The sequence below is a fragment of the Pseudogymnoascus destructans genome, assembly GCF_001641265.1.
Source record: "Pseudogymnoascus destructans isolate 20631-21 unplaced genomic scaffold scaffold_4, whole genome shotgun sequence".
Taxonomy (NCBI): Eukaryota; Fungi; Ascomycota; class Leotiomycetes; order Thelebolales; family Thelebolaceae; genus Pseudogymnoascus; species Pseudogymnoascus destructans.
Window position 1 is genome coordinate 1,266,773 of NW_020167523.1, and position 264,184 is coordinate 1,530,956.

Consider the following 264,184-nt stretch of genomic DNA (forward strand, 5'->3'; position numbering starts at 1 on the left):
AAACCAAAACACGAGGCCGTAGGCCACCCGACAACTCACCGGAACACAATTGGCCTTTTGGCCCACACAGTGGTTGCATTTGGAGCTCGAGGCGCTCCAAACACAGTCGTGGGCGGGCTCGCCCGCTCCCACCTTCACCTTGCGGCGGACGCAGCGCATGCACAAAGTGCGGAAGGCTGCAGTAAGGGCCCCGGGAGGAGGGGGCACCGGCATCGTCGCGGAATGGGTTCCTACGGAACCGTCAGCCAAGCCACAGGAGTTATCACCCGCGCGTGTAACGCTGACTTCTAAACGATAGAAGACACAGAGGTTCTCTTGCGTAAAGGTTTACTTATCAGAGGAGGCAGGGGATCAGACACAAAGGCTTCAAGTAACACGTTACTAGTATATAACAAATACTGTATTGAGTTGAGCACGAAGCTCCTATCTAAGGAAATACTATCTACTTATATAGTGGCGTCGTGCCTAGTGGACTCTTGGGAACTCACTCGAGTCCTCGGAGTCCTGGACTCTTAGGACTCTTCTCTCATCCTGCGAGTCCGTCACGTGCCTAGTGGACTCCTGGGAACTCACTCGAGTCCTCGGAGTCCTGGACTCTTAGGACTCTTCTCATCATCCTGCGAGTCCGTCACGTGATACTTTCGGAACTACTATTCCCCGCTGCCCCTCCAGGTACCAGGGCCGGTCTCATGCGACCTCCCTCCTTCCTGTCCTGTAGTTGGCCAGCCTTCTTGTTCCGTCGTAACAGCGCGTCGACGCGCAACCATCACCTACGCGATCGTCTGGGTATTGGTTTTGTTTCTATGAAACAATCAGTTAGTATACAATATTCGAACAGACGGGGCCACTTACTGTTCTCGGGAGGGGGGTTCGTGAGCGTTGTTGTGGTAAAAGAAGCTTCGAAATGTGGGCGGAACCGGTTGCTTCATAACATCCGCTTACAACAATGAATCTCTGAGACGGATTAGCGCGCGCACAGTAACTGAGAAATTCGCGACGCTTACTGCTACCCTCGGACACCTCACGGGGTGCATTCGGACCTGCCTAAATACCCTTTATTACGATTAAAGCACCACTCCCAATTTACGCATTCAGCCATACGTTTCCCATAACAAAGACTACGGTTAGGGCCTACACTCGGACACTCCTCGGTCGCGATACTATGCCACGTGCATTGAGGACAAAGCACTTCCTTAAGGCGGGGGGTAATGTAAGGATGCCTCCTTACACGGGGTGCATTCGGACCCCTAAGGGGACGCGCAGTAGATAACATAGTAGTACAGCAACATAGGGGTTAGAGTCGGGGTCGATTCGGATTACCGACTAAGTAGTACCGAGGGTACGCTAAGCTTGATTAGAGTCGGACCCGAGACGGATATTTAAGGGGTAGGAAGCTGTAAGCTCCCCCTTTATCTTTTTTGTATCCTTCGTAGTAGACCTATAGGATAGAATACAGCATCACCTCCGACTCGCACTCCCATATGCACCTACGGAGAGCCGTATTCCCTGTGTCCTTACAGCTAGATTCTCACATCTGGTGCACCCATCATTACAATGACATGTAATGAATCATAGAGGTTCGTAGGAGCTTTTAGAGCTATCGTTCATGCTCCTAGGCCTCTAGTTGGTAGAGATATGTCATGTGGTAGTATGAGTGATGTCATGTAATGAATCATAGAGGGTTGTAGAGATATGCTATGTGGTAATATCGGCCCAGTAACTAAGGAGCAATGACGTGTAATGAATCATAGATGGTTGTAGCAATCGTTGAGTAGTATTGCTCTTGTTGTTGGTGTGATAAGCCAAAATATGTATAGTGACTTGTAGGTTTGAGGAGGAGATTTCCAAGTTTGCTCTTGAGTTTGATAGCAAACTGAGTGCAACGAATGTCAGTATGACATGATACCCCTCTTAAGGACGTTTGTTAGCTGTGTGCTTGCCCTTTAGCCAGGTGGCTTTCTTAGTTGAAATTCTAGAATCAGCTTGGATGCATTTTTTAGATTTCTCTTAGGCTCCCAAGTGTTGTCACTTGTAGGATAGCCTTTCCACTTAACGAGGAAGTAGTCCTGACCTCTAAGTGTCTTTTTGTCAAGGATAGACTCTACTTCATATTCTGGTTGATCCAAGATCAGAACAGGAGGTGGAGGAGACTGAAGTGGTCTTAAGGAACTTTCTTGTGCCTTAGACAAGAGAGATGCATGGAAGACATTATGGATAGTTCAAGTAGGTGGTAATGCAAGCTCGAAAGCATTCTTGCTGTGTCTTATCCCAGTAATACAAAGTGTCCTTGTGAAGTAATTGAGTAAGGGGTAAAGCCAAGGATGTATATCTTGGTATAAACCTCCTGTAATAGTTGGCAAACCCAAGGAAAGACTGAACCTCTTTAATGCTGGAAGGAATAGGCCACGTTTGTACTGCTTTTGTCTTTTCAGGATCCATCTGAATGCCTTCTGTTGAAATTCTATGTCCCAAGAAATCAACTTGAGACATATGGAAAAGACATTTCTCAAGTTTGCAAAAGAGTTGTGCTTGAGATAGCTTCTCTAAGACTTGTCTAACATGTAGAACATGCTCTTGAGTGTCTAAAGAGTATATAAGAATGTCGTCTAAGTAGACAACAACAAAGATATCCAAGTAAGGTCTTAGAATATCATTCATGAGAGCTTGGAAAGAAGCAGGTGCATTGGCAAGCCCAAAAGGCATTACCTGGTATTCAAAATGACCATAGCGTGTTCTGAATGCTGTCTTCCACTCATCACCTTCCTTGATGTGTATCAGGTTATAAGCTCCCCTGAGATCTAACTTGGTAAAGATCCTTGCTGAAGAGAGCCTATCTATGAGCTCAGGGATAAGGGGTAAAGCATATCTGTTTTTAACAGTGACTGCATTAAGGCCCCTATAATCAACACAGAGACGCAAGGAGCCATCTTTCTTCTTGACAAAGAGAATGGGAGCTCCTGCTGGTGAGGAAGAAGGTCTGATAAAGCCAGAACTAAGGTTCTCATCTAGGTATTCTCTGAGAGTTTTCAGCTCTAATTCAGAAAGAGAGTAGATAGGGCCGTAGGGAGGCATTGAGCCTTCTGCGAGTGGTATCTCATGGTCATAAGGCTGGTGCTTTGGCAGAATTGATGCCTTTGCCTTGTCAAAAAGATGTTGGTAGTCTTGGTATGCTAAAGGCAAAATGACCTCCTGAGATGATTTCTCCAAATCTGAAGTAGCTGCTATCTCCAGGACAGGTTGGAAAGGTTTAACCCATATCAGAGATGATATATCGTCCATAGTTTGGTCAAAATCCTTGATCTGGGACAAGTTTGAGTCTTGGACCTGAATAGGGGTAACTGAGGCTTGAAGGGTTTTTTCAGTATTGAGCTCAGGATTTGAGCTAAACCCAAGCGATAAATGCTTCCAATTGATAGTTGGATCATGCCTTTGAAGCCATGGAAGACCTAGGATAACTGGGTACTTCATTGGTATAACATCTAAAGAGATGGTGTCTGAAAATGTTGATTTTCCTAGGGGAATCTCAAGTTTGAGTACTGGGGTGTTGCAGGTAATGGAACCTGAACTGATAGGAGTTCCATCAATGACTCGGAGCAACTCTGGAGTACGTTTGGGAATTGTAGGTAACTGGTGTGTCAAGATGAGGTCTTGAGATATAAAGTTGCCTGTTGCCCCTGAGTCTATCATAGCCCTTGTAGACAACACCTGTTGTTTGAAATGGAGTTGAATAGGGATTAACAGGTGTGTGAGACTCTGAGAAAGCACCATCGACACATCTTTGTTGTCTAGGGGAGAAGTTATAGTCTCAGTTGAAGTTGTGCCTGCTAGGGATTTTTCAAGTTTTTCAGGAATAGCAGTTGTGACTGTGTCTGAGGCTGCTATATGTTTTGAATCAGCACTCCCCCGTGCTGAATAGCACTCCTGAATTCTGTGTCCCCCTTTGCCACAGTATAAACAAAGGTTGTTGTCCATTCTGTGTTTTCTTTCTTGAGGAGTAAGTTTACCCCTTTTCAGTTTTTGAGGGCTTCTTGTAGGCTGAGGTGCTGGATTTGCTGTAGATCTCTTTATAGAGGCGTCTAAGTCCATAGGTTCAGGTGCTGAGTCCTTAGCAGTTGGTGTAGAGGTGTAATTGTTGAAATTTCTTGTTGGATGCCAGTCTTGGTTCTTCTCCTTTCTTCTTTCAAAAAGCCTATCATCAAGTCTGACAGCTTTCTCTATAAGCGTTTGAAGTGTTGTAGGGTGTTCTTCTTTGCTGAGTTCATCCTTAATAGAGCTCTTGAGCCCTTGGTAATAAGTGAAGACTAAGGCTTCTTCATTCCAAGTCAAGTGAGAAGTGATTCTCCTAAATTCTGTTGTATACTGAGCAGCAGAGGTCTTTTGACATAGCTACTGTAGCTCTCTTTCTGCTGTAGCAGTTTCGTTGATATCTCCAAAGGTCCTGGTAAGTTCCTCTTGAAACTGGTCATAAGAGGTAATCAAAGTGTAATGGTGGGTGCACCAGATATGAGAATCTAGCCACCCAAGGAAGGGATGAATTTACTAAGACAACACACTGTCTTAGGAAACAGAGCCAAAGGGTTGTAGCTTAGACTATTCCACAACGCAGCAATCAGGTGTATGATGTGGTGAAGTGGTTTAGACAAGTTGCAACAAATGTTGAGTCTGAGAACTCAGGGGTAAGTCAGAGGTTAGCACCTCACTGACTTTTCAAAAACAGAGAATAACAAGATCAATGCTTGGAAGCTTGGAAAAGACGTGGAAGTATGTGATAGTCGATTTACTGTATTGCCTGCTTGCCCTTTCTTAAGGAAAGGGCAATCCTATTTATGCCAAAGGAGTGTAGTTCTCTCATTTTCCATGACTTTCCATGACTAACCAGGCTTGGTAAATGTATTAGAAATCAAGTGCGACCCACAACTAGCTTGCTAATCATGTAGTAAACGTAAGAGAATCCCATAGAACCATCTCTTGGGTTCCTAGCCTATAGGAAGTGAAAAGGAGGTCCAAGGTCAGAGTACCTATAGACAAATTATGTCATAACTTAACCAATCTTGTGGGTAACTAAGGAGCGATGACGTGTAATGAATCATAGAGGGTTGTAGAAGCTTCTAGAGCTATCGTTCATGTTCCTAGGCCTCTAGTTGGTAGAGATATGCCATGTGGTAGTATTGGCCCACCCCCTTAAGGAGGAGATTTTCTTAATAACTTGTTCAATGAGTGTCCAAATGATATGCTGTGATGTATGTAGCATAAACAGATGTAGTAGAAGAGTTTGCAGCAATCGTTGAGTAGTATTGCTTCTGTTGTTGGTGTGATAAGCCAAGATATGTATGGTGACTTGTAGGTTTGAGGAGGAGATTTCTAAGTTTGCTCTTGAGTTTGATAGCAAACTGAGTGCAACGAATGTCAGTATGACAGTCATCGCTCTTTAGTTACCCACAAGATTGGTTAAGTTATGACATAATTTGTCTGTGACATAATTTGTCTATGACATAATTTGTCTATAGGGGTACTCTGACCTTGGACCTCCTTTTACTTCCTATAGGCTACGAACCTAAGAGATGGTTCTATGGGATTCTCTTACATCGACTACAGTTACCAAGCCTGGTAAGTCATGGAAAGTCTTGGAAAATGAGAGAACTACATTCCTTTAGCATAAATAGGATTGCCCTTTCCTTAAGAAAGGGCAAGCAGGCAATACAGTAAATCGACTATCACATACTTCCACGTCTTTTCCAAGCTTCCAAGCATTGATCTTGTTACTCCTTGTTTCTGAAAAGTCAGTGAGGTGTTAACCTCTGACTTACCCCTGAGTTCCCAGACTCAACATTTGTTTCAACTTGTCTGAACCACTTCACTACATCACACACCTGATTGCTGCGTTGTGGAATAGTCTAAGCTACGACCCTTTGGCTCTGTTTTCTAAGACAGTGTGTTGTCTTAGTAAATTCATCCCTTCCTTGGGTGGCTAGATTCTCACATCTGGTGCACCCACCATTACATAGCACCCTGCAATTTCCTATAATCAGGTGACCATTAGGCAATCCAGTCTAGCAATTAGTAAAAGTGATAATTTTAGTATTATCACCATAAATATGAATACTACCTAGCCTCCTTTAGTGTGTTAAATAATATGAACCTATATACTATTAAGCACTTTTCCTAACATCATAGAGTCTAAGCAGGTCCTAAATAGGAAATTTTAAGATATAGTACTAGACAATAAGTATTAGCCAATCGTGAATTTAGATGCAACTAGAATAAAATAAGAACATGAATAATTAAATCCTATAACAACAAATTATATTAATTAACCTTAAGAATAAGTTTATAGTAGTAATAGGTATAACGTGGTTTATCAGTACGTTGGACATATCAGTACCTCGGACACTTTTCATTGGCATTCTACTTTGAATATCAATAAATCAACCATAACATATTAAATTAACTATAACTAAGCGGAATCAGATGAACTAGACATATCTATAGCTTCTTGACAAGTTCGCGCATTATGACCAGCTTTTCCACAGATCCCACAGCATCGCCTAGACGGTTGCCCCTCCTTGCGACTACCCCCAACTGCACGTACGTCGCGTCGTACCTGCTCATCCACATCCTTCTGTGCGATAATAGCCTGTGCATCCTCTACTATAAGTGCACCTCCTTCACGGACACGAGCCTTTTTAGCCCTGCGGCGTTTGCTAAGGGCTTCGTTGGCTGCTCGAAGGGTACGTACCTCAGCAGACAGAAGGGTGTTCTCATGTGCTAGTCGCTCCGTACCCTTTGCCAATGCAATAACTGTCCCGAAGAGTGGAGTTGGCGAGCTTCCTTGGTGACGGGCAATTCGATTTCGAACGAGGGTTGTTTGTGAAAGAGCTTCAGTTGGGTTGGAAGGGGTCTGGGAGACCCAAGGGTTGGTGTTGGCAGTAGAGGGTCTAGAGGGAGTTGGAGTCCGTAACCTCACGTCAAGCTTTGAAAGCACTGCTTGCGGGTCGAAAGGCACTAAGCCAGCTCCGCGGAACCCGGACTGGGCATTTTGGGCTGTCATGGATTCCAGATATGCTGCTCTAAAGGCGAGAAAGAACTCGACCTTGGTAATGTGGTTGATATGAGCCTTAATGAAGGTCTCAATCTGCCGACCATATGCCCGCTTCAACACACTAAAGCACCCGACATCAAGTGGCTGAGTTAAATGAGACGAGTGGGGAGGTAGTCCAAGAGTTATAATGTTGTGTGCCTTGCAGTACTCTTGGAACTCGGCCGATTCATGACTCTCGTGCCCGTCTAACACCAGCATTCGATATGGACCCCTTGCACGAACAGCAGTATGTTTGTCGAAGTGTTTCAACCATTCTAGACCCGTCTCATTGTTTGTCCATCCATTGCTTGTCGGTTTAACAACCCAGTTGTGTGGAAGGCCGCCGTCTGTATACCAATTTGCAAGATGATTCTTGCCTTTAACTACCAAAAATGGAGGAATACTCCAGCCGTCACTGTTGATACAAGCAATCGCTGTAGCCCATTCCCGATTCCCTGGCTGAACTGCCTTACCTCTGCCAAGTCGATCTGCACGGGTAACAACCATTGCAGGGCAAATCACACCCATCATAAACCCAGTTTCGTCAAAGTTATAGAAGTCGCAGTCCAAAACACCATATTTTGCCCTCATATTTTCCACTAGTCGAAACCACGCGCCAATTAGTTCAGGATCTTCGCACAAGGCCCTTTGGAAGTCGTAAACGCGATTAAAACGCGTCTTTAATTCTGGACGTCATTGTACAAATCGGTGGGCCCAGAGCTTCCCGACGCGCCTCCCTCCACGCGACTCGAGTATAAAATTTGCCATATCTTCTACACCAGCAAGCCGGGGTGCAAATCCTCTTGAATCCATATCAAGTATATTCCGAATAACCACCTCCTCTTCTAGTATAGTTAATTTCATCATTGCAGGCCGGTGTTCGTAGACAGTAGTTCGGCCGTTCATTCTGTCGCAGAGTGTAGAATGAGGTACTTCATAGAGCTTAGCAGCCTTCCGACGACTTAGATTTTTTGATGTTCGGATAGCCTCGATAGCTAGAATGATTTTTGCTTCTTGGGTAATCACTGACATAATAAAAGGTGGAAAAAACGCGTTGTGAAGTTAGAGGGTAGGAAATTCGGGAAAAGTGTCCGAGGTACTGATATGTCCGACGTACTGATAAACCACGTTATATAAATCAATTGTACTCTCTAGAAAATAAACATCTACTCCTAATACTTTGTGTGCCATCCCTTTGCCTTAATGTAACTATGCCTTGATCTAGTCTGGCATTAACCTAACAAGCGACTCAAAAAGGGAGTTAGGCAATTCATCCTAACACACTTTAAGTGCCCCCTCGAGTTCTGTACGTATCTCATCTGTATTGTCATAAGATGTAGGTACTTCTCTGCCATAAGCTCTTTTAATGCTTTCTATACATGTTTAATCAGGTTAAGGTCAGGTGAGTATGGCAGCCAATCAGTTGTTAAAATGTTGTAATTCTCAAACCATCTAACAACTTTTCCTATAGTATGGATTCTTGCATTATCTTAACATGAAAATAAGTCCTTCCTTGTAGTAAACCTGTAAACGTACATCAAGAACTTTAAGATATGAGTTTGCAGAGTATCCATGCTTCATAGACTAAAAGTCTCAGTCTATAATATATAGAGGACACCGCTTTTTATCACCCCAAAATGCAGCCTATACCATGATCCTAATATCTTTCTCTATGCATCCTATTAGATAGGAAGTAGCGTTACATACAGGTTGACAAAAGCCTTAGAATGTTCCGTTAACAAACCCCTATATTTAACCGACCTACCACTGTCTACTATCGCCTCTTCGAATTATAACAGCTTCTCGTAGGTAAGGTAAGGGTGCCACTTAAGTACGCCTTAGTTGGGCATTGTCGCCGGCGACCTCGCCTACCCTCAACGACCTCTCTCCGACAGCCTCCGACAGCCTCTCTGGGGACGACCTCTCTGGGGACAACCTCTGTAAGGCGGCCCTCACGTGAGGGCACGTGAGGTGTCACGCTCTTACAGTGGACCTGGCGGGCTCGGTAAATTAGGGCCTACGGGTTCCTGTATATAAGGGGCTGGAGGCTCGGAGTGAGGCCTCCAGTCAATAGTCGCTGTATATACGTAGACCTATTGTTACGCATTGAATCCTACTTCCTACCTACTGATCTGGTTCCCTGAGCTCCCGTGTGACCCTGGGTCCTACGACTTTACAATTCTATTGACTCAACCCATACTCAGCCTACCAGATCAGGATGGCGAGCCAGGAAAAGAGGATTACCCGAGCGACCTCCGGAGGAGCGACTCCAGCGGCAGAAACCATCGAGGCCAGCCCACCGACTCTGGGCCCTGAAGCCAGCAGCTCCGCGACGAGCAAAGCGGACAGGATGCCGTCAAAGCTGGCCGCCCTCAAGAATAGGATCGAAGAAGAGAGGGCCTACTACAATACCATGGAAGAAGCCCTCCAAGTATTCCGACGATCGCACGGCGACGACTATAGCGCCTACCCGGAGGAAGTAAGGGTCTTCGCAGAAAGACAGGTCCGAATACAAGAAGAAGGACGCCGGAAAAGGCGACACCAAGACAGTGAGGAAGAATGGGAGGGGACCCCAAACGAGGAGGAACAAGAGACTGCCTCCGTAGTATCGCGAGAAGCAACCCCGTCATATAGGCCTTTCGGCAAGGTCAAGGACCCTAAGGTCTACAAAGGCGAGTCGACACGAGAGCTCAACGAGTTTATGGCCTCAATCCGCGCTTCCTTCCGATACCAGCCAAGAATGTTCCCAACCGAGCAATCCAAGGTGGCCTTCACCGCCCAATACCTTGAGAGCAACCCCATGAAGGAGTGGGACAACCGCTGCGCCTCGCAAGAGGAAGGGCTCGAGGACCCTTTAGATATCGCAGGGTTTGAAGAGTTCCTTCGCGACCTCCATATCGACCCAGCCAACCGGCAACGCATTGCAGCCCTCAAATACAACGGCGCCCACCAGCGTAAGGGGCAGGGTATCCGCAAATTCGTTGCGTACCTCGAGGAATTGGAGCGGGAAATGGAGCCCTACACCGAGTCCCAGAGGACCACCCACCTCCTGACGAAGTTACACCCAGAAATGAGGCAGCGCCTCCTTGAGGGTGGCTACGCCGAGCGTTCCACGACCCACAGGGAGGCTGTTGTCAATATCCTAGCCATGCTGGAAATGAACAACCGGTGGGTAACCGAGAAGAATCCTTCTACGGATAGGCCCAACACAAGGGAGAATAAGGGAACCCTGCAGGGTGGCTTTCCAGCTCGGAAGGGCCACTTCAATAGCCACAAGTCGGGCAATCACCGGGAGCGAACGCCCTTCCAGGATCGCCGTCGATCGGACCAACAACCTGCGCGCAAGCCAGCCGACACCCAAGGCGCAAGGCCTACCCAAGTAGGGAACGCCTGTTACAACTGTGGCAGACCAGGCCACTTTGCAAAGGACTGCCGTAGCCAGCACACTGGGCCGGGAGTCCGGAAGCTGGATACCCAACTCCTCAAGCGGGAGTGACTCCCTACCGAAGCCCTACGCCCTACGCAGGCGAAGAGGATGGAGATCGACATTGAAATCAAAGTAGGGCCTACCTGGCACAAGGCCAAGGCTCTACTCGATTCGGGGTCGGACGCGTCAACTATCCACCCCCTCTTCGCAAAAGATAAGGGCCTAGAGTGCCGAGACAAGGGCCCACCTCGAGCGAGGGCTGTGGACGGCAAGGAGATTGCCATATACGGAGCGGCGACCGTACAGATCAAGGCCTGGGACCACTTTCGAAGGGAGACGACCGTAGACCAGACGTTCCTTTCCATGGATACCCCTGGTGTGGATGTTATCCTTGGAATGGACTGGATCGTACAGGTCAACCCCCAGATCGATTGGCAGACCCAGATATGGCGCTACCCCTTCGATATATCGAAGGCGATGGAGGTGGGTATTGAAGAGCTAGACAAAGGCGATACTGCCTTTGTCCTGGCGTTGACCTCGGAAGGAGCATTGGAACCCCAATGCCCAAGGGAGTACGCTGAATTCGCCGACGTCTTCTCTAAGGAGCGGGCAGAAGACCTACCCGAGCTGGGTAGGAAGACCCACGGTATCGATACCAGCATGCAAGAGCCGCCTTACGGCCCGGTATACAACCTATCTGAGACGGAGTTGGCCACACTCCGGGAATACCTTCAATCAAGCGAAAGGAAGGGTTGGATCCAGAGGAGCATAAGCCCAGCGGGCGCGCCCATACTGTTCGTACAGAAGAAGGACGGCAGTCTACGCCTCTGCGTGGATTATAGGGGTCTGAATAAGATCACCGTAAAGAATAGGCACCCCTTGCCGCTGATCACAGAGACCTTGGATCGGCTCCAAGGAGCAAAGGTCTTCACAAAGCTTGATATTAGGAACGCCTACCACAGGATCCGGATCCGCCCAGGCGACGAGTGGAAGACCGCCTTCCGCACTCGTTACGGCCACTTTGAGTACAAAGTGATGCCTTTTGGCTTGGCCAACGCGCCAGCCACGTTTCAGGCCTATATGAACGAGACCCTCGAAGGGCTCGTTGATACGATATGCGTTGTATACCTCGACGATATCCTTATTTATTCCTCTAAAGAGGAGGAACATACCCACCACGTACAGGAGGTCCTAGGTCGCCTACGAGAGGCGAACCTATATGTAAAGCTCTCAAAGTGCGAGTTCAATACCAAACAGGTAGGCTTCCTTGGATATACCGTCACAACAGAAGGAGTGGCTATGGAAGGCGACCGGGTTGCTGCGATAGCTGAGTGGCCTACACCCAAGACCTACCGAGAGGTCCAGGTGTTTCTCGGCTTCGCCAACTTTTACCGACGCTTCATAGAGCAGTACTCCTCTGTTGTGGCACCCTTGACTGGCCTTATGAAGGGGGCCAAGGCCGGTAAACAGACCGGGCCCTTTGTGTGGGGAGCAATGCAGCAGGGCGCGTTCGATCGCCTCAAGGAGGCCTTCACCACAGCTCCCATGTTAGTCCATTTCGATCCAAGCTGTAAGATTAGACTTGAGACAGACTCCTCCGGCTTCGGGTTGGCAGGGAATCTTTCCCAATATGTAGAAGAAACCCCAGAACGAAGGGGTGGGTGGCACCCAGTCGCCTTCTTCAGCAAAAAGCTGGAGCCAGCAGAGCTGAACTATGAGGTCCACGACCAAGAGCTCTTGGCGATCGTGAGATCTTTCGAACAGTGGAGGCATTACCTAGAGGGTAGCCAACACCCAATCGAGGTCCTGACGGATCACAACAACCTGAAATACTTCATGGAAACCACCGCCCTCACAAGAAGGCAGGCGCGGTGGGCGCAGGCGTTGTCAGCCTACGACTTCCAAATATCCTATCGAGCTGGCAAGACCAACCCCGCAGATGGGCCGTCTAGGAGACCAGACTATGAGGAAGAGAAGGGTAGCCAGAACGTGATGCTTCCTACCCTTCGAAACAAGCTCCAGAAAGCCATACAGGCAGGAGAAGAAGCCCTGCAGATGAGGCGGGTAGTGGCTGACTTACAAGAAGTAGGCACCACACTGGGCGAAGACCAGAGTAAGGACACCAAGAGTCCAGGTCTCGTTGTCCCTCGAGTTATGGTGGCAGCCATGGCTCAGGGAGAGAGCGCCTACAGTGCCACGGCCGAACCCTTAGCGGATCTGATCAAAACCCTTCAAGCGGCTGACGAGCTCGCTGTTCACAGGGCCAGAGAAGCAGGGCCGGCGTGGGCGAAGGGCTCTTCAGGTTGGAGAGTAGACGATGCAGGCATCCTACGCTTCAAGGGAGCAGCCTACGTGCCTCCCAATCAGGCAGTACGTATGGAAATCTTCAAGATTTGCCACGACGACCCTTTGGCTGGGCACTTCGGATATAAGAAGACCCAGGAACTGATCCGACGGAAATACTACTGGCCTGGATTAGACCAGGAAGCCAGGGAGTACGTACGTGGCTGCGATCGGTGCCAGCGGATCAAGCCGGTACGGCATAGACCCTACGGCGAAATGCAAGGCCTCAGAATGCCTACTAAGCCCTTTGAGTCCATAAGTATGGACTTCATCACAGATCTGCCGCCTAGTATAGGAGCAGACCAAGCTAAGGCTTCAGACTCCATTTTGGTAATCGTAGACCGATACACCAAGGTATCCAAATATATACCCTGCCGGAAGACCATTACTGCCACCGAGTTGGGGCGGGTCTTCCTTGAGTATTGGGTTAAGGACTTTGGAATTCCTGCTGAAATAATTACAGACCGCGGCAGCGTATTTACGTGCCACTTCTGGTCGGCCTTCTGTTTCCACCTCAAAGTACGGCGGAACCTATCGACTGCCTTCCACCCTCAATCTGACGGCCAGACGGAAAGGCAGAACCAGAATATTGAGGCCTACCTACGCCTACACTGCAATCAGCACCAGGACAATTGGGTAGAACTTCTTCACTTCGCGGAGCTTACCTACAATAATGCCTTCCACGATTCCATCCAGATGTCGCCAAATCAGGCTCGATACGGTATCAACATCGACCTGCGGCAAGGGATCGAGGACGACCCCATGAGAAGGGAGGTGCCGGTTGCAAGAGACCGAGTCCAGAAGATCCTCGACCTACGAAAGGAGCTTGAAGAGGCCTGGGCGAGATCGAAGGAAGCCCAAGTCCGAGGATATAACAAGATCCACAAGCCAATGCAGTTCATGGTCGGCGAACGGGTGTGGCTTTCTGCCAAGAATATCAGAACCACCCAGCCAAGTAGGAAGCTAGGTCACCGGTGGCTCGGACCGTATGAGATCACCGGGCGGATAGGTAAACAGGCGTATCGATTGAGGCTTCCCCCACGGTATAAGGCGATTCACGACGTGTTCCACGTCTCCCTACTCGAGAGGTATCGGGAAGGCGTTGAGAAGGCCGATCCTCCACCAGATCCAGAGATCGTGGATGGGGAAGAAGAATACAAGGTCGAGGCAGTCCTAGACCACAGGACTGTGCGGAGGGGTAGAGGAATCCGAGAGGAATACCTGATTAGGTGGGCAGGCTACACTGCAGCTGACGATCAGTGGGTTCCAAAGCTTGACGTAGGACTACCGTTAATCAAGGCATATCACAAGGAACAGACGCAGAAGGCAATGTAGTGTATTGTCCTAAACTAAGGGAAAAAAACAACGCGTCAAGTTCCGAAGGAGAAGGGCTCACAGACCCAGAAGCAGACCCCGACCCAGACCTAGAAGAAATGCGCGCGTCAGACAAGGGGGCGACGACGGGGGCAGGGCGTGGATTGAAGCGCCACTGGTCTGGACGCACAAACAAACGCTCAAAAAGAGCACGATCGTAATCCGCAGGCGTAGGCAGGAGAATAGGTCCTACCGACAAGGGCGCGGAGGGCAGGACAGGCCTCACTCGAGCTACCCACAGGGTCAGCAAAACGTCCAGGAAGGATGGGAATCACAAACCTACGACAAACTTCAGGGCGGCGACGTGGGCGTTGAGGCCAACCTGGTAGGCGTCTAGAGCCGCATCAGTAGCGGCGTGGAACATAGCAGCAGCAGCCTTGAGAGCCTTGGTTTTGGCCTGATCCAGCTCAGCAAGGGTCTCAGCGTGGTGAAGAAGGGCTTGGCGTGGGTCGTTGAGGTTGCGGACGACGGGGCCCCCAGCCTCAGGGAGAGGCGCAACAGGTTCCTCGTGGAAGGACGTAGCAGCTCTCTTACCCTTATTCTTGACCTTCAGGGTGCGAGGCTCCTTGCCCTTATCAGCGGTAGTGAACTCGCGTTGGGCAAAGAGGAGGGAGGCCAGAGCCTCACGGGTGGCGACCGAATTATGTTCCAGCCCAGCGTCCTCGTCGTCAGCGCAACAGTTCAAATAGGCGTCGGACTTGAGCTGCAGGGCAGTGAGGGCATCCTTCTGATCAGGACCGACCTGCCTGGTTGTCAGCATATCCCACTAAGAAGGAAAAGGAGGCCTACCGGAACGCAGTGGTGGTTTCCTTGGAGACAGTCGCCGCACTTGTCCAAGCCAACAGGGACCCAGCAGATCTGTCCAGGATAGTTGTAATAGGTGACTGAACACTTGACGCAGCAGTCGCGGGAGCCTGCGCGAAGGGGACCAACAGACTCTGGAACTGGGCGGCGCGCAGAAAGCTTCCACCCCAGCGCCGTACGCATCTCCTTGGCGGCCAACTGAGCAGCGACCTCCTCCTCCTCCTCTGGAGCGTCCTCAACCGAAGGTGATCGGTAGGGACGCACGGTGCGAGGGCGAGAGGTGGACGCAACGGAAGCAGGACCGAAGGGAGTAGGGGTGGCAGGTGACTCCAACTCGGGAGACCCAGACATCTGGGCGGAAGAGCGCTTGAGAGGGGTGGTGACAGGCGCCACTGTCTTCTTGGGCTGCTTGCGCGGAGCCATGATTGACGGAACTAATCCACAGATCAGTCCCTGAAGACGAAGGACGGAAGGGAGGTAAATACCTTGCGAAGAGGGAGTAATCCTTGAAGCAAACCTTGGAAGAGGATCAAAAGGAAGAACCCAAGAACCCAGAAGAGCGGGCACTTGGTGTGAGGTTGTGTGAGGAAAGTAGGAAGTTGGGTAGGAAGTGGGAGTTAAGCGCGATGCCCACAACAACTGGGGGTGGCCGCGGCACAACAACAAGGGGGGTCACGGGACCCCCCTGACAGGCGCGAGTTCGATAACAACAACCCACCCTACGCGCGAGCAAACAAGCCAAACAAGCCCAAACAAGGGCGCAATCAGCCCTGATCTCTATGCCTGGAATTGGGGGCAATTCCCTAGAAGGGGGAGGTAATTGTAAGGCGGCCCTCACGTGAGGGCACGTGAGGTGTCACGCTCTTACAGTGGACCTGGCGGGCTCGGTAAATTAGGGCCTACGGGTTCCTGTATATAAGGGGCTGGAGGCTCGGAGTGAGGCCTCCAGTCAATAGTCGCTGTATATACGTAGACCTATTGTTACGCATTGAATCCTACTTCCTACCTACTGATCTGGTTCCCTGAGCTCCCGTGTGACCCTGGGTCCTACGACTTTACAACCTCTCATCGCTACCTACTCGCCGACTGATACCGTCTTCGACACTGTTGTTGCGTAAATCGACAGGGTCCATTTTGACCTACCTATCGTTATCATGGATGTTCCACTTGAGTTCGTCTCATCTGAGGACGAAGCCACTCTCAATCCGTTCTTTAACGTGGGTAAGAAAAGGATCGGCGAGATACTCGCAAATGCAAAAGAGGACCGAATTGCCTCAAAAAGAATGAAAAACCTGCGAGACTTGTCTGGGGCGCCAGGTCAGGCCCGCCAAGGACAGTTATGGTTCAATTACCTCCAGTGTTTGTAGGGGATATCCTTGGCCAGGAGTAAGTCGCTCGCCCTATCCACCTCACTCGCTCAGTCTTCATTGCTTTAAATCGACAGGGTCGATTCTAACAAGTCTATAGTATACGAGTTACACTAACCGGGGAACTTGTGTGCCTCTTTATATGCCATATCATCGAACGCCTTAAGCAGGATCGTCGGAAAGCCAGCATACTCAAAGAACTCACTACAGGACGAACTTCGCAAACTTATCAGGCGTTTGACCTTCGAATACCCTAGATTCAAGATAACGGACCATTACAAACTTCGAACTGAGGTAGCTATCAGTTCTCTCGTGCGGGAGGGCAAACTGACTGTTGGGAACTGACGGAAGTCTCAATGGATTGTTTTTCTCACCCTTCGGTCCTCGCTCGTGTCTCATATCAAAGATGGGCTGACTAACGGAGTAACGTCCTGGGATGTTCGTATAACCAGATGGCTGTCGACTGTTCTCCAATCAAGCGCAGGTTCGAGAGCAGGAGAGGTACTGCGCTCAGATGCATATGGTGGCGAGGAGAACATCGAAGTAAAGCTTGTGGGCGGTATACGATTTGAGCATCTACAGGCACAGGGTACTATATTATGGGAGAAAGGTAGCAAGTGAGTAACATGACCCTGTCTTACTCATGATCATGTCATGACCCTGTCATATAACGACACTGCTAACAGACGAAACCGAAAGTACGTACGTTGGCGTCCACTTGAGCAAACTACTAGCATCATTGTGGACCCGATATGCGTACTGCTGACGCCATGAGAAGCGGCCAAGTATATGGTCGTACAATCGAAGAAGTCCTTGAACACGCAGCAGCACAGCCGTCGCGGAGGATATTCTGGGTCAATCCCACTTGGCCGGTTATCCCAGCCATTACGAACTCGGGTGTTGCCCTCAACTTTTCAAAGCCTGCCAATGTCAACCAGCTGGAATGCAGTATCCGCGAAGTAGGCCCTATTGGTGGCTCTATCTATCCCTTATGCTCGCATGATCTACGCCGTGGTACTAAAGCACATTGAGAACATTGCAGCAGGCGTCTGCTATGGGTCACTCGGAAGGTGCTTTTCAACGCGGTACAACTGAAAAATACGCCGAGAGGGAGTCGATTTTCGTTCTCAACCAGAAGGAGAAGGCCGTGGAGCGTGTGGGTGAGGATCCCTTTGGACTACAGATCGCGCCTACTCCATATCAGAAGCCCGCTCGACTGCTTTCTAGGGATATTGATTTAGCAGCGGCGAAATATCCAGGACTCGGTCGTAGGCGAGTCGCAGACCGTGCGTGTTCATCGTGACTTGGGGCAGAAATGGAGAGAAGAAGCCTTAAACCCAGACATCGTGGTCCCAAAGAAGTGTTTATGCTTTGAGGACAAGTCTCGATCAGGCTTGTCGATGCTATCACATACTATCCAAGCAGCAAATGGGGGACGTCGATTTCGACCCTATCAAAAATGACAATGCAAATGCTACCGACCGTCTTGATGCCGATGATTCGAACATCGACCCAGAATTGCTTCCGGCCGAACAGGAGGAAGCATATCATCTTCTCCAAGTGATACGCGGTGATGTCGCTGAGAGCGATGATCCCCAGTTTATAAGGAGCTGTGTTAACGAATTGGCTGTGAATTCCTGTCCATCAGGGAACTGCCCCGTTTTCGAGAAGGACATCCCTGATCGCTATCATCTTTTACGGCATCTCGTTGGGGTTCACCACAGGCTCTCTAAATATTCTTGTGACTGGATGCCATTGCCTACAAATCGACGAGTTCCAGTATTCGAACACTGGTGTCCGAATACTGGAACTTGTGTCCAGGGGGATTAGGTGACGTAGCCGCCATCATACGAGTACTCTCACTGCACATGTAGAAACAATGTCACGACTCAATTATCACCCAACATAGGTTGCTGCCACCCAGCGTCAGCAACCTTCAAATACAGCTAATCAAATATCGCTATATTCATAATATCGTTATGCGCAAAAATAAGAATTACAAAGCGCATTCTGCCCTCGGTCGAGAGTTTGGGAGATGCACGTGGTACTTCCCTCGGACTGGGGTGTTCGGACTGTGGGTGTGGGCCGAGGTCCAAATTATGTATTAAACCCCAAGCCTCGCACGCCAACCCTTTTACACTTCAACAACTCTCCCATCTAATCAATCATGACTGAACAAATTCGTTTTGACGGTCAAGTCGTCGTCGTCACAGGAGCAGGCGGTGGATTAGGTAAAAGTTATGCAACATTTTTTGCCTCAAGGGGAGCCAGCGTCGTCGTGAACGACTTGGGCGGATCGTTCAAGGGCGACGGCGGAGCTTCCTCAAGAGTGCGTCATTTCCAATCTTGCCCCTCTGCGAACTGAATGCTGACCAACCCCCAGGCTGCCGATGTAGTGGTTGAGGAGATCAAGGCTGCTGGCGGCAAGGCTGTTGCCAACTACAACAGTGTCACAGACGGTGAGAAGATCATTGAGACCGCCATCAATACCTTTGGCCGCATCGATGTCCTCATCAACAACGCCGGTATCCTCCGTGATGTCAGCTTCAAGAACATGAAGGACCAGGACTGGGACCTGATCATCGCCGTCCATGTTAAGGGCTCATACAAGTGCGCGAGGGCCGCATGGCCGCATTTCCGCAAGCAGAAGTACGGACGTGTTATCAACACCGCCTCTGCTGCTGGTCTCTTCGGCTCCTTCGGCCAGACCAACTACTCCGCCGCCAAGCTTGCCCTGGTTGGCTTCACGGAGACCTTGGCCAAGGAGGGCGCCAAATACAACATCAAGGTCAATGTTATTGCGCCAATTGCCGCATCCCGCATGACCGAGACCGTCATGCCCCCGGACATGCTCGCAAACCTCAAGCCGGAGTGGGTTGTGCCGCTCGTGGCCACCCTTGTGGACAAGGACGCCGAGGAGAGCGGTTCCATCTTCGAGGTCGGCGGTGGACACGTCGCCAAGCTCCGCTGGGAGAGATCCTCGGGAGCTCTCCTGAAGGCTGATGATTCCTACACCGCAGGTGCTCTGCTCGCCAAGTGGGACGACGTCAATAACTTCAAGGAGGCCGAGTACCCGTCCGGCCCCGCCGATTTCCTCAGCTTGTTGGACAAGTCTATGAAGCTGCGTTCCGCCCCCAAGGCTGAGGCCCTCGACTTCAGCGGAAAGGTCGTCCTCATCACCGGTGCCGGAGCTGGCATTGGCCGCGCATACGCCCTGGCATTCGCCAAGCTGGGCGCTAAGCTCGTCATCAACGACCTTGTCAACCCAGACACCGTCGTCCAAGAGATCCAGAAGCTTGGCGGCACCGCCGTCGGTGTCAAGGCACCTTGCGAGAACGGTGAGGAGGTTGTCAAGGGCGCCATTGACGCTTTCGGCCGCATTGATGTCATCGTCAACAACGCTGGTATCTTGAGGGACAAGGCTTTCGCCAACATGGATGATAAGCTCTGGGACTCAGTCATGGATGTCCACCTCCGCGGTACCTACAAGGTCACCAAGGCCGCATGGCCATACTTCCTTAAGCAGAAGTACGGACGTGTCATCAACACCACCTCCACCTCCGGTATCTACGGAAACTTCGGCCAGGCCAACTACGCCGCTGCTGTAAGCTTACCCCCTCTAATAACCGAAACCCCCCTCCTGACTTTATTATAGAAATGCGGTATCCTTGGTTTCTCCCGTGCCCTTGCCCGTGAGGGTGCCAAGTACAACATCTACGTCAACACCATCGCCCCCAACGCCGGAACCGCCATGACCCGCACCGTCATGCCCGAGGAGATGGTCCAGGCCTTCAAGCCCGACTATATAGCACCTCTCGTCGTCCTGCTCGCCAGCGACAAGACCCCCAACCCCAGCGGCGGCCTCTACGAGGTCGGCTCCGGCTGGGTCGGCAGCACCCGCTGGCAGCGTGCCGGCGGTGCCGGCTTCCCCGTCGACGTCGTCCTCACCCCTGAGGCCGTTCGCGCGCAGTGGACCCGCATCACCGACTTCAACGACGGACGCGCAGACCACCCCGACAGCCCGGCTGATGGCCTCAAAAGCATCATGGCCAACATGGATAACAAGTCTAGCAACAAGGTATGAGCCTCTTCTAGGTCTTGTGTGAGCGCGCTGTTCGCGCGCGTGTGTCGTTCATATCTGTCATTTACGACGCTTCATGTACTGTACGATAGCTAGACGCACTCAATGTCAAAATAAATGTCAAACTTATGATCAGGCCACTATCTAACATTTTTCCTCGTAGAAAGCCAAGAAGCCCGCCCGCAAGTCCGAGCCCAACCCCAAGATCCTCGCCGCCATCGAGGAGGCTAAGAAGGCCAAAGCCTCCGGCACCGACTTCACCTACGAGGAGCGCGACGTCTCCCTCTACAACCTCGGCATCGGCGCCCTCCGCACCGAGCTCCCCTACATCTTCGAAGGCTCGCAGGACTTCCAGGCCCTCCCAACATTCGGCGTCATCCCCCCCTTCTCCGCCGAGGCCCCCTACGACCTCTCCTCCATCGTCCCCAACTTCAACCCCATGATGCTCCTCCACGGCGAACAATACCTCGAGATCCGCCAATTCCCCATCCCCACCTCCGCCACCCTCGTCTCCTACCCCCAGCTCATCGAGGTCGTCGACAAGGGCTCCGCCGCCGTCGTCAAGTCCGCAACAACAACCGTTGACAAGGCTACCGGCAAGGACGTTTTCTACAACGAGATGACCGTCTTCCTCCGCGGCTCCGGCGGCTTCGGCGGCAACCCCAAGGCAGGCGACCGCGGTGCCGCCACCGCCGCCAACGCCATCCCTAAGCGCGCCCCCGACGCTGTCGTCGAGGAGAAGACCACCGAGGAGCAGGCGGCTATCTACCGTCTGAGCGGTGACTACAACCCTCTGCACGTCGACCCCCAGTTCGCTGCCATGGGAGGCTTCAAGGAGCCTATCCTCCACGGTCTGTGCTTCTTCGGTGTTGCTGGTAAGGCAGTCTACAAGACTTATGGTGCGTTTAAGAATATCAAGGTTCGCTTTGCGGGTACTGTGACGCCGGGTCAGACGCTTGTTACGGAGATGTGGAAGGATGGGAATAAGGTTATCTTCCAGACCAAGGTTAAGGAGACGGGCAAGTTGGCGCTGGCGAGCGCCGCGGTCGAGTTGGTGGAGAAGAACTGAGTGTAATGATTTTGTAGGTGGAGTGTAGAATTAGTTTAGTTTGATGTTCAAGAAAGAATTTCATTAAGTACTATAACTATTGTCCTTTCGAGAGAGTGACTGTTGACCTTTGATATCTCGCCCAGTCCCATCACTTTACGTCACAACAGACAGCAATTATCCAACGCATACGAAAGTCACCAAAAAAGTAAACGTCTCATTAACCCCTCCCATCATCAACGCATCCCTCATCGCACCCCAACTACCCCCTCCAAACAACTCTCCCCTTCCACCACGTCCCCATTCAAACAAAACATATATAATTTTCCCCCCTTCAAAGCAAAAGGTATCAAAAATAAAAACTACGTTTCTCAACCCCAACCCCCCACCAAACACGTAAAGGCATGGCATAGGTTATGAAACCTAGCTGTTCTTCGCGTAAGCAGCGTCAATGTCCTTCTTGTATGTGTCGACGATGAGGCGGCGGTTGAGCTTCTGTGCTGAGGTGACGAAGTTCTGTAAAATCCATACGTTAGTATTTTATCCTTCGCAGTAATCAACGTCCATTGGTAAATAGAAAACTTACGTTTTGGGGTGTCCACTCCTCATCCGACATAACAACACCACTGATAATCTCAATCCCCGATAACCCTCCAGACCGACCGGCATGCTGCAGAGCCTTGAGCACCGCACTCTGCAGCTTAGCATTATGCACGAGCTGCTCGAGGTTGCCCTCCTTGATGCCAATCGACGCCGCAAGCTTCTTCAGCGCTGGCTCGGCAGGCAGAATGATTGCAACGGGCTTGCTCTTCTGCTGATCGGCGTAGATGCAGATGTTGGACACGACGGTCGCTGAGCGGTACACCGACTCTAGCTTCTCGAGCGCAATGTACTCGCCGTTCAGCGTCTTGATCAGGTTCTTCTTGCGGTCGACGATGTTGAGGTGGCCGTTGGTGTCCCACTCGCCAATGTCGCCCGTTTTGAACCAGCCGTCGGGGCCAAAGGCCGCCTTGGTCTCCTCCTCGTTCTTGTAGTACTCCTCAAACACGCTGTTCCCGCGGATCCAGATCTCACCCTGTGGCGAGGGCTTGTTGGTCGAGAAGTAGCCGGCCTCGGGGTAGTCGACGAGCTTGACCTCGATGGAGCCGGGGATGTCGCCCAGAGCCGAGTCGGTCCACTTCATGGGATCCATAAGCGCGCCCATGGCGCAGGTCTCGGTGAGACCGTAGCCGTTGATCATGGGGCCGATCGAGAGGGAGATGAAGCGCTGCGTATCCTTGGAGATTGGCCCACCACCGTTCAGGCAGATTCGGAGTCTGCCACCAGTGGCCTCCTTCAGCTTCTTGAATACAACCGCATCGAGGACGCCAGCGCCCGGGATGCCACAAGACATCATCATGCTCTTCAATGACATGGCTCCCCAGAATAGGATCTTCACGATGGGGCTCCCGGCGTTGACCTTGGCGACAATGCCCTTCTTGACGGTCTCCCATACAGCTGGCACCCCAACGAGAATGGTAGGCTTGCACTCGCGGATGTCACCGTTGCAGTTTCTGACAGAGGAGTCGGAGAGTGTCTTGGGGTTGCCGTAGCACATGGTTCCACCCCATCCCAAGCACGAGTTCTCAAAGACCATCTCAAGAATGTGAGCAAGTGGGAGGTATGCAAGCAGGGAGTCGCCTGGGCCGATGTATCTCTCGATAATAACGTTCACGCCGGCAACTGGGCTCGGATTAGCAAACGTTGGTGTGAAGACTGAGCGGCTGGGGAAACTTACGTGCGGCAACGACGTTCTTGTGCTTCAACGGAACACCCTTGGGGGTGCCCGTCGATCCGGAGGTGTACATGATACACGCGAGGTCGTCGGGAGTGGGTGGCACTGGCTCGACTGGGTTCTCCGCGCCTAGCGCGATGAGCTTGTCGATGCTGAGAATGGTCAAGTGGGGGTGGGCCTCCTTCAGGCGCGTGATATGTGCTGGGTTGACGTCGTGCTCGGTGTTGTAGATGACGTGGTTGATCTCTTTGGCCTCCTTTAGCGGATTGACGATGTTGAGGAGAAGGTGGGGGTCAAGGAAGATGGCGTTGGCGCCAGTGGCCACCAGAGAGTGCTTCAGTCCCTCCTCGCCCAGGGTATCGTAGGCCGTGACGATGGGCATCGATTGTGATGCAGCACCGTGAGACATGGCCAGCCAGTGGGCGCTGGTGGCGGCGAAGATGTGTACGCGGTTGTCCTTGACCATGCCGAGCTTCCTCAGGCCGGCGCCAATGTCGATGACCATCTTCTCGTACTCGATGAAGGTGCGGTAGGTGTATCCGCTGAGCTCAAAGTATGTCCAGACCTTGTCCTGCTCGGTCTCGACGCCATCGATAATCCTCTTGATGCGCTTGGTCTCCTTATGGGTCTTGAGAAGCTTGCGCGTGCCGATGGCCTTTGCGTTGCCATATTTGCGGGCTGCTACCTTGACAACATCGAAGAGTGTGGCAACATCGGGGAATGGGCGGGTGACGAGGCGGTCCTGGAGATCTGGGTTACGGCGAGGAAGTGTCTCGCCCTCAACAGGCGTGGCGCCCTCGACCTCCTTGCTGAATGGGGGTGACCTGACGATGCGTGGCTGGACAGTGGCCTTCTTCAGCTCCGGGTGGTCGTTGATGTGCGGGAGCTCGGAAACGACGTCCGTCATGGTGAAGGTTGTCGTGTGTGTGATGAGTGATGAGAGCTGTGGCGGCTATTTGCAAGAGGGAGGTCAAGCTTCAGTTCAGAGAGTCGTCGCAGTATCTGGAGAGAAAGACAGGTATTAGCGGGGAGAAGTCAGGCAGATGGGGGCGATGGGTTATAGTCACGTACAGTATCAAGTGCAGATAGATGATGATGATGATGCTTGTGATGGGCCGAGGAGGAAGAGAAGGAGTAATTGGGGAGAGGGGTTTTGTGGGCAGGAGCTGGAAGGAGCAAACAATAATGGCCTCTTTGGGGAAAGGTACCTTCTTGCTCTGGTGTTTTGGTCGGTTTACAAAGTAGATCCCTGTTTTTTGGCGGTTGGGTAGGAGCAGTATTGAAGGGAGGTGGAGCTCTAGGAGCAGGGATGTTGTGATGTTTGTTGGGGTAACGCGATACGTTAACCCGCACTTTCCGTAGCCAGGTAAGTCAGCCACCACTACTACAACTGTGGTCTAGTCGTTTAGTAGTGGTGCCGCCTGGAGGTTAGAGGAGGACTGTCTATAGTGTCTATAGTGTCTATAGTGTCTATAATAGGAGGGTTTACAGCAGCTATATAGTTCATATAAAGCGTCAAATCACTTAGGACTACACTCAATAGGGTAGTTACCTAGAGATGGGACTAGAGAGGGAATTCCTATCAGCTTAAATCACCCGTATGATGAATCTTTAGCGATAGGGCTCGTCGTCTAACTGGACCCTATTAGAGTAATAGAGCAGATCAAAGCACTCTGTTGGATATAGTGGTTCTAGTGGCTGTAATGGCTGTAAGAGGCTTGGGGGCTGTGGGCTTGGGTTGGACCTAAAAGAGGCTGGGCATAGCAACGTCAAGTATATTGCCGCCGTATGCTTTAGATTGTAGCTGCATATGTACTCTGGTATGTACTGGAGCGGGGGCGAGGGTTGTGCTATGGCTACCTAGTAGGCTCTAGGTACTCTAGAATGAAGACTGAGATGCTATACAGAGAGCTAGTAGTGGTTCTTCTGTTTCTTCTCTAAGGAGCAATAGGGATACCAAGTCTACAGCCATCCCAGCGGCCAGCTCGGTCCCTCTACCCCACCCAAGCCATTTCTGCGGCGATCACTAGTAGTGGACATGCCTACACTACCTAGTGTATAGATACAGTATCTACACAGGTAGCCTGCATTACAAACTAAGACACTAAAATACGGCAAGCCACAGGTGCGCACACCTCCCCGGCTCTCCGCATTCTTCGCTTCTCTCTCGGTAAGAGCAACCCCAGCTCAACAGGCGAGAGGCGGCCAGGCCAACTCTTGGCCGAGAAGTCACGACACCTATACCCGTAAACTAGGAAAGAACGACACAGCCTTGCATATGCATATATAGCCATCGACTCCCTATAGAAAACAGTATATAGCTTCGGTTTACAGAAAAATCTCAAGAATAACCATCCCCTGCACCAACACCCACAAAATGCGGCCTTACGCCGGGGATCAACAGCGGATCTACATCTACAATACACCCCATCCCTATCAGCAAATCCTCCGCCGAGCTTCCCCGTACCTAGGAGGTAGCCGAGGCCCACGTCGTCTTGCCAAGGTCCCTCGTGGTCAACCCCTCGCTAAACCCCGTATGCATCGCCCACCTACGAGTGAAAGAGACACAGAAAAAGACACAGGAAGCCGAGCCTGCACTTGGACCTCCTGTTATACCCGGCCCCTCTCTTCCTCTCTTCCCCAGATCCTAGGTCGTTGGCCTTGGTAGCACGTGACAAGATTAGCGTATGGGTGGGATAACTTTGTTCCCTCATGCTAGTCCTTGGTTACACGTGACGAGGCTGTAAGCTTGTGCAGCCTCGTTCACATTATGCCCTCGTCGTGATCTTGATAAGAGAAAGATGCTAGGATATCTAACATCCACAGCATCACATACACATGACGGTCGAATCCCTCCTTCGAGCCCTCGGGGACGAGATTGAAGATGCGGAAGAAGGCAAGCCCCTCTTTACTCTCCTTACTCTCCATCTTTTCATCCATACAAAGCACTTTTTTTTCCCCAATCATTCCCCCCCCTCCTCCTCACTTTCCTCCCCTCCCCTACCCCCACCTCACTAACACCCACCTCCCCCTCTAGAATCCTTCCTCCTCTTCTCCCAACCCATTCCCTCCCAGAACCTAGGTTTCGTCGACCAATCCGCCACCTCAATCGACCTCACCATTGCCGGCCGCGACCTCACTATCCACCAATCCCCTACCATCCTCTCTTCCACCCGCGGCGGCGGCACTACAGGTGCAGGTACTTTTCTCCTTCTTTTAATCCTTCCAGCGTAAAGCTAACCCCACACAGTTCTCTGGAAAATCACCCCCCTAGTCGCAACCTGGCTCTCCTCCCCCACCAACCCTTTTACCACGCACTCAATCTTCACCCCCTCCTCCACCCTCCTCGAACTCGGCTCTGGTATCTCCGGGGTAATCGCCCTGGCCCTATCCCCAAGTGTCAGCTCCTACACACTCACTGACCAATCCTACGTCCTAAAGTTGCTGAGGCAGAATATCTCTTCCAACCTTCCCTCCCTCTCTAGGAAACCGAAATCTAGCAATAACAATAATTCGTCGAAATCAAAAGCAAAATCTAAAGCCAAGCGCGGGGCCGCTCAAACTACAGCGGCAGAGAGCGGTGAGGGTGGAGAAGGAGGGGAAGGGGACTCGAATATTCAGATCAAGACGCTAGACTGGGAGACAGATGAGGTAGCGGGCCTGCTTCCGGGCAGAGGGAGTTTTGACGCGGTGATTGCGTGTGATTGCATATACAACGATGCGTTAATCGATCCGCTTGTGCAAGCTTGTGTTGATGCCTGTCGGTTGCGTGACAGAGAGAGAAACGCCCACCGCGATGGCGACGACACAACCATAACCACCAGCAACAGCGGCAGCAGCTCCGATGCCCACACCAACAGCGGCAGCGGAGGTGGTGAAGCAGCAGGATTGGGGAATGTAGAGGGAAAGACTGTTTGTATTATAGCTCAACAGCTACGCTCAGACCAGGTCTTTAACGGGTGGCTTGCTGCGTTTAAAGAGTCGTTCCGCGTGTGGAGGGTTCCGGATGAGGTTGCGGGGGTGGGGTTAAGGGGAGGAGAGGGGTTCATTGTTCATGTTGGTGTTTTGCGGTAGAGTGGAGTGTTTGAGGGTAGTTAGGGGAGGGAGGTATTTAGGGGGGGGAATGGCTCTCCCATCCCCTTTTGCACTAGAAACTACCACTACTCTCTAGGTTTTGCCTAAATGAGCCTGCGTCAGCTAAAGCTCGCTTCTTAGCAGGCTTGGGATCTTTTACGCAATAACGGAATAGAGCAATCCAGAGGCAGAATGAGTATGCTATACCCACCACTCAGCAGCCTTAGATTGATGCTTGTTTGGGACTAGGGGAGAATTACGGAGGTAGCGACAGCATGGTAAGGACATACGTGGGGCTTTAGCACGTTGGACGAGAAATGCGGGAACACAGACTTCGCAGGAACCATGGACGTGGTACTCCAGGTTCTTGTAAAGATGGACTGCACGCAACAGCTAGTGTTTACAGCAACCGTGATTAAAATAAGGGCAAAAGTTCCATATACCCCGTATAACGCGTAAAAAGATCGATATACCCTGTATATTTTTTAAAAGATCTATATACCCTGCAACCCCCCAGTCTCCAGTCCCCCCCCCCAAGCCGTAGTCCTCCGTAACCCCCCCCGGCAAAAAAAAATCCACCTGTGTAAACGGCCGTAACGGCCAGTTAAGCTCGCCAACCTCATTGATGAGGCTGGCGACAGCGCCGGGCATTGTGCCCTGCCTTGCCGCAGGTTCCGCAGCGAGAGCGGACAACAAGGGGATCTTGCCGTCGAGATCGACGGCAATCCTCTCGCCGAATCCTCTCCTTCCTAGGCCTCCCGCGCGGGACCCGTGTGATCATCCGATCACACGGGTCCTGCGCATTAACCTCTAGCTCCGATATATCAATCGGAGTAAGAGGAACAACGTAGGCAGCTGCCCATTGGGCAGCTGACATTGTAACAGGGAGAAAGGGGGCTAATTGCCCCCCTCTAGCAAAGATCAGTGTCATAGAATGCCCGCAAGGGATGCCATTACACTAATAACGGCGGCAGGAACATGTTCCTGCCGCCGTATCAACGAGGTGGATGGTGCCGTCTGGCTGCACCGCCCTCCCCGTTGTTAGGGAAGAGATCTGGACCCGGTTGCTCTGGGCCAATTCTCTCCCCTCCTCAATCCTGGCATCCACGAACGGAGTCATCAACCGGCCCTCAGTAATGGCAGAGGTTGCTGCCAGTAACCTCTGCCCCCGTTTCTCCATCACTTGATGCCAGATGGCATCAAGGAGGTCCACAATTGGGAGGAGCTCCCGGTCGATGCGGAGAACCTGATTTAGGCTCTCCGCAATGTTGCTAGTATCGTGGCCAAATCGACCGCCACGAAACCAAGCCTCTGCCCAAGTCTTAGGCTCAGCCTGATCGAGGTAAAGAGCCGCCTCCAAGCCGCCTTTTCGAGGGCGCTATCCCAGGCAGCCCTCGTCTTGGCCCGTACTGCAGCCCAGAAAAGGGGCTGCAGCGCCCTTCCAAACTTCTCCGTGAAGTTCTCTTTAAGGTGGTGGCAGCAATGTGCCACTACCACCCTCCCTCCCAAAGCCCTCTCTGCCTCTATGCCAAAGCCACTAACGAGCTGGCAAGGCACTACACAAGACTAGGAGGTTGCAGTTCGCGAAGCCCCTTGTCTCTATCAGAGACAAGGGTGCTCTCCTCTATCACGAGCTTAGGGAGAGCCCAACGGAGGTGGTTTAAGAACCACCCCCAAGACTCCCCGTTCTCTGACTCCACCACCGCCCACGCAAGAGGGACAAGCTCGCCGTTAGCATCTGCCAACGGCGAGCAGTAACGTAAGGATAAAATGGGCCTTTAAAAAGGTCCCGTCCACTGCTACCAGCTGGCGGCAAAGAGTAAACGTGCCCCTCGAAACCGAGCAAAGATGCGCTTAAAGCGCATGTGGATATCCCGAAGGAGATCCACATGTGCCCTAGGAGACTCCCTCTTAAGGAGCTCCTTGTAGACTGGCAACAGCTTGGAGCAAGAGGGCGCAGGAATGCCACAGGCGGCATTCCTGCGCCCTCTTGCAGTCAATCTCCTCCGCAAATCACGCAGAGGAGATCTTTAATCTCCTTTGGGGTGGTCTTCGTCGTCACATTCAGGTGACGATAGACCACCGGATCCAGCCAAGCATTCTTTAACGAAAGGCAAACTTCCGCACTTCTCGGCCGACGCAGGAGTGCTCTGGCTCGATAATGGTAAGGGCCTATAACGAGGGCTCCTTATCATCATCGTAAAAGGTGGGTGTAGCTCGGCATCGCCAGCTACACCCATCCTCCTTCTCTGCACAGATGAAGGAGGCCTTTGTAGCCTCCCTCTTCTCCGTCCGAAAGGAGAATTTGCCCTTGACAGCCCAGTCATCAAGGGCCCGAACAAGGGCGTCGAGGTCGAGAAACTCGGCCTTATCCGAGGGGACCGAGAGCCCTGCGAGCGAGGCCATATCGGCCAAAGGGAGAGGGAGGGAGGGAGAGACGCCTCGTCGAGTGCTTCCGAAGGTCGCCGTGGAGGGAGGAGGTGGACGCGCGACGCGTAAAGTGGAATCCTATTAATAGTTAGTACAGGGTATATTAATCTTTTTCACTTACCTGCACGGTATATGGATCTTTTGCCCTTAAAATAAAGGTTGCTTGCTTACCTGTGGCGTGCATAATAACTAGGCAAATTACTTAGAGCAAGAGATACAAGAGATAACTCTACTAGTTATAATTTACTAGTATCTTATATTCAGCCAAGTTGACTATACCTCTACCCTCCTAGCCAAACAAACGCCATCCTACGTTCCCATTTCTCTACTTTCCCTCCGCCCATTACCCCCTAACAAGCCCCCCTTAAAACACCAAACCAGACAACAACCCCCTTACCAAGACTCCCACATCTGATCCCCCACCGCCACAACCCTATTAAAAAGCTCATCCCTCATCCCCACCGCCGTCAACAAAAACTCCCCCTCCGCCCCCACAACCACCATCCCATCCGCAACCTCCCTCCCCGTCGCCCACCCCACAACCATCTTCCCTCCCCACCCCAACCCCCCAACCTTCTTCACCTCTTTAATCCCCCTAACATCAACACTCCACCCCTTATCCCCCCCCTCTTTCGTCCACCTCAGTACCGGTTTCGGGCCGTCCGTGTCAAGAACAGCACACCCTCTCGACCCCTTATACCTAGCCGGAAAACTCCTCGGCCCCGCAGGTGGAAGAGGGGAAGATGGGACAATGCCTAACCGCTTCTTAGCGTGCGGTGCACCGGCTGCGGCTTTAAGCCTGTCGGCACCAATCATAGTCTCCACGCCGCCGCGGACGGTTCTGCGGAGGAAGGCGACGAAGTGGCGGCCGCGCTTTTTGGGCTTCTCTTTCTCTTCTTTTTTGGCTTTTTCTTTTTCGGCCTCCAGTGATGGTGAGGGGTTGACGGCAGCGTCGATTTCGGATTGGGAGGCATCTAGGTTGTTAGCTTCAGCTACTCTCTCTCGATCTAAAGGGGTAATGGGGCCAAGAAACTCACCTAAATGCTCGAGATCCTCCCCAGCCGTATCATGCGGGACATCACGCAGCTCCTCATGCCCCTCCGGCGCCGGCGGCAAGGGCGCATTATGCTTCTCCCCCACCCTCAACAAGGTAATCATCAACTGCGCATTCGTCGGCACGCCCTTGAGCAACGAATTCCTCAACTTCAACATGCGCTGCCAATCCGGATTCTTAGCATCCAACCACCCAATCGCCCTTTCTATGACCGGCCCCCCAAAAAACCCAAATCCAACCGCAAAAGAAGTCCCCTTCACAACCGCATGCGCGCTGGTAAACAACGACACCATCAATAGCGGGGACAGGATAGCAGCGAGTCTTAGCCGCGGCGCGAGCAATGGGAATGGCGCGGTGGGAGATAAAGCGTTAGCCAGTCGCTCGTAGGTATCCGTCGTATCGGAAATAGCGCGCATGACAGGGCGCGCTTTCGCCCACATCGCTGCTGACATGGGCTCTTTCGTTTTATCGCCCTTGCTGCCGGGTTTCCCTCCCGCGGCTTTCGTCTGCGCATCCGCGGCTTCGAGGGGGGCTTCCGTTGGGTCGGGGACTGCGGCGTCGAGTGTGCTTTCTTTCCCTTCAGCAGAAGAGGAGGACGAGGGAGGGGGTTGATTCCCTTTTCCTGCAGCGCTACTAATAGCAATAGCTGAGAAGGCCGTTACGAAGTTTGAGGCTTCCTGCTCGACTGCCTCCCCAGGGTGGCTTTCAGGCGCGCCGGTAAGGGAGTCATCACTCCCCAGTATCCCCGCAGCAGGACTCTTGACGCCCCCACTCGAGGAGTCAATCAACGCTATCGGCGCTGGTGGGAACGCAATCTCCCTTGTGCTCGGTACGAGGGTAAGGACCATCATGAAGGCGGCAATGGTAGGCACGAGCAGGTTATACACCCACGCCACGCCGTAGACAGCGAGGAAAGCCATCGTGCGGGGTTGCTCGCGCCAGGAGCGGAGACGCGCGATGTGCTTTACGGCCGTCATGATGCCGACTATTAGGGTCATGTAGAGGCGCTCTATGTTGGCGCGGAGCTTATCCGGAGAGAATTCCTCGATGGGGGAGATGTTTAGGTCCAGGGCGTCCATGGGGGATGTGGGGGTTGTTTTGACATGTTGGATTTGCTGGACGGGGGGTTAGTGGTGAGGTCGGAAAGGGGGACGGGGAGGAAGGGTTACCTTATTAAAACGCCGCAGGAGCACCCAGAGGTCGTCGTTGGGGAGGCCAGCGATAAGGGGGCGCGGGATAGAGCCAGAGTCGTTGTGCCATCCCAGATCGCGCACCGAGGATGCGCTGTGGGTTTGCGCATACCCCTTTTCCTCGGGCTCAGTGGCTGCGAGGGCATGGCTGTTTGTTGGCTGGTCCTCTGGTGCTGTAGCGATGGGGTTTATGGCCTGGACAGGTTGGACTTGTGGCCCGATGGGGTTATCGTAACTTCTCGCAAACGCCAATGGCGCTTGCTCACCAGCGATCGGTGTTCCGCTTTCCATTCTGGAAAGTATAAAGCTGTTCTATCTTATAATGTGCGTCCTTGCTCGAGACTTGCATATGTCTTGAGGTAATGCCAATAGGCAAGGCGTGTGTTGGAATGCTTTAATTCTCAAAGTCTGGCCCAGGCACAGGGGATGGAGGGGTTGTGATGTAATCGCTCCCAGCACACTCTGGTCCTGATAGATCCACCTACAACTCCACGTTTGGATCTGGGCACGAGCCTGGGCACGATCGGAGCGAATATGGGATTTTAGGATCGTATGGCGATTGAATTTCGAGGGCAGTATATTTTATTTTATAGACGCAGCTTAAGAGTTGTGCCTAAAACAGCCCCATCGCCCATAGTATTCCTAAAATATAGTCCTCTGCTTTCCTCACTAGCAATATTAATTCGACCTACCTTCCAGCCGCCTTTCAAGACGTTTCGCCTGGCTACTACATCTACCCGCCTTTTAATTTGGTAGGCAAGGGGTAGTTATATGAGAATTATAGTTCTGATAGCCGAAAAGTTTATTTTATTCAGAGTTGTAAGGCCTTTGGGAGGCACTAGTATTCACAAAGCCCATAAAACATTATATCCGTCAGCCGTTGGAAGCCATGCCTATGCCTATGTCCATACCCATCCGGCAATTTGCCCATTTTGACCATCATAACCTCATAATACCCTCCCATAGCCCAGCCAATCCCAATCCTAATCCCATGCCCATATCCCAATCTCAACATTCCTATCCCTTATCCTTACTGCCCACCCTCATTCTTCTCCGAAAACCCCGCCTTCTCACCACCCCCAACCCCACTCATCTGCAACGCCCTCTTCCAATCCTGCTTATCCCAGCTCTGCGTGCGTCCATACTTCGGCTTCCACCCCTCCTTCCCCTCTTCTTTCCTTCCGGGCCCCTCACCAGCAGTGCGATGAGCCAGCCCCTGGGCCTGCTCCGATGTGTAGACCGCGGAGTGCGGGTCTGTGGATGTGTCGTCGAGGGGGGAGCGGAGGATGGGTGCTTTTGCGTCAGGTTCGAGGGGTGTGACGGAGAGGGGGGCGTGGGGTGTTTTGGTGGTGGAGGAGTGAGTTTGATGGGTTGACATGGTGGATTTTCGGGTTTGGATGGTAGTGGTTTGGTTTGTGATTCGTGATGGTTGTGTTGACGCGGTGTTAAAAGGTTGGCAGAAGTGTGTTTTCTGGAGGAATGTTAGCTCGGACGCGTCGATTTCGTGAGTTGGGTCGGAGATGAGAACCTACAGAGTAGCGGGGTTGCTGGTGGTAGTATAGGTAAATTAAACAATTGATTCACTTTGAGATGGAGAACTGGAGGAGAAGAGGTTGTCATGCAAAGATCGGTATTTAGGGAAATTGACGACTACAAACCGTTGAATTGCTTCCTGTCGAAGCCACCACTATCCTGGCTTCGAAACATTGGAAATACGAAATACGACCAGTGACGTTGTCAGTTACGTGAGACTTACTTAATCGGGACTAGCGCGCCATTACAACTGCGCTAACCATCTAGTGCGGGGAACTCTCTTCGATAAGCGTCGGAAGCCGATAAGAGCTTTCCCATAATGTTTTAGCGCAACCAGCAAACGGGAACGTCTTTTTCTCAGAAACAAGGCAACAAGGGCTATCTATCTCAAGTCGCTCATTTATATCATCATCAAGTCATCGCTTTTCATCGGAATTTCTCTTTGAATTCGACCCCCTATTCTTTCTACAAGAGTTACTCTCAAGTAAACTAATGTCCGCCTACACCTGCGATTATTGGAGAGACCACCGCCGCCATGGTATTGACGCGCGCGCAAACGGAAATAAAAAATCAAACAAAAACTCCTTGGCTATGCAGCTTGGTGTGGTAATAAACTCTGACGGTAAGGGTTCTGGCCTAGGTGCCATATTTCATATACAGTAAGTCGGATCGGTTGCCGCTCGAGATATGCAGCATTCACTTGCTCTCAATCATGGCGTTCTTGGCTTCTTCCAGTAATATTGCTGCGTCTGGTTAGTTGCTGGTCGAAAAAGAGAGGGCAAACAATGAACATACCTTGTGTGATTTACGGCAGTTTCTCAACGACGGCTTCCTCAGCCCGTCAACAACAGCAGCCCTACGGCTCTCATCCACATCCTCATCTGGGATGTAATAGTATTCGCTCTCTAGTTGCTTTCCTGCAGCATCCTTTCCTTCACGGTGGATCTCGCCGACGCAGGTGGTTGCTGTGAGGGCGCGGTGAAGCTCTTCCTTGGTCAGGCCTTTGTTCTCTGGGTGCGAATCACTGATGCCCCTCAAATCGGAAGGTAGGTTGTTGAGGATGACGGACAGCGGCGTCGAAGACAGGCGGGAGAAGGCGAGCTGGTTGATTACATGGTTCACGAATGGCTTTGGCTCAGCATTGTTGGTGGATTCCGACTCTGAGCGTTTTTCTGGGGATGGAGAAGATGCAGCGGACGATTCTTGCGATGCACGGCCAGATTCAAGTTGTGGCGTCTCACCCGCAGTGAAAGCAGCCATTCTGGAAGAAATATCCGCACCGAAGGGACCGAAAGAGTGCACAATTGGGTCGTTCTCCTCATCCGGGTCCTCCTCGCCTGCGCCGCTCAACTCGCTCGATTGACTGGCGCTCAAGTCTGCAAATGGCTCCAATTCCTGCGGCGATTGCAGCTTGACCTCTGGCTCTGCATCGGAGCTCGCGTCTTCATAGACCTCAACTGTGGCATTGGTGGAGTGGCTTTGGGAGAAAATGTTTGGCAGATTGCCACTGGTGGAATTGCCTGCTGGAGTCGGCGATACGGGCGATACAAGGCGTTGTCCCATTCTCAAGGGGCTCGATGGCATAGCCACGCCCAGGCCGACCAGAGCACCCTGTCTCCTCGGAGAGTCCAGTTCATCCCAAGCGGAAGTAGTTTCCGAAGCAGCTTGGCGGCGCCGAGGCCACGCGACGAAAACGCGTGCGTCTTGTACATCCAGCATTATCTCTGCGGATTCCGTTTCCGACGTGAAGCTGTCGCCCTTCGCCAAATCCCAGCTGCGTCCATGGCAGTGCACCTTCATTCCATTCCAGCCATTGCATATTATCTCAACCTTGCTTGTTCCGAGAGACGAAGTCGCGGCAATAAAACGCGCTCTGACGTGGATTCGCGAGATGAGCTTGTTGGCTGAGAGCTGGTATTGCGATGAATTGCGCGATCTTCCCATGAGGAACTCGTCACCATTTTCGGGGAGGACGACGGTTGGGACAGCAGAAAGTGGTGCTCGCTCCGAGTGCATGGATTGGCGTCGTTGGATCGATGGCTTGTTTTGGACCCTGGGCGGAGATGAGGACAAGATACCGGTGGTGGAGGTTGGGACCGGAGTAGGATACTTCGAGTATGCATTTCGCTGAGAAGGAGAGTAGAGTGCTTGACGTTTCGCTGGTCGTGGGAAGCCAGGCGACGAGGATAGCGGCTCGAAAGCTGGCAGCAGGGAAGGAGCAGGCCTTTTCACACCGGCCACTGGAGGCAGTGTTGGAAGCATGTTAACCTTCAATGGGCTCTCTTCCATCATGTCCACGGTTTTCTTCCCAAGATCGGGATTTCCTGAAGTTGTGGTGGAAAGATCCTGCAACCGCGTCTCGACGCGATACGTGGTCTGGTGGGGGCACGCGAGAAGATATGTGTTGGAGTTTGTAAGAGGCGACGGAACAAATAATGTACAAACACACAATGATCAAAATACCAGATCAAAGATACGACAGCAGTAACAGTAAGAAGAAGGTCAAGAAAGAGGTCGGGAAATAGAGGCCGCTTGCTGGGTTTTGAGGGAGGGCTAGAGTCGCGGTCACGAAAGATTGGAGCAGTGCGAGTTATGTGAGAAGCTGGGTCCAACACGGTACGCCCACCGCGCGCGTTTTTACGCTAGGAAGCGACGCTCCTCCCTGCGTACACTTTATACCTTTATACAGCTACTTAGCAATGTCAATCCAGGGATTAATGTGTATAAAGAAGTGAATTGGATTTGTGACGGCATCCGAGAAATTCCAGACATTATTGAATTGGCACTGGAAAGCCCCAATTGATGGCGTATCCTCCTGTTCTCTTCCGCCGAGATCGTGCACTTCTACCATTTTTACAGCTTCCACGGTCCTGTCCTGTGTCTCTCCCTGGAGCTCCCTTTAGGATGCAAGCAGCAGGATTCACATTATAACTGTCATTAAGGGGCCCAGACACCTACGCACATCTCCTGAGACGCATCTCAGATGTTCGTGATTCCACTGATTCCACTGATTCCACAGACTCAGACGCGCTTCGGCAACGCTCCACTCTCATAGCCCCATCCTGCCCAACCTCCTGACCCAAAAAAGTCGCGATACCTACACATTTCCACGACACAATACTTTACATACCGATGCATTATACTCAATTCGTGCCCTTCCTCATGTGCGATGCAAGTGCCTCTCCGCTCCGTGTGCAGGGCGGTGAGGACCCCTAAGTGTTTCTACGCGCCGATGGGGCATATGCACGATTGAGACTTCATAACCAGCTATTAGACGTCTTACCTCTAGCGACCCATGGCCTGCAGTTGCGAACGGAAAACCTGTAGTTTGAGTGCCCAGAAGGTCTCGCGTGTCTGATTACTAGAAGACACTCCCGTAAGACATAATTATACCTTAATGCACGTCTGCTGGTGGACTGAGCTTTTTCATCGTTCGCGGTAGCTTTATGCCCCCCAGAGGGTCCCACTTTGCTCTTATTGAGCCTTTTCTGCGACGCGTCTTGAGCCGATATTACGCCTTGATATGGGCCCTGTGGTTGACGAAAGGAGGATCTTAGGTCGCCTTCTCTCTGAGATTGCACGATAGTTGAGCCGGGCTATGAGGAGTAACCGTAATTGAAACGGTATTTTATATAGATATCGTCCCTGTCGTGTGTTATAATAGATACCTTGATGGTGATGGATCCAAAGGCCAGCAAACCCCTTTTGGTGAGCTCTGCAACGGCAACAAAGTTGATATTTAGGCACAAACCTCAAAAGGGATCAATAAATGTCTTTGACCTCCTTCACTGTGCATGGTGTTTGTGGAGTTATGGACGTGATGGGTGAAGCTATCCACAGGGGACAAGGCACAACAAGGCCGAGGTTTGTTTTCGATCTGGAAGCTATTTTGACAGCCTTGCGCTAACCCCCAAATTACGGCCAACCACATACACCATCTGCGCAATCATCTTCGGTAGAAATTTCAACCATCCAAAAACTTTAAAGTTTATCATTTGAGGCCGAGATCAGAGTACTCTGATCCTAAATAACCACCCCGAATACCTCAAAATGGCACCTAAATCTACCACTCTCACCACTAAGGTGGAATCTGGATCGCCGTACCAGCTTAACTCTGCGCAGGTATTTACCAATTCCCCCCACTGAATGCTTCATAAGGATCCAGATTTTCTAACATCTTTTTCGCAGACCTTGAAAGCCTCAAAAGCTCTCATCAAGCACATCAAGACCTCCGAGAAAGGCTCCGCCGAGAAATCCGGAAAGCGCGACCTACTAGCCGGCGACGATGAAGAAGACAGCGACGACCTCGACCAAATCCCCATCTGGCTCAACATCACCACCAAGAAGCACATCGTGGACACCAAGCGCCTGAAGCCCGGCAAGATCGCCCTCCCCCACTCCCTCAACTCCTCCCCCACCACCACCATCTGCCTGATCACCGCCGACCCCCAGCGCGCGTACAAGGACATCGTCGCCTCGCCCGCCTTCCCTGCCGAGCTGCGCGCACGCATCACCCGCGTCATCGGCCTCAAAAAGATCAAGGCCAAGTACCACCAGTACGAGGCGCAGCGCCAGTTGTTCGCTGAGCACGAGTTCTTCCTCGCCGACGACCGCATCATCACCCAGCTCCCAAAGACCCTCGGGAAGACTTTCTACAAGACTACCACCAAGCGCCCAATCCCAGTCAACATGCAGGCTCCCGCCCCGCGCGCGGTGGGCAAGCACATCCCCAAGGCCCAGCGCGAGAGCGCTGAAAAGACCCTGATTGAGCCCAAGCTCCTGGCGAAGGAGGTCGAGAAGGCTTTGTCGGGTGCGCTGGTTGCGCTGTCGCCCAGCACGCAGACTTCAGTGCGCATTGCGGCTGCGGGCTGGAAGGCACAGGATGTGGCTGATAATGTCGAGGCGGCTGTGAAGGAGATAATTGAGAAGTTCGTGCCGCAGAAGTGGAGAGGCGTGCGCGCTCTGCACATCAAGGGCCCGACCACGGCGGCGCTGCCGATCTGGCTTGCTGACGAGCTGTGGGTTGACGAGAACGATGTGCTTGAGGACGAGGTGGAGGAGGCGGAGGAGGTGGCCGAGGCGAATATTGGGAAGAAGAGGAAGCGGGTCGCGGGTGAGGAGACCGAGGAGCCAAAGACCGATAAGAAGGCGAAGAGAGAGAAGAAGGTGCTTCTGGAGAGCAATGATAATAACCTGGATAAGGAGATTGCGTTGAGGAAGGAGAAGCTGAAGAAGCAGAAGTCGGAGGCGGCTAAGAGCGTCGTTGATGAGCTGCCTGTCCCGGCGGCGAAGGCTGAGAAGAGCAAGTCGAAGAAGCGCAAGGCGTCTGATTAGAGGGTTGTAGTATGTGGAGCCAAAAAAGGAGCAAGGCAGAAACAGGCATGTGGCGGCGTTGATGGAGTTTTGGCAGATGCTAGTTATGACAGTGTAGGTTATTTTTGCAAAGCATAAGTAGAGTAGTACAAGACATTGGAAAAAGTATTCTTATAAAAGCAGTCGTTCTCATTGCCATGCAGCGTGATTAAAAGAGTGAACATGGCAAGTCTGATCGTATCAAGCAATAGTGCTGCAACATATATATTCATACCATTTATTCTATCTACGACTCCAAAACCATCCTCCAACGTACCCCCTCAGCGTCTAGGCCGCTTAAACCCCCTCTCATGCCTAGCACGATACCCATCCCGCTGCCGATTCCTCCCATCCCTCCTATCCTCCCTCCTCCTCTGCTCACTCGCCAACGACCTCGGCGCCGCCTCCTCCTCAACCTCAACCTCATACTCCTCAAACTCATCCCTAAAATACTCCACCACCACCTCCTTCTCACTCCTCGCCTGCAGCCCATCAAGCATAAACCTCACCGTCCCCTCCTGCCCCCTCGCCCCCGCCCTCCTCCCCGACCCCGCCGACCGCGGCGACAGCGTCGCCGGACTCGCCACATCCCCCGCCTTCCCATTAACCCGCACCTCGCTCGGACTCGCCGGCGTAATCGGCGTAATCGGCGTCTTCAGCCCCTTCACAGCACCATTCCCCTTTACCTCGCTCCACTCCCCGAAGCGCGGGATACGCAGCTCCTCAGCCTCCTGGTTGAGCGCGATGCGGATGCTGATGAAGCGCTCGATGGTGTACTGGCTCCCTAGCTTCGTCGCCTTCTGGAAATGCGTGTGGAGCTCCAGCAGGTCGAGCATGCCTTCCATGACGTGGGCGCGGGGGACGCGCCACTTGGTTTTGTCGAAGGCGGCGAGCTGGTCTTCTTGCTTGGAGAGGAGGCGGCAGGAAAGCTCGAGGCAGGCGAAGGACATGGCTGAGGAGGTGACCTTTAGGGGTGCAAAGGTTCGGTAGAGGTCGAGCATCATTTTGTATGCTAGCTTCACCACGTCTTTATCGAGCTGGCACCGTCGACCTAGCTTGATGAGGTACTTTTGTGGATATCTGTTTCGGTAATCGAAGCCGCTGGCCTCGAGCATTAGGCGCTCAAGTCCGATGATGGTCTTGCTCGGCCCATCGAAGACGCTGTCGTCGGGGGCTAGATGTTCGGATGGAGAGCTGGTCTTGAGGTTGTAGGCTGCGCACAGAATCTCACGGGACTTCTTCAGCGTGTCTTCAATCTTGCATGCTGTGAAGAGAGCAGCCGCTGCGGCGTCTGTAGAGGCATATTCTGTATCGCGGTGAACGAGGCGGAACTTGTGGTAGTAGATGACGGCCGTATCGAATGTGCGGACGGGACTGGCAGAGGAGGGTGTTAGCAAATCCACATTTAACTCATAAAGAGGTGAGAGGCAGATACATACAGTTGAAGTGCTCGCCGAGTATCGTCAATCCATTGTACGCCCTGGAGTCTGAATGTATCTTCCCGTTGAGGGTTTGCGCCACTAGCGATTATCTGCCCTTGAATCTTCTGCTCGAAAACGAACGGCTTCGCAACCTGGATGTAAGAAGGGTGAGGGCCGAGTTTCTGGCTGTATGCGACTTCTGCTGGAGCCATAGCTGATATCATTACTTGACCAGCTTCTCCGGGTTTTGTAAAATGAAGCGCGCACTTGTAAGGCTGAGACTGAGAACCAAGTGGTGTTGAAGAGCAAGCGTGCAACGGACGGTTGACAAGGCTGTGCCTTGTCGTGGACATGTCGCCCACACCTTGGAGGCGAATAGAGGTGGTGACGACGCACGCTCTTGTCTCAGCAACTCTCCGGCTACAACTTGAGCATAGTCCTCAATCTTGTGCCTTCCACAACATAGAAGCTGGCCTTCAATTCCATCTCATCCGCATCAATCACCACCTACCATCGAAAACCACTCAAAATGTATCACCTCCCAACAACCCTCCTCACCCTCGCCCTTGGGCTCGCCTCCACCACCACCGCCCCCCCCGCCACCACCGCCTCCGACGACTTCATCACCCCCCTCCCCCTCATAATCTGGCACGGCCTCGGCGACTCCTTCACCAGCGCCGGCATGCAAGAAATCGGCTCCCTCGCCTCCTCCATCCACCCCGGCACCTTCGTCTACAACATCCACCTCTCCCCCAGCGCCTCCGGCGACCAACGCGCCACCTTCTTCGGCAACCTCACCAGCCAACTCGAACAAGTCTGCGCCGACCTCGCCGCGCACCCCATCCTCTCCACCGCCCCCGCCGTCGACGCCCTCGGCTTCTCGCAGGGCGGGCAATTCCTGCGCGCGTACGTGCAGCGCTGTAATTTTCCGCCCGTGAGGAGTCTGGTTACGTTTGGCAGCCAGCATAATGGGATTACGCAGTTCCAGACGTGTGGGCCGAGTGACTGGCTGTGTAAGGGGGCGAATGCGATACTAAGAGGCGGAGTGTGGAGTGCGTTTACGCAGTCGCGGTTGGTGCCAGCGCAGTACTTTCGCGATCCGGAGGATATGGAGAGTTACCTTGCGAACTCAAATTTCTTGGCGGATATCAATAATGAGAACGAGGTGAAGAATGAGGGGTATGCGGCGAACCTGAGGAAGTTGGAGAACTTTGTGATGTACCTCTTTGATGAGGATGTGACGGTGGTGCCGAAGGAGTCGGCGTGGTTTGCGGAGGTGAATGGCACGGAGGTCACGCCGTTGAAGGAGAGGTTGATTTATACGGAGAATTGGCTCGGGTTGAAGGAGTTGGATGAGGCGGGGAAGTTGAAGTTTTTGACTGTTGAGGGTGGGCATATGAGGTTGAATGATGAGGTGCTCAATAGCACTTTTGGGAATTTCTTTGGGCCGGAAGGCAGATCCTTCGACCATGGCAAGAAGCAGCAGGGGCCCGAGGAGCTGTAGATCAGCATCCAATATGTTATAGCTATGGTGTACGGGAAAGGTTGGCGGCGTTGCGGCTAGGTTTGGGTTATGAAGAATTGGTGTATTTGCCAAACCCAATGTTTTATCAAATTCCAGAGCGGGTTTTTCCAGCAGAAGACTTGCAGCTTACTCCGAAAATAAAAACTGGAACAGCAAGTTATCTCTGAACCAGTTCATCTCACATTATCTTCTACTACCCATAAGTCTTAATTTGAAGGCGTTTTATTTCTGAATATCTAGTGCATCGAAAGCGGCCCTGACAACGAGGAACCGCCTACAGCTGGGAACTTGGACACCAAAATAACCCCACCCTACCCTCCAGTAAAAGAGACACATCCCATACGCTGACTCAATGCAACTACCCCCTTCCTTCGCCCCAAACTCTCTCCCTGCAATTTCATAATCGGCAACACGCGGCTCAATGTCCGCTGTCCGTGTCACCACCCCTTCCCTCCCTCTTCGTGGCGCCTCCCATATATCCCACCAGTTTTTCACAGACACTTTGTTCCTTACATCCCACCCCATCCCATATATTCGACCTGCGATCACAAACGCAGACCATGCTCACCAACACGACCTGCGCCGACCCCAGTCCTAGTCTCTACAAAGGTCCGATCCTCGCCCAGATCTAGTTCGTCTTCCTGGCGGGCGCCGGGCTGCGACCAGCGTATCGGCCAAGATCAGTCACATCGTGGAACTGCTTCGCGCCGTCCTTGATAGTCTCCCACACCTGTCTCACGACGGGCGGGATTCCCTGACCGCCGACGAGAGCATCCACTCGTGCAGACAGGCTCTGGAACTGGAACTTGACGAAGCTGCTCTGAGAGAGGCGGGCGCGCAGGAAGGCCGTGTACAGCGTCAACAAGATCCAGGAGCCACGGGAGAAGATGATGGCTGAGCCGAGGAGGCGGAACCACAGCACGATCTCGAGGACAGCCACGAGGCCCATGGACTGGTCATAGTAGTCCTTCACGAAGTGGCCGATGCGCTCAGCGAGCGCGGAGGGCTTGTAGGTTGGCTTCGCGGAGGGCGAGGTGCCGGTTGGGGGCACGATGGCGGCGGGGGGGTTGATGGTGGGGATGAGGTTGGTGCGCGAGTAGGTCGCGACGTGGAAGACGGAGTAGACGCCGAATGGGAGCATGGCGAGGGGATACTGGGGGGAGAAGAGCCAGACGAGCGCCATCACTGGGGGAGAGATTAGCACATGTCGCTCCAGAGGCCAAAAAGCCAAAAAGGCGGTCAATGACGTACCAAGGTATTGGACATTCTCGTCCGCGGCCAAGGAGAGGAGACCTGCCTGGGCCTTGCTGCCGGCGCGGTTGCGCGCGCGGAATGCCTTGTACACCACGATGCCGTAGGTGGCTGCGGCGGAGACGAAGGCGGTGCGGTACGAAAATTGGGCCCAGGTCGAGTAGTAGTTGAGGGTGAGATATGACAAGCTGTAGCGGAGTATGCAGAAGAGGAGCGAGAGGTGGCTGCGAGCTTCATGTCAGCTATTTCTTCATGTTGGGGCAAAGCACTGCTGTTCTGCGGGGTATTTTTTTCCGAGCTCTGGCCAGGTATCTCGAACTTGTGTTCGAGCTTTTGTGTCGCTTGGAGCTCGAGAGGACTCGGAATAAGAAAGGTTCGACGTACCCGACAAACCAAGCAACTGGGGATTCAATTAGCATGAGCGATCAAGAGCGACGAGAGCGCATAACGTACATTGTAGTGTCTGTGCCAGGGCCAGTAGCCTCTGGGACAACGGCAGAGCCGAGTTAGGTGGATGAGGCATGGCGACGTGATCTGGCCTGTGTGTGAGCTTTCGAGTCCGGGGAAACACGTAGCGCAGCTGGAGCAGAATTATAATTACCAGAAGGTTAAAGTATTTGAAGTCGGGAGAGGAGAGAGTTCGTAGGGAATGTAGGGTGGAACGAGAGAGGGTTATGGGGGTTATGGGGGTTATGGGGGTTATGGAGGTAAGAAGAGGTGAGGAGCGAGCCCGTGTGTTTGAGGTGGTTGATGTGAGGAGGCTGGGCTGCGCAGTCTACTGGAGTAGTCGCACAGGTTAGCTGCTGCCACTCGCTTTGCCGTCATAGGGCGATTAGGAACGATTATGGGGCTACTATGGATCCCGCACACTCACTCACAAAAAGCACAATACAGTAACTAACTTACTTTATTTAAAAAGTTATAATTTTGCGCTTGAAGCCCGTCGACTTTATGAGTGACAAAAAGGTTAATTAATATGCTTTGCGATTTTATTTGTTATGCACGAAGGGAGAATAAGGGCAAGGGATAGCTGACTGTTTCGTCATAGGGACGCTTCAGCCACACCGTTGATGACCGAAGTTATGACCGACGAAGTTACACTTGTCTGGCCCAAAGAGCTGCATTGGTCGAATATATTCTTGCAATGCTTCCTTCATTGGAAACCGCTACTCTAAGAAGTCAGTTGTACGGAGTAGATAAGAGTCAATCCCATGCGATTCCGTATTTTATAAAGCCGCAAACTACGACTGAATCCGGCACCAAACTCAAACCAAATCCCCTCCTTGCTGATTGCCCATCGTTCACAGCGGACGTCACTATTAGTATTCACTTATCTCAGCCACACCAGTCACAATTAAACTCCCATTCAGATAAGAAAATGTGATTGTTCTTCTACTTCTACGGGGCGAGGAGAGAGTAACTAAGGTGAGTGATGCAGAAAACTAAAAACTACCAAAGAGAACCCCGCGATATGGGGTATGACGTCGACTATTTACAACCAGTAACTCCCAGTTTGCCAACTCTCAGTTCCCTGCATTGGGTAATTGTGTGTGTGTGTGGGGGGGTTGTGTGTGTACAGGTATTGGCGTCCACCCCCACTGTATGACCCACCCAACCCGCGGGGTCGACCAAAAATCCATTCTTGTAAGAGTTGTAGCTAGGGCCAGTTCTAACTTTCTAACTTAGAGCCCCACAGCTCCCTTCCCATCAATACCACCGGTGCGGAAGAACTCTGCCACGACGCCGACGGCGTATGATAGTCCCCCAACCCATACGGCGCCGATCAGGAGCCTCTTGGCCTTCCTCTTTCCCTTCTGCCTTCGTGCTGCTCTATCGTACCATTTCTGGTCTTTCCAGCTAGATCCTGAGCTACCGTAGCTGTGGCTACCGTGGCCAGATTCCGTCCCGGGCTTGATATGATATTCAGGAAGATCGTGGTTCACGAAGCCAGTTGGGCTGGCAAAATTGCCGGTCGCGGGGCGAATGGATTGCATGCCGTCGATTGGGTTTGTCACATTTCTAGCCCGAGTATATGTTTCGGCCTTGGCTGCTGGGCTCCCCAGAGGCGGGCCGTCGCGGACCTTTCTGAACACAAGCACATGCCCATCCCCAGAAGCAATTTCATAGCCCTCATCTAGCAGCGGCGCAATATGTGGAAGGAAACTTGCTGGCTTTGATAGCCGAGGCAGGACCGAAGCTGGAGAGAGGGGCTTTCTGTTGCCAGGCGGTACGATAGATGTCGTTTCAGTGGTCAGAATGGATTTCGTGTCTGGGTTATAGGCAACAATCTTGTAGAGCGTTGGTTGCGGTTCTTCTGCGCCGTAAGAATCCTGATATATGCTCCGTAATTCGTTGACGAGTGCCTTCTTCAGTCTAGCTTCCTTGTCGCGTTTGACATTTGCTTTCTTGCCTTTGGATCCCTCCACTGCTTTTGCAGCTGCTGACAAATCTGTGCCGTATGAAGTAACAAAAACAAATGGCTCAGGCTCTGCATCCTTAGCACTGGAACCTGCTTGGTCTCGCTCCGGAGGAGACTCGGAGACAGGCATCTTCCCAGCTTCACGTTGGTCTAGCTCGGCAATCTCTCTGAGACGGGCATCTACTTTCCCACGAAGATGTCCCTGGTGGTTCAGCAATTCGCTTCTTTCAATCTCAAACTCCTGAGCACGTTCGCGCGCGACTCGGATTTTATCACTCTTTGCAACAGCCTCAATGTCCTTTGAGAACTGGGCCGAGGATGTCTCAAAATCCTCTTCCATCTTTCTCCTCCTCGCCTGTTTTTCTTTATTGGACTCTTTCCTGGAGCTCTTTATTATCTTAGACGATGTATCTTTGGAAGTACGCTCAGCATCAAAGTCTTCATCGAAAAAAAAGTTGTCATTTTCGAGTCTGGGTTCCCATTTCTGGTCAAATTCGTTAAGAGCTTTGTTGACCGGGTCTGCTGGGGGTGGAAAATGTCCGTTTGGCTCGTTGTGTCGGAAAGGTACGTAAGCATCAAGCTCAGGGTCCCATTTCTGATCTAATTCGTTTAAACCCTGCTCCACAGGGTCAGGCGGTGGCGGAAAATGTCCATCTGGCTCATTGTGTCTGAAAGCGCTGTTGGCATCAAGCTCGGGGTCCCATTTTTTATCAAAATCTTCCAGAGCTTGGTCCACAGGGTTGGGTGGCGGTGGAATATGTCCATTTGGCTCATTGTGACGGAAAGCTGTATAGGCCTTAAGCTCGGGGTCCCATTCCTGGTCAAAGTCATTTAAAGCTTTGTTCATTGGGTCAGGCGGTGGTGCAAAATGTCCATCCGGCTCGTTGTATCGAAACGGCTTGTAAACTCCAAGTTCATCAGCTAGCTGTAGTCTGTTTCCCAAGGTCCCGCCAGCAGAATCTGCTGACACTGGTGGGTGTCCATCTGGCTCATTGTGTCGGAAAGCCTTGTAGATGCCAAGTTCTTCCTTTAGCGATCGTCCATTGTTTAGAGCCTGCTCAACAGGGTCTGGCGGCGGTGGAAAATGTCCATCTGGTTCATTATACCGGAAAGGCTTATAGATGCCAAGTTCTTCCTCTAACGGCCGTCCATTGTTTAGAGCATGTTCAACAGGATCTGGTGGTGGTGGAAAGTGTCCATCTGGCTCGTTGTATCGGAAAGGCTGGTAGTCGCCAAGCTCCTCTTCCAACGGCCGTCCATTGCTTAGAGCCTGTTCAACAGGATCTGGCGGCGGTGGGAAGTGTCCATCTGGCTCATTGTGCTGGAAAGGCGTGTAAACCCCGAGCTCCTGCTCTACAGTCCGTCCATCCCGGTATAGCTCGCTGTCTGTAACATATGCGCCTTTGCTTTGAGAAGCAGTGGTAGACGGGCCATCACGTGTAGTTGTAGCGGACTGTTTTGGAAGGGGTTGGGGACCAGGGAATTGTGAGACTGGGGGTCCATGATCGTATAATTTTTGGATCGATATATGGCTCGCCGGGGTGTCGGTCTGAGCGCTCAACGTGCTAGAATCTTGTTTGAAGACCTTTCGATTTGTAATTGAATCGATTTCGTATTTCAAGTTAAGTAATCCGTCGTTGCTTGGGGTCCCACTGTGTCCATCTGTCGTAGCTTTACGCGAGGTATTGATGGACCCTGAAGTGGCGTCATTCTTGAGTTTCTGCAAATTAACCCTGGATTTGTCTTCATAGAATGCGCTGCACATGAAGCTCTTCATACTGGAATTGCTGATATGCAACCTGTGATGGCGGTTTCGGAGGAGCTGTCGATTGAGGGCTTCGATGTATGCACTCTTCGATATCTTGTGGCGTGCCTGATGACCACGCGAGCCAGGCTGGAGGTTCCAAGACCAGAATTCAAGCCTGATCCCTCGAGTCTGTTGGTGACGCCAGGGTGATCTCGAAAGTGCAGTCGATGCGACTGCCCTCGATGACTGAAGCTGTGGCAACACAGCCGTCCGGCCGGCCGGACTGAGACGTGACGCGATCATTGCAACGGCTGCCTCCCTTGTATCATGCTAGCAATCACTCTTTCTGTAGATGTCAGTCAGCAGTTATCCTCAATACCAAACGAGAGGAGAGGGCACAAGAAGCGAAGGACCTCGCGTTGGGTAGACAACAGAGAGGGTGCTTACGCGATCACGATCACGATCACGATCACGATCACGATGCCGATGCCGATGCCGATGCCGATGCCGATGTCGATGTCGATGCCGATGTCGATGCCGATGTCGATGTCGATGTCGATGCCGATGTCGATGTCGATGTCGATGTCGATCCTTCAATGAAGCTATCGGCTGAGATGCTGTAATACCTCGGTTTCCGAGATAGGGAACGAGAGCTTATATGATTGATGGTATTAGTATGTACGAGAGAAGGCAGGAACAGAGAGGAAGATGTGGTATCTTCAACTGTTATTGTAACCGGCTCGCATGGGGCGGGGTAACCTTACTCCACTCCACACTTTCACACTCCACACCCACATAAGGTGACAAGGTACCAAGGTAGAGTACTCGTATTGACCCAGAGATCGTTCTGATATAAGGGGGCGACTAGAGATAGCTCAAGATTAGTACTAGTACCAGCATTTGGAACTGGTGGATTTTATCTATTCAACAGTCCTTTCTTATTTACTAACTGTGTTAATTGCTGTAATCGCCGCCGTTGTTATCTCCAGTCCCTCTTACTTGCGCCATAAGTTACGCTTGTGTCACAATCGGTCTAGCGCGCAACTATGACGGCTGGGCTGATCACGTGCGAACGCCAAGACACTTTCTTAACTAGTGTGACGCACGCGGCGTAGGTGGGGGATGGTCCAAATCGAATCGAAAATATACTTTTTGAACAGCTATACCTTCAACTCTTCACCCCAGCGCAACGGGACGATAAAGATATCCGAGTACTTTGCAATAACTCGCATACATTTCAAATCCTTAGACGGACCTCCCAGACGAAACAAAGCTGCCTACCTGCCGACGACAAGGATGACGCTGATTTGAATACCCCCCGCAACGAGCTACCTCGAGCTACTTTTAACAAGGCTCGAGCCCGAGCGATCTAAGCTCTTTGCGTCCACTCTACAATATCAACTCCGCTACAATGAGCAAAAGACAGTTCAAGTCGCAGGCGTCAAGTAGCCGGGCCGTTTTTGGCAATGGCGCTGGGTTTGGCGGGTTTGGATCAGGGGCCACACGCAGCACGCTCTCATACCTGACAGAACCGCCGAACCTCAGCTCCATATCTGACCCGTATGTTGTAGTGGCGTTCAAGAACTTGTTGAAGAAGGATAGCACGACAAAGGCCAAGGGCTTGGAAGACCTCCGTCTACATGTCCTCTCGAGTCCGCACGAGCAGGGCGGAGGCGTGGAACAGTCTATACTGGAAGCTTGGGTGCGTCTCATTACGTTTAGGAGGCCAACGCCTGCAATGTACTATTTTAGTAATATATATCATAGGTCAAATTATATCCTCGCATCTCAATAGACAATTCCCGCCGAGTACGTGAGCTGTCGCACACCTTGCAATATGAGCTTCTCAAGTCAGCCAAAAAGAGCATGGAAAAATTTATACCCAATATTGTTGGAGCCTGGCTAGCTGGGACGTATGATAGGGACAGGCCGGTGTCAAAGGCTGCCAGCGATGGCTTGAACTCTTTCTTCGGCACCGAAGAGAAGATGCTCTTGTTCTGGCGGCGTTGCCAAGTACAGATTCTCGAATTCGCACAAGAGGCTATTTTGGAAACGCCCGAGACTCTTAGTGACGAGAGAACTGTGAATACCGACGAATCCCAAGCCAAATTTGACAGGGTTGTGGGCGCAAGTCTCTCCCTTGGCATCAATCTCCTCACGAAACTCTCCAAACAAGACATCAAAAAGCACGAGCAGGACTACAAGAAATTTATTACAGGCAACCGGATACTTTGGGGCTTCATTGCGTCCAAGGATTCGTTTGTTAGGCGGACTACTGCTCAGCTGGTTTTGATATGTCTGGAAAAACAACCCCAGTTTATCGAAGAGGATCTCGAAACCATTGGCACCACATTTATCGATGCAGGACTTCGCAGCCCCCAGTTAAGTTCTTCGCTAGCATTTACTCACGCCCTTGGGAAACTGACAGCAACCTTTCCCTCTGTGTGGACTACCTCCTACAAAGGGAAAAAGGCTCCTCTCTCCCGACTTCGGCGCTTCGTCGAGAAAGGCTCTCAGCTTGGTCCTGCCGATTATTGGAAGGCTTTGAACTCTTTGCTCGCCCATTTACCCTCAGGTGTTTTACCTACAGATATAACTGGAGCTACAGATTTCCTTAAATCTCTTGGTGATGGCATATCAATTAGGGACGAGCCGAGATTAAATGTCCCGACTGCATGGATCTGTTATGTCAACACCGTGAGGCAGTTGCAAAAGCAGTTGACAGACCCCAAGGAGCAGAACCAACTCCTGGTGGCTACTGTCTACCCCCTATTCGAGCATTTTATCCGACCAACATCGGAGGGTACTCGGTGGGCTACAAGCAACAGCACTGCAGCGCTTGCAAAAGCGTTTCACCTGTGTGCCGCTTCTGAAGCTCGCCAGTCAGACGCCCCTTTAAGCCAAGAGTGGAATCGCCTAGCAAATGAGGTGATTACCGGCATCCAGACATCACTTCCTGAGCAGTCAAAAGACTTTGAAAAGTCACAGGCATCTGTAGCCTTCGAAGCGCACCGCTGGTTCAAACTACAAGCCGAAATCTGCAAATACTTGGGGGCGGACTGTGCGGATGCAGAATTGTATAAACATATTCTAATTGAAGCGAGCGCTTCTGTCATAAGTCGTTCTTTGGAGGTACTTTCCGCAAGGAATGGCAAGCCGTTCGGTGCTGCGGGTGCTGTAGAGGGTGCTTTGCGACTTGCACCTGATGTTGTCTTGGGCTCTTTATCATCAGAGGAGGCTATAACCTCGTTTTTGAAGACGGAGCTTTCAAAGCTCGTGACTTCTCCATCAGCACCGTATCTTATAGCATCTCTCAAACTGCTTTGCACATTCCCTGGACAGGAGGCTGTTTGTTTGGCGATATGGGAGTCAACCATTAGTGGCCTTATAAATTTGCCTAATAGCACACAGCAAGCAGTTGCAGCAGAAGCTCTTATTTCGTTTGGGTTCATTAGCAAAGCAGCTCAGAAGAACGACGCCGTGCAGCAATTTCTATTCTCTTCTACATTGAGGTTCTTACAGAACGGGGAATCGGAATGGCGCCGTGTATTTGAAGCGGCCATCAAGTTCAATTGCTTTAGCAATGCTATAGACGCCCGAGTACTCGATAACATCACTGATAGTTTGGACACAGAAAATCCTGGCTTTTTGAATGCCGTTGACGCATTGGAATATGTAGTGGCTCATCGCCCGCAGCTATTAGAAGAGAGAGTGACAAGGCATATCACGGTAATGACAAAGCTACTTCAGCTGGGTGAATCGGGACATCCGGGAGTCGTCTCCAAAGTAGGATCTCTTAGATCTACCATTGGTAATATTGGGACTTCTGGTGGACTTCCTCACGAAAAGGGGTCCCCAATTGTTTCCATCATTCATGAAAATTTGGAGAGTGTAGGACCGCGGTCTCTGAGGTAAGTCTTTCTACGGCGCAATCAATGGGCCATAACTGATCATGACCAGCATTGATACTCTTGTGGCTCAAGCAGAAGGGGTCGCCACTTCTAACGGGACGACATCAGTCTCGGATCTGTTCCCAGATAAAGATAATTGGCACCAAGCCCTTCGTCCGATACTCTTAGCTTGCGGAAAAGATCTTTCGTTATCTCTGACAAATATTCTCGGCGGGACTATTGCGTTGACTTCTACTGAAAATGGCTCTTCTTCGCCCACTCCAATTGCAAGGGACCTAGATGGCTACTCTGCAGCCCTCCGAATCGCAATCTACAGCTCGAAACTTGTTGCACGGGAAAACATTCTGAAGAATGTGCCCATAAACGCTCAGATCGACATTATCTACCTACTTTGCTTAACAGTAGAGGTTGCAAACGACCAACTCGGACTTCGACGTCACGATCTCCTTTGGTTATCACTCGATGAACCAGATATTGAAGGCGACATCCAAGATTTCATCGCAACGTCTGAACGTGCTCTCGCCAAGATTTTAGATCAATCTGACGATTGGCTCCATGGCGAGGGGTCAGATATGGGCCACGCATTGGTTTCACGTCTATTTGAAGAATCTAAGGGCAACTCAACGACCGCGTTCTATGCAGGCCGTGTTCTAGCAAATGTGCTATCCAGCCTTGTCGAATCGCATGGCTGGCACACGGCGAGTGGCGAGGAGTGGCTCGCTTCTAGGGATACGCTCAAGTCGTCTACTACGAACGGGTTTACCGCAGTTGCGATTCTGGCGGGCCTCAAGCAGAGTCTCGGGTCTAGCAAGATTGTGAATAATCTGTGCAACCGTCTTGTCAGCGATGTTACTGGTCTATCTTTAACAAGCCCAAAGGCACCTCTTCTTCTGAGCCTGATGAATGCGGCGTTAGCTGTCTACGACCAAGACAGCCTCCCAGTGGCAAATAACCGGCTCGTCTTCGCTGTTAAGCAAATCACTGGCTGGCTGAAACAACCAGAGATTTTGCATCCAGTACTCGCAGCACAAGCTTCCCGCAGTTTACAGCTGTTGCTACGGGGAATCAGCGAGGTTTATGGCCCATACTGGCAGACTACTATCGATTTCTGCGTCGCTTTCTGGAATTCAAAGCCGGTTATGCGAAATGCTAATATCTTCCTTCCTGCAATTCATACGACTTTGAGATTGATCATTCTGCTCAGGGGTCTTGAGGAACCAAATGATGATCTCCTGGAAGTGTTGGAAGATGCCGAGCACGAGATATCAGAGGGCATGGTTACGCTTTTGTCCTTGAACAGGCCGGAGGTGGAGACGCAGCCGTGGAGAATCGTGAACGAGTTGATATACAGACAAGTTACAAAGGTGCCCTTAAAGCACATCAAAGATCTCTCTGATCTGTATCCGCTTGTGGCATCAGACTTCCCAGTCATACAATCAGCAGCATTTGGGATTCTGCACCGGGCACTCCCAGCCGCTCAAGGGGATATCTCCGTCAACGTACTCCTAGAGAAGAAAGACGCACAGCTCCCCGAGGAACTTTGTTCCCTCCTCGAAGTACCCCAAATTGAAAACTTCTCCGACGACATCCTATCCCAGTTCCCCCCACCTATCCGCACATACCTCCTGTCCTGGCATCTGATATTTGACGCCTTCTCCACCGCTTCCCACAAAGTCCGGAATGACTACACCACACAACTCAAAGCCGAGAACCTTATCGCTCCTCTCCTCAACCTTCTCTTCGATATCCTGGGACACTCAGCTGGTAAGCCGCTGAACCTCGATCGCGCACGCCTCAAGTCGGACGCTATTCGCTCTTATGACATAGACGTTGCATCCGCCGAGCCAGACGAGTATAACATGCACTGGCTACTAGTGCACCTCTACTACCTCTGTCTCAAATTCACCCCCGGCCTAGTCAAAAGCTGGTACCTGGAGTGCAAATCCAAACAAACCCGTCAAGCCGTCGAATCCTGGACCGAGAAATCCTTCAGCCCCCTCGTCATCGTCGACACACTAGACGACGTCGAGATCTGGGCTGCGGGCCTCGAAGCGCCGCCCGAGGACGAGAAAGAGTTGATAGTCAAGGTGTCGAAGAAGTCGAGGGAGGTGTATGCGGGGTATGAGGTTGATGAGATGACGATGCAGATTGCCATCCGCTTCCCGCCTATTTACCCGCTGGAAAGCATTAAAGTCGATGGTGTGAACAGTGTCGCTGTCTCCGAGAAGAACTGGCAGAGTTGGTTGATGATTATTCAGGGAGTCATTACATTCTCCGTACGTATCCCCCACTCCCCCCAGATGAGAAGCAAACTAACCCCCCCAAACCAGAACGGCAGCATAACCGACGGCCTCCTCGCATTCCGCCGCAACGTCACCGGAGCGCTCAAGGGCCAGACTGAATGCGCTATCTGCTACAGTATCGTGTCAAGCGACAAGAAGATGCCTGATAAGCGATGCCAGACCTGCAAGCACCTGTTTCATAGCAGTTGTTTGTTTAAGTGGTTTGCGAGTAGTAATCAGAGTACGTGCCCGTTGTGTAGGAATCCGTTTAATTACGGTACGGATGTTGAGAAGAGGGCGAGGAGGAGGGGTGGGCCGGAGGTGTAGATGGGGGTTTGAGGGGCGTTTTGAGATGGGGTGTGGATAGATATAAATAAACCATTTGTGAAGGGTGGACTGTGTTTTGTTGGCGAGTTGATGTGAAAATGTGTTTGTCTGTGAATTTCTTGTGAAAATATAATTTTCGGTCAGTTTCTCAGACAGTGTTGCCCGAGTACTACAAAACGGAACAGATTAGCACCATCTACACTACGATATAGAGATATCGTAGTGTAGATGGTGCTAATCTGTTCCGTTTCTTTGTAATAATATCGCCACCAACACTAAACACTCGCTTAGATTATGCTATTAAGAATAGTACGGGAGTATAGGCCATTTACAAAGAGGATTGAGTCAGAATCTGGTAACAGTTGATCTTGAGACCGTATAGGCAAGTGGTGGGGGTAAGAGTGGCTCTTGAGAGGCATTCTCATATTCGACCGGGTCGTCTAGGGGCGGCGGTGATAGCGAAGACTCACTCATCTCAACGATGGTAAGTATCACAGCAATATTCAAGTCATTGAAAGCTTCACTTTGCCTATGCTATAATTCTGTCTACGTCCTTACCCCGCTCTCTTGGCTGTCTTGGCAACTACTCGAGTACTACTCGAGTAATTCCTCAAGTAGTACTCGCAACGAGTAGTACTCGGGCAACACTGTTCTCAGATATAAAAAGGCCTTGTGGGAGATTCAAGTGACCTGACTACTCAACAGGAACTCTGCAATACAAGGTATTGTTCTATGTGTAATTTTAAATTTCACTTTCTTTCTCACTTTCTTTTGTGTAAACGCACTTTGCGTCCTCTGTTTATCCTACTCGTATGGAAACACGTTCTATGTCCGCTTACCTCTCCCGCTTACGCCTCTCCTGTTTACAACCTCGTCAAGCCACCTCACATTCACTATCTAGTGATGCAGCAAAGCATACTTGTGATTAGATTACCATGTTTTGATTCACATTGAGAGGTCACCATTCCATTCAAAAGTTGTTGATTCACTTTAAGTGTTTATGGCGTGCACAGACGTTATGGATATTGACTTCTCTAGATTGCCAAGATGGCCCTGGAAGTTAGTGATCTTAGTGACCAGATTCGAGACTATTAATTCGACCTGTTTAACGAAGCCCATATTCAATTTTTGGGCACGGTGTTCAGTATTGGCTTGTTACCAAGAAGCCTAGAGTCTTGTGTCTTGGAAAGAGGCCTGGATGAGAATTCCTCGTATAATATTGAAACCATCGTTGGAGTGGCAAACCTCAAGGCTGTCTCGCTCGCCGCCGACAGTCCTATACAACGTCGATTTGTTCATTCTGGGCATAAAATAGGACTATTTCATTTTTCCCTTTTGGACTACCTTCAGTTTGGTTTGCAATATGAAGACTTCTCTTCGGAAGACAGCGACGATGTCGAGGCACTCAAGTGATTGAACTGGCTATTCGCGGGGCTTATAATCTGCTTATTGGAATAACTCGCTATTCAGTTAGTAAGTCTAGAAATCGGCACTATACCAACTGTGGCTATCTAACATTGCCCAAGTCGATGGGCCAAGAGATGGTCAAAATTATTGTCGGCGAAGGAGAGGGCGTAAGAGAATTTGTGCTTCACAGGGGCCTGTTCATGGATAAGGTTATGTTCTTTGAAAAGATGTTTGGTGGCGGGTTTCTTGAATCTTGGACAAGTTCGGCAACTCTACCTGAGGACAACCCAGAAGCATTTGAAGTTCTCGCGGAGTGGATCTATCGATCCACTATAAAGTCTCTTCGTGGAAAAGGCCGTCCTAAAATGCTTCAGGCTGACCTGGCAATTTCAACAGTTGGGCTCGAAGAGAAGTACTTTATACCTGAGCTCGGTGATCGTGCTATGACCTTTCTAGCGGACATACGGAGACGCTCCACGCCAACAATGAGTCAAATGAGCACGCTCTACAAAAATACGCATTTCGATTCGAATTCCCGCATCTACGCTGCCAGGACTGTTGTGTGGGCTTTGCTCAACCCAGAAAACCACGGGGTATCTAGTCTCTCTATACAGACCGCCTGCCAAGATAGCGACCTGTTGCTCGACGCTATCACAGAAGTTAGAGGGACGTGTGGCCACAATCGTATTCGTGCTCATGAATATACAGTCTGTAACTATCACAATCACAGGGCGTCAGTTGTATGTCCTTACGAGGGGAAGGCATGAGGCGGCTGCCAACTAGCGCAACAGAAGCACATCCAGAAGCGAACTACTACATGTAACGACTCCAATGCAGAAAATCCTCCGCATAAGAACCTTACTTGAAATAAATACCTAGCTTATAAGAATTTGATGTCAGGTCCCGTCGTATTTTCTACGGGATAAACCCCCTTAATATATATGTCCGCTCCCCAGTCAGTCATTATTATGATTCATTTAGGGAGTAGTGCTGCTAACGTACTTGTGATACAGGAACACATGGGAGGTGGGTGAGTGACGGCTATCACATTGTACTGTACCGCATAATAGACGGCGTTATCTAAATATTATTCAACAGTAGCTCATGATCTAGTATTTTGTGTGAATACTCCAAAGTCATATTCGTCATATTTATTCACTACACTTTTAATAAGCGTAAGAGGGAAGCGATATTTTGATTATAATGTTGACCGCCCCCAATCTTACCACCCATATACAGCAGCAACCATGCGTCAGAAATCCAGCGCCCAAAGAAGCAGCAAGCAATCTTCCCAAGGAAAGCCTTCATTGCCTTCACTCTTTAGTGAGTGAGTATTAGAACCCATTTGTAAGATATATTCTATATTCTAACAAAAAAAGGACATTTGGCACAGAAATTGTCCAGGTCACAGTCGGCAACGACGAATTCAAGCGCACGTTTGCCGTTCACAAGAATCTGCTTGTCTCAAAATCAAGATTCTTCTCCGCCATGTTTGACAGCAACTTTCTTGACGCCGTGACATCCAGCGCTTTTTTCCCCGACGACGATCCGAGCGCGTTCGAAGTGCTCATGGAATGGATTTACTACGACAGCCTGAAAAGCATAAGTCTCAATAGCAGCCATACACAAGAAGAGGGGCAGGAGAATATGAGAAAGATAATAGCGACATTAGGACTTGCAGATAAATATTGCATTGATGAGTTGGCGGATAGGTGTCTAACAATTCTATATCACCGCTTGAGGGAGTACGTTAGCTGCCAGCTGGATCTCGACATGATCGCCTTCATATATGCAACAACTGGTCCGATATCCATGGCAAGGAAGTATGCAGCATCTGAGTTAGCAGCAGCACCACGAAACCAGGAGGTTTCTCCCCCACCACAGAAAACCCTAGTACATAGGTTTACGCCCATGCATATATGCGAAATCAGTGCAAATGCTTTCCACCACGAGATGATGCAAAACGACTCCGAGTTTTTTCAGACTAGCATCTACGAAATCGATCAGATCATTCATGAAAAGGAGTTGGTAGAGGACGAAGAAACGCTCCGCCTCATCCAGCAGAAGCTTCCGCATATGCACCGGAGGTACACCGATGTCTTTTCGAAGTTGGAATCGGATCGAATTCCCCCCCACCGCATATACGACCACAAGATACAGCTCGAAGCCCCTTTACCAAATGCTTTCTCCCCGTTATATCGACAGGGCACCGAAGAGCTTAAGGCTACCAAGCAATACCTGCTGGAAAACCTGGAAAAGGAATTCATCGTCAACAGCAACAGCCCCTTCGCGTCCCCTATCCTATTTGTGAAGAAAGCGGATGGCAAATTAAGATTTGCATCGATTACTGGAAGTTAAATGGTCTCACCCGGAATGATCCCTACCCCTGTTACGACGGAACAAGAAGGCTGGCCAACTACAGGACAGGAAGGAGGGAGGTCGCATGAGACCGGCCCTGGTACCTGGACACCACTTCCGCGCCGAACCCAAGGGTCCGTTCAAAATCAGCTATTATCACAGCCGTGGGAATATCCGAAACCTGCAAGCAGAACCGAGATATTCTAGACGACTTATTCAAGGCTATTACAACAAGGCCTCGGCCTCATGGGCCAAGTACAGGGACATGCCAATTCCATCTGCACCGAAAGGCTGCGATTTGTCCATACCGTGGGATGGATGAAGACGTTGCTGTCCGCCCAAAAGAAGACAGCTTGTACTGTAGATGCGGGAGGTCAAGGACTAGGTGTAATGAGAGGCAAGCAAGGACTGGAAAAGGGTGTCCTGCATTTGGCAGACGGAGATAGATATCCGCCGATATGAATTGAACTAGAACCAAGTATGAAAAGGCGCATGAATTATTTAATAACATCCATTCTTAATATTCACATTTTATTTTTTGCATTAGTGACTTAATGGATATAACTCCAGGGACGGTAACAACGTAGACCAACAAGATGGTTTCATACATAACTTCATTATCTTTTGTTAGATATTGAGAATATTGCTTCCGTTTTGGATGGCTTCCAATATTAATGTTAGAAATAACGGCTTGTCGTTGGATCTTGGTGTAATCCACGTGTAAGTCAGTTATGGCAGAATCGCCCCGTTAGTCTTACCGCCCACCCCACCCTCGGTATAACGACGATACTTGGGGAATGCTTGGCTTTCCGTGGAATCATATTCACGTCCGGTTCTACAAACAACGAAGCACTCCGAGTATACGACTACTTCACAACAATGCTAGACTTAGCTTTACCTTGATACTTCATTCCTCTTCAACCGAAAGACAGTATCGCCAACATCAATCGACACGGCCCATAGCCTCGCCCCGCAAATATGCTGCAGTTCCAAACGCAAGGCTATAACGGCTATGCCGTGAAATACTCGCCATTCTTTGATTCTAGAATTGCCGTCTCGGCATCGATGAACTTTGGGCTTGTAGGCAATGGCCGACTTTATATTTTAAACCTCACACCGAATGGCATTGTTGCCGAGCAAACGTAAGCCTACGACCATCCCGATACCCGCGCCCATCCCACCTGACATTGCGCTTCGGTAGCTCATACTGACAACACGCACAGATATGACACACAAGACTCCCTCTTCGACACAGCCTGGTCGGAAGCGCACGAGAACCAAGTTGCTGTTGGATGCGGCGACGGCTCAGTCAAGCTCTTCGATATCTCTGTCCCACAATTCCCCGTCCAGTCGTGGCAGGAGCACAAGCGCGAGGTTTTCTCTGTATTCTGGAACCTAGTCGCCAAAGACACATTTGCGTCTTCCTCTTGGGATGGAACTATTAAGATTGTACGCTCCCCAGTTCTCTTAGCCGAGCAACCTTTCTAACCAACACATCCAGTGGTCACCACATCGCCCTCAATCCCTCACCACCCTCCCCACCCATTCCTGCACCTACTCCACAGCATTTAGCCCGCACTCCCCCTCCGTCCTCTCCTCCGTCTCCTCCGACTCCCACCTCCGCATCTTCGACCTTCGCACCCCAACCTCCGCCGCAAACCACCTCGTCTCCTCAATCCCCATCCACACCCCCCTCCCCCACGCCTCACAGATCCAACCCGTCGGTTCCAACCGCCCACCCACCGCCTTCCAGCCCTCCGAAGCACTCACCCACGACTGGAACAAGTACCGCCCCAACACCATAGCCACGGCGGGTGTCGATCGCATCATCCGAACCTTCGACATTAGGAACTACTCCGCCCCGCTTACTATGCTCCAGGGCCACGAATACGCGATCCGCAAGATCGCGTGGTCCCCGCATCTTCCCGATGTCCTGCTCTCCGCCTCCTACGACATGTCGTGCCGTATCTGGACGGATGGCTCGAATGGTGGAGTAGGCCGCGAGTTGGGCCGCATGAATGCGCATACGGAGTTTGTGACGGGTGTGGATTGGTGCTTGTTTGGTGCTGAGGGCTGGGCAGCGAGTTGTAGTTGGGATCAGAGGGTTTTGATTTGGGATGCTAAGAGTTTCATGGGTGGACCGTAGGTATGATGAGGGAGGATGAGCTTGGGGAGGTTGGTGGAAGAAAGAGAAGGGACCGCAGGATATCTAGATGCTCTATTTATGCAGATGAGGGGAGATAGCAAGTATATGGCGTTGTGGAGTTAGGTAAAATTATAGATGACCTTGTGAAGGTGGACTTGGAGACAGACATCACCATTACAATACAACGTGGTAGCCAAGAAGATATAGTAAAAAGTAGAGTTTTCAAATTATCGGTACTATACTACGCATACAAGTTTATATAAAAGAAAAAGCTTCCCAACGCTCTGCAAATGCCCCCATATGCGTTAAAACGAGGCCAGATACAGAACGCCGGCGCCTCCAAATCGTCCACCCCTTCTATGATACGTACAATACTGTGCTCTTCAATCTCGGCCCAGATTCCCAAAATCGTACAACGCGTCGGTAATCGTACACCGGGCCCATAACCCAACGGGGCTCCACAAAAATTTCTATAATAACAGGATCCGAATCGAACCGCCTTTAAAGAAGACAGGGTGCTTAAAACGAAGCACCGAGGTCCTGTCTTCCGCCACGATCGCTGCCGTAGGAGCCGCCGTCGCGACCTCCAAAGCCACGTCCACCATCACGTCCACCATCACGGCCCCCAAAGCCTCCGCGGTCGCCGCCTCGTCCACCAAAGCCACCACCACCACCACGGCCACCAGAGCTGCGTCCTCTGAAGCCGCCACCACCACCACGGCCGAACCCTCCGGACCTGCCTCCAAAGTCCGTATTTCTTGGTGAAGGCTCATCATCAAGCGAGTTGTGGCCAAAAACTAATCCCGTAACTCTGCTCAGACCCAGCTTGCTTGCAAGGCCGTGACCAATCGATGGTGGGGAGTCAAAGCCCCATCCGTAGCGGGTCCACTGGTATAAGCCATCCATCAGGCCCTGCTTGTCGGAGATAGATTGGAGCGAGCCGAGTGCCGCCTGGAAGGCAGCGATTTTATCGAACCTTGAAACACGCTTGGTAGCCTCGCCGACCTGGACAAGAATCTGTGCTGCATCAGCTCCAAGCTGGGCATCCTTGGTCATGTCGATCCGGGAAGTCTCAATCGTGGTATCAGGCTTGATAGGCAGACCGTTGAGTATGCGGCGAGCCAGGTTCATCTCGATATCGGTGAATAGTGCGTAACCCACTCCGCCCTTGTCGCCACGACCGGTACGTCCAACACGATGGATGTACTGGTCACGGTTGGGGGGAACACCGATTTGGATGACGTGAGTGACATTGGGGAAGTCCATACCGCGAGCGGTAACATCGGAGGAGACCATAATGGCGGACTTAGCGCGACGGAAGCGATCCGAGACGCGAGTACGCTGCTGTTGAGTAAGCTTGCCGTGCATCGCCGAAACCTCAGCTGGGTGAAGCGGGTGAGTGCCGTAAAGAGCGTTATCGGATTGGCTGAGGGACCCGAGAATGCCAGCGTAGAGCGTGACGTTTGCAGTTGATGGCAAGTAGACAATTGCTTTGAATGGAGGTTGGGTTGGGTCTTGCGCGACCTTTGCGATCTCCTTTGTGCAGATCTCAACGAGGGCAGGCGCAACGTTTTCGAAGCCCTTGCACGAAACAACGTGTTGGGGAATCCTTTCGTGGGTTGGCACCTCATCGCTCTTGACCGTCTGCACGAACTGGAAGCCGGGCTTCAATGTGCTCCTCACAAGGCTCATCACCTCGCGCGGTACAGTGGCGGAAAAGAGAAGAGTCTGACGATCCGTGATATTTCTGTTTGGAAGAAGGTTGATAATGGCTTCGATATCTTTGGAAAAACCTTGGTCCAACAAGCGATCAGCCTCATCAAGGACAACGGCCTTGAGATTAGGCGCCGAAACCCTGCTGTATGGATCGGTCAGGAGATCGTGGAGACGTCCTGGAGTGGCCACAAGCAAATGGCATCCCTGACGCTGCATTTGGTTCAGCATCGCCTTCTTGTTGCTTCCACCAACTGCGACCTGAACCTTGATGTTGGTGCCTCTGCAGAGCTTCTGGGCCTCGACGGCGAGTTGCTCAGCAAGCTCACGGGTAGGTGACATGACAATTGCACGAATATCCGAAGCTGTGGATCTGGAACCGCGCATGCTCTGATCCTGACCCTGATCCGCAAGTTCCGGGCTGGTCTTCAAGATGTTCTGTAAAACGGGAATGAGGAATCCTAGAGTCTTGCCGGTACCTGTCCTTGCTTGCGCAATACTAGTCTGTTATTAGCGTTTATCTTAAAAGTGGCAAAAGTGATGGGGTGCATACACGTCTGTTCCCTTCAGGGTCTCGGCAATTGTCAGTTGTTGCACATCAGTCATGGTATCATGGCCCATTGTGTCCGTAATTTCTTTGATAATCGCTGGGTGGACATGTCCTCTATCCGCAAGTTCCTGGAACTTTGTGATAATCTCGATATCTTCGTTTGACCTCGCGATAATGTCATCTTTGGGATCAAAGACTTGCTCTTGGTCGTTGTGGAAGTAGCGAGTCGCAGGCTGGGCGTGAAGAAATCTCGCTGCAATGGCAGTTTTCGATATTTGAATCGACTTGGAGGCAAAGACTGAGGTGCGCGAGAATGGGAGTGCGCTTCTCGGCGAACTCTGGACAACTCTGCACAGCGAGGCAGCGCCTCTTCTGTAAACGTTGAGCATGGTGAGGTTGGAGGTTCCTCAGGGGATATAAAGAATTAAGTTGCTAGTAGTGTGACAGTGAAGAGTAAAAAGAACGAATGCCACTGTTTGATGGGCGTATAAGGAAGGCAAAGGGGTGGAATTAGAAGAGGGCGGATGGAATTGTTGTGATTGATGGAGACCAATATCTTTGGCCATCCGAACTTCTCCTTGCGACTTTTTTGACGCTAGTGAGAAACTTTCTCCACCAACCGCTAGGAACATGCGACCGTCACGTGCCCAGGGGCGAGGCTGAGGGAGAGCCTCGTCAAGCCCACATGAGAGGTATTTTTATGGGACGAGCCACACGGAAGAGTACTGTACGAGTGAGCTGTCTGTCTAATTTTTGATTCATACTGTAAATGAAGTTTTATATAACAGGATTTATTATGGCAAGTGAAAAATACGGTTTATATGTTGAGTTTTTCCATGTTATGGTTATGGTAGGTTATAAGCATTTCTTGGGTTAGCTTGTGATGGTGTAGATGCAGCTTGTCAGCTTGTTCTATAAACTTCTTCATATTGGAATATGAGCATTGAATTTTGGATGACCCCAATGGCATATAAACTATAGCCTTGTATAGTATCCGACTGTGGATTGATATCTTCATCCCATTATTAGAGGTGAGAAGAGGCGTGGAAGGCGAATACAGTTTCCAGCCCAACTGCTCGATAGGACAGCACAGGTCATCATCTAGTACAGCCAAAGTCTTCCAGAAGCCCAAATAAACGGTGGAGTGTCGGGAATTCCTATAAAGATTGGTCCATTGTACTGTATAATACACTGCGGCTTGACCCCGTTTCCGCCGTACTTGTACGCCTGCGCCTATGCATTTTCTACCTTGATAACGCCACCCAATAACTCCCACTGCTCGCACAGAAACCGTCCTACCTCAAACACACAACCTGTAACTGGCATAACGCCCAGCCGTCTCACTGGTCCTGATGATCTTGACGACTTGTCCTCTCCTCAAACCCAGATATCTGGCAACTGGGTCTCCCACTTGGATGCGAGGCAACTGGGTGTCCTTCAGGCGGTAACGCTGCAATAACTTGGATCGCTCTTCCTTGCTCAGCAAAACGTGTTTCGGGACCAATTCGTGGTGGGTGATGTTGACGAGGAGGTCCTGCTCCAGGAAGCATTCGATTCTGGTCTCTGACGCAACGGCGGGAACAATCTTCATGGCCGCAGGTGTGATGTGGACATGCGTGACCAGGATGCCCGTGTGGAAGTTGCCCTGGGATAGAACCTGGGCGAACGATCGCATTTGCTTGATACCAACATTGGTATCTGCGAGAAATTCGATGTAGATCGTGCCCACATCAGCCTTGGGTGGGTTTGGGTTCGCGGCGGTTGCTGGAGTAGAGTATCGCGCGACCATCTCGACACTTGGCCGAGCGGTGAAGATCATCTTCTTGCGACTGTGGCTAGGTCAGCATTTGAATGGTAGAAATCGAGGGCCGTATGCTTGAACATACTCCGGAACGCCGTCATTTGTGAATCGGTGCTTGAACTCAGCGAGCGAGATGCTCAGCTCATCTTCATTCAGCTCATAACCCTACAGACCCTGTCAGTGATTTGATGTACCAGCTCCTCACTGCGACCACGCACTCTGTCATTGACCATCTGGTGAACGGTTCTCCATGCGCGCCAAAGTCTTGCTACCTCGCGATCGGCGATATCCCTCGCTTTTTGTTGGTCTTCGTCGGCCATCGCGATGATCAAGTAGCCAGAGGTTGAATAAAGCTGTCAAAATGCGAGTTGTTGGTTTTTGGGGTGTGACTTTGCAGTTCTTTTCTGCTGATCTTCAACTTTGAGGCAACAAAAATAGTCCTGCAAGGATGCAGTCCGCTATCACGCTAGCCATAAAGTGGGTCTGGTTGAACAGTCCCCAAAAACCGCTGGCCATGCTATCAAGAGTACTCGTGCCGTCCCAGAAATCTAAAGAAGGATAAGATATACACTAATAATTTATAGTAATTTATTATACCTAACTTATAGTAAAAGACGCTTGAATTTATTCTTTTGGCTTCAGTTTTTAGTAACTATCAAATTGAACGTCTGAAAATGGCTAAAGTCAATTGGAGAAAATCCACGCGGTTCTGCCAAAGTCCACCCCCAGCCGCGCTAAGAATTTCACTCGCTTGGATCTTTAAAGTTGGTAGGCGCACTCCGAGAAAAGTGTCCTTGACTTTCTGGGACCCTGCAAGCTGCACCCTTTCTTTTGGACTGCGGCAATATTTAAAGGCTCTGAAAGTGGGATTCTTTGTTTCTTACTATTCCAAGACATTTACATGTTCTTGGTTTGATTTGTATTAACCATTATGTCCGAAAAAACCGCCCCAGCAGCTGAGACGGTGGTCTTAGTTCCAGCAGTCACCGAGAAGAAGAGACCAGAGAGGCCTGATGACGCCGCCTTTGAAGCAGCAAAGGAGAAGGCAAAGAAGGAGCACAAGGTTGCCCAGGATAAGTTTGTATGTGAACCTCCAATTCATTATTAATGGCTTCAATTAGTCACTATACGACACCAAGCTCTTTCCTCTCCCGGGCAGTGACTGACCTGCTCCAGAACGCTGCCAAAGCAAAGGTAGAACTCGCCCAACCAAAGAACAAGGATGGTACCCCATCTGCTACCCAGAAGAGATGCCAAGAGCTCCAGACGAAGCTCAACGAGATCAGAAAGGAGCAGGCCGGCGGCAAAGCTGGCCGTAACCAAGTCTTTGACCAGATCAAGAAGCTCGATGAGCAATTGAAGAGCAGAATTGCCGAACAAAAGGCTGCACGCAGCCGTGTTGCGTTCAAGAATGTTGATGAGATCGATCGCCAGATTGATCACCTCGAGAAGCAGGTCAACGGGGGCATGATGAAGCTGGTGGACGAGAGGAAGGCATTGACTGAGGTCTCTTCGCTCCGCAAGCAACGCAAGAACTTCGCTGGCTTTGAGGACTCTCAAAAGGGAATCGACGATGTTAAGGCAAAGATCAAGGTTCTCAGGGATTCGCTCGACGACCCAGTGGCCAAGGCCCGTAGCGACGAGTACAACAAAATCCAGGCTGAATTAGACGTTATCAAGGCCGAGCAAGACGAAGTCTTCAAGAAAATCCATGCCCTCCGCTCCCAGCGTGAGGATCTCTACAAGGAATCTCAAGCAAAATACCAAGCTGTTCGCGCAATCGAGGATAATCACTGGAAGGCGAAGAAGGCATTCCAATCCCACGAATACGAGCAACGCCAAAAGACCCGTGAGCGCATAAAGGCCGAGCAAGAGGCATTCAACCTGCAAAAGAAGCGCGAGCGTGCCGAGAAGGTCCTTGCTGAGGCCAGCGAGCCCGCCTACCTTGACGAGATCCGCCGTGCTCAGAGCTTGATCCACTACCTTGACCCCAGCACCGCCAACGAGGCCAGCAAGCCCCTTCTCGCACCAAGCGGACTCACGGCCGAGGCACAGCGCACCGTTGACGACTCCGGAATTAAGGGCATGAGGGTTGCCAAGAAGGAAGACGAGGAATACTTCGCTGGAACAGGCGGTAAGAAGGGCAAGAAGGGACGCAAGGCTGCTGCATCCCCTTCCGCCCCAGCTCCTGGCAAATTCACCCTCCCACCAGCTGTTTTGGAAGACTGCAGCTCCATGGGAATTGAGCCACCAATGAGCGCCGCTGATATCCCAGCCGTCCTCGCCAAGGCCCAGGAGAAGCTCGCATTCTGGAGAGCTGACCAGAAGGCACAGACTGAGAAGGTATGTCACCACCCATGGCTAAGATTATATCTATAGTGTGTTCAAAGTACTAACTATCCCAGAACGTTGCCAAGGCCCAGAAGGACATCGAGAAGCTTGACGCCGAGGAGTCCACCCCAGCCACCAACGGCTCCAAGAAGTCCGAGGAGTCCGTCGTCGCCTCTACCATCGAGACCGTCAAGGACACCGTCGCCGACGTCGCCGAGAAGGTCAAGGCCGTCACCGTCGGCGAGGACAAGGAGTAAATCGCTTCCCTCGTGCACCACTGCCAACATGGCAACAACCCGTCATTTTCGCAGTCCAAAAAAGCATAGCGTCTTGATTCACCCCCCCCCAAGCAAGCGCGCCTATTATACTCATCATCAAAAACCCCCATTCATCTGGTTTTGTTTATAGCGGGCATTTCGGATCCTTGGGAGATATCCCCCCACTCTTGTTGCGAAACTTCAGTTTTTTATCCCTCGCATTGTGTATACTTTATTCAACCAGGAGATATATTTTTTGGGCCACATTCCATAATATTTTTTAGGGTCCGTCTTGTCTCGGTCACGTATAAAAATAATGAAGAAACTTGGCTTATTTCATGATTTCGTAAAAAACGTGTTGATACTTCATTTCTACTCCTCCCATCATAAGAGTGACCCGTGAGCTATGTTATGCGTGATAAAGTCGTTATCTCGTAAGACGTTCGTGACTTAAACCTCCCTCCCTCTCTGCCATCCCTTTGCGCAATTTAGAAGATGTGGAATACGCAAGGCGCCAGTGCTATGTTATGCCCCCTATGCAGACCAGGACGCCCCAGCGCGAAAACATAAAACGTATTGCAAACATCAAAACAAGTAGAATCCCAGCCCCCCCAACACAGACATCTCTCGTTGTTACATTCCCAGCCTGTCTCCCGACCCTCAGTAGCGTCCACCATACGCGTACCCGCTGCTCGGTGGTGGCGGCGGTCTCCTGATGCTTCCTAGTCCCGGCGTGCTCCTCCCGGCCTCCACTCGCTCCTGCCTCTTGCCCTTTCCCCCTCCGCTCTCTCGCATCCTCGCCCCCGTCAGTGCACTCAGCGGCGGGTCCTTGACAGCCGAGTCGTCGTCGCGCGGCAGGGTGAAAGTCACCAGACTGTAGAAGTACTCGAGCACCTCGGGGTAGCGCTGCACGCTGGCGCGCCAGTCCTCATCAATACCCCGCTTCAGCTCCGCGTTGGCGGCTGCGATCTCGGTTGGGTGTGGTCGCGTGCCATAGTAGTAAAGGGCGCGCTCGCTGAGGTGCGCGATGTGCATTGAGTGCGACTCTCGGCGTCGGGTCGTGAGGACGTTGAAGTACGTTAGGATGTAGTCTTGTGCATGGCCGCGGACCCAGGCCCTGGGAGGGAAGTTAATTGCTGGTGGGAGGGACTGGGTGATTCTGGGGGAGGGTCGGGGGGGTATTACCGGATGTCGGCGAAGAAGGTGGTCATCATTCGGGTCTCGGCCTGGCGGACGGCGGTGTCGAGGCCCTTTGCTTCGCAGTCGCATTGTGCGAGGGCGGGCGAGGAGCAGATCGCACAGTCGGGGTCCATCGTTTCGGGGTTTTCTCGTTCTCGATACGGGTCTCGGTCTCTGGAGTCGAGGGTCAATGAAGTGAATCTACTGGAGAGATTTGGAAAGAGGTGCAAGTGAATTGGAGTCATGAGTGTGGAATTGGCCATGGAGAGAGAGAGGGAAGTGAGGTGGAAGTGAAGTGAGGTTCATGTGTTGAGAGCTTGTATACTGCTGGGAAGGAGCCGCCAACTCACCTTCGATTAGGCATCGTTGGGAGTTGAGTTGCACGTCACAGACACTGCGACGCGGCTCTGTTTGGTGAGGTACGGTTTGGGCCAGCAAGCACAATGGGCACTGTCGACAAACGCGACACGACTGGGCACTGTGAAGCCACGGGGGGAAGGAACGGTGGTGGAAACAGGTATTCCTGGGTATTGGAATATACGATAGGAGGGAAAAGAAGAGAACAGAAGACGGAGAGAGAGGGGGAGAGAGGGAGAGAGAGAGAAGAGAGAGAGAGAGGGAAAGGGAAGGTATTCCTACGTGTTTGTGTCTCTTCCCACCGCTGACAGAATGCCGATGCAGCGGATGCAGCTGCTGTGCTGTCGTGGCTCGAGTGTCGGTTGTTCCACTCGCGGTGTGCAGATTGTAACGTTAAAAGGGCAGCTTCTGCAGTTTTTCTGGATGAATTGGTGATGCGGCAGAAGGAAGAGGTGCATTCAATTGGACCAAGGCTCTATTCGACGCCGGTCAAAGAAGCGGTCTCATGCAGCTAAGACGCGGATACACGCATCGGTTTTTGCACGAGTCGGGCGCTTGAGGGGTTCAGGTTGTTTGAGCCCATATATATCCCGCCTAGCGGTATACAGACTACACTGTGTAGCGTACTTCTAGGAATGTAGTTCCAACACGGGTGATATTATGGCTTCAAAAGTTCAAAAACAACATCATATTTGGCATTACCGTCGACACGGAGAGCTTGGCTCTCTTCCTAAGACTATAGAAGACGAAATGAAAGGCCTACGTACAATTGCTAGTGAATACAACGATGAGGATATATATATAATATGGATGAGGCTGCACTCTATTAGAAGATGACACCTTCTTATGGACTTGCTACACAACTACGACCTAGTTGAAGAAGGACAAGGCTCGTCTGTCTCTTAATTTTGCTACAAATGCAACTAGGAATAATAGATTACGTGTAGATCATTAGAAAGAGCAAAACACTAAGAGCACTATGAAATACAAGTGTTTCTACAACATGAGGAGAGTGGAGGTGGAATAAGAAGGCCTAGATGAATACAACTATGATGTCTAAATGGCTTTAAGCATTCTATAATCACATTAGAACAACTTGTACAGTCCTTTAACAATGGATAACTTCTCTACACACCTTACAGCTGTTGAATTTACACCACCTCCTCCTAATATACGAATCTGTTAGCTTCTAAAGACTTGACAAGTCAATTTCAACCTTTAGATTAAGGAATTATACAAAGCTTTAAGTCTCATTATAGACGACAGTGGCTCTTATATATGCTTGAGTGTTATAATAATAACTAGGACCCTAGAGACTTAATGGATTTACACCTAGCTATTCGTTAGATTCTAAGAAGTTGGATAACTACGTCTTAAATACAACAATCTACAACTGTTTCTAGAAGTCAACTCTAGTTACAACTCCTATATCACTTTCTATTGCAATTGATTCTCCGAATATCACAAGTCTTTATAAGCAAGTTAAAAGAGCTGGGAATATACAAGATATTATATTTTAAGCTTCCTAAATCTGGTTGAGGAACAAGAGTTAGAGGCAGAGAGTGAACAAGAATCAGTAGATCCTAAGGAGGTTTTATAGGATGTGATAACAGAGCATCTTAGCTTATAGACAATTGATGAAGATGAGGAAGAAGAGGCGTAGCCTAACACAGTGTATCCAGTAGTTGAAACAGTTGGTTTTTGTGTAATGGTGGGTGCACCAGATGTGAGAATCTAGCCACCCAAGGAAGGGATGATTTTACTAAGACAACACACTGTCTTAGGAAACAGAGCCAAAGGGTTGTAGCTTAGACTATTCCACAACGCAGCAATCAGGTGTGTGATGTAGTGAAGTGGTTCAGACAAGTTGCAACAAATGTTGAGTCTGAGAACTCAGGGGTAAGTCAAGAGGTTAGCACCTCACTGTAACGCTGACTTCTAAACGATAGAAGACACAGAGGTTCTCTTGCGTAAAGGTTTACTTATCAGAGGAGGCAGGGGATCAGACACAAAGGCTTCAAGTAACACGTTACTAGTATATAACAAATACTGTATTGAGTTGAGCACGAAGCTCCTATCTAAGGAAATACTATCTACTTATATAGTGGCGTCGTGCCTAGTGGACTCTTGGGAACTCACTTGAGTCCTCGGAGTCCTGGACTCTTAGGACTCTTCTCATCATCCTGCGAGTCCATCACGTGCCTAGTGGACTCCTGGGAACTCACTCGAGTCCTCGGAGTCCTGGACTCTTAGGACTCTTCTCATCATCCTACGAGTCCGTCACGTGATACTTTCGGAACTACTATTCCCCGCTGCCCCTCCAGGTACCAGGGCCGGTCTCATGCGACCTCCCTCCTTCCTGTCCTGTAGTTGGCCAGCCTTCTTGTTCCGTCGTAACACTCACTGACTTTTCAAAAACAGAGAATAACAAGATCAATGCTTGGAAGCTTGGAAAAGACGTAGAAGTATGTGCTAGTCGATTTACTGTATTGTCTGCTTGCCCTTTCTTAAGGAAAGGGCAATCCTATTTATGCCAAAGGAGTGTAGTTCTCTCATTTTCCATGACTTTCCATGACTAACCAGGCTTGGTAAATGTATTAGAAATCAAGTGCGACCCACAACTAGCTTGCTAATCATATAGTGAACGTAAGAGAATCCCATAGAACCATCTCTTGGGTTCCTAGCCTATAGGAAGTGAAAAGGAGGTCCAAGGTCAGAGTACCTATAGATAAATTATGTCATAACTTAACCAATCTTGTGGGTAACTAAGGAGCGATGACCTGTAATGAATCATAGAGGGTTGTAGAAGCTCCTAGAGCTATCGTTCATGTTCCTAGGTCTCTAGTTGGTAGAGATATGCCATGTGGTAGTAATGGCCCACCCCCTTAAGGAGGAGATTTTCTTAATAACTTGTTCAATGAGTGTCCAAATGATATGCTGTGCATAAACAGATGTAGTAGAAGAGTTTGCAGCAATCGTTCAGTAGTATTGCTTCTGTTGTTGGTGTGATAAGCCAAGATATGTATGGTGACTTGTAGGTTTGAGGAGGAGATTTCTAAGTTTGCTCTTGAGTTTGATAGCAAACTGAGTGCAACGAATGTCAGTATGACACGAAAGCTAACTCCACAGCTTACAATCCATCAGACATATAAGTGTTCAAGTACTGCAGGATCTAGTGTCTGAGTATCGACTGTAGAAACGCAACGGCGTTTATGGTTTTGACTTCGTTGAAATGCTTCGCTGATATTGGATTGCCGAGAGAGTGTCTTGATAGCTTGTACAGAAGTAATGGCAATTGCATGAGTATCTAATAGATGCGTAGTTACAACTGCAGTACCAGAAGTCTCTTGATACTCCTTTCGGAAGTACTTGCAACGCCAAACAGCCTTTCCATGTCGATTAAAATAGGCTGTATCACGGTGCTCAGGTGTATGGTCCCAGATTTTTGATGTTCGTGGACGTTTTCGGCTTGTAAGAGACAGAGAGGATTGTGTAGGTGCGTCGCTTTGAGTATCAAATGTTTCAAACTGAGCAGTGTCAAAATCTACCAATAGACTAGACTGTGGTGATGCCATTATTGCCAAAGAATGAAGCTATAGATCACGAAGATGCAGAGTTTTCACTATATGGTACTCATATATTAGGCTGATAAAATTTCCACATTAGGCAATTCAAACTGCAGTTCAAACTGCAGTTTGAACTGCCAAGAACCAACTACGGACTGTACGGCATAATCTTTAAACCAACTGCCAAGAACTGCGTAATGCGAAAACCAACTATTTAACTGCATAACAAACCGACTAACTGACTAACTACTGGACACACTGCCTAAACGACAATTGAACCCCTTTCCGGTTTGCTTGGACGGCGATCAAAGCCTATTCGAGGCCACTTTGGTGCATATGGGGTGTATGGAGGCTATGATGTATTTGCAGAGCTTTGCTAATGAGCTTTTGGTTGGTAAACCCTTCTTTATGGTCTATATTCTCTCCCGGGCCGAATACTGACTTATTGATTTGACCGGGCTCTGTTCCAAGATCGAAGAGGTCAATGCGAAGTTCCACTATCCTTCCAAATGGAAACAAAATCGATCCACCAGACCCCTTCTTTCACAATCTCTATAGGGTTACACTCAAGAATGGAGAGAGATGGGCAGTAGACACCACCGGGGCGCAATATGGATACCCGGATCCTCTATGCCCCTGGCATGACTTTGAGCACCACCGATCAGGCAAAATCTTCAGAGAATATGAGTTCAGCTATATTCGTCGCAAGACCTACGAATCATTTGGAATGTTCCCTGTGAGACACATGGTGGCCCATAAGATGGAGAAACAAGAACTTGCCAAGGCACTGGAAGACAAGATTTCTTCATGGGCTCAGGAGCATGGAGGCAAGCTGAATGCCATATTGATAGGTTCGGATGCTACGTTTAAGCAAGCAAAAGATAAATTCTTAGAACAATTAGAGGACCATCTCAAGGTATCTATGACCAAGCTGTACTCTCCGGAGCAGATTTTGAAAAGGGAAAAGGAGGTTGACTGCTGTCGCCACCTACGAGCGAAGCGAGTGGGTGGAACACTGAGTAACGTAAGTCATGGCGTAACGCGGGGGATGGCGTAACGCGGTGGAAATTTGAAGAGAACACAACAAATCTGTAAATTTAACTACAATCAACGATAATACATGATCCACCATCACTCTTAGATTGTTCCCCTGCTTCTTCCTCAATATACTCGTCAATTTCAATGTCTGAGGAGGCGTTCTTATCCTTTGTTTTGCGCTTTTTCTTACTTGGGTTATGTGTCGCCTTTTCCGCCTCCATCACCGCATCACACAACTCTTGCGTAGAAACATGAAAGTGACCCTTCAGAATAACCCTTTTCCCCTTCGTACGTACTGTACGTTGCTTTATAACTGATCGCAGGTTGTTGGCATCGAGTTGGTGGACAATGCTGCGTGCTCGAAGTTGCTCTGACGCAACTGTGAGTTTTTGGATGTACGTCCGCACTGGTGTTGACAGCACCCCACCACTATTAATCGTAGTTGTAAGGAGCACATTTGCAGAGCGTAAGGTCATCCCATCTGGGGGGGAGCTGTTGATAAAGACTCGGTCAAAAATATCATACTGATGTGGTGTTTTTGGTCGGTCAGCCTCGACTGATGGTTCAGCATTGAGCAGCGTACGCAATGCTCGCTGGGGATTAAAAGGAAACAAGCCAGCGCCACGGTATGCTGACTCAATGTTCTGATGGTTGCATACATCAAGCCGTGCCTGGATGTATGCCTCCATCCATTCATACTTCTGTATGCACGCAAGTTGCGCTTCGTTGAGTGGGGAGAGCGCTGCTGTCAGACGCTTTTTTAGCGGGCCGAATATTGCAACATCCAGTGGTTGTAGCAAGTGCGATGTATGAGGGGGAAGTATCAGTAATACAATATGGTTCTGCATGCAATGCGCATTGAAACTCCCGCTAATGTGTGAGTCGTGGCCATCACATATAAGAAGCCGGTGCTGACCATCTGCTTTTGTACGTGTTGTTGGCTCGAAGATGCGTTTTAACCACTCCAACCCATGGAGGTTGCTTGTCCAGCCTTTCGTATTCACAGAGAAGAACCACTGGTCGATGACTGCGGGCGGAATCCATGATTGGAGAACGTTCTTGCCCTTAAAGATCCCGAGGGGTGGGAGGATGGTTCCGTCTGCGCAGATGCACTCGACCATCGAAACCCATTCCTGACGGCCAGGATGCGCTTGATGCTTCGTACGAAGCGTTGAATCAAGTATAATTCGAGTAGATTCCATTGTCCCAATCGAAAATCCGGATTCATCCATGTTATATGTGTTCTCTTGCGTGATTCCAAACTCTTGAACCACCCTTGGTGTACGCGTTAAACCATGCCATAAGCACTGGTTTTGTTGCACCGTCCATGCGTACAGTTTCGATCCGTCGCCCAATAGCGACCTGTAGATGGGGATGTCGTTGTATGAATCGTGGTACCCAGTCGCGACCGAGGGAAAATCGTGGTTGGGGTAGAAGTAAGTTTGGCGTCGCGTCGTCAAAATTGAGTGACCGGTGCGACCGGAGCTCTTCAGCTATTTCCTTCAACAACCGATGCCCTGGAGAATAGCCGCTGATTGTTAGGTTTTTAATCCACTTTAGAAGTATCTGTTCTTGCGCGCCTGATAAATTCTGCTGTTTCTGGCGGGCTTGGGAGCGTGTCAAACCTCCATTGACGCGTCGCGTCACTGAACTCTTCGGCAGCCCCAGCACTTTCTCAGCGTGATATGCACTCTTATACTTCTTAGATCGGACGTCTAATACTGCCTGGGCTATTAAAGTTTCACGCTCAGCAACACCCAGGCTTTTACAGCGAACCATTGTTGAGTTATTCACAGTTATCAGAAGTCGGCGGAGTGAATTCCCCGCGTTACGCCATCCCCCGCGTTACGCCACGACTTACGTTATGCTTGGTATATACCTACCCGTGCCGAACACTGGTTGAACGATATATTCGATACCGATATTGAACTACTCGGTGTTCCACCCACTCGCTTCGCTCGTAGGTGGCGACAGCAAGTTGTGCGTGCGACAGCAAGATGTGCGACACATAAAACGAAGAAAAAGACGCCTTATATATCAACTATATAACTATATAATTAAAACATAAAATCAATAGAACTACTATCACTATCGCTACTGCCACTATTGCTACTATCACTTTGATCCTTACTATACCGTAAAATGATCACTTTTGATTTCAACCCTTCCTTCTTCCGCTCTGCTACCCGCTTCCTCTCAACCTTACGCTCTTCAATTTCGATTTTACGTGCTTGCGCTTGTAGCTGCTTTACTACTTGGTCCGATTCCCTTGCTGCTCTTGCGTCTGCTTTTGCTTGCAACTTTGCTTTCTTCTCTTCCCGCATTTTCCGTGCATCTGATGCATATAACTGCCCTCCTTTCTGTAGTGATTTCCGTGCCCTTGCCTTTGCTGCCTTCTGCTCTACTGCACGTAGAGTCATAATATCTAGCTCGGTCTTATAGAGCTCTGCCCGGTGTAGAACAACTGTAGTTCCACGTGCAAATGATTGAAACCCTTCTCTTGAAGGCGATGAGAAAGCTTCCTCTGCTCTCTTCTGCCAATGTTCAACCGCTTGCACACTTTGCATAGTTGTTTTCGGTGTTGAGATAATATTATATGAAGCAAATGGCTCATAATCAGGTGTTTGATTCCGAGTCTCTTGTATCTTGTCAATTACAAGTGGAGGATTATATGGATATAGTCCTGTATTTCTCCAACCAGATTGAATTGTACGGACAGTTAGAGATTGCCGTCGGATTTGCGGGAGGTCTGAAAGGAACGTACGTAGCTTATACTCATAGTCGTAGCTACGTACTGCTTGATCAAGTGCCTTTTGATGAAAGTGTTTGCACTGCTTAAAAACCGCTACATCAAGAGGTTGTAATAGATGTGTTGTATGAGCAGGAAGGCAGCAAATAACAATGTTATGCTCTTCTGCTAATGTAAGAAAGCGCTCTGTTTTATGAGAGTCATGGCCGTCAAGTAATAAGAGGCGAGTATCATCTGGTGCCATATGCTCTGCAGATAGTTGGATAAAATGCATAAGGTATTGGATTGCAATGTCGTCGTTTGAATACCCGCTCTCATTTACAATAATGAGAGCATTTGGCTCAAGGTCATCATTGTACCATGAATCCATATGAAGTTTGCCAGGGATAATGATAGCTTCTGCAAGTGCAGCACCACTTGCATTTACTGCCTCAATTACAGTAACAGAGAGCCGATTCTCAGGATTATCAACAGTCCACTGCTTTACACCGATTGGTACAATAACAGCCGTAGACTTATAACACCCAATCATATAGCCTGTCTCATCAACATTCCATAAATTATATGGCTTAATGTTATGTTTTGTAATAAGGGCGTTATATGTGAGAAAGAATTCCTCAAACACCTCTTTCTTTTGTGCTTGCTTCCGATGTGTATTAAACGTCTTCGTGTGAATTGTATGAAATTCGGGGTGTGCTTTTAGAAAGCGTTGTAGCCACCGTTGTGATGGTATCGTACGATTAGGTCGTAAGTCTGCAACTGCCCGTAGTATCATAGATCGGTTGGCAGGGACCCCGCGCTCAAGTTGGTCGTATATGAATTGACAGACCGCGGTCTCTTGCGATTGAGATAAGACTCGATTGCTACCTCCGTGGGGTAATTGAGGAGACGTAGTACTCGTAATACGACGTCGGAGTGTCTCACGGTTGACATTGAATTTATTTGCAACCCAAGCAATTGTATATGTACTTGGTTGTTTTAAGAAGAACTGTTGGGCCTCATTAAGGCGAGCAATCATAGTAGGATCGTTATTTTGAGGCATTGTAGATACTACGTTATGAAGAATACTATTATTTTTTCTATATATCAAAATAGCGGTGTACGCACATCTTGCTGTCGCACGCACAACTTGCTGTCGCCACCTACGAGCGAAGCGAGTGGGTGGAACACCGAGTAAGGGATGGATTAGGATTACATCGTCTTATCGAGACTCTACTGTAGTGCCTAACCCCTGTCCTAGAATATACGGTGGCCGAGATTATTTTATTCCGCAGCCTGTATCAAAAGTCCAAAGAGCAAAGAGGAGACCGACGACGACGCTCCTTCCACATTCACCAGTGAGTGAACCAAAGGGGCTTCTTCCCCATTCACCATGCCGCCTCGATGTCCAACAGCCTCTGGGACTCTAACACCATTCCTATACCCCTTCCTCTGCACCACCACGACTCCTCGAACGCTCCCTCGCCTGGCTCAAAAATGCTTCTCTCGCCGACACCCCCCCCGACACCTCTCGACAACCCCCAGGGCCCTTTCAGCCGACCTTGATCCTCTCTCAAGCGTCCCAGTGCACCTCAATAACCAACCCGTCTCTCACCTCAACCCCCCTCCCTCCGACTACGGCCGCACAATCTTCTCCGACCGCGCCACCGTCCACCTCCACGCCGGCGACGGTGGCCACGGCTGCATCTCCTTTCTGAAAGAAAAATACATCGCCGCCGGCCCTGCCAACGGCGGCGACGGGGGCTACGGGGGTAGCATCTACATCCAAGCCGTCCGCGGCGAGACCTCGCTACACAAGCTCGCGCGCCGTAACATCATCAAAGCCGGGCGCGGCAAGAACGGCCAGGGCAAGACCCGCGGCGGCGAACGCGGCGACGACGTCGTCATCCAGGTCCCCGTCGGCACCGTGATCCGCGAGATCGAGCGCGTGGACCCGGTCTCTAATGAGGAGCTGAAACTGCAGTTCCAGGGTGATGCACCGGAGGGCGATGTGCGCGAGCACGCTGGGCCGTATAAATGGGATCGTGATAAGTGGCTGCTCTACCCGGCCATCACACCGGAAGACATTGCAACTGCTGACTTCCCGACTCTGCCCCGCGCACGCCGGTCTCACCTTGCTTCCGCGCAGGAGATGGCCCCGATCAACCTAGACCTCAGCCAGCCGATGGAGAAGCCCATTCTCCTTGCTGCTGGTGCAGTCGGCGGTCTCGGAAACCCGCATTTCGTCTCCCAGGGTGCCTCGCGCCCAAAATACGCCACCAAGGGATCTGAGGGGTTACATATTACGCTTGAGCTTGAGCTGAAGCTCCTCGCGGACGTAGGCCTTGTGGGGCTACCAAACGCGGGTAAATCGACGCTTCTGCGCGCTGTCAGCAACTCGCGCGCCCGCGTGGGCAACTGGGCTTTCACGACGCTACAACCTAATATTGGCACCGTGGTGCTGGACAACCACAAGGGTCGCCCATTGACGGTATCGAGCTACGAGACAGGCGAGCCACGCACGAATTACACCATTGCGGATATCCCTGGTCTAGTCAAGGATGCGCATCTCGATCGCGGCCTAGGCGTCTCCTTCCTTCGCCACGTAGAGCGTGCGCGCGTCCTAGCATTCGTGATTGACCTTGCCGCCGGCGACGCAGTGACAGCGCTAAAGTCCCTCTGGCGCGAAGTCGGCATGTACGAGCGGATGAAGATCGAAGAGGAAGTAGCGAAAGAGAAGAAAGAACAGATTGTGAAATGGAGCCCCATCCAACAAAACCAGGACAAGGACGAACCCCGTGGCTCTAGTTACCACGATAAAGTCCCTCGTAGCGAGGATGCAGGGGGTATTGCGAGTAAACCTTGGTTTGTGGTGGCGAGTAAGGCGGATTTGGAGGGGTCGCAGGAGAATTATGCGGGGTTGAAGGCGTATTTGGGGAGGGTTACCAAGGGGGAGGAAGAGCATCCTAGTGGGCAGAAGGATGGGTATGTGAAGGACTTGGTGGCGCTGCCTATCTCCGCTATTAATGGGCATGGGGTTGATGGTATCACGAAGTTGGTTGTGGGTATGCTTAATGAGTAAACCGCAGGGGGAAGGAGAGATAGGGGATAGATGTACGATATTGTACTGTATCATAGATTTGTATATAATGTATGATAGATGTCATTAATCAGGCGAACCACATACGGTTTAAATCAACGCAGTCACAATTGCATAGCCTCTAGGTTCCTATTATTGCAGTTGAATGTTATTTCCTTCCTTTATATTGCAGAAGCTATTGATGAAAACGCCTTTTTACTCTATGCGTACAATGCCCCTCAGACATTTACAATTGATCAGAACCCGCCTCTATCTCGATAGGAGCCTCCGCAGCATCCATCTCAACATCCTCACTCTTCTCCACCACCATCTCCCCATCCCCATTCGCCGTCTCCGCCTCCGCCACCTCCGCCTCCGCAACAGCCGCATCCACAACCGCCGCCGCCCTCTGCGCCGGATGGTGGTTATTAACAAGCGGCACATTCTCGTTGAATATCCTCAACAACATCGCCGTACGATCCTCCTTCGCCAGCATCAGATTCAGACTATGCAAGCTGCGCCACAGCGGCAGCACAATGCGCTCCTTAAACCCATCCTCCTTATCACTAGGCTCAATACGGAGCACACAGCATCCCATCCCAATATCCCTGACCCGCTCCCCGATCTCTCCAAGCTCCTTCCAACACCCATCCGTAACCTTGGGGAACATCTCCACCAGCAGCTTTCGCAGGGTTGCGCGCTTGTACAAGCGCACTACGCGGCCCTCGCCAACGTAGCCTTCGAGAATAGGCATACCCTCCGACTGGATGCGCCAGCGGCACACGCCCTCGCCCTGCACATCCTGCTTCATGAACATGCGCACACCGCCGTGGATGAACTTGATGCCCTTCCCCTCGTTCTCGACAAGGATGTCACGGATTAGAGCGGAGGTGTAGTAGATCGTCTTAGCGGGCTCGCCGAGTGCGTTGCGCACCATGAAGCGGTCGCGCGGGAAGCGCTGGGAGAGCTTGTAGAACTCCTCGATGGATTGCACCTCAGGGTGGTCGCCGGAGATGTACTTGAATGGCTCCTCGAATTGTTGCTGGTTGCGGCCCTTGGCTTTGACAAGTGCGGGGAGGGAGGTGGTAGCGGCGGGAGTGGTGGTATCGGGGCGTAGGTCGCCGGGGCGAGTGGTCGCGTCGAGCTCGGCGCCTGGGGGTGGCGGGAAGTGCACCTGGCGGTTGTCGAGGTTTAAAGCCTCAACTTCGGTGCCGTTGCTCTCAATCTTCGCCTTCTTCGGCGAGGATGGGGCCGCATCGTTGTCGTCGTACGAGCGCTTTGCTGGTAGCGTAGCATCCGGCTTGTCGCTGGCTTGGTTCTCGCGAGCAACAGCGGGAACGCTTTGATCCTCCAGGTCAGTTGATGTAGAACCCTCAAGAAGATCTGCGGCCTCAATCTTTGGAGCCACGTTGGCGCCTGGAGCTGGTGTTGGCTGAGCCTCGATCTCCTCGACGATGCTGATAACAGCTGGCTTTGGCTCCGACTTCTTAGCCTCAGATTCGGGCTTTGCCTTGAATTCGGTCATCTTCTGAAGAACAGTGATGAAGAAACCGCCGGTGTCTTGTTGATGCGCGTAGACTCTCATACAGCGCTCAAGCGGAATCTTGGCCGCCTCGCCAGTTGGGGCGAACATGCCCTCAGCAAGGCGAGCCGTGGCATGGTTGGCGCCGCTCTTCTGGTTCTCAGCCTCAACAGATGGCCAGTCCTCCCAAACCTTACCGGACTTGTCCATGATCGTCCACTTCTTGAGACCTTCCTTGCGCTTCAGTCCAACCAGTTGGTCGCTGCAGTCAATCAACTGAACCTTCTCCAGCCCACCACAGCGCTCAATGGCTGAAGCGACAACTGCCTCGTTCTCAACGGGGTTCATGCTGCAGGTAGAGTAGACTACTCGTCCGCCGGCCTTGAGCATCTGGAGAGCACGAACAAGAATGCGGACTTGAGTGACGTAGAGACCAAGGGCATTGCTAGGACTCCAATCTTGCCACAGGTTGGGGTTCTTGCGGCACGTTCCATCTCCGGAGCAAGGAACATCAGCAAGAATGCGATCGAACTTAAGGTAGCGGTTTTGGGCCGGGTCCTCCTTGGTCGACGGTAGCTTGATCGAAGGGAATATCGTAGCGTCGTGGTTGGTAACAATCAGATTCGGGGATGAAAGGCGCTTAAGCTGATGAATCAACATGTGACTGCGCTTGTAGTCGGAATCGTTGGCAATGAGCAGGCCAGTAGCCCTGCCAAAGTCCTCGGAGTCGACATTCAAGTCCTCGTCACCAACAACGTCGAGCCCAGGGCTGATCTCTCTTCCGTCCTCCTTGGCATGTAGGCGCAGAGCATTGCGTATTCTGGCCTCCTCGCCCTTATGAACCATCTCCAAAAGCTGTGCCGCCTTGCTTCCAGGCGCCGCGCACATATCCAAAACAGTCATACCCGGCTCAATACCCATGAGAAGCGGGGGAATCATGCTGACGACTTCCTGTCTGCTGATGTTTCCAACGCTGGTCTCGGAGACGAGGTACTTCTGGAAAGCCGCGAAGGGCGGAAAGCGTCGCACAACGTTCTTCGGCGTCGTCATCCACCAGGCGAGCTCATCGGGGTACCAGGGGACTGGCTGCGGGGCCTCGACCGCCGTTCCATCGTAATGCTCGATCTTGGTGATCTCCGGGATGTAGCGCTCACGGAGCTGCTTCTGCACAGCCAAGGCATGTCTTTACCCAATATTAGCATATATATCCAAACTTTAAGAAGAGTAAAACCACATACCCTTTGGACCCCGCGAAGCGGAAGCTGTTAGGCAAATCCCTCCTCAGCGCCGCCCAGAACTCCACGCGCTCCTCCTCCGGCAGCTCAATGATGCTATCATAGTACCGCTCGAACTTCTCGTTGGTCTTGTCGATTTTATCGTAGCTCACCCGGTTATCGCGACTATCGCGACCACCAGCCCCACCTCCACGGCCTTTGCCTCTGCCACCGCCACGTCCGCCCTGAACAGGGTCAATTAGTTTCCTAGGTTCGCCAATTGCATACTTAGACTTACTCTTTTGCCTCCGCGACCCATTGTAAAATCACTGAGGGACGTTTGAAAGAGACTATAGTATTAGCGTCTCGAGGGAGACCGAGCCTTTTAACTTCAGGCTTTTACGACGGCGGCGTATAAAAGTTCATCGGAAGCCTTGCACTACCCACCCGCGCTACCCCAGACCGGAAAATAGTCTCGCCGCTTACCGCAAAACAGGTCCAGAATCAGGTGCCGTGACCTAGATGGAACAAAATGATATTACGAAGTGACTAGAAATCCCTTGATAAATTCTTCTACCTTGGTCAAAAACCTAGTATGTAATGCCCAGTCCCCAATCCCCTTAAGAAAAAGCAATCCAGTCCATGCTCTCGCGCCAATTTGCTTGCCATTCGCCCAAAAGAAGGATACGTCAGCCTGGGTATGTGTGCTCTTATGTCCCAATAATAATCATCCTTGCTATTTTGCTCCGTCGTAGAAAATAAAACATCTAATACTCGCGCCAAATTGTGTCCGTATTTCCTTTGCCTGTCTGAGTTGGGGAATCATGGTAGTTCAGTCATCTCACGACTCCCCATGTCTCACATCTTACCAGCCAGGCGGTGGCGGCGGCGGACTATGACCACCAAACTGTCGTTGTCACAAACGGCCCAGTAGTACCTCTTTTTTCCACATACGCACGCCCAGAACGTCATAAAACCGGCCGTAGTCAACGGTCTCGAGCTTCAGGCCCGGTGCAGTGTCATCCTCCTCATCACTATCGTCAGTGTTGCTTTCGTCCTGCTTCCCCTCAGAGATTATGCTTGTGTTACCTGTATACATGGTGGCTTTACCCTTCCCCTTATCCTTGGGTTTCGGCACAGCTTTGACATTCCATGCCAGTCGCCCCACGGTGTTACCTAGAGCCAAGTATTCCAATTTCATGCCGGGATGGCTTGACAAGGCATCGGCAATAAACCTAGGAACCTCACGCATAACCCAGTGGCAAGTGTCATCGTTACGGAAGTTTATTATGTGGAGTGCTCTCAGAGAAACCAAGCCTGGAAGATATTGGTTGAAAGTATGCTGTATAATATGTCAGAATTGATCGGTCTATGTTCGTGGAGATTTGACAGATGCACAATTGAGAAGAAGCATGATAAAGGAAATGTCACGTACCAGAGCAGGAGATGCAAAGCTAATACCAAGCTCTTCCAGATTCTTTCCCTTCCGGCAAAGCAGCTCCAAAAACTTCACATTCGCATCCCACGTATAGTCATTTTCATTCTTGATGGCCAGTCTCTTCAGCGTAGAAGCGTGCTTCTTAATGACGTAACGGTGAATATTGTCACTCGTAACCATAGTCTTGAGCGCAAAGCTATACTCCGAACTTTTCGTGGAGCGCTCCAGGATGAATAGCTCCACCAGATTCTCCAACTGATTCACAAACTTGAGGAAATGAAGAGTGACATTGTCCGTGTGGATCTTGCACAGAGGCAACGGAGAAACTTTGTTCTCTTTCGTCAGGTAGTTCCAGAAGGGTGCTTGAGATCCGACGTTTAGCAGTGAGATATGCTTCAGAACATGGAGATCGACAGCCCTTGATAGCACAGACGTCTTGATCGGGATGAGATATATCGATAATGACTTCAGAGTCAATCCACGGGTTTTACGCACATAGTCGCTCATGGTATTATCCTTCTGTTCCAGTGATCGGTTATGTGTTTCGGCAGCCTCTTTTATCACCTTGTAGTGGAGCGAGTCGGTTGCAAGATGGTTAAACCGGAATCCTTCAAGCGCTCGCTTTGCGAGTGCTAGTTCAAGGATTTCTCGATGGACGTTCTCGCCAAGTTCAAGTGTAGCCGGTGTTGACGACTCTTTAGACTCCTTAGTTTCAGCATCTGTAGTCAGAATCTCCCCAGCGGTCTCCTCTGCCATAGGTTCTGAAGTAGACTCGTCTGCATCGTGGGAATCAGGTTCTGGCTCGCAAACATCAATATCCTCCGGCTGAGGGCTGTCGCTGGTGGATTGGTGCGCTTTGGGATCCTTTTTGCCCTCATTGTCAAACAAACCGACATATTTCTCTTCGGGTTCCGCGCTTTTGGGTTTATCTTCCTCATCTGATTTGCCAGCATCACTAGTATCGGAAGAAGATGCCGGTGTAGCCTTCCCGGTTGCGCTTCCGGCGGTCGACTCCACGTCCGACCCAACTTTGCCCGACTTCCCACCAAGAGTCCCCTTTTTGCCCTTCAAGTATTTCGTAGCCCCCTTCTCAACGGCTTTCATAAATTCTTTCTGTTCCGCAGTGAGATCAGACATGCCTGGTGCAGCCATCAACTTCTTTGACAGTACCGCAAATTCATTGATAAATGAGTTCACAGTATCGTCCATGCCAGCACCAGATTTCTTTTCTTCATCGCTCATATTCGAGCCCAACACCCCCTTCGGCTTTGATTCTAGACCAAAAATTTGAGCCAATACAGCTTCCTGTGCCTGCTTAGCTTCAACCGCCCGGAATGCTTTGGCTGGACCAGAAGCGTCATCTGTAGAAGGAGACGCCACAACAGCTGGAGGCGGGATCATATTGCCAAACTCATCGATTTCCTGGTCCGATTCGTCGCCCGTGTCGTCAGCAGGAGGTGGTTTCCGCGCTTTCCTTGCCAGGGCCTCTGAAAACGACAGCTGCAGCTTGTTTAATGTTGAAGATGAGTTATGGATGCAAGCCTTGATCTCTTTGACATACTCCAGACTATCCATGTCGAGGACAGACAGAGTCTTCAGGTTCTTAAATCCCGATATTGTAGGCGGACCGTGATCTGTTTTCAGTTCAGTCACCAGCGATGCAAGAATCGCCTTTGCCTCTGCGTTTGTCATCTTCGTAGGTTGAGCTTCCGAATTGTCCCCGATGGCTTTCGCAAACTGTTTCGCGACTTCAATAGTACCACCGACTGTATCATCGGGGACGTATTTTAGTGACTGTAATGGTGGTGGCTGTTGGTACAGTGACTGTCCCGAATGCATACGAAGATATAGGTGCTGCAATGCTGGGATACTATGTAAGGATTTGTAGACCGGCCGACTCAATTCAACGCGTACATCCCACCTATACAGCATGTTAGTCACTGGCGAACCCTGGGCGGTATATGAGATCTTCCTTACTTAAAAGTCTCCAACGCCTTCGCTTTCCGCAGCGTCAACAAAAACAGCGTATTCATAAACTTCCCGCAGCTCACATCATTTGTATAGTGTTTATAGGCCTTTTCCCCCTTCGCACCTCCACTCAGGCTCTCGAGGGCAATCTCCTTCAGGTATCTCGCATAGTCGTACTCGCTCGTAACAAGCGTGTCCAGCCCAGCCGCCAGCCCATCCATATCGGACTCGTAAGTCCCATCGTCCTCATCTGGGAATATGATATGGAAATTTCGATAGATCTGCGCCGCCGCCAGATCGCGGAAGTGCTTCGAGACGAGGGACAGCGATATCAGGTCGGGCGCGGTACACTACGCTGTCAGCTAGCCATCCCTTCTGCCTCACGATCCCCAGACGGACGTGGACCCCGACCCACAGCGGGGCGCCCAAGCCGTGAAATTAATCGGCGGGGAAACTCACTTGCTGGATTATCCCATTCTGTGTTTCCGAGGGGAGATCGAAAAAGGACAGCGATCCGGGCGCTTGCTCGGCCTTGCCCGAGTCGGGCGTAGCTATGGGGTCGGCGAAGCTCATGGCGCCAGAGGCTGTTGGAGGAGGAGAGTTGGTTTCAATATTGTTGAGATCGTGCCATTGCGACCAGGGCCCTTTGTTGGAGACGATGGCTATGGGGGTTGCTCTCTTGCTCCGTGCTTGTTTCAACGATGGCATCGTGGGGATGTTTGAGGTTGAGGTGCGCGCTTGGTAGGAGATTCGGCAGGCAGATCGGGAAGCTATGATCCACCAGTAACCACAACCGACCTTGGAAGGCGGTCGAGCTACCAAGAGGACTTCAGAAACTGTGCAAAAGATGAAAGATGGAAAAGGAATATGGCCAGTCTAGCCAGTAAAGTTGATGGTGGTTGACTGGAAGTCAATATGGCTGCCTTTATTTCAAGCAGCCGACAAGGCTGAGCTTGGAACGAAGTAGGTGTCCAGCATGGTTGGAGACAAAGACGAATCCCAACAGGTGCCAAGGATGCTGCTATACGGGCCAACGCACACCTCCATTACTCATCATGAAACACATTGAACTTGCACGACAATGGCTATTACTACGATACGGAGGTGTTGTTCAAAAGTTTCGTCGGTGCATCCGGAGATGGCAGGGGGTAAGGCAGGGGTTGGGACATGGGTACGCGTAGGCTTGTTTGTATCTTTTGAACGCGTTGAAATTCTTCCTATAGCATTTTGTATGTGGGAAATTCATCTTTCTATAACTACAATGCATCACCTTGCTCGCGATGAGCAGGGATTGCTATGCGAAAGCCAATTATTTTAGAGACAAATCGACGAAAGCGACTTGAGTGGGCCATTACCCATAGAAGCTGGACGGAATGACTAGGACAGAATCCTTTGGACTGACGAGACGTAGGTGACTCGTACGTGGGTAACCCGGAAAGCAGGGGAAACGTGGGATGATACGTGTGTTGTAGACAGAGTACAACAGAAGAAGTGAGAAAACCCCCTATTTACTATGGTATTTACTTATATATATCTCTAGAGGTTGGATGTTCTAGGGCTGTTTCTAAGGTGCTCTCGAAAGGGTCCTATGCTCTTCTAGGAGAATGCCTACCTATATAGCAGTAGTAATTGCTGTAAATGGATGGTTTAAAACCTTAGTTGTGGTGAAGTATATGAGATTCTTATAATCCGTCCATACCTATATAGGGTAGGTCAATCCCTTAAGATATACTTGCCATTGCTCAAAAGCAACAACAATAGCTATTACAGTTCTCACACAATAAGTCAATATAATAATTCCTTTACATAATATCAAGATATACTGAATATCAAGTAATCAAACCATTACATAAGCCAAACGTCCAATGTGCCCTGAATGCCCTCATTTGCCTTTTTGACCACTAATTCCCTTTCTATATGCTCTAAAGAACGGAGCGTAACTGCCGGCTCCCTTATGCCACTATTCCCAGTTTCCATAAAGTCAATCAGAACTTGGAGGGCTTGTAGAACTGCCTGCGTAGAATGAACCACCGGCAGTCTGAGCTCCTCCCCATCATCATCATCTTGACCTTCATTAGGAGAATGGATATATTGCTCAATGACCTCTTGTAGTACTATATCCCCCTCGCTATCTTGTATACCCTCTTGTATTGTCTCCTCCGCTGGGTTTAGAAAGTTTGAAAGGTCCATCGCATCATGAATTCAGCCGTGCTGTTGTACTTGGTTGTAAAGGTCAGGAAGAGGCAGAATGTGCTCAAGAGGAAGTTGGATCGGGTTTTTGATGATTGTGTTTTTGTGGAAGCAGTTGTAGATAGTCGTATTTGAGACATTGTGATACCACGATAGGATGATCCAGCGAAGGGCAAGGTGTAAGTTCATAGTTTTAAGAGGATCTTCATTGTTGTCGAAGGCGTTTAGCATGAACACAAGTCATTGTCGACGATAATGAGCTTTAAGGGAGGCAGTAATGCCTTGATCAAGGGCCTGGAATCGACTTGTTGCATTTGCTGGTAGTCAGATAATTCATATATTTGAGGGCGGACCCTTCCTTGGGTGGCTAGATTCTCACATCTGGTGCACCCACCATTACACCAAGGAAAGGGATGATTTTACTAAGACAACACACTGTCTTAGGAAACAGAGCCAAAGGGTTGTAGCTTAGACTATTCCACAACGCAGCAATCAGGTGTGCGATGTAGTGAAGTGGTTCAGACAAGTTGCAACAAATGTTGAGTCTGGGAACTCAGGGGTAAGTCAGAGGTTAACACCTCACTGACTTTTCAGAAACAAGGAGTAACAAGATGAATGCTTGGAAGCTTGGAAAAGACGTGGAAGTAGGTGATAGTCGATTTACTGTATTGTCTGCTTGCCCTTTCTTAAGGAAAGGGCAATCCTATTTATGCTAAAGGAATGTAGTTCTCTCATTTTCCAAGACTTTCCATGACTAACCAGGCTTGGTAACTGTAGTCGACGTAAGAGAATCCCGTAGAACAATCTCCTAGGTTCCTAGCCTATAGGAAGTGAAAGGAGGTCCAAGGTCAGAGTACCCCTATAGACAAATTATGTCATAACTTAACCAATCTTGTGGGTAACTAAGGAGCGATGACGTGTAATGAATCATAGAGGGTTGTAGAAGCTTTTGGAGCTATCATTCATGTTCCTAGGCCTCTAGTTGATAGAGATATGTCATGTGGTAGTATTAGCCCAGTAACTAAGGAGTGATGTCATGTAATGAATCATAGAGGGTTGTAGAGATATGCTATGTGGTAATATCGGCCCAGTAACTAAGGAGCAATGACGTGTAATGAATCATAGAGGGTTGTAGCAATTGTTGAGTAGTATTGCTCTTGTTGTTGGTGTGATAAGCCAAAATATATATAGTGACTTGTAGGTTTGAGGAGGAAATTTCTAAGTTTGCTCTTGAGTTTGATAGTAAACTGAGTGCAACGAATGTCAGTATGACAGTTGCTCCCAAATCGTTTTAGTGTGTAGTTGTAGTATATTGGTGCTTGTAACTCCTCCCTTGCTTTCAATAAGCTGCTGCCATTCAAAGAGGACTGCTTCAAGGTCAGGCCGGCAACAGCTGCGACGGTGAGTTGATTGCTGAATTGTGTTAAGAGGTATTGTATCGAGGTTGGCGTATCGAGAGCTCAAAGATTCGGAGACTGTTGACTGTCGAATACGATGACCGAAGGTTCTAAAGAACCAGTCGATAGAGGCTTTTTGCGAAGGCTTTGGTGACTGGTGAGCATACCAGTTTCAGAGTGCTTGACGCTGCTCAATCATCATTGTAAACAGCTGATTTTGAGGCATCTTGGCCTATGTAATGTCAGTATCAGACTGTATCTGGTCAAATCAGTTCGATATCGAGTGTATCGTAGTTTTGGTGGGAAAATAAAGAATCCTACAAAAAATATCGAGTTAGCATGAATATCGCCTAATCAAGTATCGACTTATCGCGTGAGAACTGTAGCTTCTTGTTGTAGATGTCATATTAAGCTCTATAGGTAACAGTTACAGTATTGTAAAGAATACTATATTGAGTTGAGCACGAAGCTCCTATCTAAGGAAATACTATCTCCTTATATAGTGGCATCATGCCAAAGGGATATCCGTGGATAACATGGATAACATAATATCCATGATATCCAATGTTATCCATCACGTGAGGTTGCAGCCATAAGCGCTAGCCATAGCACTAGCACTTAACCGTAACAGCTGGGATTTAGCAGTCCTTCCTAACCACACTCCTACGTAAGTCGATTTCTAGTTTTAGAATCCTTGTTGCTAACAAGTCTTTAGACAGCGCTACACTGCCTGTTAGGGCACTGTTAATTCATGCCCTCCCTAGAACACAAACTGCTTAGAGGAGCAGTTATGGTAAGTGAATTTGTAGGTTTAGAATCCTCGTTACTAATGAGCCTTTAGCTGCCTATACTAGCCATACAAGGCTAACAGAGAAGTATGTGCTAAATGTTATAGCTGTAAGTGTTCTGTATTTTTATCTTGTTTGTCTCATTTTTTAACAATGATTTAGGCTGTACTAGCAATGCACCAATGCCACTCCCCTAGTTACAGCTGTAACATTTAGTAGTAGTGCTAGCATACACTTCTCCATTAGCCTTGTGTAGCTAGTATAGGTGGCTAAAGGCTCATTAGCAACGAGGATTCTAAACCTACAAATTCACTTACAAGTGTATAAATAGCTTGTAGCATCATCCTACATTTCTGCTTACTCTAATAATATATATGCTTGTTATAAACAAGTTTTTTTACCAAACTTAACCTATGGAATAGCTTGGTTACACTTCTACATACGCTATAAATTGTCACGGTTCACCAAGGCATAGGGCGCCAGTTGGGTATTATGAATTAAACTCAATCTAGAGAAGAAAGGAAAGAGAAGAGGAGCACTCGAGCAGTGGCTCGATCTATATACAGCTATGTTGTTGTGGTGTGAATTCTCTTTAGCGAGACCAGTTCTGAGAATTCACTCCACAACTGAAAACTTCGCTCCAACCCCGGAAAGCTCCCCACACCCCTGAACCCCCACTCGAGTTGCAAGGCGCACTTGATATCGTAACATAAATCATATGAAGTAAGAGCCCTTGTACTTGTAGAAACTTCACTAGCATAAGTCTAGAATCTATTAGTATACAATATCTCAATAGGAATGAGAGAACTTGCCTTCATCTTATTTAGGGCTCTTATATAGCATGAAACTGTCATTGATAATGAGGGATTTCCCTGCTAATTACTGAGTCAACTAGCTTTTTTATTAAATATATATAGAGGCATTATTATTAAATAACTTAATAAAATAATCTAGGTATAATTATATTAAAAATGTTGCTCCTATCAAGAGAGAAGAAGATGTCTTTAAATGCTGGTTTACAACGAGAAATTAACACTAGCCATACATCAATTGAATCATTTATTCTACCTAAAAATATAATTGATTCTAATACAAGAACAATTACTAAGAAGCACTGACTTCTAGGCTAGGCTAATGCCTTTAACCTAGCTAAATATGAAGCTGAAAGGTATTATATTATTATATTTACATATATAACGTACATGTATAGCGAAAGCGCCAAACAAGCGAAAGCGCCAAAATGATGCGGTGACCAAACCCCCCAACTAAATGTTAAATTCCTCAACAACAAAACATGCCCCATAAAAACGATGAAAGCCAATTAGTGCTAGCTATCCAGGCTATGCAAAGCGACCCAAAGTTACGCCTTCGAGTTGCTGCTAGGATCTATTCTGTGGACCACCGCAAGCTAGGTCGTCGTCTAGAAGGTGTACCTTCACGACGCGATATCCAAGCCAACTCACGGAAATTAACTAACCTAGAGGAGTCCGTCCTTGTTCAGTATATACTCGACCTAGCTGCCAAAGGGTTTCCTCCTCGGCTGTCTGTTGTTGAAGATATGGCAAGTCGACTACTTGCAACACGCGACGCGTCACGCGTTGGGTCGCGTTGGGCTTCAAACTTTGTTAAGCGGCGTGTAGAGCTCCAGACACGCTTTCAGCGCAAATACGACTACCAGAGGGCTAAGTGCGAAGATCCAGAAGTTATTAATGGCTGGTTTGAGCTTGTGCGTAACACAATTGCGAAATATGGTATCGATGAAGCAGATATCTACAACTTTGATGAGACTGGGTTTATGATGGGCGTTATCTCAACTGCTATGGTTGTAACAAGCTCAGACGGGCGGGCAAAAGCAAAGAAGGTACAGCCTGGTAATCGGGAATGGGTTACAGTAATCCAAGGCGTTAGTTCTCAAGGTTGGGCAGTACCACCATTTATCATTGTTGCAGGCAAAAACCACCTTACATCTTGGTATGAGAATAGTGGATTTTCAAGCGATTGGGTGATTTCTGTTACTGAAAATGGCTGGACTACAAACGAGAGAGGCATGGATTGGATTCAGCACTTTGAGAAGCATACAAAGGCCCGGAGTGTTGGTGGTTATCGCTTGTTAGTCCTTGATGGTCATGAGAGCCACCACTCAGATGAGTTTGAGGAGTACTGCAAGGAACACAACATTATTACGCTTTGTATGCCTGCTCACTCTTCTCATCTACTCCAGCCACTTGATGTTGGCTGTTTCGGCCCGTTAAAGCAGGCCTATGGTCGGCAAATTGAAGATATGATGCAGGCTCATATTTCTCATATTACAAAGGATGACTTCTTTCCTGCCTTCCACGCTGCATTTAACACTACAATGACGGAAAGTAACATTCGAGGCGGGTTCCGAGGGGCAGGGCTTCTTCCATTTGACCCTGAGAGAGTGATATCTACACTTGATCTTAAGTTAAGGACACCAACGCCTCCAAGCTCCCGCCCAGGTACTGCTCAACCTTGGGTTTCTCAGACACCAAACAACCCAATTGAAGCTATGTCACAGTCTACATTTATTAAAACTCGGATTTCACGCCATCAAAATAGCTCTCCAACCTCAATCTATGCAGCTGTTGACCAGTTTACAAAGGGTGCATCGCAAATAATGCATCAATTAGCACTGCTAAAGGGAGAGAACCAAAACCTACGACAGGCAAATGAAGTACTAAGCAAGCGCCGGAGAGCTAGGAAAACACGACTACAGCAAGGAGGATCACTTAGTCAACAAGGGGCGCAAGAGCTACAGGATGAGAGGGATGTTGTGCAGCAGGTAGAGCAGGAAATAAGGGCAAGCCGTGGTCGGAAGCCAAGGGAAGAAACCCGTGCCCGTCGCTGTGGCAAGTGTGGTGAGACTGGGCACAATGCGCGCACGTGTCAGATTGTAATAGACACCTCTGAGGAAGAGGACTCCGAGTAGTTTCAATTGATTTCTAATGTTGTGGTAGATTTATCGCAATGTTTGTCGTGAGGGTAGATAATTTTGGCGCTTTCGCTTGTTTGGCGCTTTCGCTATACATGTACGTTATAGGTGCTAAAGGTATAATAGCAAGAAATATTTCGTTCCTATTAAGGAATCCTACAAACTTGTTGTTCTAAATGAGCCAAAAAGGAAGAGGGACCTTGGCTACTCCACCTACTACTCAGTGTCAACCTTATCAAAAAGGCTCACTACTAACGACAACGAGAATTATATAGAGCTTGATTTCTTTAATAAAGGAGAGCTTGTTCTTATTTCCTCAATTCCTATTCTACCATCAAAAACATATCAAGCATATAAGAAATTACCACAGCTTATCCTCGACTAGGATAAGGGAAAAACCCTTGTTATTAACGACTAAAGTATACCACTTAAGTATTAGAAGATACTATATCTTCCAACTTACTAGAAGGTAATTAAGAATAACTAGTGTTAGTAGAGGGTAAGCTATTCTAACACACCTTATTACCTCGATTCTAACGACTATATTAGTTTGTTTATTACTCATTTGTTGAGTGCTAGAGAGATTAGAAGGTGTTTTGGGAGAAGTATGGCAAGTTCTCGTCTGTAACAAGACTCTACAGTACTCTCTAGGAGGAGCGCACAGCAGCTGATAAAGCTGATGTAGATATAGCAAGGAAGGAGGTTGATTTTACAGCTACTTATATGCATCGTGGGGCATGAGGGAAAGGAGCAGACTTATGAAGGAGGATGTTGATATTGCTCGTTTATGGCGAGAAAATAACAATATGAGTGTACAGTGGTGGCATAGGTTCTGGTATATAGTAGGCCATAGGCTCTATAGAGCAATTTATACTCTAAAAACAGTGTTTACATGGTTTTATTTCAAAATCCTCGTTGGAAACGAGGAATCACTTGCGCATTGCGCAGGTGATTTTTTACTCGTTTGCCGAATTCAGTGTTGGATTATTCATCCTGGCAGGAGCTGTGGTGCGTTCAGCTAAGTCGGGGCAACAGGACAAGTAAGTGCGTGCGTACCATGTGCAAGGTCGTAGAGTACAGTATGGTATATGTGCTCCCATATATGCACATATATTGAAGCTGAACAGAGATGGACAAAGATAAAGTTTATCAAGGAAACTGACTTCTGTTTGTGCTTGAAGTTCAGGGCCGCTTCAGGCATCCTCGTACCCGTAATCGATTGGCCGACGTCTGCCTTACAGGCAACAGTGGCCTTGTTAGCCGAGGCCGGGCTGTTTGGCGCTCACCCTTGCCTAAATTGGGACGATTGGGGAGCTGTTGTAACTTGTTCCAGCAGCAGTGGGCAGTTGGAGAAAGTACTTTGCTAATAGTGGTATGATACTTGCCGATAAGGACATGATTGTGCTGCGGAGATTGTACCTTCTCTCTAATCGTAAAGTAGCATCCCATCCCATCCCATCCCAACCTCCTCCCTTCCCTTTCCCCACACACAGCCTTCCCGCAGCCTCACTCCAACATCGCCAGTCCATTCAGCCTCCATACAATCTCCATTCAGCCTCCATACAACAGCCATACAACAGCCATACAACAGCCATACAACAGCATTTGTGCCAGAGAGAGATGAACTTTAAGATGACTTCCTCGAAGCCTAAGAAGATTTCAAGAGGATTGGCAAAACAGCTCAAGAAAGACACTAGTCTATACTATCAAACGGCCACTAGATGAGGACTTGGAATGTTAACACCTACACTGAATTCCAAAAGCTGTCACCTAGCAGCCAAGAGTACGCCTAGTCAATGTTGAAAGCCATTATAAAGGACTGCCTCATCGTCGGTCAAGCTTTTAATGCTACTATTGCAGAGCGAAATGATGCTATTCTACAGCTCTAAGAAGAAATTCAAGACAAGGATGAAAAAGCCTCATTCACCATCCGTCCACCGTCCACCGTCCACAGTCCACCGTCCACCATCCACCCTCTTACCTCCCTCAACCGTCAAGACCCAAGACTCCAGCGTCAAGAGTTGCATCTCCCTCCCTCCTCCATCCTGCATCCTCCTAATGCACACTCTGACGACAAGGCAGCTACTAGTATAGCTTCATTGGCGTACGATTGCTGCAGTACCACTACTGCACTGTTACAACGCCATCACAACGCACCATACATACATTCCACATTCCAATACCGACCTAACTCCATATTTCTGCCTGTTCTCCCTCCCTGCTACCCTGCCACTCACAGCTTCTTTTTAAGAGCCGAAGTCGCCCACGCCGAGTGACACTTCCTTTCACCCCGTCTTTCGGTGTACTCGTAGCTAAGACATATATCTCACCGTCTTCTTCTTCTTCGCTCTTCTCTCACTATACTCTCTCTGTGCCTTGTTTTACTCTCTGACCTCACCTGTCACCACCGCCTTTTTCGCCAACCACGACTAACGACTTACGAAGCTCACTGAGACATTTATAATTCTATACAAGAGGTAAAAACCCTCTCTGCTGCCTTACTGCTCTCCTTTGCAACCACGGAAGACAGGTCGTCGACCAGCACATCCAACAAACGGGTTTCACAGGATTCCATCAGCTGGCCCATATGCCATCGTGTTCTGTAACATCTGGCTAACCATCTTAAATTGATAGGTCTGCCAAACTCCGAATCCGCAAACCAAGCATCGTGAGACGGTGTGTGTCCTTGATATACACTTCCAATCCACGACAAAGTGGACGCCCCCAACCACCTCGACTCGACTCTGCTATAGGACAAGAGATGGATAACCAACCATTGGACAAGGAGGTCATGGCTCCCGGCGATAACACGCCGGTGACATCCGAGAGCAGCAGCCCTGCACAAAAGGAGACCAAGACAAGGCAGGGCTCGGCCGCTACCAGAAAGACTTCCAACTCCAAGAAGTCGAAGCTGAAGGCCAAGGACTGTGGCAAATCGGCCAAGAAGTCAAAGTCGAAGAAGGCAAAGGAGGTCGACAGCAGCAGCGATGATTCTTCAGACGATTCAAGTGACAGCAGCGACGACGATTCGAGTGATAGCTCATCGTCAAGCTCCTCCGACTCCTCCGACACAGAGACGGAAACCAAGAAGCAGAAGGCGAAGCGCAAGCTGAGGGAGAAGAAAAAGAGCAAGCAAAAGGCGAAGGACAAGAAGAAGGCTAAATCAAAGAAGAAGGCGCAAAAAGATGTGAGTTCTAAAAATCTGCACCATAATCGTGGAACCTACCACTTCACGACGATTGTACCTCAGCAAATTACTAATTACATTGTAGGATTCCTCAGATTTCGATTCCGATAGTGACAGCAGCGAAGAAGCATCCGACAGCCTTGAAGAAGACGTATCCGATGACTCGGATATAAATACCCAGCTATTGCAACTGCAACTTCTTCAACAGCAATTGGGACAGCCTATTCACCCGACCTATTACCCTCCTGCGGGTGGAAGGGGCCTAAATCGTGGCCTCCGAGGTGGCCGCGCCGCGCGTGGTTTGGCGGCCAGGATCCAGGCGCAGCAGAACGCCAAGCTTGGCCTGGATGCATTGGGCCAGAAGCTGAAGAAAGACAAGAAGCAGGCGAAGTCGAAGAAGCGAGGCTCCAGGCTGGAGTTCAAGAGGGTGGACCAGTTGTGGGATAGCACAATCCACAACTACAAGCTCACAGATACGGCTGAAGATGAGGAGTCTGCCGAGTACGACCAGTACTTGTTCAATGTCAGGCGAACTTTTGACTGGGAGGGAAAGTACAAGACCACCCTGATTGACATCAAGAGTAAGCTATTGAAGGAAGCCTTGAACGGCATCATGGATGGAGTGAAGGGAGTAAGCTTGGTTGAGGAGGCTCCGGCAATCGATCCGAACCTCCTCTTCCTTTACCTCGAGGACCTTCGTACGCTTATGAAAGACCTCAAGGGAAAGCGCAAAGGCGAAGTAAAGATGAAAAAGAAGGAGATCAAGAAGAATGATGAGAAGATCAAGCATCTCAAGGTCCTCCTGAAGTATCTGGACAAGGACTATGCGGAAACCAAAAAGACCCTCTACCCGATGTTGGAATCCGGTCTTATCACCTTCGACTACCTCTGGGCTCTGTACAAGCCGAATACCCTTGCTTACACCACCACCTATGGGACGCTGGATGAGCCACGAGCCTTCAAGATCGAATATGCCGAGAAGGAATGCAGTTTCATGAAAGGGGAGTGGTACAGCATTGAGGGCAAGTATCTCGAGTATGACGGCAAGGCCTGGGGAATGGGCACGATGGACTGTGATGTCCCAGCATTCAAGGGTGCACGTAAGATCACTAGTCTTGCCTGCTATCCCCTCAGGTATCACAAGGACGAGGAGAAAGTGCGCAAGGAGCTTATTGAGCGCGGCAAGAAGTTCGTCTCGTTGCAGGGTGTCCATTACAAGAGTCACGAAGGCCTCGCGTATTACAAGAAGAAGCGACAGGTCATCAAGGTCAATATCAATGGCCGAATTATGATTGACCCGGCAATTCATCGACGCATTAACCCCAATTATCAGGTCAGCACTGTCAAGCCGGAGGACCCCAACGAACTTGAGGATTCTTCGGACGAAGGGGATTCGGACTGCGGATGCGAGTGCGACGACTCTGATGACGAGAACAAGAAAGCCGGGATGGATGATGTCGATGAGCCGAAGATGAAGATCAAGGTTGTTATGGACGACAAGAAAAAGATCCATGTCGTCCAGGTTGCGGTGGATGCCGACGGCCAAGAAATCAAGCCTGAGAACCTCGAGGCAGTAGCTGAGCAAGGCCAGGACTCCGAGGACAAGACGGACGGGAAGAAGCTCATCCCCGTCTTCACTGAGGAGGAATACCTCATCGCCTCGCCTGTTGTGCTCGGCTTTGCTTTCAGTGAGAAGTTGTGGCTCGAATTCACCGTCTCGGGCACCAAAGAGATTGCCTGGAACGACGGCGCATACGAGTCCCTCGTCCTCGAGAACAACGCCAAGGACATCGTCAAGGCTCTCGTTGAGTCCCACAAGTATCACCCGACTGAGAGCATCGACGACGTCATCCAAGGAAAGGGTAAGGGCCTTGTGGCGGTGTTGCATGGCCCACCTGGAACAGGTAAAACCCTTACAGCTGAGGGTATCGCCGAGCTTCTCAAGTGCCCACTCTATATGGTCTCAGCTGGCGAGCTGGGTACTGACCCGCGCACCCTCGAGGCAGAACTTCAGAAGATCCTCGATATCAGCATGACGTGGGGCTGCGTGCTGCTGCTCGATGAGGCGGACGTTTTCCTCGAGAAGCGAACTATCCAGGATATCCATCGCAACGCGCTCGTGAGCATCTTCCTCCGCCTGCTCGAGTACTTCCAGGGCATCCTTTTCCTGACCACCAACCGCGTCGAGGTATGTCTTCCCCAATCCCACCCCCACAAGCATTACAGGAACCCACTAACTTACTCCCCAGACCTTCGACGACGCCTTCCAATCGCGTATTCACATCGCCCTCCGCTACAGCGAGCTTTCCACCAAAGCCAAAAAGGCCGTCTTCCAGATGTTCCTCGAGAAAGTGCGCGTCCTCGAAGGCACGGACACGCTGCCCTTCAGCGAGGCAGACTTCAACGACCTCGCCAAGCATAACCTCAACGGACGGCAGATCAAGAACACGGTTCGCACAGCGCAGGCCCTCGCTGTGAACCAGAAGGAGCCGCTCAGCATGGTGCATATCCGCCGTGTGCTGGATGTTGCGCTCGCTTTTGAGAGGGACCTCAAGGGGGGAACTGGGTATGAGGACGCGATGAGGAATTATTATTAGAGCAGAGTGGGGGTTATATGACCTAAGTCTACTACTGGTGGTAGAGAAAGGGGCCAGGAGGAGGAAACAGGGAGATACACAGCGGTTTTTGCTTGTATACATTTTTTTCTTTCCTTTTTCCTCGTCCTTCCTGCATCTTGCGGTTCTTTCTCTGCTTTTTTGCGTCTTTTATGACAGGGTTGTTGTTTATGAGGGCTATGTATGAATGATATCATGAGACAGACGGACTGCGGGGTTAGAGGATAGATAGGGGCGCTGAGACGTTATATGGGAATTCTATGGAGTCGGGAAGATGGGGTAACTAGTACGAGCATGGATAGCGAGGTTGAGGGATGGGTGATAATTAGTAACGGCATAGTCTGGTTCTGGTATTATAGTCTAATCTCATCTCTCATATTTTATATTTCATGCCTTTCGTATTTACTAGGAATTTTTTACCAATACGGCTGCCAAAAGTGGGCAAGCAAGCTGAATGTGATCAAATTGCCAATAGAGATGGGTAGGGATTGTTAAAGGATCAGAGCTCGCAGGCTTTACTGAGTTCAAGAACTGAGGTATGGACAACATTGGCAACGTTGCCACCTCGATGTCTTGGCCCTTATTCAGTGGTGGTTTATCTAGCACATATTCCCCAAATATTATAAAAGTGGAAGCTGAGAGCCTATATACATACGGAGGTGTTGTTCAAAAGTTTTGTCGGTGGACCCGGCTAGGGCCCCCTGCGTAGGCTGGCTTGGCAATTCTGGCCGAAGTAGTTACCGATTCTCATACGACGCGATGACTCGGCTGAGAATGATGAATTCTGTAGAATAAAGAGTATAATAGCTACCTAATTGACTATATAAATCATTACTAAATGCCTAGTACTCCGTGTGCATATCAAGTAGCAATTACGCTGCCATATAGGTAGGCATACTGTTAATGAGAGCATCAAGCTCTACGTGCCCAACTTGATTCCATGCGTCTGCAACAGCTACACAGAGCTGATCGTAGGACATGTGCTCTAGATAATTATCTTGTAGATAATTCTTCATAATATGCCATACCCGTTTAATCAGGTTTCAGGTTGGGATCTGGTAAGTATAGGGGCCATTTAATAGGGTAAATGCCACAGCTTCTTAACTCCTTAATCGTAGCAACCTGCTTGGTGACTTAATGTAAGGCCTAGATACATACGTAGCCATGAATCAGAGGGATAGTATGAGCCATATAGGTCTTAGCTCTAATCTTCCTAAATTCCTTCTCCTAGAAGAGCATAGGACCCTTCCTAAGAGCACCTAAGAAAAAGCCCTAGAACATCCAACCTCTAACGTGGTTTACCACCAAACGGAACATCGCACCAAATGAAACACTTTCCGATAGCATCGCAACCTCAAACCCAATTACTCCACCACACCACAACAAAAAGATGCCTCAGAAAGCTAATGAAGGCTGAGTTTTACTAGCCATTCAAGCTACCAAATCACCCCACAAACTGTCCATCCGACGTGCTGCGCAGCTATATGAGGTCCCACATGTAACACTTACCCGTCGCATACACGGAAGCCAACCACGAGCTGGTAGACGCGACAAACAACGTCCATTGACCCCAATTGAGGAAGAGGAGCTCATACGATACGTACTTGACCTAGATTCGCGAGGATTTCCACCTCGAATTGAGGATGTACGAGATATAGCGAATCTCCTCCGTGCGACGCGTCGCGAACCCCCAGTTGGAAAAAACTGGCCCTACCGCTTTGTACACAATGAACCAAAGCTTAAGACGCGTCTCTCTCGTGCGTACGACCTCCAGCGAGCCCTCTGCGAAGATCCTGATTGTATAAGAAAGTGGTTTGAGCTGGTAAAGAACATGCAGGCGAAGTACAGCATCCAGGATGCTGACTTCTACAACTTTGATGAGACGGGCTTTATGATGGGTGTTATCTGTGGGAATATGGTTGTTACGAGCTCAGATCGAAAAGGCCGAGCAAAGCAGCTTCAGTCTGGTAATCGGGAATGGGCAACAGCGATTGAATGTGTGAGTGCAGACGGCTTTGTAGTGCCTGCATACTTGATTGTACAAGGCAAGCATCACCTTGCGCCTTGGTACACAGAGTGCGGCCTTCCACCTACTTGGGCCATCAAGACCTCACCAAATGGCTGGACCGACAATGATACAGGTCTAGACTGGATAAAACACTTTAATCAGCATACACGTGTACGAACACAAGGGGTCTGGCGGATGATTGTCCTAGATGGCCATGAGAGCCACCTATCTGCCCAGTTTGATATGTACTGCAAGGAGAACAACATTATTACGCTCTGTCTCCCTGCGCACTCCTCACATCTTACCCAGCCTCTTGATGTTGGGTGTTTTAGTGTACTAAAGCGAATGTATGGTCGAGAACTTGAGGTCTTCATTAAGGCCTCTATTACCCATATCACTAAGATTGAGTTCTTTATTGCATTCAAGGCTGCCCACGACCATACATTGACAACTGAAAATATCCTAGCTGGCTTTCGAGGTACTGGCCTAGTCCCGTACAACCCAGAAGCAGTTCTCTCAAAGCTTGATATCAAGTTACGGACGCCAACACCAACTGGATCCCCCCTACTAGAGGCTGACCCTTGGGTCCCTCAAACGCCACAAACCCCAGCTGATGCAATTTTGCAGTCTAAGTTTGTACAGAATAGAATTGGAATTCATCAAGGAAGCTCCCCAACAACGATTTTTTCAGCTGTAAAGCAGCTGGTGAAGGGTACAGACCGCATTGCGCACCAAATGACCCTTATACAAGAGGAGGTCCGTACCCTTCGAAAGGCCAACACAGCACTTTCAAAGCGTCGGAAAGCCAAGCGTACACGTGTCCAAGATGGAGGGTCACTTACTATAGAAGATGCTCAAAAACTGATCGCTGAAAAAGAGGATAAAGGGTTGAAACGACAGAAAAGGTCAAATGAGGAGGGTGCTGTAGAGGCTGGTCCATCGACTTCGCGGCGCTGTGGGAGGTGCGGCAAGACTGGGCATAATGTACGAACCTGTCAAGAGGTTGAAGAGATATTAGGAGAAGAGAATTCAATTGAGTGTAGTTAATTTTAATGTGTTAGGGTGGAGTAATTGGGTTTGAGGTTGCGATGCTATCGGAAAGTGTTTCATTTGGTGGGATGTTCCGTTTGGTGGTAAACCACGTTAGAGATATATAAGTAAATACCATAGTAAATAGGGGGTTTTCTCACTTCCTCTGTTGTACTCTGTCTATAACAAACATATCATCCTACATTTCCCCTGCTTTCTAGGTTACCTACGTACAAGCATGACGCCTATCTATCACCTATGTCTAACGTCTAACTTAGTCCAAACAATTCTGTCTTAGTCATTCTGTATCTAGCTTCTTGTAATGTTGGGTGCACCAGATATGAGAATCTAGCCACCCAAGGAAGGGATGAATTTACTAAGACAACACACTGTCTTAGGAAACAGAGCCAAAGGGTTGTAGCTTAGACTATTCCACAACGCAGCAATCAGGTGTATGATGTGGTGAAGTGGTTTAGACAAGTTGCAACAAATGTTGAGTCTGAGAACTCAGGGGTAAGTCAGAGGTTAGCACCTCACTGACTTTTCAAAAACAGAGAATAACAAGATCAATGCTTGGAAGCTTGGAAAAGACATAGAAGTATGTGCTAGTCGATTTACTGTATTGCCTGCTTGCCCTTTCTTAAGGAAAGGGCAATCCTATTTATGCCAAAGGAGTGTAGTTCTCTCATTTTCCATGACTTTCCATGACTAACCAGGCTTGGTAAATGTATTAGAAATCAAGTGCGACCCACAACTAGCTTGCTAATCATGTAGTGAACGTAAGAGAATCCCATAGAACCATCTCTTGGGTTCCTAGCCTATAGGAAGTGAAAAGGAGGTCCAAGGTCAGAGTACCTATAGATAAATTATGTCATAACTTAACCAATCTTGTGGGTAACTAAGGAGCGATGACGTGTAATGAATCATAGAGGGTTGTAGAAGCTTCTAGAGCTATCGTTCATGTTCCTAGGCCTCTAGTTGGTAGAGATATGCCATGTGGTAGTATTGGCCCACCCCCTTAAGGAGGAGATTTTCTTAATAACTTGTTCAATGAGTGTTCAAATGATATGCCGCGATGTATGTAGCATAAACAGATGTAGTAGAAGAGTTTGCAGCAATCGTTGAGTAGTATTGCTTCTGTTGTTGGTGTGATAAGCCAAGATATGTATGGTGACTTGTAGGTTTGAGGAGGAGATTTCTAAGTTTGCTCTTGAGTTTGATAGCAAACTGAGTGCAACGAATGTCAGTATGACACTTCTATGTAACACTGACTTCTAAATGATAGAAGACACAGAGGTTTCTTGCGTAATGTTGACTTGACAGAAGACGCAGGGGATTAGACACAAAGGCTTTCCAAGTAACACGTTACAGTATTGTAAAGAATACTATATTGAGTTGAGCACGAAGCTCCTATCTAAGGAAATACTATCTACTTATATAGTGGCATCGTGCCAAAAGGGATATCCGTGGATAACATGGTATCCAATGTTATCCATCACCTGATATTCCGTGGATCCCCGTGGATAACATAATATCCAAGATATCCAATGTTATCCATCACATGACATTCCGTGGATCGCCGTGGATAACATGGATAACATAATATCCATGATATCCAATGTTATCCATCACGTGAGGTTGCAGCTGTAAGCTAGCCATAGCACTAGCACTTAGCCGTAACATTCTATAGGTAATGGCCTATTTAAGTCGCTTTCGTCAATTTGTCTCTAAAATAATTATCTTTTGCATAGCAATCCCTAGATCTTATTAGTATTTACAGTAGTAGATAGATGGGAATACTCACTTCTATTATATCCTCTTACTAAGAGAGCCTAGGTAAGTACAAGCTGCAAGCATGGAATTTCTAGAAGCTCTATAACCTTTGTATATGGCATAATCGTTGGTTCTCAAACCACCGCCTGGAGGCGGTTGGCGAAAGCGAACTGGGACGCGAAAGCGATTGTGGGACACTTTGGGAGCGGACTCACGACGCGACACGACCGACCATGAACACGACTGACAACGTAACAATGCTGTAAATATATATAAGTTATAGAATTAAATAATTAAAAAAGATTTGGATCAATATTGTCAGGCAGTGATTGATCATCACAGCCACCGTCACTTGCATCGTGAATCATGTCGTAGTCCAAGCCTGCAAAGTTCACGTACCCACTCTCCTCGATGGCTAACAGTCGGTCCGCCTCCTCCTCCTCCTCACGTTTCTTCTGTGTAACGTCCGGGTCAATGATTTCTGTACGTAAGCCAATTGGTGGCTCCGTGTCTGGGTTACTTTTTTGAAATTCATGTAGGTCCTTTTTCCGTGTACGTTCTGCCTTCCGTGCATCGATGCCAGCACGGAGCTGCATCTTACGCTCAACGTTCACCATGCGTGTTCTCTCTCTTTTCTCCCGTGCTTCTTCTAAAAGTTGCTCCTTTACCTTCTTCTCATAAATCCTTTGCCGTGCATGTTCAACTGTAATAGCACCACCTTTTTGAATAGATTTCCGACTTCTAACCTTCCGCTGTCGTTGCTCAGTCATAATAGTAGTAATTTGTACAAGCTCTGACTGGAACAGCTCAACCTCTGTTAACTGAGTTTGGATTTCAGTATAAGAAGACGCCCACTTTTGCCGTGACGGTGAACTAAGGATCTTATCAAATGTTTGACTCCATGTTGAAAGATCATAACTTGCTTGAAATGCGCGTTGTGGTGTTTCTAAAACTTCTGGTTTTGCATATATAGCAACCTTCTCTTGAATCTTTTCATAGTTAGGTGGCCAAATACCTGCATCTCTAAAAGACTTGATACAGTTACCCTTTGTAAATGTCTGCTTACGGATAGTAGACAAGTCTCTAAAGAAAGATATAACATTATAATCTGTATCAAAATTCCGGATTGCTTGTTGAATTGCACGTCGGTGCCAATGTTTATATTGTGCAAACACAGTAACATCTAGCGGTTGTAGAATATGCGTAAGATGAGACGGAAACACATGTAAGTGTATATTGTGTTGATGTGCAAGTATTATAAACTCTGGAACTTCATGTGAGACATGAGAGTCCATTATTAACAATTTCGTTCTTATAGACGGTGTATGTTGAATAAAATGCTGTAGATATTCCATTGCAAGCTCAGAGTTTGTATATCCGGAATCGGATACTGCAACTTTCTCATCACCGTGTAGATTGTCATGGTACCAACTTTCCATGTGTAATTTTCCTTGTATAATAAGGAACGGTGGAAGTGCAATGCCAGCAGCTGAAATTGTCTCTATAACTGTAAGACTTTGTCTGTTCTCTGGAGCTTGTATATAAAGCTATAAATATTAGAATAATATAAAGTAAGATAAGTAGAAACAACTTACCTCCTTTACTGCAGATGGTACCAACACATGTTCACCGGTGCTCATTCCTACACGGAATCCAACTTCATCAAAGTTGTAGATATCACCTGCAGTAATATCTAGTTGATTACACACATCTTTAAATTCATAAAACCATTCTTTAATAGCTGATACTTCATGAGATGCAACCCGTGCTGCTTCAATTGGCCGGGTTTTTATTGTATGGAAGTTGTGTTGTTGTGTCTTAATCCATGTCTGGAACCACCGTTGTGATGGTGGTGCACGTGTTGGAGTTTCTGCTGCACGTAGTTGGCAGATGGCACTGAACACCATAGGCTTAGTTGCACCGTACCCATTTTCGTACGAGCGTTGGATGTATCTTTGTATAGCTGTAACTTGTACATCAGACAGTACTCTGTTCTGGCCTCCGCGTGGCACAGCGGTGCGTTGTGGTGATGCGTGTCGTTGTCGTAGTCGTATAGTCCGGAGCGTACTTGGGTTTACTCTGTACATCCGTGCTACTGTAGCACTCTTCTCTGTTGGGTTTTTATTTAAAAATTCAATGGCATTTAAAAGAGCTTCATTTTTATTTACTTCAACTACCGGCATAGTTGTGATTGTAGTTGTGCTCGTTGTCGGTCATGTTCATGGTCGGTCGTGTCGCGTCGTGAGTCCGCTCCCAAAGTGTCCCACAATCGCTTTCGCGTCCCAGTTCGCTTTCGCCAACCGCCTCCAGGCGGTGGTTTGAGAACCAACGATTATGCCTATTATGACAAGAAGAGCTTATAAACTTAATAACCTCGTCAACTTGATTGTCAGATAGGATAAGTGGCATACCTGACCTCTTTTTTGGAGTTAGAGGCCCATGACAGGCATACTGTGCCTGCTGCTCTGTACAGCCTAAGTGAAGGACAGAGCACTAGAACCGCTCATCGCGAGTAAGGTGATGCATTGTAGTTATAGAAAGAGTATGAATTTCCTAGATACAAAATACTATAGGAAGAATTTCAACACGTTCAAAAGATACAATAAAGCACTGATATAACGATTCTTGATTAAGCGATAACTTCATTATTGCAATATTTTTCCTAGCCCTAATGTCACCACCATATAAATACTAATACTCACAATATCGCTACTTCCTTTCCTAAATATCGTTTTATCTGTGCTAACGTTGCTCTATTTAGGCCTCTAAATGACGAAATGATTTGCAATAACTATTAACGCTATGCTCTATGTAAGTGGGCACATCAACAACACCTAAAGCCTTCTCAAAAGCAATGTATTAAATGGTTCTCTTAGAATTATGGCTATAAGCTTAGTTAGTCGACAGTTTCTAAGTCTTTAAGCTCACATTTCAAAGATCTAGACAAAGCTGTACAACCTACAGGATCATGACTACAGGTTGGACAGTAGCTAGAGGTAGAGCAACTCCTTATTATATGGCAGTAATGTAAGGACACAGGGCACCCAGCTTCTCAACACTACCTTTCTGATAATACGGACCAAGTATATGACTCCCTATACTCGCAAGCTTGCTCCTCACGTTACCAATCACGCTAACGTCGTGGTGGGCGGTACCTGGCATCAACCCAAGCATTACTTGAAATAATGGAGCCAGTGCCTTTGGAATTGCTCCCTCTTCAATGACAAAGCCATCAAGCGGATTCTCGTGACCTTCACGGCAATCAATTATGCCAGCAATCGTGGGGCCGATAGGATGATACGGAGATGGGAATTCCCTCCCAATCGCATTCACATTTTCATTGCAGTTGTATCCGAAGTGTGTCCGAAGCTCTACATGGCGCTTAACAAAGTTTGAAGCCCAACGTGACCATATGTGGCGTGTCGCGTGTTGCAAGTAGTTGATTTGCCATATCTTCAACAATAGACAACTGAGGAGGGAACCCTTTAGCAGCTAAGTCAAGTATATACTGAACAAGAACTGATTCCTCTAGGTTACTTAATTTCCGTAAGTTGGCTTGGATATCGCATCGTGAAGGTATGCCTTGTAAACGGTGACGTAGCTTGCGGTGGTCTACGGAATAGATCCTAGCTGCAACTCGAAGGCGCAAATTTGGGTCACTTTGCATAGCTTGGATAGCTAGCACTAATTTGCTTTCATCATTTTTATGGCGCATGTTTTGTTGTGGAGGAATTTAACATTTAGTTGGGGGGGTTGGTCACTGCATGATTTTGGCACTTTCGCTTGTTTGGCACTTTCGTTATACATGCACGTTATTTCAAATATCATGTCTTATTGTAAGGACACAGGGCACCCAGCTCACAGTAATAGCATATGAGAGTGTGAGTCGGATGCTAAACGGATGCTATCCTATAGGTCTACTATGAAGGATACAAAAAAGATGATGGGGGAACCCCGTGAGTCGATTGTCTCAAGTACCCGAAACCCATCCGACTCGGTTCCGACTCGGTTAGCCCACCCAAATGATCACACGTAACCCCGCAGCTACCCAGAGTCTACTCCCTAGAATGAGAGATGAGAAGGCATCCTTACATTCTCCTCCCCTCATCAAGACCAAACTTCTTGAACTGTTCAACGAGATCTAGGAACTAAGATCCTCCCCTAACACTAGACGGATGGTATTCTTACTCTACTCTACAAGGACAAAGGAGAACAGAACGATTTGAAAAACTACTGCCTGCTCACCCTTATGAACGTGGACTATAAGCTCTTCACACATATTCTCATAAAATGACCCACTAAAGGACTTAACACAACACTTAGAATCCATCAGACAGCCTTCCTTCTAGGACGGCTCATTGATGACAGCGTGAGAATGATACAATACCTCATTAGGAGGCACAAGCAACCCTAACATGATGGTATAGTGATACTCTTCCCAGACTAAGAAAAAGTCTTGGATAGAGTTAGCCATGCGTTCATGTGGCTCATCCTAGCCAGACTAGGAATCCCACAAGAATTCATTGACTGGCTCAAGCTCCTCTACTAAGAGGCCATGGTCAAAGTCTTCATTAACAGCCATTATGGACCCCTCATACCCATACGATGCAGAGTGCAGCAAGGAGACCCTGTTAGCTGCCCTCTATTCATATCAGTCATTAAATCCCTTGCACAACGCCTCAAGCAGGAAGACGGCATTATAGGTGCTAGAATCAGACACGATATTATCAAATCCATGATATATGTAACATGGCAATTATCATACGTACCTAAGCCGAAGCAGATCTGACCTCGTAGATTCTCTGCGATTACTCTGCTGCCTCTGGCTCTAACATCAATTAGGCAAAGTCCTTCATACTACGAATCAGCAACTGTCCTGATATAGGTCCCACACGTCTAGGAGGTTACGCCTAACAATCCGTACCTATACTTAGGAATACTAGTTGAAACTGATATCCAAGAGCAGCTCATCAGCTTCTAGGACACCCTCCTCTAAAAATTCAAGAAAACCGCTGCCTAATGGCCCTGGTACTACCTCTTAATCAAAGGGAGAGTGCTCATCACAAACTCCCTTATGATGTCCCTCCCTCGATATGCATTATGCTTTCTCACACCTAGAGAAGGAATACTACAGACTCATATAGGACGACCATTTAAACAGAACAATAAGCAATCTAGAAGCCTGCGCACCCCCAGAACAAGGGGGACTAGGAGCCATCGATCTAGAAAGCATACTTAATGCAAACGCCCTAGCGATGGTCGCAAGATGCCTCTAGAGACCCGACCTACCATGGGTACAACTTGCACGCGAAGTCATTATACAAAGCTCTAACGCTAGCTCCCTCATCACTACAGCCATTAGCTGCCCCTAGCTATGCAGCTTCTCATAAAGTTCCGGAGGAGCTTAACAATATATGGATATGATGGCGGAAAATGTACAACAAGAACACCAGCAATGGTGTCGTCACAATCCAAGAGCCTACCTCGCTACAGGAGATCCTCACTACTTCTATATGGTATCATATCCAAATCGGAGTGAGAGGAGGATCTAGAGCATGAAGATGGGGGTCTGGAATCTGGCAACTACTATGGAAATCAGGGGCACGGAAACTAGGAGACATCTAGGACCTAGATATTGAGAGACCTATTCCGCCTACAGGACTTACCTCTCAAAAGACCAACGAAGCCCGACGAGCCATCATATGTCTAATGGATAAAATACCCCAACAATGGAAGTAACTGCTCTAAGAAAACTGAGAGTTCTCATCGTATGAGAGGTGTCACCCCCTACGAGATGAATTCCTCATAAAATGGCACAAGAAGAAGATACCCCTATGGAAACTATCCTTCACACAAGCCTACAAAATCCTACGTCTGTGAAGACTAGCCAATACAGACTACACATATAAAACTGCAGGTCCCTCGTAGCGTTTAAAGCGGTCACTAGCATTACTAAAACCCCATCCTCTCTATGGCGCATAGCTAGAGACAAATACAGCTATAATAAAGTAGGAGACCTCTCTAGAGGCTCCTCCATGCCACTATTGTAACAGGGAAAACGCTCACATGGATACTAGAAGAGCAGCAACTCTGCCTAATACACCAATGCGACTTCACTACAGACCACATATGGGTCTCCTATGACGTTATGACTGAAGTATGGCAGGATGTAAAGACAGTCTAGGATTCCCTTAGTCCGTCCCCCTTTCTACCACCTAAATTGACCATCTTCCGAACTACGGCCTAGTACTTATGGAAAGCCTACTTACCCACTCCTTTGCTACACTGACCTAGACCTAGGCCCTAAATACTACAAGATCTATCTTCCGGGATATGCTCAAGGATCACATCCTCACTGAGTGAATACTTAGCACTAAGGAGACCTATAGTAACCACACCTATAACCGTAACATCTTCAAAGACCTATAGGGGGAAGACCTCTGAGCAATTAGAATCATCCGCGGCCCTCTCTACCTTGCACATTAGGACGACACTATCATAGAGACTACCAACTAAGTACCAAAGTTCCTATATGACTGAAATAGAAATGGTGATTCATTTCTGCCCTCAAGGCATACAATGATACACCCCCCCCGAACACAAGAAGAGTGGCCGAATGGTGGTTCAACTCCACCGTCAAAGTTCCCGGTGGTCTAGGTTCCCTATGACGCACCCTAGATGGATGTTTAGGGAACGTCTTCTCTATGTGGCATGAAAATGAATTATAATCATCATAACTGGTATTTAGACTTTGTAAAATACTATATTACTGTACATGTTTACCTTTAGAAGAATAAGGATAGTGGCAAAAAAAGGAGTTGGGAGGGGCATGGTTGCGGGAGCTGTCGGCCGAATATCAATCATTGGGGATAGTATCATTCAATCAACTGAATAAAAGGTGAAAAAAAAGCAAAAAATAATGGAATGTACCGGACTCGAACCGGTTGGTGATTTGTATCCCACTGGACGTGCTAGACCCAGGTTTATGTGGAAAGTTTACAAATAGGCTTATACAACTGCGCCAAACACTCCTTTGTTTGGAAGTATGGGGGTTCGGCGACTTTATAACCTTTCGGCTGGGTCATATTTTATGCCTGGAGATAAAGGGGGGGTGTGGAAGGGGATAAGGCGAAAATAAAGGGGCGGAGGCGGCAAGCGAACGCTGCTCGACACGAAATCCCCCCCTGTTTCCCCTTTTAGCAATAGACCCTCACCTCCGCGTGCAAATTCTCTGAAACTGAGGCCTTAGGCTCTCGCTGGAGCCAACGAGCTGCACCTGTGATGGAGATGACGAGAACTAAGAAAAACAAGCAAGCAAACACTTTACGGCTGCGTCTGGGATAAATGTAAAACAAATTCCATTTCGACTACAGAATATTCCCCACCCCTGACCACCCTTCTCTTATCGACCCTGCGATCCCCCACAGTTCAACCACCTCCTTCACCTTCTCCGGTGTCCGCACCACTTCGGCACAAAGACTACAGCTACACACGAACCCCCAGTTCGCGAGCGCGCTACGCGTCTGTGCCGGGTCCTCAGAGACCTCGTTATACGCCCAGACGAGCTCGGTGTCTGCGGGGAGATCGCGGGTGTCGCACACGACTTGCAGGTCGCCGATGAAGGTGCGGCGTGCGGTGGGGAGGCAGGAGTGGTTTAGTGTTGCGCAGAGGGGCCAGAGTCCGGAGGAGTAGGCGCGTTTGGGCTAGCCGGGGGTGACGTGGGCCATGAGCGAGGTTGGGGGGAAGTCGAAGCAGTCGTGGGATATTATGCGCTCAATAAGGAATGTGTCGATAACGGGGTGACCGTCGATTTTGTTTAAGGCGGGAGCTTTGTAGCTCCCGTTGGCTAGAGACGAAGTCATGCAGTGACGGATTCCGGGCCACTTTTTGCACGGCTTCTGTGATTAGCGTGCCTAAGGTCCCGAAGATGATGCTTTCCTCCTCGGTGTTGAAGACCATGTAGAGTTTGGTCTTGTGCATCTCTGCCGGCGCGGACTGGTTGAAGAAGCTATATGCGAACGCCTTCTCGCACATGAGGAGTTCCCAGCCTCGACAGCGCGAGTCGTGAATAGACCACGTCCTTTCCCTGGCGAGACTCTAATATCAACAGGCCCGATGTAGGTTGCTCGATTGACAGTTGGAGGGTTGAGGGTTGGGAGCTCGGCGAAGATGCTCCGGAAGTCGTAGGCCCCAGTCTGTTGCTCCACGAGACGTGTTTTGGCTTTCTCGAGCAGAGCGGAATCTGGCTTGGGGAGTTTTCCCAGGCATTCTATGCACTCATCATACCGTGCGAGGTTGTAGAAGACTTCTGCTTGGAGTTTTAGGGATTCGGGGTTGGGATCGAGGCCGTCGATGGCCGACTCGGCAGCTTCGAAATAACCGACTTTTAATTCCGGCGGCATCGTATAAGTGTTATCCGTGCGGACATAACAAGCAATTCATACTGATTATACCGTTTGAATTCCCTATGAAACATCTGTTTACGTCCGATGCGTAATATCTCCCACCCCCTCTCTATCCACCTACGCATCCCCTATTTTACAGGACTATCCGCAACAGCTCTCCTCTTTCCCCAGGGTATCTTCCAAATCCCTAGCCAGCTCTTCGGCGCTGCATAATTCTCCTCCTCGACATTATTCTTCGTCACAATCGCCAAAAACACCTGATCCAGCGTCGTCGGACTAACCGAGTAATACTCCAGTCCCAACTCTGCCTTCCGCTCCTCTAACGCCATAATCAGCGCTCCGATTCCGCTGGCCTTCTTCCCTATCGGCTCGCCCCCGCCTTCAATCTCATCGGTAACGCCGGATGCGGCATCGGATGTTAAGGATGCTGTTGGCACAGAGAAACGCAATTGTCCGTGGTAGGTCTTCTCCTCGATGCTGGCGCCGGGGAATTCATTGACGACCCAGTCACGCAGCTCGGCCATTTCCCTTGGGCTCGTGTGTGGTGCCGTCGTGGTGACGAGATGGACGTGATATGCGTCACCGTGTGCGCGGCGCAGATGATCCGTCGTACCAAGAGCAAGCATGCGTTTCGCCATGATACCCGCGCGAGACGCCAGCGCACCCGCCTCCTCCATACTATGCGTCGTAAGCAGGATAGCGCGGCCTGCCGACACATTGGCAAGGGTGCGCCACATGATACGCTTCGCGGCAGCGTCCATACCCGAGCTAGGCTCGTCGAGGAGGAGGACAGAGGGGTTACCCATGAGGGCTATGCCGAGAGAGAGCTTGCGTTTGTTGCCGCCGGAGAGCTTGGCGGCCATGCGGTGGGAGAAGGCATCAAGACCGACAGCGGTGGTGATGGCGGCGACATTTTGTTCGATGTCTGGGACGCCGCGGACGCGCGCGTAGAAGCGGAGGTGTTCGGCTACGGTGAGCTGGTCGATCGCGTCGAATTGGGGGCAGACGCCGAGGTGGAGGCGGGCTTTAGCGCGGTGTTTGCTGATGAGGATGTCGTCGACGTAGATGTTGCCGCCATTCTTGGAAGGCCGGATATCGCCGCGGATGAGGGAGATGGCCGTTGATTTTCCTGCGCCGTTCGGCCCGAGGAGCGCAAATACTTCGCCCCTTTCGACAGCGAATGACAGGTTCTCGACGGCTGTGAATTTTTTGAAAGACTTAGTGAGGTGGCGCACGCGCAGGCCGTCACTATTACCCGTGTCAACTCTAGATAGTTTATCTGCGTGGTCGTCCAATTCGACTTCGTCCGATTCTGGGAGCTTTTGCCGCGATCCTCGGATTCGCGAAACAACGGAATCGCTGTCATGCCATAGCAGGAACAGGAAGAATACGACAGATTGCACTGCAAGGTATAGGATCGGCGCACCATACATGTTCATGCTCCCCGGGTTTGGCGAGAGGTTAAACCCAACGCAAGTCGTCTGGAAGAGATTTATCGACACAAACAGCGCTCTCACAAGACTCCCCATCGGTGTGATAAGCGATATCGTGTAGTGGACGACAAGGGCAGCTTTATCAACCTTGTCCACAGGCAAGAAGGTGTTGACAGACATAAACGCGATCAGATACAGTAGGAAAAATATGGCTTGGCTGCCTGCAGCAATGGCAAATGCAGCAAGTTGACCCCTGGCATATAGCGAAACAATGTACGCCATCTGAATGGATGCCAGGGAGTAAAATAGGAGGACGACGAACAGGTATGGGATGTGGTACCAGACCTTGCTTAGGGCAGCAAAGATAACGGTGACAATCAACAAGGACACGAGGAAAACAACCCAGTCAAAGATGAGGTATGCAAACCACAGCGGTGCGGGGCGAACTCCATTCGAGTACTCCAGACCCCTGACGTGTCTCAGACGCTCCAGAGTAGGATATAGAGAGAAGAAAGCCGGGACTGCAGCACAGACGAGCCCGAAGTACACGACCAGCTGTAGCGAATTACCAGTGCCAGGCTGCCATGGGCTCTCAAAGTCCCTGAACTGCGTTGTGACCGTGATATTGCTGATCAGCGAGCCCAAGATGTTCTGTGCGAAAATGGCGCTATATAAATAGTGAGATGCTTGGTATGTTACAGTGGGAGCCGAGTCGGCGTTGCCCAGCCAGAAGCCTCCTGGCGTGACGTTCATATGGTTCACATCAATGTACTTGTTAAAATCGGAGTAGGTGGGCATGATGTGCAAGTTGTCATCCGTGATATAATCGGCAATGAGACTAGCCTCAGGAAGCCCCTGGAATAGCTTTGCAAAGAATCCAGCGGAACTTATCGCGGCAATTTTGCTCGACGGGCCGACGATGAGGTCGTAGACATACTGGTTCGAAATAGTTTCGAACTTTGCGTCTTTCGCGGTGACAGGAGAGCAAGTGGGTGTTTTTTGGTCCCTGACGAGCCGAGTAACCAAGCTTGCACAGATAATTGGAATGAAGAAGACTGCCAGGGGAGGCAGGAAGTTGCGGCGGATGAGTGTCAGGCGCTTACGGAACATGACCCAAACTTGCCTCACAAGCCCTATTGGCCGCCCTTGCATCAGATCAAGAGTTTGGTTATCACTTGATGGCGTCGCAAGTACGGGTTCGTTTCCATCACCCACAAGGCGGGCATCACTTGCACCAGTTGCAGCAGTGGCCGGGGGTGCAGCTCCAGCGCTTGTCTCCGATTCGTGGCGGATCTCGTCTGCTAGCTGCAAAAAGACGTCTTCGATAGTTGGACCTGAAAGCTCGTAATCCTCGATACCGTGGCTCTCGAGCGTCTTGACGATAAGGGCTGCCTGGCTCGAGGTGGCCGCCTTGTATGTAATCTGATCGAACTGTTTAACTGCAGTTATCCCGTCAATAGCAGGGACTTCTCTATCGACCGACGTGGTATGGAGGTGAACATGATAACCGCCGCCGAGCTTGTTCTTGAGTTCGACAGATGACCCTTCGGCACGAAGCGTTCCCTTGGAAAGAATTGCAATACGGTCCGCTAGTAAATCAGCTTCATCCAAGAAATGCGTTGTCAAGATAATGGTGCATGCTCCACGCTCCGCAAGCAGGATATCCCAGATCTTCCTTCGACTGAGCGGATCCAAGCCGCTGGAAACTTCGTCCACGCAGCACACCGCGCTCCCTCCCGTCAACATCACACCGAGCTGCAATTTTCGCTTCTGACCACCGCTCAGAGTATGGGATTTGTCGTCTATCTTCCGGTCCAGGTCAACACTTCGGATCAGTTCTGCGTTTTCTTCTTTGGTGGGGGAAGCTCCGGTTGATTTGAGGTTGCTGAAGATGCGTATATGCTCTCTCGCGGTTAACTCAGGCCAAAGAACGTTCTTCTGAGGACATATTCCAATGCCACCAGTTCCATTGACAGTGATTGTCCCGCTTGTCACTGGGTTCATGCCAGCAATAGCGTCCAAGGTTGTACTCTTCCCAGAACCGTTCGCGCCAAGCAATACCATAATCTCGCCCTTTGAAGCAGACAGACTCAGCCCGTTGACCGCAGTAACCGTAGTAGCTTTAGAGCGACGGAACATCCGCCTCATAAACTTCGCGGGATATTCCTTAGTGAATCCTGATAGCTCCACAGTGTGCTGTGCGGGCCCGGTCCCCATGTTCTCCTTGACGGTAGTGCGCCCCTTAGATTGAGTGCAATGTAGCCATCGCTCCACAAACACACCAATAGCAGCGTACGCAAATATCTGTACGAACAGAAAGACAAAGAACCATGTACCCCTTGTTTTCCACAGATCAGGCGCATTCTGGTTCAGATTCGCTGCAATTTCGTGCTCTTCGAAGCGGGCGATATACATCATGAACCAGACGTAGTTGCAGGGGGCAAAGAGAGCGCTTAGCACCATTACCAACCCTCCGCTGCCCGTCTTTGATCCAAAGGCCTGGGCTATAATACCGAGCACCAGAGTGATGATGGTGATGGTGATTCCACTGAGTTGAGCTCTTTTGAAGAAAGCCCCGCCCATGTATGACCACGATGTAAGCGAAAGTCCCAGGAGGATATGGTATAAAATTGTGATCTCCGCAGAGGTGGCGGTAAACAAGCCAAAGCTGAGGACAACTCCCATAACAAACCAGCCAGGGAAATACATGATGGTGAAGGATAAATGGTAGGACAACAGCCGGGCAATCTGGGGCTGCCAGCGCTTGTCGTTCGGCATCATAGCTTCGATCAGTTGGGACATACCAATGTCTCGTTCCGTGGCCATGAAGCCGCTGAGGTGATAGACAACTCCAACCATGGCCAGGAGAAATGCGATCCCAAGAGCGGTAATGATAGTCCGTTGGAACTTCGTCCGGAGCAGTTTCCGGCGCTCCTCTTCTGTGATAGTCGTGTAGGGGTACTCCATGACAGTCTTGGGTAGCTTTGAGTGGTCAATAGTCGTGTTCACGCTTGCAATAGCTGAGTCGACTGCCCGTTGCAGAGGCAGCGCATAAATCTGGTGATCATTGTCGCCGCGCTCCATGTTGACAATACTGCCAAAGGCGCCGTCGAACCGCAGGGAGTAGTTCCAGCGCCCATACGGGCCCTCTGATGGCGACGAGGCAAACTCAACGGCTCCATAGCACTTAGTAATGCCCCTGAAGCTCGTTCGGCATATCTTGGCCAAATCCGTTCCATCAGGGAGGCGAGTGACATTTTTCCCCGCCGCAAGGATAGGAGCCGAGACGGCATCAATGACTCGATCAATGTCGCCGCCTTTGTACCCATTATCGATGAATATCACCTTATCCCTCCCATTCGTCGCAGCTGCCATGCCATCTTCCAGGGAGCGTATGGGGCGGGGAGGTCCAATGCCAAAGATGTTTGGCTGGGCGAATAGGAAGCGCGAATAAGTCAGGAATATCATAAAAGCCACCGGTAGGATGAACGTCCGGATGGACGTCGGCAGGGGATGCCTCCTGACAGCAATCAACAGATTCTTCGCCGCCAGGGTGCGGACCTGCTTGAAGAAGCCCATCTCAAATCACGTGCGTCGCTCCAAACGCCGACAAACGAAGGTACAGTACAATACAGTACAGGATTTAGGTTACTCGAACCGTGGCAGCGGGTGATGGGACAGATAAGAAGGCCCTAGGGCAGGCAAAGTGCTAGCAGAGCGCATCTAGTGGCATATCTGGAAAACATTGACGCGTGGCCACGGAGGTCAACAGGGGACAAGCATTTTGATGTTGAATTACTCGGTGTTCCACCCACTCGCTTCGCTCGTAGGTGGCGACAGCGATCTGTGCACGCGACAGCGATATGTGCATGTACACCGCCACTTTGATACATAGATGAAATAATAATATTTGTCGTAACAACAACCCTCTACGATGCCTTTGAATAGCGATCCAAGTCGAGCTGACCGTCTTATTGAGGCCCGGCAATTCTACTTGAAACAACCAGATACTTATACAATTACTTGGGTTGCCCGCAAGTTTAATGTCAACCGTGAGACACTCCGACGACACATTACTACCCCTCTCCTTCCCCGCGGGGGTCAAAACCAAGTTTTATCTCAAGAACAAGATACTGCAGTTTGTCAATTTATATATGACCATCTTAAGCGTGGGGTCCCTGCAAACCGATCAATGGTTTTACGGGCTGTTGCAGACTTGCGACCCGATCGTACGATCCCATCGCAACGGTGGTTACAACGCTTCCTTAAGGCACACCCTGAATTCCACTCGATTCATACGAAGACTTTAAATACGCATAGAAAGCAGGCACAAAAGAAAGAGGTGTTTGAGGAATTTTTCCTTACATATAACGCACTTATTACAAAACACAACATTAAGCCATATAACTTATGGAATGTTGACAAGACTGGCTACATGATTGGATGTTATAAATCTACAGCTGTTATTGTGCCGATTGGCGTAAAGCAATGGACTGTTGATAATCCTGAGAATCGGCTCTCTGTTACTGTGATTGAGGGAGTAAATGCAAGTGGTACAGCAATTGCAGAAGCCATTATCATTCCGGGGAAACTTCATATGGACTCATGGTATAATGATAACCTTGAGCCAAATGCTCTTGTTATCGTTAATGAGAGTGGGTATTCAAACGACGACATTGCAATTCAATACCTCATGCATTTTATTCAACTATCTGCAGAGCATATGGCACCAGACGACACCCGCCTCCTATTACTCGACGGCCATGACTCTCATAAAACGGAGCGCTTTCTCACATTAGCAGAAGAGCATAACATTGTTATTTGCTGTGATGTAGCAGTTTTTAAGCAGTGCAAACACTTCCATCAAAAGGCACTTGATCAAGCAGTACGTAGCTATGACTATGAGTATAAGCTACGTACGTTCCTTTCTGACCTTCCACAAATCCGACGGCAATCCTTAACTGTCCGGACAATTCAATCAGGTTGGAGAAATGCAGGACTATATCCATATAATCCTCCACTAGTAATTGATAAAATACAAGAGACCCGGAATCAAACACCAGACTATGAGCCATTTGCTTTGTATGACCTTATCTCAACTCCAAAAACTAGTGTGCAAACTATACAGGCAGTTAAATATTGGCAGAAGAGAGTAGAGGCAGCTTTCTCATCACCGTCAAGAGAAGGGTTTCAATCATTTGCACGTGGAACTACAGTTGGTTTACATCGGGCTGAGCTCTATAAGACCGAGCTTGACATTGTTACCTTACGGTCAGCAGAGCAGAAAACAGCAAAGGCAAGGGCACGGAAATCGCTACAGAAGGGGGGGCAGTTATATGCATCAGACGCCCGACTGTTACGTGAGGAGAAGGAAGCAAAATTACAAGCAAAGGCAGAGGCAAGAGTAGCAAAGGAATCAAAGCAAGTAGTAAAGCAGCTACAGGTGCAACAACGGAAAATTGAAATCGCGAAGGGTTGAGAGGAAGAGGGTAGCAGAGCGGAAGAAGGTTGGGTTAAAATCCAAAGTGATAATTTTACGGTATGGTAAGTATCATAGTGATAGTAACATTGAGATTAGTAGCGACAGTAGTAGTGGAGATAGTGATAGTAGCTCTATTGATTTTATTATTTAATTATATAGTTACATAGTTGCTATATGAGGCTTATTTCTTTCATTTTGTGTGTTGCACATATCGCTGTCGCGTGCACAGATCGCTGTCGCCACCTACGAGCAAAGCGAGTGGGTGGAACACCAAGTAGGCCCTGGCGGAAAGCACTGCTATTAACTGAATCGCAAAACCACCTGCGAAGCCACCGAACGTAGATAATTGATTTGCTCGTAACATATGCAATTTTAGAGCGATAGATTGTAAAAAGCGATCCATTGTAATTAGAATTGAAAGCTCTACAAAATAAGCCCCTATAGTATATAGGATAAAAATGAGTATTCTAGTATTTTGTATGCCACCCATCTGCTCGAATGCACGCCTCAATTCTACTCGGCATACTCTCATACAATTTATCAAACAATGACTTGTCTAATGTGTCCCATGCTGCTTGCAAACATGATTCTAGACGCCGTCTTGCATGTTCTGAGTTTGATTTATCCTTTGCAATTTCAGGGAACATCTCAAACACCCGGGTTTTCAAGTGCCACCAAATGTGCTCAATTGGGTTGAGATCGGGTGAGTAGGTGTGGAGTTCTCACTCCGTGCCCTGGAATAGGGGCGCTGGTTTCACTGATGCCCCAGAGCTGCCTCGCCCTTGGGCTGGTGAAACAGGGCACTCCAGCCCCTGAATTAGCTCAGGGGAACAGTGTCATAGTATATAGAGTAGTTATGGTAGCTACTTTAATCGATATGCATTTTACTTCTGATTAATTAGGCCTTACTTATTTACTATTCTACTGAACCTACTAAGCGCACTTCAACAGTAGGGCGGCCACCTATAGAGTGTAGTAATTATATGCTCCTCAAGAAAGTCTATAACCTTACCTGTAGTTAGTATGGATAGGAGCATTATCTTGCATAAATGAGTAGCTAGAGTCAAGAGAATCAAAAATAGGGAGGAGTTCTGCTTCTAGAACCTCAAGGTATGAGTTTGCAGTATATCCAAACTTCTTTGACTTAAAAGTCACGGTCTATGAGGTATAAATTGCTCCTTCTGCCTAAAAGCCCCCTAAACCATGATCTTCATGTTCTTCTTTGTACAGAGGAAGCGTTCAAAAGTTTTGTCCCACGCTAGGAAACGCCACAGTTCACAATTTAGTTATGTATATAGTTATGAAATCAGTGTTCTTCTCGCCCCTCCTTGTCCTCATTTCCGCCTTCTAGCTGGATGACTTTCTGGATATGTCGAGGAATCCTCTCGACCCAGACTTGGATTTGCGACTGAGGGAGATCTTCCCAACAGGTCTCCCAAGCTCGTATCGTGTCTGGTCGACTTTTTGGTGCCCCCTTCCTTGTCCATGACCAACATGGCTCGATGACATTTAAATCTGGAGAGTTGGCGCACCAGAAGAGGCGATTAATGTCATGTAATTGAAATACTCGCCGCTGAATGTAATGATTGTGTGATGGAGCGTTGTCTTCTTGTACAATAGTATCCGGACGGTCTACCATGCATTCCCTTGCGAATGGGAACATCTTTGGTATCAGAATCTTTTTCTGATACCGGTACCAATCTATCCCCCCTCCTCCTTTCTCACTTAACTTCCCATTCTTCTTATTCCATCTCCATAGTGGCTTTATACCAGGAAGATTGCGTAGAGACATTCGGCGTATCCCATTTGATAATTCCCATTCTTCACGTAAAATTGGTTCCAACTCTTCATTCATTCCATGTATTTCAACTTCTGCAGCGTCTCGTTCTTTTTTTGTCTCTGGGATCCAACAATGACATGGCCCTTTCTTGTCGTAAGTAAAACATCCCCAAAACATAAATTCTGAGTATCATTTCCACCGTTCCCTAATGCAACTACGTAAAAATGCCTCATCTGCCTTTCTCCATATCCGATAACTTCCCGGTCTATGGTTTAGTACCACAGATGTCTTGTCTGACCAGTGCTGATGGTTGAGGCAGCATTTTAATCTCTCTGCCCTCATCTTCTTCGTCAACCCAGGCTTCCTCATAAGTTTCATTTTCTGGAAGCCAGCAGTCCTTAAAACCCTCCATATTGTCATGGAGGAGATGTCGATACCTTGCAAGCTAAGTTCCCTCATGATATCAGCACAAGTTTTTTCCCTTCCGTAACGGTCAGTTCACACCTTTGCGACAACTCCCTCTGTTGCTTCAACTGTCAGGCGGCCAGAGTGGGGAGCGTCCTGTAACCACTCATCTCGTAAGGTGAGTGGCATATGGTTGGGGTCAGCGAGCATATATCCGGTTGACCTGTCAGGTTGACAGGCCAGTTTTCTCAGCAACTTCCACTGAAGTCTTTCCTCCAGTCAGAGATTTGAGGGCCACAATCAGGGCCCTCGTCGAGATATCCATGTTCGGTGCCATCATCTGAACTTTAAAGGCACTGTCGATTGTCAGTCAGTTCGTCAGTCGCAAGTGAGGGGAAGTTATGCATACCTTGGCATTCTTGGCAGGACAAAACGCTACCTCCGTACGTACTGTAGGTTTGGATCAGCTCCCGCTGCCACTTCTAAGCAGGTGTGCGGAAACACCACTCGCTCCTGTTACCCTGCCCCCGCTTAACAGAGCACTTATCACTCCACACAACTTGACCCCAATCCTCTGCTGTACAATTCCTCCGTGCTAAACACCATGCAAGCCATTTAGCTACATGTATTAGCAGTACAGTAGAAAGGGTGACGTTTTGCACGCCAATTGCCGCTTCTTGTAGTATCCTCTTTATAGTTGATATTAAGATTCACTTCTTAGTATGTATCATTTGGGTTTAGGCGTACGTGGCAGAGTATAAGGCATTGCTCTGCTTCTGTGTATGACTTTCCCCATTGTGTACGGGGTAGGCTCTTGCCTTCGGTGCTTATTAGGTCAACTGCAATTGTATATCATACAGTGCTTCAGTCAAGGTTTAGGTCATGTGCAATCTTAGTAGGTGTTCCAATAATCTGCCCGTGTTGGTATGGGCTTAATTGGCCACCGGGCTGTCGATTCCCATCAATTGAAGCAAAAGCCCTCCGAGTTGGTGCCATAATTATGGTTGTTGTACAAGGAGGGGTGGGTTACACGACGCGATTTATGCGTCAAATTGGAATTCGGTTAATAGCAGTGGTCTAATCATGGGTGGAAGCAATGTGTAGCAACCCGAAGCGAGGGGAAGCAATATGCGGCAACTCAAATTGTGACTGTAAGTACCTAACCATAGTAATTTGTATGTAAAGGTACTTAAAAATTCCATTCTATGAAATTATCACTTCCTCATTCCCACTCTCACTGTCACTCCCACGCCCACTCCCACGCCCACCCTCACTCGCACTCTCATACTCGCTCTCAGTTTCAGCCTCTGGGTCAGTAATTAGGTCTTCCAACCCTGGAGGAATTGGAAGGCCTAATTCAGTGAACTGAGCCAGGCTCTTCTTCTGGAGGCGCTCCTGTTTCTGGGCTTCAATTCCTGCCCGGTGGAGCTGCTTCCGGGCTCAGTTTTTGGCCTGGCTCAGCTTCTGGGCTTCTGTGGCAGCGAGCTTCTGGGCCTGAAGCTCATGGGCTTCAGAAGCCCGGAGCTCACCTCCACACTGGAGTTGGCTCCAGCCCCGGCCCCCCGCTTCTTCTTCGAGTTCTTGACCTGCTGCCGAACAGCCCATAGGTCAAGTTCCTGGAGCTGGCTGGCTGCCAGAACCCGCTGGGTCCCAGTAACCCAGTTACTATAGCTCTGTTTTGAGGGGCTACTCCAGGCCTACTGAAGCAGGTCTTTCCAGCGCTGTAGCCCCTCCATCTCCTGAAAAGTAGATGGTATAGGCGTAATAGGCTGAGGTAGGGTAGGCGTAGTAGGCTGTGTAGGCTGCGAGTACGTACGTAGCTTTTCGATGGCTGTATTACAGCTTATTGGCCAGATTCCAGCTTTCTGGAAATCTGATCTTATGGTGGAATCCTCAAAAGTATGCTCCCGTATCTGTGGGAGATTCCTCATAAATAAGGGTAGGTTGTATGTAATATCCATCTCTCATATGGCATGGAGCACAGCCTGCCTATGCCAGTGCTTATAAGGTTGGAATATTCCCACGTCTAATGGCTGTAGAACGTGTGTGAGATGTGGGGGAAACGCCCATAAGATGATGTGATATTTGGCAGCTAGAATAATGAAATCATGGCTCGTATGGCTTACATGAGAATCGAGGAGTAGAAGCTTAGGATTTCCTGGATCATGTGGAGCAGTATGCTCTACAAAGTGCTGTAACCACCGTAGAGCAAGCTGGCTATTAGAATAGCCAGTTTCAGAGGGTAGTATCAGCTCATTCCCATCAAGGTTTTGAGGGTACCACACCTCCATATGAATTTTGCCCGGAACAACAAGTACGGGTGAAATCTTCTGTCCAGCTGCAGATACTGCCTCTATAATCATAATAGATATACGATTCTCAGGGCTTGAAGTGTAGAGCTGCTTTATAGCTCAGGGGACTATAACTCTCTCACCCCCTGGAATTCTGACCCTAAAACCAGTTTTGTCCATATTCCAGATTGACTCTGGATTTATACCATGCTGTAGTACAAATTCTGTGTACTTTTCGAACCACTTGACAATAGCAGGCTCCTCTTGGGCTTGCGTACGCTGCTGTGCAATAGGCTTTGATAAAATGGAATTCTAGAAGCTCATTCCGGATATATTTAGTGAGCCAGCTCTGTGATGGTGGAGGCAGTGGGCTCCATAGGTGGCAAACTGCCCTGTAAACCATATGCCTATTAGCTCCTAGCCCTAGGTAATACTGCTCTAAAATCCATTCCTTAAGGGCTTCTGTCTGAGCTGTAGAAAGCACCCTATTCTTATCCCCTCGTAACGGCTTCTGTAGGTGTAGGCAGCTGACGCTTGACTCTATGGTCGACCTAGGGATGTGGAAATTCTGACTTGCAACACCTGCAGATTCAGAAGGGTTTTCTAACAGCCATTTACAGGCATTTGATAAAGGAGTATCTTCCATTATATGACTTACACTAAATTACTATATAAAATACTATGTACGGGAATGCTGAGGGTTTTGGTGAGGAGTAGCAGTGAACATATGCACGTTGAATTTGAGTTGCCGCATATTGCTTCCCCTCGCTTCCAGTTGCCGCACATTGCTTCCACCCACGATTAGTACTGTATGTACAGTACAGTTCTCATGCGATAAGTCGATACTTGATTAGGCGATATTCACGCTAACTCGATATTCTTTGTAGGATTCTTTATTTTCCCACCAAAACTACGATACACTCGATATCGAACTGATTTGACCAGATATTGTCTTATACCGACATTACATAGGCCAAGATGCCTCAAAATCAGCTGTTTACAATGATGATTGAGCAGCATCGCGCACTCTGAAACTGGTATGCTCACCAGTCAAAAAAGCCATCTCAAAAAGCCTCTATCGACTGGTTCTTTGGAAGCTTCAGCCATCGTATTCGACAGTCAACAGTCTCCAAATCTTTGAGCGCGTTTTGACGAATCCGTTCCAGGATACAAAAATTTCCTTCGTTCCTTGGCTAGCTAAGGTGTTGCATTTTCCGTCGGGTGTTTGATGGTTCATGTAGTCGGCGAGGTAGTTAGAGATCCATTCTGAGGCTGGTCCTCGAAAGAGTGCCACAGCCCATAGGACCTGTTCCACTTCTTTGTTGAAGTGTTTGGCGTTAAACGCCATCCATAGCTCCGTCTGGATGATGAAGCTCTTAAGCTTCTTGCGATCACCATGAAAGGTGTCTGGGAATGCAATCTTCAATTTATCTGAAGGGTGAGCCTGTGGGGTTTCGATGGTAGGTTCAGTAGCAACCTTCCCCTTCAATCCAACATTTGATCCAGTATCATCTCCAGCCATGTTGCTTTGTGTGTAAGCCGGTACCTCGTAGAAGTGGTGCTCAAAGTGTAACGCTGACTTCTAAACGATAGAAGACACAGAGGTTTCTTGCGTAAGGTTGACTTGACAGAGGAGGCAGGGGATTAGACACAAAGGCTTTCCAAGTAACACGTTACAGTATTGTAAAGAATACTATATTGAGTTGAGCACGAAGCTCCTATCTAAGGAAATACTATCTACTTATATAGTGGCGTCGTGCCTCATGGGTAATCTGGATAGTTGGCGGATAGCTAGATATTCAGGATAGTTCATGGATAGCTCAACTATCCAATATCCACTAGTTTCTGCAACTGTCCATTAGCCCCGTCACATGGCAGCCTACCCCGCTTGCCCCCTGTGACTAACTCGTCACGTTACTAGGCCCTGGTCCTGTAACCATGACGTCACGTTACTGTAGCCATAACAGAACTCCTGCGTGAATTCGATCAAGCCAGGCTGTTGACCGATATCATGCTCGTAGCGGCGGAAGTCAAATCGTTCTGGATAGAAGCCAGTGAATTCGAAATCGATGAAACATGTGATTTCAAGGGTTTCAGGGTTTACAAGTATATTTCCTTGGTGAAGGTCCATGTGACAAAATTTGTATGCGGCCGAATCAGCATCTTCGAGGAGCCATTGGCATTTTTCAGAAGGAGTTCGATTAAGGACGCTGTATGGAGGGCACACAATTCCAGTAGCAGCACCACCAAGTCGTCAAGGTTTCAGTAGGTGTAGTTCGTCCAAGTATGGTGTAATGGTGGGTGCACCAGATGTGAGAATCTAGCCACCCAAGGAAGGGATGATTTTACTAAGACAACACACTGTCTTAGGAAAAAGAGCCAAAGTGTCGTAGCTTAGACTATTCCACAACGCAGCAATCAGGTGTATGATATAGTGGAGTGGTTTAGACAAGTTGTAACAAATGTTGAGTCTGAGAACTCAGGGGTAAGTCAGAGGTTAGCACCTCACTGACTTTTCAGAAACAAGGAGTAACAAGATGAATGCTTGGAAGCTTGGAAAAGACGTGGAAGTATGTGATAGTCGATTTACTGTATTGTCTGCTTGCCCTTTCTTAAGGAAAGGGCAATCCTATTTATGCTAAAGGAGTGTAGTTCTCTCATTTTCCAAGACTTTCCATGACTAACCAGGCTTGGTAACTGTAGTCGACGTAAGAGAATCCCATAGAACCATCTCCTAGCTTCCTAGCCTATAGGAAGTGAAAGGAGGTCCAAGGTAAGAGTACCCCTATAGACAGATTATGTCATAACTTAACCAATCTTGTGGGTAACTAAGGAGCGATGATGTGTAATGAATCATAGAGGGTTGTAGAAGCTTTTGGAGCTATCGTTCATGTTCCTAGGCCTCTAGTTGATAGAGATATGTCATGTGTAGTATTAGCCCAGTAACTAAGGAGTGATGTCATGTAATGAATCATAGAGGGTTGTAGAGATACGCTATGTGGTCATATCGGCCCAGTAACTTAGGAGCAATGACGTGTAATGAATCATAGAGGGTTGTAGCAATCGTTGAGTAGTATTGCTCTTGTTGTTGGTGTGATAAGCCAAAATATGTATAGTGACTTGTAGGTTTGAGGAGGAGATTTCTAAGTTTGCTCTTGAGTTTGATAGCAAACTGAGTGCAACGAATGTCAGTATGACACGTAGGATGGAGGAAGACCCTGTGTCGGAGGGGACTCTGGCCTGCTCTTTGTGTTGGGTTACTTCGACCTTTCGTTTCTCATGGTGGTAGCTGCTTGTTGTGACGCCGGTGAGACGTTTGGGAAGGGTGGCTCGCGCAAGGGTTCCGGTGGTGAAGGCGCCTTGGCTCAGAGGGCTTATTTTAGAATCGTGGGTAGCAATGACTCTGTTTTTTGCGCTTTGTCGTCCCTTTCGTGATTGTAGTCTTGTCCCGTCTCCCATGCCGTAACCCACCTGAGTAGTTCCTGTGGTGGTCTTGGTAAATGTGGGTACTCCGTGTGAAGCTCTCTGAGTTTGTGGGGAGAGTTGATGAAGTTCGATGCTGGGTACCACTCTGGGTCCAGATCGTATCCTACCCAACTAACCCGGTATTGTAGTTGCTTCTGTCAGAGCCTCACGGCGAGGATCTTTTCCACTTCCCATTCCTCTATGCCATCTATAACTTTGCTGCTAGGCTCAGGCGGATCCTGACCAGGTAGGGGGTTTCATGAGGACATCTGGTGAGAACACATCATGTATTTGAGAACCGGTAGGTAGTTCCAATCGAAATGCATGCCCAATCCGTTCCAACAACGTATATGGTCCGACCCATTGTTGGCCCAACTTGTGGCTAGGGCGAGAGTTACTTAAATTTTTAGTTGATAGGTACACTCTATCGCCTACATCCCAGTTGATGGCCCTTCGGCGTCGATTCAGTGCTTAGACATTTCCTCTTCTGCCTTTGCCATGTTTTCCTTTGCGTGGACCCATGCGGTATGCATTCGATCTGCAACCGCAGCCCCATTTGACAAGCATAGCGCCAGCTCCGCGCTTTTCATAATCAGGATGGGTGGCTACAGTATCCAGGTCTAGCCCCGATCCCAAAAGTCAGCAACCATTTCTCCAAATGTCCAATTCTGTAGGCAAGGGTGGAGGGGCTCATTCTATAGTAGTTCTTCACGTCGCCCATCATTCACTTTCTAGCGTCGTAATAAAGTCCTCGCATGCCTCTTGGGGGCAGTTGTCATACTGACATTCGTTGCACTCAGTTTGCTATCAAACTCAAGAGCAAACTTGGAAATCTCCTCCTCAAACCTACAAGTCACTATACATATTTTGGCTTATCACACCAACAACAAGAGCAATACTACTCAACGATTGCTACAACCATCTATGATTCATTACACGTCATCGCTCCTTAGTTACTGGGCCGATATTACCACATAGCATATCTCTACAACCCTCTATGATTCATTACATGACATCACTCATACTACCACATGACATATCTCTACCAACTAGAGGCCTAGGAGCATGAATGATAGCTCTAAAAGCTCCTACGAACCTCTATGATTCATTACATGTTATCGCTCTTTAGTTACCCACAAGATTGGTTAAGTTATGACATAATTTGTCTGTGACATAATTTGTCTATGACATCATTTGTCTATAGGGGTACTCTGACCTTGGACCTCCTTTTACTTCCTATAGGCTACGAACCTAAGAGATGGTTCTATGGGATTCTCTTACATTGACTACAGTTACCAAGCCTGGTAAGTCATGGAAAGTCTTGGAAAATGAGGGAACTACATTCCTTTAGCATAAATAGGATTGCCCTTTCCTTAAGAAAGGGCAAGCAGACAATACAGTAAATCGACTATCACATACTTCCACGTCTTTTCCAAGCTTCCAAGCATTCATCTTGTTACTCCTTGTTTCTGAAAAGTCAGTGAGGTGCTAACCTCTGACTTACCCCTGAGTTCTCAGACTCAACATTTGTTACAACTTGTCTAAACCACTCCACTATATCATACACCTGATTGCTGCGTTGTGGAATAGTCTAAGCTACGACCCTTTGGCTCTGTTTTCTAAGACAGTGTGTTGTCTTCGTAAATTCATCCCTTCCTTGGGTGGCTAGATTCTCATATCTGGTGCACCCAACATTACAGCAGTCTGGATGCCATGGTGGAAGGCATATCCAGGTCCCACATGCCAAACGCGACGATACGCGGCCGGCCCTGCTTATCCTTCGATTCCGGGTCGACTATCCGTAGGTACTTGGTGCTGGGCCTTGTAAGTTGCCCAGATGCCAGTCCCAGTGCCACTCGCATATGCCAGGAGTGTCGGGGAGTAGCTTCCTGATTGACGGTTGCGTGAAGGCCGCGAACCAGACGTCAAAGATGGTGGGGACATCTTCCGCGGTAGCCAGCTCGAGCATGAGAGGGTTGGTAGTTGGTCCCATATTGGATGATGTTTCGGCCAGCCTGAATGCCCGTCATGCTGTGCCGCGTCTGTTTAGAGTGATTAACAGCTCTTTGATAGAGGGGGGGTCAAATGGAAGCGGGGTGGTGCGAACAGATATATTGTTAGACAGGTGAGGGTTACAGTCAGCACAGATAGGGAGGGTTTGCATATATCGCACTTGATAATAGACTTGCGCATATATACGAGTTAAGCTCGTAATCACTAATTCTAACTCATGTAGCCTCTTTTTAGTTAACACATCTCGACCAATAGACCTTTAATCAACCCACAAAAAGGATCGTATAACTCTAGTGCTTAGGTCTACAAAGATGGCCATTTTACCAGTGTTAAAGTGCTATAGCTCTGTACGATCTAATCGTCAGTGTTCGCACCGACCACCTTACAGGTGGTCGGCGAAAGCGAAGTGCATCCGGAAAGCGAAATTGCATCCCGCCAGCCAGATATCATTAGTATGTAGAATCTAATATAACGTGCATGTATAACGAAAGTGCCAAACAAGCGAAAGTGCCAAAATCATGCGGTGACCAACCCCCCCAACTAAATGTTAAATTCCTCCACAACAAAACATGCGCCATAAAAATGATGAAAGCAAATTAGTGCTAGCTATCCAAGCTATGCAAAGCGACCCAAATTTGCGCCTTTGAGTTGCAGCTAGGATCTATTCCGTAGACCACCGCAAGCTACGTCACCGTTTACAAGTCGTACCTTCACGACGCGATATCCAAGCCAACTTACGGAAATTAAGTAACCTAGAGGAATCAGTTCTTGTTCAGTATATACTTGTTCCCTCCTCAGTTGTCTATTGTTGAAGATATGGCAAATCAACTACTTGCAACACGCAACACGCCACGCATCGGGTCACGTTGGGCTTCAAACTTTGTTAAGCGCCATGTAGAGCTTCGGACACACTTCCAGTGAAAATACGACTACCAGAGGGCTAAGTGCAAAGATCCAGAAGTCATTCCTGGCTGGTTTGAGCTTGTATGGAACACAATTCTAAAGTATGGCATCAACAATGCAGATATCTACAACTTTGATGAGACTGGGTTTATGATGGGCGTCATCTCAAGCGCAACGGTAGTAACAAGCTCAGATGGGCGGGCAAAGGCAAAAAAGGTGCAGCCTGGCAATCGGGAATGGGTTACAGTAATCCAAGGCGTTAGTTCTCAAGGTTGGGCAGTGCCGCCATTTGTCATTGTGGCAGGTAAAAACCACCTTGCATCTTGGTATGAGAATAGCGGATTTCCAGCAGATTGGGTAATCGCTGTTACCGCTGGACTACAAACGAGAGAGGTATGGATTGGATTCAGCATTTTGAGAAGCACACAAAGCCCCGGAGTGTTGGTGGTTATCGCTTGTTAGTCCTTGATGGTCATGAGAGCCACCACTCAGACAAGTTTGAGGAGTACTGCAAAGAACACAACATTATTACGCTTTGTATGCCTGCTCACTCTTCCCATATACTCCAACCACTTGATGTTGGCTGTTTTGGCCCATTAAAGAGAGCTTACGGTCGGCAAATTGAAGATATGATGCGGGCTCATATTATTCACATTACTAAGGATGACTTCTTTCCTGCCTTCCACGCTGCATTTAACATTGCAATGACAGAAAGCAATATTCAGGGAGGGTTCCGAGGTGCTGGGCTTCTTCCATTTAGCCCTGAGAGTGTAATATCTACACTTGACCTTAGGTTTAAGACGCCAACACCTCCAACCTCTCGCCCAAACACCGCTCAACCATGGGTTTCTCAGACACCAAATAACCCAACTGAAGCTGTATCACAGTCTACTTTCATTAAAAACCGAATTGCGCATCATCAAAATAGCTCTCCAACCTCAATCTTTGCAGCTGTTGACCAGTTTACAAAGGGTGCATCGCAAATAATGCATCAATTAGCATTGTTAAAAGCAGAGAACCAAAACCTGCGACAGGCAAATGAAGTGCTAAGCAAGCGCCGGAGAGCTAAAAAAACACGACTACAGCAAGGAGGATCACTTAGTCAACAGGTAGCACAGGAGCTACAGGACGAGAGGGACGTTGTGCAGCAAGTAGAGCAAGAAATAAGGGCAAGTAGTGGTCGGAAGCCAAGGGAAGAAACCCATGCACGTCGCTGTGGCAAGTGTGGTGAGACTGGACACAATGTGCGCACTTGTCAGATTGTAATAGACAGGTCTGAGGAAGAGGACTCCGAGTAGTTTTAATTAATTTATATTGTTGTGGTGGATTTATCGCAATTCTTATGGGGTAGTCGCGATATTTTGGCACTTTCGCTTGTTTGGCACTTTCGTTATACATGCACGTTATTCTTACTTTAAAACAACCCTGAATCCAAATTATCTTCTGTCCTGTCTGTAAATATGTCCTCATCCAAGCCACTAAATCTTATAAGTCCAGTCTCATCGTCGTCGTCTACCTGTGATCCCGACCACCCTATTGTTGAAATCAATTGAATATTGGCATCTTCTTGAATCTCTGACTCCTGTGCAATTTTTTCAGGATCAGGAATTGGATTAAGTAAATCAGGAGGCACCTAACCAGTCCTCTACCGCCGAAATATCATGAGTTGTAACTCGAACTTGAGCAATCGCTTTCGTTTGAACGACTCGAAAAAGGTTAGAATGGCTTTTTATAAAGCCCTGAAACCAGCGCCATGAAGGCGCTGGTTTCTAACCATTGCTCTTGATGCCCCGTAACCTGCATGATACGAATCTTCGACATATTTGTATATCGCCTTAATTTGTACCTCCGAGAGTATCTTATTTTGTCCTCCGCGTTTAGAAATAGGAGGCAATATTGGGGCTTCGGCGGCTTTCAACTTCGCTCGTCGAGTATAGAAATTAAGCGTCTTCGTATTAACGTTATAAATTCGAGCGGCGGTGATTGGCTTTTCGGAAGGGTTCTTGCGAAGGAATTCGAGTGCTTGGTCCATTATACAGTATGACGGGATGCAATTTCGCTTTCCGGATGCACTTCGCTTTCGCCGACCACCTGTATGGTGGTCGGTGCGAACACCGACGATTACCTAAATTGTAAGAGTATTGAAATTGTGGGCGAGCGCGGTGAATAAATAGCGATGTAAGCTACCTTATTTAGCGGCCTCCTTGCCGTCACATTGTTAAATGGAGCTTAATGATTGTAGCCCTGGGTGATTGTAGCCCTGGGTGATTGAACTTTTACTTAAGTTACAATTGCTGTAATCGCCGTTGTTTACGAAAAGCCCCTCTCCGGATTTTTGAGGAGAAGGCTACCCCACTAAAAATCTAAACCCCTCGTTTTAAGGTTTGGCCACTAACTTCAAAAAATAGACCCCACTAACACTCCCCAGCACCATGACAAAAATATAGCTTCAAGGAACCCCTAGCTATCCGCCGGAGCTCAGCCAGTCCCCAAAAATGGATGCCGCAGAGGACGACAGAGATATCAAGCTCCAAAAGCTAAGCTCCACCTTCATCGCCGACTTCGAACTCTCCCTCCACCCCTTCCTCTACCGCACCACAGCAGATGGCACCTCGAAAGCCCGCCGCAACGTGCGCGCACGCGAAGCTGACCGTCTCGTCGGCCTGGTACCCCCCAAAACACCCCCCCGGCCCTCCAACTACCACCAGCCAGCTGACCCTTGTATCTAGCTTGAGCCCTTTCAAGAGCTCCCCCAGCTGCTTGACCCGCACCTGGGCCGCTTCCTGCCCATGCTAGCGGACGCACTACTGGCGTACCTACGCGCGCCGCCGCGGAAGAGGGGCGCGGACCGGCCACAGCTCGTGACGCTTTCGCAGGCAATTTGTAGGCTGCTCTATACGTTTTGTAAGATCCGGGGAGAGAAGGTCGTGGTAAGGTTCTTTGGGGCAGAGACGAAGAATCTGGAGTTATTGCTTAATGCTGTTGAGGAGGCCGAGGGGGGCAAGGACGCGGGGCAGGGAGAGGAAGGAGAGAAAGAGTGGACATGGGAGGAAAGGTACATTTGCTTGCTGTGGCTGTCGCATCTGCTGTTGGCGCCGTTTGATTTATCAACCATTTCGTCGGCGGGCACAGGAGATGTGAAGAGGCCGGATATAGCGAACCTGGTATGGCCCGAGAAGCTTCCAAGCGTGGCAGAGCGGGCCATCCCGCTGGCTATCAAGTATCTGGGAGCAGCAGGGAAAGAGAGGGATGCGGCGAAGGCGCTGCTGGTGCGCTTTTCTATGAGGCGGGATATGCAAGCGCTGGGGCTACTGGATGCGCTTGTACAGTGGGAAATGGCGTGTCTGAAGTCATCGACAACGCTGGCGACGAACTCGTCATACTACTACATTGGCGTGCTGTCATATCTGGCTGGAATCCTGATCTCGTCGCTCAGCACGGCGGATATGGATCCGTACCTCCTCAAGGTCTTCCGCACGGTACAGAATATTTCGGACGAGGAGAATGTTGCATTCAAGTCTGTGCATGCGTCTGCGATTGCGAGGAAGACTGTCATCAAGGTCCTCCGCACCATTGCCGTCTTGGCACTTAGGAGGGAGTACTCATCCAAAGGGAACGAGGTGATCACAACCGAGATCGTCGAGTCAACAGTTGGCTATCTCCTGGACGCCCTGGCCGATAACGACACCCCCGTTCGGCTGGCAGCCAGCAAAGCCCTCTCAGTCATAACACTGAAGCTCGCCCCTGACTTGGCTTCCCAAGTCGTCTCCGCCGTCCTCGACTCCCTCACCACCAACATTCTCTGGATCACCCTCCCCGACGGCACAAAGACCCAGGACCTCACCGCTGTCAACCCCCAAGAATGGCACGGACTTATCCTAACTCTCTCCCACCTTCTCTACCGCAAATCCCCACCTCCTGACTCCCTCGCCCTCATCCTCCACGCCCTCCTCACTGGACTCACCTTCGAGCGCCGCTCCACCTCCGGCAGCTCAGTCGGCACCAACGTCCGCGACGCAGCCTGCTTTGGCATCTGGGCCCTCGCGCGCCGCTACACTACCCGTGAGCTACAGGATGTCGTCATCGCCGAGGTCAGTGCTGCCACAGCTCAGACCAGAGAAAAATTGATAATCCAGATCATGGCCACCGAGCTTGTCGTCGCCGCCTCCTATGATTCAGCAGGGAATATCCGTCGTGGTGCGTCGGCTGCACTGCAAGAGTTAATTGGACGACACCCGGATATTGTCACTGAGGGCATTGCGGTCGTGCAGGTAGTAGATTATCACGCTGTTGCGCTACGTTCGAGAGCTATTCTCGAGGTTGCGCCTGCAGCGGCTAGGCTGGGGGGTTGTTATGCAGAGGCGCTGATGAGGGCGCTGTTTGGGTGGCGTGGGGTGGGGAGTGGAGATGCGAAGTCGAGAAGGATGGTGGCCGGGGGTGTAGGAGAACTGGTGAGGTTGTTCGGCGGGGGTGGGAAAGAGAAGCCATGGCGGAGGGTACAGGAGTTGATTGGACAAATCGACAGGCAGTTGGGGAATTTGAAGGCTAGGGCTATAGATGAGAGACACGGGTTGGTGCTGGTAATGGCAGCAGCTGCTGGGGTGATTCCTGCGCTCTTGAGCGCAGATTCCGTGAAGGAATGGGAGGATCCACTGGATGCGGTGAAAGCGATTCTGCGAGTGGTTTTATCGACACTGAAGAGTGCTATGGCAGCGACATCTCGGAGGCCCGAACTTGGCCTTGAGGCTACATGCAGGCTGATTGTGGCTGCGTGCCCGATTATTAGAATGGAAAGGGTGCTTGACTTTATGAAGCGCCGCTCTAATGCTTCTATAAATACAGTAGCTTGGGAGAAGATTCTGCGCAACGAAGCCACCACAAAATGTAGCCCAGACGACTCATTCGACCCAATCGAGGTTCGAGAGATCGTTGAAGCCTCGGGATCCATTATCGACGCCTCCCTCCGCCTCACCGATCCCGACACCATCGAAGCCGCTGTTGACGCTGCAACAAGCCTAACTCTCATCATCCCCACCGCCGCTAGCGAATCCCTCATCCACTCCTGGGCCGTCGCCGTCACAGACAATTCAAGTCGCACCCGACACCCCGGCTACCTCTTTGTTCTTGCCAGCGTCTTCACCCACACCCAGTCGCAAGACGCAATCTGTACCCTCATCTTGAGCCAATGGCAACAGGCCACGAACATTGTAGACCGTGTGTCTATCTTACAGTGCCTCAACCGCGCGCAGATCTTGGATTCCCACACTGCGCGCTTCATACCGTTGATTGCTGAGGGACTGGACGACTATACGACTGATGCCCGTGGGGATATCGGGTCTCTTGCGCGGATTGAAGCGCTGAAGGCTACAAGTAAGGCTTTTGCTACGATTCCGTGTGATGCGCAGAGTGGTGCTGTGGTACGGGATGGCAATGAAGAGTGGTTTGCCGACGAGGACCTCTTCGGCTCCCTCTACAGCCGCACGCTACGCCTCTCAGCAGAGAAACTCGACAAAGTCCGCGGCGAAGCACAAACCGCGCTGGCCATCCTAATCCAGGATTCCATGTATGTTTTCTTCCCGCCTTCTTAATTACAAACTTAAACTAACAAACCATAGCCAACACAGCGCCTTCACCTCCGCCAACCACGTATCCCGAACCTACTTCCGCCACCTCCTCGACCTCCAACTCCCCTCATCCGCCTCCTGGCTATCCAACACCCACCTCCATCTCCACCAACGCTGGACCGACCATCTCTTCGATGGCTACGTCAGCGCTGCCGACTCCGGTGCCGAGGGCCTCATCCGTGCCTCCCGCGCTGCCCTAAACGACTTCTGCTTCGCCGCTCCCGCCAACCGCGAACTCGTCTGCAACACGCTCGTAGGGTCAGTGAAGCGCCTCCACGATGCGGGAGACGAGCGCGTGCTGCTCCCTATGATGTCTGTTGTTGCATTTCTGTTTGATGCGGGGATTTTGGAGGGGGGGCATAAAGGGTTGAGGGGATTGTTTTTAGCGACACAGCGAGCGCATTTTAAGAGCGGGAATGTAAGGAAGTTGGAGGTTGCAGTGAGGGTTTATGGGGGGTTATTAGGGGTGATGGAGGAGGAGAAGGAGGTGGAGAAGGTGTTGGTGAGGATGCTGAGGCATCCGTTTCCGGGGGTGAGGAAGGCGGTGGAGGATGTGTTATGGGTTGGTAGAGGAGTGGGGAAGGGTGGGGTGGGGGTTCAAGGGGTGAAGAAGGCATTGGAAGAGAAGTGGGAGAGTGGTGGTGAGTGATGCTAGGGTTATATTTGGGAAAGCTGTATAAAGTTGCCGCACCTAAGATAAATTGAAATAACATTCTAGTTTAAATCTATGCTATGAAATACTGGCGCTGCTTAGCAACCCACTTAGCAACCCAGTTTGCTCTTCATAGGTAGCACGGCTGTAGTGTGTAGAGTAGATAAGGAGCGCTGTGCTCTTTTTGTGGTAGTTGTAAGACGCTGTGGTGATTGTAGAAGGCGATAGGCGCTATGCTCATTATGATAATCGTGAGGCGCTGCGATGTTTATGATAATTGTAGGGTGCTGTGGTGTTTGTCGGATAGGCTCTACAACAGGTGCTAAAACACAGAAACAAAATCAATTCATAGTTATTGATGTCCCTAGTTTCCCGTACTCCTGTTAAATCCTGTTCTCGTTATCCTCGTTATTTATCAGCTACACATATCCTCGTTATATATCCTGGGTATACCTAATCCAACTCCATCGTCATCAATAATACATAGTAAAAACATAACCCAAAGCGTCCACCCACTAACTCCGTCTCTGAAGTCTCAATCCCACCTTCTCCTCCTCAAGCAAATACCCCTTCCTCCTATCTACCTCCTGCACACCCGCCACCATCTTCTCGAACTTCTTCCTCCGCTCCCTCCCCCCTTCCCCACAGAACGTCATCTTCACATGGTTCAACTTCTCCTTCTCCCCTCCACCCCGAGGATCATCATAATGCGCCCCCAAAGCCGCCAAGTTCACCATCTTGCCCCTCCACCACTCCGACACAAGCGCACCCGTACCAAATCGTTTCGCAGGACCCATAATAGAAGCGTGCGTGCATGGAGTGCCGCCTTTCTGACACGAACAGTTCCTCTTATCTACCACGGCTTTGAGCGCCCCAATAGGGATCTTGAGCAGGGCAAGGCCGTCATCGCTATCGCCCATCTCTCCACGCGACGAACGCGAGGGGTTCAGCTTCTCAGGGCGAAGGAACATCACCAGGAGCGGCTCGCGCAGGGATTCGAAGATATAGGCTTCGGTGTTGCTGTCGCGCGGGTCGGAAAGTGAGGTTACGTCTGCGATGGTGGTTGCCGCACTACGAATTGAGAAAGAGGTGGCCTTTGACGTCTGGTAGGAACTTTTGGAGGAGAAGAAGATGGATTTGCGTGGTGAAGAAAGGCGGGCAGATGAATCGTTGGAGGATTGGCGGCTGGCCATGGAGGCATTGGAATTGAATGGTGCGCGTATGGTAGTTGCTGACGTCGCGGGAGAGGGACTGCCGTAGGGAATGGGCAAGGGGCTCTGTGCAGGAACGCTGGGCGAGAAACTCCAGATCTGGATGCGCGCCTTGTAATGTGTTGGCTTGTCGGCCATGACAATCACGTCGACGTCAATGATATCGTCGACGATACGGTAGCCTGTAATGGCTTCTTGAAAGCTGTAGAGAGATTGATATGTCTGGAAACTAAGGAGGTTGTCGTGCGTGGGCATGCCGGATGTGTAGAGCCCGATGTCTATACCAGAGGTCTGATTTTGAGGATCCGCATAAATAGGACTGAGAGTAACGGTACGGAGGTTAATTTCCCGACTGGACTATCTGTTAGCTTGGGTAGTATAAAGACCGTAGGGGGAGGGGGAACACTTGCGATCGTAATTCTCTAGTTCGCTCCAATACCGAGGTCTCTTTAGTAATCATTTCGAGGATAGTCTCGGTCTGGCGGAGTAATACAAGAGACCTTTGTCGTTCAGGGTTCAAGTGCAGCAGCGGAGTCCGTAAAATTGTCTTCATATCGTCTATTTCCGTTGCATGAGGACGGTCATAACTGCGCACAGGTATAGGCCAGGTTAGAAAGGCCTCTTCTCCTAGTAGGCTTAGAGACATTTCATCCGGTTCGTTTTTAACCCTGTACGGGTTTGCTGGCCTATCCGCGTGTTGATTGAAGGCGTACAAACACTTTTTGGCCAAGTCTTCGACAAAGTATTTCAGAAGCTGGTTACCACGTGCGCAAGAGTCCACGTATTCGGCGCTGCTTTCGATTTTTTGGATGATCCAGATGCTCCTCATCATACCAACATATTGCCTGGGCCACTGGGTTGGGGAAGCTGGCTGGACACCACGTGAACGCGACAGCCTAGCAGCCGCAGTCTCTTCCTCGTAATGCTGAAGGAATGCATTGATGCCATCATGCATGGGGAATGTATCACCAGGTGAAGCTCTTGGTTTGGCATCGATGGATAGCTTTTCAAATTTGTGGAGTAAATATGGTGGTATGACAATCTGCTGGCATCGAACATCTTCCTGGGCGCCAATCGTTCGGGCATCTCCAAGTATAAGCTCCTTGATCTGGCCCAATACCAGTAGCATGGCTTCGCCATAATGAATCACCAGAGACTGGATATCGAGGAGTAGTTTTCTGTTAAACTGTTAGCAGCATGTCTTAGAAATAGGAATGATAGCGACTCACAGCTCGAGGGGCTTCAGTAGCGCGATGATCTTGATATTATGAAACATGACCTTCTTATGAAGCAATGTAACTTCGTCCTGGACAAATCCGTGCCAGATTATATTGCTGATGAAACCGCCCTTCTCTTCGAAGCAGTCTCGCCTTGTTAATAACCGCGAACATTCTTGGACAGTAGTGTAGGGATCATCGAGTATTGCGTTAAGATCTCTAGTATCATAAAAACTAGAGGTTCCTGGGATAGGGCACGGTGGAATGCTTTGGACTTTCTGGAAGATTATTTCCAGTTGATGGAGATTCACAGAGAGGGCGTGGACGGATTGGCCGAATTCGGTGTATTGAGCGTCTGTGAAAAACAGAGGTCAGCATAGTCCACATCGTCATCTACAAAGTAAGTCGAACTTCAGAAGATAAGAATGCGACGGGTTTATTTGGTGACATTACAGTGCTTACTTGAGTTATAGATTTCCGTGAAGCCATACTGATAGAGTTTAAACGTGAAATTCGCACACTTGGCGATATCGCTAATGCTAATAAAGGACATCGTCGTGGCACGCGCTATTCAGCGCCCAATAAGTGTGTTTCGAGTTACGGAGTATCGTTGTCATAAGATCAACAGAATGTCTGGGATGGGGTGCAAGGGCTGTTTTAAGTATGACTTGGGGCGGAGCAATCCAGTTGAAGGCAAGGCAGCTGTAGGTTCACGGGTACAAAATAAACAACATGCATGTCATTCAGCTCTAGCCGAGCACGATCCGAGTCTTTGGTAACTTCGGGAAAGGGTAAAAAGGAGATATAATGGAGCTATATGCAGGGACTCGCGTCCGTCACAAAGGAGGAAACCAACTCCAACTCCGTGGGTGGGTGATCAGGCTGGCGGCTCGGTGTTTGCGTAACCTTTGCGTAGCTGCTCCGCGCGTGTAAGCGGCGGTCTTGTGAGGAGGAAGGAACGCCTGGATGTGTGTCTCCCTTATCTCTTGTTCTTGAGCGGCTTATGCACTTGTGCCCCTGTCGTCCTGTTCCAAGGGGGGCTGTGAAGAGCAAACCGAGGAAGAGAATCGATGACGAGCATACCATTTGTCCTGGCCTTGTCTCATTCACCGGCCCGTGACGACCCAGTGGTGGTCATGGTGGGTGGATGCAGTGTTTCGACAACTTCTGCCTTACACTGTTACACTACTGCACTATTCCAGTCCGAAGGGGAAGTGAGGCTGGTGTGAGGCTGTGAAGGTGCAGGGCCAAGACGACGTAGATGCTCATGATTGACGGGGAGCTGGCAGTTGGCACGCGACATGGACATTAACCAGATTAACTGCATCAACCCCATACACATACCCCATGCCCGAACAGGAATAATTACGCGATTCAGCACTCAATATTGAACAATGACCAGTTCTTGAAAGGCTAAGGAAGCGCTAGATCTAGTGAGTGCTGCTCGAATTGTATTTTTATAATTATATCATTTAAGTTAAACAAGATTTATACATCGTCTCTGGATGGTTGTTTGGAAATTACCATACTCGCTCGCCATATCATACAGAGCCGAGCATGCACTCGCCCATGTACGATGTATCACTTCTGGTCAACCCGTGGCAAGGCTCTCCAGCCTCCCAGCCTCCCAGCCTCCCACAAGCCTAAACGCCACGAAAACAATTCAATATGTAGCGCCCTGCTGTGTAGGTGTATGTTATATCTTCTTCGCCTGCCACACTTCTGTTGGTATTCTGTGCACCCTGTAGTCTCATTTATATATGCCTCGGATTTGACATGTCGATACCGATCGAGCAAGGCTCGAATATTCCAATGACAGACTACTCCTACTCCAACTCGCCTTCTCCCTTTAGCATAGCTAAAAGCGACGATAATGGCCGCAGCGTAGACAGCGTTAGCCCTATACCTACTAACCGCCAGGCTCACAACCGTGAGTCGAATACGCCGGCTTATGGAAATGGAGTCCCAGCTACTCCCCCCGATCAACCGGGTGGCATGGGCCTGGCACCCGAAGATGAGTTCTTGCTCAACGAAGCCGATGTCCACGCGAAGGCTGTCGCAAAGCCGATGCGTCTGGGCTCTCTAACAGTTATGTGCTTGATTTTTAACCGCATGATTGGTGGGTGTCCAAAGCTTTCCTTCTGAGGCACTGAATGAAGCCGGTACGTTCTAACTCTCTAAATAGGCACGGGGATTTTTCGGACGCCAGCCGTGGTCTATAGTTATACACAGTCCCGGGACATCAGTATGGCTTGGTGGGCACTAGGTGCTGTTTCTGCCATAGCTGGTATTCTGGTGTACATGGAACTCGGCCTCACCATTCCAATATACAGGATTGGCGGCATAGAAGTCTCGGTCCCACGAAGCGGAGGAGAACTCAACTACGTTTGTCTTCCTCTAGTTACTGACAGGTGCCAGTACTAACATGGTGCCCAGCTCAAACACATATTTAGAAAGCCCGCCTTCTTCACTACTTGCGTGTTCGGCATTGCTTTCATTCTCCTCGGCCATGTGGCTATGAATGCGATCGCTTTCGCAACCTCTGTCATGGAAGCATCAGGCCAAATCAACCACCCTAACAGTGAAGCCGTTATTAGGGGAATCGCCATATGCACAGCGTTCGCTGCCTGCTTCATCCACGGCGTTTGGCGCCAAGGTGGCATCATCCTCAACAATATCCTTGCTACCGTCAAAATTGCCATCCTCATCTTTATGTTTATTCTCGGCATGCTCGCCACAAGGGCTGATATCTTCCCCCCTGTATCCGCCAGCCAGTTTCCCCCCACCCCCTTCCGGGAATCAAGTGCCAGCGCCTACACCTACGCCGAGGCATTTCTTGCTATTATCTTTGCATTCGGCGGCTTCAACCAGGCCAACTACGTTATCGGCGAAGTGGATGACCCACGACGCCGCTACAAATGGCCCGCATTCTCTGCCGTCGTGATCGTCTCCGTGCTCTACCTCCTCGTCAACGGCGCCTACTTTGCCGCTGTCCCCGTCGAGTATTTCTCCGCCGAAGACCCCTTCACCATCGCACACCGCCTCTTTCTCTTCACCCTCGGCACCATCTCACCCGCCTGGGAGGCCCGCGCGCCGAAAATGCTATCCGCATTCATGGCCGTCTCCAGTCTCGGAAACATCATAGTAATGACATACACCGCTGCGCGCGTCAAGCAAGAAATCGCCAAAGAAGGCATCCTCCCCTTCCGCAGCCTTCTCTCGCGCTCTTACCCCTCAGTCCGCATCCCGATCCGCGCGCTCTGGGGCTCCAAGCGCCCAACCCTCCGCGAAGACGTTCCACTCCCGGCCCTCGTCCTCCACTTCTCCGTCTCAGTCATCCTCCTCCTCGCCACATGGCGTCTCTCCACATCCGCCACGTACACCCTCCTCGTCGATCTGTACTCCTACACCATCGATGCTGCCTTCGGCGCCTTCATCGGCTTCGGGCTGCTGTATATGCGCTTCCTCTCCGGTCGCGGATGGGCAGCTCAGTCTCGTGCTAGCGGGTTCCATATCCCGTCCTATGTCAGCGGCGCCGCGGCACTCTTCTTCGCTATCGCGAATACGTTCCCTATAGCGGCGAAGTGGGTGCCTCCCGACACGGCGACGAAGGCGTGGCTGGCGGTTCCGTGGTTCACGACGGGGACGGTGGGGACGGTGATTATGGTCGTCGGGATGCTGTGGTGGGTGGCCTTCCGGTGGGTGGTGCCGAAGGTGGGGAGGGGGAGGGTGGGAAGGTTTTTGATGGTGACGAGGAAGTTGTGGTTGACGGAGAGGGATGGGTATAAGGTGCTTGAGTATGAGGATATTGAGTTTAGATGGGTGACGAGGGATGGAGAGGATGTGGCCGGGCCGTGGATGGAGAGGCAGGTGGTAGCGGGGAGGAGCGAGACAGAGAGGAGGATGGAGGCTGATGGGAATCTATAGTGAGGTTAAAAGGGTAGAGGGGGCGGCGGAAGTTTGATCAAGGTGTTCTATGTAATTTGTACGTATTTAGCAGTTTGGATACCCTTTTAAATAGACAGCAGTTTTAAGCGTTTCATACCTACATGTCTTCATCATAAGCCTTGTATGCTGCCGGCGGCGTTTATCCCGAACTAATTATCTAGTATAGTAGAAAAGGAAACCAAATATATATTAATCTATCTAAATACTTCTTAAAGTATTAATTTAGCTATAAATTCCTCTTCTAGATCATCTTCTTCTTCCTTTATAAAATCCCAACTCTTTAAACAAGCTATTACTCTAAAAAATGTCTTTAGAAAGCCTATTTCTAATCTTTGAAATAATAAGGCTACCTATACTAAAAAAGCTCTCTATAGGAGCACTAGTAGCAGGGATTTGTAAATAGCGCCTAGCTATAGTAGCTAGAATTGGAAATCGAGATTGATTTATTTTCCAATAGTCTAAAGGATTAATCTATATAATATTAGTAAGTTAATTATTAAAGAGGGTTAATAGCTTACCTTATAATGAGAAATAGGTTCTTGGAAATAGATAGAAGTTTCTGTTTCAAAGTCATCTTCTATAGTTTGAGAATATAATGATCTTTCAAAGCCATCTAATAGATTATCTTCTTCATTCTCTTGTTGCTGTTGTTGTTGTAGTTGTTGTTGTGTTAGAGGTAATTCGTTATTAAATTCCTCTCTTACTCTATTAACATAACGTGGTTTATCAGTACGTCGGACATATCAGTACCTCGGACACTTTTCATTGGCATTCTACTTTGAATATCAATAAATCAACCATAACATATTAAATTAGCTATAACTAAGCGGAATCAGATGAACTAGACATATCTATAGCTTCTTGACAAGTTCGCGCATTATGACCAGCTTTTCCACAGATCCCACAGCATCGCCTAGACGGTTGCCCCTCCTTGCAACTACCCCCAACCGCACGTACGTCGCATCGTACCTGCTCATCCACATCCTTCTGTGCGATAATAGCCTGTGCATCCTCTACTATAAGTGCACCTCCTTCACGGACACGAGCCTTTTTAGCCCTGTGGTGTTTGCTAAGGGCTTCGTTGGCTGCTCAAAGGGTACGTACCTCAGCAGACAGAAGGGTGTTCTCATGTGCTAGTCGCTCCGTACCCTTTGCCAATGCAATAACTGTCCCGAAGAGTGGAGTTGGCGAGCTTCCTTGGTGACGGGCAATTCGATTTCGAACGAGGGTTGTTTGTGAAAGAGCTTCAGTTGGGTTGGAAGGGGTCTGGGAGACCCAAGGGTTGGTGTTGGCAGTAGAGGGTCTAGAGGGAGTTGGAGTCCGTAACCTCACGTCAAGCTTTGAAAGCACTGCTTGCGGGTCGAAAGGCACTAAGCCAGCTCCGCGGAACCCGGACTGGGCGTTTTGGGCTGTCATGGATTCCAGATATGCTGCTCTAAAGGCGAGAAAGAACTCGACCTTGGTAATGTGGTTGATATGAGCCTTAATGAAGGTCTCAATCTGCCGACCATATGCCCGCTTCAACACACTAAAGCACCCGACATCAAGTGGCTGAGTTAAATGAGACGAGTGGGGAGGTAGTCCAAGAGTTATAATGTTGTGTGCCTTGCAGTACTCTTGGAACTCGGCCGATTCATGACTCTCGTGCCCGTCTAACACCAGCATTCGATATGGACCCCTTGCACGAACAGCAGTATGTTTGTCGAAGTGTTTCAACCATTCTAGACCCATCTCATTGTTTGTCCATCCATTGCTTGTCGGTTTAACAACCCAGTTGTGTGGAAGGCCGCCGTCTGTATACCAATTTGCAAGATGATTCTTGCCTTTAACTACCAAAAATGGAGGAATACTCCAGCCGTCACTGTTGATACAAGCAATCGCTGTAGCCCATTCCCGATTCCCTGGCTGAACTGCCTTACCTCTGCCAAGTCGATCTGCACGGGTAACAACCATTGCAGGGCAAATCACACCCATCATAAACCCAGTTTCGTCAAAGTTATAGAAGTCGCAGTCCAAAACACCATATTTTGCCCTCATATTTTCCACTAGTCAAAACCACGCGCCTTTGGAAGTCGTAAACGCGATTAAAACGCGTCTTTAATTCTGGACGTCGTTGTACAAATCGGTGGGCCCAGAGCTTCCCGACGCGCCTCCCTCCACGCGATTCGAGTATAAAATTTGCCATATCTTCTACACCAGCAAGCCGGGGTGCAAATCCTCTTGAATCCATATCAAGTATATTCCGAATAACCACCTCCTCTTCTAGTATAGTTAATTTCATCATTGCAGGCCGGCGTTCGTAGACAGTAGTTCGGCCGTTCATTCTGTCGCAGAGTGTAGAATGAGGTACTTCATAGAGCTTAGCAGCCTTCCGACGACTTAGATTTTTTGATGTTCGGATAGCCTCGATAGCTAGAATGATTTTTGCTTCTTGGGTAATCACTGACATAATAAAAGGTGGAAAAAACGCGTTGTGAAGTTAAAGGGTAGGAAATTCGGGAAAAGTGTCCGAGGTACTGATATGTCCGACGTACTGATAAACCACGTTATTAGTATATAATTTAAAAATATAATAACGTACATGTATAACGAACCGGCCAAACAAGTGAACCGGCCAATCCATTTTACACCTTAAATCACGAATTTCATAACTTAATATCTCAACAACCCTTTAATAATAAGTTATAAAAATATGTACTTAGCCTTTTATAAGCATTTAAAGTACTCTATTTGATTTTTAAAGCAATTAGTATTGTAGTTATTAAGATACTAAGAATTAGGTCAAAAGTGGGGCTAAAACTCAATATCTTAATAACTACAATACTAATTGCTTTAAAAATCAAATAGAGTACTTTAAATGCTTATAAAAGGCTAAGTACATATTTTTATAACTTATTATTAAAGGGTTGTTGAGATATTAAGTTATGAAATTCGTGATTTAAGGTGTAAAATGGATTGGCCGGTTCACTTGTTTGGCCGGTTCGTTATACATGTACATTAATGAGTAATATAATTACTTGTAGAATATATAATTTTTTTATTTTTCCATATAGCCCTAATAGATATTAGTATAAAGTATATAATTAAGTATGATAAAGTTAACTTACGTACAACTAGGTTGTGTACACTTAATAGTAAGTGTTCGTTCATTATTTTCAATAATAGAATTTAACTCTCTAGTAAAGAGCCCTTCCTTAAAAATATAAGGAAGGTTATCTAAAGGAAGAGTATAGCTAGGGCTATTATATTGATCCTTAGAAGAAGACATAGTTATAGTAACGTAACGTATGGGGTAGTCGGACATACGGGGTAGTCGGACAAAAATGCCCGACTACCAACTCAGAACCTTCATACCTTCCACCATGAACATCCCACAACCATACAGTCGTGCTCAGATTGAAGACAACATCCAAAAGGCTGTCATTGCGCTCCAATTGAAGGAATTCAAATCAATTAGACTTGCTGCAGACCACTTCAAAGTTCCTAAGTCAACTCTTGCTGATAGGATGTCTGGGAAGAAAACGCGTGCTGTAGCTCACGAAATTGAACAAGCTCTCTCAAATGCAGAAGAAAATACACTAGCACGATGGATTACACGTCTCACTGCCACGGGTTTTCCTGCAACTCCTATGTTGATCAAGGAAATGGCTGAAGAAATTCGCGTACGACGCGTCCAAATCACGTCTTCTCAAACCACTCTTCGGACCAATCCTACCCCCATAGGCCATGAATGGATCTATAGATTCTTAAAACGACATCCAAACTTTAAAGGGGTCTACTCAAGACAACTAGAGTCTGCACGACATAAAGAAGCCACTCCTATAAAGATTTCAGCTTGGTTTGACGCGTTTAAAGCACGAATTGAAGAGCGAAAGTACAAGCCATGCAACATCTATAATATGGATGAGACAGGTTTTGCAGTTGGAGAGACTCAATCCACGCGAATAATTGTTGATTCTACCTTGAAATCCAATTGGAAGGTCACAGCTGGGAAGCAGGAGTGGATAACTGTACTTGAATGCATTGATGCAGACGGTGGTGCTTTACCACCTATAATTATATTCAAGGCTAAGAATACCAATTCAAGTTGGATTCCAAAGGACACCCCTACAAACTGGCACTTCTCAACAAGTAATAGTGGCTGGACTTCAAACAGTCATGGATTTGAGTGGTTGCGGAAGGTATTTGAGCCTGAGTCACGCAAAAAGTCTGGAAATCACCCGCGAATGTTGATTATGAATGGCCATTCTAGTCACATTACTGGCGATATGATTGCACTGTGCATTGAGAATGACATCGACCTTCTTATTCTACCGCCTCATTGCTTTCATCTACTCCAACCACTTGATGTTGGGGTGTATGGACCTCTTAAGCGATTTCATGCTCAGGAAGTAGATCAGTATACTCGAGCAGGAATAAAGCGAATCCAGCGCTCCCACTGGGTTGAAATCTTCCAGTGTATTCGAGAGAAGGGTCTTATACCTCAAAACATTAGAAGTGGGTGGAGGGCAGCGGGTTTAATACCCTTTCTCCCAGAAAGAGTTCTGGCTAACCTTCCACTTCCACCAACCGAACCACCTCGCACTCCTCAAAACTCAACCAATATCACTACTCTGGATCTCTCAATACTCCGAAGTTCTCCTCCAGATGGAACTGAACTAAGGCATGCAAATTTAGTATTTAATTCAAGTATGGCAACTTGTGACTCTCCTGCTTCACCAACTCGACGCTATGCCAAGAGAATGACTAGGCTGGTTGAAAGTCAGAATGCTGAACTCAGCATCCTTCGGAAGGAGGTAAAAGAGTACAAAGAGATACTTGAGACACGAAAGAAAAGAACTACGGGCAAGAGAATTAAGTTGCAAGGCGAATTTGTATTCAGTACCGAGGAAGTGTTGAAAATTGTCTGGGAGGCAGAGTTGAAGTCAACCGAGAAAAGACCACGTGGAAGGCCACGCAAACGGCCAATTGAAGAAGTAGACGAGGAAGTTGAAGAGGAAGAGGTAGAGAACGATTCAAGCGACCCAGAATTGGAATTGGAGGAGTGTGTGGCACGTAGGACTCGGTCAACTAGAGTAGAATAAACTTTTTGTCCGACTACCCCATATGTCCGACTACCCCATACGTTACGTTAATGATAGTATAAAGTGTTGTTATAGTATAAAGTGTTGTTATGTATAAAGTGTTGTTATTGTTGCTTTTGTTTTAATAGAAAAGTTAGTTAAGGAGTGAGTTAAAGGCTCTATATATACCTAGATTATAGATTCTTAAATATTCTATAGAGTATTTCACATGCAAGTCGCCATCCCGGGTGAGTCGCCACTAAAACACTAAAAATTGACTATTACTACGACTACTACACCGCCACCCTACATAATAACCCTTATTCAATTGTAATTGATTCCTGGCGCCTCGCACGTACGGGAATTATGGCCCATAATACCACATAAGCCACAACGCTTCTGTCGGCTCTTAGAGCCCACCTGCCGACTACTCTACCTCTGTACGGACTTGAGCTTCAACCTCAGCACTCTGAAGGATATCCTCTCCCTCTCGTACAGAGAGACTACCGCCTTGCATTATACGCCTCTTGCGCTTCCTTTTCCTCCTCTTTTTCTGTTCATTTGCTGCTTGTAGAGCCTTAACTTCTGCCTTGAGTAGAACAGCAGAATGCATCATAACTTGCGCCCCCTTAACAAGGCAGCTAATAGCATCATTAATTGAGGTAGGAGAGCTATTCTGATGTTGTACAACACAGTTCTTTATATGCTCTGTTTGAAAATCAAGCTCCCTTATAGTTTGAGGAGTCTTTGAAGTCCAATTGTTACTCTCAACTATAGGAGGAGTTGGAGCCCTCAAGTGTAGATTCAAGTGAGAGAGGACACTCTGTGGCTCGTACGGAACTAGTCCTGTAGCTCGGAATCCGCTCTTGATGTTCTGCTCTGTAAATGTAGCTTTAAATGCTTCTTTGAATGCAGAGAGAAACTCAAGCTTTGTGATATGGTTTAGCCTGTTCCGTACGAAGGTTTCAATCTGACGTCCATACGAAAGCTTTAGTGGAGCAAAGCAGCTAACATCAAGTGGTTGAAGAATGTGTGAGGAGTGTGGTGGCATACAGAGGGTGATTATCTTCCGTTCTGTACAGTAGTGTTGAAATTGAGCTGAGAGGTGGCTCTCGTGTCCGTCAAGAATAAGAAGGCGATAGGTTCCGATTGAACGACTGTTTGTATGTCGATCAAAGTGTTGAATCCACTCGTACCCAATTGAATTTGAAGTCCACCCATTCTCACTTAGCGTAATCACCCAATCATCTGGCAATCCTGAGTCCTCGTACCAAGCAGAGAGGTGATTCTGCGCCTTGAAAATGATGAACGGCGGGAGTGCCCATCCGTACGAATTGACACCTTGGATAATTGACACCCACTCTCTATTCCCTGGCTGTATAGTCTTTGGACGACTCTTTGCTTCCGAGCTTGTAACTACCTTTGCAGTAGCAATAACTCCCATGGCAAACCCTGCTTCATCAAAGTTGTAGATATCCTGCTCTAAGATGCCGTATTTTGCAACCACGTTCCATACAAGAGAAAACCACTCTTGAATTATCTTAGGATCTTCACATTTTGCTCGTTTATAATCGTACTTCCGACTGAACTTTGATTTAATTTCCGTACGACGCTTAATAAAGGTAGTAGTCCAGTTCTTCCCAACAGGGCTCTCACCTCGTTCAGAGAGTAGAAGGTCGGCCATTTCTTGCACAGCTTGCGGTCGGGGTGGAAATCCACGCGAATCTAGGTCGAGAATATATTGAACAAGAGCTGACTCTTCGTACGGAGTCAACTTACGTGAGTTAGGAGTAGAGTCGCTTCGAGAAGTTATACCACGAACCTGGTCACGTAAGGTTGTACGGGGCACATCGTATGATACTGCAGCTGCTTGAACATAATTGCCTTGTTTAATTGCTTGAATAGCTAATAGTATCCTGCCCTCTTGATTAGAGGATTGGGCTTGTGTTGGTCGTGGCATTGTTGACTATAGTTAAGTTGACGCGTTTTGGTGTTTTGGTGGTGGCGACTCACCCGGGATGGCGACTCGCATGTGAAATACGTTATAGATATATTTATAAGCATTTATAAGCATTTTGAACTCTCTAGAAGTTTGTAGAAGTTTGTAGAATTCTCTAGAAACATTTCATTTTTCTTATCTTATCTTATCACTTATCTAAACTATACCCAATTAGGTAATAACTAAGCCTAATAAGGTATAGATTATAGTCATGATTATAGATCATGATTATGATTATATGCTTTATAAATAATCATGATTATGATTACGACTAACGTGCATGTATAACGAAAGTGCCAAACAAGCGAAAGTGCCAAAATCATGCGGTGACCAACCCCCCGAACTAAATGTTAAATTCCTCCACAACAAAACATGCGCCATAAAAATGATGAAAGCAAATTAGTGCTAGCTATCCAAGCTATGCAAAGCGACCCAAATTTGCACCTTTGAGTTGCAGCTAGGATCTATTCCGTAGACCACCGCTCAACCACTTACAGAGCTTACAAGGAAAGACCTTACGTTCGAATGGACAAGCAAGGCAGAGGCTGCTTTTCAGGAACTTAAGACGAAGTTCACAGAAGCACCTATCCTAGTCACATTCGACCCTGCAAAGAGGATTGTCTTAGAGACAGACTCCTCTGACTTCGCGATTGGAGCCTGTCTAAGTCAGCCAGACAAAGACGAGAAGCTTAAGCCAGTTGCATATTACTCTAGAAAACTGTCACCTGCGGAGCCTCAACTATGACATCCACGACAAGGAGCTGATAGCTATTGTCGTTGCTTTTGAGCAATGGCGAGTATATCTTGAAGGATCGACCTACCCAGTACAGGTATGGACGGATCATAAGAATCTCATATACTTCACCACAACCAAGGTTTTAAACTGCAGACAAGTCCGATGGGCAGAGACACTCGCAGCCTACAACTTCACGATTACATATTGCAAGGGCTCTGAGAATGCAAGAGCCGACGCTCTTAGCAGAAGGACCGACTACATCGGCCCTAAAGAGGAAAGACCTAGAGCCATATTGAAGAAAACAGATGCAGGAATGCAATACAATGAGTTGCTAGCCACGATTGCCACTGTGGAGAACTCGGAGTTGGAGAAAAGACTCAAGAAAGCTTATGCAACAGATGAATGTGCAAAGCGAGTCTTAATAAAAACTGAAGGCGACTTTGCCATCGATGAACAAGGATTGATCCGATTCAAAGGATTAGTGTATGTCCCAAACAAAATGAGACGCCAGCTAGTTTAAGAACAACACTCGCTACCAGCACACGGCCATCAGGGAGTAACACGCACCTTCGAACGAATCACCCGACACTACTACTTCCCAGGTATGAGGAAGCAGGTGGAAACAGTAGTAAGAGAGTGCGACATTTGCAGAAAATCCAAAACCAATAGGCACTTGCCATATGGACAGCTGAAATCGACTCCAGTACCAACAGGAGCGTGGAAATCTATAGCTTTGGACTTCATTGTCAAGCTACCACCCTCTCGGGACCCGTTAACAGGAGTAGTATTTGACGCTATCCTGGTTATTACGGAAAGACTCATGAAATATGGAATATTTGTGCCATATTTAGAAGCTAGCGATGCTGAAGCACTCGCATACACCTTCCTTTGAGTCATATTAGCTGATCACGGATTACCGGAAGAAATCATCTCAGACAGAGACAAGCTTTTTTACTTCGAAATTTTGGAGATCTTTAATGGCACTTTTGGGAACAAATCATAAGCTATCAACAGCTTTCCATCCCCAAACAGACGGTCAAACAGAAAGACTGAATCAAACCCTTGAAGAATACCTACGGAGTTATGTCAACCACCAACAAGACAATTGGGTTCAGATATTACCCATCGCACAGTTCGCATATAACAGCGCGATGACCGAAGCAACAAAAGTCTCACCTTTCTTTGCCAATTACGGCTATCAGCCAGAGGCATATAGACTACCACGACCGGATGAATCAAGAGCAGAACAAGCTATGATCGCTGTGGAACAACTCAAATCGTTCCATGAACAACTTGTGACAGATATCCAATTCTTAAATGAACGATCTGCCGCGTATGCAAACAAGAAGCGCAGTATGGAACCTGCCTTCAATGAGGGGGATAAAGTATATCTACTCCGGAAACACATCAAAACGAAACGACCAAGTACAAAGTTGGACTTCAAGAAATTGGGACCATTCAAAATATTGAACAAAGTCAGCTCAGTTAATTACAGACTGCAGCTACCCAAGAAGTCTAGACTACACCCGGTATTTCATGTCTCACTACTGGAACCAGCAAGAGGAAATACCCCAATTGCAACCGATACAGAACTTCAACCAGAGAATGAGATTGTTGAATACGAAGTCGAAGCGATCCTAGACAGAAGGTTAGTAGGACGCAAAGAAGAGTTTTTGATAAAATGAAAAGGTTATGAACCTACGGACAATTCATGGGAAATGGTCAGAAACCTTAGCTGTCCAGAGCTACTGGAGGTGTTTCGCCGTCGACACCCAAGCGATCAAAGAAGCCAGGAGACAGGGCCACGAAAAGGTCCTGGTCAGGGGCAGCACCCTCGGAAACGGCAGTAGAAGGGCTGTGCAAGAGAGTCCCTTTGACCTCTGCCTCCCTACACTCCTTCTCCTCTGCTTCATCCAATTCGTCCAAAGATTTCAGACCACGACGCAGCATCTCAACACCGTGGGTTTTGAGAGCCTTCTGCTGTTTGCGAAGACGCATGCGACGGGCATATGCTTCTTGAGTGCAGAGGTGAGCCTCTCGCTCCTGAGATGCCGCCGCTTCCTCTTCTACCTCAAGGCGCTCTTCTTCTTTTCGAAGCTTCTCCCAATCAGTTGGAGAAGGGGCGCAAGCATTGCATTTGGAATTGCGATGAGTACATTAACTACAACAATGACTACCAGCAACAACAATACAGAATCGATTGTTGTGAAGACAGCTGGAACATGGCGACATTAGGTTTCCGTTCTTTTCAATACGGTCTGCAAAAAGATGACGTTCTTTGATTTTTATGTGTCTACTAGAAGACATGGTAAACAGCGCAACCTGCTAGACAATTAAGTGGGCATCACCCTACTTAAGTAAGTGATTCCTTAATCAGCAAGACCTAAGGGCCTTTTGGAGGACCTAGTGTTACGGCTACGGTAACGTGACGTCATGGTTACAGCACCAGGGCCTAGTAACGTGACGAGTAAGTCACAGGGGGCAAGCAGGGTAGGCTGCCATGTGACAGGGCTAATGGATAGTTGCAGAAACTAGTGGATATTGGATAGTTGAGCTATCCATGAACTATCCTGAATATCTAGCTATCCGCCAACTATCCAGATTACCCATGAGGCACGACGCCACTATATAAGTAGATAGTATTTCCTTAGATAGGAGCTTCATGCTCAACTCAATATAGTATTCTTTACAATACTGTAATGTGTTACTTGAAAAGCCTTTGTGTCTAATCCCCTGCCTCCTCTGTCAAGTCAACCTTATGCAAGAAACCTCTGTGTCTTCTATCGTTTAGAAGTCAGCGTTACAAGTTCACACAATTCCTTGAGAGTAAACGGTATGTTCGTGTACATCGTTACTCTTTTATTTACTAAAGGAATTCCTTAAGATTACCGCAGCGGGAGATTGGTGCAACAAATTGAAGATATGATGGCCAGCCCAAACCAGTGTGGGGAATAATATTCAGAATATCACGATATTCAATATCATGATATATTGCCAATATAATATAACCGTGGGGGGAAGCGAGTGAGTCTACTCGCTTATGAGAGGAAGCAAGTGCGTCCTCTCAAATTGCGACCGTAAGTACCCAACCATAGTAATTTATATGTAAAAGTACTTAAAAATTCAATTCTACGAAATTACCACTTCTTCATTCTCATGCTCACTCTCACTCCCACGACCACTCCCACCCTCAGTTGCGCTCTCATACTGGCTCCCAGATTCGGCTTCTGGGTCAGTAATAGGGTCTTCCAACTCCGGAGGAATTGTGAGGCCCGATTTAGTGAGCTGAGCTATGCTCTTCTTCCGGAGGCGCTCCCATTTCCGGGCTTCAATTCCTGCCCGGCGGAGCTGCTTCTGGGCTCGGGTTTGGGCCTGGCTCAGTTTCCGAGCTTCTGTGGCAGCGAGCTTCTGGGTCTGAAGCTCAGCTTTCTGGGCCTGAAGCTCGTGGGCTTCAGAAGCCCGGAGCTCACCTCCACACTGGAGTCGGTCCCGGCCCCCCCGCTTCTTCTTCGAGTCCTTGACCTGCTGCTGAACAGCCCGTAGGTCGAGTTCCTGGAGCTGGCCGGCAGCCAGAACCCGGGCTGCCCCAGTAAGCCAGTTGCTGTAGCTCTGCCTTGAGGGGCTACTAAAGGCCTCCGGAACCCGCTCCTTCCACTGCTGTAGGCCCTGTTCTACGCCCTGGAAAGTGGAGGGAATAGGGGTAATAGGCTGTGGTAGGGTAGGCGTTGTAGGCTCTGTAGGCTGCGTAGGCTGCGAGTACGTACGCAGCTTCTCAAGGGCTGTATTACAGCTTATAGGCCAGATTCCAGCTTTCCAGAATGCTGATTGTATGGTAGATTTCTTAAAAGTCTGCTCCTGCATTTGTGGGAGATCTATCATAAATCGGGGTAGGTTATAGGTGATGTCCACTTCCCGTATAGCACGGAGCACAGCCTGCCTATGCCAGTGCTTATAAGGCTGGAATATTCCCACGTCTAATGGCTGTAAAACGTGTGTAAGGTGGCTGGGAAACGCCCAGATATTCGGCTGCCATAATGACGAACTCAGGGCTTGTGTGGCTCACATAAGAATCGAGTAGTAGAACCTTGGGATTTCCTGGGTTGTGTGGAGCAGTAAGCTCTATGAAGTGCTGTAACCACCGTAGAGCAAGCTGGCTATTAGAATAGCCAGTCTCCGAGAGCAATATCAGCTCATTTCCACTGAGGTTTTCAGGGTACCATGCTGCCATATGGATTTTACCCGGTACAACAAGTACAGGTGCAATCTTCTGTCCAGCTGCAGATACTGCCTCTATGATCGTAATAGATATATGATTCTCAGGGCTCAGAGTATAGAGCTGCTTTACAGCTCGGGGGACCATAACTCTCTCACCCCCTGGAATTCCAACCCTAAATCCAGTTTCATCCATATTCCAGATTGACTCTGGATTTATACCATGCTGTAGTACAAATTCCGTGTACTTTTCAAACCACTTAACAATAGCAGGTTCCTCTTGAGCTTGCGTACGCTGTTGCGCAATAGGCTTTGTAGTGATAAAGTGGAAATCCATAAGCTCATTCCGTATATATTTAGTGAGCCAGCTCTGTGACGGTGGAGGCAGTGGGCTCCGTAGGTGGCATACTGCCCCATAAACCATATGCCTATTAGCCCCTAATCCTAGGTAATACTGCTCTAGAATCCAGGTCTTTAGGGCCTCCGTTTGGTCTATAGAAAGCACCCTATTGTGACCTCCATGGGGCAGCTTCCGTGGGACTGCTCGGGTGATTCTTGACTGTATAGTCGACTTTGGGACCTTAAAAATCCGACTGGCAGCACCTATAGATTCAGAGGGGTTTGCTGCCAGCCATTCACAGGCATTTGATAGAGGTGTCCCTTCCATTATATGAATTACATTTGATTACTATATAAATTACTATGTGTAGGAATGTTCGAGGTTTTGGTAAAGAGTAGCGGTGAACATATGCAAGTTGAGAGGACGCACTTGCTTCCTCTCATAAGCGAGTGGACGCACCCGCTTCCCCCCACGATTAAGGTATGTAAATATCATGTGATATAATATTAGAGCTGAATATCATGATATGTATCATAATATCACAGTATTAATATTGCTTTTTTTTCTTCAATTTCCGGATATTTGCTTTTGATTTTTCAGTATCAAATCCACTCCCACCATCTCTATCAATTATCTCCTTAGTTATTACCAACGCAATATGGCCTCACTAGGACCAGAATCAACTATTCCCTCAATGTTAGATCCTGATATGTTTGTTGAATCTCACGTCTCAATACCTGCCTCTGCAACTCAACAATCCACCCAGTCGAAGAGTCAATTAGAAGTAAGAAACAGCCTTGTACATCATTTGTTTGGAAGCATATGCCTGGTCCAGTAAATACTATATATACTCAAGGCAAATATGTCTACTGGCGATGTCAATACTGCCCACGAGAGTATAGAGAATCTGGAGGTACAGCATTTATTGCACGACATCTACAAACAGAGCATAACATCACAGATGAGGAGAAAGAGCAACGTGCCATCTCTCAACAACTTAGTATTGCATCTGCCTTTCGACATGGAGAAGAGAACCAGAAAAAGTGTCAATGTCTAGATTCTTCTACTACTACTATCAACCCAGCAACACTCGAACAGCTATTTGTACGATGGATCTCCTGTTGTTCAGTTCCATTTCTAATGGTAGAGTATTCAGAATTTAGAGACCTTCTCTTCTTCCTAAATCCCAGCATCAATTTCTGGCTGCCTACAGACCACCACACTATCAAAAATTGGACCCTCACAGCCTACGAATCGGAGAGGCAACGTATACAACAAGGTCTTCAATCTGCGCAGTCTAAGATTCATTTCACAGTTGATCTATGGACCTCTACCAACTCTAAAGCACTTCTCGGTATAATTGGTCACTACTTTGCAGATAATGGAGACCTCCGACAGTCAGTTCTAGCTTTGAGAGAATTGGAAGGACGAAATACTGGTGATAATCAGGCAAGACTAATTATGAGAATTATTGAGGAGTATGGAATTGCCTCGAAGGTTGGCTATTTTATGATGGACAATGCTGAGAACAATGAAACTATGATGAGAGCGCTTTCTTCCTGCAAGTTATTCCTCTTAGAAATAGTTATTACCAATAACTAACTATATTGTTTAGTACTACAGGAACAGTATCAAATTGAATACAATCCAATTCACCACCGACTTCGTTGTAATGGTCATATTATCAATTTAACTGCTCAGGCCTTTCTCTTTTCAACTGAAGAAGAAGCCCTATCACAAGAGAACAATCAAGGCAGTTCTGATACTCCTTCTGAGCTTGAAATGGAGAGCTGGCATCAGAAAGGTCCTCTTGGAAAGCTTTATAATATTGTAGTATATGTTCAAAGATCTCCACAATGAATTGCTGCCTTTGTCAAGCTCAGTTCTGGCAAGCGTCTAGTCAGGGATAACAAGACTCGATGGAACTCCTGGTATGCTATGATCGACTGCGCTATCCAAGAGCGTATACACTTGGCAATTGACCTATTCTGCCATCAAACTGGAAAGGATATTGAGGCTGATTGGCTCTCCCATGAGGACTGGGTCGTACTAACAATATCCACCACTTTCTTAAGTTCTTTCATCAAGCAACACTAGCAACAGAGGGCCAAAGGGCAAACAATTGAGCATATTCTCTCAACAATGGAATTTCTACTTGAGCAGCTTGAACTTGGCAAACTTGAGTATATCAACGATTCTCATATTAGCCCTTGTATCAATTCAGCCTGGTCTAAGTTAGACAAGTACTATAGCCTGACTGAACGATCTCCAGCTTATATTGCAGCCATGGTATTAGTACCCTTTCAAAAATGGACTTGGATTGAAGACAACTGGGAGAGCAATTGGATAGTAACAGCAAAGGCATCTATGCAGCTATTTTGGGACGAGCAATACAAGCCAACACCTCAACTAGTAATGCCATCAAATGAGCTAGTACAGGAGAAGACTGAGCATCAAATCTGGCTTGAGCAGAAGAGGCGGCAGCCACCAGTTATTGATGAGTATATCAAGTACTGCCTGGCAGGTATTACACCAGAAGTTGACCCAAAGTCCTGGTGGATGGAGCCAGCACAGCGTGCAACCTATCCCAACCTGGCGGTGATGGCATTAGACATACTGTCAATACCAGCGATGTCTGCTGAGCCTGAACGCCTATTTTCCAGTGCCGCTTCTCACAATTACTGAAAGGAGGAATAGGCTTGGAGTTGTGTCAGTTGAGGCATTAAAGTGCCTAAAATCCTGGTACAGGGGAGGAGGCACAGCTTGGGTAGATAATTGAATTAGTGACGACGGGTCGAGAGTAGATGACAGCAAGGTATATTGTTAGTATTGTAATATATTGCTATATCACCATATTAATATCATGATATATGGCGTGATACAATATCGCAAGATGTAATATGGTGACAATATCATATACCATAATTCTGACAATATATCATGATATCATATTATTCCCCACACTGGCCCGAACCAAGTACGCACTGGGCCGTGACGAGAACACACATGAAGTCTTTGGGAACAGCGTGGAGTCCAACACAGCTGGTGGGTGGTTTGGTGCAACTAATGGCCTGTTGTATGCATATTATTTCTCGTCACTTCACCCGCTCCTAAAACAATTGAAATACCTCGCCATCTCACTATACGTATCTTCTATGTGTGACCTGCGGGTGCCGCATCTATTGGCCCTATTTCGTCATGACCTGCACGAACTTTCTCTGTTCACGGCACACCCAGCAACGGTAACGGAACACGCTAATATAATTTGTTCGATTACTCGTTATCATATTCTCTTTCCAACATTGTGCTATATAAAATCTCCTTCTTAATGTTGTCTGTGATGTCCCTCAGCCCTGTGCCTCCTTCTGTGGACTTGTAGCCAATGCCTATCATAGTCGAAAATGTGAAACCAATTTTAGATCTGAGCCATTTGCTGGTTGGCTTAGTAACAATGGATGCTTCACCGTAGGCGGCGCGGGTAGTTTAGTGGGTGGCATCTTAACTTTGTCTGAGTAGACTTATATTCTTGTAACTCAAGGTATGACCAACTTTCCTTCCGGTGAAGGCAACATCGATTGCATTTGTAGGGTGGGGCGGGCGTATGAAAACCCCAGCTTAGCAGTCCTGAGACCAGATACAGCACGTCCATATCGCCTGCCCAAGCCAATCGATCGCCCATGGACGACACACCACTCGGCTATACTCCAGAGTGTGGACGCAGCGAAGCAGGGATATGCTGAATAGAATAATCTTTAGTGGCAAAGATGGGAGGAAGAGCCAAGTGAGAGTTAGCTTAGCGATGGAAGTGGTTGGGAGGAGATGAAGACTGAGGGCTCATTTTTGTTCCGCGTGAAATACAGACCAACTGTTCGGGCAAGTCGTCCGTCATCGTTCCCATGGCTGCAGTAGCTCTCGCAGACAGAACACAGCTTGTCAGGGTTGTCGTTCTCAAACCTCTGGCGATGCAAATGTTCTATTCATTGGCCAAAAAGCTTGGTGGCATGTTGAACCGGCGCGTCTTCTACGCACCAATCTCAAGGAGCCTCAAGCTGGACGCGGTCCAGGCACATCACATCCGTGGCTTATACCAGTAATGCATGGATACTGGGGGCATACTCCTCATTCACTTGAAAGGAATACCTCCCACCTTGCCGAACGCCAAGTATGAGAGAATTGACGTTGGGGACAGGCGTGGCAGCATTTGTGCTTTCTGTTTTTGCTCTGCGACGTATCATCACGCGTTTGTGAGGTTCTCCGCTGGTTACCATGTGTCCTCAGATAGGGAGTAGTCCTTGTAGCGTACGAGGTAACCCATTGCCCAATTGGGAAATACTACATAGTCAGGGGATATTGCCCCATTGGAAGTCGCGCTGAGACCTTATCTGCACTGACAACGCACACTTGACAAGAGCCTCTCGAGAACACATTTGCTGAGGCATGGCGCCAGCACAATTACAGAGGATTACAAGCTATGCGTATTATGAGGCTCTTGGGTACAGACCCAGATTGCATCAGATCTCGATCAGATCAGTTGATAGCTTCGGCATATCACTCTGGGAGGTTGCAAGTTGACCTCGCATCTTGAATATTAGAAGTACGCAAAAGCTTGAGGGATACGACTGATGTTGCGTGAAAATTGCCGAAGATTGTGCCATCACCACCGGCTGGCTTCCCACATCCTGGGTAGTACGTGATCGGCCCGCGCGTCCGGCCCGAGCCTGTCTCACTCGCGCTTGCGTCGAACTAGGGAGCTCATGTGTCTGGTCGGCTACCGGGCTTCCGATCTTTTGCCGCTGGAACCTGTTGTGAAATGGCCTGCTGGCCGGTGGCACGTTACCCGGATGATTACGATCAGCAACGCTGGTGTGCCAGATGTAAATTATCCAGGGACCGGCCATACTAGCGGGCTATAAATACTACGTAGGACCCAGTATATAGTTAGAATAGTTAATTGATTCTACTTTACTGCTATACACGCTGCAGTGTTCGTAGTAAGCCCCTATTCCGTGTGCCATTACATGGGCGTGCCAAAGTGATATTTCCTTCGGCCATGGGATGCCAAGCAAAATTGACTGTAGGTCCCCAACGCTCGGTAATTTTGCTACAATCTACAAGGGGCCTAGACTGTCACGTGAAGTCAATGTAGTTCAATCATCGAACCACGCTCTGGTAAAACAAACCATAACTACCAAACTTGCCCTCTGCCTCTGGCTCACGACTGTAATTCATTAGAAGTACCACGCTCTATCTAGCTTACATACATCTCCTCGCGTTGCCATCTCCAGTTCAGCGCGCTCAAAGTACTTGTCCATGTGATTTTCAGGTCGCAACACGACATTGACCTACTTGCAACGGAGTCGAGTCGCTAGTCCATCGATCGCAACTCCGACCCAGGGAGCGGAATGAAACGCAAGCAAGCAGCTGCATCGCCGTCGCACTCTCTAGCCAAGAAGCAGAAGCGGGAGCGGCAACATCGCGATCTCGATACCAGGCCTCTCTCGTCCGCCGCGTCCCCGACCGCAACGCCAAGTCCTGGCTGGAAATGGCGGTGGACTGCTAGATTTGACTCCTTTCACTCTCATGCTGAATCCGAGTTTGAGCCGAAGCCCAAGTCCTACTGTGCGCAGCCTCGTCGGCAAAGTGACTGCTGGAACTCAAGTGGTGAGAGCACTCAGAGACTGTGGTGCGATGCACGACTTAAATGCATGATCTAATACACCATTTGAGGCAAGAATCAGCTGACTGACTGACATTTCAATCCACAGACTTCAAATCCATTACCCAGTCCGAATTTAAATTTCCTCTCTTACGCCGCTCCCTCTCCCTCCCAAATATCTCCGACCTGCGCTCCCTACCCCTAGTCGCACGTCTCTCGAAGCATAACATACAAGCTATGAGTTCCAATCCTACACAACCCCTCACTCCTGCCAAATCAACCTCATCGAAGTCTCACTCGCAATTCTCTCCCTCCAAATCCTCGACCTCAAATTTGAATCCTGCCCGAGCAGCAGAGAAGTTACAATGGGCGGACATACTCGACGAAGATGCTGGAGAGGAAGCATTGGCTCTCCGGCCAGAACTCAGAGAAAGGATAGAACAAATCGTGAATGGAGAACGTAGATCAAGTATGAAGCCGGGCTCCGTGCAGAAATTCCGGAGCACAAAGAAGCAGATGGCATCCCGGAACGAAGCCACTATCGCTACACGCCTGATGCCGTTTCTTGTCAAGGAAAAACGCAGTGCCAGTCGACAAGGTGAGGACGAGCTCGACCTCCAAGGCCTGGCAGCATGCAGCGATGAAGCTGCTCCTGAGGTCATGAGCCAGAGCTTCGAGACTGATGGCCTGGATTGGAACATCTCTGCTCCCTTCCACAGCAACAGCGTCCCGATACCTGTTCGCCTCTCCCACTCGTCTCAAGCCTCCGCAGAACTTGGACTCAAGAATCCTGCTCCAGACCTCACCTATGGTTTCCAACGCTCTGAGTTCTCGAGCGATGAGCTACGTCTGTTGTCACAATCTGGACTTGAGGTCGCGAAGGATATCGTGAGCCCGTTTTTCGTCGTGGAATGGAAGGCTTGGCGAGGGAATTTGCTGGACGCGAAAGTCCAGGCGAGGAGGGCGGGAGCTGCAATGGTGTGGGGGAGAAGGAGGGCGAGAGATGCCATTAAGGTAGCTGGAGCGGTCCCTGGAATGCACACTGGAGCTGGCGCGAGGGTGATTGAGGATTTGGATTCTGGGCTCGGCAGTCCTATGGATCTGGATGCGACGAGAACTGCGGAAGGCGAGCAGCCGCGAACTAGTCCTGCCAGAGTTTTCTCAACCAGTACTCAAGCGCGCGATGACGATTATCCCGATTCCGATCTCAATGCCATCGCCTTCTCCTGTGTTATATCACCTGATATCGTCTTCTTCTACGTGCACTGGGCTGAAGAATCTCAGGCCTCGCCTTTAAACTCGGTCGCACATCCTGCCTCTGCGGCCGCGCTGCCGAACTCCTTCTCGGAGAGCACATTCTCCGACACGAACTCTACGCTTCAATCTTCCTTTTCCTCGCTCGCTGCGAATCCATCGCTCCCACAATACCCAAAGTACCACACTGCTCTGCTTGCGAAGCACTTTCTCGACGCCGAGTCTGTGTCGAACATTCGAATATGCATGCACAATATACTCGAATGGGGCCTCGAGCGTAGGAAAGCAGCTGTGAAAAACGAGGCAGATGCTCTAGTTCAAGCGGAGGAAAAGGGAAGGGTACGAACGAGAGAAGAGTTAAGAGGCGTAGAAGAGAGGATAGGGAAGAAGAGGAAGATATAGGCCAAAGCAGCTATTTTGGGCGGTAGCCATGTACTGGAGATTTCGCAAAGGCTGGCAACAGCAGATACTAAGAGGTGCGTGGGATCTTAAGTGAGACTCCCGTGCGCGAAGGTCCTGGAAAAGTCCACTAAGCAAGTGTTCAACGAAGTCAGCCCTGGCTGGTTTCGACACGGCCCTACGATATTAGGAAGCCGGTGGCTTGTTTGTATATATCCTGGCCCCTTTCTTGGCCCTGGTTCTGCCGGCTTTATCTCCTCTTGTGTCCGAAAGGAAAGATGAAATGAATATCTCCAAGGGTTAGGGTTAGAAGTTCCTCAAAAGGCATCGATCAATGTCTCATTTATACAGACTATTACAGTTACGGTCACGTACTACCCAAAGACTAGAAAGGAAACAAATGGTTGTCCCAACCCTAGCACCTGTGTACCGTCATATCAGCACGGGAGAACTTACACCTATCATTGCGGTGCTGCGGCATGCGACACCCCGCCTTCCTCTTAAAGAACCTCCCAAAGCTAGGCCATCGCCTTATTCGATACGATTCTGAGATTCCCAGCGCTCAAACACCGCGAACATGGATAGCCCAAGATAGTTCAGGGGAATTTCTGTGACGCCTCAGAATAAACTCGGAATTGGAGGCTCAAATTGAGTAGGAAGGGCAGAGGAAAAGACATGATACACTGTTTACCTCCCCTGATCCTCATTTGTTTTCATTGTTTATTATCAATAGTTCTGAATACTGTGATGTTGTTAATGCGTCGGATATCACGCGCTCGTCTATCTTGTCTGCGTCGACGGAGAGGCCGAGGTCGGCGGCGGCGGAGAAGGAGGGGACGCCTGTGCTGGATGTGGCGAGGGGGTTTGGTGGGAGTCCGTATGGGGGGCAGGGACAGCAGCGCGGGTTGGGGATGCTGCATCATAATGGATCGACGCCGGATGTGAGTCGGATGGACTTGCTCCGAGTCCGTCAATCCCCCCATCCGCACATCCCTGAAATCGAAATTGCGCGGATCAACCCTCATCACGCCATCAGAGCGTACAGACCCCGCTTTATGGGCAGGACTCTGATCGAGCGAGGTCGAAGCTAGGGATCCTCTCGAGCGCGAACTCTGCGTCATCGTCGCTCTCGAATCGCGCTGTTTCTGGAGACGCTCCTGCTCATCCGCCCCGTGTAGCCGGAGACGCTCTGGATGGGGGAGAGGCCGCGCTTTTCCTGGTTGTAGGGCACGTATTTGAGCGGTGAGGGGACGTGTTAGGTGTGTGCGTAGTATGCCGCATCCGCATCATCGTCTTCTTCGTCGAGGTAGCGCGAGTCGTCCTCGTGGTGGGGGGCGGGGTGTTGATTATGATGCGCCATCGCATTTGCAGCTAGGACACCCAGAGCGCCACCACCAACAGCCGCAGCGGCTGCTTTCCCATAACCGCTCTTGTTGCCATCGAGGTCGTGGTGGTACGCCTGTTGATCATACGCGGAATCGTCCACTGATCGGTTGAGAGGGACTTTCCATACTCATCGAGGTCATACTTGCCCTCACTCACGCCTTACCCAGGAGGGTGATCTTGAGAATGATGTGGATGCGGATGTGGATGCGGCGTCTGAGGCGGAGTATCAGCGTCATCGCAGCGCTGCGTTTGAGGGAGGCGATTGGGCAGGCGCGAACCCGGATTATGTAAACACGCCTGTAGCGGTTGAGAGCGCTGTCGCTAGTCTGCTCGAGGCGAGTGTCCTGACTGGACACATAGGGGAGCCGAGTCCAGCGCTCGAGGGGGGCTATGAGAGTCACCTCGGCGACGCGAAGGGTGCTCCGGCGGGCGTGAATCGCGAGCAACACAACAGCAAAAACGCCGCAATCGCTGGCATCATCGGCGCAGCGAAGTCAAAATTCATGAATGGATGGACGACACGATGTCGAAGGCGACAGGATCTGCCGACCATATTCAATGGGCGAAATATTCACAAGGCATGCACATAGAAGGTACGGGAGATAACTCTAATCTTGTTATAGAGTCCCACATCGGCACAGCTCCAGTATATACATGAGTATTGAAGGAGCTACGCGCTAAGAGGTGTTGATCCGTTTTAAGAAGCTTAACGACGGGCAACTGCGCCAATAGCGGCCCAGTCTTCGTTATCGGTCATGACATTCACGCGCCCCATCTTTCCCACCCTACCTTCTCGAACTTGACGTCCCCGTTCAGTCCGCTTCTGTCGCCACCTCCACACCCTTCCAACGCTCCGACTACCAGTCGTCGAGCCTTGGCTGGTTGGCTGGCTGGATGCTGGAGAATTCAGGAATGGAGATGGTAAGGTATCCTATAATGTGGCGAATGTCGAGAGGGCCATTGTTCAGAAGGATCTTGGGAAGGTGGTGCTTCGCGAGAAGAGTTGGGGTGATGGACCCGGTCATCTCAAAGCCATTCTGAGAACACATGCTGCCGACACTGCCATCACGGACGTTAAAGTCGGACTTGACCGCAGGCCTGGGGCTTGCCTCGACGACACCGCCGGCGAGCTATAATCACAGCCCCTACGACTCACACTCCCAGAACTCCCCCACGACTTACTTCTCTCAGCAGGGAGCGCCTCTGGTTTTGCCGTCCACGACCCATCCTCTGCGACCAGGATAGCCTTAACTTCTAGGTCCCCATCCTCCTCCAGCTTCTCCCTAACCGACACCAGAAATTCGTCGACGCGCAGAAGGCGCGGTCTCGTATCGCCACTGCATAGCGGCCATGCGTCAGGCATGCAGGTGAATTCTTGCTTGTTGCTCCGCGACATGAGGAATGTTTCGAGATCGAAGCATTCGCGATGGCGACATTGGACGTCTCTGACTAGGGTGGTGAAGATGCTTGCTGTTAAGGGGTCTCTGAGGGCAATTGTCAGCTTTGCCGAGACTAATGCGACGTCATCGTCCTCGTCAACGTTTCGTTCAGATAATTTGAGTCTGATATCTTCAATCACGTCCTTAGCGGTTATCCTCTGCGTTTTCAAGCACATGTCCACAATTTGCTGATGTTGGAAGACTTCCACTACTTCAATTGCAATTGAATAGGGGATACCATTTCTCGCCCCCGGTGCATTCAATACCGTGATTGCGAGCGAGTTCTTCTTCGCCGGACCATAACTGAAAACGTGGGGTGTGATATCCACGGGCTGATCCCTTGAATGGCCATAGCTTCCTTTCCGCTGGATTATGATGGCAGAGTCGTTCATGTCGATAAGTATCGTAGGTGGCCACTCCGTATCAGTGGCAATAAAACCAGTGGGCTTCATCCGGGTGCCCTTATTCGTCCTCCCACAATGAACTCGGTACTGGAGGCTACCCTGCCTCACTTCCCGGAGCAGGGGCGCGGCCGGATCGGAAAGCTTGTCTTCGGCTACGTTACGAAATGTGGATTTCGAAACGGTGAATGTTAACTTGGTGACCCGGGGAGAATCTGGCAAAGTAGTTGGTTTCACAGCAAAACCTCGGACGGCTTGATAATCTGTGGACTGTTTGATTCGTTACCAGCCCTCGACTAGCATCGATATGTAATCGAACCGCTGAGATAGGCTTGCAAAAGGCAAGCAGACAATACAGTAAATCGACTATCACATACTTCCATGTCTTTTACAAGCTTCCAAGCATTAATCTTGTTATTCTTTGTTTCTGAAAAGTCAGTGAGGTGCTAACCTCTGACTTACCCCTGAGTTCTCAGACTCAACATTTGTTACAACTTGTCTAAACCACTTCACTACATCATACACCTGATTGCTGCGTTGTGGAATAGTCTAAGCTACAACCCTTTGGCTCTGTTTCCTAAGACAGTGTGTTGTCTTAGTAAAATCATCCCTTCCTTGGGTGGCTAGATTCTCACATCTGGTGCACCCACCATTACACTCATCTGGTGGCCGTTTGATAGTATAGACTGGTGTCTTTCTTGAGCTGTTTTGCCCATCCTCTTGAAATCTTCTTGGGCTTTGAGTGTTACGATATCAAGTGCGCCTTGCAGCTCGAGTGGGGGTTCAGGGGTGTGGGGAGCTTTCCGGGGTTGGAGCGAAGTTTTCAGTTGTGGAGTGAATTCTCAGAACTGGTCTTGCTAAAGAGAATTCACTCCACAACAACATAGCTGTATATAGATCGAGCCACTGCTCGAGTGCTCCTCTTCTCAGACTCATCTGCTAAGGTTGTTTTCTCATTTATAGACTCATAGTCTTCTGGGTTTTGGTCAGCCATCTTGGCTTTTTCTTTGGCCATGTGTGCCATAGCAGCTTTGCTATTCTTTCGTATTCAGTAGATCAGACTCATATCGCCAAAGGCCCTATTGCGCAGTTTGTCGACTGTATGAGCCACTCAAAAGGAGCGCACTTCCCTCACAGCTATATTCCTTGTCGAGGGAGCACTGTGAAAGGTCTGATCTATGAAGTCTGTGGTGTTCTGTGGTGTTCTGGTGTGTTCTGTGGTGTTCTGGAATCGACTTTAGGATATGGTTGTAGGGTGAGATTCAATCTTATGTTACGATGGTCATGGAGGTCATGGTGCCAGTCTGGTAAAGTAAGCTAGATTGAATCAAGAGAGAAGAAGAAGAAGAAGGAAGGTGAGGCTATTCCTCGTAATATACAGTTGTTGTAAGGATGCCTTCTCGTCTCTCACTCTAAGGAGCAGACTCTGAGTAGCTGCGGATCACGTGTGATCATTTGGGCGGGCTAACCGAGTCGGATGGGTTTCGGGTACTTGAGGGAAATGACTCACGAGGTTCCCCCTGGTCACGTGTGATTATTGGGGTGGGCTAACTGTTGATGGAAGGCTCGAAATATTGCGACCGCACGCAAATCGTGCGGTGTGTTTGGTGACCGGACCTTTGGGCTTTTGCGCAACGGGCAGGAAAACTCGACAATAGACTACAGTATATAGAATGAATAGATCAATTGAATTACTACACTACCTATGGAGCCTACGTATTATTTATGTCTTTTCAGAGGGCCTACCCAAATGCCATAGGACGTAGCCCTCCGGACAATATAAACCTTCAGGAGGCCTCATATAGACCTCCGCATGTAGGTCTGAGCATGGATACGCGCTTACAACATCGATTTGCCGAATATCCATGTCCTCGTAGGCTCCAATCGCCAGGAGGAGTCGAAGAGACTCAGCCCGTTGCCTTGAATCGGTCAAGAAGGCCAGTGGGCGTGTATTTGACATTGAACACCCAGCGGCAACCCAGAACTCTCTTTCCTTTCGGTAGCTTCGCGCGCTCCCAAGTCCCGAGTGACTGGAGCTGTGCGAGCTCTTCCTGGACAGCGAGAGTCCAGTCTGCACCATGTTCTGGATCATTGACAGCCTCCGGATATTTGTCCGGGACTGACAGTTTGGCGGGTACGGCGTACGACGCCTCAAACGCCTCCTCAAATGGCCTCGTTAGTCGTTGCTCTCTACCGCTTCGCCGGACGCTGAAATCCTCAGCGGGAGGGCTTTCCTCAAGAGCATCCACTTCCGCGAGGAGTTGGTTGGTCGCAGAGCTAGAGTCGTCTTCTTCTCCTGGGAGGCTGCCAGATTTGTCGTTTTCCGCATCAGGATCCTCGTCCTCGTCCCGCTCTATTGACTGGATCGGTGGCGGCAGCGCTGTAGGGTGCAGTGACCCTTCACTGCTCTGTGTTCCCCCCCGGGTGGGGTGTTGCCTATCGTCGCACTGGCCGTCACCAATCTGATGTCGTAGTTCTAGTGTTAATTCGGGGGGTGGCGTTTCCTGATCAGGCAAAACACCGACCAGAATATCATCGTTAGCATCATGCAGGCCCCCTATTAGGGTACTGTTCTGATGGCTTCAGCGATCAGCAGGCTCTATAGAAGGCTCTCTCTCGAGGTAGGCCTCCATGGGGTCAAACCCCACATCCTCAATTGGCCCCTCGTTAGAATTGTCAAGATTAAGTCATTGATCTTCGACAAACCTCACTGAGGTCGCGATTATAATTCGATCGCCAACTGGGTCGTACAATCGGTACTGTTTTGAGGTTGTCATATAGCCAACCAGTGCAGTCTGTATTGCGTTAGGCGCGAGCTTGTCACCGTCCCTCTGTTCCTTCAAGAGGTTTGCGTATGCGACGCATCCCCAGACTCGAAGGTGTGCTACAGACGGCTTCTTGCCACTGTACGCCTCTTCTGGCGATTTTCCCTCAGGCCCGATTGGCAGCCTGTTCCGTAGATAGGAGGCTGCCATCACCGCCTCAGCCCAGAGCTTCTTAGGTAGGCGCGTGTAGGCCAGCATCGCCCTTATCAGGGCCACCAAAGCCCGGTTCAGGCGCTCGGAAGCCCCATTCTGGTACGACATGTATGGCGTCGTAAACTCGAACAGGATGCCCTGTGAGCTCCCAAGGTCCCCTTCAAGGGCCTTATATTTGCTGCCGTTATCGCAGCATATTATCTTGATCTTCCGGCTGGTCTCAAGCTCAACGCGAGCCCTAAACTCCGTAAAGATTGCCCGTAGCTGCCCTGTCGACTTCATGACGTAGACCCAAGTCTTCCGTGTGTAGTCATCTGTAAACGTCACAAAGTAGATGTTGTTTCCGCCGAGTGACGGCGTCCGGTATGGCCCCCAGATATCACTGTGGATCCTGTCAAGGGGGGCCGTCGCATGCTCTGATGCCTTCCGATTGATGACCCGCGTACTCTTATTGAGTAGGCACTCTCCACACAGGTCAGCGAGGTCACCGATTGGCCCTGGCAGACTGTCGACTGCTGTGTGAGCCAAGCCCAGACTCCTTGAGCTCAGGTGTCCGAAGCGCCGATGCCAAAGCATGGCCTCTTTTGGTGACATCGCCACTGCGCGCAGCGCAGTAACGGTGCCTTCCTAGGTGCTGTCGAGGATGTAGGAACGCCCAATTCGGTTGGCTACACCGATAACTTGCCCCCTAAGCTCAAGGAGCATCTTGCCGCCACTGGTTGTCCTTGTCATGATACCCCTATCCTGGAGGTGGGAGACCGATACGAGGCTTCCAGCGAGCTTCGGTACGTGCAGCACTTCGTGAAGCTGAATACGACGTTTGCCGCCCTTGACAGCTATTTCGAAGCTGACAGTCCCTTCGGCGACAGCCTGGATTTCCATCCCGTTGGCCAATCTGACCGGAATCGGCTTGTCTAGGGCAATATAGTCAACGAATGCCTCTTTGGCGTACGTCATATGGCGGGAGCAGCCCGAGTCCATAATCCAAGCCTTGCTTTGGGCTTGGACGTCGCTAACCCATCGGGTATCGACGCCACAGAGTTTGTCAACTGCGGTAGCAGGGGCGGTTTGGATGCTGGCAGTGTTTGCCTCCTCCGGTAGAGGTGGTGATAACCCCTTTCCACCGCCAGGGGCAGTGAAAGGTCCAGTTGATGGCCCTGCTGTCTTTGGCTCTCCTCTCTTCTTCGCGTTGCAGTCCTGGCGAATATGTCCAGACTTCCCGCAGTGATAGCACGTACGGGTGTCTTTCTGAGAGGACTTGCTTGCCTCCGCTGCCCCGTCCACCCCCTTTGCCCCTTGTACTTCCAGTATCAGTAGAGGCTTGCCGGGCAGATTCGGTGACCGACTTTGAAGCCTTGGTCTGTTCCTCAATATCAACAAACTGGTCGATGATGTCTTGGTAATCTGTGATTTTTGCCGCCCTGATCTGGGCGCTAGCAATGTCATATTTGCTGCCACGGCTTCTCATAATCGCCAGGAGCCGGCTGACCTTCCTCGAGTCCGAGGGCCTGTCTTCTGGCTCTATCGCTGCAATGTCATCCTGGAGCTGGTTTAGCATCGTGGCGATGTCAAATACTGGTGTAGACGCTGGTGGAAGGTAGCTCCCGAAGGCCTCGTTTTTCAAGTCCATCTGCTGCAGCCCGTCGCGGGCGTGCATTTTCTTGAGCTTCCCAGACTACCCTGGCTGTCGAGAGACCTATAACCCGGTTGACAATCGACGGGATGCAACTTTCTAGGATGATCCTCCTAGCCCTGTTGTCGCGGAGTAAAGCGAGCTGTTCTTCGCATGTAGCGGCAGCCTCTTCAGTTTCTTCCTTTTTTTGGCTTGTCAGCTCATATTCGAGCGTGAACTTGTCGTCGATAGTGCTCCAAACCTTCCTGTCGATAAGCTCGATCTGGATCTGGAGGGCCCAATTCCGATAGTTCGGACCAGACAGCTTCTGGATCCGGGACCTCTCAATGTGTTCCGACTCCATTTTTTGTGAGCCGTTATCACTTTCTGGCTTGTGGAGCTGAACTGCCGCAGCCAAGTCGATGGCTTACTTTGTGGGCTTTTTTTTTTTGGACTGATGGTAGCTCAGGCTCTCACTTTATTGATGTGAGACTTCGGAATCAATTCTTTGGTTCAAATGCGAGGCTTCCTGAGCGTCGCCGGGCTCATAACCTGTTGATGGAAGGCTCGAAATATTGCGACCGCACGCAAATCGTGCGGTGTGTTTGGTGACCGGACCTTTGGGCTTTTGCGCAACGGGCAGGAAAACTCGACAATAGACTACAGTATATAGAATGAATAGATCAATTGAATTACTACACTACCTACGGAGCCTACGTATTATTATGTCTTTTCGGAGGGCTACCCAAATGCCCTGAGTAACAGAAGGGTTTGGGCCTGAAACCCAATGCGCCGGAGTTCTGAGGCAATCTGCTCATGCCAAGCGCCAATCGGGGAGCCTGACGATTGCACTGGGGAAAAGCTCCCATTCTCTTTCCCTCAACACTAACCAAGTCAGATGGGTTTCGGGTACTTAAGGGAATTGACTCACGGGGTTCCCCCTTCATCTTTTTTGTATCCTTCATAGTAGACCTATAGGATAGCATCCGTTTAGCCTCTGACTCGCACTCTCATATGCTATTACTGTGAGCTGGGTGCCCTGTGTCCTTACAGTTGCCTGCTTAGCGGTTGTAGCCTTGGTGGCTAAGGCTGCACCCGTAATAACCATAACAAGCTGTGAGCTATAATCGTAACAGGGGCAATGGGTGGGGTTTGGAGGTGGAATAAGAAGGCCTGGATGAATCAATTTGTTATGGCAGATTGGCTAAATGCTTTCTATACTCATATTGGTACGTCACGTTCTATACTGCTTACAATGAATAACTTCTTGGGCCATATCGCTGCAGTGGAATCGACGCCTCCTCCTCAAAACAATGACAATACACTTTGCAATTCGCTAGCTTATTCGATCATGGCATCATGACGTTACAAATACGACTATCTACAATTGCTTTCGAAAAAGCACGATTCTTTTACGCCCAATACAGCTTCCTATACACCCATTTCCTGTTCTAAACGACTTATATACTCAAGTACAACAAGCTGGTCATATATTAGATGCTATGGACCTTTCGAACTTTTTGAATCCAGCGGAGGAGGGAATACAAGAGGTGGAGGGAGGCTTAGATGAGGACACAATTCTACAGGAGGCGATGGCTCCATATATACAGGTTTCCGATGCTCAAGAGGACGGGGATGAGGAGCCCCAGCGTCCTGTGCTCACCACACAGAACGCTATACAAGCCCTCCAAGTTCTGATTGAGTTCTCAGAATCTGAGAATAGTGGCATCACAGATCCAGCACCATTTTTGCGCTCTTTAGAGCGCGTGGAGAAGCAATTAGTGGCCAAACAGGCCAATGACTTGGGTCAAGGCACGTTGGATGGATGGATGGTTTAGCTGAGGGGCTACTTCGGGTCTACTTCAGCACTTTAACTCGATATTACTATAACTCGAGATATTTATGCATGACCAATTACATGGACTTGACGAGATAATACTGTACGGAGTAGTGATTACTGGCACACACCCATCTGGATATGCGGATTATCATCACATGAACCGAGGATGACACAGCGGCAGCTGGTGGAGTGGTGCGGGCCGGAGTGGTGGAGGGCGGTGGTGCACACGACACCTGGCACTGTTGGTTGCTGAGGTTCTGTCACATGGATCGGCAGGGTTGAGGTGACGGACTTGGCAGAAGAGCGCGTGGCGCGTGCGGCATGGATGCCACGGCTTTTCCAAGACATTAGGGAGGGAGGGAGATGAGGGCGTTCTGGAAGCTGTGTTTTATTGGCGGGGCGTATCTTTGGGGTATCAAGTGTCTCAGGGTCGGTGATTACGAGTGTGCTTGGTGCTGTGTGGTAGGGATGTGCTGGGTGGGGGTGGGGATGGGATGGGGATGGGGGTGGGGATGGGGGTGGGGATGGGGGGATGGGGATAGGGATGGGATCGCTGGATGGGGAGGGGATAGGGATAGGGATAGGGATAGGGATAGGGATAGGGATAGGGATAGGGATAGGGATAGGGATAGGGATAGGGATTGGGATGGGGATGGGGATGGGGGGTAGGGATAGGGATAGGGATTGGGACTGCTGGGATAGGGATGGGGAGGGGATGGGGGATGGGGATGGGGAGGGGATAGGGATAGGGATTGGGACTGCTGGATAGGGATAGGGATGGGGATGGGGACGCTGGATGGGGATGGGGATGGGATAGGGTTGCTGGATGGGGATAGGGATGGAGATAGGGATGGGATTGGGTCTAGATAGGGATAGGGTTGCTGGATGGGGGATGCTGAAGCAAGGCATTCCCAGCGCATTCCCCATCATTCCCAGCGCATTCCCATCATTCCCAGCGCATTCCCAGCACATCCCATCATTCCCAGCGTATTCCCAGCACATCCCATCATTCCCAGCGTATTCCCAGCACATCCCATCATTCCCAGCGTATTCCCAGCACATCCCATCATTCCCAGCGTATTCCCAGCACATCCCATCATTCCCAGCGTATTCCCAGCACATCCCATCATTCCCTTCGCCACTGGCGATTCAGAGTAGAGGACGTATGGTACAGTGGGGTCCGGTACTTCATTTTGCGTATTATCGCACGCGACAATCCAAGTCCCGCGCCAACCGAACTACCCCACCCTTCCCTAGCCGAAGAACCCCAACCACACCCTTTAACTTTCCAATCCCCGCCCGCCCGCCCGCCCTCAACTTTCCAATCCACGCCCGCCCGCCCCGCCCTCAACTTTCCAATCCACGCCCGCCCGCCCGCCCTCAACTTTCCAATCCCACGCCCGCCCGCCCGCCCTCAACTTCCCAATCCACGCCCGCCCTCAAAACTCACTTACCATGGTCCAGTACCATGGTCCAGTACCATGGTACTGGACCACCGTCCAGTGCGGAGTACAACCTTCTTTTCCCCCATTCTCACCATCTTACGCCCAGCCTTTGACCAGTCGCTACCCGAATTTTCTCTCACCGCAACTGGCCTTTTTACAATGCCGCCGCTTGAAATTTGCCCGTGTCAAGTCAGCCTAAGCCTCGTTATCGCTGGTCCTGTCTGTGTCCTCATCCCCGAGTCGCCCCCCTCCGCCACTCAACCTACCCTTGCATCTCCACATCGCCGCCTGCTCTTATCTACCCTGCCGCTACTCGCAAGGTACAGCCCACTTCCTTCCCTCCAGTGCTATCATTCCCCTCCTTCCCTCCCTCCCTCCTTGCCTCCTTGCCTCCTTGCCTCCTTGCCTCCTTCCCTCCTTCCCTCCTTCCCTCCTTCCCTCCTTCCTTCCCTCCTTCCCTCCTTCCCTCCTTCCCTCCTTCCCTCCTTCCCTCCTTCCCTCCTTCCCTCCTTCCCTCCTTCCCTCCTTCCCTCCTACCCTCCTACCCTCCGTCAACCATCCAGAGCTATCAAATAACTCGCTGACCCACCTGCCTCCCCCCCATCCGACTCCACCCAACCTCACTAACAAAGACGCCCATCTCACTCGTGCCCTACTGCAATGCAATAGCATGGAGTGCCGCCTCTCCTCGCATTCCCCAATCTCCTGTCGCATGCCTACCTTAACCCTCGAATATCACCACCGAGAACCCCCATCGACCTCGTCGACGCCACTGCTCTACACCGACGCCCATCCGCCTTGCAACGGCGCCGCCGCCAAAGACTCTCCGCCTGCGCCCTTCCCCCCGCCAAGTCTCCTCGACGAAAGCGAAATACACACTCCCACGAACCCTCACGCGAGCATTGCCCCCCATAAACACCTCCTGCGACCACCCTCACCACCCGCCTGTCTCCCGGTGGAGGCGGGAGGGCAAACAACACCGACGCCGCCACCAAAACCGTGGCCATGACGGCGTTCTGGACGGCGCCGCCACCGGCGCGCACCTTCAACGACGACAAGGCCACGCTGATTGTGTGCTGGTGGTGCACCATATTCGCCATAACCATCATCGTTTTCCGCGTTACGGGGCGCTATCTCAGGACTGAGAAGCTGTTCCCCGAGGATATCATCGCCTTCCTGTGCATTATACCCATACTGGCAAGGATGGCCATGGTCCATGTTGTGTTGCTCTGGGGCACGAATAATGTGATCACGGATGGCTTGAGCCAACAAAATATTTCACATAGGGAGATAGGCAGCCGCTTGGTGCTAGGGAGTAGGATATTTTATGCTGCTTCGTGAGTTTCCCTCTCCATTTTGAGTCTATCTTCGCCCCAGAACCCCCTCCAGCGCATCGGCCTTTTTGGCGATTACATGAGAGCTTTGTTAACCGCCCACTTATAGCCTGTGGATGCTCAAACTCTCTATTGCTGAATTCCTGAAGCGCTTCACACAAAACATCTGGCGCTCAACACACGAGCTCGTCTTACGGCTCATGTACTACTACCTCGGCGCAACCATGATTGCCGTCCTGATCGCCGACCTCGCCGAGTGCCACCCCGTCACGCACTACTGGCAAGTCGTCCCCGACCCCGGCCCCGAATGCCGACAAGGCTACGCCCAACTCATCACCATGGCCGTAGCCAACGTCACCACCGACCTCCTCCTCGTCATCTTCCCCATCCCCCTCATCTTCAACTCCCACATGCCACTCCCGCGCAAAACAATGCTCACCATCCTCTTCGGCCTCTCCCTTATCCCCATCGGCATCACCCTCTGCCGCGCCCACTACGTCATCCATCACCAGGGCGCTCAACACCATCGCTCCCTCTGGGCCAGCATCGAGATCCTCTTCGCCACCGCCGTCGCCAACGCCCTCGTCATCGGCTCCTTCGTCCGCGACAAGGGCGTCAAGAAACACAAGTACAAACTCGGCTCCTCAGGTTCCATGGAGCGCACCCTCTCCTCCCGCCGCGGCCGCGGCTACGGCCCCGGCGCAGTGGCATACTGGGGCAGCGACGAGGAGCTCGTCCGCGGCCTCGGCATCGGCGTCGACGCCGACCTGCGCCCTGATAGCGGCGCATCTATCGCGCGTCCCGCGCCAGTCGCAGAGCCCGGCGCAGGCGTGGACAGGAATTGGCGCTTCCCCTCGCAGCGACGCAGCGACGTGTCGGACGTTGAGACGGTGCGCGACTCTACGACGCGCCAAGAGTACAACTTCTTCGATGTCGGCGGCCTGCTTGGTCCGGAATCGCCGCCGCCGGCTAATAAACGCATAGGCCCTTCGCGGAGGGGGAGCTTAGCGGGCCCGACGCCGTCGTGGAGGGGGTCGACGATGGTGCCGCCGAGGTGGCGGAGCGCTTCGCCGTTTGATAACTTTCCGGCCCCTGTGGCGGCTCCGCGGGATGACTCGGCGGATACGGGGGGCACGGCGGTGTTTTTGCAGGATGTGGGGGGGTTGATGGAGGATGCGCCGCGGACGGCATCGCAGGTGGCGCAGGCGGGGTTGGCGAGGAGGGCGAGCGAGGGGGTGTTGTTGAGGGGATGGAGTTTTAGGAGGAGGGAGGAGAAGGGGGTGGAGATGCAAAGCCTTGGTGGCAGAGATGGTGAAGGGAGGGGGACTGCGGTGTTGGGGGTGCAAATGGCATCTGCACCGTCAAGTCCTCAGAATGGTGGGGCTAATAACAGTAGTCCCAATGCGGAGGCTGGGAGAGGGATACGGAGGAGTAGGGAGGATGGGATGGACCTTAATGACGTGGGTGGGCTGCTTTTTGTGATTTGATGTTATGATTGGCGTTTTAGGAGCGGGGGGGTGCATAACCTCCTGGCGGTTTTGGGTGAGGAGGTGGCGGATAAGTATACCCTGCATGTATGGATGCATATATAGCGATTATGATGGACGGGGGAAAGAAGGGGAGGGGGTAAATAAGTAAATAGGGGTAAATAAGTAAATAGTGGTAAATAAGTAAATAGGGGTAAATAAGTAAATAGGGGTAACATACATGTATAGCGAATATTATTTGTGAAGATCAGTTTAGAAACTGTCATGATGTTTGTGGAAAATAGTTTCTATGCTATTGTTTATGGGGAACGCTTTCTATTCTGCTGTTTGCAAAGCACAGTTTCTATCTTGCCATCTGTAGATAATAGTCTCTATCCTACTATCTATGAAGAACAGTTACAATCTTGCTATCTATCAAGAACGGTTCCCCTCTATAAATAATAAGAACTATGTAGCGGATATAATACAACGGCAGTGCCTCTAATGATGACGCTGATGGCTATGATGACAACAGCGACCGATTACTATAAAAGTCTGTTCCACATCGTCTCGATCTTTCCCATCTTCAGGCGCCACCAAAGGTCACCCCGCGCACAACTCCACCCGTCCTGCTCAGTTACGAGCGAATCAAACTTCAACGCATCGCTGCTTCTTCCCTCGAATCCCCCACTTGGCATCGTTGACACCCCTTCCCTCGCCGATATCCATCCAGCGCGTGACAAACACGGCGTTACCCGCCTTCCCGCAACTCTTGAAACCGATCCGTATCTCTATGCGGCAGTACTTGCAATATATAACCCCCTCCTCAATTCACATAAATCACACCTCACCAACTTCCGGAATGTGGACCCCACACCAACGCAGATCGAGCATGTTATGAAGCTTGCATGGCTACAGAAGCCGAATGCACGGGATAGCGAGAAGGGCGTTGTCAGGGATGCCGGGAGCATCAAGACCTTGTGTCGCGGACGAGGAGGGAGCCGTTCCGGATCCGCGCTTCGGAGGTGTGGAGGTCGATGAAGCATTGTTGGGAATCAGTGGTGGCTTTGTGCGATAGTAGGCGGAGAAGACTGGTGGTGTCGCGGCCGTGGCGGTGGGCTTTCATGGCCATTGGGGAGATGGTCGACGTGGAGCGGGGCGGGGTGGAGGCCCTTCTGTAGCCTAGGGAGTCTCTGTTGATCAGGTCTGGCTGGTTATGGGGGGGTCGCTCTGTGACTAGGTGGCGAGTGGTGTGGGGTGCAGTTTGTTGCAGTGGGACAGACGATGTGGAGGGATAGGTCTCGTTCTAGAAGATGGAGGAAGGCGGTCATTACTATGGAGGAAGGCGTCTTTGGGAAGCTGCAGGTTATCTATCGTGACGCGAGACTTTGTCTTGAGGTGATACTCTGTCTTGAGGCTATAAAGATAGTGACAGCATAGACTTAAGCATCCCACTGATTCGATGGGGAGGTAGCTTGTTGTGAGGAGGATGAGTTCTAGTGGGAGGGTGAGGAATGGCGACGCCGGTCCGGTAGGCTGGGTTTGGAGATTGTGTTGAGCAAGACGTTCGGATTTGTGATAGGTAGTTTCCATTTTGGTGCAACGTACATGTATAACTTAATAGTTTGACAGGCGCCATCCCGATGAGTCAATGGGGAAGATGGAGAGCCGACGAAGCTACGACGTGGAGTTAGAAGCCGCTGGGAAGATTATTTATACACTACTCGAAGAATGAGGTTGTAATTTTGGGTTTTGACAGCGCTATCCTGGTGACTCAGGGGAGCTAGCTTAGGTACCAAACTTTGAAAATGGTTATTCTCACCTGAGAAATTTGGTATGGCTTTGTCTTTTAAGCTCCTCACTAGACAGACCACCGATTATAATAGCTGTGATTAAAATAAGGGTGTTCGGTCACTTAGGACTACAACCGAGACGCCGGTTACTCACAAATAGAACGAAAACAATAATTTCTGTTAGCCTTAAATCTTATCATGGAGAATATTTGATTGTACGTTTCCTAGAATGACTATTTATCATAACCCTCCTCCACCTCCTTCTCCATAACAGCAAAAGCCGGCAACGCACTAAACCACCCAGCAGTCTCAGTCCCAATCGCCTTCCCCGTAAACTCCGCCTCCTTATCATTAACCTTGACCGTCACCCCCCCCCTTCCCCCCGCCGCCGCATCCGCCATCAGCTGCGCATGACAACACCTCTCCAGCGACGTAAACCAGAACACCGTCGACTCAATACTCATCCCACAAGTTAACAGCCCATGATTCCGCAGCAGCGCCGCCTTCTTCCCCCCCAGCGCAGCAGCGATCTCCTGCCCCTCCTCCTCACCGAGCACCACACCTTTGAACGAGTCGTACAGCGCGTGGTCGTTGTAGAAGGCGCATGCGTCCTGGGTGATGATGTCGAGTTCGCGGCCGAGCGCGCAGAAGGTGCGCCCGTAGATGGAGTGCGAGTGCGCGACGCAGTTTACCTCGGGGCGCGCGGTGTGGACCGCGTGGTGGATCATGTAGGCTGCTTTGTTGAGGAGGCGGACGGGGCCGCCTTCGACGATCTCGCCGGCCGCGTTGACGAGGATGAGGTCTGAGGCTTTGAGGAGCGGCCAGGCGACGCCGAAGGGGTTGACCCAGAAGGAGGTCGGCTCTACGGGGTCCTGGGGGCGGTTAGTTGCGGCTTTGGGGAGGTGGAGGGGGGAGGGCGCACGCGAAGGGTGATGTGGCCGGCTACGCCTTCATCGTAGCCGAGTTTGGCGAAGATGCGGTAGGCGAGGATGAGGCGGCCTTTGAGGTATTCGCGCTCTTTGAATTTGTCGTCGAACTTGCGGGGGGTGGGGAATTTAGAGCCTATAACCGCGGTGTCGACTCCGCTTTGGTCTTGCAATGCTATTGTGGTGGTATCGAAACCGGTCGCGGATGGAGGAGACATGGTGATTATGGATCTCGGTGGTGAATATAATAAATAGAATGGTATGATGTAGAAGAGAGTTGAATTTAGCACATTTCCCCTCCTTTATGGATGTGCCGCCGAGGTCTCCATAGCTTACCCCGCATAATGCCCCTCTAGGCTCTTCTAGTAAGGTTGATTGACAAATATCTCGGATATCATAGGCGATAAGTGCTATCGAGCCGTAAAGCTGGGTGATATGATCAGTAATTATGTCGTTCAAATGTCTCATGGGTGGCTGTCCATAATGGTGATATTCACCGCAGTTCTAAGGAAAATAAATTGGTAACTTGGGCTATAATTATTAAAGATAGTTTATTAAAACCCCAACTAAAATAATAATAATATTTTCCATCGGCTTGAAAGCTAGTATTAGTTTTTCAACTTCAAACAACCCTCCTTCAGACTTTCAGGTCATATAAACCCAATATAAATCTTAGCAAAGACAAAATAGACAAAACGGTTTATTTCGACAGTTGACGTATTTCACAAGCGAAGCGATCACTGAACTTCCCACCTAAAATTGAGAAATTTACAAGATAATAACTCAACAACAACTTCATAATATATATTAAAAATGTATTTCTAGCCTTTCCTATTTAGTTGAATTCGTACCTAATCATTTAGGAATAATCTATTCAGTAGTTCTTAAGATATTAAGCTTAAGCATGAAATTTAGACTAGGTCTTTATATTTCAATATCTACTAGTCTAATCGCTTTAAAGCTTAAACTAATACGTGTATATATAAGGATACATACACATTTTTAGAATATATGATGAAGTTGTTGTTGAGTTATTATCTTGTAAATTTCTCAATTTTTGGTGGGAAGTTCAGTGTATAGTTAGCTTAATCCTACTATTTAAATTAATTTAAGCTTGGTCGTTTCGTCACTGAAACCACGTGATACCATGCACTGACGATGGATCTTATCGTGGTGATGGACCGACAGGGATAGCTCCGTATGATTTGGAATTTGCCAACGAAGCCAATTTCGTCGTCTGAGGTGAGACGCTTGGAGCTTACACGTATTTTTATGGACCATGTCAGCACTAAATATCACCACCGGCGTGTCAAATCTCGTTTCTGCCAAGCCTGCCACTCCTTACTTCGTGCTATTGGAAGCTCATCATCCTTTGGGATTCAGCACTTTGCTGGGGTATAGCTCACCGTGCTAAGCCCGCGTTCGTATGCTTTATGGAATTTTGCAGAGGAGTTTGACGTACATCTACAGAAAACCTGCTGGAGTATCGGTATGCCACCAATGGTATTCTCTGATTACTCACGATCGGCGCTATTGGTCTATATGAGATGTAAAGGATCAGCTTCAGCTGCTCCTTAAATTAATGTCAACTGTGAACGCTATGGCATTCAAACTAGGTAGATCCTATTCTCAGCCGCCCATAACATTGCCATTAACGAATCTATATTTAAGGCAAGTGCATCCCGTCTGCAATGTAAGTTTCCGTTTGGCATCTTCTTCACTCCGCTAGTTCTACCTGATTCCTATTCTGTCCTCTGCCCTCTTTTGCAACCCCCCCACTCTCTCATAATGGCGGAAATATGGGCGGATCAGCCTTTCAAGCTAATACCAACTATGGTGATGAGGGACGTGAAGGTCAACCCGACTGTGAGCCATATTGCAAACGAAATGGTGCTTGCCCATAATGCCATGATTCCCTCCTTGAACGCGATGTATCTGCAGGCACCGTATCTCAAATCAGACGCTGACAGCGGCGACCTCCTCATATAAGCCAAATTTTGGTAGGTACCCCGACTCAAAGATGCGGAATGGCTTCTGACTTTATAGGATTCACGTACGATTCTCCCGTCTCGGTGACAAAGCCCTGTATTGACAGTTCCTAGCATCACCATGAGTGTGAAGAAGAAATCCTATTCCCCGGCTTCGAGCGCGAGTCTGGTGTTGAGGGAATGATGGCTGCCAACGTCGTGCAGCACCACGAGTTCGCTCCAAGCCTCGACATCTGGGGGTGAAATACGTCAAGGACTGCCTGGACGCAAAATCCGAGGAGCGCTTCGAAGCCGACAAATTCCGCCAGCTCATCGACGGGTTTTGCGCCGGAACTGACGCTGCACTTGGCATATGAAATCCCAACACTGCCCTCGTTGGACAAGTATGACGGGAAGAAAATGCACACGGTCTATATGGAGTTCCAGAACGTGATAAAGAACGCGGATTTCAAGAAGGCATGAATTCCGCTAAGCTCGTCGAATACATTAGTATGATCTATACTGACCGCTTATAGGACGAGCTATATCCGCTCGTCGTTGGATCGCTCGACGGGGGGCTTAAAGGAGGCGAAAAATCCCCTCCAGTGCCGCAATTCGTGATATATCTAGTTGCTTTCTGGCTATCCAGAAAGTATCGGTCGGTCTGGAGGTTTAACCCTTGCGATTTCTTCGGAAAGAAACGACCGCTCTTCTTTGGTCCGACTGTGGAGGATCAATGATATGTATTTCCGTGGCGAAGCCGTCGATCTTTGGGGGGCAAATGCTGTGTATGGATGGTCTAGTTTGAAGGGTTGATCTTGCTCAAATTTAACAAGGGATTTGAATCCTCCATTTCTAGTGATGGCGCAGGTTTATACCAATATTCTCATTATATGAAACATCCGCTAGCTCATTCCCCTCCGAATTCCCACCTGGCTCACCGAGACCATGACCTTCCTAGCAAATCGCCGCTATAAATAATATATTGTATGTGCATATACTCCAGCCCAGTCCCAACCCCGGATTGGGCTGTCGGCGGTGGATATGTGGCACAGCACATCGGCGCCAGGAATGTGGGTGGTAATAAATAGATTTAGCGTACGGGCTGGCGTGTTGGGAAACTGAGTTTGATAGGATCGCTGTTGTATTAGCAATGTTATCTGCCTATAGTGAGTCCTCTAGCCCTGGTATGAATACTTGGCAGCGAGAAACAACGACGGCATACTTCCCTCTTCGCATCTCTGCCACTATTCTTTATTCTTTCGTCCTCATACTCGGTTTTTTTTTAATTTACGTGCATACAAGACCTTGGCATAAGTGCATGGGCTTGGTGTGCAACATCTCGACGAACACGACACTCGTTTACCAGCCCATCCTCTACCCCGCCGCTCAGAAACCGAACCACAAAATATAGTCCGACTACATAAACTACGATGGGCGACGCGGAAGAACCACAATTCCAGACGCTGGCACAGCGAATTGCTGCCTTGAAGCAGTCACAAGCAGCAGACCAGAGCGGACACTCACAGAATGGCCCAGCACCGAGTCAGCACAACACCGTCGCGCTCGTCGGAAAGCGACCCCCCCCTCCACCAGTCCCGAAGCCCTCCCGCCCTCTGAACGACTTTCGAAGCAATACAGTTCCACCTATTTCAACAGCTGATAGAAATATCGGCAACGAGCCTGAAGCGCCAAAAGACGTGTTACCACCGCCAACGCTTGATCGGGAGTTGAAGGAGCGAAACCCTCGACTATCCGAACGAAACCTGAAGAAACCCCCACCTCTTCCATCGCGGAAGAGCTCACAACAATCGCTGAACTTGCCGGCTCTGCCAGCAAGACGGCCTTCGGAACAATTAGTTGTGCGAAAGGCGTCAAACGAATCGTTCAGGTCGAACTATTCTACACAATCGGGCTTCTCGTACGGTGGCAGCAAATCGAGCGCATCATCTATCGATACGAACGCTATAAGGAAACTGCCGCCGCGCTTGGATGAGGCCCCTTTGCCTGTTCTGCCCCCGTCGCGGAGAGAACAAGCGGAAGAAAAGGCACGGCTAGCTGCTCGGGGACAATTGACTGCCACCCAGTCATCCCCAGGCATTCCTCGAATTACGCGTCAAGGCGAGAACGAATCCGCTCGTCCGGCGTTACTATCACGGCCTAGCCAGGCACCAGCATTGCCATCACGCTCACGGTCTAATGTACGAGGATTCCGCGATGAAGAAGACACGCCTCCACCTATGCCAAGACGACCTGCCACAAGCTCAGGTAGAGACGGAGCACCACCACCTATGCCAAGCCGGCCATCCGCAAATACAGACTCAGTACCCCCACCTATCCCGTCTTCTTCCAAGCCGTCGATGAGGCAGATAGATGCTATCAAAGCCAGGCAAGCTACTAGTTCTTCAGACGAAGTTTGTCTGATTTGCCGCGACTTCTCTGGTCCAGATGAAGTGGCAGCAAAGTATCCACGCCAGTCTCTACCTAGAGGTAATAGCATAGACTATCTAGCTGATGGCCTATGCGGACCCTTTACATCACACACCGACAAAGCCCGAGCCATCTTCATGTGGTGCCATCTCAATATAGACTACGACGTCGACGCCTTCCTAGGGAACCGCGTCAAGTCCCAGACCCCCGATGAGACAATTCGGAAGGGTATGGGTGTCTGCGAAGGTTACGCTGGTGTCTTTGCCGCCATCGCTGTCCGTGCTGGGCTAGAGTGTCTCGTCGTCGGAGGCCATGGTAAAGGATACGGTTATGTCGCGACTGGGCCAGGGCAACGGCTACCACCTGCAAACCCCACGGGCCATGCATGGAACGCGGTGCGGATCGATGGCGGGGAATGGAAGCTTTGCGATCCATGCTGGGGCTCTGGTGCTCTGGGCGGAGATAACAAGTACCATCGTGCATTTACAGCCACGCAATTTACAGGCACTAATGAGGACTTTGGCCTCAAGCATTTCCCGACTAATAAAGCACACTTTTTCCGTGCAGACAGAAGAGTGCCGATTTGGGAAGAGTATATTCTTGGGCCTCACCGGTGCGTAGAGACTCTGAAGATATATAACACGGAAAACCATGGCATTGATAAGGCGACTATTCTGCCGGCGTTGAAAGATATCGAGCTCAATGATGGAAATTCTACACGATTCCAGTTCGCAAGATTGTGTCAGCATTGGGACTTTGAGAGGCACGGAGGAGCGAAGCCATACTTACTGGCCATTAAAATTGGCGGCACGCACGCATATGCAGAGGATTTAGTGCCGCTGGAGAGGGACGACACGTATTGGTGGGTGGATATACCACACAGGCAGTTGGGCAGCCCGGGAGAGACAATTAAGCTCTACGCGATTGACACGATGAACGGGCAAGACGCACGTGGCATGACAAAGAGGGAGTTCATGGAGCAGAGGAAAACGAGCGGCATGAGCTTTGCGGGCGTGGCAGAGTGGGAACTCGTGTAACGCAAGTTGTGTTCGGCATGTTCACATGGCATTGGAGCAGTTTGGTGAAACGCTGACACAGCGATATGCATAGAGCATAGGACAAAGAGGCTGAGGATGGGGCCTGAGAGATTGGGGCCGTGTGGTATTCAGATATGATACCCGAAACACGGCGCTCAGCTCTGCCCATGATTACGATAATATAAACGAATCCATGAATGCAAACGAGGATGGATTGAGAGCGCTTGCTAGAATATTGTCGGCGTTGTGTTTCTATCTTGATATAGGAGACAGTCCCGTCCGCGTTTGTTACATCTATCACTTCTGTTACGAAAAATCTACATTACAGTAAGGTTATAACTACAGTTGAATATAATATTTTAAATCGCAATACTGAGCAATGAAGCTCTACGGAGGTGTTATTCAAAAGTTTTGTCGGTGGATCCGGCCAGGGCCCCTACGTAGGCTGGCTTGGCAATTCTGGCCGAAGTACCGCCGATTCTCATACGACGTGATGACTCGAGAATGAGAGTGATTAATTCTGTAGAATAAAGAGTATAATAGCTACCTAATTGACTATATAAATCTATACTAAATGCCTAGTACTCCGTGTGCATACCATTTAGAGATCCATTCTAAGGCTAGTCCTCGTAAGAGGGCCACAGCCTATCAATCGACTATCACATACTTCTACGTCTTTTCCAAGCTTCCAAGCATTGATCTTGTTACTTGTTTCTGAAAAGTCAGTGAGGTGCTAACCTCTGACTTATCCCTGAGTTCTCAGACTCAACATTTGTTACAACTTGTCTAAACCACTCCACTACATCATACACCTGATTGCTGCGTTGTGGAATAGTCTAAGCTACAACCCTTTGGCTCTGTTTCCGAAGACAGTGTGTTGTCTTAGTAAAATCATTCCTTCCTTGGGTGGCTAGATTCTCACATCTGGTGCACCCACCATTACACTAGTCCTCGTGCCACACAGTCCTCTAGTTCTAATTCTAAGTTGCTTAAGTCATTCTCTACCTCTTCCTCTTCAACTTCCTCTTCTACTTCTTTAATTAGTCGTTTACATGGCCTTCTACATGGTCTTTTCTCAGTCGACTTTAACTCTGCCTCATAGACAATTTTCAACACTTCCTCTATACTAAATACAAATTCACCCTGTAGTTTAATTCTCTTGCCCCTAGTTCATTTCTTCCGTGTCTGAAGTATCTCTTTGTACTCTTTCACCTCCTTCCAAAGGATTGTGAGCTTAGCATTCTGACTTCAACCAGCCTAGTCATTCTCTTGACATAACGCCAGGTTGGTGAAGCAGGAGAATCACTAGTTGCCATGTGTAAGGAAGGCCATCACGTGCCACCACGTGAGGTCCCTTTCATAAGCGGCCCATAGGCTCGGTAAAATAGGGCACAAGGTGCATAGATAAAAGGGGTTGGAGGCCTCGGAAGAAGGCCTCCAGTCAATAGTCGATGTATCTACGTAGACCTATTGTGCTTACAGAATACGATACCTTCCTGCCTCCTGACCTGGTTCCCTGGACTCCCGTGAGACCCTTAGGCTTACGATCCTTACACCATGCTTGAATTAAATACTGAATTTGCATGTCTTAGTTTGGCTCCATCTAGGGGAGAACTGCAGAGTATTGAAAGATCTATAGTAGTAATATTGGTTGACTTTTGAGGAGTGTAAGGTGGTTTAGTTGGTTGAAGCGGAAGATTAGACAGAACTCTTTCTAGGAGAAAGGTATTAAACCTGCTGCCCTCCACCCACTTCTGATGTTTTGAGGTATAAGACCCTTCTCTCGAATACACTGGAAGATTTCAACCTAGTGGGAGCGCTAGATTCGCTTTATTCTTACTCAAGTACACTGATCCACTTCCTGAGCATAAAATCGCTTAAGAGGTCCATACACCCTAACATCAAGTGGCTGGAGTAGATGAGAGCAATGAGGAGGTAGAATAAGAAGGTCGATATCATTCTCAATGCACAGTGCAATCATATGCTAGTAATATGACTAGAATGGCCATCCATAATCAAAATCCGTAGGTGATTTCCAGACTTTTTGCGTGACTTAGGCTTAAATACCTTCTGTAACCACTCAAATCCATGACTATTTGAAGACTAGCCGCTACTACTAGTTGAGAAGTGCTAGTTTGTAGGTGTGTCCTTTAGAACCCAACTTGAATTGGTATTCTTTGCCTTGAATATAATCATAGGTGGTAAAGCACCACCGTCTGCATTAATGCATTCAAGTATAGTTATCCACTCCTGCTTCCTAGCTGTCACCTTCTAATTAGATTTCAAGGTTGAATTAATAATTATACATGTAGATTAAGTCTCTCTAACTGCAAAACCTGTCTCATCCATATTATAGATGTTACATAGCTTGTACTTTCGCTCCTTAATTCGTGTCTTAAACACGTTAAACTAAGGTGAAATCTTTATAGGAGTAGCTTCTTTATATCGTGTAGACTCTAGTTATCTTAAGTAGACACCTTTAAAGTTCGGATGTCGCTTTAGGAATCTGTAGATCCATCCGTGGCCTATGGGGTTAGGATTGGTCCGAAGGGTCATTTGAGAAAGACACAATTTGGACGCGTCGTATGCGAACTTCTTCAGCCATTTCCTTAATCAACATAGGAGTTGCAGGAAAACCTGTGGTAGTGAGACGTGTAATCCACCGTGCAAGTGTATTTTCTTTAGTGTTTGAAAGAGCTTGTTCAATTTCGTGAGCTATAGCACGCGTTTTCTTCCTAGACATCCTATTAGCAAAAGTTGACTTAGGAATTCAAAGTACTCTGCAGCAAGTCTAATTGATTTATTCCTTCAATTGAAGTGCAACAATGGCCTTTTGGATGTTGTCTTCAACTTGAGCATGGCTGCAAGGTTGTCGGATGTTCATGGTGGACAGTGTGAAGATTCTAAGCTGGTGGTAGGGCATTTTTGTCCGACTACCCCGTATGTCCGACTTCCCCATACGTTACGTTACTAATAAAATTGAAAGTCACGTGATTTGCACGTGACCTACTACTCGTGAGTATGAGTATTTCATGGAATAATCGGCAGTGAGCTTATGTAGGCGATTCGCTTGTGAACTACGTTAGTAAAAAAACGAACAAAAAAATACAATATCAGGTATCTGCTCATAGTCATTCACCTCCTAGCAATTCATTCATCTCTCGCCATTTAGCGTAATGAAAATCCCACTGCGCCTAAAAATCTTTCCTTCTACCTTGGTACGAACAAGGGTTCCAAATCATGTCCATCATCGAGTCGTCGTAGCGATTTCTAGATCGGTCTCCGAAACTCCGTGTTGGCTTTTAGAACTTCCCGTCGGGCCTTGGGAAGGTACCAAAACGCAAGCACTAAGCAAAATGGAGCATTATTGACGTTAGGAACCAGGTCTACGGGGAAGCGGAGTGGGGTCCATCGCACCCCTCTTTCTACCCCTCGTTGCAGTTTCGGGGTTAGGGTTCCTTTATGGGCGCATACCGAATTAATTACTCATACTAATAGCCGTGATAGCCAACCCATACGCACCAGTGCCCAGGGCGGAGACGCCGATGAGAGCGATGCTAAGGAAGTAGGCGAGATGCCAATTCCAGAAGAGCAAGAAGAACGACAAGATAGCAAACAAAATCACTTCTCCGAAGCCAGCAATGGTGATTATTCATATGCCCACGGGATCGACAGCAGATGCTGTTTTTGTCGAGCGGACATTAGAGGGTTTTAGCAACCTGACCGTCGGCTTGACCAATGCCTGAAAAGGAAGGTGCCAAGCTGCCGGTGATTTAACCCTGCCGCCCCCCTACCACCCCCTGTTCTGAACGATGAAGAATCATCCGCTTTTGGCAATTAAGTGCCAAAAGCTGGTTACGGCTGGACAGATTTCTGTTCAGCTGTGGCCAGCTTTGAATTACTGTATATAGTTAGTGTATAGTTAGTAATATAATTAATTCAACGTCAATCGAGTGTACCATGCTGGCGCTAGTGACCGAAGTGATTATTTATAACGATATACTTGTACAATGCCTCTGAAACTAACGATTACTAGTATTCCAGCTAGGTTCTAGTCTATCTAGCGACCAGATTCAACTCTAAATAGGGGCGAAGAAGCCCCTATTCAGACATCTACTATAGCCAGTGGCTTTTTCTCTAGTGAAGATGATACTAACGACAATGATACTAATGACAACGATGATACCAAGCCGCCACCTCTACAAGCACCATTTACACTGTTAAACATACAAGGAAGACTGAAGAAGCAGAAAAGGAGTTAAGAAGAGGAGGATATACTACAAGGGAAAGGAAAGACTTGGGCTTTAAGCCCTAACAAGTATATTATACTGTTGAAAATCTGCCTCTAGATAGCAGACACATATTAAACGGCAGAGGCTGCAACGTTTTTTAAGAATGTTACTGCTGATTAGCAACATGAGACTAGCAAAGAGTATAATACTCTTCGCTAGGTTTTACAGAGGAATATTGCCACTTAGCAGAAATATCTCTAAGATCTTAGAACTAGCAAGCAAGACGGCTAAACGGAACAGCAACTATATGAGGATAACTAGATAGCTGTCCTCGATGCTAAAGCAACAGTTATCTAGGAGCAGAAGGAGCACTAGGGTGCTATAGGGATAAGGGGTAGGGCTTCTTTCCTCACTTAGGCAGCAATGCTTCTTACAATGAAGGAGAAGCAGGTTATCACCTGCTGTTACCCTCACCATAGAACCCCCTCCTAGCGCTCTAAGTGTAGCAATTAGTAAGTGGTAATAGAGTTGAAGATGTCGTTATCATTAAGGATGACGACAGTCTTAGCCAGACTCCATTATTACCACTTACTAGTGCCTCTCCTTCGCCACACCCATCTTCTTCTTCTTAGCAATCCTGAAAGCGCTAATACATGGCAGTAGAAGATGATTGAGAAGAGTGACTCTTCTTGATGATAGAGGGTCTTGTAAAAGCCATGGCTTCGCCGCCACCACCTCTAAATCCAGAGGTATTAGAGGAGCAAAGCCGGCTTAAGGCTTAGGAAGAGCAGCTTTAAGCTGGAATTGCTATCTAGTTTAAGGATCTTTGAAGAGAACAGTTAGTGATGTTCTCTTCATTTATATAGCAATTACAGACAGGTATGGGCTAAGGGGATTAATTACTATATAGCTATCTATTCTAATATATACAAATACTATTCAATTAATGGTGGATTAACTTTGAATCTCTGTGATATCAAATTACCTACTATACAAGTATGGCAGTTCGTTAGTAGAATAGCAACAGCAAAGTAAGCTGCTACTAGTTAGCTGCTAGATTTTAACCCCTTACTAAATGCTATATATGAGAATAGCTGTTAAATGCAACCAAAGCAGTTCTTAACAGCTATTCTCACTAAGGAGAGCAAGCGATTAAACACTTGCTCTTTAGGTGATAAGTGGCGACGACCCCTTGTATTAGGAAAGGGGCTCATAATACCAGTTATACACTGATATGCTAGATCACTATATAGGAAGAGCCATTTAGGCTCTTTCTTGCTGTCTATAATCTGGTCGAGTCTAGACTCTTACCACATCATCTAATCGTTTGCGGTCCTAAGAAACGGATCGCAAATAGATGACACAAGGCCATCTAGTGTTATAACAGCTTGCCATTGCTAGCTGTGCTGATGCTTATGGCCATTGTATACTGCACGCTAGGCTTTGTTAGGGCTAGAAGGATGTGAGAATCCTCGAAATATGCCATCTATGAAGCCCTATATACGAGGGCATTGACTAATAGCCTTTATAGCTATTTGCATCTTATCATATGATAGATGTGGTGCCTAAGCAAGACTTGTGCCAAACCGGCTAAGTAAGTGCTAGCAAGTATCATTAAATATGATACTTAACTAGGTACTAGATTGTCCAAAGATCCATGTACAAGTGCTCCACTAGTTTAGATATGCCAAACAGGAGCACAACGCAAAGAGCAGTTTCTAGGTATGCTGTAACCTAGTGACGATATATGATATCGTCAAGTCAAAGTGTTATGATGGTCATGGAGGCGATGATGCCAGTCTAGGTAAAGTAAGCTATATTAAATCTAAAGAGAGAGGAAGAAAGAAAGGAAGAAGGTGAGGCTATTCCTCATTATATACAGCTAGGCGCTTAGCGATTCCTTGTATTTAGTGGCTACTATAGCTGCCTGTTCCTATAGTTGCTAGCAGCTGTGAGCTGTGATCGTAACACAAAGGAGGGATAAGAGCTGCTGGATCTCTTTAATTAAGAAGCTATATAGATTAGCATAGTACATAATAAAAGGGGCTTCCTTACTATAGATAATGCTTCACCTTAACAGGTGAATCCTAACCCTACGCATCAAGACTCCACGTCTTATGCTCATACTTAAGCAGCAGCTGGTATAGACGCTATAATACCCTAATATAAAGCTGCTAGCAGCAACGACGTAGCTGCAAAAGGAGTATACTAGTAGCTACTATAGCTACTAGTAACTGCTGCCTACGAATTGGCATTTCTAGCGTGGTATTTAAGGCTATTCACGATATGACAATTTGGTTTTAGTCAATATGGAACAGAGAGGTACTTTACGAAAATGCAATTATTATGTATTTTTATATAGGGGGTGCATTAGGGGTAAGTACTACTTGTGACCAAAAAATCGGTAGAATCTGTCAACTGCATATTCCAGTTAAATCACATATACACGGTCAAACCCATCAACAAGAGGCACTTAGGGGGTATTACAATATTCTTATATTACTACTTTAGACCTAGCTAATACTATCTACTAGGGTCTATAGTTACTATCGCCAACAAAGCCTAGGCTGCCATATAGTGGCTTGGCACCTTCTTCTTCCGGCCTTGGTCAAAAGCCTGACGGTCAGGTTGCTAAAACCCTCTATTAGATGAGGAAGTCGGTGGTGAGCAGGATAGCGCCGATGTAACATATTATTCTCACACGGGTCGTGTTAGAATGGATGAAAAGGGTAGGTCCCTCATCATATAAGCGGAAGGCTCTTGGAGAATGCTTATTGCTTGTTAACTACTCCGTATGCTTGGCTGTGCCCGTGTCTAACCAAGCTCAATATTTAGGACCACCACAAGCATTTCTTGTGACCTGTTGGCGTCCTCGGAGTTGTTGCTCTCTCCACTAAATAATAGCGATTTTCCAAGGTAACGCTAGCGTATTAAGAAAGCCATCTACCTCCCCGTTTAAGCTAGCGTACTAGACTCACAGTGACTGTTCAATCATACTTCATTAGGTCGTCTGCTCCGAAGCCATCACCATCTGTACCAACCACAAGCCACAGCCGGATAAGCAACAGCACTGTCGCCAGGGCGGATCTGTGGTATACTGTACACGGAACGACCGTGCCAGGCTCAATTAAGGAAGGTTTCTACATGTTTGTAGAGATCGGGGTGCTGTACCTGCCTGTCATTCTGCTTTGTGATGCATGACCATGCCTGGACGGCGCAAAATCGTTAATAATGACGGAATCTATACTGGACGGATTAAGTAGGTAGGTAGGTAGGTAAGTAGGTGTGATACTATAAGTACTGTTCTCATAGCCCTCTTTTTCTGTACCCAGTTCCACAGCTTGCTTCTGTTGCAATTGCCAATCATGTTCTCCCTTCGTTATGCCGTTCAGGCTCTCCTGCTCTCGGCTTCGGTCGTAGTGGCTATTCAACCGTTGGAGCAATTGCGTGAGGTCCCGAGAGGATGGTCGTTGGTCGGTGCCGCAAAGGATTCGACGGCCATCAAACTTCGATTGTCATTAAAACAGCAGAATGTTGACAAGTTCTACGACGAGATGCTTGCTGTCTCGACGCCGGACAATGCCAAGTATGGCCAGCATTACGAGGGTCTCGAGCTGAGAAGCTTGTTAGCTCCTACGGATGAGACTTCCAATACCGTTATCAGTTGGCTATTAGATAATAACATTACCTCTATTGCTGATGACGGCGATTGGATCGTGCTCCAGACAAATGTTGGAGCCGCGAACAAGTTACTAAACACCGAGTTCCAGTGGTTCAGCAACGCTGACGAGAAGGCCCCTGTTCTTCGAACCCTCCACTACTCGGTCCCGGATGAAATTGCTTCTCACATCAACTTTGTCCAGCCGACAACTCGATTCGGAGGCATTCAAAAGTTGAAGTCGACTGTTCAAGTTGTTGAAGACGGACAAGCTGTGTCTTCCCTAAAGTGGGCTCCTTCTGTTTCTTCTAAGGTTGATCCTGCTTGCAATATTTCAATTACACCAACATGTCTTCTTCAGCTTTACAACGTTCACTACAAGGGCGAACCAAAGAGTGGCAGCAGAGTTGGTTACGCATCTTTCTTGGAAGGATACGCTAGATACTCTGACCTGGAAAAGTTCGAAGACGCATATGCCCCTTATGTTGCCGGGCAGAACTTTACGGTCATTAAGCTCAACGGTGGTCTCGACGATCAAAATAGTACCGACGACAGCGGAGAGGCGAACCTCGACAATCAATACGCACTTAGTCTTGGATTCCCCAACCCCGTCACTGAGTTCAGTGTTGGCGGGCGTGGCCTTCTCATTCCAGATGGAGAGTCCCCAACCCCGAGCGATAACACCAATGAGCCGTACCTCGATTTCCTACTGGCTTTGTTAAAGTTGCCAAACAGCAAAATTCCTCAAGTCATCTCTATCTCATACGGAGAGAACGAGCAGGTAAACAGTTAACGCCTGGTAATCCCCCACTTGTCAGCTAACAAACCTAGGAAATTCCCGTCCCTTACGCCAAGCAAGTCTGCCAACTCTTCGCTCAACTCGGCGCCCGTGGAACCTCAGTCCTATTTTCTTCTGGTGACTCTGGCACGGGAGACTTTTGTCTCTCCAACGACGGCAAGAACACCACCAAGTTCCAACCTCAGTTCCCAGCCTCCTGCCCATGGGTCACATCCGTCGGTGGCACGCGCAATATTGCCCCTGAGCAGGCCACCTACTTCTCATCGGGCGGATTTTCTAGCCTCTGGCCTCGTCCGCTCTACCAAGACGTCGCAGTCCGCGGCTACCTTGCTCAAATTGGTGACAAGAATGCTGGTTATTATAACAAGGAAGGCCGTGGATTCCCTGATATCGCGGCGCAATCATACCGCTACCATGTTTACGATAGAGGGCAAGACGTTACCTATCAGGGTACATCATGCGCGTCTCCCGCAGCAGCTGGAATAATCTCGCTCCTCAACTCTGCGCGCTTGTCGTCCAAGCTTCCTCCCCTTGGGTTTTTGAACCCGTGGATCTACGCCATTGGACATATTGGATTTAACGATATTGTGCACGGTGCGGCGACAGGATGCAATGGATTCTCCAGATTTAACAGCAAGCCAAATGGTAGCCCAGTCATCCCGGGCGCAAGCTGGAATGCTACAAAGGGTTGGGATCCGGCTACTGGTGTTGGAACACCGGATTTTGGAAAGCTCTTGAAGCTGAGCACGCCGTGGGTGAAGAATGAGGGAGGGCCGGTGCCTGCATAAATTATGTAGCTAGTGAAGTGAGATATAGGGTGAAAAGCGAATATAATTGCTTCGTACAAACTCAAGAGGGCCAGGCATCATATCTACTCTTCTATATACAAGATTTAGTTCACTCTGAATAATAGTATCGAATATAGTAGCAGGCATAGAGTATAACTCTTTTAGAATTACCGTCATACCGAAATAATACTAACGCTACACCAAAATTGACCGGCACACCTCCAAGCGGGCTTCGAAACCATTCCGGCCCAGGAACGCACGGAAACTTGTTTTTCGGCAACAATTTGTGTCATGGATTTCGCGGTATTCGAGCTCGAGATATTCTTCATTGTGGCCGTTTCCATGGAGACAAAGTGCCTCTCGGGCCTCATCGTGGCGATCTTTCTCCATAAGCCATCTTGGACTCCCTGAAGGAAATCCACCCGCAAGAGCAAGGCCTGGAACAACTTGGAATGCTAGAGGGAAACGCCCTATTGACTGCATCAGCTATGCCATTGGATATCTGGAACAGAGACCTTACATTAGAACGCAGTACTACTGTAGTTACAACCATATCCGATCCATTGGGCAGCGAAGAAGCCCAGGGACAACATAAATTGGAGTAAGCCACTAAGGGCACCATGATACGAGGCTAGCGGCACCGGCTTGCAGCGCACAGCCGAAAGATGAAATAACTCCTCCGATGAAGACGGACTTCTTGCGGCCTAGACTATCTGCAAACCATGACACCGATAGTGCACCGATGATTGCCCCTGCAGTGAAAGATACTCAATGAAGGTCTCTTGGCCAATGGTCGAAGAGCCAAACAGGATCTGTGCTTCATTCACGTGTACTTGTGCATATTGCACGTCTTTGGGCAGTAAAAGGCCAGCTTACCTCCAATACAAGAAAATACCAGATCCGATGGTCACGGCTTTCCCCATCGCAGCGGATCTGCCACGGAACTGACAATTTCAAGGACGTAAAGCTTGATGCCTCTGTCTTTGCCTTGCTTTGGAGAAGCCACATGGAAACCAAAGAATTATTAACCATAATCATGAGCAATGAAGCCCCCTGTACACCCCGCACCCCGCAGACCCCGGAGTCCCCGGTTTCTATTCGACAGAACCGAATGGAGTGAAGCTAGCAATGGGCGTCTAGGAGCGAACCAGTCGTGTCAAATTTCGTCGTGTCTCAAGCCGAACCCGCGGCATAAGATCGTGAGTTGGGGCATATTGAACCGAAACGGGATGTAGTTCACAAGTGAGTCGCCTACACAAGCTCACCGCCGATTTTTTCTTAGCATCGTACGAAATTATAGTATATAAAGAATACTATATTAAGTTGAGCACAAAGCTCCTATCTAAGGAAATACTATCTACTTATATAGTAGCGTTATGCTTATAGATCCTGTCTGCTACCTAGACGATCCCTAGATGATCCCTAGACTATAAAGGATTAGGTTATGTAGTCCTTGTCCTATGACCTCTTATGACTCATCTATGACTCATCTATGACTTGTCTATAACTCATCTATGACTTGTCTATAACTCATCTATGACTTCTCTATAACCCATGTATGACTTATACATGACTTTTACATAACTTATAACTATAGCCTCTAACAGGTTAGGTCAGGTGGTCCTTGTCCCTATAACCTCTCTATAACTCATATATTCCTTGTCTTAGCACTGACTAGTAGAGTAGTCTGTACCCTATAGCATGAAATCCTACTTAAATTTTGATGTAATCATTGTTGTACAAAATATAATGTAAAAGGTAGGGAAGAAATCTTCTTTTAAGACATGTGTAATATACACATGTATTAACTTCTTAATCTTAGTTCTATACAAATGCTTTAATGGTTGAAAACAACTAACATTAAGCAGCTAAAGGTTATAAGACAATGTGCTAATGTAACGTATGGGGTAGTCGGACATATGGGGTAGTCGGACAAAAAGTTTATTCTACTCTAAGACATGTGTAATATACACATGTATTAACTTCTTAATCTTAGTTCTATACAAATGCTTTAATGGTTGAAAACAACTAACATTAAGCAGCTAAAGGTTATAAGACAATGTGCTAATGTAACGTATGGGGTAGTCGGACATATGGGGTAGTCGGTTAAGCCCCCCCCCATTTTATAATATCTTACTAACTATCTACAAGGTTTACCTGCGACGAGATTCGCTGACTCCTTCCTCTCTTCTGCTTTGAGGAAGTCGAATGGCGGCATGGAGTTCGCCCCTCCCCTGAGACAGCCCTCTGCATTGTACTTGCAAGGCTTGCATATCGTGGCTGGTGGATTACTTGCGTTGAGCTTTTCGGACGCTCCGAAAGCTGGCTGTCTACGGTCTTCAATGACCTTCTTGTACTGCCTGTTTGAAGACTCCCTTGCATGGCACCCCTTGCTGACTTATAGTCGGCTTCAGGGGTTTGCCACTGCTATTGAGGCACAAGGAGGAGGGGAAAGGATCTGGGGGTTCGTGGATGGCACCTTTCATGGGTTTTGCCATCCGCAAGACTACGTACGGCAGCGTGCTGTATACTCTGGCCATGCTCGACCGCATGGCCAGAAGTGGCAAGCTATTGTGGGACCAGACGGCATTGTCTGGTCTCTTATGGGTCCATGGATTGGACCCGTAAACGACTGGAGGATGTGGAAGGTCTCTGGAATAGAGAGACAACTCCGCACTGTTATGGAGGGTCAGCATACACTTCTTTGTCATACTGACATTCGTTGCACTCAGTTTGCTATCAAACTCAAGAGCAAACTTAGAAATCTCCTCCTCAAACCTACAAGTCACTATACATATTTTGGCTTGTCACACCAACAACAAGAGCAATACTACTCAATGATTGCTACCACCCTCTATGATTCATTACACGTCATTGCTCCTTAGTTACTGGGCCGATATGACCACATAGCATATCTCTACAACCCTCTATGATTCATTACATGACATCACTCCTTAGTTACTGGGCTAATACTACACATGACATATCTCTATCAACTAGAGGCCTAGAAACATGAACGATAGCTCCAAAAACTTCTACAACCCTCTATGATTCATTACATGTCATCGCTCCTTAGTTACCCACAAGATTGGTTAAGTTATGACATAATTTGTCTATAGGGGTACTCTGACCTTGGACCTCCTTTCACTTCCTATAGGCTAGGAACCTAGGAGATGGTTCTATGGGTTCTCTTATGTCGACTACAGTTACCAAGCCTGGTTAGTCATGGAAAGTCTTGGAAAATGAGAGAACTACACTCCTTTAGCGTAAATAGGATTGCCCTTTCCTTAAGAAAGGGCAAGCAGACAATACAGTAAATGGACTATCACATACTTCCACGTCTTTTCCAAGCTTCCAAGCATTGATCTTGTTACTCCTTGTTTCTGAAAAGTCAGTGGGGTGCTAACCTCTGACTTATCCCTGAGTTCTCAGACTCAACATTTGTTATAACTTGTCTAAACCACTCCACTATATCATACACCTGATTACTACGTTGTGGAATAGTCTAAGCTATGACCCTTTGGCTCTGTTTCCTAAGACAGTGTGTTGTCTTAGTAAAATCCTCCCTTCCTTGGGTGGCTAGATTCTCACATCTGGTGCACCCACCATTACACGTTGGTGAACAGTGACATAAAACTCAACCTCTCTTATACCTCTTTTCCTGCTCTTCGAGCTGAACCCTCTTCTGAAATCGAAATCGAAATCGAAATGCATTCTTTGGAAACCCCAGAACCAGAAACCTTATCCTGAAGTCAATTCCAGGACGATCTTGAGGCAACCCCTCAAAGTTGGCTCTTGACAGTCAGCTCGACACACACACACCACCTTCGCAAGTCAGACCTTTTACAATGCTCCCTCAACAAGGATATAACTGTGAGGGAAGTGCGCTCCTCTCGAGTGGCTCCTACAGCCGACAACTGCACAATAGGGCCTTTGGCAATATGTGTCTGACTTGACAATATGAACCGAAATTGAAATAGTAACTCGCTATGGCTGATACAGCTGAAGAAAAAGCTGCAATGGCAGCTCGAAATAATCCAGAACAAGACCAGGAATTCCTGGCAGAAGGAGCATCAATTCCAAGTTCTGCAAACCAAACCGATGAACTTCATGATCCTAATTTCAAATCTGAAACCTTCCTTCACACTCTGGGCAGAACAGCTCAAGAGAGACGTGAATCTATACTTGCAAATCGACATGAAAAGGTTGAATGGAATGTTGAAACCTTTGACGAATTCCAGAAACTATCTGTCAGCAACCAGAAAATGGCATGGACTTTGCACAAGAACATTCTTTGGAACTATTTGGCCCTAGCAGAGGACTCGAATTCGATACTGGCTGAAAAGGATGATGCTATTCTCCAGTTACAGGAACTGATCCAGAGCAACGAGCAACAAATCACAGAGCAACAAACAATTCAGAAATATCTTGAAAAGCAAACCCAACAAGCTCTGAAGAATGAACCAGGACACCACTCTCACAGTCGACTGTCAGCTCGGATTCCAGACCCTCCAATCCTCACAGATGGGATAGAGCCATCATTTGAAGACTGGGTTGTGAAAATTCGCCTCAATCTCGAAGCCAACATTGATCATTTTCCAACACAGACTTTACAAATGAGCTACATTCAGAGTCGACTGGGAGGACTGGCAGTTCGACATGTCAATCCAAGGCTTCGACCAAACTCTACAAACAAACTGCAGACAGCGGAAGAAATTCTTGAACTTTTGGAAAAAGTCTTCAGTGATCCCAATCGAAGGCACACAGCTCAAACTGAGTATCGGAAGCTGTATCAGAGAAACAACACCTTTGCAGTGTTCTGGGCTGAGTTTTAAAGGCTCATAACAGAGCTTGATTACTCTGAAGAAACTTTGCTAGATGACTTGCGCTTCAAAGTCAACCAACAGATGCAGTAAGCCTTAGTATCTCTTTGTACTCTTTTACCTCCTTCCGAAGGATGCTGAGTTCAGCATTCTGACTTTCAACCAGCCTAGTCATTCTCTTGGCATAGCGTCGAGTTGGTGAAGCAGGAGAGTCACAAGTTGCCATACTTGAATTAAATACTAAATTTGCATGCCTTAGTTCAGTTCCATCTGGAGGAGAACTTCGGAGTATTGAGAGATCCAGAATAGTGATATTGGTTGAGTTTTGAGGAGTGCGAGGTGGTTCGGTTGGTGGAAGTGGAAGGTTAGCCAGAACTCTTTCTGGGAGAAATGCTATTAAACCCGCTGCCCTCCACCCACTTCTAATGTTTTGAGGTATAAGACCCTTCTCTCGAATACACTGGAAGATTTCAACCCAGTGGGAGCGCTGGATTCGCTTTATTCCTGCTCGAGTATACTGATCTACTTCCTGAGCATGAAATCGCTTAAGAGGTCCATACACCCCAACATCAAGTGGTTGGAGTAGATGAGAGCAATGAGGCGGTAGAATAAGAAGGTCGATATCATTCTCAATGCACAGTGCAATCATATCGCCAGTAATGTGACTAGAATGGCCATCCATAATCAACATTCGCGGGTGATTTCCAGACTTTTTGCGTGACTTAGGCTCAAATACCTTCCGCAACCACTCAAATCCATGACTGTTTGAAGTCCAGCCACTATTACTTGTTGAGAAGTGCCAGTTTGTAGGGGTGTCCTTTGGAATCCAACTTGAATTGGTATTCTTAGCCTTGAATATAATCATAGGTGGTAAAGCACCACCATCTGCATCAATGCATTCAAGTACAGTTATCCACTCCTGCTTCCCAGCTGTGACCTTCCAATTGGATTTCAAGGTAGAATCAACAATTATTCGCATGGATTGAGTCTCTCCAACTGCAAAACCTGTCTCATCCATATTATAGATGTTGCATGGCTTGTACTTTCGCTCTTCAATTTGTGCTTTAAACGCGTCAAACCAAGCTGAAATCTTTATAGGAGTGGCTTCTTTATGTCGTGCAGACTCTAGTTGTCTTGAGTAGACCCCTTTAAAGTTTGGATGTTGTTTTAAGAATCTATAGATCCATTCATGGCCTATGGGGGTAGTATTGGTCCGAAGAGTGGTTTGAGAAGACGCGATTTGGACGCGTCGTACGCGAATTTCTTCAGCCATTTCCTTGATCAACATAGGAGTTGCAGGAAAACCCGTGGCAGTGAGACGTGTAATCCATCGTGCTAGTGTATTTTCTTCTGCATTTGAGAGAGCTTGTTCAATTTCATGAGCTACAGCATGCGTTTTCTTCCCAGACATCCTATCAGCAAGAGTTGACTTAGGAACTTCGAAGTGGTCTGCAGCAACTAATTGATTTGAATTCCTTCAATTGGAGCGCAATGACAGCCTTTTGGATGTTGTCTTCAATCTGAGCACGACTGTATGGTTGTGGGATGTTCATGGTGGAAGATATGAAGGTTCTCAGTTGGTAGTCGGGCATTTTTGTCCGACTACCCCGTATGTCCGACTACCCCATACGTTACGTTAGCATACAAAGAATAATAATATTCTAGTCCTTATAATACATCTTAAATTCAATTAAGTGATGACTTTTGTGCCTGTTAAGAATTAGAAGTTGATATCTACCCTTTATACAACCTCTTATATATTAATCAAATGCTTAATCTAATTAAGCCCTTGCTTATTTGTTAGCTAGCTATTTAACGTAATATTAATAACCTAATCTAGTAGCAAAGAAGCATTTTTATACTAAGACGAAAGGTGGGTTTTCCCTATAACAATAATAAATAGCAGTAGTGTATATCTATACGATCTAATGCCTTAAATCACTATAATCTATTCCCTATTACCTTGCTATGTTGTATGAGGTCTGCTCTTTTGTTTAGCATTTGTTACAACCATCTTGGAAGATATTTAGCCTATTAAAAATCCTATCTTGTTAAAGTTGTATATGTCTCCCTTATAAATCCTATATTTGTTAATCATGTTTCGTACAAGCTAAAACCATATGTTATACATGTTAGGATCTTCGCATTAAACTTGCTAATAGTGCATGTATCTAGTTCTTTCTAACACGTCTACTATCATGTTTAGTAAGCTATATGTAGCAGCTAACTACTCTAGGCTAAAGCTACACCACATCGCAGCTGCTGGCCTAATGGGGATGGCGCAGTCTAGGCTGGTGCGTCGGGCCTAGCCAACTTATCTCGCTCTACTAGCGCTCGGCTTTCTCGCCTGTCTTGGACGATAATAGCTGGGATATGACGGTGCGTTGGCTCTGATGGCCCAATTCGCGTGTTCAAAGGGATGGAAACAGATGGCTCCGTGCGCACGGCGGGGGGTCGAGTCCGAGCAAACGGGGAGGGCAGTTCTCCCAAGCAAGGCTGGGGTTTGCTGTGTGCACTGGGCTGTGTGCACTAGGGGGAAAAAGTCGCCAAAGTCCCCCGTCGCAGAGCTCGTTGCAACGCCGGCGCCCGCCACTGTCGCGGGTATAGGGGGGGATACTCGAGTAGGGGATGGTCTAGGCGGTACTGTACGAGTACCGCTGGGAGGTGGTGGGAAGTGCTGGTATTTCCGGGTATACAGCAGGTACCCAGGGGGTTCATGCTGTACATACTCTGTAGGCGAAGGAAACGAAGGAAACGGAGGAAACACAGTTACAGTTACAGACAGGACAGTGACGGGGCAGTTTCCCCTTGCTTCTTGCTTGGTTTAGTGGTGACATGCACCATTTTAGTGGTGACATGCACCATGTCAGAGAGTAGAGATGGGTTAGGGTTAGGGATGTGAGTCAGGGGTATCTCTACCCCTGTAATCTTGTACAGTACAAACCCATCGTACCATTGTTATTCTGGCCGCCGACGAATAGGGGCCCTGATCAACCAATCCTTTAATATCGCTTAGCCATCTCGACAGGGATTAGTGCAGGGATACGATACCAAGAGATGCCCCGGTACTTAAAGTGGGTTTGATGGCGCGTTGCGATTGGTGTACCTTTGAATCTCTGCTCCTACCCTGCCCACTACCCACCCGTGCCGTCCTCTCCTAAGGGTACATCACAAGTACCATCTCCTAAGGGTACATCTCAAGTACCATCTCCTAAGGGTACATCTCAAGTACTCCTACCACATCTAAAACCGATCTCCCCCCTTGGTTTTGGTCTCGATCCCTCCTCCCTCTCTCTACGTATTATTCGACGCCAAACGCCAACGTGCCCCCCCCCCCCCCCTCCTCCTCCTCCTCTTCCACGACTTCACACCTCACCGTCGCTCCTCTCTCTCTCTATCACCTCCCGCATCGACGAGTTCCCATCTCGGTCGCCCTTCAACCTCTCCCGCAAACGAGGCCCTAGGGGGTCCGGTGGATAATGGTACACGCTTCATGACTTTAATCCCTCAATTGCCAATACAACTACCTGTCGCATAATCCACTACCATAATCCACCACCTCGAATCTCTTTCACGATCTATATCGTCTGTCAATCCTTTGGAAACCCGGTCCCATTCGTTGACCTTATCAAGTGAGTCGATAACTTCCCCGTCGCTGTGCTCAAATGAGGCATCGTGGAAGGATCAACAAAACAGTCCGAAGGATACATCTGCGGTCGGGAAACATCGCGAAACTGTTGTTGCCATGACCCTGCCAGCCTCATTTGAGCCCGTATATGACTGGTGCTTGTGGGGATAGTTGCTTACGACGCTTCGATCCAGATACACTCACTACTGACATTTACTGTCATCTACACTCGTTTCAATCGATATATTTTCAGCTGTCCGTCACCACCAGCGCATCTGGAATTGTCGTCTCCGTGCTGACTGTCCCTCTAGTTACAGCGCCCAATTTTCGACGTATTCCAACCGGAGTCTTCGCCTTCTAGCAATTCAAAAATCGTTTACGCATTCGATCGATATATAGACCGCCATCATGCACGCCCCATCAATCTTTGTGGCCGTCGTGGCCCTGCTCTCGTCGAACGTCGTTGCACAGGACAGGCCCAAGTTTTACTTCCCGCGACAGGTCAAGCGTGAGATTTCCAACACCACGTCCAACTCCGTCGAACATTCGAGCTCCTCAACAAAGCCCGACCTCCTTGGCGACCTCCTCGGCGTTGCGACTGGAGGCTCAGCACCCGAGACGGGCGCACCCGTCGCATCCGTCGCGCCCTCGGTCGAGGGAGTCGCACCTGGGGTTGTCAAGACTGTCATCGTCTCCAACACCGTCCTTGTCAACAATGGTAAAACAACCACACTAGGCCAGGCTCCTCCGTCGAGTGCCGCTGCCACTACGGCTGTGAAGCCACCGTTGATTGTTCTCCCCACCCTTTCCCCAGGCCTGTCTTCGGTCTTGGACCCCAATCCCTCGCGTTCGTCCGCTACTGATGGTATTACCGCCCCCAGCGGTGTCTTGGGATCTAGCGGTGTCTTGGGATCTAGCGGTGTCCTCGCCCCCGAGACAACGGCATCACCTACCTTGAGAATGACATACTCTGGCACAGGAACAGGAGCTTCCTCGTCGACTGACACCAAAGACCCTGATCACCAGACTCTCAGCCCCTCCAGCTCGTCCGACGGCGGTCTCCTGTCCTCTCTCGTCGGCGGACTTAACCCCGACCCCACGGGCACTGGCACAGGCACTGGTGCCACCACGACATTCGCGCCAAGCACTTCCACGGAAACCCCGACAGCATCGTCGACCGGTCTGGAGAGCATGATTTCTAGCATCATCTCTTCAGCAACTGCCGAAACTGGAGGTACCGTATTCCCAACAGGATCAGGAACCAACTCCACAACCATTCGCGTTCCACCTGTCCCGACGGGAGGCGACACCACATCGCTCAGAAACAATGGGACAGCCATTGTGCTCCCTCCTACAACCACGCAGAAGCCTACTTCGCTAACGGATATCCCGAGGACCAGCCCGACCAGCCCGACCAGCCCGACCAGCCCGACCACCCCGACCAGCCCGACCGCCCCGACCACCACTGCTGCTACTACCGAAGCTGTTCCAACTACATCTGACTGGGTTGGATCATCCATCCTGATCCAGACGACTCAGACCGGCCCAAAGGCAACCACCACCGTGGCGATTCCCAGCGGAATCCCAAGCACCTTGCCTCAGGTAGTCGCGCCTCTTACCGGCGTGCCAACCGCAAAGGTGGGATACACTCTGATCCAAGTCGGATTCACGTACGCGCTGAACTACGAATTCGTCGTTGCCAATTCCATGTCTTCTGCCCAAATCTTCACATACCTTCCCAAGGGTATCGCATACGGGCTGGAGATTCAGGAGTCGGACGTCATAATGCACAGCCTGGAGCCTTACGACACTTCCAGGAGCCTCGGATTCATCACCACGCTTGGTCTTGCATATATCCCTACCGAGATGGTATCCAACCTCGACATCATGATCCACGTCCCGGTGTCTCGCCTCTACAAGAACCCCTCGCAGCCTGTTGCCGTTATCATGAGCAGCATCAACCCTTCCATCCCTATCACCGTTGGCTCTGGCCTCGATGGATCCGACCCTGCAGTCCCTGCTAGTGGTGCTCGATCGTCTCCCACCCCGGACGGTAAGAGCAGTGGTAATGGAAACGGTGGAATCTTCGACACAAACGAGAACAACCAGACACCGGACGCCAAGGGTATGACTGCCGGAATCGCTACTGGTGCCGTCGTTGCAGCTGCTGCGTACGGTGCGGCCATGTTCTTCATTGCCCGCCGCTACAAGAGACGCAAGCTTTCCCATCGCCGCACGAGGTCCCTCATGAACCCCGGCGATATGATGGAAGCTACCGGTGGCAGCCCAGCCCTCCCCGGTGGTGTCTACATGTCTGGCGGACGTCAATCGACTGGTTCTGACGAATCGAGCTCCGATTCATCAGCCGACAGACACAGCAGAGGCAGCGGAAGAAGCGCCGGAAACTCTGCCAGGACCGCCCAAATCTCCGGACCAATGATGGCAGAGAACTCCCTGGGCTGGAACTGAACATAATTCCGACAACAATTTCCACCAAATCTCATGCCTCGATATACGATACCCATCTGAGCGCTTGATCTTGAGCCCTTGTAACATACAACATGACAGCTGATCGTCGCACCGGCATCCTTTTCCTTCATCGTCACAGTGGGCGGTTGGTACCCGCCATTATACTCTCCCGCATCACCAAAGTTCTCTCGCCAACCTTCTTCGGGTGAGGGAAACGATCAGGAGTTTTTGTACCTTGCGGAGTTTGAGGAGGTAGAATCGAGACGAGTAGAAGAGGGGGCCGGGCCGATGGGCTGCCAATTACATTCTTGCCGTGCCGTGCCCTGTCCCACGAGGAATGAAAATGATCTTTCAATTGTCCCGCCGTACCTCTGTTGTCGACCGAACTCTTCAAGAAACAGGCCATAGTAATTTAAGAATAGTTTCCTTATACCTAAATTTAAGACTTGCATGTACATGAAGTTACAACTCCTGGCGAATTGGGATATATATGCAAGTATAATTAAACTGGATCCAATGTCTTTGATCCAATGTATTTCAAGTGAGACTCATTGATGGGCGCGTATTTTTGTGGCTTGTGGTTTGTTTCGTGACCAAGGCGTTGCTAGGTCAACCAGGCAACGTTTACCGATGTTGGAGCTTGGTTCATCAACGCCGGACTGCGGGAACCATCAGGACACTAACTACACCCATTCATATTACAACCTCATATCAAAAGTACACATTCTCTTTGAGAATTCTGGATATGATCTACTGTTGAGTAGCATTATATTTCGCCATCATCCAAGAAGACCATCATCATTCGCATGGTTTGCGCTAAACGCATGTGGGCTTCATAAACACAACATTCCCTCTGACGAGGCACTCCGCATATCCGTCGCTACAATAAATCACAAAGCACAATGTATCGCCCAAATACACCTCCAAACTTCGATCCTCCATCATACGGTGATGATGAGGGATCAACACCAACACACATGTCGAACGATGCGTCCGCCATCCGCCTGTTGACATCAATGGACGACTCCAACTCCTCGAACGCCCGCATGTATGTACAGGATCCTGATTTACTACCCCGTCCTCTCGCGGTGCACAAGAAGTCTGTGCAGTTCTCCACGCTAGAACACATTTCTGCCCTTCATGGCGAAGAAGAAGCTATCTCGAGCGGCAAGTTGCCAGCTGCGGTGACCAAGCAAGCGCCGCCGAAGCCCCCCCAAGAAGACCACTTCGTGAATCTCCTCCCCAAACTCCCTGATGGACCCTCGCGCAGGAAGTCGCTGCGGAGTCAAGTCAAAGCCCACTTGGCTGCTAACGGTGAGATGAAGAATGAAAGCTTACCTGTCAATAGTCCCAGCACCCCGCGCAGATCATACCAGCCTACCGTCATGTCGACGAGCTCGCGCTCCAATTCCATCGTTGATGGAGCGCCGATATTACCACCGGAGAGCTCATACGACCCATACACCGGGAGACAGTCACCGACGCGGTCGTGGACCCCATCTCAAACAGCGTCTGAGAGAGGTAGGCCACCATCGATAGCTCAATATGAGCCAGCGGATGTGAATGGCTCTCCGAGACCCGGCACTCCTTCGTCGAGATACGGCGGCAGCCCGAGGAGACCACTCCCTCCCGCACCACTATTCTCTGGACCGGGTGCTGGTGCGCGGAGCTCCACATTCGCAGACGACGCGACGGTTTCGATCGCGTTAGAAACAGAAGGAGACGACGTTTTTGCTCCGAAAAGTACTATCGGTACTGATCATGTCCGGTCCCAGTCTCGCGAGTCCTACACGTCAGAGTCGACGTTCACCGAGGAGTACGACAATGAGAAGTCCGACTTTGAGCACTACGGGCCTGCGCCAGATGGGCGACAGGAGCGCAGAGGTGCTCGCCAGGCACAGATGGCCAAGAAGGAGGTTCGTCTCATTAACGGCGAGCTTATCCTCGAATGCAAGATCCCCACCATCTTGTACAGTTTCCTCCCCCGCCGCGATGAGGTTGAGTTCACGCACATGAGATACACAGCCGTGACCTGCGATCCCGATGACTTCGTGTCCAAGGGCTACAAGCTGCGCCAGAACATTGGCTCGACGGCCAGGGAAACAGAGCTCTTCATCTGTATCACCATGTATAACGAGGACGAGATCAACTTCACGCGCACCATGCACGCCGTCATGAAGAATATTGCCCATTTCTGCTCGCGCTCCAAGTCGCGCACGTGGGGCGAGAACGGGTGGCAGAAGATTGTCGTCTGCATCGTCTCTGATGGTCGGCAGAAGATCCACCCGCGCACGCTCGATGCGCTCGCGGCGATGGGTGTGTACCAGGACGGCATTGCCAAGAATCTTGTCAACCAGAAGGAGGTGCAGGCGCACGTGTACGAGTATACCACTCAGGTGTCGCTGGACTCGGACCTGAAGTTCAAGGGCGCGGAGAAGGGAATCGTGCCGGTGCAGATGCTGTTCTGTCTGAAGGAGAAGAACGCGAAGAAGCTGAACTCTCATCGCTGGTTCTTCAATGCTTTTGGTCGCACTCTGACGCCGAATATCTGCATCCTGCTTGATGTGGGTACGAAGCCGACGGGGAATTCTCTTTACCATCTCTGGAAGGCCTTTGACACCGACTCCAACGTCGCAGGTGCCTGTGGAGAGATCGTGGCGATGAAGGGGAAGGGCTGGCTTGGGTTGTTGAACCCGCTGGTTGCGTCGCAGAATTTTGAGTACAAGATGTCTAATATCTTGGATAAGCCGCTCGAGTCGGTGTTTGGATACATTACTGTCCTTCCTGGTGCTCTCAGTGCGTATCGTTACCACGCTCTGCAGAATGACCATACTGGCCATGGACCGCTAAGTCAGTACTTCAAGGGTGAAACTCTGCACGGCCAGAATGCCGATGTCTTCACGGCCAATATGTATCTTGCTGAAGATCGGATTCTGTGCTGGGAGCTTGTCGCGAAACGAGATGAGAGATGGGTGTTGAAATATGTCAAGAACTGCAAGGGAGAGACTGATGTGCCTGGTAAGTTTTATCTATCACTCCCGGCGAATATTTGGCTAATAAATCCTCAGATACCGTCCCCGAGTTTGTCTCCCAGCGTCGCCGTTGGCTCAATGGAGCTTTCTTCGCTGCCGTCTACTCTCTGGTGCATTTCAAGCAGATCTGGAACACAGACCACACCATCGCACGCAAGATCCTCCTCCATATTGAATTCGTGTACCAGCTGCTCAGTCTGCTCTTCACGTTCTTCTCCCTGGCGAACTTCTACCTCACGTTCTACTTTGTTGCTGGCTCGCTCGCTGATCCCAAGGTCGATCCGTTTGGCCACAGCATCGGGAAATACATCTTCTATATCCTGAAATATGTCTGCGTGCTTCTCATCTGCACGCAATTCATCCTCTCCATGGGCAACCGGCCACAGGGCGCGAAGAAGTTGTACCTTTCTAGTATGGTCATCTACGCAATCATCATGGTATACACGACCTTTGCGACGATCTACATCGTCGTGCGGCAGTTTACCAGCAACACCATAACTCTCGGAAACAACATCTTCACCAACGTCGCCGTGTCCATCGCCTCGACGCTCGGGCTGTACTTCTTCTCCTCCTTCCTATACCTCGACCCATGGCACATGTTCACCTCTGCGGCGCAGTACTTCGCCCTCCTGCCCAGCTACATCTGCACCCTCCAGATCTACGCCTTCTGCAACACCCACGACATCTCCTGGGGAACCAAGGGCGACAACACCGTTCGCACCGACCTCGGCACAGCCGTCTCCAAACACAAGGGCTCCACCGTCGAGCTCGACATGCCCAGCGAGCAGCTCGACATCGACTCCGGCTACGACGAGGCCTTGCGCAACCTCCGCGATCGCATCGAGGTTCCCGAGCTCGGCCCATCCGAGGAGACCGCACAGGAGGACTACTACCGCGCTGTGCGCACGTACATGGTCGTCTCGTGGATGGTGGCGAATGCCATCCTGGCCATGGCCGTGTCGGAGGCGTACCAGGGCAAGAACATCGGGAGCAACTCGTACCTCAAGTTCCTGCTTTGGTCTGTGGCGGCGATCGCGCTGTTCCGCGCGGTGGGTAGCACGACGTTCCGCATCATTGAGCTGGTGGGTATGCTTATTGACGGGAAGGCGAAGTGGGAGAGCGGGAGCTACAGGTGGGGGGGTAGCTCGGTGGGGGGGAGCACGGTGCTTAGCTCGAAGGCTAGGGGGGGTGGGTTTTGGTCGAAGTTTGGGTTTGGGAGTGTCAAGGATAAGATTAGTGATATCTCGAGTAGTATCGGGAGCAGTGTTTCGAGGAAGTGAACGGACAGGGTTTTGGGGGGTTAATTGGCGATTGATGGGGCGGTGTGGAATTTACGGATGGACAGGGACAGGGGATATTGGATGGGTTTATGACCTGGGATATGTCTGGTTTTCGGGGTTGGCTGGGGAATTTGTGTATTATGGTGTAGACTGCTTTGTTATATCTGGTTATGAAATGGGTTCAACGATAAACAGCACAGGTATGTTTTAAGGAAGCTTGGCAATTGCTACATATTATCAACCAAGGTGGGTCAAAAGTGTGGGGTTACCGGCGATTACAAATTCAGATCTTGCCGCCTCGATCTTTGCCCTATGGCGGCGGCGGGTAGCGGGGTAGATGGCGGGTCAGCGCTAGCGGAGTGCTAAAGTTCTATATTATGGACAGATGTCCGCCCCAGAGTGAAGCTAGAGATCTATTCCTCAAGTCACCAGAATAATTACCAGTAAATTGAACTTTCCGCAACGACATCAGCCCACCAATCTCCAATATGACTTCCCTCTACGACCAATCCATCCCGGTGCTAATCAAGTACCTCAACAACCTCTCTGCCATCCTCGATAAGTCCATTGCCTATGCCGATGAGAAGGGCATCGCTCACGAGGAGCTCCTCACCGCTCGCCTGAGAGATGACATGAAGCCGTAAGTCTAGCTGTCATACTACTTTATAAATTCATGTGTTGCGCCTGGATCGTGTCTAATCTTGCAACTACAAACAGCCTTCCTTTCCAAATCCAGGCTATGTCCAACTCCTCCAAATTCCTCTGCGTCCGCGCCTTCGGCATAGAGAACATTGTCCTAGATGACAACGAGGCAACCTTCCCCGAGCTCCGCGCCCGAATTGCCAAGACGATCGAGATCCTCCAATCCGTGGACCCGGCGAAGATCGATGCGAAGAAGGCTGCCGAGGAGCCTATCATCATGCAGTCGAAGATGGGCGACTTCAGGTTCGAGAGCGGGCAGGCGTATCTCAGTGAATTTGTCATCCCGAACTTTCATTTCCATTTGTCGACGGCGTACTGCATCTTGAGGCACCTGGGTGTGCCGTTGGGTGCTATGGATTATTTTAGCGGTGTCTTCCACAAGGTTTAGATTTGCAACCTTAGGTTCGGAAAATGCACATCATGCGTGTCATGATTGTGGCTGTTGAGAATCAAAACAATTAAACTCTTGTTGTCCTCTATTTATAAAAGGCCGTAATTGTAGCTAGTTATCTACGTTAGGTTCCCCTCCGCAATGGCGAGGAAGAGTTTGGCTTTGAACACCCATTAAATAAGTAGGATATCAATATCATGAATAGGTTCGTACTCTCCAATAGAAAGGTAGGTTCGGCCCTCCTCTTATCCCAGACATCTTCTAGAGCTGGTAAGATCCTCGCCCGTTGTTTAAGTGAGGTATCGAGCAGGGGCGGAGAAGAAAGGATGTCCCGGAAGAACTGCTCGTCTCCCTGCCTCGCCACCGACCCAATAACATACAATGGGGCGACCACGGCTGGTAGAAGTTGAAGCATTATCATAGCTCTCGAAACGACCGCGTCTAATTCTCCAAGCTGTTGGAAGCCATGGATATCGATGATAGTCTGCTTAAACCCCACACAATTGAAGTGTCCCTGTCGCAACGCTTGAAGCTTGTCTGCGTGCAGCACAGCGATGCGGCCGATTTGAAGCATGACCCAGTTCTTGCAGCCCATAATATCTTTAAGTTGGGTCTGCGAATCATGAGCCATAATGGTAGAATGGCTGAGTAGTAAATGTGGTGTAGTTGTTGCTGTGATGCACGAGATGATGTCAAGCCAGATCAGTGTCCCATATATAAAAGACTTGGGTGCTATCTTGGCTGGATCACGTTGCTTTATAGATTGGGCTGTTTTGCGTCTTGACGTTTGCTTTACAACCTCTTTGATGCTATGTCTCAAGAAATGGCACAATGGGAAGATTGCACTCACTAAGGGAACATATGTCTCTAACGGCTTCGTCGCCACCATGTTCATCAAGAGTAGCCCGTCGCCCAACGGTAATTATGATGAGTTGGCCTTTGGCGGGCCCCTTAACTTCCGTGGCTACTATCCTGGATACTCGGTCGATGCTACGGCCGCAAAAAACGCCTGGACCTGCGCTCTCCTGAAAGCGCATCCACATAACACAGCTGGGACTGTGAAGCTGGCGTCAGCCGACCCCCGAGACCCCCCCAAGATCTCCTTTAACTATGTAAGCATTTAAATTCCATTCACATACCGCTGCTAATACCATCCTTTATAGTTCGACGCAGGTTCTGGTGACTATGCAGCCGATCTTGAGACAATCACTGAGTCGATCCGGATCGCGCGCTGGGCACTCGGAAACCAGACCAACTGAGATCCTACCTGGACCTTCAGTGAAGTCCACTGAACAGATCCAAGAGTACATCTCCGAAAACTCACCGCGTGCCATTCGGGCGCTGTGACGGGGCTTTATCAACTGTTTACTGTCGTCGGCATCATGTTAAGTTATTGGATCAACGTAAGACCCGTCGCCAGATATGGAAATACATGAAGAGTTAACGTTATATTTAGTACGGCTGCCTCGTTCATCTCAAAGGCGATGCTCAATGGGGTGTGGCTCTCGGAATGCAATCAATCCCCCCATTTCTTCTCTTCTTCACTATGATTTTCTGCAACGAGTCACCCCGCTGGCTCGCAAAGCAAGACCATGGGATAAAGCTAAAGACACTCTCCAGACGCTCCGGCAGCTCCTAATGGAACACTCGTATTTATAGGAAGAATTCAATGACATGGCTACCTAACTAGAGCATGAACGCCTGATAATCGGCGGCGAAACGTTCTGGAGCCTCCAAAGGGAAATGTGGACCATTCCCGGAAACCTAAAGCGCGTCCTCATTAGTATCGGCTTCATGATTTGCCAGCAGATGACGGGAACGAACGCCATTAACTACTACGCGCCCCAGGTTTTCGAGAATGTCGGTATAACCGGTAACCAGAATAGCCTGCTCGCCACTGGTGTCTACGGTATCATCAAGGTCCTCGGCGTCATCTTTTTCCTCCTCTTCATGGCAGATTCACTTGGCCGCCGAAAATCCCTGCTGTACACATCGGTGATCATGGTCGTCTGGATGTTCTACATCGGCTTCTACATCCACTTTGACCCGCCCAAGGCAGAGAAAGTTATCCCTCCCGCTGGCTACGCCGCCCTTACTTTCATCTTTTTCTTTGCTGTTTCCTTCGAGGTTGGATGGGGACCCGTTTGCTGGATCTACATTTCTGAGATCCCGTCCGCGAGGTTGCGGTCCATGAATGTGGCTATAGCGGCGACACAATGGCTCTTCAATTTTGTGGTTGCCAAAAGCGTGCTGACTATGTTGGTGACAGTTGGGGCAAACGGTTACGGGCATGCCTCACTATTTCTTCAAACCTGAAGCAATCCCCTTCTTGTTGCATCACAACACTGACGTGAAACCTCTTAGGACTTACTTCATATTTGGCTCCTTCTGCGCCGTCATGTTCGTCTTCACATGGTTCTTCGTCCCTGAGACCAAGGGCATCTGGAGCGAATGGACAACCTCTTCGGTGTGACACGACTTGTAGAGGAGAAGACGGAGAGGGAAGAAATACCGCCTCAGAATGACTCGACCCATAAAGATATATCAGCGACGAATAGTGAGAAGGTTGAAACTACCTAAGGATTGTGGTTGAGCGGAATTTATTTAGGCGGGCTGTGTGCAATGTGTGGGGACATGAGAGCACAGGACAGTGTCAAACCATGAAGGCATGTGATAATTTAGCCACTTAATTATTTCTTAATAGCCCCAGAGTTCCGTATAGGCCGGAGAATCTACTATTGCAAAGTCATTAAATGATTATCCTCGAAGTTTTTTCTTATAAATATCCATTATTATTAAATAAAACGCCAGCTTTCTTCCCGTTCTATATCGGTATCCGCGTTTTAAAAAATCTCCCCAAACGCCAAAAAGAAAGATCTATCCGCAAGCAATGCATAAAATCCACAACAAATTGTAAAAAAAAAATATGGGCAGATAAAGCCCGTTGTTAAGCCTTCTCAGACTTCTTTCCACCTTTAAAAAGAGAAATAATACCGCTCTTAGCGGCACCAATGGCACTTGAGATCGAAGCGATCACAAGCCCAATCCAAAGCTCCACCCGCGAATACGAGTGGTATAGATGAAGAAGTAAACCAGCGCCCAGTTGATGATGCAGAAGGCAAGGAAAATGCCCATGCACTTCCACTTATCATCAGACTGAACATTAAGTGTGCGAAGATACTCCTCTCCGGACGAAAACGCGCAGTACGTGCAGTCAGACGTGGCATCTGGGTTGCCGAGGTATCCCGACTTGGCGATCTTCGAGACGAAGTCGCCCGCGTAGTCGAGGCAGGTCTGGTTCGGTGGCGGGTTGAAGTGGCTGAGTTCGAGCGGACTGCAGATTACCGGGGTGGAACTGACAGTGCCAGCGAGGGAGCCGCGGATCCAGTAGGTGACGGGATTAACGTAGTACATCCAGTAGCGCCAGAAGACGGGGAAGGAGGCGTATGGAATGAAGACACCGTTGAAGAAAAACACCATGACGAGGAAGAATGGAAGGACGTTGGAGATGACCGTGAAGGATGGCGCGAATGCCGTAACCCATTGACCCCAGCTCATTTGGAAGAGGTAGAATAGCATCGACATGAGATACATGTAGCCAGCGGAGCTGGAGTCAGTTGGAAGACCAGTAGGGTAGTACCAGCAAAGCCAGTAGATGGAACTCGTGAAAATGGCAGCTGGAATCTCGCCGAGGATACTGGATGTGCTGAAGGCGATCCAGCCATAGATTCGGCTGGGAAGTTCGCGAGATTCCCAAAGGCTACGGTTGGTATAAAACTTTGGGATGATGCTGTTCATCATGATTGGTGGGAGGAGAACAATAAGGAAGACTGAGAACATGCGGTTCTGCATGTCACCAACAGTGTTGCCAAGCTGCCAGAATGTCTAATGGTATGTTAGTTAAATTCTCAAAGTTAACGCGGCAAACTTACAAATCCATTGAAAATACCAGCAACGAAGCTGACAAAGATCTTTGAGTAGATATAGGAGGGATCGCGCCAGTATTGAGTAAAGAGGCGTTTTGTGAGCATAGTTGTCTGCAACATAACGGGCGCTGCAAATTCGTATTGAGTGCCCAATTCTGGGGCAGGAAGTTGGCTTCGCTCCCTATTAATGCGCTCGATCTCTAGGGCGAGCTCTCTGTTATTACTCGAACTTCTCCACTCTTCATTCCAGTTGACGACCTTTCCATCTCTGTAGCCTCGCTTGGCTGCGGTTTCCAGGATAAACTCTGCCACATTCTTCGAAGGTGGGCAGACAAATCCCCTTTCGGCGAAGTACTTGACAACTGCAGACCCACCCTCGCCGACAGGACCGAAGTAGAACGTGTTTCCACCCGGGTTCAGAGCGAGAATCATGTCGAATTGGTTGATGAGCATGGAGGATGGCTGATGGATGGTGCAGACGATTGCCTGACCTGCAAGAGAAAGCTTCTTCAGGAATCGGATAATTGAGTATGCCGACTGGCTGTCCAACCCACTCGTAGGCTCATCGAGGAACAGCAGCAGACTCGGCTTGGCGGCTAGCTCGACACCGATGGTCAGTCTCTTCCGCTGTTCGACGCCCAGAGAGGATACAATTGCGTCCTGGATATCCTCAAGCTCTAGCAAGGTGATGATCTGGTCAACATAGGCTATCTTCTCTTCCTGGGGCACACTGCGATCCTGGCGAAGAATAGCCGAAAACTCGAGTGATTCCCGGATAGTCGCTGTCCCATCGTGCAGATCCATCTGTTCACAAAACCCTGTAGAACGCTGAAAATCAGGTCCCAAGGCCCGGCCATCGACCAACATATCCCCACTAATGACCCCGACGGTTTGCCTTTGGGCAAGGGTATTGAGAAGGGTAGTCTTTCCGGCACCCGAGGCACCCATCAACGCCACCATCACACCTGGCTTGACATACCCGCTGATGCCGTTCAAGAGCTTCTTCTCGCCGCCGTCATAAGGAACGGTATACTCCACATTGGACCAAGTAAACACACGGTCGCTGTTGCTCCACCTCTCGGCAGATTTCTCGCCTTCATTGATAGTGGTCGACTCAACCACTGCGTTAGGCTGGCTGCCGCCTTCCACGTCGTCGACAGTTGCCTTCTCTGATACAACAAGCTGCTTAGCCTTGCGCGTCTTCTTGAAGGACAACGTGCCACCACCTCCACCGGTGAATGATATCTTCTCAGCAGCGATGGCTGTAATAAGCGTGTAAAAAAGAAAGAAGGCGATCACGACACCGAAATTGCGCCATAAATGCTCTCTCGAGTAACCAAAAGATGCGGTGAGGTAACTAGACCCAGAAACCGTGGTGCTGCCAATCTCAGAGCCGGGTAGCGTACAACCTTGAAACTCGCGTGATGCACCTGGCCCCTGAGGAACCAGCTGCGAGTCGCTGCAAACCATGTCTCGTCCGGAAAATTCGTTTGTAATGACGGCCTCATAGGCATATGATATAGGATTGACGTAGTAAATCCATCCGAACCAAATGTATTTGTTGACGAGAAGGGGCTTTGGGATGACATATCCGACGTATATAACCAATAAGTTGAGAGCAACTCCTGCGAAGCGAACAGCGTCATCAATGCTCGGTGAAACGGCAGCGAACATACGATACATCGCAGTAAGGCACAGAGTTGTAACATAGACGAAGAGAGTATATATGAAGAATTTCGCCGCAGTCATGTCCATGCTGCTCAAAAAGAAGGTTATGATGGCGAATACAACAACCTGGCTGAGAATGAGGGGAATGTCAACCACAGCGCGAGCAATCGACACTGCCGAGGGCCGATAAAAGGCGTAGTCCTTGTGACGGGCAATGACTTCTCTTCCAGAGACGGCCTTCATCAGCTCAGTGAGTTGAAGCCAGCCCGGGAACACAATAGAGAAGAACAGCACGCCGCTGCGAGAGAAAGCACCGCTGGTATCGAGAGCCTGCCCATAGAAAAGCGACCCGACGATGAGGGCATTGGCAATGATGACGAAGAATTTAGTATACAGCGACGTCTTGTCGCCGAGGGTGAGCCAGAACTCGCGCTTGGTGCACGCGATGACTTGGCGGTAGAATGATACGGTGTAGCTCGACTCCTTCGAGACATGCTTGCTTTTAGATTGATTGACAGTTTGCTCAAAGCGACGGGTGTCGGCGTTGTCGGTCTCCTGTATCCTGGCTTCGTATCCACTGACATCTTGCAGGAGACGCTTGTAGCTCTCGCTAGCTCTAAACACAGTCTCGAGTTCCTCTGCAGTCTTTGGCATGGAGGCCTCACGGCCGGGCTGGAAGCGCCTCGCGTTGGGGTCGCAAAGAGAAGTGAGAAAATCAGATGTTGTCTCTCCAGCTGTGCACAGAAAGCCCAAGCTTTCGAAATACTCCTTGGCCTCGGTAGCAGGGCCTTGATACAACATGCGACCCTCCTCGATAACCAGAACCTTGTCCATGAGATCGTAGATCCCCTCGCCAGCCTGGTAGAGCGTGACGAATGTGGTTCGGTTGCTGACATCAGTCATCACCCGCAAGGACTTTGCATAATCGAGGGCAGTGCTGGCGTCGAGACCTCTTGTCGAATTGTCCCAACAGACAACTGTAGATTTCGTTGCCAGAGTCTCTGCAATACCGACACGCTTCCTCTCTCCACCAGAAACTCCACGAGAAAAGGCATCACCGACAAGGGTTTTCTTGGTGTGGCTGATGCCAAACATCTTCATGAGGGCATTAGCAACAATGGGAATACTATCCTGGTCCTGTTTCTTGGTCTTGTTCATCAGAGCGAATTTCAGCGTCTGCCAGACATTGAGCGATGGGAAATGCTGGTCATCCTCCGGGTTGTAGTTGACTTCTCCACGGTAAAGTTTGTGCTGTACGTCAGCGGGAATGCCTCCGTACGTGACATTGCCGTTGACTGCCACAAAGCTGGAACGTTCATTGGCGATGGTCTTCAAGAACGTAGAGCATCCAGAGCCAGGCCGTCCGAGGACGAGCATCATCTCGCCATCGCGAACAGCGCCGGTAAAATCATGTATTAAGTTCCTCGTCGGCGGCGCCTTCCTGAATTTGAGAGCAGGAATGAGATTGGATGCGTGGCGGTACAGGTCTGGGCCCAACGAACCCAACACCGCATCGGGCAAGGTCTTTACAAAGGTAACAGAGGAGTTGACTCCCACCACGGTCATGTTTTTGAAAACGACTCCGATCTTCTTACCGGCACCTCCAGCAGTCGTGCGGCGCTCGAGCTGGCCACCCAAGAGAAAACGGTCGAGCTGGAAGTCTTCTGAATCGTCAGGCTCGCCAGCAATATCAGCCTCGTCGTCGGCCAGCTTCTTCCTCTTTCCTGCGGCCGATTGGGTTCTCTTGTGAGACCCCAGCTTTGATAATTCCTTCCTCATCTCACTCAACTCTTCAATGGCTCCATGGCGGGACACAGCCTCCTGGTCGCCATCTTCGCCCCATGTTCCTCCACGAATACTCTCCTTTGAGGCGACTGAGTGGACGGCAGTTGATCCCAGCGGTGTGGCATTGTAGCTGAGGACGTCCTCGTCTATGGGAGACGGAGACTCAGTGCGGGTCGCCATAGCTGGGTATGTTTCTGGAGATAATCTTCATAGTAGCTGGGGAAATGAGATTTATGTATATATAGATAAACAAAACAAGGGTACCAGCGGGAGATGGCGTAGGGGGGGCTAGCACAGGGATCTAAGGATCGATGGAGGATGAGTAATTGTGAGTAGTGGGTGACTAAGGAGGGAGAAAGAGCCACTAACGGCCCCTAAACAAGAGTCAAGAGCAGCTAAGATGCACTAATGCAGCCTAACCACGAGCCATAGACGCTAGGAGAGAGGCAATAAGGAGATAGTCTACGTACGCCTCTAGGGCAACCAACCAGATAGACACCGGAAAGGGATCAGGGAAAAAGGATTATAAATCAAGGTGTGGTAGTTGATTGGAAATCAAACCTTAGAATTAGAAGCCGCATTTCCTAGCACATGCGAGCATGCTGGTGGTAGGATTCAAGGATCCACGCCCTACGTAGTAGTACTAGACTAACGCGGCGAGACGAGTTCGGGGGTGCGGCGTAGCCAGTAGAGTTAGTTAGTAAAAAGCGAAGAGGCGAAGAGATTTTTAGGATTGCCGATAGGGGAAATATGAAAATAATGGGTTTTAACTTTTTCTTGGCGCCTAATGTCACGCGGTCGCCTAGTGAACATTGCTTACCACAGGTTACGGCTGATGGGATGATAAATAGATCTTTACGCATTACTCTCTCTCTATATGTCCCGCAAAGCCCGTCTCTACAAGCGTGTCACCTTGATAGTGACACGCTTGTAGAGACGGGCTTTCGATGCACAACCCCTTCCTGTAAGGAAGGCCATCACGTGCCACCACGTGAGGCCCACTTGGTAGGGCCCGTAGGGCTCGGTAAAGTAGGGCGCAAGGCGCCTGGATAAAAGAGGCTGGAGGCCTCAGAAGAAGGCCTCCAGTCAATAGTCGCTATATCTACGTAGACCTATTGTGCTTACAGAATACGATACCTTCCCGTAGGTTTACGACCCTTACACTTTGCATCACCACGCAGACTCCACAGGCCCTCGGCAAAAGCGTTATGCCTACGACACCGTGCCCGTCCGTGTTGAACAACTGACTAGATCTTCCCGCAGTTCTTAGAAAGTCCTTCCAGGCGCCACGGTAGTAGTTAGGGATGAACACTGGCAGCTGCCCGCGCTGTAAATAATCCTCTTCAGTTGGCCCAGGGATCATCTCCCGTAATAGTTTATAAGCGCGGTCCTTCTCCCCGATGCCGTATAAACTGTAAATGTAGAAGACGGCCGCTTGGTTGTACACGGATCCATTTTCCGCAGACCTAGCGCGCTTCTGCGTCAAGCGTCCCACGTCCTCGCGCATACCGCTAAACGGCGGAGCAAATATGAGGACACCGTACGTCGTGCTCAGCTGCTCGTCTACCTGCGGCAGCATCTTTTTGCGCTGTCTGGCATCCCGCCATCTAGGTCTTGCTGGGCAAGTGAAATCATGAAGGCTTTCCGTGCCACTTCTGGTTTGAGAAAGTTCATAATCGCTCGCGGCCTCGGAAAGCCTTTTTTACTAAAATATTTCTCACGCATAGAGCGGATCTCAGCATCGTCCAGAGCGGGCCCGAAAAGGAAACGGTATTCACGCTGGTCATCAGCTTCCAGAGTCTCGCGATACTGCACAGCAGCAGCTGGAGTCTCATACCGCGCATCACCACCACCCAGCCCTGGCTTCATCACCGCCGAGGGGGCATGTAGACCGCCCTCGCCCTCAAACACTTTCTGCGTAGTCTCCCATGAATTAGGCGGCGTCCCGCACAGGAAGTAAGATTTGTCCTTCAGCAGCTTATTCTTGAAGTAGTCTTCCGCCTTTTGATAAGGCGTAATGCTGGTCCCCACCACGGCTCCCAGATCCGGACGGTACTCTGCAGATTGGTTCATCCATGACATATTGCCGAATGGGAAATACGGGTAGACGCTGATCTTGCGCGGACGGCCCGACGGATTGGTTACCTTCACCGTCCACATCTCCACCACGTCCTACGTGGGTAAGCCAACGCCATCTCCACACGGATCCCAACTTCTCCACCGTCCACGCAGTATCGCTCTTGCCCGCCGAGAACAAGAACCTGTCCACTGGCCCGCGCACAGGCTCGAACGGCGCAAAGAACAGCTGGTCAGCCTCCTCACCTTAATATAGGCGAAGCGGCCGGGGTGACGGTTGAGGTTATAAGAAAGTTTATGGCCACTTTGACAGATCTAAGTTTTATGATCCTTGCTAGGCGCGTCAATGATTTCACGGATTATATCCGTTCCACGGTCCGACCTCGGGCTCGGGCATTGGAACTTAAAGGTTGGAGGTCATTCCGACGGCGTGTTATAGTCACGGTAAGACACAGAGGGCGGCATAAGAACTGTGGCATTGATTGTGTTACATATGGACGAGTGGCATTGAATCCAGACCAGAATAGCCTTGACAACTGGTCTAGTACAATTTACTATAGAAAAACGAGGAAATATCAGTTGCTCATGATGGTGATATGCGTCCATATAATTCCACAATCCCGGTGTCAGGGTGAGGGGTGAGATCCCCCACGGTTGGTAAAGTCCTAGCACGGGATTATGGGCGGTTTCCGAAATTATATGGGGTAGACCTGGAATAAGTTTAGGGCAAAAGATCCATATACCCCGTACAACGCGTAAAAAGATCGATATACCCTGTATGTTTTAAAAAGATCTATATGCCCTGTAACCCCCCAGTCTCCAGTCCCCCCAAGCCGTAGTCCTCCGTAACCCCCCCCCCTACCAAAAACAGCCATAACGGCCAGTTGAGCTCACCAACCTCATTGATGAGGCTGGCGACAGCACCGGGCATTGTGCCCTGCCTCGCCGCAGGTTCCGCAGCGAGAGCGGACAACAAGAGGATCTCGCCGTCGAGGTCGACGGCAATCCTCTCGCCGAATCCTCTCCTTCCTAGGCCTCCCGCGCGGGACCCGTGTAATCGGAGGATCACACGGGTCCTGCGCATTAACCTCCAGCTCCGATATATCAATCGGAGTAAGAGGAACAACATAGGCAGCTGCCCATTGGGCAGCTGACATTGTAACAGGGAGAAAGGGGGCTAATTGCCCCCCTCCAGCGAAGATCAGTGTAATGGCAAGGACCTCGTTGATACAGCGGCAGGGACATATTCCTGCCGCCGTATCAACGAGGTAGATGGTGCCGTCTGGCTGCACCACCCTCCCCGTTGTTGGGGAAGAGATCTGGACCCGGTTGCTCCGGGCCAATTCTCTTCCCTCCTCAATCCTAGCGTCGACGAACGGAGTCGTCAACCGGCCCTCAGTAATGGCAGAGGTTGCTGCTAGCAACCTCTGCCCCCGCTTCTCCATCACTCGATGCCAGATGGCATCAAGGAGCTCCACAATAGGGAGCTCCCGGTCGATGCGGAGAACCTGATTTAGGATCTCCGCAATGTTGCTAGTATCGTGGCCAAATCGACGGCCACGAAACCAAGCCTCTGCCCAAGTCTCGAGGTAAAGAGCCGCCTCCAGCTTCTTTGCTCGGATCTTTTCGAGGGCGCCATCCCAGGCTGCCCTCTCTTCGCCCGTGCTGCAGCCCAGAAAAGGGGCTGTAGCGCCCTTCCAAACTTCTCCGTGAAGTTCTCTTTAAGGTGGTGGCAGCAATGTGCTACTACCAACCTCCCTCCCAAACCCCTCTCTGCCTCCCGAAGCCCCTTGTCTCTATCAGAGACAAGGGTGCTCTCCTCTATCACAAGCTCAGGGAGAGCTAAACGGAGGTGGTTTAAGAACCACCCCCAAGATTCCCCGTTCTCCGACTCCACCACTGCCCACGCAAGAGGGACAAGCTCGCCATTAGCATCAATACCAACGGCAAGCAGTAACGTAAGGATAAAACGGGCCTTTAAAAAGGTCCCGTCTACTGCCACTAGCCGGCGGCATAGAGTAAACGTGCCCCTCGAAACTGAGGGCAAACAAAGATGCGCTTAAAGCGCATGTGGATATCCTGAAGGAGATCTACATGTGCCCCACGAGACTTCCTCTCAAGGAGCTCCTTGTAGGCACGGCACAGCTGGAAGCTGTGCCGTTGGGCGCCAATATCGCCATCAAGAAGGCGTAGGCAGCATTCCTGCGCCCTCTTGTAGTCAATCTCCTCCGCAAATCGAATGCGGAGGAGATCTCTAATCTCCTTTGGGGTGGTTTTCGTCGTCACATTCAGGTGACGAGAGACCACCGGATCTAGCCAAGCCTTCTTCGACGAGGAGGCAGACTTCCGCACTCCTCGGCCGATGCAGGAGTGCTCTGGCTCGATAATAGTAGGGCCCATAACGAGGGCTCCTCATCATCATCGTAAAAGGTGGGTGTAGCTCGGCATCGCCAGCTACACCCATCCTCCTTCTCTGCACAGATGAAGGAGGCCTTTGTAGCCTCCCTCTTCTCCGTCCAAAAGGAGAATTTGCCCTTGACAGCCCAGTCGTCAAGGGCCCGAACAAGGGCGTCGAGGTTGAGAAACTCGGCCTTATCCGATGGGACCGAGAGCCCTGCGAGTGAGGCCATATCGGCCAAAGGGAGAGGGAGGGAGGGAGAGACGTCTCGTCGAGTGCTTCCGAAGGTCGCCGTGGGGGAAGGAGGTGGACGCGCGACGCGTAAAGTGGAATCCTATTAATAGTTAGTACAGGGTATATTAATCTTTTTCGCTTACTTGCAGGGTATATAAGTTTACTCTCCGTAGTTCGAGGATAGATTGGCGTATACGTGTGGGGGATCTCCACCCTCTAACTGTTGAAAGGAGTACCGGGATACGGAAGTCTCATACAAATCGTATGGTATCTCGAGTAGCCGGGACTGACACTTTTTGGGCGCAACGTCAGGAGGGAAGCACAGCAAATACAGTATTTTGAATAGAACAAATCAAATTAATTACTACCTAATCTACGGGCCTACGTACGCTATTTGTAGCCCTGGGGGAAACTTCCAAAGTCCGAACGAGCCGAAGCTTCGTAGCCTTAGTGGGAACTTCCAAAGTCCGAACGAGCTGAGCTTCGTAGGACTTACCGTCCTCGGAGGGGTGGTCGCTGGCGTTGTTGTTGGAGACAACAAGAAGAAGTGGACGCGGCTGCGTACTCATAGTCTGGCTTACAACAATGAACTCTGAATCGGGTTAGCGCGGCCTGCGTCATCTCAAGCGCAACGGTAGTAACGAGCTCAGATGGGCGGGCAAAGGCAAAAAAGGTGCAGCCTGGCAATCGGGAATGGGTTACAGTAATCCAAGGCGTTAGTTCTCAAGGTTGGGCAGTGCCGCCATTTGTCATTGTGGCAGGTAAAAACCACCTTGCATCTTGGTATGAGAATAGCGGATTTCCAGCAGATTGGGTAATCGCTGTTACCGCTGGACTACAAACGAGAGAGGTATGGATTGGATTCAGCATTTTGAGAAGCACACAAAGCCCCGGAGTGTTGGTGGTTATCGCTTGTTAGTCCTTGATGGTCATGAGAGCCACCACTCAGACAAGTTTGAGGAGTACTGCAAAGAACACAACATTATTACGCTTTGTATGCCTGCTCACTCTTCCCATATACTCCAACCACTTGATGTTGGCTGTTTTGGCCCATTAAAGAGAGCTTACAGTCGGCAAATTGAAGATATGATGCGGGCTCATATTATTCACATTACTAAGGATGACTTCTTTCCTGCCTTCCACGCTGCATTTAACATTGCAATGACAGAAAGCAATATTCAGGGAGGGTTCCGAGGTGCTGGGCTTCTTCCATTTAGCCCTGAGAGTGTAATATCTACACTTGACCTTAGGTTTAAGACGCCAACACCTCCAACCTCTCGCCCAAACACCGCTCAACCATGGGTTTCTCAGACACCAAATAACCCAACTGAAGCTGTATCACAGTCTACTTTTATTAAAAACCGAATTGCGCATCATCAAAATAGCTCTCCAACCTCAATCTATGCAGCTGTTGACCAGTTTACAAAGGGTGCATCGCAAATAATGCATCAATTAGCATTGTTAAAAGCAGAGAACCAAAACCTGCGACAGGCAAATGAAGTGCTAAGCAAGCGCCGGAGAGCTAAAAAAACACGACTACAGCAAGGAGGATCATGTCATACTGACATTCGTTGCACTCAGTTTGCTATCAAACTCAAGAGCAAACTTAGAAATCTCCTCCTCAAACCTACAAGTCACCATACATATCTTGGCTTATCACACCAACAACAGAAGCAATACTACTCAACGATTGCTGCAAACTCTTCTACTACATCTGTTTATGCTACATACATCACGGCATATCATTTGGACACTCATTGAACAAGTTATTAAGAAAATCTCCTCCTTAAGGGGGTGGGCCAATACTACCACATGGCATATCTCTACCAACTAGAGGCCTAGGAACATGAACGATAGCTCTAGAAGCTTCTACAACCCTCTATGATTCATTACACGTCATCGCTCCTTAGTTACCCACAAGATTGGTTAAGTTATGACATAATTTGTCTATAGGTACTCTGACCTTGGACCTCCTTTTCACTTCCTATAGGCTAGGAACCCAAGAGATGGTTCTATGGGATTCTCTTACGTTCACTACATGATTAGCAAGCTAGTTGTGGGTCGCACTTGATTTCTAATACATTTACCAAGCCTGGTTAGTCATGGAAAGTCATGGAAAATGAGAGAACTACACTCCTTTGGCATAAATAGGATTGCCCTTTCCTTAAGAAAGGGCAAGCAGGCAATACAGTAAATCGACTAGCACATACTTCTACGTCTTTTCCAAGCTTCCAAGCATTGATCTTGTTATTCTCTGTTTTTGAAAAGTCAGTGAGGTGCTAACCTCTGACTTACCCCTGAGTTCCCAGACTCAACATTTGTTGCAACTTGTCTAAACCACTTCACCACATCATACACCTGATTGCTGCGTTGTGGAATAGTCTAAGCTACAACCCTTTGGCTCTGTTTCCTAAGACAGTGTGTTGTCTTAGTAAATTCATCCCTTCCTTGGGTGGCTAGATTCTCATATCTGGTGCACCCACCATTACAGATCACTTAGTCAACAGGTAGCACAGGAGCTACAGGACGAGAGGGACGTTGGCAAGTAGAGCAAGAAATAAGGGCAAGTAGTGGTCGGAAGCCAAGGGAAGAAACCCATGCACGTCGCTGTGGCAAGTGTGGTGAGACTGGACACAATGCGCGCACTTGTCAGATTGTAATAGACAGGTCTGAGGAAGAGGACTCCGAGTAGTTTTAATTAATTTATATTGTTGTGGTGGATTTATCGCAATTCTTATGGGGTAGTCGCGATATTTTGGCACTTTCGCTTGTTTGGCACTTTCGTTATACATGCACGTTATGCAGTTTCTAATTTTTGAGTATTCGATGGTGTAGTGTGCTAGCAATGACCTTTAGTAAACATGACTCGATCATTAACCATATCAAGCAGAACTCCATGTTGCTTCATCCAAGCTTTCCTAAGAATGATAGAATGTTTCCCAAGAGTGGTGATGAATAGAGGGCATAGACTTTCAACGTGGTCTCTAATTTGTAGTCGAGGGTATATAGCATGTGTAACTATGGGTGCAGCAGCTCCATTAAATCCTTCAATGTTCTTTGGTTTTATAAGTTTTATAGGAGAGATGTTTTCAATTTCATAAATTCATTTTCCGCCAATAGCATTCACAAAGCTTCCACCTGTTGCACCGCTATCCATTAAGGCTTGCATGACAATTTGATTTCTTCCTATTCTACAGGTAGCTAGGAACGGATTGTCATAGTCAAAATGGGACAATGATGAGGCAGAGGAGGCAATTCTTGCTGTAGAACCTCTAGTGACATCTTCTCTAGAGGCTATTTGTTTTCCAACTCATATTAAGCATGCTCTTCTGTAGTAGAGATCTCATTGACTCTAACTTTCTGCTTTTATAGGCAGTCGCGAGCGCGATGACCACTTTCATGGCAATGGAAGTATTTGCCAAGCTTTATAAGTGATTCTTTCTTAGGATCTTAGTAGGGAGGGCAGTAGAGCTTCTTCTATGCTGCTACTATTTCAACAGCAGTACTAGCAGTAGGGCTCTAGCCACTCTGCTTGTGGTAGGCGAACAGCTGTGGCTTCATCTTCTCCTTTTCTTGAATTCTCTGTAGGTTTTGGTCTACAAGCATGCATTTCTTCGCGAATTCATGTAGGGTGGTAGCTCCTACTTCTGCAACAAGGGCTTTCTACATGCCTTGGTTGATTTTAAATCAGAGATTGTCAAGCAAGGTCTCTTCTAAGTAGTCTAGCTCTACAATGAGTCTCTGGAATTCAGCCCAGAATGTTATGAAAATATTCTTGCCTTAGTATAACTTGCGATACTCAGTTTGTGTAGTGTGTCTTCTATCAGGGTCGCTAAACACTTTCTCAAGGAGTTGGATGATTTCTTCTGCTAACTAGAGCATGTTTAGCGAGGTAATGAGAAGCCTAGAGTTCACATGGCGAACTACGAGTCCTTCTAGTCTCTGTTGGAACTTTTACAGTTCCTACAGTTCCTTAGGATGGAACTGTTAGAACCTGTACAGTTCCTTATAGTTCCCTTTGGCACGACACCACTATATAAGTAGATAGTATTTCCTTAGATAGGAGCTTCTTGCTCAACTCAATATAATATTCTTTACAATACTGTAACGTGTTACTTAGAAAGCCTTTGTGTTTAATCCCCTATTTCCTCTGTCAAGTCAACCTTGCACAAGAAACCTCTATGTCTTCTATCATTTTAGAAAGTAGAACGGAACTCCTTAGATTCTTTAGTAGGAGTATAACGCTGACTTCTAATTAGTAGATTAGCTTCTATATCAAGAGTAGTATAGATCCTCTAATTTAAATATTTCCACACTATAACGTCTTAGATTACTAAAAACTTCAAATGGGTTCTTCTAGCTAAAGACTAGCTGTTGATATTACCTCCTACTAAAGAATCCAAGGAGTTCCTTTCTACTTTCTACAATTAGTAGATCAGTTTGTACATGAAGAGTAGTATAGATCCCCTAATTTAAATATTTTGCTATGATAACGTCCTCCACAAGCGAGTGTCGCATACAAGTGAGTGTCGCACGCAATTGACAGATCGTAACAAACTTTCTAACAACAACAACTATAGACTAGAAAATCAATTAAATTAATTATACACCTATTCTATAGTATCTTCGTAATCCCTTTGACATGTGCGAGCATTATGCCCAGTCTTACCACACATTCTGCAACGTCGTTGCTGTCTTTCAACCCCGCCACCCTGTCGTAGTTCTTAAGATATCTGCTCTTCCACAGCTAGGTGAGCAAGTACATCCTGCCCTTCTTGAATTGTGAGGCACCCTCCTTGTTGTATACGCTTTTTTTTCGCTTTTTGCGCTGACTTGCAACTTCATTTGCTTGTTGTAAGGCCTGAACTTCTGCCTTCATTAGAACAGCAGAATGCACCATTGTTTGAGCACCTCTTAACAACTGGTCTAGCGCATTGTTAATAGGAGTTGGTGAGCTATTTTGATGGCATATAATGCGATCTTTAAGATGCGTAGTTTGACTTGCTAGCTCTATTAGATTGTGTGGTGTTTTAGGTTCCCATGAAGCATCCTCAAAGGTTGGTGGTGTTAAAGGCCCTAGTTGAATGTCAAGCTGTGACAACACAACATCAGGACAGAATGGAACTAGCCCTGTAGCTCGAAAACTACTGCAGATGTTCTGCTTTGTGATTGCGTCTGTGAAAGCCTGCTTAAAGGCAGGAAGAAACTCAACTTTTGTAACATGGTTTATATGAGTGCGGATTAAGCTCTCAACTTGCCGTCATATGCCTTCTTAAGTGGTCCAAAGCAACTAACATCAAGCGGTTGAAGTAGATGAGATGAGTGCGGAGGCATATAAAGCAATATTATACCATTCTCCTTACAGTATTGCTCAAACGGTAGAGAATAGTGACTCTTATGGCCATCTAGAATTAACAGGCGATGTGCACCAACTGTACGATGCTTTGTATGCTTATGAAAATGTTGGATCCATTGAAATCCAAGTTCATTTGTCATCCATCCATTCTCACTTACTGCGAGAATCCAATCTTGTGGTATATCTTCATCATACCATGTTGAGAGATGGTTCTTTCCACTCATGTGGGATTGACCATCCTTGTGCATTAATCCCTTGAATGACTGTTGCCCACTCTCTGTTTTCAGGTTGAATTGCTTTAGGTCGATTCTGCCATTCAGAGTTTGTAACAACCATTGCTGTTGTAATAATGCCCATTTGAAAACCCGTCTCATCAAAGTTGTAGATGTCTGCATCAGTAATTCCATACTTTGCAGTAGTGTTTTGTACAAGTGTAAACCATGCTTTTATGAGCTCCGGATCTTCACATAGGGCTCTCTTATAGTCGTATTTGCGATTAAACTTTGTTTTAAGCTCAACATGGCGTTTAACAAAGTTGGAAGCCCAATTAACTCCAACCTTGCCCACACCTCGAGATGCGAGTAATTGATTGGCCATATCTTCAACAGCACGAAGCCTAGGTGAAAACCCCCGTGAATCTAGGTCGAGGATATGTTGAATAACAACTGATTCTTCCAAGCAAGTGAGTTTTCGAGTTTTTGGTTTAATGTCGCGTCGTGGGCGTATTCCCTTTAGGCGCCTTTCAAGTAGCTTAGGACAGACATTTGAGGCATTTGCAGCTGCCCTAATGCTATTAAATTGGCGTAATCTAATAGCTTCAATAGCAATATATATTCTACCTTCAAGATTAGTTGATGGAATATCACCTTGTTGAGGCATCTTGCAGTACACATAAGGAGCGCGTTGTGTTCGTCGCGTGCGACACTCACTTGTATGCGACACTCGCTTGTGGAGGACGTTATCTTAGATTACTAACGTATTTCACATGCGAGTCGCCATCCCGGGCGAGTCACCACCACCAAAACACCAAAACGCGTCAACTTAACTATAGTCAACAATGCCACGACCAACACAAGCCCAATCCTCTAATCAAGAGGGCAGGATACTATTAGCTATTCAAGCAATTAAACAAGGCAATTGTCAAACTGTTCAAGCAGCTGCAGTATCATACGATGTGCCCCGTACAACCTTACGTGACAGGATTCGTGGTATAACTTCTCAACATGACTCTACTCCTAACTCACGTAAGTTGACTCCGTACGAAGAGTCAGCTCTTGTTCAATATATTCTCAACCTAGATTCGCGTGGATTTCCACCCCGACCGCAAGCTGTGCAAGAAATGGCCGACCTTCTATTCTCTGAACGAGGCGAGAGCCCTGTTGGGAAGAACTGGACTACTACCTTTATTAAGCGTCGTACGAAATTAAATCAAAGTTCAGTCGGAAGTACAATTATAAACGACCAAAATGTGAAGATCCTAAGATAATTCAAGAGTGGTTTTCTCTTGTACGGAACGTGGTTGCAAAATACGGCATCTTAGAGCAGGATATCTACAACTTTGATGAAGCAGGGTTTGCCATGGGAGTTATTGCTACTGCAAAGGTAGTTACAAGCTCGGAAGCAAAGAGTCGTCCAAAGACTATACAGCCAGGGAATAGAGAGTGGGTGTCAATTATCCAAGGTGTCAATTCGTACGGATGGGCACTCCCGCCATTCATCATTTTCAAGGCGCAGAATCACCTCTCTGCTTGGTACGAGGACTCAGGATTGCCAGACGATTGGGTGATTACGCTAAGTGAGAATGGGTGGACTTCAAATTCAATTGGGTACGAGTGGATTCAACACTTCGATCGACATACAAACAGTCGTTCGATCGGAACCTATCGCCTTCTTATTCTTGACGGACACGAGAGCCACCTCTCAGCTCAATTTCAACACTACTGTACAGAACGGAAGATAATCACCCTCTGTATGCCACCACACTCCTCACACATTCTTCAACCACTTGACGTTACTGCTTTGCTCCACTAAAGCTTTCGTATGGACGTCAGATTGAAACCTTCGTACGGAACAGGCTAAACCATATCACAAAGCTTGAGTTTCTCTCTGCATTCAAAGAAGCATTTAAAGCTACATTTACAGAGCAGAACATCAAGAGCGGATTACGAGCTACAGGGCTAGTTCCGTACGAGCCACAGAGTGTCCTCTCTCACTTGAATCTACACTTGAGGACTCCAACTCCTCCTATAGTTGAGAGTCACAATTGGACTTCAAAGACTCCTCAAACTATAAGGGAGCTTGATTTTCAAACAGAGCATATTAAGAACCGTGTTGTACAACATCAGAATAGCTCTCCTACCTCAATTAATGATGCTATTAGCTGCCTTGTTAAGGGGGCGCAAGTTATGATGCATTCTGCTGTTCTACTCAAGGCAGAAGTTAAGGCTTTACAAGCAGCAAATAAACAGATAAAGAGGAGGGAAAGGAAGCGCAAGAGGCGTATAATGCAAGGCGGTAGTCTCTCCGTATGAGAGGGAGACGATATCCTTCAGAGTGCTGAGGTTGAAGCTCAAGTCCGTATGGAGGTAGCAAGTGAGAGTAGTCGGCAGGTGGGCTCTAAGAGCCGACAGAAGCATTGTGGCTTATGTGGTATTATGGGCCATAATGTCATACTGACATTCGTTGCACTCAGTTTGCTATCAAACTCAAGAGCAAACTTGGAAATCTCCTCCTCAAACCTACAAGTCACTATACATATTTTGGCTTATCACACCAACAACAAGAGCAATACTACTCAACGATTGCTACAACCATCTATGATTCATTACATGTCATCGCTCCTTAGTTACTGGGCCGATATTACCACATAGCATATCTCTACAACCCTCTATGATTCATTACATGACATCACTCATACTACCACATGACATATCTCTACCAACTAGAGGCCTAGGAGCATGAACGATAGCTCTAAAAGCTCCTACGAACCTCTATGATTCATTACATGTCATCGGTCTTTAGTTACCCACAAGATTGGTTAAGTTATGACATAATTTGTCTATGAAATAATTTGTCTATGAAATAATTTGTCTATGACATAATTTGTCTATAGGGGTACTCTGACCTTGGACCTCCTTTTACTTCCTATAGGCTACGAACCTAAGAGATGGTTCTATGGGATTCTCTTACGTCAACTACAGTTACCAAGCCTGGTAAGTCATGGAAAGTCTTGGAAAATGAGAGAACTACACTCCTTTAGCATAAATAGGATTGCCCTTTCCTTAAGAAAGGGCAAGCAGACAATACAGTAAATCGACTATCACATACTTCCACGTCTTTTCCAAGCTTCCAAGCATTCATCTTGTTACTCCTTGTTTCTGAAAAGTCAGTGAGGTGTTAACCTCTGACTTACCCCTGAGTTCCCAGACTCAACATTTGTTGCAACTTGTCTGAACCACTTCACTACATCACACACCTGATTGCTGCGTTGTGGAATAGTCTAAGCTACGACCCTTTGGCTCTGTTTTCTAAGACAGTGTGTTGTCTTAGTAAATTCATCCCTTCCTTGGGTGGCTAGATTCTCACATCTGGTGCACCCATCATTACACATAATTCCCGTACGTGCGAGAGGCGCCAGGAATCAATTACAATTGAATAAGGGTTATTATGTAGGGTGGCGGTGTAGTAGACGTAGTAATAGTCAATTTTTAGTGTTTTAGTGGCGACTCGCCCGGGATGGCGACTTGCATGTTAAGTACATTATGTTTATGACTATAATTGTTTAACGTGCGTGCATAACGAATGATACAACATAACGAATGATACAGTCCAATGTGCTCACTTAACAAATACTATGATAATTCCACTACAACGCTATAAATCAATTAAAGCTATGTAGAATACTCATCCTCAGATACCTCTATTACCATCTGACAGGTGCATGCATTGTGTTTTGTGCCACCACAGTTGCCACAGCGCCTTGCGCGTGTTTCTTTCCTTGGCTTCTGACCACTCCCTGCCTGTGTTTCTTGCTTTACTTGTTGCGCAAGGTCCCTCTCATCTTGTAACTCTTGTGCTTCGTGTTGTGTAAGTGATCCTCCTTGCTGTAGGCGTGTTTTTTTAGCCCTTCTGCGTTTGCTAAGTTGTTCCATCCCTTGCTGAAGCATTTCGTTCTCTGCTTTTAACAATGCTAATTGATACATCATTTGTGATGCTCCCTTTGCAAATTGGTCAACAGCATTGTAAATAGAGGTTGGTGAGCTATTTTGATGATGTGAAATTCGATTTTTAATGAAAGCTGTCTGTGATAAGGCTTCATTTTGGTTATTTGGTGTCTGGGAAACCCAAGGTTGAGCGGTGCTAGGGCGGGAGTTTTGTGGTGTCGGGGTTCTAAATCTGAGATCAAGCATAGAAACCACACTATCAGGATCAAATGGGAAAAGCCCAGTGCCTCGGAAGCCTCCTCGGATGTTGTTTTCAGTCGCAATAAAGAAAGCAGCGTGAAATGCGGGAAAGAAGTCATCCTTCATAATATGCGTGATGTGAGTCTGCATCATGTGTTCGATTTGCTGCCCATAAGCCCTTTTCAGTGGGCCAAAACACCCAACATCGAGTGGTTGGAGGATATGAGAAGAATGAGCCGGCATACATAGAGTGATAATATTGTTTTCCTTGCAGTATTCCTCAAATTCGTCTGAGTGATGGCTTTCATGACCATCAACGATCAACAAACGATAACCACCTACTGTTCGAGGTTTTTTATGCTTCTCGAAATGTCGGATCCAATCCATGCCTTTCTCATTTGTTGTCCAACCATTATCTGTAACAGCAATTACCCAGTTTGGTGGAAATCCGCTGTTTTCATACCAAGACGTGAGGTGGTTTTTGCCTGCAACAATAATAAATGGTGGAATCGCCCAGCCTTGGGAATTAACACCCTGTATTACTGTAGTGTCATACTGACATTCGTTGCACTCAGTTTGCTATCAAACTCAAGAGCAAACTTGGAAATCTCCTCCTCAAACCTACAAGTCACTATACATATTTTGGCTTATCACACCAACAACAAGAGCAATACTACTCAACGATTGCTACAACCATCTATGATTCATTACACGTCATCGCTCCTTAGTTACTGGGCCGATATTACCACATAGCATATCTCTACAACCCTCTATGATTCATTACATGACATCACTCATACTACCACATGACATATCTCTACCAACTAGAGGCCTAGGAGCATGAACGATAGCTCTAAAAGCTCCTACGAACCTCTATGATTCATTACATGTCATCGGTCTTTAGTTACCCACAATATTGGTTAAGTTATGACATAATTTGTCTATGACATAATTTGTCTATGACATAATTTGTCTATAGGGGTACTCTGACCTTGGACCTCCTTTTACTTCCTATAGGCTACGAACCTAAGAGATGGTTCTATGGGATTCTCTTACGTCAACTACAGTTACCAAGCCTGGTAAGTCATGGAAAGTCTTGGAAAATGAGAGAACTACACTCCTTTAGCATAAATAGGATTGCCCTTTCCTTAAGAAAGGGCAAGCAGACAATACAGTAAATCGACTATCACATACTTCCACGTCTTTTCCAAGCTTCCAAGCATTCATCTTGTTACTCCTTGTTTCTGAAAAGTCAGTGAGGTGTTAACCTCTGACTTACCCCTGAGTTCCCAGACTCAACATTTGTTGCAACTTGTCTGAACCACTTCACTACATCACACACCTGATTGCTGCGTTGTGGAATAGTCTAAGCTACGACCCTTTGGCTCTGTTTTCTAAGACAGTGTGTTGTCTTAGTAAATTCATCCCTCCCCTGGGTGGCTAGATTCTCACATCTGGTGCACCCACCATTACATGTAGCCCATTCACGATTTCCAGGCTGTACTTTCTTTGCCTTCGTACGTCCATCAGAGCTTGTTACCACTGTTGCAGTTGAAATAATGCCCATCATAAACCCTGTCTCATCGAAGTTGTAAATATCCGCATCGTGGATGCCGTACTTCACAATTGTGTTTCGCACAAGCTCAAACCAGCTACGAATAATTACTGGGTCTTCGCATTTAGCCCTCTGATAGTCGTATTTGCGCTGGAACCTTGTTTTGAGTTCTATGTGACGTTTAACAAAGTTGGAAGCCCAGCGCGTCTTGACAGGTAACGCGTCACATGTCGCGAGAAGTCGATTTGCAATATCTCCCACAACAGATAATCGGGGAGGAAATCCTTTAGCAGCTAGGTCGAGAATATACTGGACAAGGATTGATTCCTCTAAGTCGGTCATTTTCCGCAAATTGGCAGAAATATCGCGTCGTGAATGCATACCATGCTTACGACGACTAAGCTTCTGATGATCGACAGAATAGAGCTTTCCAGCAGCTCGAGCACTTAGCTTAGGGTCATTTTGCATCACCTGAAGAGCTAATATAACTTGGCGTTCATCGTTTTTCTGCGGCATCTTTTGTTGTGAAGGGATTTACTGTTTACTAGAGGAGTTGTGTGGATTCAAGGTAGTGTATCATTCGTTATGTTGTATCATTCGTTATGCACGCACGTTACTAAAAATTACTGAAACTTACTACTAATACATACCCTATAATTAACCCATAATTATAATCATGTAACCAAAAGAATATTAGGCGAGGACTTCCAAATATCAAGCGAGGTACGTATTGAATAGTTTACAACACTCAAGAACTATTCTATTAGTCTTTGAATTCTCCTTCTTGTATGTACTGTTGTACACTATTAAGGCTTTTTAATATCGACTATTATGTCTTATGAGCGATCTTTAAGCCCTCCTATACACAACTATAGCAATGTCTTCCTCTTAATACTCCTTAGCCTACTAATGAAATACTTACAATTAGGTCCTCACAACAACTAGACGACTAATGGGATAAATTGGTTAAAATCGAAGGCCTAAATGTGTTTAAGTGGATGCCTTCAAAGGCAAATATCTTCATTCACTAGTAGGAGAACCAGACTTGGTATAAAGAGAGACTAAACGAATTCCTAAGCACTAATAGTCAAACACTAACGTACATGTATAGCGAAAGCGCCAAACAAGCGAAAGCGCCAAAATTATCTACCCTCACGACAAACATTGCGATAAATCTACCACAACATTAGAAATCAATTGAAACTACTCGGAGTCCTCTTCCTCAGAGGTGTCTATTACAATCTGACACGTGCGCGCATTGTGCCCAGTCTCACCACACTTGCCACAGCGACGGGCACGGGTTTCTTCCCTTGGCTTCCGACCACGGCTTGCCCTTATTTCCTGCTCTACCTGCTGCACAACATCCCTCTCATCCTGTAGCTCTTGCGCCCCTTGTTGACTAAGTGATCCTCCTTGCTGTAGTCGTGTTTTCCTAGCTCTCCGGCGCTTGCTTAGTACTTCATTTGCCTGTCGTAGGTTTTGGTTCTCTCCCTTTAGCAGTGCTAATTGATGCATTATTTGCGATGCACCCTTTGTAAACTGGTCAACAGCTGCATAGATTGAGGTTGGAGAGCTATTTTGATGGCGTGAAATCCGAGTTTTAATAAATGTAGACTGTGACATAGCTTCAATTGGGTTGTTTGGTGTCTGAGAAACCCAAGGTTGAGCAGTACCTGGGCGGGAGCTTGGAGGCGTTGGTGTCCTTAACTTAAGATCAAGTGTAGATATCACTCTCTCAGGGTCAAATGGAAGAAGCCCTGCCCCTCGGAACCCGCCTCGAATGTTACTTTCCGTCATTGTAGTGTTAAATGCAGCGTGGAAGGCAGGAAAGAAGTCATCCTTTGTAATATGAGAAATATGAGCCTGCATCATATCTTCAATTTGCCGACCATAGGCCTGCTTTAACGGGCCGAAACAGCCAACATCAAGTGGCTGGAGTAGATGAGAAGAGTGAGCAGGCATACAAAGCGTAATAATGTTGTGTTCCTTGCAGTACTCCTCAAACTCATCTGAGTGGTGGCTCTCATGACCATCAAGGACTAACAAGCGATAACCACCAACACTCCGGGCCTTTGTATGCTTCTCAAAGTGCTGAATCCAATCCATACCTCTCTCGTTTGTAGTCCAGCCATTTTCAGTAACAGAAATCACCCAATCGCTTGAAAATCCACTATTCTCATACCAAGATGTAAGGTGGTTTTTGCCTGCAACAATGATAAATGGTGGTACTGCCCAACCTTGAGAACTAACGCCTTGGATTACTGTAACCCATTCCCGATTACCAGGCTGTACCTTCTTTGCTTTTGCCCGCCCGTTCTGAGCTTGTTACAACCATAGCAGTTGAGATAACGCCCATCATAAACCCAGTCTCATCAAAGTTGTAGATATCTGCTTCATCGATACCATATTTCGCAATTGTGTTACGCACAAGCTCAAACCAGCCATTAATAACTTCTGGATCTTCGCACTTAGCCCTCTGGTAGTCGTATTTGCGCTGAAAGCGTGTCTGGAGCTCTACACGCCGCTTAACAAAGTTTGAAGCCCAACGCGACCCAACGCGTGACGCGTCGCGTGTTGCAAGTAGTCGACTTGCCATATCTTCAACAACAGACAGCCGAGGAGGAAACCCTTTGGCAGCTAGGTCGAGTATATACTGAACAAGGACGGACTCCTCTAGGTTAGTTAATTTCCGTGAGTTGGCTTGGATATCGCGTCGTGAAGGTACACCTTCTAGACGACGACCTAGCTTGCGGTGGTCCACAGAATAGATCCTAGCAGCAACTCGAAGGCGTAACTTTGGGTCGCTTTGCATAGCCTGGATAGCTAGCACTAATTGGCTTTCATCGTTTTTATGGGGCATGTTTTGTTGTTGAGGAATTTAACATTTAGTTGGGGGGTTTGGTCACCGCATCATTTTGGCGCTTTCGCTTGTTTGGCGCTTTCGCTATACATGTACGTTATTTAGTAACTGATATTATTAATTCTACTAATATGAAATCCTTATATCGAGGGATCCTTATATCCAGGTTCAACTGTATAATGATTACTATAAGACCTTACTAATTAGACATAGCCGTCGCTCTTCGTGAGATCCGCCGTTACTAGAGAAGCACTGAGCCCGTGAAACAGTGTCAAACCATATCAAAAGGATAATGAGGATAACAACAATGAGGATAGCGAAGATGACGAGGACGAGGATGTGCGACCTCAAATACGACGAAAGCAGCGCTGCAGAGAGTCTGACGCGACTGAAACCGCTACCCCCAAGAAGGCCCACATGTGCTCGTCCACTACAGCCTAAGCCCAGACCTGCGCTACTTGAGGTTCTATAGTTTCTCGGAGTTCACCAGACGATGCGGAGCCAATTCTAGGCGCGGACTACCAAGAATATGCTCTTCAGGGCTTTCTCAAGTGTGTGAGGATCGGACGAGATACAAACCGTATATAATGAGGAATAGCCTTACCACCTTCCTTTTCTTCTCCTTCTCTCTTTAGATTCAATCTAGCTTATTATTCTCCAGACTGGCTTCTTAACCTCCATGACCATCATAACACTCCTTACTCATCTCATCTAACTTAGCCACTCGATGTCGGATGTTTTACTGTGCTAAAGCGGGCATATGGCTGCTAGATTAAGACCTTCATTAAGACTCATATAACCACATCTCTAAGGTCAATTTTTTCTATCCTTCAAAGCAGCATATAAACAATCAATAACAGCTTAAAATGCACAGGCTGGATTTCATAGAGCTGGCTTAGTGCCTTTTGATCCATAGGCTGTGATTTCAAAGCTTGATGTAAGGTTACAGACTCTAACTTCCACTCGACCCTCCTCTACTAATGCCAACACTTGGGTCTCTTAGACCCCTCGCAACCTAACCGATGCTCTTATAGACAACTTTGGTCAAGAAATGTATTGCTTGTCACTAAGGAAGCTCGCCAACCCCAATTTTTAGAAGAGTCGCTACGTTAGCAAAGGGTACAGAGCTATTAGCTCATCAATTGACAGGTTCGTGCATTATGACCAGTCTTTCCACAAGTAATGTAAGTCATGGCGTAACTGGGAGAATGGCGTAAACGGGATAGTGGGGGAAGACCGACCACGAAGAAAGCGAAAAGTAGAGTATTATTACTTTAGTATTCAACTATAATGCAGCCATATACTTCTTCTGGGTTCTCATCCTCCTCGACATTCTCAGTTTGGTCAGGTACAGTGATATTTGTCGCTGTACTCTTGCCTTTGGTAGTCGCTTTCTGGGTGGCCTCCTCGGCCTCAATGACTTGGGAGCGTAATTCCTCTGTAGTTATGTGGAATTGGCCCTGTAAAATTGCGCCTTTCCCTTTGCTCTGTGCTCTCTGTGTTTGTATTATCGATTGTAGGTTATCTGCCTCGCGTTGATGTAAGAAGTTGCGTGTATTAAGTCGCTCAGTCTCATCAGCCAACCGATGGATATATCGAGTAGTGGGTGTGTTTAGGAGTGTCCGCGTCTCTAAGGCTGCAACCAGGACAGTGTTCGCTTTGCGCAATATAGAACAGTCGGGTGGACTACTGTTCTGAAAGACATTGTCAAAAATATCGTACTCAGTTGGTGTTTTTGGTTGATCATCTGTCACATCTGTCTGTTGGAGCGTCACCATCCGGATCACCCGTTGAGGTTGGAAAGGTTGTAGACCAGCACCCCTCCACGCAGATGTAATATTATGAGTAGATAGCGCAATTGCTCTCGCTTTGATGTATGCAGATAACCATTCTGCTTTTTGTATGCGTGTAAGTTGCGCTTCATTCAAATGTGAGAGCGCACTTGTGAGATGTTTTTTCAATGGTCCGAAGACTGCAACATCGAGTGGTTGCAACACATGGGAAGTGTGCGGTGGGAGGACAAGGATAGATATTCGATTTTGCATACAATGGGATATAAAGCCTCCACTTATATAACTGTTGTGGCCATCGCATATGAGTAACTGTTGTTGTTGTGCTCCATTAGATGTCACTTTCGCATGCGTTGCTGGTTCAAACACGCGTTTTAACCACTCGATGCCATGTAAGTTGCTTGTCCAACCCTTTGTATTAGCAGAGAAGTGCCATTTATCAATAACCTCAGGAGGGATCCAGTTTTGTAAGACGTTCCGACCCTTGAATATAATAAGAGGGTTAATGGTCGTTCCATCCATACAGATGCATGTAATGGTGGGTGCACCAGATATGAGAATCTAGCCACCCAAGGAAGGGATGAATTTACTAAGACAACACACTGTCTTAGGAAACAGAGCCAAAGGGTTGTAGCTTAGACTATTCCACAACGCAGAAATCAGGTGCATGATGTGGTGAAGTGGTTTAGACAAGTTGCAACAAATGTTGAGTCTGAGAACTCAGGGGTAAGTCAGAGGTTAGCACCTCACTGACTTTTCAAAAACAGAGAATAACAAGATCAATGCTTGGAAGCTTGGAAAAGACGTAGAAGTATGTGCTAGTCGATTTACTGTATTGCCTGCTTGCCCTTTCTTAAGGAAAGGGCAATCCTATTTATGCCAAAGGAGTGTAGTTCTCAGCTCTATTAAGGATGAACTCAGCAAAGAGAACGCCCTACAACACTTCAAACGCTTATAGAGATATGCCGTGATGTATGTCGCATAAACAGATGTAGTAGAAGAGTTTGCCGCAATCTTTGAGTAGTATTGCTCTTGTTGTTGGTGTGATAAGCAAAGATATGTATGGTGACTTGTAGGTTTGAGGAGGAGATTTCTAAGTTTGCTCTTGAGTTTGATAGCAAACTGAGTGCAACGAATGTCAGTATGACAATGCATTCAACAGCAGACACCCATTCCTGCCGGCCTTGGTGTGCCTGGTGACATGTACGGAGTGTAGAATCAACGATGATCCGAGTACACTCCATAGTGCCAATCGAAAATCCAGTTTCATCCATGTTATACACGTTGTGTTCTTGTATTCCTAGACGCGCCACAAGGTCCTTGTACGCGTCAAACCACCCCGTTAACACATCTTTTGTAACTCCACTCATTCTTTGTGCTTCGACCCGTCTGCCTAGTTGGATTTGTAAATGCGGATGTCGTTTTATAAACCGTGGGACCCAGTCTTGTCCAAGGGGAAAGTTCGGAATCTCTTCGTGATGAGTGTGTTGGGCATGTTGACTGTTAGGGTGCGACAGTTCGAAAACACGGCATCGGTTGACATGGATTTCGTCAGCAATATCCCGCAATATCCCGCAATATACGGTGACTAGGAGCATATCCACTAATTGTTAGCACCTTAATCCACTTTAAAAGTGTCTGCTCTTGCGCTGGCGATAGCAGTTGTTGTTGTTGTCGAGCTTCTCTCCATGACAGTTTCCCATTAACGCGTTGAAGGACTGCATCTGGCCGAAGGTGTAAAGCCTTTGCAGCACTGTACGAAGATTTGTATAATCCGGATTTAACTCCAGCAACAGCTTATGCCAATAAAACTTCTAGTTCTTCAGCTTTCTGACTATGCTTTCGCACCATGTTGGGGGTTTACATTGGTTTGGTGATACTCTTGATGCTCAATATTCCCCACTATCCCGTTTACGCCATTCTCCCGGTTACACCATGACTTACGTTACTTGTGGAAAGACTGGTCATAATGCACGAACCTGTCAAGTAGCTGTAGATATCCCAACTAACTTTACAACTTTAGCACAACTTTCCTCTTTCATGGAAAAGCCCTTCCCATACTTTGCCCTATTGTAAGGATGCCTTCTCGTCTCTCATTCTAGGGAGTAGACTCTGGGTAGCCGCGGGGTCACGTGTGATCATTTGGGTGGGCTAACTGTTGAGGGAAACGGACTTTCCCGCTGGGAAACAGTGGGTTTTTACACCCAACATAACGGGTTATCCCCGTGGGATCATCCAACTCCCAGTTTAGTTTACGGGTGGGACAGTGGTGTCATACTGACATTCGTTGCACTCAGTTTGCTATCAAACTCAAGAGCAAACTTGGAAATCTCCTCCTCAAACCTACAAGTCACTATACATATTTTGGCTTATCACACCAACAACAAGAGCAATACTACTCAACGATTGCTACAACCATCTATGATTCATTACACGTCATCGCTCCTTAGTTACTGGGCCGATATTACCACATAGCATATCACTACAACCCTCTATGATTCATTACATGACATCACTCATACTACCACATGACATATCTCTACCAACTAGAGGCCTAGGAGCATGAACGATAGCTCTAAAAGCTCCTACGAACCTCTATGATTCATTACATGTCATCGGTCTTTAGTTACCCACAATATTGGTTAAGTTATGACATAATTTGTCTATGACATAATTTGTCTATAGGGGTACTCTGACCTTGGACCTCCTTTTACTTCCTATAGGCTACGAACCTAAGAGATGGTTCTATGGGATTCTCTTACGTCAACTACAGTTACCAAGCCTGGTAAGTCATGGAAAGTCTTGGAAAATGAGAGAACTACACTCCTTTAGCATAAATAGGATTGCCCTTTCCTTAAGAAAGGGCAAGCAGACAATACAGTAAATCGACTATCACATACTTCCACGTCTTTTCCAAGCTTCCAAGCATTCATCTTGTTACTCCTTGTTTCTGAAAAGTCAGTGAGGTGTTAACCTCTGACTTACCCCTGAGTTCCCAGACTCAACATTTGTTGCAACTTGTCTGAACCACTTCACTACATCACACACCTGATTGCTGCGTTGTGGAATAGTCTAAGCTACGACCCTTTGGCTCTGTTTTCTAAGACAGTGTGTTGTCTTAGTAAATTCATCCCTTCCTTGGGTGGCAAGATTCTCACATCTGGTGCACCCACCATTACACCTTGTCTGCTTCAAGCTTCAACTATTTCTATAGCAGCACTTCGATACTACAATGGAGGACGACCAAGCTCCTACAACTACTGCTGAACAGCAGATGCAACAACTGTTTGCCTTTATACAAAATATAGCAAACAAACTTGAGAATTTGGAAAACACCTTTCAAGCCAACACTTCAGCAACACAATCCTCAACTCAGACACATCATACAGAGCTTCCCACAGCTCCTCTGGCTATGTCGGGTACCCCAGGTGCACTTCCTAAAGTGCAAACACCAGATTTATACCATGGAGACAGGAGGAAGTTGAAGGGATTTCTTATGCAACTGGACATCTACTTCACCCTCAGGGCTCATCAGTTCACCTCAGATATTCAGAAGATATATTTCGCTGCCAGCTACCTCCGTGGATCTGCATTCAACTTCTTTGAGCCATATCTTAGAAGACTTAGTGGCAACAACCAAAATACCACTACACCTTTGATTACCTCTTATGACCAGTTTCAAGAGGAACTTACCAGGACCTTTGGAGACATCAACGAAACTGCTACAGCAGAAAGAGAGCTACAGAAGCTATGTCAAAAGACCTCTGCTGCTCAGTATACAACAGAATTTAGGAGAATCACTTCTCACTTGACTTGGAATGAAGAAGCCTTAGTCTTCACTTACTACCAAGGGCTGGACACTCATTGAACAAGTTATTAAGAAAATCTCCTCCTTAAGGGGGTGGGCCAATACTACCACATGGCATATCTCTACCAACTAGAGGCCTAGGAACATGAACGATAGCTCTAGAAGCTTCTACATCCCTCTATGATTCATTACACGTCATCGCTCCTTAGTTACCCACAAGATTGGTTAAGTTATGACATAATTTGTCTATAGGTACTCTGACCTTGGACCTCCTTTTCACTTCTATAGGCTAGGAACCCAAGAGATGGTTCTATGCTTACGTTCACTACATGATTAGCAAGCTAGTTGTGGGTCGCACTTGATTTCTAATACATTTACCAAGCCTGGTTAGTCATGGACTTGATGATAGGCTTTTTGAAAGAAGAAAGGAGAAGAACCAAGACTGGCATCCAACAAGAAATTTCAACAATTACACCTCTACACCAACTGCTAAGGACTCAGCACCTGAACCTATGGACTTAGACGCCTCTATAAAGAGATCTACAGCAAATCCAGCACCTCAGCCTACAAGAAGCCCTCAAAAACTGAAAAGGGGTAAACTTACTCCTCAAGAAAGAAAACACAGAATGGACAACAACCTTTGTTTATACTGTGGCAAAGGGGGGCACAGAATTCAGGAGTGCTATTCAGCACGGGGGAGTGCTGAATCAAAACATATAGCAGCCTCAGACACAGTCACAGCTGCTATTCCTGAAAAACTTGAAAAATCCCCACCAGGCACAACTTCAACTGAGACTACAACTTCTCCCCTAGACAACAAAGATGTGTCGATGGTGCTTTCTCAGAGTTTCACACACCTGTTAATCCCTATTCAACTCCATTTCAAACAACAGGTGTTATCTACAAGGGCTATGATAGACTCAGGGGCAACAGGCAACTTTATATCTCAAGACCTCATCTTGACACACCAGTTACCTACAATTCCCAAACGCACTCCAGAGTTGCTCCGAGTCATTGATGGAACTCCTATCAGTTCAGGTTCCATTACCTGCAACACCCCAGTACTCAAACTTGAGATTCCCCTAGGAAAATCAACATTTTCAGACACCATCTCTTTAGATGTTATACCAATGAAGTACTCAGTCATCCTAGGTCTTCCATGGCTTCAAAGGCATGATCCAACTATCAATTGGAAGCATTTATCGCTTGGGTTTAGCTCAAATCCGGAGCTCAATACTGAAAAAACCCTTCAAGCCTCAGTTACCCCTATTCAGGTCCAAGACTCAGACTTGTCCCAGATCAAGGATTTTGACCAAACTATGGACGATATATCATCTCTGATATGGGTTAAACCTTTCCAACCTGTCCTGGAGATAGCAGCTACTTCAGATTTGGAGAAATCATCTCAGGAGGTCATTTTGCCTTTAGCATACCAAGACTACCAACATCTTTTTGACAAGGCAAAGGCATCAATTCTGCCAAAGCACCAGCCTTATGACCATGAGATACCACTCGCAGAAGGCTCAATGCCTCCCTACGGCCCTATCTACTCTCTATCTGAATTAGAGCTGAAAACTCTCAGAGAATACCTAGATGAGAACCTTAGTTCTGGCTTTATCAGACCTTCTTCCTCACCAGCAGGAGCTCCTATTCTCTTTGTCAAGAAGAAAGATGGCTCCTTGCGTCTCTGTGTTGATTATAGGGGCCTTAATGCAGTCACTGTTAAAAACAGATATGCTTTACCCCTTATCCCTGAGCTCATGGATAGGCTCTCTTCAGCAAAGATCTTTACCAAGTTAGATCTCAGGGGAGCTTATAACCTGATACGCATCAAGGAAGATGACGAGTGGAAGACAGCATTCAGAACACGCTATGGTCATTTTGAATACCAGGTAATGCCTTTTGGGCTTGCCAATGCACCTGCTTCTTTCCAAGCTCTCATGAATGATATTCTAAGACCTTACTTGGATATCTTTGTTGTTGTCTACTTAGATGACATTCTTATATACTCTTTAGACACTCAAGAGCATGTTCTACATGTTAGACAAGTCTTAGAGAAGCTATCTCAAGCACAACTCTTTTGCAAACTTGAGAAATGTCTTTTCCATATGTCTCAAGTTGATTTCTTGGGACATAGAATTTCAACAGAAGGCATTCAGATGGATCCTGAAAAGACAAAAGCAGTACAAACGTGGCCTATTCCTTCCAGCATTAAAGAGGTTCAGTCTTTCCTTGGGTTTGCCAACTATTACAGGAGGTTTATACCAAGATATACATCCTTGGCTTTACCCCTTACTCAATTACTTCACAAGGACACTTTGTATCACTGGGATAAGACACAGCAAGATGCTTTCGATGCTCTTAAAGGAGAATTCAAAGAAGGGAAAATGTTACTACACTTTAACCCCTTGAAACCTGCCACTCTTGAGACAGATGCCTCAGATTTTGCCATTTCTGGAATCTTATACCAAGCTCCAAAAGACAAACAAGAAGAGCTACAGCCTGTGGCATTTTACTCAAGAAAGCTATCAGCAGCCGAACAAAAACTATCCCATTACAGACAAGGAACTGCTTGCCATAGTATGTTCTCTAAAGCATTGGAGATGCTACCTTGAAGGGGCAAACTATCCTATCACTATTTACAGTGACCATTCAAATCTCTTGACCTTTACAACCACTAAACAGCTCAATCGACGACAAGCAAGGTGGTCTGAACAACTAGGAGGTTTTGACTTTGTTATAAAACATGTCTCAGGGGCCAAGAATCAAAGAGCAGATCTCCTCTCAAGAAGACATGACTACCAAGATTCTGCTAAAACAAGCAATACAAAGGCCCTGCTAGACTCTACAAAGCTTATAGCAGCATCTTTAAGCAACCCTCGCACTACAGAGGACTTAGAGGGAAACTTATCCCCTCAAAACCAAGTTGCCCCCATTACCTCTTCTCAGAAACCAGAGACCTTTAAAGACTATACACCCTCAGCAACACTTCTTAAAGCATTCAAAGATGCTTACAACCATGATCCCTTTGCGAAAAGAACTTTGGAATACCTCCAGAAGAAAGGTTCCTCTCTTGAGAAAGTTGGACTACAGAATTTCTCAAAAAATCAGCATGGACTTCTCTTATTCAAGAACTATATCTATGTCCCAAGGGATAAACGATTACAGCTACACCTCCTACAGCAGTTCCATGATGCTCCAGCTGCAGGGCACTTTGGCTTTGCAAAAACTTATGAACTTCTAACAAGAAAGTTCTACTGGCCTAGTCTAAGGACTACTCTTCAAGACTATATATCTTCTTGCACAACTTGCAACTTGAACAAACCTACACGGCAAAAGCTCTATGGCCTCTTGCAGCCTCTACCTATACCAGAACGCCCATGGGACTCCATATCCATTGACTTTATAGTCAAGTTGCCTCCTTCTATCCCAAAAGGGGGTGCTACCCCTTATGACTCTATCCTTGTGGTGGTAGAAAGGCTCACAAAAATGGCACACTTTGAGCCTTGCAATGAGACTATCACAGCTTCTGAACTTGCGTGGCTATTTCCTCAAGGTGGTCTTTAATATCATGGAATTCCTGGACACTGGATCTCAGATAGGGGAGCAGTTTTCACTTCAAACTTTTTTAAGGAGTTCTCTAAACTCTTAAACATGGAACAACGCTTTTCTACAGCTTATCACCCTCAAACAGATGGCCAGACAGAGAGAGTCAACTCTGTACTTGAACAATATCTAAGAATTTATACAAACTATGCTCAAGACAACTGGGCAGATCTTCTCCATCTTGCAGAATTTGCCTTACAACAACACGGTCTCTAACACCACAAAGAGACACCTTTCTATGCAAACTATGGTTATCACCCTAGGTTTGAAGTGGCAGAACTTAATTGTCCTGAAAATCTCAAAAACCCTTCTGCTACTGAAAGAATCATCTACCTTAAGGGCCTCCAGGACTATCTCAAGGTCCAAATACAGCGTGCACAAGACGAGCAGGCTCAGGCCTTTAACAGGGGGGTGGTTGCACACAATTCAAAGTTGGTGATCAAGTCTTTTTGTCTAGAAGACATATCACAACTACTAGAACCATCAGACAAACTTGATACTAAAAGACTTGGACCCTTTAAGATCACAAGGACTATTGGCAAGAATGCTTTCGAGCTTGCATTACCACCTACTTGGACTATCCATAATGTCTTCCATGCATCTCTCTTGTCTAAGGCACAAGAAAGTTCCTTAAGACCACTTCAGTCTCCTGCACCTCCTGTTCTGATTTTGGATCAACCAGAATATGAAGTAGAGTCTATCCTTGACAAAAAGACACTTAGAGGTCAGGACTACTTCCTCGTTAAGTGGAAAGGCTATCCTACAAGTGACAAACACTTGGGAACCTAAGAGAAATCTAAAAAATGCATCCAAGCTGATTCTAGAATTTTTTCTAAGAAAGCCACCTGGCTAAAGGGCAAGCACACAGCTAAACAAACGTCCTTAAGAGGGGTATCATGTCATACTGACATTCGTTGCACTCAGTTTGCTATCAAACTCAAGAGCAAACTTGGAAATCTCCTCCTCAAACCTACAAGTCACTATACATATTTTGGCTTATCACACCAACAACAAGAGCAATACTACTCAACGATTGCTACAACCATCTATGATTCATTACACGTCATCGCTCCTTAGTTACTGGGCCGATATTACCACATAGCATATCTCTACAACCCTCTATGATTCATTACATGACATCACTCATACTACCACATGACATATCTCTACCAACTAGAGGCCTAGGAGCATGAACGATAGCTCTAAAAGCCCCTACGAACCTCTATGATTCATTACATGTCATCGATCTTTAGTTACCCACAAGATTGGTTAAGTTATGACATAATTTGTCTATGACATAATTTGTCTATAGGGGTACTCTGAGCTTGGACCTCCTTTTACTTCCTATAGGCTACGAACCTAAGAGATGGTTCTATGGGATTCTCTTACGTCAACTACAGTTACAAGCCTGGTAAGTCATGGAAAGTCTTGGAAAATGAGAGAACTACACTCCTTTAGCATAAATAGGATTGCCCTTTCCTTAAGAAAGGGCAAGCAGACAATACAGTAAATCGACTATCACATACTTCCACGTCTTTTCCAAGCTTCCAAGCATTCATCTGTTACTCCTTGTTTTCTGAAAAGTCAGTGAGGTGTTGACCTCTGACTTACCCCTGAGTTCCCAGACTCAACATTTGTTGCAACTTGTCTGAACCACTTCACTACATCACACACCTGATTGCTGCGTTGTGGAATAGTCTAAGCTACGACCCTTTGGCTCTGTTTTCTAAGACAGTGTGTTGTCTTAGTAAATTCATCCCTTCCTTGGGTGGCTAGATTCTCACATCTGGTGCACCCACCATTACAAGTGGCGCCATACTATTGGAAGCCACTGATCCAAACCCAGCTGAAGTCCGGAAAGCTCAGCTCGTCAGGGTTTTGGGGGTTTCCCCCGGGGCTACAAATAGCGTACGTAGGCCCGTAGATTAGGTAGTAATTAATTTTGATCTATATACTGTATTTACCGTGTTCTACTGTGAAGCTTCTGCTCCGTTACCCGCAAGGAATCAATTACGGTGGTTGGGGATTACCATACAAATCCGTGTGTAATTCCCACTTTCCGCAATCACCTCTAACACTAACCAGGTCGGAACTGAGTCGGATGGGTTTCGGGTACTTGAGAAAATCGACTCATGGGGTTCCCCCATCATCTTTTTTGTATCCTTCGTAGTAGACCTATAGGATAGCATCCGTTTAGCCTCCGACTCGCACTCTCATATGCTATTACTGTGAGCTGGGTGCCCTGTGTCCTTACACCTATCAGCCATGTCTTGGCTATCGCAATAAAGGATGATGCAATTGAAGTTGAAGGGTCGTCGCACGCAGAACCTTTCTTTACAAGTCATCTGCAGCACCCTACGAAAGCCGCATTGATTCACTGGAAGCCAGAGATGCTTAAAAGACCCATATTTCGTCAGGCCGTACGCACGTGTGATATGTTCCGTACGTCGGAGTGGAAGGCTCTATACCTTGATTGTCTCGGCTGGGCGACTTGTTTTGAGCGTTAACGAGCTACTGTTTTCGTAGAGGCACAGGAAACGCTGTTGACGGTAAACTTCTTATTGATCATAGTTTGCTTTAACTAACGAGTGCGTAGGGGCTGTGACGACAGCAGTTCGCGACCAGATACTAAGACACAATCCCCAGATTGGTGTCTTTTGCGGATCATACAACAATGAGAAAGTCAGGTTTATCGTTCAAGATGCAGTGCTAGAGCAGCCTAGTGACTCTGGCTTTCTCCGGGCCTTCACGCACATGAGCCTCACTTGTGATCCTCGCGCACCTCAGACAGTGCCGGACGAGGTTCGCGATGACCTCCCGCCCGATCCAGAGCTGATGCAGTTTAAGCTTGAGCAGTAAGAGCTTCGCTTGAGCTTAAGCGTTTGTATGAACACGCATTTGTTTAGGGTTCGATTGGAACAGAAGCTGGTGAAGAATATCGTCAATTAAATAGACAGATTGTACGGTAACTAAGACGCTTGGGCAAGAGCTAAAGAGGGAGTACCTCCGGGACTACTTCTACCGTATCCACAACGAAGAACTGAGAAGATCATGAAGAAGGTCACAGTCATGGCACCGACATATGTTGAGCCTGTCGTCAAGCACCAGCTGCCGGAACGGACCCAGCTTCAAGATTCATGTGCGACCTCTCTAAGGGCCTCGCCATGCGACGGATTCATGCCATCGACACAATGGTCGCACTATCTCGTCGCCAAGAACTCCAGTGTCATAAGTCGATCTTGAACATATCGTCCTCGGGAACCTCTCTTGAAGGATCCGCCGTGCCGAAGGAAGAATCGCCTGTTCCTATTATTTTTCCTCTCAAATGCAAGAAAACTCAGTGCATATTCTGCATTGGCGATGATCGCCAGAGTTACGATAGGCGGACGCGCAAATTCTCGAAACCCGACAAGATGATGGACCATTTAGAATAGAGGTTCAGTTTGCAAGGCCGAAGGGCTACTTCTCAACAACATTATCCTTTTCAAGAATCACGTGGAGATGGTGCACAAAATTTGTTGAGTAATCAAATGTATGTATTCCTCTCCTGCCTATGTAACCTATACTGTGATTTACCGATAATCCGTATGGAGATCATGTGAGATCATGTGACTATTACAACAAAATTAGACTTAGAGAGGAAAAAGATATATCTTGAACAACTGGTCCTTGTGACATTGTCCGTTCCGAGACCCTCCGTAACCTTTGCCTTCTGTCTTCATTCTGCAAGTATGTGTAGGTGTAAATACTAGGATATCCTTTTAGAGGAAACACCTGTTGCAGCTCCTCCGTGTTGAATGAACATTATATTTCACGTGATACGCGAACGGAACCGACATCAACGTGCCGGCGAAACAAGGTCTAGACACGGCAAATCTGCCACGCCACCAAGGAGAAAGTAAATCTACTGTATAAAAAATACAAAAACATACGACAGTGGGTATTCGCTGGTGGTCACCCACCCAACTACTAATCCACCGATCTCAAGGTTATGTATGGCAGAGCGGACGGGATGCCCAGTTCTCTTGAGTCTATGGTCGTATGTGATAATTATTTGCGTATCCGTCTTTAGGACCCATGAACCGCCNATCCTAGGTCTTCCATGGCTTCAAAGGCATGATCCAACTATCAATTGGAAGCATTTATCGCTTGGGTTTAGCTCAAATCCTGAGCTCAATACTGAAAAAACCCTTCAAGCCTCAGTTACCCCTATTCAGGTCCAAGACTCAAACTTGTCCCAGATCAAGGATTTTGACCAAACTATGGACGATATATCATCTCTGATATGGGTTAAACCTTTCCAACCTGTCCTGGAGATAGCAGCTACTTCAGATTTGGAGAAATCATCTCAGGAGGTCATTTTGCCTTTAGCATACCAAGACTACCAACATCTTTTTGACAAGGCAAAGGCATCAATTCTGCCAAAGCACCAGCCTTATGACCATGAGATACCACTCGCAGAAGGCTCAATGCCTCCCTACGGCCCTATCTACTCTCTATCTGAATTAGAGCTGAAAACTCTCAGAGAATACCTAGATGAGAACCTTAGTTCTGGCTTTATCAGACCTTCTTCCTCACCAGCAGGAGCTCCTATTCTCTTGTCAAGAAGAAAGATGGCTCCTTGCGTCTCTGTGTTGATTATAGGGGCCTTAATGCAGTCACTGTTAAAAACAGATATGCTTTACCCCTTATCCCTGAGCTCATGGATAGGCTCTCTTCAGCAAAGATCTTTACAAGTTAGATCTCAGGGGAGCTTATAACCTGATACGCATCAAGGAAGATGATGAGTGGAAGACAGCATTCAGAACACGCTATGGTCATTTTGAATACCAGGTAATGCCTTTTGGGCTTGCCAATGCACCTGCTTCTTTCCAAGCTCTCATGAATGATATTCTAAGACCTTACTTGGATATCTTTGTTGTTGTCTACTTAGACGACATTCTTATATACTCTTTAGACACTCAAGAGCATGTTCTACATGTTAGACAAGTCTTAGAGAAGCTATCTCAAGCACAACTCTTTTGCAAACTTGAGAAATGTCTTTTCCATATGTCTCAAGTTTGATTTCTTGGGACATAGAATTTCAACAGAAGGCATTCAGATGGATCCTGAAAAGACAAAAGCAGTACAAACGTGGCCTATTCCTTCCAGCATTAAAGAGGTTCAGTCTTTCCTTGGGTTTGCCAACTATTACAGGAGGTTTATACCAAGATATACATCCTTGGCTTTACCCCTTACTCAATTACTTCACAAGGACACTTTGTATCACTGGGATAAGACACAGCAAGATGCTTTCGATGCTCTTAAAGGAGAATTCAAAGAAGGGAAAATGTTACTACACTTTAACCCCTTGAAACCTGCCACTCTTGAGACAGATGCCTCAGATTTTGCCATTTCTGGAATCTTATACCAAGCTCCAAAAGACAAACAAGAAGAGCTACAGCCTGTGGCATTTTACTCAAGAAAGCTATCAGCAGCCGAACAAAACTATCCCATTACAGACAAGGAACTGCTTGCCATAGTATGTTCTCTAAAGCATTGGAGATGCTACCTTGAAGGGGCAAACTATCCTATCACTATTTACAGTGACCATTCAAATCTCTTGACCTTTACAACCACTAAACAGCTCAATCGACGACAAGCAAGGTGGTCTGAACAACTAGGAGGTTTTGACTTTGTTATAAAACATGTCTCAGGGGCCAAAAATCAAAGAGCAGATCTCCTCTCAAGAAGACATGACTACCAAGATTCTGCTAAAACAAGCAATACAAAGGCCCTGCTAGACTCTACAAAGCTTATAGCAGCATCTTTAAGCAACCCTCGCACTACAGAGGACTTAGAGGGAAACTTATCCCCTCAAAACCAAGTTGCCCCCATTACCTCTTCTCAGAAACCAGAGACCTTTAAAGACTATACACCCTCAGCAACACTTCTTAAAGCATTCAAAGATGCTTACAACCACGATCCCTTTGCCAAAAGAACTTTGGAATACCTCCAGAAGAAAGGCTCCTCTCTTGAGAAAGTTGGACTACAAAATTTCTCAAAAAATCAGCAAGGACTTCTCTTATTCAAGAGCTATATCTATGTCCCAAGGGATAAACGATTACAGCTACACCTCCTACAGCAGTTCCATGATGCTCCAGCTGCAGGGCACTTTGGCTTTGCAAAAACTTATGAACTTCTAACAAGAAAGTTCTACTGGCCTAGTCTAAGGACTACTCTTCAAGACTATATATCTTCTTGCACTACTTGCAACTTGAACAAACCTACACGGCAAAAGCCCTATGGCCTCTTGCAGCCTCTACCTATACCAGAACGCCCATGGGACTCCATATCCATTGACTTTATAGTCAAGTTGCCTCCTTCTATCCCAAAAGGGGGTGCTACCCCTTATGACTCTATCCTTGTGGTGGTAGAAAGGCTCACAAAAATGGCACACTTTGAGCCTTGCAATGAGACTATCACAGCTTCTGAACTTGCGTGGCTATTCCTCAAGGTGGTCTTTAAATATCATGGAATTCCTGGACACTGGATCTCAGATAGGGGAGCAGTTTTCACTTCAAACTTTTTTAAGGAGTTCTCTAAACTCTTAAACATGGAACAACGCTTTTCTACAGCTTATCACCCTCAAACAGATGGCCAGACAGAGAGAGTCAACTCTGTACTTGAACAATATCTAAGAATTTATACAAACTATGCTCAAGACAACTGGGCAGATCTTCTCCATCTTGCAGAATTTGCTTACAACAACACGGTCTCTAACACCACAAAAGAGACACCTTTCTATGCAAACTATGGTTATCACCCTAGGTTTGAAGTGGCAGAACTTAATTGTCCTGAAAATCTCAAAAACCCTTCTGCTACTGAAAGAACCATCTACCTTAAGGGCCTCCAGGACTATCTCAAGGTCCAAATACAGCGTGCACAAGACGAGCAGGCTCAGGCCTTTAACAGGGGGGTAGTTGCACCACAATTCAAAGTTGGTGATCAAGTCTTTTTGTCTAGAAGACATATCACAACTACTAGACCATCAGACAAACTTGATACTAAAAGACTTGGACCCTTTAAGATCACAAGGACTATTGGCAAGAATGCTTTCGAGCTTGCATTACCACCTACTTGGACTATCCATAATGTCTTCCATGCATCTCTCTTGTCTAAGGCACAAGAAAGTTCCTTAAGACCACTTCAGTCTCCTCCACCTCCTGTTCTGATTTTGGATCAACCAGAATATGAAGTAGAGTCTATCCTTGACAAAAAGACACTTAGAGGTCAGGACTACTTCCTCGTTAAGTGGAAAGGCTATCCTACCAGTGACAACACTTGGGAACCTAAGAGAAATCTAAAAAATGCATCCAAGCTGATTCTAGAATTTCTTTCTAAGAAAGCCACCTGGCTAAAGGGCAAGCACACAGCTAACAAACGTCCTTAAGAGGGGTATCATGTCATACTGACATTCGTTGCACTCAGTTTGCTATCAAACTCAAGAGCAAACTTGGAAATCTCCTCCTCAAACCTACAAGTCACTATACATATTTTGGCTTATCACACCAACAACAAGAGCAATACTACTCAACGATTGCTACAACCATCTATGATTCATTACACGTCATCGCTCCTTAGTTACTGGGCCGATATTACCACATAGCATATCTCTACAACCCTCTATGATTCATTACATGACATCACTCATAGTACCACATGACATATCTCTACCAACTAGAGGCCTAGGAGCATGAACGATAGCTCTAAAAGCTCCTACGAACCTCTATGATTCATTACACGTCATCGCTCTTTAGTTACCCACAAGATTGGTTAAGTTATGACATAATTTGTCTATGACATAATTTGTCTATAGGGGTACTCTGAACTTGGACCTCCTTTTACTTCCTATAGGCTACGAACCTAAGAGATGGTTCTATGGGATTCTCTTACGTCGACTACAGTTACCAAGCCTGGTAAGTCATGGAAAGTCTTGGAAAATGAGAGAACTACACTCCTTTAGCATAAATAGGATTGCCCTTTCCTTAAGAAAGGGCAAGCAGACAATACAGTAAATCGACTATCACATACTTCCACGTCTTTTCCAAGCTTCCAAGCATTGATCTTGTTACTCCTTGTTTCTGAAAATTCAGTGAGGTGCTAACCTCTGACTTATCCCTGAGTTCTCAGACTCAACATTTGTTACAACTTGTCTAAACCACTCCACTACATCATACACCTGATTGCTGCATTGTGGAATAGTCTAAGCTACGACCCTTTGGCTCTGTTTCCTAAGACAGTGTGTTGTCTTAGTAAAATCATCCCTTCCTTGGGTGGCTAGATTCCCACATCTGGTGCACCCACCATTACACAAGAACCTTCACCTGTAGAGGTAGAAGGAGAACATCAATGGGAAGTCGAAGCTATCCAAAGACATAAAGGAACTGGAAATCGAACTAGATACCTTGTTAAATGGCTTGGGTTTTCAGAACTAGAAAACACCTGGGAACCTGCTCCAAACTTCGAACATGCACAATTACAGAGTTACAAGTCACAACATTCAATTGCATAAAAAATTGTTGTTTGGTTCAGAGAACCCCTAAGAGGGTTCCCCTTTAATTTTTATTATTTTCTAGTGTTTTTGGGTTTTATATTTTATAAAGCATAATCTAAACTCCCTATACAACTTTAGTTAAATCTCAAAAATTGACAATATTAGAAGAAGAAGTTGTTGTATAACATATTCTTAACCTAGATCCACAAGCATTTCCTCCTTAACGTGCTGTTAAAGATATAGCAAATCGATTGCTTACTAAATGCGATACTAGATGTGTTAGAAAGAACTAGACTTTAAACTTTGTATAAAGACAACTACAACTCTATACGCATTTTAATCAAAAGATCGATTCCAATTCTAAATAGTAGTCTCATCTTGAGCTCTTGCATTCTGCTATGCAATTGGCTTAGTTGTGATAAAATAGAAGTCACGAAGCTCATGTTTAATGGGCTTAGTAAGCTAGCTTTGTGACGGCAAGGCGCTACGAATCCACGCTATGCCTATTAGCACGATTGAGAGTACTATAATAAGCAATAAATCAGCAGCTTGTGTGTGGAAGAGTGGACGGGATGCTTAGTTCTCTCAAGTCTATACTATGATCGTATGTATAAGAGCGGACGGGATGCTTAATTCTCTCAAGTCTATACTATGGTCGTATGTATAAGATATTCATATAATCTGATTTTAAGCATCTTTGTGCTGGTGCAATCCTCTTACACTGCATAAATAAGAATTGGGGTTTCTCATGGCAGAATTAACAGCTTCGGCTTTCATAGTCAAAAGAATAACTGTTCTTCTCGACTTTAGTCCTCAATAGCATTCATTCTATTATGGAGATTCTACCACTACATTCCTCAAAATGCTCGTTGCAAATATGTTTTCGGAGCGAGATGCGGAGTACTGTCGTAAATTCCAAGACCTCTGTTGTAATTGGATAATGATCCTGATTGCGAGGCGGTGAAGCGAAGTTCATTATTCTGCCGCTGGCCAACAGAAAAAGTTTAACCTCGAGTCTACGCCAAAAACCAAAAAGCTCACTATAACTTTAACGCCACTTCTTCATCAATCGTGTTGCATGGCACCATAGCCGCCGCCAGCACAATGTCAGTCCAACCGACTGAATATTTACGCTTCACGTCACAAAAAGCACTCACCCACCGCCTCGTCCTCTCTACCCTCACTGGTCGCCCAGTTCACATCTCTCAAATCCGCTCCTCATCCGCCGTCTCTCCCGGTCTTGCCTCCCACGAAATCTCCTTCATCCGTCTCCTCGAAGCTATCACCAATGGCTCTTCGCTCCAGATCTCGTATACAGGTACGACACTTACCTACAACCCTGGCCTCATCACTGGCTCAGTCGCAGGTCTCGGCGCACATGGAGATGTCATCGAGTATTCGCTCCCAGCAACCAACACGCGCGGAGTGAGCTACTTCCTCTTGCCGCTATGCATGCTCGCGCCATTCAGCAAGGCGCCAATCAATGTACGATTTACCGGCCCGGGTGTGATCACTAGCTCGACGGAGGCAGGCGATATCAGCGTCGACAGCGTGCGCACTGCGATTCTCCCGCTATACGAACAGTTCGGCATTATGTCGGCGAAACTTGAACTGCGTGTGTTGCAGCGTTCTTGCGCGGGGCCAGGAGGCCTTGGAGGCGGTGGTATCGTGGAGCTGCGCTTTGGGTCGCAGGTGCGTCTGCCGAAGACGTTACATCTGAACAGGAATCCTGGGAGGATAAAGCGCATTCGTGGTGTGTCGTATTGTACGGGTGTTTCGGCGAGCAATAATGCGAGGATGATACACGCGGCGAGGGGAGTGTTAAATCCACTGGTCAGCGATGTGCATATTGCGGCACAGTACGATCAGGCGCCGCTAGTGAGCAGCAATGATAAGGCGGATCCAAAGGGAAAGAAGCGAACGGGCATCGGTTTTGGTCTGAGTCTGGTTGCGGAGTCGAGTTCGGGAGGTGTTTTGTATAGTGCGGATGTGGCAGCGCCGCCACAGGGAGGTGTCACGCCTGAGGATATTGGGAAGCAGGCTGCATTGCAGCTGTTGGAAACTATTGCACAAGGTGGATGTGTTGCCAAGGCAGGCGCGGCAACGATACTGACGTTAATGTCAATGGGATCAGAGGATGTTGGGCGCTTACGGATTGGGCGGGATGTTATAGGGACGGAGGATATACTTGGTTTGGGGAGGGATCTCAGGAAGTTCGGAGCAAGTGCTTGGGGCTTAAGAGATGTGGATGAGGATGAGAGTGGTGATATTCTGGTCAGTGTCAAGGGCGTTGGGATTGGTAACGTGGGCAGGAAAATAGCTTGATACTATAACTGAATGAACAATTAACAATAATGTCAATAACTTCTCTGTATAGATGTGGTGTTCAATCAAGTCGAATGCGTTTCATGGGATGGAGTTATACATCGATATTCCAGTATCCTCTGTTTATACACATAGATCATACAGCCCGCCCTATGCATTTCCAAAACGCCATCTAGTTCTTGCAAGCCACGCAATCAGACCCTCTCCCATCTTAGTTGCCCGTCAATTCCTCCTGTCTGGCCAATATCCTGGAATGCCTATCCAACTCCTCCATCACGCCCTTGATGCCAAGCTGCTCGGAATCGAGTTTCATCTCCTTTCCATCCTCTGCCATAATATTAGTACTCGTTTTATTGCATATGCGCCTTTGTTTTCCTATCCTGTGCGCATAGGAGTGGTTGACGCCTAAGGTGTGGACATACTGAATTTGACCTGGACAAAGCTCTTCTCCCTGGACGTCCTCGGCAGAATCTTCGTATTGATCTTCATGGTTGCGCGCGCATTTCCGGGCAAGAATGAGAGGAATAGTCTTGCAGTCTTCGCCCGTGGAGAGAACGGGTTGAACGCCGTCGAAATCTCCGTGAGGTATCTGGTGATCATCTTCGCTGAGTCGCGCGCGCGACTTGGGTAATCCGTCAGTAATAGCACAAGGACCAGCAGCCAGCCAATTGACATACCTAGAAAAGCGAAGTATCCGGAGTTGTTTAGCTTGGGAGTTTCTGTCGTGGTAGACAGGTGGCTCTTTGGAGGTCTTCGAAATTTACCCCATGGTCACGGGATATTCCGCTTCGCGATGTGTCAGTGTCGTCAGTCGGCACCTCTTGCCAGCTTTATCATAAATAGATTCATTATCCCCGCTTCAATTCCCTACAACTCTTTACAAGCAACCTATTTTCTTACCTACAGGCTGCAAAATGTCTCTCGAATCTTTACAAAAACGCCTTACCACCCTCCAAGAAACAACCTCCCACATCCAAACGCTGATAGCCCGGCTTGCCTCCTTCAAGTTCCCACCAGGCGCAATACCTCTTAACCAAGGGTCTCTAGACACTGTCGCGACCGAGCTGAGCAACGAGATCCACGACACCCTCAAAGAGCAAAACAATGATTTCAAGCTTCTAGAGCAAGAGATTAAAGACTCGCCCGGCGGCAGGAAAGGAAGCGATGCCGAGACCAACAAACTACGCCTACTTGAACGAGCCACAAGAACCCAACAAGAGCTGAAGCAGTCAGTCCACCTTATATCCCCAACCCAAAGAACCATTCTAACAATCCCCAGCGCCCAATCCGCCTTCCGCAAGGCCCAACTAGCTGCAAAACGCAACCTCGATCTCTCCCGTCGCGCCGAGCGCGAACTCCTCCTGCAATCCCTAGCCGCCCTCCCTTCGCCCTCCTGCAACCAACCTATTTCCCGCCGCCGCACACCTGCTGCCGAGCAGACACAAGATGAGAAGCTCGTCGGGTCCGCAGGGGACGTCACAGCCGCGCTGCGCCAGGTCCACGCCTCGATGACGAATGAGCTCTCCCGCAGCCAGTTCGCGCACGATACGCTGAAGGAGAGCGGCGCAGCGCTGGAGCAGCTGGGCGAGAGTTATACGAGTTTGGATAGCGTGTTGGCGAGCACGAAGGGGCTGCTGGGCATGCTGCTTAAGAGCCAGAAGAGCGATACGTGGTACCTCGAGACAGCGTTTTATGTGCTGTTGGCGACTATTTCGTGGTTGGTCTTCCGGCGGTTTATTTACGGACCGGCGTGGTGGCTGGTGTATTTGCCGCTGAAGATGTTTTGGAATGCGTGGATGGGGGTGTTTACTGTGCTTGGGTTGAGGGGCGCGAGCTCGACGGTGTCGGTGTCGAGTCAGAGTGTGGGCACGATGATTATGCCGGCGAGTGGGACGGTGGCGCAGGTTACGATGAGCGGGACGGATGCGCCGCAGGTTGTCAGAGGGGGTAGGGGGAACGCGAAACCTCCAAAGCCTCCACAAGAGGATGACGAAGGCAGGCCGCTTGTAGATATTGTGGGGGAGATGGCGGAGGACACGAGAGCACAGGGACAGGAGCAGCCGCAGGAGCCGGCGCAACCAGAGAGTAATGAAGGCCAGCAACAAGAGGAGCAGGTGCAACCAAACCCGAAGAAACGGATGTGGGATTCGGAGGTGGAGGCGAGGAAGGAAGCAGAAGCGGAGCAGAAGAGGAAGGATGAATTGTAGTCTCTTGGTAGTCTAGAATCAACAAAGCCTATATGCACCTAGAACCATGTACAAGCCCAATCCATGATTTTGTGTCGTTCCCGGTTTCGTAATGTCATAAGTCGTCCTATGTACATCTATACCTTTTTACCCTGCTGCAACATGTCTGACACCTTCGGCGGCAACACCATCGCGCTCCGGTCATTCCGCTTGTAGAAATCCACGATACTCTGTGCCGTCTTCTCTGGCTGGTCCTCGTGTAGAAAGTGGCCCGCATCTGGGAATATCTGCAGGGCGTATTTGCCCTGCATTTGCCCAATCATCATCTCCTTGTCTAGCCTTTCTGTTCCCGCTAGAATAAGTAGTTTGCCGCCCCTTGACGAGAGGAAGCGGTCAGAGAGGCCTACGAACCAGTCGTTCCAGAACGGTTCCGTGCTGGCAAGATCAGCACGCCAGTTGAATATTTGTCTAGCGGCTGTAGAGTTCGCGTCATCTTTTGGTTTGTTGTACAGAAGCGTGAGTAGCGGAGGTACGGAAACCCTGGCGCTTTCGACGTTTTTTAAACTGCCGGTTCTGACGTGCCACGCGATGCCTGCCTCCAGGCTTGGAAATGTCGCAGGGCGGCTTTTGAGGTAGCCGGCCATGCTGGCTAGTGATTCAATTGCCGTGCGCTCGACGATATCCAAAACGGCATAGCAGAGCAGGGAAGACCCAAGGGTGCCTCTTGCAGCCACTGATGTGACAACGCTGCCACCTAGGGAATGACCGATGAGAATTATGGGCGGCATGGTTGGCCAATTCATGACCTCTTTTGTTTTTTGTATGACAGTGATAAGATCGTCCGTCAATGTCTCTAGGCTAACGTCAAGTATTCCATCCATCGGATCCGTCTCAGAAAGCGTCTCAACAGTAGTTGAGCCATGGCCTCTAGCATCCAGGCTCAGAATTCCAGCATTTGGGAGGAGAGCCCGGATAGACTTTGCGAGCGTCGCAAACGTAAGTCCACTCGAGCCTGCGCCATGGTGGGTCACAAATAGAGGCCCAGGTTTGGTGGGAGAGGATAGTGGTGAGGTAAGGTAAACCTGGTGCGTTACTTTGAGGTTGAAGTCTATATGTGATAGCTTCAGGTCTCGCTCAAAGTATGAGGTCCAGGGTAGAGGGGCAAAGTGAGCTGGCGACCTAGTTGGTGATCTGTCTACGGTCAGCTGCTGTTTATTGCAGGATAAAGAATCAAATGTCACCCCATTGAACGTGCAAACAGCCTACTGCTACTCGTCGGTCTTATAGTGCCAGTGGAGGACGCCGAAGAAGCAGAGGACGCAGATGAAGAGTCATCATCTGACCGCTCTGTTGAAAGCTCGGGGAACGCATCTCGTTCTTCCTCCTGCTCGTCTAGATCGACGAGTGGCTCTGGGAGAACGGGTGGGAGCCCTACTAATTTCGCCTTTGCGAAGGCCCGTTGTAGTTCGCTCATACTGATGGCGGGATCATGGAGGTGAGTCCTATCTAATTAGACATTTGCGCCGCTCAATATAATCTACTTTTGTTACTTTGAGCATTCGGAAATATAATTTTATAACAATATAAGATGCATCGTAGAGTGATTCCACCCAAAGCACACATTGGGAGTTGCTTTTGGCGGGGCACGTGAGCTAAGCAATGGTTTATCGGGCTTATCGATAACACTACTATATCGATAACGCGTTCGTCTTGCACATGGAAATTCAATATGACGTAATTCAAGAAATGGATCGGAATTCAGAATTGCTACATGGGATTTAATAAAAGCCACCAAAACCTTATCATGCATGGTAAGGTGCCGTGCCGTGGCCATATACTGAGATACTATAATTTTGCTTTAATTGCACAGCTATTTTATTAAAAACTGTCCCTTTCTGCCTATTTGGGAGACCCCAATAGTCCCCAAACTGACTTGATGAACGCTGAGAGATGGTGACGTCAGAAGTTATACAGATTCGCAATAGCTTCCCAAAAGGCCAAAGGCTAGGCTTTAAATCAAAATCTTGATTTGTTTCGAATATAATGCTTCTCTATTGAATCTTTGAAACCGTCATTCTTCAACTTTTATATTCGCTGCTGTTTGTAATACCTCATGACATAAAGCGAAACTAATATCACATCAACAAGTTTCGTTGTAGTATTATATTAACTCCCTTTGGAGGCCTATCTATCCGAAGCGACTCAATTCCAAGAAGCCATAGCCTTCAATTGGATTTAAGATGAGTTCTATTTGGAATACAAGGTCTTGGTGGTGAGCGCACCGAGCCGCCTCGCGGCGGAAACGATGAAGACAATGAAGGCGCACCTCGCATTGTCGAGCGCGAGCCTGATGAGCATACACGTCTATTACCGCAGCCTTCGACTCGGGGTGGATATTTGAGTCCAGATGAACCCTGCTGTAAGTTCTGAGATGCTCAATGCTTCAGTATAACATTACTAACACTATCCCCCAGGTCTCGCCATACAATCTCTGGAGCGTGCGGTTCATGCGCTACTTCTCCATCCTGCTCTTGGTACGGCCCTCGACCCAGATATTATCACATATACTAACATATATTGCAGTTCATCACCTTCTTCTGGTGGGTTCTGCTCCTCGTCAGCATCTTCGTCAGTCCGCCGGGCATGCACTCTCGCGGTTCCGGCTTCTTCGACTTCTCATTTACAAGTCTATCGCTGGCAAACCTGATCATCGTCCTCCTATTCTTCTCGACTCCGTCGAAGGCGGCTCAGATTACCGTTCTTGTCACATCCGTTCTCCTTCTCTTCGACATGATCATGATCCTTGCCGTGCCTCGCCTCCGTGTTGAGGAAGGCTGGGTTGGCATTGCTAGTGTTGTATGGGCCCTCCTTATCGGCATCTGGGTCGTCATAACAGACCGTGTCGTGGCATACGGCAAGGAAGAGAAGAAGAACGTCTCACAGGGCGCGCTGAGACCCGCCGCACCATCCGCGAGTGGGTAGAGATCCTGGCATCCGAAATCGTTCTCATAGCCGTCGGCCTTGCTGTTCTTCTCCTTTCCGCAACTCTCATCCTCCGCAGCCGCGACTCTTCTCTGGCACCACAGGGAGAGCGCTACTACGTCGACGGTGACAAATACCAAATCCATCTCTACTGCAAAGGCAACGAGACCGACAAGTCAGACAACAAGGTCCCAACCGTGCTCTTCGAAGCCGGAGAACGCCCATTCGGACTATCCTTGCAAACTTTCGCTGACAACGCCATTGCCAACGGCACGATATCCCGCTACTGCTACGCCGACCGCCCCGGTTTCGGCTGGTCCGATAACGCGCCCTCACCATTCTCCGCCGGTATGGCCGCTGACGTTCTATCCGAAGCTCTTGCACGCGCAGGCGAGGAGGGACCATGGGTTCTAGCCAGCGCAGGCGTGGGAAGCGTGTACTCGCGCATCTTCTCCGCCCGCCACGGCAAAGACGTCATGGGCCTCCTACTCATCGACCCCCTGCACGAAGACCTCCTCCACCGCCTCGCCTCGCCCCACCGCGGCTTCTTCCTCTGGCTGCGCGGCATCCTCTCCCCCCTTGGTATTGACCGTCTCTCCGGCGCGATCTTCCGTGGCCGTAGCCGCGAGGACAGGGTGTACGGGTGGTCCGCGTACCAGGGCGGGAAGTCCATCAAGGCGAAGCTGCAGGAGTCGCTGGTGGCGGATAGCTTGACGAGGAATGAGGTTACGATTTCGAGGGTGGTTCAGGAGGAAGATACGCCGGTGGCGATTGTGAGTTCGGGGATTGAGTCGAAGAGGGATAGCGTGTGGGAGGAGAAGCAGAGGGATTTGACTCATTTGACGAGGGAGTTGGTGGGGTGGGATATTGTGAATAAGGCGCCGCATGAGGTGTGGGAGACGCTTGAGGGGAGGGAGAAGATTGAGAAGAGGTTGGGTGAGCTGGTGAGGGTGTAAAGGAAGCTGAAAATTGGTTAGGAAAGGTGTGGTTGGTGGTGTGTTGGAGGCTGTTTGGTTTGGCAACATTTTTCATTTATTTCCCGCAATCTGTACAACTACAACCCTAGGATATGGAAGTTTTTGGTTATATTTTGATAATAAGGGATGTTATTTACACCTACAGACTGAATTTCATATGTTCTCAAAGCTCATAGATCTTGTTCATAAGTGTTGATCATTTCCGTACGCCTGTTCTGTTTTTACCCCGCAACTCCAGAGCTATGCAATTCCCCCCTTGTTCAGGCCTTGATCATAAATTACCAGCTTTGCCCAACCGAAAGCGAGCGTAACAAATTATGCCTTACTTGTCAGCACCCCGGCTATACGCAATGCCATGTCGAGGATGGATAAATGCTCGTCTGCGCCGTCCGCGAGGCGCTTGTCGATCTCGGAGAAGATCATAACTATTTTGTTCTTGTGGATGTCGGCGATAGATTCGTTGTAGATGATCGTCTGGTAGAGCTTTATCTGCCGTCAGTATATTCTCTCCTAAATGCACAGCCAGGGGGGATGCATACCTGTGTAACAACTTGCGAGGCACTCCAGCCATCGGCCACCATCTCCGTAACCACCTTCGAGATATTCTCGTAGGTCAGCCCACTCGACGACGGCTGCATAGCCTTCACCAGACTGTCAATAGTCCGATCCGGAATCACACCCGCAATATCCTCAATCGATTTAACCGTAACAACCTTCTGCACCCCATCAACATCCATCGCATCCTCCTCCACCTCCTCCCCCCCATCCGCCCCCGCCGCCCCCACCAACCTCGCCGCACTCTGCAAAAACGTAATCGCCTTCCTCAAATCCCCCTCCGAGTGCTTAATCAGCGCCTCTACCACCCCTCCTCCCATCGGCACCTTCTCCTTCTCCGCAATCTCCCTCAGCCTCGTCCCCGCCTGCCCCTCTCCCATCCGCTTAAAGCGGAACTTACTGCACCGACTCGCCAGGGGATCAATAATCCGCGTAACATAGTTACACACCAGGCAGAAACGCGTGATCTTGCTGTACGTCTCCATCGTCCGGCGCAGCGCGCTCTGCGCGTCTTGCGTCATGCTGTCGGCCTCGTCGAGGATGATGATTTTGTAGGGGGGGCAGAGATACTGCTCTTGGTAGTTGCCGCCGGGGGGTCGGGAGAGCTGCATGCGTGCGAAGTCTTTGACTTTCTTGCGCACGATGCTGATGCCGCGCTCGTCGGAGGCGTTGAGCTCGAGGACGCGGGAATGGAAGAGGGCGGGCCGTAGAGGGAGCGGAGAGGGCGAGGATGGTGGAGTTTTGCCGGTGCCGGGGGGTCCGTAGTAGAGCATGTGGGGGAGCTGGTGGGGGTTAGTAGGTGTATTGAGAGAGGGGGACAATGTGGAGGTGGGAGGGACTGACGTTGGAGGATTGGGAGGGTGCGTTGGAGGACGGTGATGGTGTGGTCTTGAGCTGTCACATCGGCGAGACTCTTTGGGCGGCTGAAGGGAAGTAATGTCAGCTTTGAACTTGAATAAAGCATCATATTAATAGCAAAATCTTACTATTTCTCAACCCATGGCTGCAGCCGTGTATTGTCCTTCCCATTGGGAGCGCCCTTCTTGTCACCCAAGGCCTCTGCCTCCGCCTCCTTCTTGCGCGCCTTGAGATCGAAAAACCCTGCCATTTCAGCCCTATTCCTTCAATATTCCGTCGAAGTTTTCCAATGTTGAATCGTGAGTTACCAGGTATACTTGCGCGTCTACATCAAATTCGCAGTCGTCAAGTTGGGGAGACGCGACGTGGAGAATTAGCGCGCCCGAGCACTTAACGCACCCTTGACCGCCACACCCTTGTGCGCGAGGCAGCAGCTCTGGGCAATAATCTGTGGTAGTCTAACCTAACGGTAACCACCTGGACCTCAACCTTCCAACAGCTGCCACGAGGCAGGATTACTGGTAACAACTCACCACGAACAGCCATGTGATATCTATGACCTCTGCCGAAAATACTACAACAAAGATATCACCCAATGACTTGCGCGAGCAATGAACGATGAATCCGCATCCGCTCCCGACGCGGGTCCGGCAGACCCTCAACTACCTCCCAGCAACGACGCCGCCGCAGCAACTCCAGCAACAACTCCAGCAGCTACACCACCTCCAGCTGTAGCAGGAATCGATGATAACAGCCCCGCCGCCCGGCGACGGCGCCGAATCTTCATCCAGACGAAGAAGAAAGCCGAGTTCATCCACGACATCCTCGTCAATCTAGACGTGTTAATCTACGCCGAGCTCTGCTTCATGTATTACAACGAGTACGTCCACCCCCACTTCCTCCCTCCCTCAATCAATCAAGCACACGCTAACCCACTCCCCAGCTGCTCCCTCTTCCGCTTCCTCCTCCGCTCAATAACCCAACTCGTCTTCCTCTCCCCCGCCGCCAAGCCCCCCCCCATCCCCGGCCCAAGCCCCTACATCCCCGCCCTCCTCTCCACAAACACCCTCTGCGCCTTCCTGCACCTCGTCACCGCGCGCCCGTCCGGGTCGGAGCTCACGCGGGGGTATCTACATGGGGGGATAATAGTCGATTTCATCGGGCAGCGCGCGCCGTCTACAAAAGCTGTGTTGGTGGGGTTGGATATCCTGATACTGCTACTGCAGCTTGTGATGCTGTCTGTGCATGTTGAAGAAGCGGTGCTGAAAGCTGCGCTGGCGAATCGCGATGGGATGACTGCTTATATAGCTGCAGGCGGCACCGGGGTCGATGGTGCGGAGCGGGGTGCTGGGGATTTGGAGATGGGTACAGGCACGCAGGGCGGGGAGATGGGGGTGGAGATGGAGATGCAGGATTTATCAGCCCCCGAGGGAGCAGGCGCGGAGGAACGCGATGTGTTACTTGCGGAGAGGATGAGGAGGGCGGAGGAGGGAGGGGATGCGGGGGTTGTGGATGCGTTTTATACGGGGAATGTGGTGGTGGGGACGTTTGA

General features: G+C 48.6%; 58 protein-coding genes across 58 annotated transcripts; 30 read left to right on the forward strand and 28 right to left on the reverse strand.

Annotated features, from left to right (window-relative positions):
* Positions 1 to 9,122: 9,122 nt before the first annotated feature.
* Positions 9,123 to 16,070, forward strand: VC83_09601 (uncharacterized protein). Its single transcript, XM_024473014.1, has one exon. It carries the CDS (start codon positions 10,614 to 10,616, stop codon positions 14,181 to 14,183), a length of 3,570 nt encoding a protein of 1,189 aa, XP_024328782.1. The 5' UTR covers positions 9,123 to 10,613; the 3' UTR covers positions 14,184 to 16,070.
* Positions 16,071 to 17,145: 1,075 nt separating this feature from the next.
* VC83_02140 (uncharacterized protein) lies at positions 17,146 to 17,696 on the forward strand (the record flags this gene model as incomplete). The annotated part of the gene is made up of 2 exons (XM_024465808.1): positions 17,146 to 17,352; positions 17,436 to 17,696. 2 exons carry the CDS (start codon positions 17,146 to 17,148, stop codon positions 17,694 to 17,696), a joined length of 468 nt encoding a protein of 155 aa, XP_024326729.1.
* An 864-nt stretch (positions 17,697 to 18,560) lies between these two features.
* Positions 18,561 to 20,656, forward strand: FOX2 (bifunctional hydroxyacyl-CoA dehydrogenase/enoyl-CoA hydratase fox2; the record flags this gene model as incomplete). The annotated part of the gene is made up of 3 exons (XM_024465809.1): positions 18,561 to 18,722; positions 18,777 to 19,997; positions 20,049 to 20,656. 3 exons carry the CDS (start codon positions 18,561 to 18,563, stop codon positions 20,475 to 20,477), a joined length of 1,812 nt encoding a protein of 603 aa, XP_024326554.1. The 3' UTR covers positions 20,478 to 20,656.
* A 924-nt stretch (positions 20,657 to 21,580) lies between these two features.
* Positions 21,581 to 24,630, reverse strand: FAA4 (long-chain fatty acid-CoA ligase). The gene is made up of 4 exons (XM_024465810.1): positions 24,368 to 24,630; positions 23,300 to 24,298; positions 22,109 to 23,244; positions 21,581 to 22,038 (listed from the first exon to the last, which is right to left on the reverse strand). Exons 2-4 carry the CDS (start codon positions 24,201 to 24,203, stop codon positions 21,946 to 21,948), a joined length of 2,133 nt encoding a protein of 710 aa, XP_024326552.1. The 5' UTR covers positions 24,204 to 24,298; positions 24,368 to 24,630; the 3' UTR covers positions 21,581 to 21,945.
* A 1,480-nt stretch (positions 24,631 to 26,110) lies between these two features.
* On the forward strand, positions 26,111 to 27,710 carry VC83_02143 (uncharacterized protein). Its single transcript, XM_024465811.1, has 3 exons — positions 26,111 to 26,192; positions 26,334 to 26,495; positions 26,547 to 27,710. Exons 1-3 carry the CDS (start codon positions 26,135 to 26,137, stop codon positions 27,368 to 27,370), a joined length of 1,044 nt encoding a protein of 347 aa, XP_024326553.1. The 5' UTR covers positions 26,111 to 26,134; the 3' UTR covers positions 27,371 to 27,710.
* Positions 27,711 to 29,542: 1,832 nt separating this feature from the next.
* On the reverse strand, positions 29,543 to 29,984 carry VC83_02144 (uncharacterized protein; the record flags this gene model as incomplete). The annotated part of the gene is made up of 2 exons (XM_024465812.1): positions 29,543 to 29,878; positions 29,922 to 29,984. The coding sequence occupies 2 exons, from the start codon at positions 29,982 to 29,984 to the stop codon at positions 29,543 to 29,545; spliced, it is 399 nt and encodes a 132-aa protein (XP_024326728.1).
* A 209-nt stretch (positions 29,985 to 30,193) lies between these two features.
* On the reverse strand, positions 30,194 to 32,782 carry VC83_02145 (uncharacterized protein; the record flags this gene model as incomplete). Its single annotated transcript, XM_024465813.1, has 3 exons — positions 32,024 to 32,782; positions 30,838 to 31,969; positions 30,194 to 30,774 (listed from the first exon to the last, which is right to left on the reverse strand). Exons 1-3 carry the CDS (start codon positions 32,333 to 32,335, stop codon positions 30,194 to 30,196), a joined length of 2,025 nt encoding a protein of 674 aa, XP_024326551.1. The 5' UTR covers positions 32,336 to 32,782.
* A 48-nt stretch (positions 32,783 to 32,830) lies between these two features.
* On the reverse strand, positions 32,831 to 33,731 carry VC83_02146 (uncharacterized protein). Its single transcript, XM_024465814.1, has 2 exons — positions 33,577 to 33,731; positions 32,831 to 33,515 (listed from the first exon to the last, which is right to left on the reverse strand). The coding sequence occupies exon 2, from the start codon at positions 33,420 to 33,422 to the stop codon at positions 33,075 to 33,077; it is 348 nt and encodes a 115-aa protein (XP_024326550.1). The 5' UTR covers positions 33,423 to 33,515; positions 33,577 to 33,731; the 3' UTR covers positions 32,831 to 33,074.
* A 221-nt stretch (positions 33,732 to 33,952) lies between these two features.
* On the reverse strand, positions 33,953 to 36,289 carry VC83_02147 (uncharacterized protein). Its single transcript, XM_024465815.1, has 2 exons — positions 34,373 to 36,289; positions 33,953 to 34,320 (listed from the first exon to the last, which is right to left on the reverse strand). The coding sequence occupies exons 1-2, from the start codon at positions 35,867 to 35,869 to the stop codon at positions 34,288 to 34,290; spliced, it is 1,530 nt and encodes a 509-aa protein (XP_024326727.1). The 5' UTR covers positions 35,870 to 36,289; the 3' UTR covers positions 33,953 to 34,287.
* Positions 36,290 to 37,441: 1,152 nt separating this feature from the next.
* Positions 37,442 to 39,050, forward strand: VC83_02148 (uncharacterized protein). Its single transcript, XM_024465816.1, has 2 exons — positions 37,442 to 37,699; positions 37,766 to 39,050. Exons 1-2 carry the CDS (start codon positions 37,628 to 37,630, stop codon positions 38,909 to 38,911), a joined length of 1,218 nt encoding a protein of 405 aa, XP_024326548.1. The 5' UTR covers positions 37,442 to 37,627; the 3' UTR covers positions 38,912 to 39,050.
* Positions 39,051 to 39,162: 112 nt separating this feature from the next.
* CTK2 (RNA polymerase II C-terminal domain kinase beta subunit) lies at positions 39,163 to 41,220 on the reverse strand. The gene is made up of 2 exons (XM_024465817.1): positions 40,369 to 41,220; positions 39,163 to 40,303 (listed from the first exon to the last, which is right to left on the reverse strand). The coding sequence occupies exons 1-2, from the start codon at positions 40,701 to 40,703 to the stop codon at positions 39,211 to 39,213; spliced, it is 1,428 nt and encodes a 475-aa protein (XP_024326549.1). The 5' UTR covers positions 40,704 to 41,220; the 3' UTR covers positions 39,163 to 39,210.
* On the forward strand, positions 40,880 to 42,108 carry VC83_02150 (uncharacterized protein; the record flags this gene model as incomplete). Its single annotated transcript, XM_024465818.1, has 1 exon — positions 40,880 to 42,108. The coding sequence occupies one exon, from the start codon at positions 40,880 to 40,882 to the stop codon at positions 41,852 to 41,854; it is 975 nt and encodes a 324-aa protein (XP_024326754.1). The 3' UTR covers positions 41,855 to 42,108.
* Positions 42,089 to 43,835, reverse strand: VC83_02151 (uncharacterized protein). The gene is made up of 5 exons (XM_024465819.1): positions 43,728 to 43,835; positions 43,580 to 43,660; positions 43,511 to 43,526; positions 43,127 to 43,350; positions 42,089 to 43,060 (listed from the first exon to the last, which is right to left on the reverse strand). The coding sequence occupies exons 2-5, from the start codon at positions 43,647 to 43,649 to the stop codon at positions 42,504 to 42,506; spliced, it is 867 nt and encodes a 288-aa protein (XP_024326584.1). The 5' UTR covers positions 43,650 to 43,660; positions 43,728 to 43,835; the 3' UTR covers positions 42,089 to 42,503.
* Positions 43,836 to 44,172: 337 nt separating this feature from the next.
* VC83_02152 (uncharacterized protein) lies at positions 44,173 to 47,774 on the reverse strand. Its single transcript, XM_024465820.1, has 2 exons — positions 47,692 to 47,774; positions 44,173 to 47,638 (listed from the first exon to the last, which is right to left on the reverse strand). Exon 2 carries the CDS (start codon positions 47,593 to 47,595, stop codon positions 44,809 to 44,811), a length of 2,787 nt encoding a protein of 928 aa, XP_024326585.1. The 5' UTR covers positions 47,596 to 47,638; positions 47,692 to 47,774; the 3' UTR covers positions 44,173 to 44,808.
* Positions 47,775 to 48,263: 489 nt separating this feature from the next.
* On the forward strand, positions 48,264 to 53,812 carry VC83_02153 (uncharacterized protein; the record flags this gene model as incomplete). The annotated part of the gene is made up of 4 exons (XM_024465821.1): positions 48,264 to 48,994; positions 49,060 to 51,203; positions 51,253 to 53,479; positions 53,534 to 53,812. Exons 1-4 carry the CDS (start codon positions 48,704 to 48,706, stop codon positions 53,810 to 53,812), a joined length of 4,941 nt encoding a protein of 1,646 aa, XP_024326755.1. The 5' UTR covers positions 48,264 to 48,703.
* Positions 53,813 to 54,074: 262 nt separating this feature from the next.
* Positions 54,075 to 56,253, forward strand: VC83_02154 (uncharacterized protein; the record flags this gene model as incomplete). Its single annotated transcript, XM_024465822.1, has 4 exons — positions 54,075 to 54,296; positions 54,851 to 55,285; positions 55,339 to 55,878; positions 56,233 to 56,253. Exons 3-4 carry the CDS (start codon positions 55,342 to 55,344, stop codon positions 56,251 to 56,253), a joined length of 558 nt encoding a protein of 185 aa, XP_024326751.1. The 5' UTR covers positions 54,075 to 54,296; positions 54,851 to 55,285; positions 55,339 to 55,341.
* Positions 56,254 to 58,414: 2,161 nt separating this feature from the next.
* Positions 58,415 to 59,924, forward strand: PEX7 (peroxisomal targeting signal 2 receptor). The gene is made up of 3 exons (XM_024465823.1): positions 58,415 to 58,719; positions 58,801 to 59,026; positions 59,079 to 59,924. The coding sequence occupies exons 1-3, from the start codon at positions 58,556 to 58,558 to the stop codon at positions 59,721 to 59,723; spliced, it is 1,035 nt and encodes a 344-aa protein (XP_024326750.1). The 5' UTR covers positions 58,415 to 58,555; the 3' UTR covers positions 59,724 to 59,924.
* VC83_02156 (uncharacterized protein) lies at positions 59,925 to 62,558 on the reverse strand. The gene is made up of 2 exons (XM_024465824.1): positions 61,990 to 62,558; positions 59,925 to 61,935 (listed from the first exon to the last, which is right to left on the reverse strand). Exons 1-2 carry the CDS (start codon positions 62,373 to 62,375, stop codon positions 60,243 to 60,245), a joined length of 2,079 nt encoding a protein of 692 aa, XP_024326753.1. The 5' UTR covers positions 62,376 to 62,558; the 3' UTR covers positions 59,925 to 60,242.
* Positions 62,559 to 62,723: 165 nt separating this feature from the next.
* Positions 62,724 to 64,322, reverse strand: RPB5 (DNA-directed RNA polymerases II 24 kDa polypeptide (RNA polymerase II subunit 5)). The gene is made up of 3 exons (XM_024465825.1): positions 64,006 to 64,322; positions 63,873 to 63,952; positions 62,724 to 63,815 (listed from the first exon to the last, which is right to left on the reverse strand). Exons 1-3 carry the CDS (start codon positions 64,105 to 64,107, stop codon positions 63,287 to 63,289), a joined length of 711 nt encoding a protein of 236 aa, XP_024326752.1. The 5' UTR covers positions 64,108 to 64,322; the 3' UTR covers positions 62,724 to 63,286.
* Positions 64,323 to 64,520: 198 nt separating this feature from the next.
* Positions 64,521 to 66,710, forward strand: VC83_02158 (uncharacterized protein). The gene is made up of 3 exons (XM_024465826.1): positions 64,521 to 64,868; positions 64,964 to 66,130; positions 66,193 to 66,710. The coding sequence occupies exons 1-3, from the start codon at positions 64,719 to 64,721 to the stop codon at positions 66,373 to 66,375; spliced, it is 1,500 nt and encodes a 499-aa protein (XP_024326806.1). The 5' UTR covers positions 64,521 to 64,718; the 3' UTR covers positions 66,376 to 66,710.
* VC83_02159 (uncharacterized protein) lies at positions 66,711 to 68,458 on the reverse strand. Its single transcript, XM_024465827.1, has 3 exons — positions 68,194 to 68,458; positions 67,561 to 67,728; positions 66,711 to 67,492 (listed from the first exon to the last, which is right to left on the reverse strand). Exons 1-3 carry the CDS (start codon positions 68,367 to 68,369, stop codon positions 67,036 to 67,038), a joined length of 801 nt encoding a protein of 266 aa, XP_024326805.1. The 5' UTR covers positions 68,370 to 68,458; the 3' UTR covers positions 66,711 to 67,035.
* A 7,903-nt stretch (positions 68,459 to 76,361) lies between these two features.
* MTG2 (Putative GTPase) lies at positions 76,362 to 78,444 on the forward strand. Its single transcript, XM_024465828.1, has one exon. It carries the CDS (start codon positions 76,637 to 76,639, stop codon positions 78,323 to 78,325), a length of 1,689 nt encoding a protein of 562 aa, XP_024326574.1. The 5' UTR covers positions 76,362 to 76,636; the 3' UTR covers positions 78,326 to 78,444.
* Positions 78,445 to 78,478: 34 nt separating this feature from the next.
* VC83_02161 (uncharacterized protein) lies at positions 78,479 to 81,574 on the reverse strand. Its single transcript, XM_024465829.1, has 3 exons — positions 81,357 to 81,574; positions 81,083 to 81,303; positions 78,479 to 81,027 (listed from the first exon to the last, which is right to left on the reverse strand). The coding sequence occupies exons 1-3, from the start codon at positions 81,375 to 81,377 to the stop codon at positions 78,570 to 78,572; spliced, it is 2,700 nt and encodes an 899-aa protein (XP_024326575.1). The 5' UTR covers positions 81,378 to 81,574; the 3' UTR covers positions 78,479 to 78,569.
* Positions 81,575 to 81,605: 31 nt separating this feature from the next.
* Positions 81,606 to 85,648, reverse strand: VC83_02162 (uncharacterized protein). Its single transcript, XM_024465830.1, has 4 exons — positions 84,924 to 85,648; positions 84,474 to 84,814; positions 82,494 to 84,417; positions 81,606 to 82,400 (listed from the first exon to the last, which is right to left on the reverse strand). Exons 1-4 carry the CDS (start codon positions 85,170 to 85,172, stop codon positions 81,975 to 81,977), a joined length of 2,940 nt encoding a protein of 979 aa, XP_024326576.1. The 5' UTR covers positions 85,173 to 85,648; the 3' UTR covers positions 81,606 to 81,974.
* A 661-nt stretch (positions 85,649 to 86,309) lies between these two features.
* Positions 86,310 to 86,654, reverse strand: VC83_02163 (uncharacterized protein; the record flags this gene model as incomplete). Its single annotated transcript, XM_024465831.1, has 1 exon — positions 86,310 to 86,654. The coding sequence occupies one exon, from the start codon at positions 86,652 to 86,654 to the stop codon at positions 86,310 to 86,312; it is 345 nt and encodes a 114-aa protein (XP_024326577.1).
* A 6,696-nt stretch (positions 86,655 to 93,350) lies between these two features.
* VC83_02164 (uncharacterized protein) lies at positions 93,351 to 97,946 on the forward strand. The gene is made up of 4 exons (XM_024465832.1): positions 93,351 to 94,269; positions 94,427 to 94,979; positions 95,065 to 97,167; positions 97,229 to 97,946. The coding sequence occupies exons 2-4, from the start codon at positions 94,554 to 94,556 to the stop codon at positions 97,574 to 97,576; spliced, it is 2,877 nt and encodes a 958-aa protein (XP_024326578.1). The 5' UTR covers positions 93,351 to 94,269; positions 94,427 to 94,553; the 3' UTR covers positions 97,577 to 97,946.
* A 12,371-nt stretch (positions 97,947 to 110,317) lies between these two features.
* VC83_02165 (uncharacterized protein) lies at positions 110,318 to 110,806 on the reverse strand (the record flags this gene model as incomplete). Its single annotated transcript, XM_024465833.1, has 1 exon — positions 110,318 to 110,806. The coding sequence occupies one exon, from the start codon at positions 110,804 to 110,806 to the stop codon at positions 110,318 to 110,320; it is 489 nt and encodes a 162-aa protein (XP_024326579.1).
* A 131-nt stretch (positions 110,807 to 110,937) lies between these two features.
* On the reverse strand, positions 110,938 to 115,821 carry VC83_02166 (uncharacterized protein; the record flags this gene model as incomplete). Its single annotated transcript, XM_024465834.1, has 1 exon — positions 110,938 to 115,821. The coding sequence occupies one exon, from the start codon at positions 115,819 to 115,821 to the stop codon at positions 110,938 to 110,940; it is 4,884 nt and encodes a 1,627-aa protein (XP_024326580.1).
* Positions 115,822 to 123,299: 7,478 nt separating this feature from the next.
* VC83_02167 (uncharacterized protein) lies at positions 123,300 to 123,722 on the reverse strand (the record flags this gene model as incomplete). The annotated part of the gene is made up of 1 exon (XM_024465835.1): positions 123,300 to 123,722. The coding sequence occupies one exon, from the start codon at positions 123,720 to 123,722 to the stop codon at positions 123,300 to 123,302; it is 423 nt and encodes a 140-aa protein (XP_024326581.1).
* Positions 123,723 to 127,438: 3,716 nt separating this feature from the next.
* On the reverse strand, positions 127,439 to 127,658 carry VC83_02168 (uncharacterized protein; the record flags this gene model as incomplete). Its single annotated transcript, XM_024465836.1, has 2 exons — positions 127,439 to 127,443; positions 127,475 to 127,658. 2 exons carry the CDS (start codon positions 127,656 to 127,658, stop codon positions 127,439 to 127,441), a joined length of 189 nt encoding a protein of 62 aa, XP_024326582.1.
* Positions 127,659 to 130,948: 3,290 nt separating this feature from the next.
* Positions 130,949 to 134,854, forward strand: VC83_02169 (uncharacterized protein; the record flags this gene model as incomplete). Its single annotated transcript, XM_024465837.1, has 4 exons — positions 130,949 to 130,963; positions 131,010 to 131,247; positions 131,311 to 134,144; positions 134,197 to 134,854. Exons 2-4 carry the CDS (start codon positions 131,077 to 131,079, stop codon positions 134,852 to 134,854), a joined length of 3,663 nt encoding a protein of 1,220 aa, XP_024326583.1. The 5' UTR covers positions 130,949 to 130,963; positions 131,010 to 131,076.
* A 360-nt stretch (positions 134,855 to 135,214) lies between these two features.
* On the reverse strand, positions 135,215 to 137,890 carry VC83_02170 (uncharacterized protein). The gene is made up of 4 exons (XM_024465838.1): positions 137,748 to 137,890; positions 137,298 to 137,640; positions 136,479 to 137,246; positions 135,215 to 136,420 (listed from the first exon to the last, which is right to left on the reverse strand). The coding sequence occupies exons 1-4, from the start codon at positions 137,836 to 137,838 to the stop codon at positions 135,373 to 135,375; spliced, it is 2,250 nt and encodes a 749-aa protein (XP_024326824.1). The 5' UTR covers positions 137,839 to 137,890; the 3' UTR covers positions 135,215 to 135,372.
* A 985-nt stretch (positions 137,891 to 138,875) lies between these two features.
* On the forward strand, positions 138,876 to 141,313 carry VC83_02171 (uncharacterized protein). Its single transcript, XM_024465839.1, has 3 exons — positions 138,876 to 139,404; positions 139,471 to 139,670; positions 139,722 to 141,313. Exons 1-3 carry the CDS (start codon positions 139,062 to 139,064, stop codon positions 141,210 to 141,212), a joined length of 2,034 nt encoding a protein of 677 aa, XP_024326823.1. The 5' UTR covers positions 138,876 to 139,061; the 3' UTR covers positions 141,213 to 141,313.
* Positions 141,314 to 157,785: 16,472 nt separating this feature from the next.
* VC83_02172 (uncharacterized protein) lies at positions 157,786 to 158,633 on the reverse strand. Its single transcript, XM_024465840.1, has one exon. It carries the CDS (start codon positions 158,479 to 158,481, stop codon positions 158,095 to 158,097), a length of 387 nt encoding a protein of 128 aa, XP_024326822.1. The 5' UTR covers positions 158,482 to 158,633; the 3' UTR covers positions 157,786 to 158,094.
* A 132-nt stretch (positions 158,634 to 158,765) lies between these two features.
* Positions 158,766 to 161,759, forward strand: VC83_02173 (uncharacterized protein). Its single transcript, XM_024465841.1, has 2 exons — positions 158,766 to 159,244; positions 159,349 to 161,759. The coding sequence occupies exons 1-2, from the start codon at positions 158,986 to 158,988 to the stop codon at positions 160,893 to 160,895; spliced, it is 1,806 nt and encodes a 601-aa protein (XP_024326821.1). The 5' UTR covers positions 158,766 to 158,985; the 3' UTR covers positions 160,896 to 161,759.
* Positions 161,760 to 163,299: 1,540 nt separating this feature from the next.
* VC83_02174 (uncharacterized protein) lies at positions 163,300 to 164,169 on the reverse strand (the record flags this gene model as incomplete). The annotated part of the gene is made up of 1 exon (XM_024465842.1): positions 163,300 to 164,169. The coding sequence occupies one exon, from the start codon at positions 164,167 to 164,169 to the stop codon at positions 163,300 to 163,302; it is 870 nt and encodes a 289-aa protein (XP_024326820.1).
* A 5,857-nt stretch (positions 164,170 to 170,026) lies between these two features.
* Positions 170,027 to 170,632, forward strand: VC83_09602 (uncharacterized protein). Its single transcript, XM_024473015.1, has one exon. It carries the CDS (start codon positions 170,211 to 170,213, stop codon positions 170,544 to 170,546), a length of 336 nt encoding a protein of 111 aa, XP_024328783.1. The 5' UTR covers positions 170,027 to 170,210; the 3' UTR covers positions 170,547 to 170,632.
* A 1,386-nt stretch (positions 170,633 to 172,018) lies between these two features.
* Positions 172,019 to 175,029, forward strand: VC83_02175 (uncharacterized protein). Its single transcript, XM_024465843.1, has 2 exons — positions 172,019 to 173,330; positions 173,437 to 175,029. Exons 1-2 carry the CDS (start codon positions 172,999 to 173,001, stop codon positions 174,812 to 174,814), a joined length of 1,710 nt encoding a protein of 569 aa, XP_024326819.1. The 5' UTR covers positions 172,019 to 172,998; the 3' UTR covers positions 174,815 to 175,029.
* Positions 175,030 to 175,297: 268 nt separating this feature from the next.
* Positions 175,298 to 175,834, forward strand: VC83_02176 (uncharacterized protein; the record flags this gene model as incomplete). The annotated part of the gene is made up of 1 exon (XM_024465844.1): positions 175,298 to 175,834. The coding sequence occupies one exon, from the start codon at positions 175,298 to 175,300 to the stop codon at positions 175,832 to 175,834; it is 537 nt and encodes a 178-aa protein (XP_024326818.1).
* A 195-nt stretch (positions 175,835 to 176,029) lies between these two features.
* VC83_02177 (uncharacterized protein) lies at positions 176,030 to 176,386 on the reverse strand (the record flags this gene model as incomplete). The annotated part of the gene is made up of 1 exon (XM_024465845.1): positions 176,030 to 176,386. One exon carries the CDS (start codon positions 176,384 to 176,386, stop codon positions 176,030 to 176,032), a length of 357 nt encoding a protein of 118 aa, XP_024326817.1.
* Positions 176,387 to 176,771: 385 nt separating this feature from the next.
* On the reverse strand, positions 176,772 to 177,730 carry VC83_02178 (uncharacterized protein; the record flags this gene model as incomplete). Its single annotated transcript, XM_024465846.1, has 2 exons — positions 176,772 to 177,458; positions 177,509 to 177,730. The coding sequence occupies 2 exons, from the start codon at positions 177,728 to 177,730 to the stop codon at positions 176,820 to 176,822; spliced, it is 861 nt and encodes a 286-aa protein (XP_024326826.1). The 3' UTR covers positions 176,772 to 176,819.
* A 1,570-nt stretch (positions 177,731 to 179,300) lies between these two features.
* VC83_02179 (uncharacterized protein) lies at positions 179,301 to 180,219 on the forward strand (the record flags this gene model as incomplete). The annotated part of the gene is made up of 4 exons (XM_024465847.1): positions 179,301 to 179,378; positions 179,615 to 179,739; positions 179,809 to 179,929; positions 180,016 to 180,219. The coding sequence occupies 4 exons, from the start codon at positions 179,301 to 179,303 to the stop codon at positions 180,217 to 180,219; spliced, it is 528 nt and encodes a 175-aa protein (XP_024326825.1).
* A 469-nt stretch (positions 180,220 to 180,688) lies between these two features.
* VC83_02180 (uncharacterized protein) lies at positions 180,689 to 183,491 on the forward strand. Its single transcript, XM_024465848.1, has one exon. The coding sequence runs from the start codon at positions 180,913 to 180,915 to the stop codon at positions 182,944 to 182,946; it is 2,034 nt and encodes a 677-aa protein (XP_024326941.1). The 5' UTR covers positions 180,689 to 180,912; the 3' UTR covers positions 182,947 to 183,491.
* Positions 183,492 to 190,515: 7,024 nt separating this feature from the next.
* Positions 190,516 to 192,567, forward strand: VC83_02181 (uncharacterized protein). Its single transcript, XM_024465849.1, has 2 exons — positions 190,516 to 191,617; positions 191,668 to 192,567. Exons 1-2 carry the CDS (start codon positions 190,544 to 190,546, stop codon positions 192,421 to 192,423), a joined length of 1,830 nt encoding a protein of 609 aa, XP_024326942.1. The 5' UTR covers positions 190,516 to 190,543; the 3' UTR covers positions 192,424 to 192,567.
* Positions 192,568 to 200,593: 8,026 nt separating this feature from the next.
* On the forward strand, positions 200,594 to 203,858 carry VC83_02182 (uncharacterized protein). Its single transcript, XM_024465850.1, has 3 exons — positions 200,594 to 200,878; positions 201,069 to 201,129; positions 201,186 to 203,858. The coding sequence occupies exon 3, from the start codon at positions 201,283 to 201,285 to the stop codon at positions 203,341 to 203,343; it is 2,061 nt and encodes a 686-aa protein (XP_024326939.1). The 5' UTR covers positions 200,594 to 200,878; positions 201,069 to 201,129; positions 201,186 to 201,282; the 3' UTR covers positions 203,344 to 203,858.
* Positions 203,859 to 204,030: 172 nt separating this feature from the next.
* CHS2_1 (Chitin synthase 2) lies at positions 204,031 to 208,081 on the forward strand. Its single transcript, XM_024465851.1, has 2 exons — positions 204,031 to 206,361; positions 206,412 to 208,081. Exons 1-2 carry the CDS (start codon positions 204,246 to 204,248, stop codon positions 207,653 to 207,655), a joined length of 3,360 nt encoding a protein of 1,119 aa, XP_024326940.1. The 5' UTR covers positions 204,031 to 204,245; the 3' UTR covers positions 207,656 to 208,081.
* VC83_02184 (uncharacterized protein) lies at positions 208,082 to 209,027 on the forward strand. Its single transcript, XM_024465852.1, has 2 exons — positions 208,082 to 208,295; positions 208,373 to 209,027. Exons 1-2 carry the CDS (start codon positions 208,144 to 208,146, stop codon positions 208,743 to 208,745), a joined length of 525 nt encoding a protein of 174 aa, XP_024326945.1. The 5' UTR covers positions 208,082 to 208,143; the 3' UTR covers positions 208,746 to 209,027.
* VC83_02185 (uncharacterized protein) lies at positions 208,868 to 209,448 on the reverse strand (the record flags this gene model as incomplete). The annotated part of the gene is made up of 2 exons (XM_024465853.1): positions 208,962 to 209,448; positions 208,868 to 208,908 (listed from the first exon to the last, which is right to left on the reverse strand). The coding sequence occupies exons 1-2, from the start codon at positions 209,377 to 209,379 to the stop codon at positions 208,868 to 208,870; spliced, it is 459 nt and encodes a 152-aa protein (XP_024326946.1). The 5' UTR covers positions 209,380 to 209,448.
* Positions 209,449 to 209,635: 187 nt separating this feature from the next.
* VC83_02186 (uncharacterized protein) lies at positions 209,636 to 210,007 on the forward strand (the record flags this gene model as incomplete). The annotated part of the gene is made up of 2 exons (XM_024465854.1): positions 209,636 to 209,860; positions 209,912 to 210,007. The coding sequence occupies 2 exons, from the start codon at positions 209,636 to 209,638 to the stop codon at positions 210,005 to 210,007; spliced, it is 321 nt and encodes a 106-aa protein (XP_024326943.1).
* Positions 210,008 to 210,482: 475 nt separating this feature from the next.
* On the forward strand, positions 210,483 to 211,414 carry VC83_02187 (uncharacterized protein). Its single transcript, XM_024465855.1, has 2 exons — positions 210,483 to 211,036; positions 211,113 to 211,414. The coding sequence occupies exons 1-2, from the start codon at positions 210,492 to 210,494 to the stop codon at positions 211,219 to 211,221; spliced, it is 654 nt and encodes a 217-aa protein (XP_024326944.1). The 5' UTR covers positions 210,483 to 210,491; the 3' UTR covers positions 211,222 to 211,414.
* Positions 211,415 to 211,451: 37 nt separating this feature from the next.
* Positions 211,452 to 216,358, reverse strand: VC83_02188 (uncharacterized protein). The gene is made up of 2 exons (XM_024465856.1): positions 212,681 to 216,358; positions 211,452 to 212,633 (listed from the first exon to the last, which is right to left on the reverse strand). Exons 1-2 carry the CDS (start codon positions 216,305 to 216,307, stop codon positions 211,782 to 211,784), a joined length of 4,479 nt encoding a protein of 1,492 aa, XP_024326937.1. The 5' UTR covers positions 216,308 to 216,358; the 3' UTR covers positions 211,452 to 211,781.
* A 37,265-nt stretch (positions 216,359 to 253,623) lies between these two features.
* VC83_02189 (uncharacterized protein) lies at positions 253,624 to 255,092 on the forward strand. Its single transcript, XM_024465857.1, has one exon. The coding sequence runs from the start codon at positions 253,854 to 253,856 to the stop codon at positions 255,072 to 255,074; it is 1,221 nt and encodes a 406-aa protein (XP_024326938.1). The 5' UTR covers positions 253,624 to 253,853; the 3' UTR covers positions 255,075 to 255,092.
* Positions 255,093 to 255,116: 24 nt separating this feature from the next.
* Positions 255,117 to 255,910, reverse strand: MRPL44_1 (YmL44). Its single transcript, XM_024465858.1, has 3 exons — positions 255,752 to 255,910; positions 255,497 to 255,696; positions 255,117 to 255,401 (listed from the first exon to the last, which is right to left on the reverse strand). The coding sequence occupies exons 2-3, from the start codon at positions 255,672 to 255,674 to the stop codon at positions 255,286 to 255,288; spliced, it is 294 nt and encodes a 97-aa protein (XP_024326711.1). The 5' UTR covers positions 255,675 to 255,696; positions 255,752 to 255,910; the 3' UTR covers positions 255,117 to 255,285.
* VC83_02191 (uncharacterized protein) lies at positions 255,888 to 257,282 on the forward strand. The gene is made up of 2 exons (XM_024465859.1): positions 255,888 to 256,302; positions 256,354 to 257,282. The coding sequence occupies exons 1-2, from the start codon at positions 255,989 to 255,991 to the stop codon at positions 257,279 to 257,281; spliced, it is 1,242 nt and encodes a 413-aa protein (XP_024326710.1). The 5' UTR covers positions 255,888 to 255,988; the 3' UTR covers position 257,282.
* Positions 257,282 to 258,871, reverse strand: PPE1_1 (Protein with carboxyl methyl esterase activity). Its single transcript, XM_024465860.1, has 2 exons — positions 258,502 to 258,871; positions 257,282 to 258,451 (listed from the first exon to the last, which is right to left on the reverse strand). The coding sequence occupies exons 1-2, from the start codon at positions 258,732 to 258,734 to the stop codon at positions 257,398 to 257,400; spliced, it is 1,287 nt and encodes a 428-aa protein (XP_024326713.1). The 5' UTR covers positions 258,735 to 258,871; the 3' UTR covers positions 257,282 to 257,397.
* A 796-nt stretch (positions 258,872 to 259,667) lies between these two features.
* Positions 259,668 to 261,198, forward strand: VC83_02193 (uncharacterized protein; the record flags this gene model as incomplete). The annotated part of the gene is made up of 4 exons (XM_024465861.1): positions 259,668 to 259,679; positions 259,735 to 259,794; positions 259,844 to 260,238; positions 260,322 to 261,198. The coding sequence occupies 4 exons, from the start codon at positions 259,668 to 259,670 to the stop codon at positions 261,196 to 261,198; spliced, it is 1,344 nt and encodes a 447-aa protein (XP_024326712.1).
* A 191-nt stretch (positions 261,199 to 261,389) lies between these two features.
* VC83_02194 (uncharacterized protein) lies at positions 261,390 to 262,882 on the reverse strand (the record flags this gene model as incomplete). The annotated part of the gene is made up of 4 exons (XM_024465862.1): positions 261,390 to 261,702; positions 261,759 to 262,556; positions 262,649 to 262,697; positions 262,761 to 262,882. The coding sequence occupies 4 exons, from the start codon at positions 262,880 to 262,882 to the stop codon at positions 261,535 to 261,537; spliced, it is 1,137 nt and encodes a 378-aa protein (XP_024326715.1). The 3' UTR covers positions 261,390 to 261,534.
* Positions 262,883 to 263,243: 361 nt separating this feature from the next.
* Positions 263,244 to 264,184, forward strand: VC83_02195 (uncharacterized protein; the record flags this gene model as incomplete). The annotated part of the gene is made up of 3 exons (XM_024465863.1): positions 263,244 to 263,512; positions 263,576 to 263,997; positions 264,045 to 264,184. The coding sequence occupies 3 exons, from the start codon at positions 263,244 to 263,246 to the stop codon at positions 264,182 to 264,184; spliced, it is 831 nt and encodes a 276-aa protein (XP_024326714.1).

Coding starts and splice junctions, on each gene's coding strand:
- VC83_02156 (XM_024465824.1), bottom strand. CDS start 62,375: ATGCTCAACGTTTACAGAAGAGGCGCTGCCTCGCTGTGCAGAGTTGTC. Junction 61,936..61,989: donor ACCCTGAAGGGAACAGACGT/GTATGCACCCCA, acceptor ATAACAGACTAG/TATTGCGCAAGCAAGGACAG.
- VC83_02188 (XM_024465856.1), bottom strand. CDS start 216,307: ATGGCGACCCGCACTGAGTCTCCGTCTCCCATAGACGAGGACGTCCTC. Junction 212,634..212,680: donor CTGGTATTTTCAATGGATTT/GTAAGTTTGCCG, acceptor ACATACCATTAG/ACATTCTGGCAGCTTGGCAA.
- VC83_09601 (XM_024473014.1), top strand. CDS start 10,614: ATGGAGATCGACATTGAAATCAAAGTAGGGCCTACCTGGCACAAGGCC.
- VC83_02181 (XM_024465849.1), top strand. CDS start 190,544: ATGTTCTCCCTTCGTTATGCCGTTCAGGCTCTCCTGCTCTCGGCTTCG. Junction 191,618..191,667: donor CATACGGAGAGAACGAGCAG/GTAAACAGTTAA, acceptor TAACAAACCTAG/GAAATTCCCGTCCCTTACGC.
- VC83_02191 (XM_024465859.1), top strand. CDS start 255,989: ATGTCTCTCGAATCTTTACAAAAACGCCTTACCACCCTCCAAGAAACA. Junction 256,303..256,353: donor ACCCAACAAGAGCTGAAGCA/GTCAGTCCACCT, acceptor AACAATCCCCAG/CGCCCAATCCGCCTTCCGCA.
- MTG2 (XM_024465828.1), top strand. CDS start 76,637: ATGCCGCCTCGATGTCCAACAGCCTCTGGGACTCTAACACCATTCCTA.
- VC83_02161 (XM_024465829.1), bottom strand. CDS start 81,377: ATGGGTCGCGGAGGCAAAAGA. Junction 81,304..81,356: donor TGGGTCGCGGAGGCAAAAGA/GTAAGTCTAAGT, acceptor GACCCTGTTCAG/GGCGGACGTGGCGGTGGCAG. Junction 81,028..81,082: donor CGCTTCGCGGGGTCCAAAGG/GTATGTGGTTTT, acceptor TATTGGGTAAAG/ACATGCCTTGGCTGTGCAGA.
- VC83_02187 (XM_024465855.1), top strand. CDS start 210,492: ATGTGGACCATTCCCGGAAACCTAAAGCGCGTCCTCATTAGTATCGGC. Junction 211,037..211,112: donor GTTGGGGCAAACGGTTACGG/GCATGCCTCACT, acceptor GAAACCTCTTAG/GACTTACTTCATATTTGGCT.
- VC83_02148 (XM_024465816.1), top strand. CDS start 37,628: ATGGCACCTAAATCTACCACTCTCACCACTAAGGTGGAATCTGGATCG. Junction 37,700..37,765: donor ACCAGCTTAACTCTGCGCAG/GTATTTACCAAT, acceptor TCTTTTTCGCAG/ACCTTGAAAGCCTCAAAAGC.
- FAA4 (XM_024465810.1), bottom strand. CDS start 24,203: ATGACGGACGTCGTTTCCGAGCTCCCGCACATCAACGACCACCCGGAG. Junction 23,245..23,299: donor CAAGAACGTCGTTGCCGCAC/GTAAGTTTCCCC, acceptor ATCCGAGCCCAG/TTGCCGGCGTGAACGTTATT. Junction 22,039..22,108: donor AGGAGTGGACACCCCAAAAC/GTAAGTTTTCTA, acceptor TGGATTTTACAG/AACTTCGTCACCTCAGCACA.
- VC83_02158 (XM_024465826.1), top strand. CDS start 64,719: ATGTCCGAAAAAACCGCCCCAGCAGCTGAGACGGTGGTCTTAGTTCCA. Junction 64,869..64,963: donor AGGTTGCCCAGGATAAGTTT/GTATGTGAACCT, acceptor GACCTGCTCCAG/AACGCTGCCAAAGCAAAGGT. Junction 66,131..66,192: donor AGAAGGCACAGACTGAGAAG/GTATGTCACCAC, acceptor TAACTATCCCAG/AACGTTGCCAAGGCCCAGAA.
- VC83_09602 (XM_024473015.1), top strand. CDS start 170,211: ATGGACCTTTCGAACTTTTTGAATCCAGCGGAGGAGGGAATACAAGAG.
- CHS2_1 (XM_024465851.1), top strand. CDS start 204,246: ATGTATCGCCCAAATACACCTCCAAACTTCGATCCTCCATCATACGGT. Junction 206,362..206,411: donor GGGAGAGACTGATGTGCCTG/GTAAGTTTTATC, acceptor ATAAATCCTCAG/ATACCGTCCCCGAGTTTGTC.
- VC83_02159 (XM_024465827.1), bottom strand. CDS start 68,369: ATGCACCTCTTCCTTCTGCCGCATCACCAATTCATCCAGAAAAACTGC. Junction 67,729..68,193: donor GTGGGAAGAGACACAAACAC/GTAGGAATACCT, acceptor CCTCGACTCCAG/AGACCGAGACCCGTATCGAG. Junction 67,493..67,560: donor ACCTTCTTCGCCGACATCCG/GTAATACCCCCC, acceptor CTTCCCTCCCAG/GGCCTGGGTCCGCGGCCATG.
- VC83_02147 (XM_024465815.1), bottom strand. CDS start 35,869: ATGATGGAAGAGAGCCCATTGAAGGTTAACATGCTTCCAACACTGCCT. Junction 34,321..34,372: donor ACTGCCGTAAATCACACAAG/GTATGTTCATTG, acceptor AACCAGACGCAG/CAATATTACTGGAAGAAGCC.
- VC83_02184 (XM_024465852.1), top strand. CDS start 208,144: ATGACTTCCCTCTACGACCAATCCATCCCGGTGCTAATCAAGTACCTC. Junction 208,296..208,372: donor CTGAGAGATGACATGAAGCC/GTAAGTCTAGCT, acceptor AACTACAAACAG/CCTTCCTTTCCAAATCCAGG.
- VC83_02162 (XM_024465830.1), bottom strand. CDS start 85,172: ATGCCATCGTTGAAACAAGCACGGAGCAAGAGAGCAACCCCCATAGCC. Junction 84,418..84,473: donor AAGGCGTTGGAGACTTTTAA/GTAAGGAAGATC, acceptor CATGCTGTATAG/GTGGGATGTACGCGTTGAAT. Junction 82,401..82,493: donor GCTTTGCATCTCCTGCTCTG/GTACGTGACATT, acceptor CATATTATACAG/CATACTTTCAACCAATATCT.
- VC83_02172 (XM_024465840.1), bottom strand. CDS start 158,481: ATGGCCGGTCCCTGGATAATTTACATCTGGCACACCAGCGTTGCTGAT.
- VC83_02175 (XM_024465843.1), top strand. CDS start 172,999: ATGACGGCGTTCTGGACGGCGCCGCCACCGGCGCGCACCTTCAACGAC. Junction 173,331..173,436: donor AGGATATTTTATGCTGCTTC/GTGAGTTTCCCT, acceptor GCCCACTTATAG/CCTGTGGATGCTCAAACTCT.
- RPB5 (XM_024465825.1), bottom strand. CDS start 64,107: ATGGCCGACGAAGACCAACAAAAAGCGAGGGATATCGCCGATCGCGAG. Junction 63,953..64,005: donor ACCAGATGGTCAATGACAGA/GTGCGTGGTCGC, acceptor CAGGGTCTGTAG/GGTTATGAGCTGAATGAAGA. Junction 63,816..63,872: donor ACAAATGACGGCGTTCCGGA/GTATGTTCAAGC, acceptor ACCTAGCCACAG/TCGCAAGAAGATGATCTTCA.
- VC83_02171 (XM_024465839.1), top strand. CDS start 139,062: ATGTCGATACCGATCGAGCAAGGCTCGAATATTCCAATGACAGACTAC. Junction 139,405..139,470: donor GATTTTTAACCGCATGATTG/GTGGGTGTCCAA, acceptor CTCTCTAAATAG/GCACGGGGATTTTTCGGACG. Junction 139,671..139,721: donor GCGGAGGAGAACTCAACTAC/GTTTGTCTTCCT, acceptor CATGGTGCCCAG/CTCAAACACATATTTAGAAA.
- VC83_02152 (XM_024465820.1), bottom strand. CDS start 47,595: ATGATCGCGTCACGTCTCAGTCCGGCCGGCCGGACGGCTGTGTTGCCA.
- PPE1_1 (XM_024465860.1), bottom strand. CDS start 258,734: ATGAGCGAACTACAACGGGCCTTCGCAAAGGCGAAATTAGTAGGGCTC. Junction 258,452..258,501: donor CTGTTTGCACGTTCAATGGG/GTGACATTTGAT, acceptor GACCGTAGACAG/ATCACCAACTAGGTCGCCAG.
- CTK2 (XM_024465817.1), bottom strand. CDS start 40,703: ATGTCCACGACAAGGCACAGCCTTGTCAACCGTCCGTTGCACGCTTGC. Junction 40,304..40,368: donor ACTCGGCGAGCACTTCAACT/GTATGTATCTGC, acceptor CTCCTCTGCCAG/TCCCGTCCGCACATTCGATA.
- VC83_02164 (XM_024465832.1), top strand. CDS start 94,554: ATGGATAACCAACCATTGGACAAGGAGGTCATGGCTCCCGGCGATAAC. Junction 94,980..95,064: donor AGAAGAAGGCGCAAAAAGAT/GTGAGTTCTAAA, acceptor ATTACATTGTAG/GATTCCTCAGATTTCGATTC. Junction 97,168..97,228: donor TGACCACCAACCGCGTCGAG/GTATGTCTTCCC, acceptor CTTACTCCCCAG/ACCTTCGACGACGCCTTCCA.
- VC83_02189 (XM_024465857.1), top strand. CDS start 253,854: ATGTCAGTCCAACCGACTGAATATTTACGCTTCACGTCACAAAAAGCA.
- VC83_02180 (XM_024465848.1), top strand. CDS start 180,913: ATGGGCGACGCGGAAGAACCACAATTCCAGACGCTGGCACAGCGAATT.
- VC83_02151 (XM_024465819.1), bottom strand. CDS start 43,649: ATGCCTCATCCACCTAACTCGGCTCTGCCGTTGTCCCAGAGGCTACTG. Junction 43,061..43,126: donor CGAGAATGTCCAATACCTTG/GTACGTCATTGA, acceptor TCTCTCCCCCAG/TGATGGCGCTCGTCTGGCTC.
- VC83_02170 (XM_024465838.1), bottom strand. CDS start 137,838: ATGTCCTTTATTAGCATTAGCGATATCGCCAAGTGTGCGAATTTCACG. Junction 137,641..137,747: donor CACGGAAATCTATAACTCAA/GTAAGCACTGTA, acceptor TGTTTTTCACAG/ACGCTCAATACACCGAATTC. Junction 136,421..136,478: donor CGAACTAGAGAATTACGATC/GCAAGTGTTCCC, acceptor CAGATAGTCCAG/TCGGGAAATTAACCTCCGTA.
- MRPL44_1 (XM_024465858.1), bottom strand. CDS start 255,674: ATGATCACCAGATACCTCACGGAGATTTCGACGGCGTTCAACCCGTTC. Junction 255,402..255,496: donor CTTTGTCCAGGTCAAATTCA/GTATGTCCACAC, acceptor ATATTATGGCAG/AGGATGGAAAGGAGATGAAA.
- VC83_02143 (XM_024465811.1), top strand. CDS start 26,135: ATGACGGTCGAATCCCTCCTTCGAGCCCTCGGGGACGAGATTGAAGAT. Junction 26,193..26,333: donor GATTGAAGATGCGGAAGAAG/GCAAGCCCCTCT, acceptor CTCCCCCTCTAG/AATCCTTCCTCCTCTTCTCC. Junction 26,496..26,546: donor CGGCGGCACTACAGGTGCAG/GTACTTTTCTCC, acceptor AACCCCACACAG/TTCTCTGGAAAATCACCCCC.
- VC83_02182 (XM_024465850.1), top strand. CDS start 201,283: ATGCACGCCCCATCAATCTTTGTGGCCGTCGTGGCCCTGCTCTCGTCG.
- VC83_02146 (XM_024465814.1), bottom strand. CDS start 33,422: ATGTCAACCCATCAAACTCACTCCTCCACCACCAAAACACCCCACGCC.
- VC83_02173 (XM_024465841.1), top strand. CDS start 158,986: ATGAAACGCAAGCAAGCAGCTGCATCGCCGTCGCACTCTCTAGCCAAG. Junction 159,245..159,348: donor TGACTGCTGGAACTCAAGTG/GTGAGAGCACTC, acceptor TTCAATCCACAG/ACTTCAAATCCATTACCCAG.
- PEX7 (XM_024465823.1), top strand. CDS start 58,556: ATGCTGCAGTTCCAAACGCAAGGCTATAACGGCTATGCCGTGAAATAC. Junction 58,720..58,800: donor GGCATTGTTGCCGAGCAAAC/GTAAGCCTACGA, acceptor CAACACGCACAG/ATATGACACACAAGACTCCC. Junction 59,027..59,078: donor GGGATGGAACTATTAAGATT/GTACGCTCCCCA, acceptor CAACACATCCAG/TGGTCACCACATCGCCCTCA.